The sequence below is a fragment of the Hemiscyllium ocellatum genome, chromosome 18, assembly GCF_020745735.1.
Source record: "Hemiscyllium ocellatum isolate sHemOce1 chromosome 18, sHemOce1.pat.X.cur, whole genome shotgun sequence".
Taxonomy (NCBI): Eukaryota; Metazoa; Chordata; class Chondrichthyes; order Orectolobiformes; family Hemiscylliidae; genus Hemiscyllium; species Hemiscyllium ocellatum.
Window position 1 is genome coordinate 53,737,364 of NC_083418.1, and position 254,772 is coordinate 53,992,135.

A 254,772-nucleotide genomic window follows, 5' to 3' on the forward strand; every position below is an offset into this window, starting at 1 on the left:
TTCAGCAAATATTTGACAGCTTTACTTTTGTTTTAATTGTGCTTTGGATGTGGAGATTATTACGCAAGCAGTTGCCTCTGCAGAAGGGGCACTTCTTCAAAGGCCTGTAGACTACAAAATCATAAAGTTCCACAGCATGGAGACCCTTCAGCTTTTCATGGCTGCACCAGTCATGAAGTATTATAACCATCTATTCTAGTCCCATTTTCCAACACTTAATCTGTATCCTTGTTTCCGATGTCACTTCAAGAGATTATCTTATTTGACAGTTCCTGACCCTACCACCCTGTGAATTCCAGATACCTGCCACGCTCTTCATGAAATAATTCTTCCTTAACTCCACACGTTCCTTCCACCCTTTTTATCTAAAATTAATGCCCTCTGATTATTGATGCCTCCACAAAACAAAAATGGTTCTTCCAGGATATCTGGTCAGCATGGACAAGTTGGACTGAAGGGCCTGTTTCCATGCTGTACATATCCATGACTCTATTTACCCTGAATTTGTCCCTCAGAGTTTTGTACACCTTAATAAGGTTCCCCTCAGGCTTCTCTGTTCCAAGGAAAACAACCACAACCTATCTTCATAAATGAAACACTCCAGCCCTGTCAAAATCCTGGTGAATTTCCAATGCAATCATATCATTCCTACAGTATGGTGACTACAATTATGCACGGTACTCCAGTTGTGGCATAACTTATACTTTTCTCACATGTTTCCATTTGCCACAATTCTGCCCATCTGACCACCACATCAATATTGTCCTGTCATCTAAAGTTTTCCTCCTCACTCTTAGCACACTTCCAATTTCTAATCAGAACTGTTCTGAAGAAGGGTCACTGAACTTGAAACATTAGCTGTTTTTATTCAACAAGAGCTGCCAAATCTGCTGAGTTTCTAAAGCGATTTGTTTTTGTTTCAGACCTTCAGCACCCGTAGTTCTTTGTTTTACTTCAACCAATGGAATAAGGTTTATTTATTTAAAATCTTTCTCACTTTAAACACATCTAGTCAACATCCCATTAGCTTTCTCAGTTCTAACAGGAATAGCCTCATTTCCCCAGTCTACCCATGTAACCAAAATCACTCAATCCCAGGACTATTACAATAAATTTATAGTGCACTTTCTAAAGCCTTTATTGACCTGGCAACAACATTGTTAATGTGTTACTTTATCTCTAGTTTGGCCTGGCATAGCGGCCTCCCGGTCTGGTGTAGTGACCTCCCAGGGCAAACTCCTGGTGTAATGGGGCAGCCCCTTGGTGTGGGTTCTCTCAACCCAGCATGACAGTCTGGAGCGATATCCTGGCCTCATGATCCTCAAGGTGAAGCTTGGCATGGTCTGTTGCCAGAGCAGACTGAAGGCTTGGTGCCAACATGGTATGGGTTGGAAGAACGCTGTTCTGGACTTTTATTTCTGCAACACTGGACATTTAAATTCTCTATTTCCTAAGATTTTGTAACTAAAGATGCAGTACCTAGGTACTTTGTACTTAAGATGCAAGTGGTGATGTATAAACTTTTCATTATACTCCTTGAGTGTATGTGACGATAAAACTAATTCAATTCTTTTCATCTTTCTATCAAGACAAGTTCTTAGCAGTATACAGCTCCTGGAAGATACACATGTTTGTATCAATGTTAATTCCCCTTTGATTTCTTTATCCCTTTTCTGTGCACACTCATTGCTTCTTCAAAAGGAATAAAGATTATTGGGAATGCAGTCCCCTGGGAAATCATAGGCTTTAATTTATGTCATTGCACCTGATAGCATGAATTGACTCTGAGTTGAGCGAAGAGCAAGAACCTAAATCATTATCAATATTCATGAAGTTTCATTTTGCTGAATCACTGGCATGCTTAACAATTATCTTAGAGACTCACCTCTGTCAACTTCCATGATGCATAAATCAATGGGTTAAGATTAAACAGCAAGGCTCTCAGCATTAGAGTGGCTTAATGAAAGCGTATGCTTTTTACATCCTGGAATTTCATCGTCCTACTATTGCATCTTTAGCTATCAAGAGGTTAAGGTTTAGAATTCCCTGCTTCAACCTTTCATCCTTAATTGCTGTTTTCCTTAAGGACACATCTTGAAACTTACCTCTTAGGCCAAGCTAATCACCACTTGTCCTAATTTTTCATCATGTAACACAGTAAGAATTTTTGTTTAATAATAACTGTGAAATACCTAGAGATGTTATACTATTCTTAAGGTAGACGCTAAGTGATACAAAAGCAAGTTATTGTTGTAATTGCTGTGGCAAACTTCTTGGATTCAGGGTTCTTGTTACTTCTACTGCAATTGTTAGTTTTTAAAAATTAGCAACGTGCACATTGTGGTTCAGCATCTAAAAAAAAATTAACTTTTAGGATGAGGAAACCTTGTGTTGCAGAGGCAGCAATCCTGCCTCTAAGCCAGAGATTCCAGGTTCAAGTCCCATCCAGGACCTGATGGCCTGGAAAGAGTAACTGTAAGGTCTGTATCCTTTTATTTTTCTGTATTTTTGATTGGGGACTAAAATGGATAAACTTACTTTTTTAAACCAAGTACTGGGAAAAGAATTGCCTATCTTTTAAAAGTGAGTTGCTGGAAGTCATTGTAAGTTATTTTTACACTGTTGCTTTGTAAAAGATCGATGAGGTAAATTAGCATGCCAGTGTGTGTTTGTGTGCGTAATAAGATTTGACTGATAACAGATAGTTGATTCATTTATGCAATTGTGATCAACTGTAGGTGCCAAAGATCATCAACCTGACAATGCTAATTAGTTCCTGGGCAGCAGAAGAACTTGTAATGTATTGACAAAATAGACATTTTCCCAACTGAAAGAAACAGGGGATTTTCTCGATATCTCTCAGCAGCAAAGTAACTGGGCTGTTGCCTCTAACTAGTGACTGTGATCCTGAATAACTGATAAGTTTTCAGCAAAGAATGGAGAATCTAGAAGGAAGGACTTTGAAGAACAGTAGGTATCGGGAAGAGAAAGTAATAGCTTATTGAAATCTGCGAAGCAGGTCCACCAAACTGTATTTTCTTAGTTTTGTCATTCTACCCATACCACCTACATTATTTTGTATCTGTATGCGCATGCAGGAATTGTAAAAGGTAGTAAATTTATATATTAATAGTTCATAGTTGATTCCCTACAGTAAGAACTTATTTGTAATAAATAGTAGTTGTTGTTAAGTTAAGAAGCCTGGTTGGTGCTTTCTGTTAACCTGATTGCACCTGATAGGTAAACTGGGGACTCTGTGGGGCATCAATTGCCTAGAGGGCTGGCATAGATCACACTGGTGCCAACAGCATGGGGTACTGTCCCCTTTGCATATTTGGATAAAATCATTTTTTGTGGTGACCTCCAGGAGCAGTGGGGTTCAAGAATCAGTGCACTTTTCTGAATAGAATGTAACAGTGGTCATAAAATTCAGTGTCAGTTTGTGAATCCTTCCACCCTATGCTAATGGCAAGCAGTAGGAGTTGGGGAAATTCCCAGTCAGGCACGTGATGCAATGAAATTGAGATCTTGGTGAAAGGTACCGATCTGAAATAGCAAATCCCTTGCTCCTCAGATGCTGCTTGACCTACTGTGCTTTTTTCCAGCTCCACACTTTATCAACAATGAAATTGAGATCTCGACCATCATAATCCATAGCTCCAAACTACATAATGGAAAATTGTAGGTTGTCCTACCAACATTAACTCTATGGGGCATCAATTGCTTGGAAGGCTGGTGTAGATCACACTGATGCCAACAGCGTTGGGTATTATCCCTGTTCAAGTTGGATTGGGTTTAGGATGTGCCTTGTTGCCATGCCTACAATGGAGCTCGTTGTGCTGTAGGTCAGGCCCGTCTTTGGGCAGAGAATTCAAGAAGACCTTGTAGGATGCAATGCTTTATTAGAATTTTTAAATTATTCCCCTGTGGGGCGAGGGCATCACTGGTTGGCCCATATTTATTTTCCATTCCTGGAATGCAGAATAGAATACACTTACAAAACACACAGACAAGATCGTTGCTTTTTTTGGAAATGATATATTTCACAGAATGCTGCCTCTTAGAATACAAATTTATTGTCATGTGTAGTTTTACATGAAAAATATAGGGAAAAGTTTTATAAGTCATCCCACCACGGACCTGCAATGACAGGAGTCATACATAATAATTTTTAAAAAATTAAAATTAAGACAAAGGTAATCACAGTTCAGTTAACGACTCCTGGGCTTAGGAAAAGCCAATTAAGGAATGATGGAATACCTTGATGGTGTAGGTGGGATGAGACCACCATTCTGGGACAAGACTGCCATTCCAGGACAAGACCACCACACCAGGCCACTGGGATACCTCATTGCCAAAGATAAAGAGTACCTCCACATGGGGATGAGATCTCCATGCTGAGACAAGACCGTCACACTGGGAGACTGCCATGCTGGGCTGAGGTTGCCACTTCTCCTTCTTCAGGCCCCGGGGCTAGCTGTGAACCTAGAGCCTCAGCCTAGCCTATGTGTGAGTCCCTTGGGGAGTCAGCCCAGGACCTGTTCCTCACTCACTGGGAGACCCTAGGCTGGGGTGGTGCAATGTCTGGTTTGTCCTGGCATTGTTGTTGCTACACCTACCAGAGGCCACCTCCTTCACTTGCCACTTCCTGGGCTTAGAAAAAGGGTAAAGTATAAAATATTAAAAGAAATAAAAAGTGCAAAAGTAAAAAGAAGAAAAAAAGAGCAAGAAAACCGAAAGAAAATAGAACGAGCCCCTGACTGACCTGATGAAGGAGCGATGCTCCGAAAGCTAGTGTGCTTCCAATTAAACCTGTTGAACTATAACCTGGTATTGTGTGATTTTTAACTTTTTACACCAATGAGTTTGAATAGTAGTCACTATCGTAATGTAGGAAAAATGGTGCTCAGCAAATTCCCACAAATAGGAGTGAGAATGATCAGGTGATCTATCTTTTCGTGATGTTAATAGAGCTAAAAATTGGTGAGGATGCTAGGGAAAGCTATCCTGCTTTTCTTTGAAATAGTCTTATAGAATTTTTGTATCCATGTGAACTGGCAAATGGGACATCAATCCAACAAGCTATTTGAAAGATCATATCTCCAACAGTGCAACGTGTCCCCAATACTGACCAATGTTTCACCTTGATCCATACACTGAGGACTTGGATCCCGAGTCTAATTGGATCTTTCTTTGGTTTTACCTGTTCATCATTTAGAAAGAATCTGTTTTACCATTTTAGGACTAAAATGGATTACCTCAGTCCATAGGAATACAGGAAATAGGAGCAGAAGGAGGCGATTTGGCCCAATGAGCCTGCTCCACCATTCCATAAGATCATGGCCAATCATCCACCTCAATACCATTCCTTTACATCAGTACCACATTCCTTTATATCTTTATTATTTAGAAAATATCTTTAATATCAAGAAAATAGTGATTTAATGTCAAGACTTTAATTTTGGAGCTCAATGTTCCAGTTAATGCTCTGTCCCAAATTTGTACAACTGCTTGCTCAGCAGTAGCTGTTTAAACACATTGCCATTGATATACTATGCAGGTTAGAATTAGAATTCCTGCTGTGTGGAAACATGCCCTTCAGCCTAGCAAGTCCACAGCATCCCTCTGAGGAGTAACCTGTCCAGTCCCAATCCTCGATTACTCTACATTTCCTCCTGACTAATGTATCCAACCTACACATCCCTGAACACTGTGGGCAATTTAGCATGGCCAATTCACCTAACCTGCACATCTTTGGACTTTGGAAGGAAACTGGAACACCTGAAGGAAACCCACACAGACAAGGGGAGAATGTTCAAACTCCACACAGACAGATGTCCGAGGCTGGAATCGAACTTGGATCCCTGGTGTTGTGAGGCAGCAGTGCGAATCACTAAGCCAACGTGCCACTCCCCTGTTACTTGCTAGTTGATCTCTTCTGGTGTTGCTTTGATTCTATTAAGTACCAAGTATCTTCTAAAATTGTTTAACATTTCCAAATTATTAGAAGTGGTGTGACAAAAAAGGTGCGAGGGGAAAAATTTAAAAGGGACTGTGGGGCAACTTTGTCGTCACAGAGGGTGGTGCATGTATGGAATGAGCTGCCAGAGGAAGTGGCAGAGGTGGGTGCAATTACAACATTTAAAAGATACTTGGAAAAATGCATGAATAGCAAAGGTCGAGAGAGATACGGGCCAAATGCAGGTAAAAGGGACTAGTTCAGTTTAGGCTATCTGGTTGGCATAGATGAGTTAGATCGAAGGGTCTGTTTCTGTGCTGTATGACCCTAAGTACTGTAGGATGTCTTGCCAACGTCACTGCTTCTACACAAACCAGTTGCTTCCAGATAAGATGCACTAAACATTCCCCTTAAATTGGCACTCAATTTGGAAAATGAACAGAGACAATGCAGAGAAAGATGCGCTTCCAGCAGAGGAAGGACCAGTATCTCTTTATAATGTGAAAACCTCCAAAGGAGAATCATGCTAGAGTCAAAATGTTAACTTTGTTTCTCTTAACATAGATGTTGCCAGGCCTGCTGATTTTCCCCAGCCATTTGTTTTATTCAAATTTCCAAAATTGGCATTACAGTAGCGCCTCAACATACGAACGACCCCGTTCACGAACAAATCAGTTTACGAACAGGATTGTACGTAAAGTTTTGCTTCAACGTACGTACGAAATTCAAGGTACGAAAAAGCCCGTGTGCAACCATGTGGTTTCATTGTTCTGCTTTGCGACGCGCTTGTTGAACGCAAAAGTTCTCGGGTTCCGCGTGATCTCATTCAGTCCGTCTTTGGCGCGTGCGCTGTGAACAGCCGTCCAAGCATTCTTACGCTATCCAAACAAAGGGAAAAATTGATTCAGTTCGCGAACTTTTCGGTTCGCGAACCGGGTCCCGGAACGGATTAAGTTGAGGTGCTACTGTATTTTGTTTTTGTGTGTCTGTAATGCTATGCTTTAATCTATACAGCTTACAATATCATTTACCTGGAAGCAAAATTCACTTGAAAATGCTCCATAATTCCCTGTTGAATTCATTCATGACATCTGGTAATTGTGTTGCTTTCTTGTAGTGGAAATAGCTTCTAAGTTTAACTTGAAGACTATTAAAGGTGTCTTAAACGATATCCATTAAAAACATACCAACTTCCACAGTTACCTTGCCTACACATCCTCACACCCTGCTTTCTGTAAGGACTCCATTCCATTCTTCCAGTATCTCTATCTCTGATGCATCTGTTCTGTTCATGCCAACTTTTATATGGGGGCCTCTGACATTTCCATCTTTGTCCTTAATAAATAATTCACTGCCAGTATAGTCAACTGTGCCCTCAGCCATGTTTGACCCATCTCTTGCATTTCTGCCCCCATCCTTTCTCTCCCACAACATTGATAGGCTCCCTCTTGTTTTCAATTCTACCATACCAGCCTCCGCATCCAAAGGAACATACGCTGCCATTTCTGCCACCTCCAAAGGGATTTAACTACCAGACACATTTCCCTCCCTTGTCAACATTTCACAGGGACTGTTGCCTCTAGGACACTGGCCCACTCTCCCTCCACTGCCAGCACCATTTTATCCCCACTGCACCTTCCCATGCAATCCTTTCCAATGAAACAGCGATCTACCTGCGCCTCATACAATTGAGGCTGCTGTGTTCGCCGATCATAATGGGCCTCCTCAACACTGGGGAGACAAAACAAAGCTTGGGTGACTACTTTGAGGAACAGCTCCACTCTGACCATAAAAATAACACTGAGCTTCTAGTTGCAGTATTCTAGTGAAACTCAGTGCAAGCTGGAGGAATGACACCAAATCATCCACATAGGCACCATACAGCTCAACTTTTGAGTTTAACAACTTCAGAGAGTCAATGTTCATCACTCATTCCCAAACCCCGAGTTCTAATTGCTAATGTTATCCTTTTTTTAGGAAGGGTAGCAGGGACAATCTAGGTAATTATAGACTGGTGAGCCTGCTGGAGAAGATACTGAGGGAAAGGACCTATTTACATTTGGAAGAAAATGATCTTATCAGTAATAGGCAACATGGTTTTGTGCAGGGAAGGTCATGTCTTACCAACTTAATAGAATTCTTTGAGGAAGTGACAAAGTTGATTGGTGAGGGAAGGACTGTAGATGTGATATACATGGACTTCAGTAAGGCATTTGATAAGGTTCACCATGGTAGGTTGATGGAGAAAGTGAGGTCACATGGGGTTCAGGGGATAGAGAACTAGCTGAGCAGCAGGAGACAGAGAATAGTGGTGGAGGGAATTTTTCAAAATGGAGAACTCTGAAGAGTGGCGTTCCATAGGGATCTGTGTTGGGACCACTGTTGTTTGTTATATACATAAATGATCTGGAGGAAGGTGGTCTGATTAGCAAGTTTGCAAATGACACGAAGATTAGTGGAGTAGCAGAATAGTGAAGGGTACTGTCAGAGAATGAGCAGAGTATAGGTAGATTGGAGAGTTGAAAAGAGAAATGGCAGATGGAATTCAATCCAGGCAAATGCGAGGTGATGCATTTTGGAAGATCCAATTCTAGAGCGAATAATACGGTAAATGGGGAAACAAAGAGATCTGGGTGCTCAGATTGACCTACATTGCACCTTCAGGGAACAGAGTGGTCAAGAAGGCAGATAGCATGCTTTCCTTCATCAGACAGGGTACCGAATACAAGAGTTGGCAGGTCAGTTGTATACGACTCTGGTTCAACTATGTTTGGAATACTATATACAATTCTGGTCACCACATTACCAAAAGGATGTGGATGCTTTGCAGAGGGTGCAGAGAAGGTTCACCAGGATGTTGTCTGGTATGGAGGGTGCTAGCTATGAAGACAGGTTGAGTAGATTAAGATTATTTTGATTAGAAAGACAGAGTTTGAAGGGGATCTGATTGAGGTCTACAAAATCATGAGAGGTATAGACAGGGTGGATAGCAAGAAGAATTTGCCCAGAGTGGGGGACTCAACTACTACAGGTCATGAGTTCAAGGTGTGAGGGGAAAAATTTAAGGGAGATACATGTGGAAAGTTCTTTACGCAGAGGGTGGTAGGTGCCTGGAATGCGTTGCCAGTGGAGGTGGTAGAGGCAGGCATGATAGCATCATTTAAGATGTATCTAGACAGATCCATGAATGGGCAGGGAGGAGAGGGATACAGATCCTTAGAAAATAGGTGACAGGTTGAGATAGAGGATCTGGATCAGCACAGGCTCAGAGGACTTAAGGTCCTGTTCCTGTGCTGTCATTTTCATTGTTCTTTGTTTTGTCTTGTATGTGGTGCTGCCAGTATAGCCAACACTTTCAGGAGGGCAAAACGGGGACATGAGGTAGCTTTGGCAAATAGAATTAACGAGCATCCAAAGGAGTTTTACAAATATATTAATGACTAAAGGGTAACTAGGGAGAGAATAGGGCCCCTCAAAGATCAGCAAGGCGGTCTTTGTGTGGAGCCACAGAAAATGGGGGAGATACTAAATGAATATTTTGCATCAGTATTTACTGTGGAAAAGGATATGGAAGATATAGACTGTAGGGAAATAGATGGTGACATTTTAAAAAATGTCCAGATTACAGAGGAGGAAGTGCTGGATGTCTTGAAACTGTTAAAGCTGGATACATCCCCAGGACCTGATCTGGTGTACCTGAGAACTCTGTGGGAAGCTAGAGAAGTGATTGCTGGGCCTCTTGCTGAGATATTTGTATCATCGATACTCACAGGTGAGGTGCCTGAAGACTGGAGATTGGCAAATGTGGTGCCACTGTTTCAGAAGGGTGGTTAGGACAAGCCAGGGAACTATAGACCAGTGAGCCTGACCTCGGTGGTGGGCAAGTTGTTGGAGGGAATCCTGAGGGACAGGATGTACATGTATTTGGAAAGGCAAGGACTGATTCAGGATAGTCAACATGGCTTTGTGAGTGGGAAATCATGTCTCACAAACTTGATTGAATTTTTTGAAGAAGTAACAAAGAAGATTGATGAGGGCAGAGTAGTAGGTATGATCTATATGGACTTCACTAAGGCGTTCGACAAAGTTGCACATGGGAGACTGATTAGCAAGGTTAGATCTCATGGAATACAGGGAGAACTAGCCATTTGGATACAGAACTGGCTCAAATGTAGAAGACAGAGGGTGGTGGTGGAGGGTTATTTTTCAGACTGGAGGCCTGTGACCAGTGGAGTGCCACAAGGATTGGTGCTGGGTCCTCTACTTTTTGTCATTTACATAAATGATTTGGAAGTGAGCACAAGAGGTACAGTTAGTAAGTTTGCAGATGACACCAAAATTGGAGGTAGAGTGGAGAGCGAAGAGGGTTACCTCAGATTACAACAGGATCTGGACCAGATGGGCCAATGGGCTGAGAAGTGGCAGATGGAGTTTAATTCAGATAAATGCAAGGTGCTGCATTTTGGGAAAGCAAATCTTAGCAGGACTTATACACTTAATGGTAAAGTCCTAGGGAGTGTTGCTGAACAAAGAGGCCTTGGAATGCAGGTTCATAGCTCCTTGAAAGTGGAGTCGCAGGTAGATAGGATAGTGAAGAAGGTGTTTGGTATGCTTTCCTTTATTGGTCAGAGTATTGAGTACAGGAGTTGGGAGGTCATGTTGCGGCTGTACAGGACATTGGGTAGGCCACTGTTGGAATATTGCATGCGATTCTGGTCTCCTTCCTATCGGAAAGATGCTGTGAAACTTGAAAGGGTTCAGAAAAAATTTACAAGGATGTTGCCAGGGTTGGAGGATCTGAGCTATGGGGAGAGGCTGAACAGGCTGGGGCTGTTTTCCCTGGAGCATCAGAGGCTGAGGGGTGACCTTATAGAGGTTTACAAAATTATGAGGGGCATGGATAGGATAAATAGACAAAGTCTTTTCCCTGGGGTGGGGGAGTCCAGAACTAGAGGTCATAGGTTTAGGGTGAGAGGGGAAAGATATAAAAGAGACCTAAGGGGCAACTTTTTCATGCAGAGGGTGGTACTTGTATGGAATGAGCTGCCAAAAGATGTGGTGGAAGCTGTTACAATTGCAACATTTAAGAGGCATTTGGATGGGTATATGAATAGGAAGGGTTTGGACAAATATGGGTCGGGTGCTGGCAGGTGGGACTAGATTGGGTTGGGATATCTGGTCAGCATGGACGGCTTGGACCGAAGGGTCTGTTTCCATGCTGTACATCTCTACGACTCTATGACTCTATAACTATTCACACTTCCTATTAACACACAGGCTGCATTTGTCTCTCCTGGCTTATCGTCAGCTATCCCTTTGCTGGTTTTTTACCGCCCTCTCTCAGTCCGGGCATTGTCTCCACCCTTTTCAACTCAACCAAACTAAAGTCAGCATAAAATCACCTCTCTCCATCTGTTTTCGGTTCTAACAAAGGGTACTGGGTTCAAAACATTAACTCTTTCTGTTTTTCAATCCACAGATTCTGCCAGACATACTGAGTTTCTCCAGCACATGCCATTTCAATTAAAGGTGTCACCTCTCAGTTTTGCAGCATGGGAACACTTTCTGGCTCAATCCTGAGCCTAAAGATTATTCAATTGTAGCAGTTTTTTTTTATTTGGATGTAGAATTAGAGCACAGCGCAGCTCAGGAGGCGGCCAATCGGTCCATCAAGTCTGTGCTAGTTGGGGGCGGTACGGTGGTTCAGTAGTTAGCAGTGCTGCCTCACAGCACCAGGGACCCGGGTTTAATTCCCACCTCAGGCAACTGTCTGTGTGGAGTTTGCACATTGTCTGCGTGGGTTTCCTCTGGGTGCTCTAGCAGTCCAAATATGTGCAGGTTAGGTGAATTGGCCATGCTAAATTGTCCATAGTGTTAGGTAGATTAGTTAGGGGTAAACATAGGGGGTGGGTTTCTCTTTGGAGGGTCAGTGTGGACTTGTTAAGCTGAAGGACCTGTCTCCATACTGTAGGGAATCTAATTCTTTCGAAGAGTTGATTCTGCAGGCTTGCTCACGCTCGTGCATTTTGTTTGCTCTTTGACTATTTATCCAACTCCCTTTTAGGAGTTGCTAATAAACTTGTGTTGCCCATAGTGTTAGGTGCATTAGTCAGAGGGGAATGGGTGTGGGTGGGTTACTCTTTGGAGGGTCAGTGTTGGGCAGAAGGGGCCTGTTTTCATACTGTAGTGAATCTAATCTAAAAACCTGTGTTCAGAGTCCCATCAACAAACTCTTTAACGTATCTGGGTGTTTTTTTTTCCCCAAACGGTACAGCTTGTTTTCCCTTTGACCCACTCTGACCTTGCTGCTCCAATCCACCTCTCTCTTTAATTCTCTGGATCCATCCTGCAGCCCGTTGCTATGGCGACCACCGCCGCTGCATCTTCCCCAGCCGGTGATGAAAGGGAAGCTCGGATTGGTCGACCGCGGACTCACGAGCCGTCCGCGCGAGCCGCGCTCCGATTGGCTCACTGCGCGTGTTTTTAACCACCCATCCAATCAACGGAAGTGGGCGTCTCTGATTGGCCCGAGGCCAGACGGTGACGGACGACGATTGGTCCAGTCCGCCGTCTCCCACCCCCGAAGGGGAGGTGGCGGAAAGGCGCTCCCCTATTGGTGCGGCTGCCGGTGCGGTGAGCCGAGTGGTTGAGCTGTACACCGAGGGGGCGGTGATTGACAGGAAGCGGGGGTGTGACTCCAGAGGATCCAGGTCAGTGGTTACGTCAGCGGCTGGAAGTAGGTCAGTGGAACCTTGCGACATTGTATCCGTGGCGGTGGCGGTGACGGTCCAGGTTCAGGAGTGAGGTGTAGAAGCCGGCGACAAGGCAGTACACCCGCAGGAGGGAATACCTTTTAGCACCCCGCCCATTGCAAGGTGAGTGACCCACTGCCGCAGCTCAGGCTGCAGATATTTGCGGGGGTTGGGCTTTAATACTCTCTCTCCCCCACTCTCGATCTACAGGTTAATCCAGTTTGCACTCACCTGGAACTGGAGCCAATGGATCCCCACTTCCTTCTCGCTGCATCCCCACTTGTTCCCCACGCATCTCCCCTACACCTATTTTACACCTCTGCAGACATTGCTTTCAGTTCGAAAGAGGGAGGAAACAAATCGGAGCAGAAAGAGGTTAGCATTGGTGCTTTTCCCTTCCTGTCATAACAAATGAACCGTTTTTCTCTCTATCTTTTTAACAGTAAACAACTTTCAACTTGCACTGCATCATTCAGAAGCTACTTCGTGCAATCAAGCAATTTGGAGTGGTGGAAATGCCCTTTTTATTTATGACGTTTGTGATTTTGTTTCCTGTGGTCTGATACTGTATTTGTGTGCGTGTGTGTCTGATCCAGTAGTCATTGATGCAAGGTTTTGCCAACCGAAATCTCTGCTCTCCATTAATACTGACATCTTGCATTCTTCCAGCTCACTTTGCCCTCACCATCCTGGCCTCCTGCTGAATAGGCCCTAAATTCAGGAAATCCTTCTTAAAACCTCTTTGTCTGTCTTAGCACCTTTCAAGACATTTCCCAAAACCTGCACTTTCTGATGGAACATTGGGTCACCTTATTTAATAGTTCCTGACGTTTCACTTAATAATGCTCCTGTGATGTACCTTGAAACTTTTTACTCTATTAAAGTTCCTGCGTACATGCACATTGTTGCAGATCAATGGGGTGTTTTGGATTGGTGTGACAGAAATAAAATGTATATGCCAAAATTAAAACTAAACAAATAATGTTGAAATGCAAGTCCCTCTGTTTTTTTTTAAAAAAGGTAAAAGTTAGCATCTGGGGTATAGATTTTATTTCCTTTATTCTTTTCAAGGGACATGGGTATCCCTGGCAAGGCCTGCTGCCCACCACCAACTGCCCTTGAACAGTGGCATGCTAGGCTTTTCGGAGGGCTGCTAAGAATCAGCCATATGTCTATAGGTCTGAAGTTGCATGTAGGCTATATCAAGTACATATGGCAGATTTCCTTCCCTAGTTAAAAGATCATTTCTTCTCTAAAGAGCCTTGGTTTTATTTTTGTTTTGTCAATTGGCAAAAGTTGGCATGGTTGATATTCCAGCGACCAGTTTTATATTGCAGATTTATAAGCAAAGTTCAAATTCTGTCAGTTGCCATAGATGCATTTGACCTTGTGTTCCTCAGAGCATTAACCTGAGCCTCGATTACTAGTCTACTGATATTACCACTATGTCACCATAGAACGTAGAACAATACAGCATAGAACAGTCTTTCTTTTAGAGTCATAGAGATGTACAGCATGGAAACAGACCCCTCTGTCCAACCCGTCTATGCCAACCCAATCTAGTCCCACCTGTTAGCACCCGGCCCATGTCCCTCCAAACCCTTCCTATTCATATACCCATCCAAATGCCTTTTAAATGTTGCAATTTTACCAGCCTCCACCACTTCCTCTGGCAGCTCATTCCATACATGTACCACCCTCTGTGTGGAAAAAGTTGCCTTATGTCTCTTTTCTATCTTTCCCCTCTCACCCTAAATCTATGCCCTCTAGTTCTGTGGTCTATTATGTGGTAAATGTTGTACCTTATGTTGGATTCACTTCTGTAACCATGTTTTTCTGACCTCATTGAATTTGACAAATGTTAAATGCTATAAATAGCTATGGAAAATGGCAAATGCCTTATTTTACATGTTTGGTGGTCTTAAAGCTGTATCATGTTTGTATGTTTTTTAAATTCCCTCATAAACAGCTGATTAGCATTTCATTTATTACATTTATAAACTTCAGCTGGAATAACCTGGAATATTCCCCCTAATATTTATTTAGTTCTATACCTCTTCTTCCTCGTTTAAAATACTCTAAAACCTGCGTCTGATGAACTTTTGGCCTCCTGTCTTTGATAATCTATTGCATGGTTTAGTATGAAGCATTTTAGAATGTTTTGCCATGTTATTAAGTCTGATTCTCGTATTTGGGGCTGATATTCTGAGATTGAGTTGTGCATTTCTGCCCATTTTGCATTGTGAACTGAAAATATATTGTTATTTTAAATTTTTTTATGTAAAGTGTACCTTTGTTGCTAATGCCTACCCCAGCAAGTATGTCAGGTCTGTGTGTTTGCATATGAAACACCTTTTGTAAACCTGATGTATCTCACTGCTGCACGGTTAAGGCTCAGTCAGGAGTGTTGTGATTTTTGTATGTGTTAACTGAGTGGGATATTTCCTCTCATTTCTGTATTCTTGGTACGGTAATAGTATTCTCTGACTTTTTTTACGGGAACATTTACCACTTTTGTTCTAATAGTGACTGAAAGAAAACTTCATTACATGTAAAATGCTTCCACACCATGCAAAAAAAAATACTGGTCATCTTTTAAGATTGAGGCCTTACTCGTAATCAGTTTAAAATTTGTCCATCAATTTTAATCAATGGAGATCATTACAGCTAGTCCAACATATTTTGAAGAGGTTACTCTATGAAGATACATTCTGCTTGCTCTCTACAATTTCCCTCCCGCTAGCCCCCAAACACCACTAGGCACTCAAACTAGTTCAAGGTAATTTTAGTGATGGCCATTAGAGGCTGCAGTCAGTCACAGCCACTTCCATAACCTAAGGGGTGTTTTAGTTTCTGGGATAAAATCCAAAAGTTGTAAATATTCTGCGAAACAAATCTGTAAAGCTGTTTAAGAGTTATGACCTTAAAAGGTGCTGAAAATGTTCATAGTCAAATATCCATAACAGCAATAAAAAAAAGACTGCTGATATAGTGTTTTCATGGCTACTGAGCTCCTTACAGCTTGGTTTTAAAGTGTAGTTGCTGTATAACGTAGGCAAAATGACAACCTATTTGTGCACAGCAAACCTCCACAAACCACAATATGATAATGAACAAGTAATCTGTTTTTGTGAAGTTTATTTGAGGATTACATATTGGCCAGGATCTCGGGGAGAAGAGTTTTGCTGATCTTCAAAATTGTTTGATGTTTGCCCAGCAAACAGTTTAATATCCTGCCTGAAAAGGGACCATATCTCAGCTCTGTGCTGAAGTGTCAGCCTTGCTTTTTGTGCTCAAGACCTAACCTGAACTTGGAATTTGGAAGCAAGGGTATGACCCACAGAATGAGAGCTGACACTGATCTCTGGAGGGTGTCTGAAAAATAGGTGTCACCGGAGTAAAGTTTTAAAAATTATCAAAATGTTTCCGCTTGTGGGCGACCAGAGCTAAGGCTGTATTTATAAGATAGTCACTAATAAATGCAGTAAAGAACTTATGAGAAACTTTTTTTTTACCTAGAGGCGTGCAGAATTCTCTACCCAAAAGAATATTTATTAGAATAAGAAATTTTTTTAAATGATTAGGAGTATATTATACAGCCCTGAGCCTGCTATGCCATTCCAGATGATCCTAACACGATAATCATATGTGGGAGAAGGACATACTGATATGGAGGAGTTTCTCATGGACCATAACATTAGCATGGACCATTTGGGATTAATGGTCTTTTCCTGAGCTATAAATTCCAAAGCATTCCATGTAACTCTGGGGAATGCCATGGAAGGTCAGCTATTAACCCTGGTCCCATCCTATATCAACTCTACGACCACTTTCCCAACAACTGATTCTCTCATCAGTGTTTCCTCTGGCCACCCACCACACTGAATGTTGTAATTTCAGCTGTTTCACTTTTTTATACCTGTGCATTTCACTTTACCATTCATAATTAAAAAACACAAATACAGGAGATCGGATTAGGCTATACAGCCTGTAAAGCCTATACTGTCATTAGTACAGTCAAGGCTGACCTTGGACTTCAACTCTACCTTTCTACTCATACTCCTGATCCCTGAATTCTGCATGATTTATCTTTTCTTTTTTCCCTTTTTTAATATTATGTAGAAGTGCTCTCACACCCGACTGAATTTAGCAGTGAGAACATTGCTCAATCACTGTGACTTTCTTTTGTGTGTTTTTATTCCTTTTTTAAATACCAACCACCATTATAATCACCTGGGTAGTCAATAAATTTATTTCCAAGGCAAGTTCACAATGCACATAATGGGCTATCAAAAGTGAGGGGAAGGTAGGGAGAGTGGGAATGGGCTAATGTGCTTGTTTACAGCTCCCTGTTGTTGGCTGGGCAAGTTGATAGGGTGGTTAAGAAGGCATGCAGGGTACTTGCCTGCCTTTATCAGTTGAGGTGTAGATTATAAGAGCTGGGAGGTAATGTTGGCGCTGTATAGAATTTTGTTTGAGCCACAGCAGTCTGTGTGCAGTCTGGTCACCATGCTGTTGGAAGGATGTGATTGTACAGGAGGGGATGCAAAGAACATTTTCCAGGAAGTTGCCTCGGATGGAGCATTTCAGTAATGAAGAGAGGCTGGATAAGCTTGGACTGGTTTGTTTGGAGTGGGAGGAATGAGGGAGGGGTTTGTGGGGGACAGGTGCCTGACATAATGTCACGAGGGGCATGGATAAGGTGAAATTAACAAGAGGGCACAACTTTGAAGAGAAAAGCAGGGGGTTTAGAGGGGATTTGAGGAAGAACATTTCACTCAGACGGTAGTAATGATCCAGAATGCACAGCCTGGGACTTAGGTGAAAATTAAAAGTGTCGTAACATTCAAGGCTATGGGCCAAGTATTTGAAAGTGGGACGAGTTTATATTTTTGATGGTACAAACTTGATGTGCCACGCTTTCTTCCATACAGTATGATTCTATATCATACTTCCCCTCCGTCTTCACAAATCAAAGATATTGCAGCTTCCTGCTCTAATTTGTTTTGTTAAGGAGTTGAGTGATATAGTGTGGCACAGATAAGGGAAATCTTAATGCCAAATGAATTGACATGAAAGCTATCTCTATGTTGATATTGCCAACCCTCAATGCTGCTTTCCAGGTAAGCTCATTGCTTCTGTTTTGTCGATCTATTTCTTATGTATTATATTTGTGAAGGCAGTGAATAATCAGTTGATTTCTGGATGTGTAGGGAGGTTGGATGTTGGGAATCAGAATGTCATTCGGAAAAAAAAGCTGCAGGTTAAGTTCAAAGTTGAGCTACTTTAGATATTCCCAGGGAAATGCTTGCACGCTGTGAGACGCTCATATTAGTCATGTTTGATGTCAGCCATAGTGCAATAGACAGCTCCCTCTCCCTTCTGATAGGTCATGGATTCAGGTCAACTGCAGCAATTTGAGTACAAATATCTGACACGTTGTACAATGAATGCTGCATCTTTGGATGTTCCATTTTTTAGATGACTCTTTAAATCGAGGCCTCTGTCACTCAGTTGGGAACATAAACTTCCATGGGATGCTTTGAAGAGCAGCAGGAGCATTCTCCCTGTTGTCCTGACCAATAGTTTAACCCTCAAGCAATACTTACAAATTTAGAAAGCTGACTATCTGTTATTATCAAATTGCTTTTTTGTGAGAGCTTGCTTTATGCAAATTGACTCCTGTATTTCCTACATTACAACCAATGCATAAGCGCACTTTGAAAAAGTTTTTAATTGACTGCAAAGAATTTTGAGGCACTTGAAGTTAATGAAAGTGCAAGTTCTTCCTATGGTCACAATCATATTTTAAATGACCATAAAATCCCTTGCTGCAAGTTGCCAAGTTTCAACAGGATTGTACTGGTTGAAACTTTCTGTCAGAAACAAAGTTAGGGAACTGACCTCCAAGAACTGGGGAAATTCTGTTCCACATGGATCCATGCACCTTAGTTTGCAAATGTCCCGAGGACACAGGGATTCAGGCTATCTCTCTGCCCAATTACTTCCCCACTTATTTGACTCCTCACCTACTTGTACAAGCACTGATCGATATTCCAAGAAACACCATTGATTTTTTTCAGTATGTAATAATCTGAAAACTGCTCAATGTCTTTTCTTTGTTTACAGTTCATGTTTTCATCATGAAAGCTTGCACATTGTCACAAGGTAATTGTGGAAAGTGTACAAGATTAAGCATCGATTTTTTTTGTACGCTTTTAGGTATTTCATGCAGTAATAGCTGCATCACTTAAATTTGCTTTCCTTTTAATAGCGCTTCTTTGAAATTGTTGCTCATGGGAGCAGCAAGAGGTAGTTCAGCCCCTGAAGGCTGTTCCATTGTCCATTTATGTAGCAGCTGCCCCTGTGAGCCTCATTATTCCTATCTGACAACATCTAACTGTCTCCGTTTTGAAACTATCAATGGACCCCCACCAGGCCCAACACCCTTAATTTTCACTGCCCCTATTTTTGAAGAAAGTCTTCCTGCCATTACCTGTAAATGAACTGGCTCAAGTTTTGAGATGATGCCCCCTTGCCATGATTTTTACCCCAGCAAAGGAAGTAAGGTTCATAAAGGAAAACCGTCCATTTCTTCTCGTGTCTTAAACATCTCAAGGACAGCTCTATTGATTTTCTCTGATTAAGGGAGTTCAAACTTAGTCTATTCTCATAATATAACCTTTTTATTCACAATATCATTCTGATAAATCTCTGCTCCCTCCAGGGCAAATAGATTTGTTTTGAAGTACAGTGCCCAGAATGTACACAGTGCTTCCAGTGGAATCTACTGAGTTCATAATATCAACATTTTACATTTCAGCCCCTTTGAAACAAAGAAAATTGATGAAATTTTTTTTGTACTACTCTAACATTCAGTGATTTCCTATGAACCCCAAATCTCTCTCTTCTCCACATCTTCCCAAAGTTTATTGTATCGAATGCTTTCATAATCTTTGAACACCTCCAAAGGTTACTCCCCACCTTCTCTTTTGTAACAAGTCTTTCCAGATGGATTTAAACTCCTAATTCTGGTATTAGGCTTGTATAACGTTTTTTTGCACCTTCCCTGGTGGCTGTTAATCTAATTTATAACATTGGAGATCTCTGCACAGTACTCTGTATGAGATCTAACAAAGGATTGACGCAAACTTAACACATCCTCTCTGCTTTTTAATTATCTTCTTGGAAGTGAACTTCGATGCTTTGTTTCCTTTTTTCCATGGCTGTATTATCCTGCATTGTTGCTTGTATTGATTTGTGTATCTAGATTTAACTCTGTCAGATCTATAAGCTTAATATCATCTGTCAAAGCTTATTGATAGGGACAAGGGTTAATTTAACAGTGATGGTAGCACCGATTCTTTCTCCAGCAGCTGATTCATCTGACCTACTTTAGGATTGACCTTGATTTATTGCTTAGTAGAGGTGTTAGCCTCACCATGTAATCAGCTTTGGTGTATGATTAAGCCAGTCACATGACTGCACCTTCAACAATCGAGCGATGAGAAAATCAGGTCTTGCTGCGTGAATTCCCTTTTCTTTTTGCCCTCTTCCTCCCATGCTGAAGGTTTGGTTGCTTTTAGAATGACTAGATTGCTGCACAAATAGACAGAAAGAAACGGAGCAACCTACGAGATAAACTGTACTGTTTCCAGGCCACCACTGTTGGCATTTGCTCAGATTTCACAAAGGAACTTAATCAGGAAGTCGCCTACATGGCATGTATTCAGATGGCCTTTAATGTATCTTGGCAACATGTTTGGTTCTGGTAATTTGTTTTTTTTTTATTTTCTCATAAAGCTCCCTGACATATTGTTATCAAGAAACCATGTTCTATTTTTGAGTGTGTACAGCTTATGCAAGAACTTTTGAGTACTGCTACAGTAATACCATAAACTTAGTGTATAAATCTGTACTGAAACATTTGCTGACAGCTGGAAATGTATGGAGTTTAATCATTCTTTTAATGTCATTTTTCTTGGGATGTGTATGTGGATGGTATATTGAGCATTTATCACCCAATCCTTAGTTACCCCCGTTGGTGGTAGCTGCTGCCTTGAACCACTGAATTCCATGTAATGAACGTGTTCAAATATGTTACATGATAGATTTCCATTATTTTGACTCAGCAATGATGAAGGACCAGTGATGTACATCAAAACCACGATGGTGTGTGACTTGGAGGGAACTCAGTGACTTGGTAGTGTTCCTACATGTTGGTCTTGTCTTTCCAGGCGGTGGAGATCATAGTCTTTGGAGCTTTAACAGAATCTGTGTCTAACTATGGCTTTATAGTATGTTTCTGAGTTTGCTTCCTTTACAACAATAGAAAAGTGTGTTTTCTCAATGTTATTAACTAGTGCGGTATATGAACAGCCAGATATTATTGGTTGTCAGTTTATCCTCTTGAATGAGATGAGTAATTTCCTCAGCCAGAGGCTGGTAAATCCATGGAACTCATTGCTGCAGAAGACTGTTGAGGCCAGATCATTGAGTGTATTTAAGACAGAAATCGATCCTTAATCAGTAAGGGGAGGAGGCAGGAGAATGGGGTTGGGAAACATATCAGGAGGAGAAAGTGAGGACTGCAGCTGCTGGAGATCAGAGTCGAGAGTGTGGTGCTGGATAAGCACAGCAGGTCAGGTAGCATCCAAGGGGCAGGAGAGACAACGTTTCAAGCCATTCCTGATGAAGGGCTTATGCCCGAAACGTCAATTCCCCTGCTCCTCGGATGCTGCTTAACCTGTTGTGTTTATCCAGCACTGCAGTCTTGACTGATGAAGGGCTTATGCCTGTCGAATTTCCTGCTCCTTGGATGCTGCCTGACCTGCTGCGCTTTTCTAGCAACACATTTTCAGCTGAGAAACATATCAGCCTTGATTGAATGGTGGAGCAGATTCAATGGGCCAAATGGCCTAATGCTGAACTTATAATCTTATAGTCTTATAAATTTCAGCTCTCTGTCTTATATTTCCTTGTCTTCTGAATCAGGACTCTGTTGTTTTAGTACTTCAATAGCTCTATGTACAAATAGCTTTTGTTGTCTTTCTCTCCTCCTTTGGTTGATATCCTCAATGTCAAACTATAATTGTTTTCCCCATCACATTTGTCACCTAGGACTTGGTTGATTTTGGCAAGAGAGGAATTTCCCAGAAATCTTCCTTCAATTTTTTTTTGAAAAGGAGGGCGAGAATGGTGTTTGTTACTGCATCCATATTCTAGCTCTGCAAAGTAGTCCAGATGTCCCTCCCTCCAATCCAGTTAGATAGGGTGGATTAACCTCTGCCCATGATCACCACCTCGGGCTAGCTATGATTGAATAGTAGGTGTCAGTCTGGGAGGAACAGTACCTGTTTTCAAACACTACATCATTACAATCGGTTGTCAGACACCGATGATGGCTCCCCATGTTGTAAGGGAACCTATATGTGGGTTAACTCTAACATAGTCTTGGTGAAACTCTGTGTCGAATGGCCAAATCTCCAGAATTTCCTGGTTGAATCTTCAGGATAGTAATGTGAGCCACCTAGAACAAAAATCAGAGGGACAGTAAATTTATAGTGGTGGGAATACAAAAATCAGGCATGGGAGGAAGAGGGGCAAAAAAAATTCCTGACTGCCAACCAGGTAATGAAATATCTGTTTCCTTGGCATTGCCAAGATGTGCATGTGGTCGGGGTGCAAAAGTTCAGGAGGTGAAAGCTCCAAGAACGGACCCAACCGTTCTTCCTCCAAGCAATCCTTTCTATCCTTGTACTCCAATACTGCCCCCTTCCATCGGGTATGAGCAATGTCAGGATGTGTTGAAACCTGGACTAATAATCTCGACAATGTAATTTCAGCTCCCACCATGGTTTTCTGAGAACTAAATTCATATAAAACAATAATCAAAATATTTGTTTAAAGAAGCTGGCCAGTTAAAGTGTGATTGGATGATTGTAAAAACAAAACCGGTTTATTGAAGTCCTTTTGAAGGGAAGGGAACTCGTCATTCTTGCCTAACTTGGTGTATATGTGACTCCAGTTCCGCACTGTGGCAGTCCATTCTGGTTGAAAGTGTTTCAGGAAGCTTACGCACATGCTCTTTTGCCTCCAGCTGCTTTTCCTGCAAACTCCAATTCCATATCCGCTGTCTTTTGAAATGGTTTAGCTAACTCCTTAGTTGTATGCCGACCTTGCCAAGGACACCTACATTGTTAGAATGTATGACAAAATGTTTCATGCAGCTGTCCTTTGAAGGCTTCTGTATACCATTTTTAATAACAAACTGAATGTATTAATACTCCACAAATGCTATTCCCTTGTCACCTGACTCTGTTCCCTTCCTGGAATCTACGTGAGGCTTGACCAAACTGTAGGCTTAATATCTTGGATGACCCGAGGCTGATATTTCAGTCTCCAATCTCAACGTCATAATGATTAACCTAGACTCAGGGTCATACAGCATGGACTCGGACCCTTCAATGCAACAATTCCCATAATCCCAAACTAAACTAGTCCCACCAGCCTGTGCTTGGCCCATATTCTTCCAAGTCCTCCTTATTCATGTGTGTATCCAAATATCTTCTAAGTGTTGTAACCGTACCTGCATCCACCACTTCCTCTGGATGTTCATTCCACATACAAACCACTCACTGTGCGTAAAAAAAAAAGCCCTCATGTCTTTTTTTGTAAATCTTCCTTCTCTCTCCTTCAATGCCCCATTGTCTTGAAGCCTCCAAAGAGACATATGCCATTCACCTTATCTATACCAGTCATGATTTTATAGACCTTTATAAGGTCACCCCTCAACCTCCTACACTCCAGTTTGAAAAAAAGTTCCAGCTTAGCCCGGCTCTCTTTATAACTCAAACCCTCCGTTCCTGGCAACATCCTGGTAAATCTTTTCTGAACCCTCTCCAGCTTAATATCCTTCCTATAACAAGACAACCAGAGCTGGGCATAATACTCCAGAAGAGGCCATACCAATGTCCTGTACAACCTCAACATGGTGTCTACTTTTACATTTAAAATTGACCATGCCCTCCCAGATTCAGCTCATCTGCTCGTGAAGCCCTCAAATCTCCACTCCAGACTTGACTACTTCAATGACTTCCGAGCCAATGTTTTGCCCTCCATAAAGTACACTCCTCTCTAAACATCCTGCTGCCAGTGCTTATTTCAGTACGTTCCATTCATTTATCATGTCAATTCTTGCTAATCTACACTGGCTCTTAGGCGAGGAAAGCATCAGTTTTAAAGTTCTCATTCTGGTTTGCAAATTTTTCCGCAAACTCACCCCTCCCTAGCTCTGTAATTTCCTCCAACCCGACAATCATAGATCCTCTAATGCCCATTTTTTTGCATGTTCCAAATTTTAATCATTCCACCATTAATACATGGGCCATAACTCACCTGGGACCTTTCCCTAAAATGCTCTTTAATTGCAAGTTGTTGTTTGTACCCTTTCTCAATGCATAAGAATCAATTATTTGGTCATTTGCACATTTGTTTGTGAGAGCGGGTGCGTGAATTACCTGTCACATTTCCTCCATTACGAGTGAATGTATTTCAATAAAATGTTTTATTAGTTTTAAATGCTTTGCAATCATCCCAGGAATGTGAAAGGCACTACAAAGGACCCTCGATTATCCGAAGGACACAGGCAGGGAGTACATTGTTCGGTTAATCAAATGCTGGCTTATGTAGTTTAGCCAACCATCGGGACTTTGCGATCTTGCCAGATAATCCGATATTCGGATAATCGAAGTTCCTCTGTATATCAATACAAGTCTTTCTTTCTTCCCACCATGTGAAATGGACAAAGGGAAAATGGAAGGAGGTAAGACCGTCTTTTATTTGGATAGACTCTAATGGTGGCTTTGTTTCTCTGTACACATTGGAAAGTAAGACAATCATTAGAAATTTAACAGCAGCAAAGCATGCCATTTGGTTCATCACACTGATATTTATGCAAGTTTTGGTTTATTGCCTCATGCAAAAAATGACACCACTAACAAAACTACACTCCCTCAGTACTTCGTGGAAATGTTGGTCTGGATGGTGCATTCTACACCCAGAGAGGCAGGGGATGTGGGTTTTACCAGTTTGATTTCTCATTTTACATAATGCAAATTCTTGGTTTCAAGATATTGTGATAAGGTGATGCCTGAGGACACTCTGAGCACTTAGTGGAGACTCTAAGGTGACAGTCGGGCACCTTGAACTCTCCCCATCTAAACTTCTAGGCGTCAATTTGGTTCTTTTGTGAGGATGTCTGCGTATGTTTTGATGGAAGTTGGTAGGGGTGTGAGGTGGGGGGTGCGCATGTGAAATGCATAATAATGAGGTGGTATGTTGACCTGGAAGGTAACTGTAATTCTGTACTTTAAAATGTTCCAGATCATCCAATGGCAGACCAAAATATGGACATCTCCTCAACAATAAATGATTTTATCTCATCTGATCCAAGTGGACTAATATTGAACTCCTTGGGCACAGCAAGCATGGACTTTAACCGGAAGCGCAAAGGAAGTTCCACAGATTATCAGTAAGTTTAAATAATGATGGCTTTATCTTCAGTTTGACAACCTCTCTGCAGCAGATTCTTAATAAGAAATTCCCTCTTCATTATAGAATCTACTTGAGTGTTTCCACTTCTCAATGTCTTTTGTTATCTATTTGTGATGGGGTGGTTGGGGTAGATGCAGAAAGGGTGAGGGATGGTAAATATATTGCATGGGCATAGGGGCTATATGTGGGGTTTGCTGTTTGGGAATCCAGACCAACATAAATGTAAATATTTATTTCAGATGTTCGTTAGTTTGTTTTAGCTATTAAGTGGGTCGTCTCTAATTCCAGAAACATGGGCGCATCACTAAGTTGATACTCCCCTGCCTGGTGCTGCCACAGTCAGAAATGGCAGCTGTGAAAGGAAACATGACTGTAAAAGATTCTAGGCATTATTCTGAAGAAGTGGAAGGAAGCTGTCTCTGGTGTTCTACCCAATATAAATCCTTCCATCAAAATCTCACAAAGAACAAAAATTATCTGGTGGTTGTCTCATTACTATTTGTGGGAGCTTATGTGTCCTGTGTTTCTTACCTTACACTGTCCTGCCAACATTTCAAAAATTACTTTGGTGGCTGCACAGCCCTCTGGGATAATGTCAAAGGCACTCCAGCTTTTTTGTTTTTTTTGTTTCTTGGAGAGAATAGCCTGCGATATTCTCAGTGACATTGAATTAGGGCACAACCAAGATCATTTATGAAGCTGTTGGAAGTTTTTAAAGATGACCATGGGACCTAAGAAGATACCACCACTCTGAGTTCAGGAGCTTAGAATTGGATAACAGCTTGATCGAGATGTCAGTTTAAAATAAGCCACGCTACATCAGACCATCATCCTGTGTATTTAAAGTGTTGCATGAGTAATTTTGAATTTTTTAAACTGAGAGATTCTGTTGTTAGAATAATAGATTTTTATGGTCACATTTCAAGATTGCAGCTTACATATGCGCAATTTGTTAAGAACTAATATTGATTATTCATGTATTCCAGTTTATAACAATTGGCTTGAATGTCAATTATTCCTTTTGCGCACGCACACACTTTTGATGTGACCAGTTTTATGGAAGAGCTTGCAATTATATCGTAGTTCTCTTTGAGTTTCCAAGTGCTCAACAACCGAGTACTTTAATTGAAGCATAGCCAGTGTTGTTTTTGAACGAAGGACAGGAGATAAGCAGACATTAATGGCTAGGTCTTGGCCAACAGCAATCATGGTTTTATAAGAAGTGGCTGTTGAGATAGAAAATGCATTGGTTTCTAGTTTCAAAAATTTGCTACATTCCAGGAATGTCTGGTCTGATTAGAAAGTGGTGTTTGTGACTCCTATTCAAGAAAGAATGGAGACAGAAAGCAGGAATCCACTGACCAGTCAACATCTGTCATAGAGAAAATGCTGGAAATCTATTAAATTATGGCAAGGCATTCAAACAGTGCCATTGTGATCCAGCAGAGTCAACATGATTTTGTTAAAAATAAATCACGATTGATTAATATGTTGAATTTATTTGGAAAAAGTTGCAAACAACATGGATAAAGGAGAAGATGTGAATTTGCTACATGTAGATTTCTGGAAGACATTTGACAAAGCAATACATCAAAGTTAAAATTCACACAACACCAGGTTATAGTCCAACAGGTTTAATTGGAAGCACTAGCTTTTGGAGCAGCGCTCCTGACAACCACCTGATGAAGGAGCAGCGCTCTGAAAACTAGTGCTTCCAGTTAAACCTGTTGGACTATAACCTGGTCTGAAAATGTGTTGCTGGTTAAAGCACAGCAGGTTAGGCAGCATCCAAGGAACAGGAAATTCGACGTTTCGGGCCAGAGCCCTTCATCAGGAAGGCTCTGGCCCGAAACGTCGAATTTCCTGTTCCTTGGATGCTGCCTAACCTGCTGTGCTTTAACCAGCAACACATTTTCAGCTCTGATCTGCAGACCTCACTTTTTACTCGAGGACTATAACCTGGTGTCTTGTGAATTTTAACTTTGTACAGCCCGGTCCAACACCAGTATCACCAAATCAATACATTAAAGGTTACTACACAAATAAGTCCTGATGGCATTGGGAATAACATATTAGCATGGAAAGAAGATTGGTTAACTAAAATAACCTAGAGCAGGCACTTTTTGAGTTTGGCAAGATGTGGGAAGTGAAGTGCCAGGAATCAACCCTGAAACCTCAACTATTTACAATTTATTATCAATGATTGGGTGAAGGGACTGAGAGTGTATGTTTGCTAAATTTCTTAATGACACAAAAACGGTTTGAAAGTATTTTATGAAGACTGCATAAGGACTATAAAAAATATAAATTGGTTTCAAGATGGTAAACATCTACCAAATGGAGTAAAATATGGGAAAATCGAAACTCCCCCACGTTGGAAGGAAGAATAGGAAGGTATGTTACTGAAATAGAAATTGCTGAACTGAGGTGTAGAGAGATCTGGATGTCCTGAACATGAATCAGATAAGGTTAATGTGCAGGTACAGTAAGTGACTAGAAGGGTAAATAGAATGTTGTCATTAATTGTAATGAGAATGGAACATCAATATCATAATGTTTTGCTACCATTGTATGGAAAATTGGCTGGACCACATTTGGGTGCTGTATGCAGTTTTGGTCTCCATATTGGGGAAAAAAATGGATGTCAGTGCATTAGAAGCAGTTCAGAGAAGTTTCATTCAAGTGATACCTGGACTTGGGGTAGGTTGCAGCTTGCTTAATGATGGACAGGCTGGCCTTGTATCCTTTGCAACTTAGGAGAATGAGAGGTGATCTTATTGAAAGATCCAGAAGGTACTTGACAGTGTGGACACTGGAAGGATGAGACATGAACTAGGGGACATAGTTTATAAATAACCTCCTTTTAAGGTGAGGATGAGAAGAATGTATCCATGAAAGTCATGTGTATTTGGATCTCTTCCCTAGAGAGCAATGCAGGCTGAATCGTTGAATGTTGTTAAGGCAGAAGTGGGTAAATTCTAAACTAATAAGTGAGTCGAGTGGTATTGGGAGTAGGAAAGTAGAATTGAAACTCCAATCAAATCAGCCATGATCTTATTAAATGAAGGAGAAAGCTCAAATGGGTTGAATGGCTCATTCCTTCTCCTAATTTCTATGTTTGTAGTGGAGCAGTATGTAGTTCTGGTAGATGTAGGAAGTTAGAAAAGAACACAGTAAATATGCAAAACTATAGTAGTTAAGAGTTCAGTGTGGATAAATGTGTAGGTCATTCACTTTGCATCTGAGAAAATAAATTGGCACATTTTCTAAACAGTGTAATATTAGGAGTTCAGAATGTTAAGGGGTTTGATAGGATAGACCTCGAGAAGCTATTTCTTCTTGTGGAAAATCCAGAACAAAGGAATACAGCCCAAGTCATGACAGTCACCCATTGAGCCAAATCATAGACCTCACTGGGGAAGGTAGTTACTCAAGAACTGTAGAACCTGAAATGACTGAGTTCTGGTATCAAATGGGTTTAGTTGAAAATGGTGATTGAATGGTTTGACCAAGTAACTATATTATCTAGCATTTTAAGCCATTGTAAGTTCATTTGTCACAGAAGTAAAAGGATTATTGTCCTTTTTTTTTCTCAGACTTGATGGCTTTTAGTTTGAAAATATGAAACAACTTAGCACATGTCCACTTCAGAAAGCTAGGAGTTGGGGAGAGAGAGACAGGATGGTGTAATGAGTTGTTTCAAATTGATCAGTAAGTGGCACCAGAGCAGAGTCTTTTTAACACTAATGAGTCACTTAGTTCGATCAAACAGAGTGCTTTCTGAGCTCTGACATTTTATGATCTATTAGATTTTGACTCACAGATTTAGCTATTTAGCCACTCCACAGACCAGTCAGTAATTAGACATTTTTCTATTTGGAAAATTTGTTTCCTGTTATAAACTCTCACTAATATAGTGAGTGCTAGGTCTTTTTTATTTCCATGAAGGCTTGATGTAGCTGGGAGTCACTGGATGTTGGATTTTAGTCACAATAGGCTTAGTTAAGGGAGGGGGCTGATCTTCACTGAATGATGTCAGTAAGATTTTTAATGACAAATTGATCACTTTTACTGATTTTTATTAACCAGCCTTTTAAAAAGTGTTTTTTTTTTGAGAGTCTATTTCAAGTTCTCAAACTGTTATTGTGCTATTTTGAATTATTGCTAAATACCTAAAATAGAATCTTTGTGAAATTTCATCTGTACTGTAGAGACCTTTTTAACAAGTGATAGTTCATACAATGTAATAGATGACTTTGTAAACTGTGAATCATCTTGATACACAGATAGGTGTGTTTATAGAGCGCCTTCCACCACTTCAATGTCCCAAAGTGCTTTACAGCCAGTGAAGTATATTTGAAGGTTTACCACTTCTGTGATGTAGGAAAGTGTATTAAGAGGTTATTCAAGTGTGGACATGGGTCATGGGATTTTGGTGCTTCGATTTTAAACATTGTCTATAGTCAACCCCACACTGTAAGGTTGGTGTTTTCATTAAATGTCGTAACAAGCTGTTTTTGTAGAACAAAGGGATATAGTTGACTCATACTACCTCATCATTGTGTTACACCTTTTTGAGCTGATAAATGCGTTGCTGGAAAAGCACAGGAGATCAGGCAGCATCCAAGGAGCAGGAGAATCGACGTTTCGGGCATAAGCCCTTCTTCATGAATTTTGATCCAAGTCTGTTATTCAGCCTTAACGTAGAATACAGAACATCTAGCTCTTGACTCCTCGTGTTCAGTCATGGACTCGCTCTCCCTAGCTTGTGTGCCCTCTTTCTGTCCACTCTGCCCCATCTTCTCATCCAAACCTTCATTTGTCCATTTGCTCCTACCTTCTGATTTGATCTGTGCCTCCCCCTCCCCATTCACCCCAACATTCATTGGGTTTCCCTTTTGGCATCTCGCCCATTGGCTCCCTTTTTCATCTGCCCACGCTTCCTTGGATTCTTTGCTTGTTCGCTTGCAATGTCTGCCTGGATCACTTTTCTTCTGCCATGGCCCTTTTATTCCACTGTCCACGCTACTTTTGTCCCTATATTTCCCTCTATCTCTTGTGCAAATATGCACAGAGCCCTTCTGCTTTGGGTGGTTCTATTTGCTGAAAAATTCCATGAGTCACGTTGGAATAAGAGATGGGAGTGTTAGGCTTGGACAGACTAATAATTCTGTAGCTGTTGTTTGCATTTTGGAACTGAGGAAAGCCTTCCAAAGACTATTTGTTTGTATTGCTTTCAGAGATGGGATGGACACTGACAAAGAGGATCAACACAACAGGTATAATCAGATTTTTTTTAAAATTGACACTTCATGCTTTAGAAGAGCTAATTGTTTTGTTTCTGGTCAACCTTAAATACACCTCATGTGAAAAATTTGGATAGTAGTAGTGAGTCAGATGTATTTGCTCAATTTCTTATTGATTCATGCACTTTTTACTTGAGTAATTTGCAGATCTCCATTGTCCTGAGGCATAGGATACTTTGTTTAATAACATGGGGACATATCATTGTGTTGGATATAAGTTAAAGTAGCAGCTTGCTTTTATATTGCACACTTTGACATAGTAAAATGTCCTATGGCAATCAAGAAATGGCACCTCCTGCTAAGCTTCCTTGTTCTGGAACAATGCTGTAATTTCCCTGTTATGACACTGAGCAGAAATTGCTAGGTTGACTTTTTTGCTTACATTGCCCAGGAGGCAACATAGCAAAATAAGTTGATCATCCTTCCAATTATAGAACCTGACTAATTCTGGTTCCACTGGCACCCATCCCACTATCATCTTCCAACAAATTGTCAACAAAACTAAACAAAAAATATCCATAAAACTTTGTGAATGTTAAACCATCCCTGGAAATGGCATCATGTTTTTGTTACCCCTGCACCTGACTAATTCATAGCTTTTCTGGCTGGTGCTTCAGCTAAACACTCCCTGAACTGAAATTCATCCAAAACAAACCTAGTTAATCCCCATCCCCTTGCCTGCTCATCAATCAGAGCAGCATTTCTTCCAAGTTAATAGGCTGGGGTTTCTGTGACAGTCTTTGACAGATCAGCACTCCACCCAACCCCCACAAAAAAAAATGAAGGAAGGTAGCTCCTCATGTTGACTGGGATCCCCCGCTCAGTCGAGGTAAAACGCTCAGAGACACAGTATAGTTTTACCTCCTTCATTTTTACTCCGGGCTCTGGAGGGAGAGAGCACAATCGCCTATGTGCACAGAGGCAGGAGTTCAAGGTCTTCACTCTGGAACAGCAGTTTCTTAATGAATTAATAGTAATTTTACAGGGAGGAGGATCTAGATAAGACAACATATGTATTGATTAGGTGACCATTACAATCAACGAGTGTCAATAGTGAAGATTAAGCCATCTGGTGTTACGCAATGAATGTTCTTAACCTTAACTGGCTTCACAATGAATACTTTTCACTTTGTTAAACTGACCTTATATGCTGAATGCTTCCAATATTGTTAAATGGCTCTACATAATGAATGCTTTTCTACCTTGTTAACCCATTGCCCTTGCCTTCAGCACCCTATTATTAACTGTAAGTTGTTATCTGATCTGAGTCCTGCTCAGCTGAACCTTGTGTTTCACAAAACTCAACTTAACTCTTTCCCTACCTGCTTACACCCTATACACGTTCTCATCCCCTCCTTTTATCATTTCATAATAACCAATGGCACTGCCAGCTTTCATAAGACTCTGACAGCTAGCATCTAAGCAAGTCATTGACACACAGGATACAATGATTATAAAAATAAATTACTAGTCCGTTACAGTAGATAGAATTTGATGAATCCTTCCATGTGGGAAAAAAATTCCCCAGGAGAGTTCTTAAATCCACAGGCCTTAGTGACCAGTCCATCCCCTCCAAGTTGAGTGGAAACAAGCCAGTTCTCCAAAAGCTCCTTCAGTAAAGTCCAACCTGAAAACAAAATTCAGTCTGTCCTTGCACACCACTCCAGAGAAATCTGATTTCTTGGATAAGGGCAGTTAAATACTTAATAAAGCTGAGGAGACTTCCATCCTTCCAGAGTTGCTGGAGGATACCAGCACACATGAGCGTGCAGCAGCAGCAGGCTAGGTGAATGCAGCATTCTTTGCTGCTTTTGCTCCCCTTCTGCTGTTAAATGTAACAAAGCCATCTGGCTGTTGTGATGTTAGCTTGATCAGGGAATCTTCATAATCACTTAAGTAATCGAAAGACAAGGCAAAGCTCACGTGGTTTAATATCCATAAGAAGATCACTGACAAAAAAAGGAAACCCCTAGCTCCTCTTCACTGTCGTTAGCTTCTTCACTTTTCATGCTCATGACTGGGGAGCTGATTGAATCTGTTGGGTCAGGCTGTGGAGGGGTGGGCTGTGGTCCAAAGGTGTGCTTTATCTGTGAATGGAGAAACTGTGGAGAAGATGTTAGCTGCTGAAAGTATCTTTGCATTTCCTCTCTCATTCCTTCCTTGCCAAGGTGGGTATCAGGATGAAGACAGTCACACATTTAACTACACTAAAAATTGTGTCTGTCTATTTCACATTCTTGAAGTGTGTTATTCTGTTCACTGTTTATGACATTATCAAGTTTTATATAACCCATGAACTTCTAAATTGTACTGCCTAAACAATTCAGTCAATTATAAACACCAATCAATGGTCCTGAAATCAAACCCTCAGGTACCTCGTTCAGGCTATCCAAAAATTATTTTCCTTTAACAAATTAATACCTGACTAATGTGAAAGCTGGCAGGAAAACTATCTCCAAAATCTGGAACAGCAAGAAGACAACAAGGTTGCCTGTGCTTAAGCCATTTAAGAGGCAGTTTCAGTTCAGATTTAAATCTCACACGTTTGTGGGAAACAAATGCAGAATATATTAAAATATGTTCTCCATATGAACGTACCTAAACATAGGTTTGAATCCCACTATGGCAGGTGGTGAAATTTGAATCCAATAAAACAAAACTAGCTTAATGGTGACCATGTAACCACTATTGATTGTCATTAGTGAACCAGATGGCTTTCTTAAAATGACCTTTAGGGAAGAAAACCTCTCAACCTTACCTGGTTTAACTTACATGTGACTCCACACCGTAAGAATGTGGTTTACTTTTAACTGCCCTCTGAAATAAGAGACAGTGAGGTCTGCAGATACTGGAGATCAGAGTTGAGTGAGTTGCTGGAAAAGCACAGCAGGTCAGGCAGCATCAGAGGAGCAGGGAAATCAACGTTTCAGACCAAAGCCCTTCATCAGGAATGAGGCGGGGAGCCTAGGGGCAGGGGGCGGTCGAGAGGTAAATAGGAGGGGGGTGGGTCTGGGGAGAAGGTAGCTGAGAGTGCAGTAGGTGGATGGAGGTGGGGGTAAAGGCGATAGATCAGAGAGGAAGGTGGAGCAGATTGGGAAGGAAGATTGACAGGTGGGACAGGTCATGGGGACGGTGTTGAACTGGAATGTTGGAACTGGGGTGAGGTGGGGCAAGGGGAAATGAGGAAACTGGTGAAGTCCATATTGATGCCCTGGGGTTGAAGTGTTTCGAGGTAGGAGATAAGACGACCTTCCTCCAGGCATCAGGTGGTGAGGGAGCAGCGATGGAGGAGGCCCAGGACCTGCATGTCCTCGGCAGAGTGGGAGGGGGAGTTGAAATGTTGGGCCATGGGGCGGTGGGGTTGATTCTTGAGGGTGTCCCGGAGATGTTCTCTGAAGCGCTCTGCAAAAAGGTGTCCAGTCTCCTCAATGTAGAGGAGACCGCATCGGGAGCAATGGATACAATAAATGACATTGCAGGTGAAGCTTTGATGGATGTGGAAGGCTTCTTTGGGGCCTTGGACAGAGGTGAGGGGGGAGGTGTGGGCGCAGGTTTTACAATTCCTGTGGTGGCAGTGGAGGGAGCCAGGAGGCTTGTTAGTGGGCATGGACCTGACCAGGTAGTCGCGGAGGGAATGGTTTTACGGAAAGCAGATAGGGATAGGGAGAGAAATATATCCTTGGTGGTGGGTCCATTTGTAGGTTGTAGCTGAAAATGTGTTGCTGGTTAAAGCACAGCAGGTCAGGCAGCATCCAAGGAACAGGAAATTCGACGTTTCGGGCCAGAGCCCTTCATCAGGAGGGCCATTTGTAGGTTGTGGAAATGTCGGCGGATGATGCGATTTATGCAAAGGTTAATGGGGTGAAAGGGGCTCTAACCTTCTTGTAGTTGGAGGGGTAGGGTTCACAGGTGGAGGTGTGGGATGTTGTTGAAATGCATTGGAGGGCATCTTCGACCACATATTGGCTCCATAGAACAGTCCATCTTACGGAGTTATACCGGCACCACTCTCCACCTGTTCCTTCGCTGACTGCATTGGCACCACCTTGTGCTCCCACAAGGAGGTTGAGCAATTCATCAACTTCACCGACACATTCCACCTTGACCTTAAATTCACTTGGACCATCTCTGACACCTCGCTCCTCTTCCTAGACCTCTCCATCTCCATTAAATGAGGACCAACTCAACAAACCCTCTGACTCCCAGAGCTACCTGGATTATACCTCTTCCCACCCTACCTCCTGCAAAAATGCAATCCCATATTCCCAATTTCTCCGCCTCCGCTGCATCTGCTCCCTGGAGGATCAGTTCCACCACAGAACACACCAGATGGCAGCCTCCTTTTAAAGACCACAATTTCACCTCCCATGTGGCTGAAGATGCCCTTCAATACATCTCATCCACGTCCTGCACCTCCACCCTCAAGCCCCACTCCTCCAACCGCAACAAGGACAGAAACCCCTGGTCCACACCTTCCACCCACCAACCTCAGCATAAATCACATCATCTGCCGACATTTCCGCCACCTACAAATGGACCCCATCACCGGAGGTATATTTGCCTCCACGCCCCTTTCTGTTTTTCGTGAAGACCATTCCCTCCGTGACTACCTAGTCAGGTCCATGCCCCCTAACTACCCACCCTCCTGTCCTGGCACCTTCCCCTCCCACCGCAGATATTGCAAAACCTGGGCACAGCCCCCACCCTGTCCTTTACATTCCAAGGCCCCAAAGCAGCCTTCCACATCCATCAAAGTTTCACCTGCACATCCACCAATGTCATTTATTGTATCCGTTGCTCCCGGTGCGGTCTCCTCTACATTCGGGAGACTGGATGTCTCCTCAGAGTGCTTCAGAGAACATCTCCGGGAAACCTGCACGAATCAAGCCCACCGCCCCATGGCCCAACATTTCAACGTCCCCCTCCCACTCTGCCAAGGACATGCAGGTCCTGGACCATCTCTATCGCCGCTCCTTCACCATCTGACGCTTGGAGGAAGAATGCCTCATCTTCCGCCTCAGAACCCTTTACCCCAGGGCATCAATATGGACTTCACCAGTTTCCTCATTTCCCCTTCCCCCACCTTACCCCAGTTCCAACCTTCCAGCTCAGCACCATCCTCATGACCTGTCCTACCTGTCATTTTTTTTCTAAGCGCAGCCTTGGTTTAGTGGCGAATGCTTACTTTAAATCAGTGAACCCGATCATTTGAATGGTGTCAATCAGTTCCATTTGCAAATCTAAATTTCAAATATTTTTCACAACTTAAGCCAATGCGTCCACCAAAATATTTCTGTGAATATGATGGGTTTTATCATAATTTTACATATCTCTCTTATCTAGGATGGAATGTACAGATCAACACGGCAAAGTCAAAAATGCCAGGTAATCCTCCAGTTCTTTGTACTGTATTTTTAAAGCTCAGAATCAGAACTCAAGAAGCTGGGATTGTTCTTCTGAGGAATAAAAAGAATAACTGGGAAATTGCAATAGAAATTTCCCCAAAAAATCGGGAAGCAAATGGATTAAACTGGCAGGGTAGCCAATAATTAAACGACTCCGAGGCAGTGTGTGTCAACATACACATTGGAGGATGAAGAACCTCTCTGACATTTTCTTGGGCTGGAAATGGACAGTAAATGTTGAAACAAACACAGAAATTGCTGCAAAAACACAGCAGGTCTGGCAGCATCCGTAGGAGAAAGCAGAGGTCACATTTCAGGTCCAGTGACCGCCCCCCCACCTCCAATAAGAACATGTTGACAAAGCATTTTAAAAAGGATTGAATCCTGTTATTCTGTAAAATATCAATTAAAGTGCATCCACCAAAAATCATTTTACAGTGCAACTGTCTATTAAGCTGAATCTAGGAGAGTTATTACATTCTATTGCTCACATTTCAGAGAGGCTCATAGCCAGATTGAAAAGCGGCGTCGAGATAAGATGAACAGTTTTATCGATGAGTTGGCATCGATGGTGCCAACATGCAATGCCATGTCACGGAAGTTGGACAAGCTCACTGTGCTTAGGATGGCTGTACAGCACATGAAGACCCTAAGAGGTAAGGAACTAGGAAGTGGAAGTTGGCTGCAATTTTGTGATGGCCAACAAACCTATATGAGATTTGTTTATTTGTTGCATAAACAATTCTTCTATTGTTCAAACTGCATTGTGCACAAGCACTGAAATTGGAAGACTGTAAAAGACCTAGGTCCCTCTGGCTTCACCTACAAGCCTGGTAGTCACCTAATACAATAACAATGGAGTTTTGGCAAGTTATAGAAGCCAGATGTGATGGCTTTGTGATTATGTTACTTAAGAGCCATAGAGATATACAGCATGGAAACAAATCCTTTTAGTCTTAAATCAGTTTAGTCCCATTTACCAACATTGAGCCATATACCCCTGACCCCTTCCTATCCAAATTCCCATCCAGATGCCTTTTTAAATATTGTAATTGTACCAACTTCCACCAGTTCCCCTAGCAGATCATTCTACATATGCGTGAAAAAGTTGGCCCTTGGGTCGTTTTTAAATCTTTCTCTCACTCTAAATCTATGCGCTCTAATTTTGGACTCTGGTGCCCTGAAGAAAAGACCTTGGCTATTCACCCTATCTATGCCCCTCATGATTACTTAACTGGTAATCCAGCCACCTGGACTACAGCTCAGATATGTGTTCAATGGCAGTTGGGATATTTAAATTTCGTGAATTAAATAAATCTTAAATTCCAAAGAAAATTTCCATACTGGCAACCATCAACCAAGCAGATTGTCAGAATGTCCTTTAGGGAAGAAGATCTGTTCTTATTCAACCTAGCTTTGTTTGTGATTTCATATCCATAATACTGTTGGTTTTTTTTTAACTCAATTATCTCTGATGGGGCTGAGTAAGTGACTCAGTTGTATTCTCTGCAGCCTGGTCAAGAGAAATTAGGAGATGAGGCATAAAGGCTGGCCTCACCCAGGGACTCCCACGTCTGAATAAGTGAAGAAAATATATTTGATCTCTATCAATGAGTCTGCCCAGACTCAAAGTAAGGAAAACTCTCAATGCTGGAGAGCTTTGGAAAAGTGGAGGTCCGAAACCATCTGTTCTACAGCGTATCAGTTTCCCTTTCTGAAGTTATGATAAGGCAACTCTAAATTCCAGTGAGAAAATTATGGAATAAAATGGAATAAATCTGTAGCAATTGCACAATCAAACTGGGATAATATGTTGTAAATCAAGCCCCACTACTCCTGGAGTCATACAGAAGATTTGAATTGAAGCTATGTACAGTCCCCCGATTTACCTGACTGTCAGACCAAAATTGATTGGAAGCAGAGGCCAGATTTCTGTACTAAACATGAGTTATTACCTATTCTAAGTAAGTAATCTATAGCTACAGGTAAACCGATATAAACCGTTAGCATATAACATCATGTACTAAAACTCTAATTCCCCACTTCAACTCTCTCCTTTACACTCCGGCATGCATACATACATACGTTCACACACCCACACACACAGTCATGGTGAAAAGGCTAGACAGACAGTTTCGGTGATCTTTGCTTCCCAGTTCCAATGTTGAGATGATCCTCCTTTGGCTGGCCACACCCTTGGTATTCAGTTGTCTTTCTCTGGTAAGATTCACTGGTTTTTTAAGAAGTGGAGTGACTGATTCACTTGGAAATATCTGATTTATCAAAAGTCACAACTCTCAGTAACTGCTGCAGGAAAGGTAATTGGTCTTTACTGCAGCGAACAGCAGCTTCAGCTGGGGAGAATAATGGTTTGAAATGGAATTAAATTTTCAATCTAATCTGATTTTAGTATTAATCCTTATTTCTGTTTTATCATTTGTGATTTCAGGAGCCACCAATGCTTACTCAGAGGCTAACTACAAACCTGCCTTCCTTTCTGATGATGAGCTGAAACATCTTATCCTCAGGGTATATTTTTATTTTTCACTAGTTCCTTTTTAATAAAATGATCATTTGGTTTGCAGTCTCTATAGGCCTCTTGCTATGTTTATGAACCCTGACGAAAGTGGGTACAGCAAGATGCTGGAGATCAGAGTCAAGATCAGAGTGGTGCTGGAGAAGCACAGCAGGCCAAGCAGCATCTGAGGAGCAGGAAAAACCAACATTTTGGGCAAAAGCCATTCTTCAGGCATCTGATGTTTATGAACCCTGTCTATTTCTACAATACTCAGGGTATTGTGTTTTGTGTAACACATCAGAGTTATGAAAAAAGTGAACCAGTTTCTAACTACTTTCTTGATCTTAAGAAAGTCTGACTTCACCTAGGGACTGAGCAATAAACTGTCAAGAGTCATACACCACAGAAATAGACCATTCGGCCCCTAGAAAAATATTCAATAAGAATTATCTCCGAATTGACCTCTGAATTGTGGGTTTTAGATCACTTCCTTGCATATGAATCACGAAAATGACAAATTGGGCTCAGTAGTTAGTGCTGCTGTCTCTCAACACCAGGGGCGCGTGTTCAGTTTCACCCTCAGATGACTGATTGTATGGATTTTGCATGTTCTCCCCGTGTTTGCAAGGGTTTCCTTCAGGTGCGCTGGAGTCCTCCCAAAGCCCAAAGATGTGCAGGTTGGGTGGATTGGCCATGCTACACTGTCCCCTAGTGGCCAGGGGATGTGCACGCTAGGTGGGCTAGCTATGGTAAATGTGGGGTTATAGGATTGGGGTCTGGGTGTGGATGGGACACCCTTCAAAGGGTCAGTGTTGATTAAATGGGCTGAATGTCCTCATTCAACACAGCTGAGTTTCTATGATTCGAAATTAATTAGCAGTGCACCACCAGGATAGTGCTTTATCAGTGAACAATGCCACAGATGTTCTACTAGTACAGCCTGCTCCACTTATCCCAGAAATAAGTTGGAACTCTCTACTATTGGGAGTGGCTGAGGTGATTGGTACAGATATATTTAAAGGGTCACTAAATAAATGTTTATGAACCCTGACGAAAGTGGGTACAGCAAGATGCTGGAGATCAGAGTCGAGATCAGAGTGGTGCTGGAGAAGCACAGCAGGCCAAGCAGCATCTGAGGAGCATAAGATGATATAAGATGATATTGATGTATTGGCGTATTTTATGCTGCATTTGCAATGTAATAGTCAGTGGACCTATACCACTGAAATTGTCCTGCTATGTACGATGGCTGATATAAAGCAGCATGTGGTCTTGTTACTTTTTATTTGTAACTAACTTTCTTTGAAATACAGTCAGTATTTAGTCTAAATAAGTGGAGGTGTAGTGATGTACATACAGGGGATTTGAAAAACTTAAGTATACAGAAGATATTAAATATTAACCCAATATTAATTACCTACATTAGTTCTTACATTCAGTACATATTGTCAAGGTGGAAGCGTGTGAGTAAACATAGGAATTTCTGAATTATTAAGCAGACGCTAAATTTCCAACAACTTTTGAAATTGATATTAATGTAATTGGATAATGGTCATCACTTTGTCTTACATAACTACCCATCATTTAAAAATATCACCTAGCAAAAGAAGCAAGTCCTTAGGTTCTTAAGTAGTCATCAAGGATAGACTTCAGGCAGGAATATGAATGCAGCAAGTCTTGCAAATATCTGACTTTCACATTGGAGTTGATCCAGTGTCATCAGTTCCAAGCTGTGCAAGCTGCATTCACCTCATACATGGTTAAGTACAACTTGTTTGTGCCCATATGTAGGGAAAGTGTCATTGCCATATCCATAAATTCTGAATGTTTCTAGAAAATTGACAGAAGAGTCACTATTCTCTTTGTGACAGAGAAGCAAAGCAGATATGCAATAATTGGATAAAATTTGTGAATGTCTTACAGTAAAACAGGAACATATGTCAGGGAGAAGGCCATTTGCATTCAAGCTGTTTCCATAATTCAGCATATCTCAACTTTATCCACCCGCCTTGGTTGCATATTTATTTATACCCTTGTCATATAATGATCCATTGATCTCAGATTCAGAAAATGGTTAACTGAGTTAACATCTATTACTTTATGTGGCAGAGAGTTACACATTTCTACCACCCTTTACATAAGGAAGTGTTTCCTCACTATGCTTCTAAATGGCTTGATCCTGATTAGAATCAGGACCTCTCCCTGAGACCCTCCATCAGCGAAAATAAGCTTCTACCTCCTCCAAGAGTTCCTTACAAAAATAAAAGTTATACCTTAACTCACTACATTGCAGAAAATGCAAGCCTAATCCCTCTTTGTGATCTAACCCTTTGAGCCTTTCAATTGAAGTTGCATATAGTTCACGTGTTTTGCAGCCATAGCTGATACAGTGGTAGCCTTCTCTTGAAACTTTGAAGCAGAGTTTGATGGGTTGAGTGCAGATATCAAGGGGACAGGGAAATGGAATTAAAGTAATTCCATAATTCAAAGGTCTAGAATCACAGCCAGTGAGTTTCATCCCTGCTATCAAATAGTATCCACCTAAAAGAAGTGTGAAGTTAGGTGCAATGTAGCAAAGGGAGCCAGGTAGGTGATGCAATGTTTAAGGTAGTTAGGAGTGTGTGGAAGAAATCGGGTCTGGGTGGGGCAAGGAAGGGTAGAAGTCAGGCCTGGAGGTAGAGAAGGGAATGGTGGTGATTGAGAGGGATAGGGAGAGAAGAGACTGAGTGGAGGTTGGGAACATGGGGAGGAAGCCCACTCAGATCCAGAGTTGGATGAGGGGGGTTGGAGGAGTGGGAAAGTGGGGAACTAGTCTGGAGCAGGGAAGAGGGTTTGAATCCAGAGTGGGTCATGCTGGGGACTGATGATATTGGGAGTGATGGGTTATGGGCTCCCTGGGAGTGAAATGGGTTTGGGGGGGTTGGTGAAGGAAATGGTTTTCTACGGAGTCGGGGAGGTAAACGATGTAGAGAGTCAACTTTATTAGGTTTGGTGGTTGGGGGGAAGTGGTGGGAGGAAGAAGAGACCAGCTCCTGGAGGGAGGCAGGAAGAGGATGCCAGGTTATGGTCTGGAAGGTGTAAATGGTCAGGGGGCTTGTAGTTGGGTTTATGTGGGGTTGGTTGAATAGTTATTCAGGGTCAGACAATGTGTTCAGTAATCTAACTTTTTCTGAGTAACTATTAACTTAATTTCACCTGAACCTTTTGAATTCTCTGAGTTAGTGGATGTTTTCAGAAGGTTCCAAATGTTGAGGAATTGCCAAGTGGAATCTTCAATTTCCTGTGTAATTTTTTTGAAGTTTGCTACAAAGAGGATCCTGCAGGATCTTATGTGCAGCTCCCATCTGCACTGGCCAGTGACAAGTCCAGATTACTCCCTCTGTATTCAGTCCCCCAAAATTGTTCATAATTTTTAAGGCAGCTTCTCAGACAAGAGAAACTTAGCCTTTCAATTTTTTTTTTCCTCATTCATATGCACTTGCATTTAGATATCATCCTTGTAAAGTTTCTCTCTATATCCTATCTGTCCCTCTATCCTCTTTTTATGATGGATTGATGAGAATCACACAGTACGCTGTGGTCTAACTAAGGTTCAGAAACTGTATTATGCGAATTCCTTACTTTCCAATTTATTCCTCTTGAAATGAAGTCAAGTTTTTGATTTACTTTTCTTTATGGCCAAACTAACCATAGCGCATCTTTGTGATTTGTGTACTTGTACTTCAAGACCCCACTTCTTCTGTCCCAGCGAGACTTGGACTTTCCAAGGAATGTGACCTCACTCTAGCTCCTACCAAAATCTCTTATATGTGTTGAATTTAATTTGGTCGTTATTTGTTTATATCAATGTCCTCCTGTAATTTGTTGCATTCCTCCTCAGTATTGACTGTCCCCAATCCTCTGCCCTGCAATCTGCAACACGAAACATTGTGTTTCAATTTCAGTATCCAAACTAAATGCAAAATGTTATCAACAGTTGTCCCAGCACTAATCCTGGTGGAACACTGCTTGCCACCTTGTGCCACTCTGGATAAACATGCCCTGTACTCCCGCTCTTTGCTTTCTGAGTTGAAACCACATTCTCTGATGTTATTCATTTGTCGAGTCCAGAGTGCCTATATTAAAGACCTGTTCCAAACCTAGTTAAGTTACATCTACTGTATGACCATTGTTACCACCTCAAATTATTAAATATGTTTGGTCGAATCGTATTATGAATCTCCTCCTGTAACATCCTCAATTTCCTATCATGTGCATTCCAACCTGTTCCTAAAGGACTCCACTTCATTCCACCTGCACACACACGACATGAGCACTGGGGAAAAATAAGCACTATTGCAGTTAGGCAGTAGTGTGGGGGTTAGCAAAAACTAAAATAAACAGCAGATTCTCTGAGGGAGCTGGAAGAGAAAAAAAAATAAACATGGGTTCTGTTCTGTCGAGGTGCTGGTTCTGAGAGCTGGATCTCTGTCAAGGACTCAAGAGAGAGAAAAAAAGGGCTCCACTTAAGACCATAAGACATAGGAGTGGAAGTAAGGCCATTCGGCCCATCGAGTCCACTCCACCATTCAATCATGGCTGATGGGCATTTCAACTCCACTTACCCGCATTCTCCCCATAGCCCTTAATTCCTCGAGACATCAAGAATCTTATCAATCTCTGCCTTGAAGACATTTAGCGTCCCGGCCTCCACTGCACTCTGTGGCAATGAATTCCACAGGCCCACCACTCTCTGGCTGAAGAAATGTCTCCGCATTTCTGTTCTGAATTGACCCCCTCTAATTTTAAGGCTGTGTCCATGGGTCCTAGTCTCCCCGCCTAACGGAAACAATTTCCTAGCGTCCACCCTTTCCAAGCCATATATTATCTTGTAAGTTTCTATTAAATCTCCCCTTAATCTTCTAAACTCCAATGAATGCAATCCCAGGATCCTCAGCCGTTCCTCGTATGTTAGACCAACCATTCCAGGGATCATCCGTGTGAATCTCTGCTGGACACGTTCCAGTACCAGTATGTCCTTCCTGAGGTGTGGGGACCAAAACTGGACACCATACTCCAAATGGGGCCTAACCAGAGCTTTATAAAGTCTCAGTAGCACAACGGTGCTTTTATATTCCAGTTCTCAATCTCATTAGGATTTATTACCCAGTTGTGATGAATGACCGCTTGCTAATCTGTTTATATATTGGAGTGGGTCTTCACTTATTGTAGTAAAATGTTTACTCATCAAAGATTTGCTGTTCCTCTAGGCGGCTGATGGATTTCTTTTTGTTGTGGGCTGCGACAGAGGGAAGATACTTTTTGTGTCAGAATCGGTTTTCAAAATTCTCAACTATAGCCAGGTAAAGTCATACAGCCACTATACCATTCGAGTGTTATAATGGATCCAAATGTCTTCGATATTGCAGCTGTATTGATATAGTCTCCAGTAATCAGAAATGGTTCCAGCTTGAAGTGTAATGATCATTGAAGAAGAATTTTGCAGGACTTCAGGGTGGAGCTGGGAAACTGGATTAAATTAACCTATTTGAAAAATTAGTTCTGGTGTAGGCACAATGGCCTTAATCTGCTGTGATTCTATTCATTCATTGTTGATAGTAATTAAATATATTCTCTATTTGATGCAATAAAAGTGCCTTTGTTCAAGTTTCACTTTATTGAACCATAACTACTCAGCGCTTTGGGATACAGTTTTAGGAAATTGATAAAGTTACAAGACGGAATATGAGAATTATTTTACATAAGGTGCGATCATTTTGAGTTGGCCAAAAGAAGTAATAAAAGCAGATTCAATTGCACCATTCAAAAGGAAATTGGATAAATACTTGTAAAGAAAATGATTATATCTGAGTTTATGGAGCCACGAGTTGGGAGTGTGTTAATAATGGGAGAACTGTTTCAAAGAGCTGGCACGGGCATGATGGGCTAATTGTGGGTAAATTTGGTTTCAAAGTTTCCACAATTGCAAAAGGAAATTAAGGTTAGGAGTTTTAAAAAATATTAGAACTGTCTTGTCTTGTTTATAGTGAAGTATTTTAAACTTGTTTAAGTTAATAGCACTCACAGGTGAGTTTGAAGGCTTCAGGTTCAAGTCCTGTTCCAGACATTTGAGTCTACTCCAGGCAGGGGCCGAGGGAGCCTTGCGCAGCCTGGGGCTCTGTGCCAAGGGGGCCCATGCTGCCTGTGGGTCCATGTTCTTGCTACAATCAATGAAACACAACAACGCCTTTACTTCCTCAGTGGGTTAGGGAAATTTTGCATGTCCAAAATGACTGTTAACAATTTTTATAGGTGCACCATAGACAGCATCCTATCTGGGTGCATTACAGCTTGCTATGGCACCCGCTCTGCTCAAGCCTGCGAGAAATTAGAGATTCGTGAACTTGGTCCAGTCCATCAATTAACCCGCCTTCCTCAGGAAAACCAGATGACTCAGGAAAGCAGCACACGTAATAAAGAGCCCTTCCATCCCTGTTATACTCACTCCCACCCTCTTCCATTGGGCAGTAGATACACAAGTTTGAAAACATGTACTAACAGACTCAAGAGCTTCTACCCTTCTGTTATCAGTCGTTAGTGTTGGTCTTTCTCTACACCTTCTCTGTACCTGTAACATTGTACTCTGCATTCTGTTCTATTCTTCTGATGTATTTGCGTAAGGTGTGATTTGTCTGGATAGCATGCCAAACAATATTTTTCACCGTACCTCAGTATGTGTGACAATAATAAATCAAATCAAATGAGGGAGCAGTGCACTGCCTGTGTGTCAATGCTGAGATGGTGCAACACTGCCTGAAGATCAGCTGGGGGAGTTCTACCCAGTGTCCTGACCATTATTTATCCTCGAACCAACGAGGATAATGCTGGTTAGTTACCAGATATTGAGGAATTCTTGCTGATTTACGCCTTGCTAATCCAGTTATATCTTGGCAAATTATAGACTATCTGCTGTCGTACCATCTGAGAGCAGCTCATTCGAACTGACTTGGAATGATTTAGGCAGTTTCCTGCTCAACTCAGCATCACCTCGGGCAAAACTCTGTGAACCACCACCAACGAATCCCTTGTAAGACAACCTGAAGAGAGGAGCTTGGTCCCATTAAAGAAAAGATAGACTTGCAATTATCTCGCACTTTTCAGAGTCACAGCTGTCTCGAGCTCATAACAACAAAGACTTCCTTTCAAAAGGTGTAAGGTCTCGACAAAAAGCTCCCAGGAACTGTATTGTAATAATCACCAGATAATCTACTTTAGTGTTAGTGATGGAGAGAGAGGTTTTCCAGGAGAATTACCCAACCCTTTTACAAAACGGGGTCATGGGGATCTTTCACATCATCTGATCAGATGGGCCCTTATCTGAACATCACCTCCAAAAGAGAGTATCTCTGACAGTGCACACTCCCTCATTATTTCACTAGAATGGCTGCCTTGGTTTTTATGCTCCAATCCTGAGTGGGACTTGAACCTTGTGACTGAGATGTGCGTGTACTACTGCCTGTGCAATGGTGGACTCGTGCCTTAGTGAGAAGGTTGTGACCTTGAGCCCTCTTCAGTCTTGCCTGGAGACTCCAATACAGGACCAAGCCAATGCAGATGGAGGATCAAGCCTCTTTGCTATCTGTCTGTTGTGGTGGAAGTTGAAAATCCCTCTGCACTATTCAAAGAACGGCCTTGGAGTTTTCCTGTCCTGAAGCAAATTCCAATGCCAAAAACTGCAAATTCCACATTGTCTGTCTCATCCTTGTTTATGAGATAATGCAGTGCTGAATAACCCATGCAGCCAAATGTATTGAACTTGGAGGTGAATGGTTGATTGTGAAGCACTTTTGCAAATGGTAGATGTAGAAATTTGGGACTGAGAGTTTCTGTTTATAATAATGTTTTCCTGTTCTTGATTTGCAGACGGATCTGATCGGTCAGAGTTTGTTTGACTACCTCCACCCAAAGGACATTGCCAAAGTCAAAGAGCAACTCTCGTCATTTGATGTGACCCCAAGGGAGAGGCTGATAGATGCCAAAAGTAAGAACAGTTGGGTCCATAGTTAAAGCAGTAGCTATTGATCATTAAAGGCAGGATATAAAGGAACAAAATGAGGAAGGTTGACGGATTAAGAATTTCCCCATTTTACAAATATGTTATTGTGGAGCAATGTGTCCAATAATCAACACCAACAAGATTAACTGTTTCCACCCTGTGTTTGAAGTAAGTAAAACCAAGCTGTTGAAATACAACTAGCCCTCATTAAGCACTCCTAATATGAATCTATACTAACTAAAAAGGTGTTAACAAAAATCATTTTCTCACTAGAATACATGAGTGTTTCTGACCTGAAATCTTTATAGTAAAAATCTGTTGGCTGCTTGAACTAAAGTGATCCACAATCCTGTACTATTCCCTGATGTTTACTAATTACAGATCTTGCATCATCTTGCTGCTTTCCTCAACCTCCCTATTCACTGCTGCCTTCAACCTCCAACTTTCTGCTTTCAACTGTGCGCTCTCATTTCCTCTCACAATCCTTGTCACAGTGAGGGCTGGAGAGGGAGGCAGTGAGTGAGAGCAAAGGGATGCAGTGAACAGAGAGACAGCGAGGTGATGTGCAGGAGGGTTAGTGTAACAGGAGGGGCAAGGGCAAATGGGTGTTGGAGGGTGGGGTTGAAAGAGATAGGAAACAAGGTATAATGGGTAGTGGACAGAGAAGAAGGGAGGTGGTGAGGAGGAGGGTCAAGAGAGGGAATTTGTGCTTTTCTAAATAATAGATTGAACATGCTGTGACCATGCTAATTGAGGCAACGCTATTGGGGGAACCTAATTCAGAAACTGTGCTAGAACGTCAATACTTTTTAATTAAATGGCAATCTTTGTAATATTTCAGTGAATGGCCGATCCAAAGGGAGGTGGTGAAAACTGGGTATATTGATTTATTCAATATGCAGTTAGAGAGATTTCTCTCCGTTGATGATATTTTGGGATCCAGACTGAGAAATTTCAGAAACAAAAACAGAAATTGCTGGAAAAGCTCAGCAGGTCAGGCTGCATCTGTGGAGAGAATCTTCGAGTAAAAAATCTGTGGAGAGAAATCAGAGTTAAGGTTTTGGGTCCTCAGAGCTGGTAATCTCTGATGGAAGGAACAGCTGATTACAGACCTATGGTTTTCAAGGCTCTCCTCCACTACATCATCTATTGGAGCCTCAATGATACAGATTGGTTGTTGTTGTTACTCCACAGATGTTAGGATAGAATCCCATGAGCCTGACCTGTGGAGTTTATCAATGGTGGAAGACATTCTTATGAAAAGTCATTGACCTGAAGCGTGAACTCTCTTTCTCTCTGTCCACAGATACTGCCAGATCTGCTAAATACTTACATTATATTTCTGATTTCCTGCATCTAGGTTACTTTGCTTTTCTTAGATTGAAGGGAAATGAATGGGTTTTTCTATGTGTCTTATCACTTCCTGTAATCCCTCTCAGTTTTATTAATGTGCAAACTGGTATTAATAATTTTCCAGACTGTCATGGGTTATAATGAGCTGGGTGTTTTGCCTTTCACCAAAGTGTTTGACATTGCATTCATTCTGTGCTGCTTCACTGGTCTCTCTGATTAGCTGGCTTGCCGGTAAAGACAGACATAACTCCAGGACCCTCTCGATTGTGTTCGGGAGCAAGGCGCTCGTTTTTTTGCCGGATGAAATGCAACAGGCCTTCTGTCAAATTGGAGGAAAAAGACTTCACGGCCAACTGCTCCAAGAAGAAAGGTGATGTACCACGGTTTGTTTAACCTTCTCTTCTCTGTCAAAACGTCAAGGTGTGGGTACAGCAAGGAATTAGAGAGCAGAGGGTATGATTTGCTTTTATTGCAAAGATGTTGGAATAGAAGAGTAGTAAAGACATACCACAACTATCTATTAGGCTACGGTGAGACCACGCATTGAACGCTGTTATAGTTTGTTTCCTTTATCTAGGAATGGATCCACCTCCCTTAGTGGCATTGCGGCAAAGGTTCAGTCGGCTGATTAAAACACAGAGTGTTGGAGAAATTCAGCAAATCTGGGAGCATCTGTGAAGAGAGAGACAGAGTTCATGATTTGAGTCTGACGTTATTTTGGTTCTGAAGAAGTCATCTTAGACTCAAAAGGTTGACTCTGTTTCTCTGCACCTGCTGATTTTCTACAACATTTACTACAGGGTCGGGTCTGTTTCAGACTTCTAACGTTTGCAGCACTTTGCTTTCAATCGGTTGATTTGTGAGATAGGAGGGTTCTTCAATGAGAAGTGATAGAATAGGAGAATGAGTGATGATCCCATTAAATGCGGCCAGTTCTTATACTGTTTGGCAGGGTTAGTTTTAGATTAGATTCCCCTACAGTGTGGAAAAGGCCCGTTGGCCCAACCAGTCTACACCGACCCTCCGAGGAGTAACCACCCAGGCCCATTTCCCACTGACTAATGCGCCTAACACTACGGGCAATTTAGCACGGCCAATTTACCTGACCTGCACACCTTTGGACTGTGGGAGGAAACCGGAGCACCCGGAGGAAACCCACACAGACACAGGGAGAAGGTGCAAACTCCACACAGACATAGCCCAAGGCTGGAACCGAACCTGGGACCCTGGCACTGTGAGGCAGCAGTGCTAACCACTGTGCCACCATGTTGTTAGTACTGAGAGGACTTTTTTTTTAATCTGGTTGTAGAGCGTAGAACTAGGGGCATTGACTCTGGGGGAAGAGGACTATATTTAGGAGGAAATTGATGTCGAATTGTTTCATTCAGAGGGTTGTGAATCTTTGGAATTCTCAGTCTTTGTCAGGCTTTGGATGCTCAGTTGATTTGTATATTTGAGATTGAAGAACAGATTTTTGGATCGAGGAATTAGAAGATATCAAGAATATGGGAAGGTGGAGTTGACAGCGATCAGCGATGATCTTATTGAATGGTGAAACCTGTTTGAGAGGCCGAATGGCCTTCTCTGGCTCTTCTATGCTTTGTTCTTCTGAAAATAGCTACTCCACAATCTGCGTTTATGTAGCATTGTTTTAATGTAACATAGGCATTCCATTGGGACAAGTATTAAACAAAAATTTTAACACTCGGTCAAGTAGAGATGTCAGGACAGATAAGAAAAAAACTTGGTTGAAAGTATAGGTTTCAGATCTGAGGGTCCTGACAGCTACCAATGGCTGAATTAAAACCAAGGATATGGAAGAAACCAGAATTGGAGGAGCTTTGATAACTCTTAACAGTTGGAGGGCTGGAGGAGATTACATAGCTGGGGAGAGATGAGGTTCTGGGGAGGTTTGAAAAAAGCCGGGGATACAGGCAGCAGAGATTTCGGCAACCAAATTTCATGGCAGTGTAATTTAGGACATAAACCAGGCATGTTTGGGCTCGAGCCTAAAGGTAACAAAGATGTGTACCATATCTAACTTCACCTCTCTCTCAGCAATGTTACCGAAATGGAGGTAAGCTGTCTTGGTGATGGGTGGGTCTGGGCCATCTTACCTGCAGTTGGTTGCCTGGGAAGTGACTTGTCAGCGGTACCTCTCTGAAGTGCTTCTGGAGAACTGAGAGGTTGTGCCAACACTCGGGTGGTGTCACAGCTTATCCAGTATCTGTGGACAGGTAGAGACTCCTTCCTGTGTCTCATTGCTGATTCAGCTGGGGCATTCTAAACCTGCCACAAGTTGTTCAAAACACACAGTAATCCAAGACCCTGGATCACACATCGAATAGCACAACCACATAAGTCCTGTGTCCATTATGAAAGGGTGCTTTCTGTAGGCTTCAGTATTGAGGAAATATTGTTTCATTCAGATCTGTCCACTTCATCCTTTCATCTCTCTGTAATCTCCACCGGCCATGCGACTCTCTGAAATCTATGTTCCTGCTGTTCTGACCATCCTGAATTTCATTGTTTCACTATTGCTGGCCAGGACTTCAGCTGCCTGATTCTCTCGCCCTGGAATCCCCTCCTCTAAGCCTCGCTATATACCTTTCCTTTCAGACATCCCTAAAAGTCTATCCCTTCGTCAGAACATTCCTTCAATTGTGTTAATGTTGCATTATGTGGCTCAGTGTCACATATTGACTGAAGTACATTGGGACTTTTTAGGATGCTATATAAATGAAAGATATTGTTCAATGTTTGACATGCTATCCGTGCACCCACTCACAGTTTGATCTTGCATCCCACTTATGCTTTGCAGTTGACCGTAAGAGTTTCTGCACCATTCACAGCAGCGGCTATCTGAAGAGCTGGCCGCCCACCAAGATGGGATTGGACGAAGACAATGAGCCTGACAATGAAGGCTGCAACTTGAGCTGCCTTGTCGCCATTGGCCGGTTGCATCCTCACATTGTCCCGCAGCCAATCAGTGGCGAGATCAGAGTAAAATCAACTGAGTACGTTTCCCGGCACGCAATAGATGGGAAATTTGTGTTTGTGGACCAGAGGTGAGAAATGCATCAAAACTCTACGTTCAGAATTATCGAGGGGTATCGATGGGGAGGGTTTGTTTAACTGTACCGTGGAAAATAATCAGATGATTGACGTACTCACTTTGGCAGCAAGTACAATGGTATTGGAACAATATGGAGCAGAATGGCATGGCTCCTGTGGAAGGATGGTATGCAAATTTGTGAAGAGTTCCATGTTAAAATGATCATGTGGTAGTGTCCCTACCTCTGGGCCAGAATGTCAGGGTACACAACTCACCTGCCACGAAGATGTGTCATAGTATGTATGAACAGGTTGAGTTAAAATATTATATTAAATAATTGAAATAAAAGGCTAATCTCCATAACGGTGACTATAAAGCCTTTGTATTATGATTAAAGCCCCCCTGGTTTGGTAATGTCCTTTAGAGAAGGAGATCTGCAATCCTTATCTGGCCCAATCTTTGAGTCAAGATCACGCTATGTAGCAATGATAGTTAGCTCTTAACTGCCCTGTGATATGGTCTAGTAAGTCAGTTGATTGCATTGCGAAATGAACACCTCTTTAAATTAAGTCTTCACTGAACCTGCCTGCACTGACAGGAATCACTGAATCCAGAGGAAACAGATTTAAGGCCGTTACCAAAGGAATGAGAGAAAGGAGATAGTTTTTTTTTGTTTTTTTACTTGTGTTGTTTTCATTTGGAAAATGTTGCCTAAAAGGGTGTTGGATGCAGATTCAGTAGTGTCTTCCAAAGGGGAATTGGAAAGATACTTGAAAAGGAGAGATTTGCAGGGGCATAGGACTACAGGACCACTCTGTCAGTGAGGCAGCAGAAGTGTACTGGGTCAAACAACCTTCTCCTGTGCTGTAGGTTGGATGAATGCTTTGTCTTTGTTCTGGGGATGGGGATGTATTCCATCAGAATGGCTGACCATGCACCAATTTTCTGTTTCCAGGGCGACGGTGATTCTGGGATATTTGCCACAGGAGCTCCTGGGAACCTCATGTTATGAATATTTCCACCAAGATGATATAGTGCATCTTGCAGAGTGCCACCGACAAGGCAAGAACAGCCTGTTCTTTCATTTCTATTGAAATTGCAAAAAGCACAATGTATGGGAACCAAGGACAGATAGTGTCTCACCTTTTGTGGATGTGACACACCATTCACTGGGGCAGATAGGGGTCTCAGTATAACATTTCATTTCCACAATAGCACCCCTGACTGTGAGCAGCATTCCTCTAATCCAGCAATGGGATGCAGGCTGAAGTCTTTGTGCTCAGGACCCTGAAATCAGGCTTGACAAACTCCTAACTCAGAGGAAAGAGCGCTATCAACAGAGCCACCGTGACAGTACAGCTATCGTTAATCACTTAGAGTTTGGAAGGTTCTGTTGATAATGGCAGGAAGTCAATAATGTTGGAACTGAATGGGTGAGCTCCTCTGCTGTGTGAGTAGGCACTGAGGTGTGAGTGGGATAGTACAAGTGCATTAAAAACATGTTTGGGGCTAATTAATATCCTGAGTAGCCTAATGTTCAGACTTGGAATGTGTTTAAAAAATTGGAGGGAATGTGTAACTTTCACCCCATTGACCTGTTGCTGCCGTGTTTGTTTGCAGTGTTACAGAGCAGAGACAAGATCACCACCAGCTGCTACAAGTTCCGAATAAAGGATGGTTCCTTCATCACGCTGCGCAGTTACTGGTTCAGTTTCCTCAACCCTTGGACCAAAGAAGTTGAATATCTTGTTTCCACAAACACTGTTGTTTTGTGAGTTGCTTTTTCTGATTGCTTAGATTGGTGGAAGGATAGATTGAGGGAGCTTGGGAGGAGTGTTTGGGGTGTATACTGGAATGCTAGAACAATATCGCTTGGTCTTGAACAGACGAGAGAGTAAATGAACAGCAGAAAATGCAGACCATGCCTCCACCTTTGAATAGTGCTGTCCGAACTTCCTTCTTGACGATGCCCCACTATCCACTTGCTGGAAATTCATACATTTTCCCATATCTCCTAGCAGTCACCAAATCTCATTCAGCCACCACCCCTCAGCACTTTGGTTTCCTTCACCTCTGTCTTGTTCCGTTATCACCCACACTATCCTTACTTACTGATACACACTGGACCCTGCCCTCCCCAACCCATTTGCCTTCAGTTTAGAATTCTCAACCTTGTTTCAAATTTGCCCTGCCCTGCCTCTGTAACCTGCAAACACCCAGCAATTCTTGAGATCTCTGCATTCTAATTCGAATTGCTTGACAATTTTATTTGCTCCCACCATTAATCGTCCCATCTTTACTGTCAGGTCAGACTTCCCTAAATATCACTCTCGCTCTCTCTCTCTCTCTCTCTCACTCGCGCTCTCTCACTCGCGCTCTCTCTCTCTCACTCGCGCTCTCTCTCTCACTCGCGCTCTCTCTCTCTCACTCGCGCTCTCTCTCACTCGCGCTCTCTCTCTCACTCATGCTGTCTCTCACTCGCGCGCTCTCTCTCACTCGCGCGCTCTCTCTCACTCGCGCGCTCTCTCTCACTCGCGCGCTCTCTCTCACTCGCGCGCTCTCTCTCACTCGCGCGCTCTCTCTCACTCGCGCGCTCTCTCTCACTCGCGCGCTCTCTCTCACTCGCGCGCTCTCTCTCACTCGCGCTCTCTCGCTCACTCTCACTAGCGCGCTCTCTCTCTCTCACTTGCGCTCTCTCTCTCTCACTTGCGCGCACTCTCTCTCACTCGCGCTCTCTCTCTCTCACTCGCGCTTTCCCTCTCACTCGCGCTCTCTCACTCTCACTAGTGCGCTCTCTCTCGCACTCGCGCTCTCACTCTCACTAGCGCGCTCTCTCTCTCGCGCTCTCTCTCTCACTCTCACTAGCGCGCTGTCACTCACTCGCGCGCTGTCACTCACTCGCGCGCTGTCACTCACTCCTCTCACTCGCGCGCTGTCTCTCACTCGCGCGCTGTCTCTCTCTCGCGCGCTCTCTCTCACTCGCACGCTGTCTCTCTCTCGCGTTCTCTCTCCCATTAGCGCGCGCGCTCTCTCTCTCACTCTCACTAGCACGCTCACTCACTCTCACTAGCGCACTCTCTGTCTCGCTCGTGCGCTGTCTCTCGCTCGTGCGCTGTCTCTCGCTCGTGCGCTGTCTCTCGCTCGTGCGCTGTCTCTCGCTCGTGCGCTGTCTCTCGCTCGTGCACTCTCGCTGTCTCTCTCTCTCGCGTATTCTCTCTCTCTCTTGCGCGCTTTCACTCTCGCGCGTTCTCGCTCTCTCTAGCACGCATCTCGCTCTTTCTCGCGCTCTCATGTGCCGCTCTATCTCTGTCTCTCTCTCGTGCATGCATGCGTGCTCTCTCTCACTCGCGCGTTCTCTCACTCACTGGCGCTCTCGCTCACTCACTCGCGCACGCCGCTCTCACTCGCTCTCTCTCGCGCGCGTGCCCTCGCGCTCTCTCGCGCGCGTGCCCTCGCGCTCTCTCGCGCGCGTGCCCTCGCGCTCTCTCGCGCGCGTGCCCTCGCTCTCTCTCGCGCGCGTGCCCTCGCTCTCTCTCGCGCGCGTGCCCTCGCTCTCTCTCGCGCGCGTGCCCTCGCTCTCTCTCGCGCGCGTGCCCTCGCTCTCTCTCGCGCGCGTGCCCTCGCTCTCTCTCGCGCGCGTGCCCTCGCTCTCTCTCGCGCGCGTGCCCTCGCTCTCTCTCGCGCGCGTGCCCTCGCTCTCTCTCGCGCGCGTGCCCTCGCTCTCTCTCGCGCGCGTGCCCTCGCTCTCTCTCGCGCGCGTGCCCTCGCTCTCTCTCGCGCGCGTGCCCTCGCTCTCTCTCGCGCGCGTGCCCTCGCTCTCTCTCGCGCGCGTGCCCTCGCTCTCTCTCGCGCGCGTGCCCTCGCTCTCTCTCGCGCGCGTGCCCTCGCTCTCTCTCGCGCACGCTCTCACTCTGTCTCTCTCTTGCGCGCTCTCTCTCGTGCGTGCTCTCTCTCTCTCGTGGACGCTTTCGCACTCTCTCGCGCGCTCTCTCTCTCTCTTTCTTGTGCACGCTGTCTTTCTCGCTTGTGCGTTGTTACTCTCTTGCGCACGTGTGCTCTCTTTCGTGCTCTCGTGTGCTCTATCTGGCGCGCGCTTTCTCTCTCGCGCTAGCATGCGCACTCTCGCACACGCATGCATGCTCTCACTCTGTCTCGCGTGCTCCTCATCTCTCTTTCGCGCGCTGTCGCTCTCTCTCTCTCACGTGCTCTCTCTCGCGCTCTCGCGCACGCGCTCTCTCTCTCTCTTGCGCACGCTGTCTCTCTCTCTTGCGCACGCGTGCTCTCTTTCGTGCTCTTGTGTGCTCAATCTCTCGCACGCTTTCTCGCTCACGTGCACTTGAGCGTTTTTGCTCTCTCGCGCGTGCTCTCACTCTGTCTCGCGCACGCTCTTACTCTCTCTCCAGCGCTGTCTCTCGTGCGTGCTCTCTCTCGTGGACGCTTTCACTCTCTCGCACACTCTTTCTTGCGCACGCTGTCTTTCTCACTAGCTTGCGCGTTGTTACTCTCTCGCGCATGCGTGCTCTCTTTCATGCTCTCGTGCGCGCTTTCTCTCTCGCAAACGCATGCGCGCTTTCACTCTGTCTCGCGCTCTCTCTGTCTCGCGCGCTCTCGCGCTCTCACTTGCCTGCTTTCTCTCTCTCACCCGCGACCGCGTGCTCTGCCTCGCTCTTTTGCTCTCTCTCCCTCAAGCCGCTCTCTCTCGCGCGTGCTTTCTCGCATGCGCATTATCACTTTCTCTCTTTTGTGCGCACGCATGCTCTCTCTCTTTCGTGTTCTCATGCACTCTCTCTCGCGCTCGCGCGCGCACTCTCGATCCCGTGCTCACTCTCTCTCGCTCGCGTGCACGCTCTCTCTCTCGCTCGTGCACTCTCTATCTCGCTGTCTCTCTCGCGCGCTCTCTCTCTCACGCTCTCACTCGCGCGGTCTCTTTCTCCGTCCGCGAGAGAGAGAGAGCGCGCCTCTCTCTCTCACGCGCTATCTCTCTCTGTCTCTCTCTCACGTGCTCTCGCTCTCTCTCTCTTGCTCTTGCTCTCTCTCCTGCGCGCTCTCGCGCGCTCTCCCGCACGCTCTTGCTCTCTCTCGCACACGTGCTGTCGCTCTCTCTCGCGTGTGCTCCCGCTCTCTCCCGCTCTCTCGCGCGCGCTCCCGCTCTCTCTCTCGTGCTCTCATTCTCGCTCTTGCGCTCACTCTCTCTCTCGCGTGTTCTCTCTCGCGTGCTGTCTCTCTCCCACATTTCCCACTGTCCTCTTCCTCAAGCTCCTGTCCAGATCCCCTTTTAAAACTGTTTTTGGATCCAGCTTTCACCACCTTTTCCAGGTAGTGTTCCAGATCCTGACTACTGTTGGCAGAGGGAGGGGTGAATAATTCTCCTCATCACCCTCAAACAGAGGGTGCACCCGTTTCCTCCCACAATCCAAAGATGTGCAGGTTGGGTGGATTGGTTAGGCTAAATTTCCCATCGTGTTCAGGGATGTGTAGGTTAAGTGCATTAATCAGGGGTAAATGTAGAGTAATGGGTTTGGGTGGGATACTCTTCAGAGGGTCAGTGTGGGCTTGTTGAGCCGAAGGGCCTGTTTCCACACTGTCGAGTTTTTTTTATCTATGATCTCCCACTGGATTTTAACTCAATATTAACTCATGGTTTTAATTCTATTTCCTCTGGTCACTGACCCATTCACCAGAAGAATTGTACTTTTCATTCTCTATATCAAAACTTTATTAGGTTGCTATGTGCTTTCTCTGTCTAATGGAAACTTTTCCAACCAGACCTTTTAAACCGAAGTCCCCCATATCTGATGAGCTTTGTCCGTACCCTTTCTGAGGAAGGATAATCCCAAAACGGCTTCTGCTTCTCTAGCTGAGACTTCACCATGGCATTATATAGTATTGGCATGGTTATTCTGTGGGTGTATTTGATGTAAACTGGTGTAGCAAATACACTAATTTAAACAGTAAAAAGTGAAGTCTGCAGATGCTGGAGATCAGAGCTGAAAATGTGTTGCTGATTAAAGCACAGCAGGTCAGGCAGCATCCAAGGAACAGGAAATTCGACGTTTCGGGCCAGAGCCCTTCATCAGGAATGGTGGGCTCTGGCCCGAAACGTCGAATTTCCTGTTCCTTGGATGCTGCCTGACCTGCTGTGCTTTAATCAGCAACACATTTTCAACACTAATTTAAACATCTTACGAGGTTGCCCTGCCACCTCTCAATGATGCCACATTTCCTGTTATCTCACTGAAGCTGCTAACTATTATTTGCTTTTATCATTTCAGTGCCAGCTCTCTGGATAGAGGGGATGGAGCTGCTCTGCCTCTCTCTGGTTCTCCTCCGAACATGGACAGCGTGTTACAGACTGGAGAAGGTACGCAGCAGGTTTTAATTTTTTTGCTTTTCTTAGAGAGGGATTTGCAGCTGTCTCCTGTTCTCCCACAGATGTCGCCTCACCATCTAAGGTAGTCCAGCTGATTTTGGAAACATGAGGCCGTTTAGTCAGTGAGATTGGTTGCGTGTCAGTCGCAATATAATCTGCCTTTGGCTCATATCCCTCAATACCCTTTGGGTAACGAGCAGTCTGTTTGTCTCCAGGTTAATGTTGACCTACCTTTCAAATAGAAGGTTCTAGAGCTGAAATGTTCATTGTTCCTCTCTCACCACACACCTGAATGTTGTCCAGCGTTTTCTTTTATCGGGTTATCAAACCCACCATCACCAGTGAGACGATGACAAAAAGGAAGGGTAGGATAAGAGGGAGAAGCAAAATCAAAATGGAATTGGTGGAGGGTTTGTCCAGCATTTTCTGTTATTATTTTAGATTTCCAACATCTGCAGTATTTTGCTTTTTACTTACCCTTGACTTTTAGCCGGACTGTTTTAATCAACAAGGGGGTGAGAGTGAGGACTGCAGATGCTGGAGATTAAAGTTGAGAGTGTGGAAAAGTACAGCAGGTCAGGGCAGCATCTGAGGAGCAGGAGAATCGACATTTCGGGTAAAAGCCCTTCATCAGGACTGAGTGTTAATCAGCAGTTGTTTGTGAAAGCCTCTTTTGGGGCTTCTTTACCTCATCAGGTTTCTAATGGGGCGAAAACGTATGAGAGAGAGAGTGGGGCACGGCAGATAACTCACCTCTGTCCCTGGTTCTTGCACGATAACCCAGTCATCTCTGGAGTCTACGTAGTGAATCTTCACTGTGTTGCCTGCCATGCAAGTATATGCATCCTTGCATATAGAGGCCAGAACGATCATTAATACAGTGGGTCTCACAAGTACTAGTCTGGTAACATAATCATTCTGTTACTGTACCTCATATACTTCTAAGCTCACGTCCTTCTCTCTCACTGTCTAGCCAGTTCAAAGCGTGCACTCACCACTGTCCCTGGAATTCCTGGGGGCACCCGTGCAGGAGCTGGGAAAATCGGTCGCATGATTGCTGAGGAAGTTATGGAGCTACAAAGGTGATTTGTTTGTCATTGACGTATCTGTGGGGATCACATGACTTTCGGCAATGAGGATATACAGTGCTCTGCGCCTTGTTCAAGCACTTAGCCTTTTACGTCTCTTATTAGAAAACTGAGCTGTCGTGGATTGAGCATCCCCGTGTTGCTCCATAGTTTGACACAGTAACATGGAGCCATGGCTCAGTGGGTAACGCAGCTCAGCACCCCCCCCCCCCCCCCAACCCCCGCATCAATGTTGTGGGTTCAAATCCCTGTGTGAACAGGTGAGCACAAAAACCAAATTGACATCCTCAGTGCATCACTGTGGGTGTGCTGCACTGCCTGAGATCTGGAGTCCTGGCTTTGAAAAGTGAAGCAAGCCCCTGTTACCCACCATGAGAAATGATGGGTAGTTCTGCCAGTCGTTGGGATCAATATTGCACTCCCATGAACAACATTTAAAAACAGAAAACCTGGTTATTGTTACATTCCTGTTTGTGGGAAATCGCTGTGTGCGTTTTCGCTCCCGTGTTACAATAGTTACTGTATGACAGAAAAGACTATTTCAATTGCTTCAAAGTGTTTTGGGATATTGTGAAGTTCTGAAATATGCATCGGTTGTTTCTTTGTGTACTGAATGGCTACGGGAACATTGAATAGAGGTATTTAATATTTGAAGTTTTTTATTGAGGGAGGAGAAATTCTCTCCGCAGGCTGAAGGATTGATCACCAGAGAGCACGAGTCTAAGATAGACAGGAACCTTGATTATTCGAAGGACACAGACGGGGAGTATTTCATTTGGTTAATCAAATGCCGATAACATAGTTCACCCAAGCATCGGGACCTTGCAATCTTTTCCGGATAATCCGATATTCAGATAATTGAGGTTCCTCTGTAATTGGCAAAAGAGCTGAGGGGATGAGATTATTTATGCAGCAAGTGGACTACCCCACCTGAGAGGGGATGGGAAGCAGATTCGACAGCAACTTCCAATAAGAAGTAGCAGAAATATTTGAAACTTTTTCAGGTCTCTGGGTTTGGTATAAGGGAGTGGGCTGAACGGGATAACTAATTGGATTTCAGTGAGCTGAGCACCAGGATGGGCCAACTGATTTCATGCTTGTCGTATAGTTCTAAAAGACAAAGGTGCCATAGTATTACGGGACCATAGGGCTGCTGTTTTGTTGAAGAAAGATAACTGGTGATATTTTAACATGCCTCAGGTGAGGGGTGAAGTTGAGAAGAAGGCTCCTTCATGGAGTCCTGTGCAGTGCGGCAGTTGAACCAACTCTTCATTACAAGCTTGCTGCCCAGCCGACTAAACCTTGCTTCTGTGACTTCTTTCTAAGATTATTCCATCGTTTTGGCATATTCCTAATGTTTCCGATAATAATCCGCTAGCAGCATGGCTGTTACATTCAACCCAAGAGAAGTTTCTGGCTTATTTATGCCACTACCAAGGTCACTGATTTGAATTTCCCCTCACCTTGCCTGATGTTGCTTCTGTGTTAGCATGTCTGCTGCCGAAATCTTCCTTGTGCCTTTGCTCCCTCTAGACTTGACTAATGGAATTCTGGGGAATTTCCCACATTCTATGAGAGACCTACAGCATGGAAACAGGTTCTTTGACCCATCACTTTCACCCTGACCAAAAGCAACTACTAAACTATTCTAATCCCACTTTCTATCCCACTTGGCTGATAGCTTTGTATGCCTTGGCATTGCAGCTGGATATTTAAATATTTAGGAGAGAGTTTCTGCTTCTGCCACTCTTACTAAGTTCCAGATTCCCACCAGCCTCTGGGTGAAAGATTCTAAACCTTCTGGTCCTTGTCTAAGTCTATGCCCCTTGGTCATTGATCCCTTTATGAAGAAAAAAAAATTCTGTCTTCCCTATCCATGCCCCTCATAATTTTATTTCAATTATAGCCCTCTGCTATCAATTTCCAATCTATCCAATCTCTCCTCTTAACTGAAACTGAAACAGCCCAGACAACATCCTGGTAAATCCCTTCTGTCCCCTCTCCAATGCAGTCACATCCCTTCTGTAAATGTGGATTCCACATGTGGAACTGTGTACAGTACTCTAACTATGGCCTCACCAATGTCTTATACAGTTCAAGCATAATTTCCCTCATCTTAATTTCTTTGCCTCAGCTAATAAAGGGAAGTATACCATAGGCTGCTTTAACCACTTCATCTATCTGCCTTGGTGGGGCATACACACCAACGTCCTTCTGATACTCTGGGCTTCCTAGATCCTATTGTTCTTCATATCTATCCTGCCCAAATGCATTATCGAACACACGGTAGGTTTAAGGTAATCTAAACCGCTGCTGTTCACTTTTAACTCACCCCATTCTTCTGCCACCCTTGTGCCCACTGACCTCCATTTGTCTCCATTAGTTCAGACTTTAAACTTTCCTCCTTGTTTTCAAATCTTCCCCCACCCATCGTGGTCTCCCCCCTCCCTATGTCTGTAATCTCTTCCAGCCCCACAATCCACAAAGGTATTTCTGCTTCTCTAATTCAGGTCTCTTTTGCATCTCTGATTTTATTGCTGTGGGTTCTCTGGGCCAACATGGCACCTATTGTTAAAGTTCACTTGAGAATGTAACTTTAAGAAAGTTCTGGAATTTACATATGAAAGAACTGAAACCATTCTAAAAGGTGAGGGACTTAACAAACAATCCAGGTCTTTTTCAAAATATAATTTCAATTACATCGCACTGTAAACTTTTGCTATAATTTCTGTGTCCAACAATCTTGTACGCCACAACCACTTGATGAAGGAGGAGCGCTCTGAAAGCTAGTGCTTCCAAATAAACCTGTTGGACTATAACCTGGTGGTGTGATTATTAACTTTCTCCCAACCCTCCACTATACTATCTCATTGTCCTAATTTAAGACATCCTCAAAACTTATCTCCTTCACCAGGTTTTTCATCACCTGATATAATATCTCCTTGTTTGTCCTGGTGTTGATTTTGCTTTATAATGTTCCTGTGAAGTGCTGAACATTAAAGGCACTATATAAGTTGTTATTGAGATGTGACTTTGTATTTGACAGGATTAGAGGATCCTCCCCTTCAAGTTGCAGTTCCAGTCCGCTTAACATCACCAATACTCCACCACCTGACACATCATCTCCTGGCGGAAAGAAGGTGGGAAATATCTCTGGGTTTGTACCATTTTTGGTTCAGGGTCAAAGAAGTGAAGGTAGTCAATGCTGTTCTTATTGTCTCCACTTGATGGCAGTATTACCCCAAAATGACAATGGCAAGAATTGCAAGTTGCTGGAGAGGTCAGGCTGTTCAACTACATTCAATTAAAAATCACACAACACCAGGTTATTGTCCAACAGGTTTAATTGGAAGCACTAGCTTTCGGAGCATCACTGACAACCACCTGATGAAGGAGCGTCGCTCCGAAAGCTAGTGTTTCCAACTAAATCTGTTGGACTATAACCTGGTGTTGTGTGATTTTTAACTTTGTCCACCCCAGTCCAACAGCGGCATCTCCAAGTTATGACTACATTCAGAGTCGAGTGTGTGGTGCTGGAAAAGCACAGCAGGCCAGGCAGCATCTGAGGAGCAGGAGAATCCACGTTTCGGTCAAGAGCCCTTCATCAGGCTTGTGAGCCGAGGGGGTGGAGAGATAAACAGGAGGGTGGTGGGGCAGGTAGATGGAGGTGGGGCCCTTGCCGAAAATGTTGATTCACCTGCTCCTCAGATGTTGCCTGGTCTGCTGTGCTTTTCCAGCACCACCATACTCTTGAGTCTGATCTCCAGCTTCTGTAATCCTCACTTTCTCCTGTAACTACATTCAGCCCTGTACTATGTGCAATTAAAAGACCTCCCATAACCTCCAGCTATCAGTGAAAAATTAATTCTATGGGAGAATCAACATTAGCAAATCAGAACTCTCTTAGATTATCTTTAGTTCGTCTAAGCAGTTATTGAGACAGTCATCTTTCAGATGAAATGTTGAACAGTCCCGTCTGCTTCCTCAAGTCGATGTAAGAGATCCCACAGCATTTTGAAGAAAAGCTTTAGTTGTTTTGTCTCTGAACTCTGGAATTCCCCCTCTACCTCGCCTTCTCCTTGAACACTCCTTTAAAACCTACCACTTTGACCAAGATTTTGGTCGTCTGACTTAGTGTGACTCTGAGATGCATCAGAAGACATTTTGTTTTGTAGTGCTTCTGCGAAGTGTCATGGGGTATTTTGTTGTGTAAATATAAAGCTGTTATTGCACGGCTAAACCGAGACACTGCCAGTGGATTGGTTATTTAGTTGAATCCGATTTATTCTGTGACAATCTGATGTTGATGATGCTGTGTCTCTCTGTAGATTCTGAATGGTGGTTCTACAGACGTGACGAATGCAGGAGCACTGGCCACGCATGTAACAGACAGCACGGGCTATCCATACTCGGACAACACCTCTCTACTTAGTAAGTTTTGCACTCTTTGGTATCGCTTGGAAATCATGTCAGTTTTACCCAGTTCAAAAACTGTAAATTGCATTGGACACTTGTTGAGTGGCAGCGTAAAATAAGCTTGAATTATGGAAATGTCTGCACAGGAGGAGACCCACTCAGCTTTTGCTGGTGCTGGCAGTCTGCTATAACATTTTGGCTAATATGTCCTATTCAGGTCGTCATCACTTACCAGGAAGGAGATGAGGGGTTTTGAGATTTGATTTACCAAACTGTCTCCTTGAGTAATCGATCTTCACTGCAAGGTTAGGTTGGAGAAGTTGGGGATGTTCTTGGGAGCAAAGGATATTGAGTGGAGAATCTGATAGAGGATCACGAGATGAGGTAGACAAAGAAAAGCTGTTCCAATTTACCTGATGATGCGAGGTCACAGATTTTAAGGTTTGGTGGGAGATGCAGAGGGTTTGTGAGGAAGACCCTAGTAGAAGCAGAGACAATACATACTTTCAAAAGAAAATTGGATGTGCACCTGAGGGAACCCTGCAGTTTTGTTTCCAGGCCTAATCTGAAGGAATAGGCAGAAAACAGCTGTCTCAATCTATGGAGAGCAAGGGGCATGGACTCAAATAGGCCCAGTGGCCTCCTGTGACATAATATTTCCGTGATTGAGCCAGTTCCTATTTCCTATCCCTTTTTTAAATTCTTCCTTCTGCAACATCATTGAAACATAACAGAAATACAATAAAGAGAAAACTGGATAAACACAAGGGAGAAAGGATAAAATGGGCTAGGCCAGTACAGTATGGTGAAGGGAGCCCAATAGTCTTGTTTCTCTGATGTTGGAAGTGTAGCACTAAGAGAATGCTGTCTGATATATTAACTTTCAGATGAAACATTGAACTGTAGGTTTTTTTTTGCTGTATGTAAAAGCTCCCAGTGCATTAACTTGAAGAGTAGTGGTGTTATGTTTGTCGTTGTTGGTCAGTACTTGTTTAATAGATATCGACTAATGGACAAATGATCTGGTTACTTGGTTGTTGTGGGAGTGATGTGTGGAAATTGCCTGCCATGTTTCCTACATTCCTACAACAGTGACTCCCCTTCAAAAGTACTTAATTGGCTGAAAAGCACTTTGGAATGTCCCAAGATGATGGAACGCTCCATTTAAATGCAAGTCTTTTTTTTCTTTACAACCGTCAATGCCCCACCCCACAATATTCACCAACAACCCTGCCCATCCTTGCAAAGCCAGGCAATCAAAGTCATCGTTAGCCAGTTGGACAATTGTCAATTGTATGTCAAATAGATTTCTTTTTCCCAACCCAAACTGCAATATTTTAAGAGGCGAGAATGTTGAAATGGTGAGAAATAATATCCACCAACTTTTTAGTGGCTCCAAGGTTTTTAGCTCCTAGGTTGTTAGGGCCTCTTGTTCAGAAGTAAGCATTTTATTCACAGAGTCTTCCAAATATCCCTGAAAGATTCTGAACTCTAGACTGTAAGGCTCTCGATGAACCGTCTGACATGGCTAATCAAAATGTGCAGAAATATGAGAAGAAACAAGTTTAAAAAAAGCAAGCTGCAAATGTGTTGCTGGTCAAAGCACAGCAGGCCAGGCAGCATCTCAGGAATAGAGAATTCGACGTTTCGAGCACAAGCCCTTCATCAGGAATAAGAGAGAGAGAGCCAAGCAGGCTGAGATAAAAGGTAGGGAGGAGGGACTAGGGGGAGGGGCGATGGAGGTGGGATAGGTGGAAGGAGGTCAAGGTGAGGGTGATAGGCCGGAGTGGGGTGGGGGCGGAGAGGTCAGGAAGAGGATTGCAGATTAGGAGGGCGGTGCTGAGTTAGAGGAAACCGACTGAGACAAGGTGGGGGAAGGGGAGATGAGGAAACTGGAGAAATCTGAATTCATACCTTGTGGTTGGAGGGTTCCCAGGCGGAAGATGAGGCGCTCCTCCTCCAGCCGTCGTGTAGTTGTGTTCTGCCGGTGGAGGAGTCCAAGGACCTGCATGTCCTCGGTGGAGTGGGAGGGAGAGTTAAAGTGTTGAGCCACGGGGTGATTGGGTTGGTTGATTCGGGCGGCCCGGAGGTGTTCTCTGAAGCGTTCAGCAAGTAAGCGGCCCGTCTCCCCAATATAGAGGAGGCCACATCGGGTGCAGCGGATGCAATAGATGATGTGTGTGGAGGTACAGGTGAACTTGTGGCGGATATGGAAGGATCCCTTGGGGCCTTGGAGGGAAGTGAGTGTGGAGGTGTGGGCGCAAGTTTTACATTTGGTTGCAGGGGAAGGTGCCGGGGGTGGAGGTTGGGTTGGTGGGGGGTGTGGATCTGACGAGGGAGTCACGAAGGGAGTGGTCCTTGCGGAACGCTGATAGGGGAGGGGAGGGAAATATATCCTTGGTGGTGGGGTCCGTTTGGAGGTGGTGGAAATGGCGGCGGATGATACGTTGTATGCGGAGGTTGGTGGGGTGGTAGGTGAGAACCAGTGGGGTTCTGTCTTGGTGGCGGTTGGAGGAGCGGGGCTCAAGGGCGGAGGAGCGGGAAGTGGAGGAGATGCGGTGGAGGGCATCGTCGATCACGTCTGGGGGGAATCTGCGGTCCTTGAAGAAGGAGGCCATCTGGGCTGTGCGGTGTTGGAATTGGTCCTCCTGGGAGCAGATGCGGCGGAGACGAAGGAATTGGGAATATGGGATGGCGTTTTTACAGGGGGCAGGGTGGGAGGAGGTGTAGTCCAGGTAGCTGTGGGAGTCAGTCGGTTTATAATAGATGGCTGTGTTGAGTCGGTCGCCCGAGATAGAAATGGAAAGGTCTAGGAAGGGGAGGGAGGAGTCTGAGACAGTCCTTCCATATCCGCCACAAGTTCACCTGTACCTCCACACACACCATCTATTGCAACCGCTGCACCCGATGTGGCCTCTTCTATATTGGGGAGACGGGCCGCTTACTTGCTGAACGCTTCAGAGAACACCTCCGGGCCGCCCGAACCAACCAACCCAATCACCCCGTGGCTCAACACTTTAACTCTCCCTCCCACTCCACCGAGGACATGCAGGTCCTTGGACTCCTCCACCGGCAGAACACAACTACACGACGGCTGGAGGAGGAGCGCCTCATCTTCCGCCTGGGAACCCTCCAACCACAAGATATGAATTCAGATTTCTCCAGTTTCCTCATCTCCCCTCCCCCCACCTTGTCTCAGTCGGTTTCCTCTAACTCAGCACCGCCCTCCTAACCTGCAATCCTCTTCCTGACCTCTCCGCCCCCACCCCACTCCGGCCTATCACCCTCACCTTGACCTCCTTCCACCTATCCCACCTCCATCGCCCCTCCCCCTAGTCCCTCCTCCCTACCTTTTATCTTAGCCTGCTTGGCTCTCTCTCTCTTATTCCTGATGAAGGGCTTGTGCTCGAAATGTCGAATTCTCTATTCCTGAGATGCTGCCTGGCCTGCTGTGCTTTGACCAGCAACACATTTGCAGCTGTGATCTCCAGCATCTGCAGACCTCATTTTTTACTTAAAAAAAGCAAGTCCATGTCCTTTGGCTCATTGTAGGCTCCTGCTGTGAATGGACTCATACTCTCATTGTAGAACAGCATCAAGGGGAGAAATAGTCTATACCTGCACCCTGTAAACAACACTGACTTTCTGCCTTCAAATTCTGGTGATGGGTCAGCACAATAATCTACCTTTTCAAGTCTGAGGTCTGATATATTGTATACTTCCTACATTTTACTTTTTATTAAATATAGATTTACCTACAAGTCAGATAACATCATGAGGAAAGTATTTATTTTAACTGTGGGAACTTTAATGGGTTGATTTAATAATGGTGCAGGAGTTTGCAGTTATACGGGATGATTCATGGGTTGTGGAAGTAGTTACACATTCAACCAAGCTCTGTGATTGAAGTGCTTGATGTAGTTAATAGTGAATGGGCCATTTAATTTGAGATACTCAACACTGATCTAGCTGACTGCCTGTAATAAAAGCTGTGTAGAATTTCAGTATCCAGCTAACGGGAGCTATGTGACAGATTTTTGTCAAGGGATACTCACTTCTCAATCTTTTTACATTTTATTAATCTACAGTTATTGTATCTTGATTTTGTGGTGGGAACAGTAAAATTGTTAGCACCGGCTGCCATTATTGCACTGAAACTGACAATTTTTGGAGTGTGCACATGGATAGAATAAAGTGGACATTAAGATATTCTGAGCAGTCATTCTGCTGCTCTACAAGGTGCACTGCTGAGCTTCCCCCAGAAAACAATTAGTAGGGAATCTTCAGAGTTAACAAAATGTTTCACTGTTCTGCTATTAGTCTGACTAAAAGGTTACACCTCTTTGGAGCTCAGTTGGTTTTTAAGAGCATTGTAGTGTTTGGACATAGATTTCAGCAGCATGAAAAGTAACAAAGAACTCCTTATCTTTGTGTTTAAATGGTCATCACTTTATTTTCAAACACTAACCCATGGATCTCGATTCTCCGACAAGAAGATACACCTGCATGTTTTCAAAACCCTTCAGGATCTTTTATGTCTTAATCAAGTCACCACATGTACTTAAGAACCAAAAGCAGATAAAAACTTATTCTTTCCTCATTAAACAACCTGCCCAAACCAGGTATCAGTTGAGTAAATGTTCTGTGAACGGATTCCAATGCATTTATATGCTTTCTTAAATAAGGTCAGTACTGTACATAATTTTTCAGATGTGGCCTCTTGAAAGTCCTGTACAACTGAAGTAAAATCTCTCTTTTTGCATTCAATTCCCTTTCAATACACAATAACATTCCATTAGTTTTCCTGTTATTTGTTGTACCAGCACACTAAGCTTTTGTGATTCATGTGTGAGGACGCCAGAATCCTCGTTATTTAAATATTTTTTTTAATCCTATCAAAACAAACAATTTCATAGTTACCCACATGTCAGATTTTGACCTCACTACGTCTTTTTTGTTACCTTCGAATATTCTCTTCATAACTGAAGTTCCTGCACGTCTTTGTGTCAACAAACTTAGCAACCTTCAATTCAGTCCCTTCATCCAAGTCACTTACTCAAACAGTAAAAATGTGTGATAACAGCACCGATCCCTTTGGCACAGAACTTATGTCATTTTGCCAACCAGGAAAAGACCCTTTGTCTTGTTATCGCTGGACTTGTTTATTCACTTGTGATCTCAGCTGGTCTCTCGGAATTTCCTTCCTGCACATCTCTGTATCCTGACTTTGTTTTTGTCCTTTAAGACCTCTGTAAACCACCTCTTTAGCCAAGTTTTTGGTTACCTGACCAATAGTGCCTTACATGACTTTGTCACCTTTATGTTCCTATGAAGTGCCTTGTGGAATTTTAAATAACTTATTGCATGTTTAATATAGTAAAATTCTATATTCAGATTTACAATTAGTGAAGATTCAAATGATCTAGTTCGCTGCAGAGTGCAAGTTCCACTCAGTGTATTTCATACATTCTTCAGCACCACTAACATTTTCACCCTATTTGGAATTCCCCATCATTGTACCCCTTTGCTTTTGAAATATCTTTATCCAGCCCTAGTTGTTTTGTGGTTGCTATACTGCACAAAGTTTGTATTTATCCAAGTTCACCTTCACTTCCCTTTTTTTCAGGTGGCAACTCTCACCTAGGTATTGATATGATTGAGGATCGTTCATCCAGTAGTCCCAGCAATGACGAAGCAGCCATGGCTGTGATCATGAGCCTTCTGGAGGCAGACGCAGGGCTTGGAGGTCCAGTCGATTTTAGTGACTTGCCATGGCCCCTTTGAACAATGTTGAGGACCCCAAGTGGTTTATACAAAGAGGAGTGTGTTAAGTTGAACACTGATGAAACTACTCATCAGAACTTTTGCCAATGTGTGTCTGTGTTGCTTATTGACTTGCACGTAGCTGAAACACTCGTGTGGATCCTGCAAAAATGTTTCAATTCCATCCCAACCCATTGCATTTGTGGAGCAAGTTGCTACATTAATCTAGGTGAGTTTCCATTGGGGATGTTTTACGCCTGTTTAAAATTTTCTTGCACTTTCTGGAACCTAACTTTGGAAAACACCAAGATCCCCATGTGTGCAATCCTTTCTGCAAAGCTAATTGTGTCAAAGTTTGTTTTTCTTGCATTGTTCTGTCTGATATTATATATACATATATATACAAATATTTATTGTATTAGCCATGAAATGCTGCTGTTTTAAAATTGTAGAGTTGATCTGGTTTGCCATTTGTACAGTTTATTTTTACACAAATCACTTTGTACAGAGAGAATTTGCTGTTTTAAAACCTTGATCTTAGTTAATATATTTGTATATAAGTGTGTAAACTGGATTTGTACTGATGCTGTCATTTTATCCCATAACATGGAGATAAAAGACCCTGATGTTTTAGTTATATACATTAAATTCATTTTAATTTATTCCTCTACCCAAATTACTGCCACGTAGAGTATTTGCCATTGTATGACTATACCATGCCAACAGTATCCCACAAAAACAATATATAATAATGTGAAGAGACCTTGCTTTGAGATTGCAGAAAACTTTTACCTAGAGTCTTGAGCCACCAAATAAGATTCCAGGAGCATGAGCCATATGTAAACTGAATGCAGCTGAGCAAAGGAACTGCTGTCCAGATAAAAAGGTGAATAGTTTGCTGTATGTTAATGATGGGAATTTCAAAGCCCTCATTATCTATCTTGTTCCTTCCTTTCTCCAACTTTCGTATAACCCTGCAGTCTCTGCATGCCTGATTTTTATTGGTCACTGTCTTCAGGTATGGAGCTGGGCCCAAAGTTCCGAACTTCTTTCCCTAAAGCTGTCTGAAGATTTCTCCTTGGCCAAGTTTTAAGTCACCATTTCCTTCTGGGAAGAGTTGTCAAATTTTATTTGACAGTGCTCTTGCCGAAGCACCTGAGGATATTTGTTTGTTAAAGGGCCTTTGACTAGTTGCAGAAATCAATTAATGAACCCACAACAGACCCAGACAAGGTTAAAGAAAACTGTCAGTGATTGAGCCTTTAATTCGCAAAGATCTCTAACTGAGTTGTTGCTCTTGAGCAGACACTATACTCACGTTACCCCATTAGGACATCTCAAAGTGCTTTGTAACTAAAGTTGCAGGTGGTGGTCTATAAATGCATTTTTTCCAAATATACCTCCCTGTACAGTAAGTGGAGAGTGTCTTAAGTTGATGGATAAACTCCAAAGATGCATCCTTGAATCCCCAAATGCTTTTTTTTTAAAAAAAGGTTTAAGCGCTTATTCTATAAAGTGAGAAATATTGACAACTAACTTTTCAAGTTGAGTAATTGTTCTTACTTTCATAGAACTACATTTTTCCAGTGATATTCAGACTGAGGATTAAGGGACTTTTAGTTAGTCAATTGGATTAGCATTAATGTAAATGATTACTTGGATTTTGAAATTATAACCTTGACTACATTTCAGCACCTTTAACCATCTCATGTTGTTTTATAAAACAAAATGAAGGACTTTAAAATACACCTTAGGTCAGAAGGAGGTTCAGATTCTTCCCTGACACATACAAGAAAAGTCCTTTTTGAAGACATGCTAGTAATGAGTATGGAACGGATTAAGAAATCATTCACAACTCACAATCTTGTTTAATTTATAGCCAACCGTCTCTGTAATACTGAATCTGATAATACATTCTATGGGGGCCATTTAGCACACTGAAATCTGACCCTGATGCTCAGAACATCCTACCCTATCCCTATAACCCTGCACATCTTTGGACTGTCCAAAAAAAAAACTTAGAGCCCAAGAAGAATCTACACAATCAGGGTAGAATTGAACCTGGGTCCCTGTGAGGCAGCACTGCTAACTACTCAACCACTTGAATTGTATTGAGAGAAATATTTATTCTCATCAGTAATTTGTGCTGTATGAAATTAAAAATTTTTATTCATGCACCAGGAACTGTGGCTCAGAAGGTTGTGGATTCAGCTTCCACACCCAACATACAAGCCACTAATCCAGACTAAAACTGTACTACTGAGCAAGAACCTATTGCCTAAATGGACTCCGGGCCCACTTGTCCTTTTGAATTGACAAAGCTGGTTTATGTTGTGGAAGAACAGGGAATTTCAACATTTAAAATCAGAAGATCTGGGGATTCTTGACACATGCTCAAAAATAAATTGAAGAGGTGGGGTTGCTGAAAGATCTTGTGAAAAGTAACCTGTTTGAGAAAATTTCACACAAAAGAAATGCTTGTGATGTTTATTTATATAATCATTCATTAGCTGTTAGAAATACAAGAAACACTCCTGCAACATGTACACAGACTTGAGAAAATTAAGAGACTTCAAATGGCTTCACAGGACAGCAATAATCTCTGGCATACAGCAATACCTAGAGTATAGACATTTATCCCACACCAAAAAATACCTGTACCTGAAGAGTGTTTATTGAACCACCAGGGCTAATTTGGTATGCAAGATGTGAATATTCCCTTCACTAAAGTGTCATCACACATCATGTTGAATGTGCTGCGCCAGCAGAAGTTTAATTGCATTTCACAGAACACTTGGCTAAAAGACAAGTACAGACCAAAGCCATTCCCCAATATGTAGCACCTAGACTGCAACAGTGTGCATTTAAAAATAATGTAGAGGAAGAAACAACAGCTTTCCCTTCTGACAGCAAAAGCAGGTTGCTTTTGACCAGATAGATGATAAATGTTGTAACTTAAGACGTGTAGCAGGTCACTTGGTTACGATCACACTTTGTTCTTATTGGTGTACGATACTGACACACTGTTTTGCACAGAAACGCATCAGGACGACATCAATCAGCAGCAGCATGCTTAACAGCCTCCTCCTCTTCCCCCAGCCCTGTCACATACATTGTCAGACAGCTGGGGGTTGGGGGTCCAGCTCCAGGTCATTGTTGCTGTTGGCAGGGTGATTGGGCAGAACATCCAGCTCATCCACCTGGGGTGTAGGGTGCATGACAACAAGCTGGTCCTGTGGGATGTCTGCTGCTGCTGCTGCCAGATTGGTGATGGACTTGCTCTTCACACACTGGAAGTCAACGTGACGACTCTTACCCTCCTCCTTCTCCCAGGACATCCTGATGAATGGTCGCTGGACATAGTTGTAGATGACCTCAGGCCGGCCACCTGGCCTTTTCTTCACTTTCTCCTTGTATGTGGGGTAACCTGAAAACATAAGGTATCAGTGTTACTGGGATTGAGCACTTAGCGGGATACACAAGCTAACATTTCTGGATTGTGGGAAAGTGAGAGGGGGAACAAGAAGCAGAAGAGCTTCTGTTCAAGAAACAGGTAAATGTCAAAGGGAAGGGAAAAGAAACTTAATTAGCCAACACCTTTTACATTGAGTTGCTTTGTGGAACTGACAAAGAAACTGTTCTGAGAGCAGCCACTGCTTACAGGGATGAACAGCTATTCCATATTAATGACGTTGCTTGCTGTCTCAGAATAATTGAGATCTACTAGATCTGTTCTGTCCACTAAAGAAAAAATTAGTCAGTCAATTAATGACTCATCAGTAAAGTGATGGAAGATGTGTCAATAGTGGCTAGTTCCGTTAAAATCCTTCAAACCCTGTCCTAACAACACTTCAAAATGACAGTTCACTCCCAGCTTCCCAAGGGCAATAAAGGATCTACAATAAATGTGATGCTAACACCTCATGGTTAAAATGGAGAGACAAAGTTCAACAACTGCTAATACAAAACTGGTACAAAGAGTTTGGTCATTTGTTGTCTGCTACTAGACACTCCAGCCAATATACATGGCTTATCAGTAAAACTAAAGAACAAAAATAACACATTTATGCCAGCAGTTCCTCTTCAAAATGTAGAAGATTGAGGGATAATCATAGCAGTGGACCAGTGCAAAACTATGGAGGGAGATGCCTTCAAATTCAAGCCAGGCTGTTTAGAAATGGTGTCAAGAAGCAGCGTTTCATTAAAAGGATAATGGAACTCGAGAACTCTCTGCTCCATAAAGATCGTGTAAGCTGAGGTTATAAGTAAAATTTCAAAGGCAAGATTGACGAGATTTTTTATTAGGTAATTGCTCACATGCACAGAACCAAGTTGTGAAAATAAAGGTAAGGTACGGTTCGGCCATCATTTTACAAACAGGCTGATGACTCATTCCTTTTGTTCCTACCAGAGGGTCCATTTTTAAAGATCTGTCACAAGACTGATGCACTGTGCAGAGGATTCTCTCGTTGCAGTTCAAGAGAGTTGTGAGAATCGTGCCCATCCATCACAGGATTGGCTTTGGATACACACATGCTTCTGAAAGCTAGCTTGAAATCAAGCTGAAACTGATGGAATGAAAAACTTCTCTGTACAAACTAAGTTTTAAATCACACAACCCCAGGTTATAGTCCAACAGGTTTATTTGTAAGCACTAGCTTTTGGAGCGCTGCTCTACAATTACCTGATGAAGGAGCAGTACTCCGAAAGCTAGTGCTTCCAAATAAACCTAATGGACTACAAGTAGGTGTTGTGATTTTTAATTTTGTCCACCCCAATCCAACACCGGCATCTTCAAACCAAGAGTGTAAGCGGCAGGCATGGGATGAATTGGAGCTGCTGTATTGCAGTTTCACCTGGATGAGGGAGTGTTATGTAGAACTGCTACAGATATTCAATCTGAGGTCACATCATAGCTCGTGCAGGGAAAAGAACAAGGTGCCACACTGCCAACACTGAGCTGGAGCTACACTGCAATGCCCTTGGGTAACACTAGAGACTGATGGCATAAGGGAGCAGTGATCTGGAGTGAGCGTCTCTGAATATGATATGCAAGGCATCATTGTGGGTCACAATGGTGGAGCAGTTGGTTTTTGTCCTGATGAATATTTTATATCTTTAAGAAACCTGGGATGGAAGTGCTGCTGGAAGGCAAGAATGTGGAGTGGGACAACTCTGCCCTCACCTAACAAATTGTTAACAATCCTTCAGTTGGATGATACTGAGTTAAAATGTACCTGAGTTTACTGATCACTTACCATTCTAAACACTTACCATGGTGTACAAAGTTAAACCAATACTTTATTCAGGCAACAGAGCTTACCTTCAATACCCAATCTTATCTTCTTCAAACCTCGCTCTTTCAGAACAGTCTTGGCTACGTCTCTGTTCTCGATATATTTGAAGAATCGGTATAATTTTGTACTGTAAATAACTTGAGAAACAAGACTAACATTACCAGTTATACTTTGGTAAGGAAATATGAATTAATTTGTATATATTTTCTTTCAAGTACATTTAGCACAGGCTCCAAAGCATCAGCTCACTCTTATCCCTTCCATATTTAGTTGAAGCGTGTTAATTCTGATACCTGCTGTGTGGGAGTTGACAAGGGATATTCCAAGCAATGAAGCTTACGAAAAATGTGGGAAAGAGACAATGTCTCATGTTGCCTATTTTAAATAATGACATAATTTAAAAAAAATTAAAACAAAATTTTTGACACACTCAATATTGTAAATTGGTTGGCAAGTGGAAAGTAGTTTAGGAAAATTAATCTTTGCAAAATAGTTTTTGCTCACTGTTGTCCTAAGCTCATCTGTTTAAGTAGATGCCAAAGGCAATGAAAGAATGGTTCCCGAGCTGGGGAAAAGTTTGGACAGTAAGATGCAAGCGAGTATGATAGTTATAGCATGTGGGTCCTCTATAAATACAGTCTGGAAAAAGTGAGGAGTGCAGACGCTGGAAATCAGAGTCAAAGAGTGTGGTACTGGAAAAACATGGCTGATCAGGCAGCATCTGAGCAACAGAACAGCAAACATTTCAAGCATAAGCTCTTCATCAGGAATGATCTCTGAAACATTCCATAAGTTAGCGTCCTGTCTCCCCAATGTAAAGGAGACTACATCAAGAGCAACGGACACAGTAGATGGCTTGCGTGGAAGTACAGCTAGATTTCTGTCGGATATCCTTTGGGGCCTCAGAGGGAGGTGAGGGAAGGCGGCATGGGCGCAAGTTTTGCACTTCTTGTAGTGGCAAGGGAAGGTGCCGGGAGGGAAAGGTGGCCTGGGGGGGGGGGGGGGGGGAGCGTGGATCTAACAAGGGATGCCCTCCAATGAAACTCCTCTACTTCCCACACCTCTGCCCTTGAACCCCACCCCTCCAACCAAAAGGACAGAACCCGACTTGCTCCTCACCTTGCACCCCACCAACCTCCAGATATAATGTATCATCCTCTGCCATTTCTGCCACTTACAGACAGACCCCACCACCAGGCATATATTTCTATCCCCACCCCTATCTGCGATCCAAACAGACCATTCTCTCCACGACTCGCTCATTAGGTCCATGACCCGTTCCAACCCACCCTCCACTCCCAGCACCTTCCCCGGCTACCGCAAGAAGTGCAAAACCTGCACCCAACCTCTGTCCAAGACTCCAAAGGATCCTTCCACATCAGACAGTGATCTGCCTGTATTTCCACACACAAGTCAATTCGCCTGCTCCACAGGTGCTGCCTGACCTGCTTTGCTTTTCCAGCACCCCACACTTGACTCTGATCTCCAGCATTTGCAATCCTCACTTTCTCCACATCATGTACTGTGTCCTTTGTGCTTAATGTAGTCTCCTCTACACTGGGGAGACAGGACAGCAACTTGCAGAACATTTCAGAGAACATCACTATGACACAAACTAAACAACCTCACTGCTCTGTGGGTGAACACTTCAACTCCCCCTCCCACTCCGCCAAGGACATGCAAGACCTTGGCCGCCTCCACCACCTAACCCTAACCAGCCGATGCCTGGAGGAAGAACGCCTCATTTTCCTCCTTGGGGCCTCCAACCACACAGGATCAAATGTTGATTTAATCCGTTTCCCCATTCCCGCTCTCTTCCCTCCCCCTCCCCCACAATCTTATCCCACATCGAACCTAACAGTTTGGCACTGCCCTCTTCAACTGTCCCATCTGTCCATCTTCCTTCCCACCTGCCCACTCCACTCTCCTCTCCGACATATCACCTTCATCCCCACCATTTACCTATCGCATTTCTAGCTAAATTCCCATCCACCTCCACTGCCCCCAAACTCTCCTCCCCCCACCATTTATCTCTCAGACACCTTGGGCCACCCCTCATTCCTGATGAAGAGCTTATGCTCAAAACATGGATTCTTCTGCTTCTCAGATGCTGCCTGACCGGCTGTGCTTTGCCAGCATTACACTCTTCAACTATAAATACAATCTGCCTGGTTAAGTTTTAGAACCATATAAAAAAGCAGGAAATTACTGTGCCTATGCCCTCTTTGTTCAGAATTATTAATCCAAGTTATCTGCACTTTTCTCTGAGCCACTTTAATATTCTGCTTTCACCCTTTTCATTCCACATTATAACAACCTGTGTGTTTAAAAAATATTCCCTCTGCCACTTCTGCCAGTGAACTTAACAAGTATCCTCTCGGACAGACCTTTCTCACAATGGGAACACTTCTAGGGTACTCATTAAAAAGCTGCAGGATGAGCCGATTTTACACATTCAACCTTATACAACAGCAGCAACTGTGCCTCAGCTGTTTTATTTAATACGACCCTGAGCCTGCAGGGTCAGCTTGGATTTATGAGACATCTGTAATGTGATAAGACCTCTTCAGTTATTTCATGGAAATTTTATCAAATAAAGTTTGGCGCTGTACCACGTAAGATGATACTAGGACAAGAGACCAAAAGCACTAAAGGCAAAGCTTTTAAAAAGTGTCTTCAAGAAAGGAGAACCATGAAGGTTTAGGGAGGGAATTCCAGCACTGAGAGCAAGAGAATCAGTGACCTGAAAAGTGAATACAGGGAGTCAGGTTGGAAGCTAAAAAGGCAGGACGAGCAGAATAGTAATCGCAGGATTGTTCCCGGTGCCACATGATAGTGAGGCTAGAAACATAAAGCAAGCACAAATGAACACGTGGCTGCAGAGCTGGGGAAAGAGAGAGGGCTTCAGAAATGTGGATTATTGTGGTACCTTTTGGGGAAGGTGGAACCTGTACTAGGAGGACAGGTTGCACCTGAACTAGAGTGGCACCAATATCCTGGATGGGAGGTTTGTTGGAGTTCTTCGGGAGGGTTTAAATTACTGTGTTGGGGGATGGGAACTGGAGCTATGGATCAGAGGATGGGGTAGCTGGTGAACAGGCAGATACAGCAAGTCTGAGAGGAAGGACAGACTGTTGATAGGGCAAAGTTGCAGTCAGTGTGATGGGTTGAAGTGTATCTATTTTAATGCAAGTAGTGTCAGAAATAAGGGAGATGAACTTAGAACAAGGATCAGTACTTGGGGCTATGTTGTTGTGGGCATTACAGAGACTTGGATATCACAGGGGCAGGAATAATTGTTGGATATTCCAGGGTTTAGATGTTTCAAAAGGAATAGGGAGGGAGGTAGGTAAAAATGGTGGTGGTGGTGGTGGGGTTATGGGGAGTGACATTGCTATGCAGGGATAGTATCACAGCTGCAGAAAGGGAGGTTGTCGAGGAGGGTTTGTCCACAAAGTCAGTATGGGTGGAAGTCCGAAAATGGAAAGGAGCAGTCACCTTACTGGGAGGCAGGTTTTGGAAAGGTGCAACAGTAACAGGGTTGTCGCCATGAGTGACTTGAACATCCCTAATATTGATTGGAATCTCCGTAGTGCTAATGGTTTGGATGGAGCTGATTTTGTCACGTGTCCCCAGGAAGGATTCCTGACTCAATATGTAGAGGGGAAGCCATACCGGATTTAGTGCTTGGCAACGAACCAGGTCAGGTGTCAGAACTCTGGGCCGGACAGCATTTCAGTAATAGTGATCACAACACCCTGACTTTTGCTATAGTCATGGGATAGGAGCAGACGGTATGAGATAGTATTTAATTGGAATAGGGGGAATTACAATGCTATTAGGCAAGAACTGTGGAGCTTAAATTGGGAACATATATTCTCAGGGAAAGGCAGGAATATGGAGGCTGGTTAGTAAGCACTTGCTGCAAGATAGATTTGTCCCACTGAGGCAAGGAAGGGATGGTAGGGTGATGGAACATTGGGTGACATGAGATATGGAACAGCTAGTCAAGAAGAAGAAGGAAGCTTATTTAAGGTTGAGGAAGCAAGGATCAGACAGGCCTCTACAGGGTTACAAGTAGCCAGGAAGGAATTGAAGAATGGATTTAGGAGAGCTAGAAGGGGGCATGAAAAAGTCTTAGTGGGTAGGCTTATGGAAAACCCCAAGACATTCTACACTTATATGAGAAACAACAGGATGGCCAAAGCGAGGGTAGGGCCGACCAGGGATAGTGGAGGGAACTTGTGCCTGGAGTCGGAGGTGGTGGGGAGGACCTTAATGAATACTGTCCTTCACTATTCACTACTGAGAGGGATTTTGTCATTTGAGGACAATGTGAAATAGACTGATATGCTAGATGTTAAGGAGGAGGATTTCCTGGAAATTTTGAAAAACGAGGATAAATATGTCCCCTGGGTCAGATGGGATATACTCAAAGTTACTACAGGATGGGAGGGAAGTGATTGCTGTGCCTTTGGCAATGATCTTTGCACCTCACTGTCCACTGTAGTACTAGTGGATTTGAGGGTGGCAAATGCTATTCCCCTGTTCAAGGGAATAGGGATAACCCTGGGAATTACAGACCAATCTTACATCGGTGTTGGGCAAATTAGAGGATTCTGACAGACAAGACTTATGATTATTTGGAAAAGCATAATTTGATTAGAGATAGTCAACATGGCTTTGAGAAGGACAGGTCATGCCTCACAAGCTTTACTGAATTCTTGGAGCATGTGATAAAACACATTGATGAAGGTAGAGTAGTGGATGTGGTGTACATGAATTTTAGCAAGGCATTTGATAAGGTTCTCCATGATTGGCTCATTCATAAAAAGTGAGGAGGCATGGGATATAGGGAAATTTGGCTGCCGAGATACAGAATCGGCTGACGCACGAAGACAGAGGGTGGTAGTAAATGGAAAGTATTCAGTTTCAAACTTGGTGACTAGTGATGTTCCGCTGGAATCTGTCTGGGACCTCTGCTCTTTGTGACTTTTACAAATGACTCGGATGAGGAAGTGAAAGGGTGGGTTAGTGAGTTTTCCAATGACATGAAGGTTGGAGGAGTTGTGGATAGTATGGAGAACTGTTGTAGGTTGCAACGGGACATTGACAGGATGCAGAGCTGGGCTGAGAAGTTGCAGACGGAGTTCAACCTGGAAAAGTATAAAGTAATTCATTTTGGATGTTCGAAATTGAATGCAGATTACAGGATTCAAGGCAGGATTCTTGGCGGAGAAACAGAGGGATTTTGGGGTCCATGTCCATAGATCCCTCAAAGTTGCCACCCAAGTTGATAGGGTTGTTAAGGCAGCGTACGGTGTGTTGGTTTTTATTAGTGGGGGATTGAGTTTAAAAGCCACAAGGTTATGCTGCAGCTCTATAAAGTTGCAGATTAGGCCACACTTGGAATGTTGTGTTCAGTTCTGGTCACCTCATCATAAGAAAGTTGTGGAAGCTTTACAGAGAGCAGGTCTTATGAAGAAAGGTTGAGGAGTTAGTGCTTTTCTCATTGGAGCGAAGGAGAATGAGAGGTGACTTGGTAGAGGTGTATAAGATGAGGCATAGGTAGAGTGGATAGCCTTTTCTCAGGGCAGTAACAGCTATTATAAGAGGATGTAATTTTAAGGTGATTGGAGGAAGGTTATGGGGCGATCTCAGATGTAGGTTCTTTACACAGAGTGTGGTGGATGCGTGGAATGCACTGCCAGCAGCAGTAGTAGAGTCAGCAACAGTAACAATACTCAAAGAAGTGGTTAATTTCATACAAATTGATTTTGGACATCTCAATGTTAATGAAGGCATATTTTGTTTTCTTTTTATGTGTAATTAAAATCCTATTAGTAAACAGGAGTTTGAATATTGCATTATTCTTAAATCAAGATAACGGAAATAGTTTACTAAGCACCATTAAGTCAAATTAACTCAAAATGCGATTTTTTCATTGGGTTTTCTCGGTACTCGGGAGTAAGCAAGATGTTATAGCTGGTGTTTTACTGTTAAATAAACAGATGTAGAATACACAGAATTACAGACAATTTACAGAATAGAAACAGGAAATTTGATCCATCTAATCCAGACTAGTGTTTACTTTCCCTCAAACCTCCATCCATCCTACTTCCTCCAACTTTATTACCATCGTGGAGATGAACAGAGAGACCTGTGTCCAGGTGTATAAATCCCTGAAAGTTACCACCCAGATTGATAGTGTTGTTAAGAAGGCACACTGTGTGCTGGCATTTATTGGTTGGAGGATTGAGTTTCGGAGCCACGAGATCATGTTTCAGCTGTACAAGACACTGGTAAGGCAGCACCTGGAGTATTGCGTGCAGTTCTGGTTACTGCATTATAGGAAGGAAGTGGAGGCTTTGGAAAGGATTCAGGGGAGATTTACTAGGATGTTGCCTGGTATGGAAGGAAGATCTTATAAGGAAAGAGTGAGGGAAGGCTGTTTTTGTTGGAAAGAAGAAGATTGAGAGATGACTTAATCGAGATATTCAAGATAATTAGAGGGTTAGATAGGGTGGACAGTGAGAGCCTTTTTCCTCAGATGGCGAAGGCTAACATGAGGAGACACAGGCTTAGGACAGATAGCAGGGGTAGTTTCTTTACACAGGAGAATAATAGGGGCGTGGAACGGCCTGCCTGCAACCATAGTAGACTCACTGATATTAAGGGCATTGGACATACATATGGATAATAATGAAACGGTGTGGGTTAGATGGGCATCAGATTAATTTTGCAGATCGGCGCAACAGAGGGCTGAAGGGCCTATAGTGTGCTGTAACATTCTATGTTCTATAACCCTCTCTTCACTTACCTAGGGTTCCTTACACTAAAACAGTAACTTTGCTTCAAAAGTACTCTGTTGGCTTTAAAGTGCTCTCAAATATTCATTGGCCACAAAAGCACAACAGAAATGTCAATTTGGATTTCTTTTAAATATACGGAAGCCATCTGCCTCAACCAGCCCTTGTGAAAGCATGTTTCACATCCTTACCACTTTGTGAGACTGTATGCATCTTATATGTGTGACTTCACATTCTGCTCTTCCACACAAGTGGAAATTTCAGTTTCCTTGCTGCAAACATACCAGAAATTCCTGATACCAGCACTTGAGATCGTCTTTGTACTTGATAGTACATGCATCCTCTGGGTACTGGAACTTCAGGATGGTAGACATATGGGATCCTTACTTATTGACTGGGAAGCATCTGTTGGATTAAATATTCTCTATTCTGCTCTCACCACCCATTTTTCCATAAAGCACAAGGAGCACAAGGGTAGTTACCCAAGTCTTCGCCACCTCAGCCAAAAATGCTCCTTCAGATAGGAGTGATAGGTCAGTCCGTAATGAGAAAAGGTGGAAATGTGTTAATGGCATCAGATTTTAATTCACTCTGTCCACGCTGTTGGCAAGAAACATCGAACAAAATTCCCAAACTTTCCGAGCTCAGAGGCATTGAGAAGGTTCCTATGCAGTTAGTGGACAGGACAAGAGGACAGGAGCATTTGAAGATGATCAAGGTGGTAGCAAATAGGAATGTTTAAGTAGTAAGGAACAGTATAGTCAGGGCATAAGACAGTTCTCCAGTGGAGGGCAAATATCCAGTTGATTGTGTTGTCTGCTCAGTGCCAGAGTTGAAGACATCTACTTTGGGATGAAGAGGAATTTACAGCAGGGAAAACAAAACAACCGTGGACGCTGCAAATCTGAAACAAAAAGGAAATGGGTGGGAAAAACTCAGCACGTATAGCAGCATCAGTGAAGAGAAATGAGAGTTAACATTTCAAGTCCAGTTCTAAAGGATCAATGGATCTAAAATGTTAACTTTGCTTTTTCTTCACAGATGCTGCCAGACCTTCCAGCAGTTTGTCTTTGAACATGCAGTGGGAGTTGGAGGATGATCCAGATGATCACATGATACCAACCTCATAGATGACTCAGAGATCTTGCTTGGAAATTAGGAGCAGAATTTGAAAAGGAAAGATCATTCCCTGAGCAACAACAAAATTGGCAGACAGTAAATAAAACTCAAGAATTGACTGCATGTCTCAACAATTAGTATAGGAGAAATAGCTTTTAATTTGTGGGACACTGGCGATAGGTTTGGGGCAAGTAGGAGCTGTACACCGCTGGGATGGTCTTCATCTGAATTATGCTGGGACCAGTGCTCTGACGAGGTATATAACTAGGGGAGTAGAGAGAACTTTAAATAACCTGTATGGTTGACTGGCCATGGCGTGGTCTGTGTGCGGTAACACACAGCAGCTTGAGAGTGTGTTGGTGCGCACGTGTGTATGTCTGTCTGCCTATTCGTGCACACCTATATGTTTGTGTGAAGAATGGAATCACATGAGGGGAGAGGAGATTACATGTAAAAGAAATTACACAATAATAGAACAGGGTAGTAATTTACTTAAGCATAACCAGAGAAGGGTCAAAACATAAACATAACAGCACCAGATAAAGTTACTGATTGAAAAAATGGTGAAAGACAAAATTAAAGATACTGAAGTATCTGAATGCAACATGGCATTTGTAACAAAATGGATTAATTGTTAGCACAAGTAGGAATTAAACACAGAAAAATGCAAAATAGCAGGAGTAATCCTTCAAGTTTGCTCTACCATTCATGGTTAATCATCCAACTTAATAAACTGTTCCTGCTTTTCCTCCATATCCTTTAGCCCCAAGTGGTATACCCAACATCTTCTTGAAATCATACAATGTTTTGGCCTCAACTGTTTTCTGTGGTAGCAAATTTCACAGGTTCACTACTCTTTGGGTGAAGAGATTTCTCATCTAATTTCTAAATGGTTTACTTCGTATCCTCAGTGCGATCCCTGGATCTGGAAGAATAACATAATTCTGGCATTGATGACAGCATCCTTGGCAAGTAGTGGCACTCAATCTATGACTTTGTGCTGTTATTAGCATCACAGTTTAAGCATCTGAGTTCACTGGCCATCATAAAATATTTAGAATTATTACAATGCTATTTGTAATTTTATTTTACTTTTATGGAGTATGGGTGCCACTGGCAAGGCCAACATTTAGTACCCATCCTGAATTGTCCTTATTATGACTGTCTTGCCAGGCCATGAGTGAACCAAATGAATTTTTCCTAAGAAATAATAGTTGCTATTACCATCATTATTTCATGACCATCATGACTACAGCTTTCAATTAACAGAGGGGTCAGGAAGCGAGGAAATTATAGAACCATAAAATCCATACAACGTGAACCAGCCCATGGAGTCCACACCGACCCTTCAAAGAGCATTCCACCCAGACCCACCCCCCCACTCGCTCCCTCTGTAACCCTGCATTTCCCATGACCAATCCACCTAACCTGCATATCTTTGGACAGTGGAAGGAAACTGGAGCATCTGGAAGAAACCCACCCAGACACAGGCAGAATGTGCAAACTCCATATAATTGCCAAAGGGTGAAATCAAACCTGGGTCCGTTGCGCCATGAGACAACAGCGCTAACCATGAGACTGCTGTGCCACCGGGTGGAGTAGTTCTGTTTATTTAGAATGATAATTAGTATAGTAGCTCAAAAGAAATGGAACAGGTACTAATTTCACAGGCTCGCCATTACCTAGGTGAAGATCACTATCCTAAATGGCCTATCCTTTATCCTTTGTGTGCGCCCACTGGTTTTGGACTCTCCTGTCATTGAAGTACATCCTTCCTGCAACTACCCAGTCTAGTCCTGTCAGAATTCTATAAATTTCTAGGAGATTCCCCACCATTCTTCTAAACTCTAGTGAATATAGTCCTAATGGATCCAGTCTCTCTCTGTATTTCAGTCAGCCATTCCAGGAATCAGTCTGGCAAAGCTTCTGAAGCAAGAGTATTCTTCCTCAGATAAGGCAATCAAAACTGTACACAATACTCTTAATACTCTTATCAATGCCCTGTACAGTTGGACTAAAGACATCCCTGTTCTTGCACTCAAATCCTCTCACTATGAAGACCAACATACCATTTACCTTCCTCAATGCCTGCCACACCTGTATAATTGTTTTTAGCATCTGGAGTATGAGATTACCCAGGCCTTGCTGCACTTTCCTTTCCCAATCCATCTCCATTAAGATAATAATCTGCCTGCCTATTTTTGCTATGAAAGTGGATAACCTCTCATTTATCCATATCATATTGGATCTGCTTGTACTTGCTTGTACAGCATGAGCAAAACCAATGTAGTGTACAAAATCCCATGCAAGGACTGCACAAAACACTACATAGGACAAACAGGAAGACAGCTTACAATCCACATCCATGAACACCACCAAGCCACGAAACGACATGACCAGCTATCCTTAGTAGCCACACACGCAGATGACAAGCAACATGAGTTCGACTGGGACACTACTATTATAGGACAAGCCAAACAGAGAACAGCCAGGGAATTCCTAGAGGCATGGCACTCATCCACAGATTCGATCAATAAACACATCAATAAAATAACCTGGACCCAATATACTGGCTACTGCAGCGGACAGGTGGAACTGACAACCAGAAGCGGCAGATACAAACCACTACAAATGCCGGAGGAAAGATCACAGAAGCGCTTCACAGGAGGCTCCCAAGCACTGAGGATGTCACCTAGACAGGAGACGAAACATCTGCAACACAAATTCCCAGCTCGACGAACAGAACCACAACAACGAGCACCCGAGCTACAAATCTTCTCCCAAACTTTGTACTTGCCCACTTAATTTGTTCAAATTGTACTGAAGCTTCTCTGCATCCTCCTCAGAATACCTTCCTACCCAGCTTTGTCTCACCTGCAAACTTGGAGATATGACACAGTTTCATCTAAATCATTTATATATGGTGAATTGCTGGGGGTCAAAACACTGATTCCTGTGGACCTCAAGTCAATACCTGCTACTCACAAAAAGATGGGTGAAATTTAAAGAAAAACACTAGTTATCCAGAAGGTTGCTCAGTGATTGCCATGAATACTTCAGGGTATGATGCCATGCTTTATTTTTCTTATTTGTGCGATGCCAAATTACATGCAGCACAAGTAGTAATCTGGAGATTAATACCTTTGAGGCTGTATTTCTTAATTTTGAGGCTGGCTCCGCTTATTGAAGATGCAGTATCTCTTTCTTTATCCTGTATATGGACCAATCCATCCCCAAATTCCTCTCCAGCCCTAAGAAATAGACAATAGACAATAGGTGCAGGAGTAGGCCATTCTGCCCCTCGAGCCTGCACCACTATTCAATATGATCATGGCTGATCATCCTCAATCAGTATCCTGTTCCTGCTTTATCTTCATAACCCTTGATTCCACAATCCTTGAGAGCTCTATCCAACTCTTTCTTAAATGAATCCAGAGACTGAGCCTCCACTGCCCTCTGGGGCTGTGTGGAATGCTCTTGCCACCACTCTCTGGGTGAAGAAGTTTCTCCTCATCTCTGTCCTAAATGGACTACCCCGTATCTTTAAGCTGTGTCCTCTGGTTCGGCACTCACCCATCAGTGGAAACATGTTTCCTGCCTCCAGAGTGTCCAATCCTTTAATAATCTTATATGTCTCAATCAGATCCCCTCTCAGTTTTCTAAACTCAAGGGTATACATGCCTTTCAACACAAGATAGTCCTGCCATTCCAGGAATTGACCTCGTGAACCTACACTGCACTTCCTCAATAGCCAGAATGTCTTTCCTCAAATTTGGAGACCAGAACTGCACACAGTACTCCAGGCGTGGTCTCACCAGGGCCCTGTACAGCTGCAGAAGAACTTCTTTGCTTCTATACTCAATCCCTCTTGTTATGAAGGCCAGCATGCTATTAGCCTTCTTCACTACCTGCTGTACCTACATACTTACCTTCATTGACTGGTGTATAAGAACACCCAGATCTCTCTGTACTGCCCCTTTACCTAAATTGATTCCATTTTAGGTAGTAATCTGCCTTCCTGTTCTTGCCACCAAAGTGGATAACCATACATTTATCCACATTAAACTGCATCTGCCATGCATCTGACCACTCACCTAACTTGTCCAGGTCACCCTGTAATCTCCTAACATCCTCATCACATTTCACCCTGCCACCCAGCTTAGTATCATCAGCAATTATGCTAATGTTATTACTAATACCATCTTCTATATCATTAACATATATTGTAAAAAGCTGCGGTCCCAATACTGATCCCTGCGGTATCCCACTGGTCACTGCCTGCCATTCCGAAATGGAGCCGTTTATCACTACCGTTTGTTTCCTGTCAGCCAACCAACTTTCAATCCACATTAATACTTTGCCCCCATATACTGAACCCTGACACAGGGCAGGCATCAGTCTCCAGGACTCTCATTATTTGCTTCAGAGAACATTTCAGTGTTAATCTCCCTCACTTTACAGTCCAGTATTAGGTAAAAATAAGGAGATTGAAGGAAGAGACAAAATTCATGAAATTATAATCACTGGGGAAGAGGCATTGAGCAAACTGATGGAGCTGATAAGTCTCTGGGTCCTGATGGACTTCATCTATGCATTAAAAGAGGTAGCTAAATGTGGTAGTAGACATGTTGGTGTTAGAAACCAACTATGACTTATGGAATTATATCCTTTACTATGTGAGGAACTGAACATAAAAGGAGGGATGTAATGCTTCAGTTATATAGGAAGACGGCGAGACCATATCTTGAATACTGCATGGAATTTTGATCCCCTTAACTTTGGAGGAATGTAAATGTGATGGATGCAGGCCAAGCAAGGATTTTATTCCCAAATATTTATTTGGGAATAAAAACCTTGCTTGGCCTGAATAGATCCAAAAGTGAATTTTTTTCCAAAGGGCCCAAACAGAACTATGGATACAAAGTATTCAGGTCTTTTGAATAAAACTTCTCTTTTTGACAAATTCAGGCCAAGAGAAGTTGTTTTTTTAACCCCCTAAAGGCTCCAAATTCACTGTCTAGAGATCTGCTCAGGTTCTTAAGTTTTTAAGTCTTTTCAGTTTTTGGACATGTGGATAAACAATACTTGTAGCATACTTCAGTTCCTAATTTATTTATTCATGTGTTTCACAACAATTAGGTTGAATCAAGATTGACCAAAATCAGTATTTTTTTAAAAATATGAATGTAGCATGTTCCAAAGCACATTATAGCCAAGAAAGTACTTTTAAAGTGCAATAATGTAGGAAATATATAGTACCCAATTTTCACATAGAAAGCTCTTACAAATATCAATGTGATAATGCCCAGATGATCTGTGTTTTTCAGATGTTGGTTGAACAACTTCAGTCTTTGAGAGAACGCACGGAGATCTTCTACATACATTGGAGGTGGCTGATGGGCTCCAATTTAACATTTCAACTGAAAGATAGCACCTCGAACAGTGTAGCACCAGAATGAAGTGTTGGCTTAAATATTGTGCTCAGATTTCTGGATTAGGACTTAAATGTACTGTCTACAGAGGCAAAAACATTACCCCACTGAGCTGTTCTAACTAATGAAAATTATAGATGATAAAATGCAAGCCAGCTACACTGCAAGCTATCTACACAGATGGACAAAGCAACCCTAAGCCCAATAGATAGTTATGCCAACTTGACAACAGTACTTGGCACCATTAGCTCAATATCACTGGAAACCCGCAAGCAACTGTGGCAGATCAATGCTGTACTGATCTGCAATGCTTTAGTATTCCATTGTTCAAAAGAACAATAGAGCTTCTTCAATGAGATTGGCGGTTTATACATATTCCAAACGAACATCAACTCCCTGCTAAGAACAAACTAGAACTTTAAAAACTTTCAAACTACAAACAAAAAGATAACATGAGAAAAGATATCCAAGAACAGAGAACTGAAAAAGATAAATGGCAGATGGGATCAGTAGAGAAATGTGAACAGAAGGCTTGTGAAAAAACACTGCCTCCAAACGTGCTTCTGAAGCTGTGCTACGCATTAAAAATTGCATGAATAAAGAAAAAGCCAAGATTAATGTAGTGGGATTATACAGCATCAAGCTGATAGCTTACTTTGCGAATATTCCTCTCCCATTTGGGGTGGATACTCCTCATCCCAGTCAACCACATCATCATCGGTTAATACTACGATGTGGCACTCTCGATCACCACTCTGGGCACTTGCCACCATCAGCGGAAGTATCATTTCCTCCAAGTAGGATTCAAACTGTTTGCGTGCGCCATCGTTGGAGAGTTCATGCATGAGAGCACCTTAAAATAAAAAGCCCATTTAATAGTTGTTCTACTGGACAGCCAATGCAGAAGTGAATGAACAATCCCAGCTTTTTAAACTCAAAACATATCAGCCAGTCAAGTAATTATTCTTCAAAGACTGAAGGGCAAATACCTGTCCCTCACAGGTTTCAGAGAGAACAGGGAGATTATCGCTGTGTGCATCCTAGTTATTTCTGGCACAACACAATTGGAACATCCTCCTCAACAAGTAGGAAGAAGGGAAAGGATTAGCCTGCAAGTGGCTTGCACTAATCATGCTTTACTTGCCATTGCCATGTCCAATAAAGCCAACAGTAAAAGGTTTCATTCCTGTACATCATGCGGTTATTCATGGAGGCTTGCCTTCTCATTTTATGCCATCCTTGTACAGTGGTTACCTTCAAGTTACCACTGCCTCTCTCTAATGGCGAGAAATGCTCACGATCCTTTGTGAACTATGGTTAAGAATCTTGTCTTCTTGCCACAACAAAAAAGTAGTTGTTCGCTATGCTGTACATCTCTATGACTCTGGCTTCACCTCCATCCCCCATTGCCACCCCACCCTGCATTCCCCAGTCCTGAATGGAGTAAAAGGCAGCTGTTTGTTTGCAAGAATAACTGGGTAGCCTTTTCAAGCTATCCAGGTTCCACAGGTGTTTCAATTGATGCAAACAGATGATTTTACAAAAGTACTCTAAAATGCTCTCCATTCAATTAGTCTATTAAGTCTTCTTCAATCCCTTCAAACAGTGTACTCTAGACCACAACCCAATGCATTAAACAAATTCTCATCTCACCTCTGGTTCTTCTGCTGATAAGACTTAAATCTGAATCCTTTGACAACAGACCATTTTGTCACAGTTCCTCCCTCCCTCAAGCCCTTCATGTGTTTCAATACATTGTCAGATGTCTTCTATATTTTCCCTGCTCTAAAGCAATAGCTATAAGGTATCATTTATTTGAGTCATTCTCAATCTCAATCCCAATCTCAGCCTGTGATGCCTCCACCTACCTGAACTCCCACTTCTTTGGTCCCATTCCAGTAAGTTGACACCCTCTGAGTTTCTGACATCTTTCTCAAGTGTGGCGCTCAGGATTGGGTGTAACACTCCAACTGGGATCTGCTTCTTTATTCAACACTTCTTTGTACTTTTACACTCCATGCCTATTTATAAAATCAAGCTTCCTAACTGCTTTTTTTTTAAAAAAAACAAAAGCTCTCTTAGATGTTCTACCACCTTCAAATATTTGTGGGCTTTCTCCCCCTAGTATAAATGCTAGGTGTTTCTATTCCGACACCACCTCCAAAAATGTTACTGTTACTGCCTCTCTACATTTTATCAATTTTGAAATTGGGCTTTAGAACAGCATGCAAACAGGAACAAAAGTGGGGAGGAGATTGATCAAGGGAGATTTCAAATGAGGTTTTGGACATTCCTACCATAAGACCAATATTTACGATATTTGGCAACCAAGGAAAAAAATTATCACTGAATGGTTACAGGAGAAAAATTACCCATAGAGTTCATCAAGTCCACAGTGCTTCTCTGCAACAGGAATTCAGCTCCTCACTTGCCAGTCCTGTCACCTTGTGAAATCTTTATCATGTGTTCATCCAATTCCCTTGTGAAGGCTACAGACAAATCTACCTCAATCACAATAACAGACCTCCCCATTCCTGCACCTGCTTTCAAACTGTAACCTCTAGTTTACACTGCCTTACCTCATTTTCCTAATAAAAGTATTGGGGCACTGACCATTAATAAAAATAATATAGCATTTACTGTGAAACAAAGCAAGCATGTTACAAATTAATAAAATGTATTGTAAAAGCTATTAATTTTACAAAAATAAAAATCAAGGAGCTTTGAAGAAGCTGAACACTTTTGAAGTTCAATTCAATTATTCATCACAATGCCAATTATCAATGCCATGGAGAAGGAGGGAAGGAGGTGGAATCACTGGAGACCTCTTCTGAAGAACCAGTGCAAGCAGATAGAACAAATGGCTGCCTTTTGTGCTACTCCATGTTAGCAAATTATGCAGTCTACATTAAAAAATGATATTATTGAGCATCACTGAAAATACTTTAAGCTTTCCTGAGATACTGCTGACATACTTACTGAGATCTCTGCATTTGATAGTACTGTAATCAAAAGAGATACAGAGGTAGTCACAAGCTTCTCTCAGTTCAGGTATTGAGATCCCATCAGGACAGCGGATTATGCCAGTCTTGTAGTAATCCTGAAAACAAATGTACAAATTTACAAACAGGAGCTAAAATGACAAAGTGAAACAAGGTGAATCAGTGCAGTAATGCCTGAAATGGTGAAAGATGTTGCTACTTGAAGCAACTATCAAATGATACACCAAAGAAACTACACAGGAGTACAAATGAAAACTACTGTACTGAAAACTGTAGAAAGCAACAAATCCAAGGTGCAGCTTCTAAGCAAAGTAAAGCTATTCGTCCCAGTCTTTCTTTTTAGAAAACCTGTTTTATTCTGTGTGAAAGTCAAGACCAATTGTAGCTTTCAAATAGCGTGGGATTAGAGGGCAAAAGATAATTGAACCAAACTATTTCCTCTAAATTACATATTTTCTTCCTATCTTGTATTAATGTGCTTAACTGATTTCAAACAAAGATAGATAGTGAGGGCTTTGAATGAATGGGGCACAAGGCACAAGTTCAAAATTTGCAATGTCAAAACTCAAGAAATAGTTTGACCTGAAAGGGAAACGAAACAGACTTCTCAAGAGGCTCGTGGATCAGGCAAAAACCTGGCAGATGTAATTTTACATAAAAGTGCAAGTCCTATAAACTTATCAGCACAACAAGAAAGGGCAACATAAAATAAAGTTTACAATTCTGAAGGAGATGCAGGAACAGAGGGATCTATCCACAGAACTTGTTGAAGGTGGCAGAGCATGTTGAGAGAGGGGTTAGCAATACAAATTGAAAGCAGCTATATTTTTGATCTAATTGTATTTTTAATCAAAATTAGTGGTTGAGATTTGCAGAAACTATTCACTCAAAGATGAAATGCAGTTTAAACTAAACAGAAAATATAGATGGCTCTAGCTCTGGGCTGAGTCATATTAATTTCAGATAAACAAAATGACCAGGAAAACATTTTCTGACTCACAAAGAGTGTGTAAATGAGTTGATGCAAATACCAAGCATCTTTGAACAGCTCCGCTTTGATTTGATATCAAGTCGGAATTTTTGGGAAGTTTTGTAGTCGTGAAAACTCAGACATGATGTCTGAAAACACCAAGATAAAAGATTGGCAAGTTCTAAAAAAAAAATGTGGATTCATTCTTAAAGGATCTCAAAAGCTGCTAAAGAAACAAAATTTGGTTTGTTGTCGACCAGCACAGAATTTGTTTCTTTTGAAATGCAATTGCTTGGAATTCTCCAAGACAGTTTGTGAAAAGTCAAACTCATCAGGTTTGAATTGCTTTATTGTCCTCTGATCTTCAAAATATTGGCAACAGGTGAGGAGGAAATACAGATTGAGAAGCTGATTTTTTTGCATGCAAGTTGCCAGCCTCCAACTTCCTCAGCTAGAGTTTTAGAGTTCATACTATGGGTGATGCAACAATTAGATGGCGAGAGGCACGTAACCTTGGCAGGTCTTTTTCCAGAGGAGCTGTCAATGCTGAATAGCATTCCAACAAGGGGGTCGGTAGCAATCTGCAAATCAGGCCCATTGTCATTGTTGTGCCGTTTCCAACCCTCTGGAAATCGCAACTGGTAGGGAAGGGTGCAATGTGACAGACTATGGCTGTTGTGCTAACCAACTATAAAATACAAGGCAGCAATGTGCAAAGATACTCCCCTTGGAAAAGGAATACATGTTGGACTTGAGAAGTTCTTTTTGATAGTGTGAATAATGATCTGGAATTCATTGCCTACAAGAGTGTGATGGAAATGAAGGTAATCCATAATTTTAAAAGGAAATTGCAAAGGCACTACATGGTTGGGCTCTGAAAACAGAATAGGTAATGGGTGGTGAGAGTACAGCTCAGCAACATAGAACTAGAAATAATAGTCCACTTGGGGATTTGGAGCAGCTACAACACAAAGTTTTAAGAAGAATCTCAAATGACAATTTCTCTATTTCTACCAAAGGTTAACAAGTGGCAAATTCCTTTCAACAGATTACAGAGTTGAATATCTAGCACAAACAGAGGTATTAGTGGGGACATAGGGAGAGGGTGGTTTTGAGTGGCAGGACTACATCATCTGTACTGGGAAAGAGGAAGTTATTCCACTGGATTAAACCAGATGTGACAGTCAGCTTGCCGAAAACAGGGTTTCAGTAAACAGGGTCAAACTCAGGAAAAATTAAATCAGAGAGAAATATAATTTTACAGAAGGGTGCCAGTCAGGCCACTGTGTCTGTACCAGCTCCTGAAACAGCCACCCTGCTAATCCCATTCTTCAGCCTCATCTCCGAAGCCCCTAAATTCATCACTTTCAAAAGAAGTTAAACTCTTTTGAAACTTCCTGTGGAATCTGCCTCCACCGCTCTCCTAAGCAGCACATTCACAATCCTAATAACTCTGAGGTGAGGAGTTTCTAGTTCCTAACTACTGACTTCCTAGTTACTGACATGCCACCTAGAGGAAACAGAATATCATTCTTTACCCTGTCTCAATTGTTCAAAACTTTGAATAACTCAGTAAGATCACCTCAATCTTCGAAAATAAGCCCAATCTTTCTGACCTTGCCTTGTATCTAAAATCCTTCGTTCCTGGTATCGTTCTCGCAAATCTTCTTTGCGCTGTCTCCATGACTAATATCTTTAAATAAAGTATCTAGAACTTAACTCAATGGTCCAAATGAGGTCTGACCAATGATTGGTATAAGCGTAGCATCACTTCCTTGTTTTTATACTCTACATCTCTATTTATAAACTCAAGGATCTATAGTCCTTCTCAACAACTGTTTCAAACTTGCTGTGCAATCTTCAGAGAATTATGCACTTGAACCCCAAGGTCCCTCTGCACCTGTACTCACCTCAGAGTTGTACCATTAAGCCTGTATTGTCTCTCCATGTTCCTTGTGCAAAATAAATTACCTTATTTCTTTTTAATGCAATTTATTTGCCAGGGGACTGCCCATTTGGCCAATTTGTCAATGTCTCTCTGCAGATGCTCAGCGTCATCCTCACAATTCACTATTCTCCTTGGCTTAGCATCATTGACAAATTTAGAGATTTTGTCCACAACACTAATCTCCAAATTGTTTTTATAAATCAGAAAAGGTAAGGGCTCTAACACCAATCCCTCAGGAACATCAGTTTCAACTCTTCTTCAGTCAGAGAAATATCCATTTATACCTACCCTCAGTTTCCTATCTTTTAGCCAATTTCTAATCCATGCTGTCAAGGACTTATCAATCCCAAACTTTTTTTTTGCAAAACCACCTGCCACGTGGTACTGTATCAAATGCCTTCTTAATGTCCAAATGTACAAGATCTATAGCACTATCCTCATCCATTGCCTACATCTCCCTATCGAAGAAAGCACTTAAAATTTGTCAAACATGACCTGCTCTTAACAAAGCCATAGTCAACTGTACAGTGTTAACTCCTTTTTCTTTTTAAGTGTATACATATCCTATTCCATATTATTAGATTACTTACAGTGTGGAAACAGGCCCTTCGCCCAACAAGTCCACACGGACCCGCTGAAGCGCAACCCACCCATACCCCTACATTTACCCCTTACCTAACACTACGGGCAATTTAGCATGACCAATGCACCTGACCTGCACATCTTTGGACTGTGGGAGGAAACTGGAGCACCCAGAGGAAACCCACGCAGACACGGGGAGAACGTGCAAATTCCACACAGTCAGTCGCCTGAGTCGGGACTGATGGTCACCGTCAGTTTTCCCATATTGATGACAAGCAAGTAACGGTACTTTATCTGCATACCCAAAGCAACTATAATAAGATAGATAAATTAATGGCATTTTTGGGATAAATGGGTTTGATTTATTACTAATTCTGATGAGTTGTTGCATGGTGATCAAGATTGGGAAATAAATACAAACCTTTTGAAAAGACAATAATTAAAAGTGTGCTGAGGTGGGAGTACAGATATACTTAAAGACATTAACAGGAAAACACAGAAGATAAAAATAACTATTTCCACTGGTTGGGGAACTATTTCTACAAGTTGTGGATTATAGAAATGGGGCATAATCTGAAAATTAGGGCCAGACCACTCAGAAGAGATGTTAAAAAGCATTTCTATACATAATGGGTTTTGGGGGGGGTGGGTGGGGTGGTGGTGGTGTCTGGAACCCTCTTGCACAAGACAGTGGTGGGTGCTACATCAAATTGTTAATTTTATATCTGAGATAGATCATTTTTTTCTTAAGCGTTAAGGAAATGGGTGAAAATTCAGGTATTTGCATTAGGCCACAAATCAGCCATGATATCACAATGGCATAACAGCCTTGAAAGGCCTAACCTTGTTCCGAAATTCCTATGAGCAAGACAACCAATCATAGATGTAGATAAGAAATAACAAGGGCCAGAAAACACTGGTGACAGTAGTTTAAAGATCACTAACAGAAGCTGTATTATTAAACAGATTATTCAAGAAATAAGAGGTAAGAAACAAAAAAAAATGAAGGATTTGAATCTTCAAAGAGACTCAATTAAATTGGCAGAACTAAATTTGGGGGATGTTCATGGAACCAACCAGGGAGTAGGCTATTTGAGATCTTATCTTGTGCAATTAGATCTAGTCAATTAGTATTTCAAAGCAAGGGACCCTCTGGGGAAGGATGATCTTAATATAATGAATTCACATTGAGTTTAAGAATGGCACAGTTATAACATATTATAGTTTTAAATAAAACCAAATCATGTAGGAATGAGAGGCAAATTAATGATACATCTGAAGGTTAGATTAAATTATACCGTGGCAGATAAGCAATGGTAAAAAATGTAATGAAATATTTAATGAGTGTTAACAAATATACATTCAATCATGAAATAAACTCTCCATAACAGATCTATCTGTAGCTAACTAAGAATGTTATAGATTGAGGGAGTACAGATTTAAGGTGATTGGTAGAAGGACTAAAGGGATTTGGTAGAAGGATTAGAGGAAACATGAACAGAAACATTTTCAACTGAGTGTGTGGTGGGAGTCTGGAGTTTGCTGCCCACTTTAGGCAGAAACCTTCAACTCATTTAAGTGGAACCCGCTACTGATCAAGTGCTGCTAAGTGACATGGAATGGGTGTCTAGTTTGTTCAGCTAGTGTAGATACGAGCTGAATTGCCTGTTTCAATACTGCAACTTTTCAATGGTTCTATTAAAATACATTTATAATATTGCCATGAGTAGTAAACTTGAGGAGTGGGAGAGTTTTAGAATCCAGAAGAGGATGACCAAATAAACAATATGGAGAAAATCTACCGTAGATCTCAGCATTTCGGTTGACCTTTGAAGCCTCAAAAAGGATCTCTCAAAAACCAGAAGGTGACTTGCACAAAAAGTGTAAAGCCACCAGTGTGGGTGGTTGCCACTTTAAGGTATCGTTAACATGTGATGCAGGGTGGACAGGTCTTAAACTCCCACGCTTCTTCATGACACTGCCCACACTGCCTTGATCCCTTGTACCCAGTGTTAAAATAACATCTGGATTTGTGGGATGAAAAACTGATGATTACTAATGGATGCACACAACAGCTGAATAAAGGGGGAGATTTACTTATGCCAAGTACATCTAAAACCAACATTTTTGGCATTGAAAAAATTATGCTCTTACATCCTACGTCGATTTATGCAGAATGATATTTGACAGAAAACAAAAAATATAAAACAGACTGTGACAGCACTAATGATAACCATAAAAGGAATAGGAACAGTACAAATAAATACGGATTCCTAAAAGACCAAAAAAACCAAAAGGGCCGAGAGTGAGGCTGTTTCTGTTTGGATAATCTAACACTAAAAAGTACACGCTAAGAATAAAAGTTCGGTCAGTTCCGACTTATGTAAAGGGAACATTTCTCTCCTCAGAAGACTGGGAATCTTTGGAATTCTTTATTATAGACACCTGCAAGTGCACAGTTATTGGACAGGCTTAGGCAGAGATTGTTGGAATCTAACAGATTTTAAATATGTAAATGTTGGGCAGTTAAGTGGAGTTGAGATCAAAAATCAGGCCTGATCTCACTGAATGGTTGAGCAGCCATAACCTTATTTAATGGCAGAGACGGCTCAAGGGGCCATAATCAAATTTGCAGATTTTGCTATATGACCTGGAAATATACTGCCGTGCCTGTGCTTTCACTGGGTCAAAATGTTGGCACACACCACTTAATCAAAAACCTAACTCCCTGCAGTCAGTGAGGTGTAATGGCATGGCTCACCTTGTCAAGGGCTATCAGAGGATGGGGAATAAACTGGTCATGTCAATGATGTTCGCAACCAGAATAAATAGAACAAAATGTGCTTTCCAATGATAGCAGTTGTCAGTATCTATTAACTGCTATGATTATGTAGCTAAAGGAGGAATGGAAACCACAAAATAAGAAAAATGCTCAAGACATAGCAGCATCCTATTGAGATGATTTATCAGGAAACTGAGGTAATATTCAGCAGGCAATTTCAAATTTGAACTAGGGAATTAACTGTCAGACCCTGTTTTCCAACATTCAAGTTCACGATTAGGAAAGAAAAGGCACTTGACAAAGCAAATAAAAGTAACAAAAATCGTATCCTGGATAAGAGTTATATTTAGTTTTATCTCCACTCTCTTGCAAACAGAAATATTCTCTGCCTTCTCCAGTATTTTCTGGCATTGCATAACATGGGTATGGGTACACAGGAAATGAGAACAAAGCAGATTAACAAATCATTAATTCCTTAAGAACATCACAGGTATCTCTTTCAATAGGTCAGACTGAACAGATGGAACTGCATTATTCAACCATAAGGTCAACCCTGTGATAAAAACTACTCTTGAGCTTCTGTTGATCGATGGAGAGCCTCCTGAACACAGGACCAAAATAAATTTATGCAGAAAAGCTGTTAAAAGATATTTCAGAAATCAACCCTTGGAATCCATTTTTGCTCAAATCAGTATCTTGCTGACTGAAAGCTAGTTTAAAATTATTCTCAAAGTAGAGCATCATTAATGAATTAATAATTACTCACAAGTTGACCGCGAGCTCAAATTGTTTGAAACACTTAGGTGATTGAATACAATGCAAGTAATCTGTTTTTTCAACGTGCTTTAAATCAAGCTGTTAAGAATAATGACCCACATTTATTTTGCTACACACTCTCATGTAGGGCAGAACACTGCTCTGCTTCTTAAAAGACATGTTCACTGGGAGTTTGTTTCAATATTACGGACTTACCAAAATAGCTCGAAATACTGTGGAACTGATTCCTTCTGCCACCTCGTACTCTCCTTTTTCATTTGGACGTGTAAAATTGTGTTCTCTCCCCGATCCAAACATCCTGCAGGAACACGGAACATTGTGGTTAACAACATATTTGTCAGCTGCTTCTGGATACCTTAATCATGTTAAAGGGAAAAGCATTTCATGTTTTGAATTAGCAATGCCTGACAGATACTGACACTGGAGCTACCATCACATATTCAGAACCCCATTTCAAAGAATTAGTTAAGCAGCAGAATCGAATCTGAAAGACAATATACCCTCTCAACTTTAAACAATTTAGGATTGGAAAGTTGAAGGAAGGCAAATAAAACATGAGGGGACATGTTTTTGAAATGAGGTAACACAAAAACGTAACTGAATGAATAAATAAATAATTGGATTATTAAATTCCCTGGACTAGTTAAGGTGCATCCCAGAGTACTGAAAGATGTGGCTACAGAAATGGTGAATGCATTGATTGTTATCTTTCAAAATTTTACAAAATCTGAAAAGATTCCTGCAGACTGGAAAGTAGGAAATCTACTCATGAAGGGAGGAAGACAGAAAATGGAGAACATAGACCTGTTAACTTTATGCCAATAGGAGGGAAAACATTTCGAACTTAGGCAGATGTTTTTGACCGCATGGGCTGAAGTGCCTTTTTCTGTGCTGGAGCTCTCATTGTCTCGAATAAAGTTTCACACAGGAGGTCAATGAAAAAAAATTACAGCACATGGGATTCAGAGTAATATACTGGTACAAACAGAGTTGATTAACGATAGAAAACAGACATTAAGAGCGAGCAGGTCATTTTCAGCATGATGGGCTATTCCTTGTAAAATACCACAAGTGCAAAGTTGTGCTCTCAGCTGTTCATAATCTATGGAAACTTGAATGTGTGAATAACATGCAATGTTTCCAAATTTGCTGATAACAGAACTAGATGCAAATGTAAGTTGTGAATAAGCATCAAGGGACAGGCTAAGTGAATGAGCAAGTTTATGGCCCATGAAACAGACTAAATAAATGTGAAGTTATCCACTTCAGTTGGAAGATAACAGAACATATCATAAATCATGAGGGGTTGGGAAGTGCGCTACAGCAAGCAATTAGAAATGACAATGGCATGGTGGCCTTCATTACAATGGAATTTGAATACAGTGGTGAAGATATCTTGCTGCAATTGTATACTACCTTGATTAGATTGCACCTGGAGTACTGCATACAATTTTGGTTGTATCCAGGCAAGGATATAGAGGGAATTAAAATGAGGCTTGCTGTATCAACCCCTGGGTTAGCAGGATTGTCTTAGAAGAGTCTGAGGGAGCTGGCTTGTATTTGAAGGTTTTGAAGAATGAAAAGTCATCGAATTGAAAGTTACAACCCTAACAGAGTGTGACAAGGTGTATAGAAATAGTGTCTCTCTTGAACGGTGAGTCCAGAGCAGGGAACATAAATACAGATTAAGGATTGACATTTCACACTCCGATGAGGAGGAATTTCCTGACCCAGAGGGTGATGAGCCTTTAGATTTCTCAACCCTAGAAGGCAGCTCATTTATTGATCATGTTCAAGAAATCATAGATAACATCGAAGGGTGTGGGGATGAAGTGTGGAAAAGCAGTGTTGTCGCAGATGATCAACCATAATCCAAAAGAATGTCAAATCAGTCTGATTAGTCCAGTAGTTTTTGAATAATGTGTATGATAAATTAAGAAGGTGCTGCAAAATTTTCAGGAAGCAGTGCTGCTTTATCTGCTGACATCATGGAGTTGGGAGAGGGTGGGTAAATAGCTCCCAGCATCTGATTGGTGAATGGCACTGTCACTCAGCGTGTAGAGCAGTTAGGTCTTTCATTCTTGGGCTTTGCCCTTTTGTTGGGATGAATTAGCCAGATCGCACAGTGCTGTTACCACAGGTTATTTGGGCAATGCCAAGTGGAGCTTAGAATGTGGAAAGTATGGTATCTGCAGTGCACAAACTCTGTTGGAGCAGAGTTTGGCTCATCACCATACCCTAGCCCTGCAAATGTCTTTGGGGTGGGGGTGTGCGTGCAGTTACAATTGCCAGTGACTGGTGTTGGTTGTGACTGGGGTCCACAATGGTGTGCATGGTGATGTTTTCTTTTTTGGAGGGGTGTGGACTCACTGATAATTCAGTGTCTCCATTCTTACTATGGCAGTAAACACAAGTAAGTGTGATACTCGTGAGTAATCAGTGCAAATGAACGAAATGCACGAGTCATGGAATTGTTTGTCGCACTGAATTTTGCCTCAGTACTGAAAAGGTTGGTAATCACTAGAATAGTCTACCCCAATTCTTACAGTCCTACGATCATGGATGTAGCTCACCTGCCCAGCATTGTATTGGGTTGTGCAGTGAAAATAGAAGGATCCACAACAAATCTGGTGTTGTCAACAATCAGCGTAACCCGTTCTGAAGTGCGGATGCTTCGAGTGCCTTCTTTGACATTTTCGTAGACAAAAACCATTTCTCCTCCTGATTTGCATGTCCCATCGATGGTGGGTGGATTACAATTTCGGCTGATATTGCCGATACTGCTGGAGCCATTTGGGGAAATCTTTTGAAGACGAGGGCTGCTTGGCCGTGATGTTGAAGTGTGATCCTTTTCTCTGTCTACAGGCAAAAAATATTGCAAAGTAAGAATAATCCATCTGCATTTGCAAACACTTCCTCCCTATTACATACTGCATGTAATTCACCCAACAATCAAGAGAAAGGGGAGTATTTTTGTTTAGGTTGTCTGGGAATATCAACTTCCCTGTAGAATTAAATTCCCCAGCTATTCAGTCCAAGTCCAAATCAGATTAGGTGAAATAAAGAGATTGACCACATAAACTACACTGTTAGCATCAACCAGTTCAACAAATCTGGCACAGCTCCTCTCCATTTTGGTAAAAGAATTTCAAGTTGACATTTCTGTGACACAGCAAACATATTTCACAGTTAAAAAAAAAATTAGAAATTCTATAAAGAACAAGCTGTTTATCATAACACTACTGAATTTGCATTCATAATGTCTTTAAAGTAGAAGGCTTCATAGACATGTCAGCAATAAAAATCTCACATCAATCCACTGGAGTAGATACCAAGATAAATCACCGAATGTTTGGTCGAAAAAGCTGGATTTCAAATTGATGTCAGATGAGGTGAAAGAACGAGAGGCAAAGGGGTTGAGAGAGGAAATTATGGCTTAGAGTCAGAAGTAGAAAGCAATTAAAATTATGGATAAACAAGGGCTGGTGTTGGAGCAATAATTCAAAGGTTTGTAGGGCTGGAGGAAGCTAGAGACGGGAGGAAGGAAACAAGGTAATGGAAAAACTTCAAAACAAAAGAGAACCTTAAAGCTGGGGCCAGAAGTCAGTTTAAGCACAAGGATTGAGTGAGTAACACTTTCACAAGTTAGAATATAGCAGCAGCTTTGGATTTGTTGTTGTATTCAGGTGTACCAACTACTGACAGATTTAAGTACACCAAATTCAAAACATCATCTGAGCACAGAACAACAAAACTGAAGTAATTGAAAAAATGTTAGAACAAGAAGCTCTTTAATCCTGCAGTAATTAGCAATTTATTCTTTCACTTCCAGCTAGTGGGCACTGGTTACAGACTTCTTCTGCAAAACTGTTCAAGAAATCTGAACCACTTGCGACTCCCTTGCATGTCCATTACAAGAACTCATTATTAAACTGATTGCCTAGCCTATGCACTTGGCTCAATTTCTGCTGTGAATCGGTGTCCATTCTTCCACTTTCCACAGGTTAACTCCTAATGTTGCTTGCACAAATTATAATTACAAGTAGTTTTTAACAGGCTTTACAACTTCACAAGCTGTGGCTTGAACATGAGCAAGCAGAAATCAAATCTTTAAAAAGGTTGCTCTATAAATCTAGGAAGTACATTCCATAATAACTCCAAATCGGTGGACGGTGATATCAATCACTTTACTAACGCAATCATTTACAAACCAGAATGTTCTTACAGGGAAATAAAAGTAACAGAGGAGGTTTGCTTGGGTTTCAATAGGTCTTGGGTGCTGTCGACCAAATGGCAGACATTTGCAACTCTGCATTATTTCAGTAAGATGCTTGCTCCTGATCTTTAAGCATTACCTGTTCACTTTGGAGCAGTGCGTGCATGCATGCAAATGTAACAGGATTCTAAAGCCAGCCCCCTAAAATGGAAACAAATAATCTGACCAATTTTATGTTCAATGTTTGCACACAAAAGAACTATTCATACAAAAATTTCATTGCATTGGTACCCACACAGTATAGGCTAAATAGCAAGAAAGTGAAATCCAATGAACATCAATTCAAGGGCACGCCTGTTAGGACTAATGGATCTAGTTATATTGGCTTGTTCTTGCTAACAAAGTTGCATCAACAGCAGATCTCAGTTGAGGAAACAATGGTGCGAGCAAACCCAGAAAATACTCTAATATCCTTTATACTACAGTGGGCCAGTGAGGGGAGGGATGGAACAGCAGTGGTAATCAGCGTCTTCAGCTGCCTGCGTCATATGGTGATATTTATAGCTGTGCATCACAAGCCTTCTCTGCCATTAATGCATGCAGAGTGTTAAATTGATTCATCATTACTTCAGAAGACAACTTTTTTTTCCCCCAATCAGAAAGATATTTTTGCAACAGCACTACAGTGTTTTCATGTAATAGGAAAGGGGGAGTTTGTGGTCATAAGGCACCTTTCTTGACATCTCAAAATATTTTACAAACCTCAACAAATTACTGTGCTGTTTTGCAGGCAAATACAGAAAACCAATGTTTTAGTAATGTAGGTTGAGGAATAAATATTGGCTGGGAGACTGGGGAGAATACCATTGTTAATACAGTTGTGATTAGAGTAGGTACTTTCTTGATTATATAGAGTCATAGAGATGTACACCATGGAAACAGACCCTTTGGTCCAACCTGTCCATGCCGACCAGATATCCCAACCTAATCTAGTCCCACCTGCCAGCGCCCGGCCCATATCCCTCCAAACCCTTCCTCTTCATATACCCATCCAAATGCCTCTTAAATGTTGCAATTGTACCAGCCTCCACCACATCCTCTGGCAGCTCATTCCATACACGTACCACCCTCTGCGTGAAAAAGTTGCCCCTTAGGTCTCTTTTATATCTTTCCCCTCTCACTCTAAACCTAAGCCCTTTAGTTCAGGACTCCCCGACCCCAGGGAAAAGAATTTTTCTATTTATCCTAAGCATGCCCCTCAATTTTATAGACCTCTATAAGGTCACCCCTCAGCATCCAACACTCCACGGAAAACAGCCCCAGCCTGTTCAGCCTCTCCCTGTAGCTCAGATCCTCCAATCCAGGCAACATCCTTGTGAATCTTTTCTGGGCCCTTTTAAGTTTCACAACATCTTTCCGATAGGAAGGGGACAAGAATTGCATGCAATATTCCAACAGTGGCCTAACCAATTCCGCAACATGACCTCCCAACTCCTGTACTCAATACTCTGACCAGTAAAGAAAAGCATACCAAACACCTTCTTCACTATCTTATCTACCTGCGACTCCACTTTCAAGGAGCTATGAACCTCATTTCCACGGTCTCTGTTCAGCAACACTCCCTAGGACCTTACCATTAAGTGTACAAGTCCTGCTAAGATTTGCTTTCCCAAAATGCAGCACCTCGCATTTATCTGAATTAAACTCCATCTGCCACTTCTCGGCCAATCTGGTCCAGATCCTGTTGTAATCTGAGGTAACCTTCTTCGCTGCCCACTACACCTCCAATTTTGGTGTCATCTGCAAACTTACTAACTGTACCTCTTGTGCTTGCATCCAAATCATTTATGTAAATGACAAAAAGTAGAGGGCCCAGCACCGATCCTTGTGGCACGCCACTGGCCACAGGCCTCCAGTCTGAAAAACAACCCTCCACCACCACCCTCTGTCTTCTACCTTTGAGCCAGTTCTGTATCCAAATGACTAGTTCTCCCTGTATTCCATGAGATCTAACCTTGCTAACCAGTCTCCCACAGGGAATCTTGTTGAACGCCTTATTGAAGTCCATATAGATCACATCTACTGCTCTGTCCTCATCAATCCTCATTGTTAATTCTTCAAAAAACTCAATCAAGTTTGTGAGACATGATTTCCCACACACAAAGCCTTGTTGACTGTCCTGAATCAGTCCTTGCCTTTCCAAATACATGTACATCCTGTCCCTCAGGATTCCCTCCAACAACTTGCCCACCACCAAGGTCAGGCTCACTGGTCTATAGTTCAGTGGCTTGTCCTTACCACCCTTCTTAAGCAGTGTCACCACGTTTGCCAACCTCCAGTCTTCCGGCACCTCACCGGTGACTATCGAGGATGCAAATATCTCAGCAAGAGGCCCAGCAATCATTTCTTTCGCTTCCCACAGAGTTCTCGGGTACACCTGATCAAGTCCTGGGGATTTATCCATCTTTAACCATTTCAAGACATCCAGCACTTCCTCCTCTTTAATCTGGACATTTTGAAAGATGTCACCATCTACTTCCCTACAGATAAAAGCTTCTATAACCTTTTCCACAGTAAATACTGATGCAAAATAATCATTTATTATCTCCCCCATTTTCTGTGGCTCCACACAAAGGCTGTCTTGCTGATCTTTGAGGGGCCCTATTCTCTCCCTAGTTACCCTTTTTTCCCTAATATATTTGTAAAACCCCTTTGGATTCTCCTTAATTTTATTTGTCAAAGCTCTCATGCCCCCGTTTTGCCCTCCTGATTTCCCTCTTAAGTATACTCCTACTTCCTTTATACTCTCCTAAGGATTCACTCGCTCTATCCTGTCTGTACCTGACATATGCCTCCTTCTTTTTCTTAAACAAACCCTCAATTTCTTTAGTCATCCAGCATTCCCTATACCTACCAGCCTTCCCTTTCACCCTGACAGGAATATACTGTCTCTGGATTCTTGTTATCTCATTTCTGAAGGCTTCCCATTTTCCAGTCGTCTCTTTACCTGCGAACATCTGCCTCCAATCAGCTTTCGAAAGTTCTTGCCTAAAATTGGCCTTTCTCCAATTTAGAACTTCAACTTTTAGATCTGGTCTATCCTTTTCCATCACTATTTTAAATAGAATAGAATTATGGTCGCTGGCCCCAAAGTGCTCTCCCACTGACACCTCAGTCACCTGCCCTGCCTTATTTCCCAAGACTCAGTCAAGTTTTGCACCTTCTCTAGTAGGCACATCCCCATACTGAATCAGAATATTGTCTTGTACATACTTAAGAAATTCCTCTCCATCTAAACCCTTAACACTATGGCCGTCCCAGTCGATGTTTAGAAAGTTAAAATCCCTTACCATAACCACCCTATTATTCTTACAAATAGCTGAGATCTCCTTACAAGTTTGTTTCTCAATTTCCCTCTGACTATTAGGGGGTCTATAATACAATCCCAATAAGGCGATCATCCCTTTCTTATTTCTCAGTTCCAAATAACTTCCCTGGATGTATTTCCGGGAATATCCTCCCTTAGCACAGCTGTAATGCTATCTTTTATCAAAAATGCCACTCCCCCTCCTCTTTTGACTCCCTTTCTAACCTTCCTGTCGCATTTGTATCCTGGAACATTCAGCTGCCAGTCCTGCCCATCCCTGAGCCATGTTTCCAGGATATTGCTATGATATCCCAGTCCCATGTTCCTAACCATGCCCTGAGTTCATCTGCCTCCCTGGTGCCAGAATAAAGGATAGCTTGGAGAGGGTGCAGAATGTTCTGAAATGGGGAGAGGGACCAACAGGAGGTCATTATTTCCAATGTGCACAATGACATGGGAAGGAAAAAAAGGATGAGATTCTGAAGGGAAAATATGCAAAGCAGAGCAGGAATTTAAAAAGGAGGTCCTAGAGGGTGGTAATATCTGGATTACTCCTGATGCTATAGGCATCGGGAAGGTCGGAATAGGAAGTTAGAACAGATGAATGTGTGGTTGAGGAGCTGGTGCAGGGGAGAAGGGGTCAGATTTCTAGATCATAGGAATCTCTTCTAGCATAGAAGCGAAATGCACAAGGAGGGCAGATTGCACCAGGAAAAATACACCACCTGGGAGCTGCTCGGGAAGATTTAAAATAGTATGGTGGGGTGGTGGGACCTAGGGAGATAGTGAGGAAAGAGATCAATCTGAGACTGGCACAGTTGGGAGGAGTGAGTCAAACACTCAGGGCCAGGAGGAACAGAAAGAAAAAGGTAGGATGATAAATTAAGCTAGTAGAAAGTGAGGATTGCAAATGCTGGAGATCAGAGTCGAGAGTGAGGTGCTGGAATAGCACAGCAGGTCAGACAGCATCAGAAGAGCAGGACAATCAACGTTTCGGGCATAAGCCCCTCATCAGGAACTCGAAATGTCGATTTTTCTACTCCTCGAATGCTGCCTGACTTGCTGTGCTATTCCAGCACCACACTCTTGACTCTGACAAATTGAACTACATTTATTTCAATGCAAGAGCTCAACAGGGAGGACAGATGGACTCAGCGCACATGGGAATGGGATATCATAGCAATTATAGAGATGCAGCTCAGGGATGGACAAGACTGGCAGTTTAATGTTCCAGAATACAAAGCAGGGCACGAGAGGAGGGGGAGTGGTGTTTTAGATAGAGGATAACATTACAGCTGTGCTGAGGGAGGACATTCCTGAAAATACATCCAGGGAAGTTATTTGGGTGGAACTGAGAAATAAGAAAGGGATGATCACCTTATTGGGATTGTACTGTAGACTCCCTAAGAGTCAAAGGGAAATTGAGAAACAAACTTGTAAGGAGATCTCAGCTATCTGTATTAATAATAGGGTGGTTATGGTAGGGGATTTTAACTTTTCAAACATAGACTGGGACTGCCATAGTGTTAAGGGTTTAGATGGAGAGGAATTTGTTAAGCATGTACAAGAAAAGTTGGATTCAGAATGTACCTACCAGAGAATGTGCAAAACCTGACCTACTCTTGGGAAATAAAGCTGGGCAATAAGGTCTCCAAACAGACCCCACCACCAAGGATATATTTCCCTCCCCTCCCTATCAGCGTTCCGAAAAGACCACTCCCTCCGCGACTCCCTCGTCAGGTCCACACCCCCCACCAACCCAACCTCCACCTCCGGCACCTTCCCCTGCAACTGTAAGAAATGCAAAATTTGCACCCACACCTCCCCCCTCACTTCCCTTCAAGGCCCCAAGGGATCCTTCCATATCAGTCACAAACTCACCTGCACCTCCACACACACCATTTACTGCATCCGCTGCACTCGATGTGGCCTCCTCTACATTGGGGAGACAGGCCGCCTACTTGCGGAACATTTCAGAGAACACTTCTGGGACACCCGCACCAACTAACTCAACCGCCCCGTGGCTGAACACTAACTCCCCCTCCCACTCCGCCAAGGATATGCAGGTCCTTGGCCTCTTCCAACACCAGACCATGGCAACACGAGGCCTGGAGGAAGAGCGCCTCATCTTCCACCTCGGAACCCTCCAACCACAACGGATGAATGCTCATTTCCCTTCCCCCCCCACCTTATCTGAGTTCCAACCATTGGACTCAGCGCTGCCTTCTTGACCTGCAATCTTCTTCCCGACCTCTCCACCCCCAACCCTTCTCCGGCCTATCATCCTCACCTTAACCTCCTTCCACCTATCGCATTCCCAAAGCCCCTCCCCACCTTTTATCTTAGCCTGCTTGGCACACCTTCCTCATTCCTGAAGAAGGGCTTATGCCCGAAATGTCGATTCTCCTGCTCCTTGGATGCTGCCTGACCAGCTGCGCTATTCCAGCAACACATTTTTCAGGTGACAGATGTCAGTTGGGGAGCACGTTGGGGCCAGCTACCATAATTCTACTAGATTTAAAATGGTGATGGAAAAGGATAGACCAGGTCTAAAAGTTGAAGTTCTACATTGGACAAAGGACAATTTCGATGGTATTAGGCAAGAATTTTCAAAAGCTGAGTGGGGGCAGATGTTCGCAGGTAAAGGGACAGCTGGAAAATGGAAGGCCTTCAAAAAAGAGATAATGAGAGTCCAGAGAAAGTATAAAGCCAGTAGGTGTATTCTTAAGAGGGAAATTAGAGGAGTGCAAAAAGGAGACATGAGATAACTTTGTCAAATAGAGGCAAGGACAGTCTGAGTTTTTATAATTACATTAAGGCCAAAAAAGGATTAGTAGGGAGAGAATAGGGCCCCTCAAAGATCAGCAAGTCTGCCTTTGTGTGGAGCCGCAGGAGATGGGGGAGATACTAAATGAGTATTTTACATCAGTATTTACTGTGGAAAACAACATGGAAGACATAGAATGTAGGGAAATATATGGTGACATCTTGAAAGATGCCCAGATTACAGAGGAGGAAGTGCTGGATGTCTTGAAACGCATAAAGGTGGATAAATCCCCAGGACTGATAAGTTGTACCCTAGAACTCTGTGGGAAGCTAGAGAAGTGATTGCTGGGCCTCTTACGGAGATATTTGTATCATCGATAGTCACAGGTGAGGTGCCAGAAGACTGGAGGTTGGCTAACATGGTACCACTGTTTAAGAAAAGTAGTAAGGACAAGCCAGAGGAAATGATAGACCAGTGAGCCTGACATCAGTAGTGGGCAAGTTGTTGGAGGGAATCCTGAGGGACAGGATGTACATGTACTTGGAAAGGCAAGGACTGATTCGGGATAGTCAACATGGCTTTATGTGTAGGAAATCATGTCTCACAAACTTGATTGAGTTTTTTGAAGTAACAAAAAGAGGGTTGATGAGGGCAGAGCGGTAGATGTGATCTATATGGACTTCAGTAAGATGTTCGACAAGGTTGGAGAACTAGCCATTTGGATACAGAACTGGCTCAAAAGGTAGAAGACAGTGGGTGGTGGTGGAAGGTTTGTTTTTCAGACTGGAACCAGTAGAGTGCCACAAGGATTGGTGCAGGGTCCACTACTTTTCATCATTTTATATAAATGATTTGGATGAGAGCATAAGAGGTACAGTTAGCAAGTTTGCAGAGGATACCAAAATTGGAGGTGTAGAGGACAGCAAAAGTGGTTACCTCAGATTACAATGGGATCTTGATCAGATGGGCCAATGGGCTGAGAAGTGGCAGATGAAGTTTAATTCAGATAAATGCGAGGTGCTGTATTTTGGGAAAGTAAATCTTAGCAGGACTTATACACTTAATGGTAAGGCCCTAGTGAGTGTTGCTGAACAAAGAGACCTTGGAGTGCAGGTTCATAGCTTCTTGAAAGTGGAGTCACAGGTAGATAGTGAAGGCATTTGGTATAATTTCCTTTATTGAGTACAGGAGTTGAGAGGTCATGTTGCAGCTGTACAGGACATTGGTTAGGCCACTGTTGGAATATTACGTGCAATTCTGGTCTCCTTCCTATCTGAAAGATGTGAAACTTGAAACGGTTCAGAAAAGATTTACAAGAATGTTGCCAGGGTTGGTGGATTTGAGCTATCAGGAGAGGCTGAACAGACTGGGACTGTTTTCCTTGGAATGTCGAAGGCTGAGGGGTGACCTTTATAGAGGTTTACAAAATGAGGGACATGGATAGGATAAATAGACAAAGCCTTTTTCCTGGGATGGGGGAGTCCAGAATTAGAGGGCATAGGTTTAGGGTGCAAGGGGAAAGATATAAAAGAGGCCTACGGGGCAACATTTTCACACAGAGGGTGTTTGGAACGAGCTACCAGACAAAGTGGGGGAGGCTAGTGCAATTTCAACATTTAAAAGGCATTTGGGTGGATATAGAATAGGAAGGGTTTGGAGGGATATGGGCCAGGTGCTGGCAGATGGGACTAGATTGGGTTGGGATATCTGGTCGGCATGGATGGGTTGGACTGAAGGGTCTGTTTCCATGCTGTATATCTCTGACTCTAGGCCACTTTTGGAATATTGTGTGCAAATCTGCTTTCCGCCCTAATGGAAGGATGTTGTGAAACTTGAAAGGGCCCAGAAAAGATTTACAAGGATGTTGCCAGGGTTGGAGGATTTGAGCTACAGGTTGGGACTGTTTTCCCTGGAATGTTGGAAACTGAGGGGTAACCTTATAGAGGTTTATAAATTCATGAGGGGCATGGATAGGGTAAATACACAAGGTCTTTTCTTTCAGGTGGGGGTGTCTAGAACTAGAGGGTATAGGTTTAGTGAAGGCATTTGGTATACTTTCCTTTATTGAGTACAGGAGTTGGGAGGTCATGTTGCAGCTGTACAGGACATTAATTAGGCCACTGTTGGAATATTATGTGCAATTCTGGTCTCCTTCCTATTGGAAAGATGCTGTGAAACTTGAAAGGTTTAGTGAGAGAGGGGAAAGATTTAAAAGGGATCTAAGAGGCAACACTTTCAAGTAGAGAGTGGTATATGAATGGAATGAGATGCAGAGGACGTGCTAGAGGCTGGTACATATGCAATATTTAAAAGGCTTTTGGACAGTGATGTGAATAGGAGGGATATGGGCCAAGTGCTAGCAAATGGGACTAGACTAGGTTAGGATATCTGGTCGGCATGGACGAGTTGGACCATAGGATCGGTTTCTCTCTTGTCCATTTCTATGACTCTAAATAGTATTATGAATCTGGTACAGTTATGAAACAGCAAACAAAATTCATGAATGATTCACCTCAAAATGGTATTGCGTTCCCTCAACGACTGACTGTGTGGAGTTTGCACGTTCTCCCCGTGTCTGCGTGGGTTTCCTCTGGGTGCTCCGGTTTCCTCCCACAGTCCAAAGATGTGCGGGTCAGGTGAATTGTCCATGCTAAATTGCCCGTAGGTTACGTAAGGGGTAAAATGTAGGGGTATGGGTGGGTTGCGCTTCGGTGGGTCGGTGTGGACTTGTTGGGCCGAAGGGCCTGTTTCCACACTGTAAGTAATCTAATCTAATCTAATCTAATCTATATTGCATTTCAGCCTAGACTGTGCACTAGAGTCTTTGCACCATGGCTTGAACCCATGGTCTTTTGACTCGGAGGCAATACTAGAGCTAAGATAGACAAGGCTGCAAGATAGGCTAATTTGTCTGAGAGCATACTGCTCCCCCAAAGAGAAACCAAAGATTAACAGCTGACAGCTTCACTGGAATACCCATAAAAAAGAGTAAATCAGCATTTACGTAGCACCTTATCACAAGGCAGAATATCATAAGTGCTTTGCAAAGAATATAATAATTTGTAAAATGTGGTCATGGTTCAGTTAATAATGACAAAAAATCATTCCAGCAAGGCACACTGACAACAAATAATAAATTAATCTTTGCGAGCATTGGGTGCCCATGACACCAATGTGTCCTTAACTTCGTTTGTTAGGCATAAAAGTCTGTTTAGCATCTCATTCAGAGAAAAATGCATCTCCAACAATTTAGAACACCCTCTGCATTGCAGAGAAGTGCCATTACAGATAGTGTATTGGTGAAAATGCTATTATTTCTGAGGAGCAGCAGCAAATACATTGCACGGATTTTCATCAAGCAAATGTAGCTGCCTTATAATCCCATGTTAATAGTGTTTATGGTTTAGCTTTGCCAACTATTCCATGAAAGACACATTTCTAAGGCCAAACATATTTCATGAACTTTGCTTCTCTATTTTCTACTGAAACAAATATTTGCCAAAAATTCTAAAATACCAACATTATAACTTGCTACATTTCCACTGATCGACAAATGACAAATATCATATCAATGATTCGAAGTTTAGGGTTTCAACCTTTAATTACATATTTGCAGAGAACTCTGATTATTTCAATTATTCTCTTTATATTTTAGTTACAGTACAAGCTTTGTGAAGATCAATCGTATGTATTTTATATTGATAAGCTAAGGGAACCAAAAATAGCCATAACATCTGCTTTCTCTTCAACCCATAAAAAATATTACATACCATGAAGGCAACTATAATCCACACTTGCACATTCACCTTCATTACACATTCTAATTCTTATTTCTCGCCCCTTTGGTTCTGTGCCCTTATCCCAATTAGTTTTTCAACAAGTTGCTAAACAGTGATCTTGATCCAAGGTCATTTCTAATTCAATTTAAAGTCAAGCCTTACATGATGGAAGCACTGTAGGAAAAGCAGCTAGCCTTTGCTCTTTCCTTTCTATCAAGATTTAATACACCTGTCAAAGAACAGAGATGAAGAGTTTCCTTGCAAATTCATTTTTAATATTTATCAAGGTGATGGTCATCAGGGCAGTAAATAACACATTTTTCCACAATTGGTACTCAGTGTTAGAATCAGCATTCCCACGTCAAGTTTTGCATCATCAGGCAGTATTTCCTCTGAACTTTTAACTCAGCGTATGAAAAAAATTATCTCCACCAATATCATCAAGATAATGTGAGAATGTGCTGAAAAAAAAACGCAAACTTTTCTTGTTTCTTTCTTGATTCCTTCTACGTTGCATTCAGATAGTTGATATGCAAACTCACACCTCACCAGGGCAAATCATTTGTTGTATAGTAAAGAAGCAATCAGGAGAGGAACAGCAGTATGTGACTGTCAGATATGGAAACCCTAAAGGAGTCTCAGCCCTTGCAATTATTCAACAGGTTCAGTGGTGTTGGAATTGTGAACAAAAGCAGGGACTGCAAGGAAGATGACCAAACTGACACCACCACCACCACATCTGGCAATATTTGATGTGTGCTGTGCGTGCCTATGGAGAGTTGAGGGATATACACAAGGAGATACTTGGAGTGTTATTTAAAGATCAAAACAATAGCCCAGGTCGCGATAAGCAGGGTCTCTTAAGAAGGGATGTTAAAAAATGTCCATCAGCAAATAAAGTCTGAGTAGGAAAAAAATGGTTAAATGACAAATTTTAAGTTCTTTAACAAATGGATGAATTGATGGAAATAACATAAATAACACTATGATATAATAGACAATGCAGTTTGAATGAAGTTACGAATAGAAGAGGAACATAGTTATTAGCGGATATATCTTACAAGTCCCATGACAGTTGCTACACTAAATCAAAGTCCTGTATACTTCAAGAAATAATGTTGGCTTGTAAGAAAGGAGATGCAATAATCACAAGCAAATTTAATTTACATACAGTTTGGATAAATAAAATTACAAAGGTAGCCTGGAAAAGTCCATCAATATGTGAGCTACTTTCTTCAATAAAAAACGAACAAACATTCTTGATCAAACAGGAAATAAGCCATTTTGGAGTTTGTACGGTATAAGGTAATGTTAGTGACTTCACAGTAAAGGATCTTCACCGTAAAAAGGGGATTATAGGAGTTAGAAAGTCAGAGATGGACAGCACAGAAACAGACCCTTCGGTCCAACTCATCCATGCCGACCAGATATTCCAACCCAATCTAGTCCCACCTGCCAGTACCAGCCCCATATCCCTCCAAACCTTTCCAATTCATATACCCATCCACATGCCTTTTAAATGTTGCAGTTGAACCCAGCCTCCAACACTTCCTCTGGGAAGCCCATTCCACATACATACTACCCTGCGTGAACAAGTTACCCCTTAGGTCTCTTTTATATCTTTCCCCTCTCACTCTAAACCTATGCCCTCTAGTTCTGGACTCCTCACCCCAGGGAAAAGACCTTGTCTGTTTACCTTATCCATGCCCCTCATGATTTTATAAACATTTCTAAGGTCACCCCTCCACCTCTGATGCTCCAGGGAAAACAGCCCCAGTCTATTCAAGCTCTTCCTATAGCTCAAATTGCCCAACTCTGGCAATATCCTTGTAAATCTTTTCAAGTTTCACAACATCCTTAAAGATAGGCTTCATATTATTAATGGTATTTCACATTCAATGTGATGAGGAGAAATGGGGATCTGAATCTCAATTCTTAAATTTAATTAAAGACAATTACAAAGGTGCAAAAACAAAGTTGACTAAAGTAGAACAGAAAAATAAATATCAGGTCCTGAGAGGCCTCTTGCAGGAGATTCGGTGGATGTGGGGCAGGGGGTCACCTATTTAAGAGACATCTGAAGAAAACATTTTTGTCACAGAGGGCTGAGCATCTTTAGAATCCTCTTCCTCAAAAGGAAGATTTTTTTTTAAGGCTGAGGTAGATAAATATATAGTGAAAAAAAGGGTGAAAAAAGTACGCAGAAACGTGCAGCAATCAGATCAGCAAATACCTCAGAATGACAGAGCAGGGTCAAGGGGATGAATGGCCCCTTACATTTGCTCTTAATTTGGTGCTGTTAAAAAGCAAAACAGTGGTGTACTGGTGGCAGGAACTTAAGGAGATTTTTTATAACACAAATAAATATTCCACTCCAAAAGAAAGATTCTCCAAGGGTGTATTATCAGTGGTTAATTCAAAATTGAAAGAAAAGCATGTACAATACTGCAGAAAACTGGAAACTGTTTCGAAACCAGCAAAGGAGAACCAAAACAATAACAAGAGAAATTGAAGCAGGAGAGAAAACTAGCAAGAAATATAAAAATAGATGATAAAGCTTCTACAATATAAAAGGAAAAGTGTAATTCAAGTGTGTCTTGGATCCTTAGAGGGAGAGACTGCAGAATTAACAGTGAGAAACAAGAAGATGGCAGCAAGTTCAAACAAGTCAGGATGTTGTCAGGTGTGGAGGTTTGAGTTATAAAGGAGGGCTGGATAAGCTGTGACTTTATTCACTGGAGCGAAGGAGGTTGAGAGGTGACCTTATAGAAGTTTATAAAATAATGAGGAGTGCAGAATAAGTTAACAGTAGTTGGGGATACCAAGACTGGGGGGCACATTTTTAAGGAGAGGACAGAGACTTTAAAAAAACATTTGGGGCAACTTCATTTACAGAGGATGGTTTACATGTGGAATGAACTTCCTGAGGAAGTGGTGGATGTGGGTATAATTACAACGTTTAAAATACATTTGCATAAATACATGAATAGGAAAGTTTTGAAGGGATACGGGCCAGCAGCAGGCAGGTGGGACGAGTTTACTCTGGGATTATGTTCAGCATGGACTGGTCGGACTGAAGGGTCTACTTCCATGCTGCATGATTAAGTATTTTGCAACTGTATTTTTAAGTAGATTAGAAGCATCCCATAAATTAGTGTGTATATTTAATAAGTCAATCTTATGCAAGCTCCAACCTTAACATTTGCTAAAAATTCCAAATTCTTTCTTACCACCTGCTCACTGTCAAAATCTACAGACTCTGTTCAATTCAAGTTATTCATAGAATCCAGAACAGCGCATAATTGAAATGCCCTGTCCCCGCACACTTCATGTGCTGTTAAGGTTACCTCCCTCACCAGTGCACAGTGCCTATCAATCATTCTCTAATAGGACAATATAGCATCAAAAAGCAAGAGCACATATCCAGCTAAGTTCATAAGTTGCAATTTTGCAAGTCACAGATTGCAGAGCTGACAAATAATTGCATAGCAATGACAGAATTCAACATATCAGAGAACAGAAGTATTGTGTATGGGAAGCATTACGTCAGTGTGTGCAGAGAGAGAGTGAGCGTGTGGGAGTCAGACAGGGAAGTGTAGAGTGGAACATTACAGCATGGACAGAAGAATGGTTGATGAACAGAAAGCAGAGAATATGCATGCAAACATGGTTCTTAATCAAGTTGGCAAGATGTACCAAGGGGTGAGCCACAGCAATTGATACAAGAGCTTCAATTTTTACAATTTATATAAATGACTTAGGTAAACGGATGGAAGATAATTACCAAATTTGCTGGCAACATAAAAATAGAAGGGAAAATAAGTTGTGCAAAGAGGATATAAGGTGCCTCCAAAATGTGTGTCAAGTGAGAGGTAAACGATGTGACAAATGAATATTATGCGAGAAAGCGTGAAATTTGGCAGGTAGAATAAAGAAATATTTTATCTAAATGTTGAGAGATTAAAGATGCAGAGGGATCAAAGCATCCTTGGCTATGAATCAAAATTGATGGAATGCAGGTACAGTAAGCAATAGGAATGGTAACAGAATATCATGTATTGCCAGGAGACAATCAGGTCAGCCACATTGAATGGCCTGCTACTGCTCCGAACCTGTATGCTCGTTCAAGGTATGCGAGGGGTATTGAGAGGGGTATTAAGAGAGAGAATGCAAGAGAGGTGATGAGACTCATATGGAAAGCAAAGAGAAAGGGAGATATAGGAAGAAACTCTACAGAACTTAGGCAGATGTCTTAGAAGAAATGTGCAGAAGAAATATACAGGAGGAAAAACAAGCATTTGGTTGCAACTGGAATATACAGTTGGGGAAAAAAAAAATCACTGAAAATCACCAGAATGGACCCCATTTCTTTTCAAGCAAACAGAAATCTTGCTCTGAAAGCAGGAAAAAAATTTAGGCTTTGCAAATTTTAAAGCCAGCCCATGGTTGGAATCCTAGTTTTAAAAAGACAACAAATTTGTGCTGTGACAGAAGACAACGATTTCATAATTTCAGTAAAAGTTCAACATCAAAAATACTTTCAAATTCCTTTAGCATTAGTTTTGGTTGAGAGGTTTACAGGAACAGTCTCCAACCTGACAACTCTGCAACCAGTGGATATACTGCAAGCTGGAATTTAACTTCTCAAAAATTACTCATTTACAAATTGACCCCTACTTTCTGACTAAAAGTTTTGTCTCAGATGTCAGAGTTCTACATATTTTTGGGATAACAGATAACTTGCTAAGGAGTTCTCAGAATCAGAGAAATTGTGGTAGTAAAAACAAAAAAGCCAACTCACCACCATGATGCTGCCTAGTTGGTGAAGTTACATTCCTAATACATGGAGTAAGCTGTCCTTCTGTCCTTTCATGTGATGAGTCACGAGAACGGTCACTCGACCTACGCCGATCACGAGACCGCTCATAACCAGTAGCTGCGTGGAGGCTCATTTTATTAATTCGTGCTGTCCCAAGCTTTGGGGTGCGTGAAGGAGCACTGCGAAATGAAACAAAAAAAATTAAGAATCCTGAAAATAAAACAATTCTCAAAAAATTCCATTACTATTTCCTTTAATGCTTGGCGAAGGTATAAGAATTTTTAATCTGTAGACTGAATCTTTACATCACATTTATTATTACAGATAATTCTCCAAGAAATTCTACAATGTAACAAACGTGAATAAAATAAATACTTATACTATTTTTTAAAACTGATACTGGTATTTTGTGGACCAGTTTTTTTAAATTCATTAAATGATTTATTGCCCATCCTTAATTGCTCAGAGAACTGTTAAGAACCATCCACTTGGCTGTGGGTCTGAAGTCACATGTAGGGCAGACCAGGTGAGGACAGCAGTTTCCTTCTCTGTAGGACATGAATAACCAGATGGGTTTTTCCAACAATCAACAGTAGTTTCATGGTCATCATTAGACAATTAATTCCAGATTTTTATTGAATTCAAACTTCGCCATTTGCCATCGCCTGATTAGAACTCAAATCCCCAAAACATTGCCAGTGTCTCTGGATTAATAGTCTTACAATAATACCATTAGGCTATGACCTGCTCCTTGGGTGCCCAGAATCAAAGAGACATGTCAGCAAATGGCATACAGGTAAAAATCTTCTATCTATGCACTCTGCCCCACATGACTGATGTACCGTAACAGGTACAATGCATCCCACTCAATATCATGCAATTGTCTGGCAGTAGCAAAACCAAAGGTTAAAAATCTTTTGTTAGACAATCCACAGATTTAGGTGACTGAAAAGAAAATGGAAGCAAAACAAGTAAAGCGGATGATGCTCTAGAATATGCTGTCTGAAATAATGGTGGAATCAATTCAATACGAACAGCCTAAATGGAATTGGATAAATATAGCGATATGGACAGAGATCGTGGGAAGTGGAACTAATTAGATAGCTCTTTCAAAGAATTGGCTAATGGTGTTATAGACTAAATGGCTCTTTCTGTGCAATTATCTCAATCTTATGAAAATATGTGGAAATTTTAATGGAAGTGTATAGACTATCAGTGGGAAACATCTGTTTCTATATTTAGAGCACAAAATTATCATGTAAAAGGTTTCCAATATATAGTTAAGAACAGATCAACAAAGAAAATGGTGAGAGTTTCTGACGACGCAAAAATTAACTATTCCGCTCGACTCTGAATTGATAAAACAAAGAACCAAATTTAAGGAGATTCATTAGAAGAAATAAGGAATTATTTTATTTGTTTTGTCCCCACACCGAACAGAAACACTGAAGAACAACCCAGGACATTTTTTTTCAATAAAAATGAATCAAATAAAAAACTGAAACCAACAAGCAGCGCTGACAGGACAAAAGTCCAATGTCTTTGAGAGCCTGCTGAGGCACAATGGCCCAAATGACCTACTTCCATGTTATAAATTCCATGATGCTATTCTTGCAGCAGATAAATCATTTTGCTCCACTAATATCTGTGTACAGAACAATAATTACCCTCAGTCTACAATTTGTACCAAGTTCCATTTTGAATAGGAAACAATTCTTGAAACATATCACAGGAAAATACACTTCTGCCTAAAAACCCCAATCATCAAATATTAGGAAAGTGTTCCAAATGCAGAAACTAACTAAATGTCATTTTAACTCATGAATGTTTTAGAGCCTTGAAAAACCTCTCAACTAATATTTATCGGAAGGCAGATAATTCGAATCAAGGATAGTCAGCCCTTTCCCTATGTCGTTTTTGCCAGGTGATGTTGAAAAAATATTACAGGATGGACTGCAGATTTCAAAAGATTCCATATTTTACATAGAAATGTTCCAAGAAGAAGCTTGAGAACTTATTCATTTTTTATTTGAAACTCAGTATGTATGGAAGAAGATCAGCACTGAAAACTCAACTAACCTTTACAAAGCTAACAGTGATGATGGGTCGCAACGCCCGAGAATGATCAACCCTTATTCAGTTGACAGTGATTAGCTCAACCCTGACACAGAATGAGGCTGTATTTGGAAAAAAATAGTCTTCAGTTTTTAGTTCATTTCAGTTTTTGAACGTATCGTTAAAGGATACTTGACCAGTACAACGTTTGACCTGAATTTGTCCCTTTGGGACTTAACAGAAAGCAGAGACTAATTTTGCTTTGTGACAACCTTGCAAGCATCTCTCTTCTCATTTCAATTTCAATCTTAATATTAATGATTCAACTTATTGTGGCATCCACTTGCAAAGTTAGTTCTTCACAAATTCGATCTATTACCTATTAAAATCAGCTCAGGCTAGCATCAAGGAATGTGTTTTTAGGGTATTAAATCAATGGTCTAAACCATACATCATATGAGTACATCAAGCTTCTTTGAAATCTTCAAAACCAGTACATTTATTACATTTATACGAATTTTGAATTATAAAACCAACACAGTGCTCAATTCACTGTTACTAACTTCAAGAAATAGAGAACTATCACATTGAACCCAAGGTCAGTGAACATCATTCTTGAAAGTCTTAATCAATTGGGTCAATGGGCTTAAGAGTGGCAGATGGAGTTTAGTATGGATAAATGTGAGGTCTTGCATTTTACGAAAACAAACAAGGGTGAGACTTAGGCAATTAAAAGTAGGGTCTTGATAGTCTTGTAGAACAGAGAGATCTAGGGGTTCTGGTACGCAAGTCTTTGAAGTTTGCATCACATGTAGACAGGGTTGTTAAGGTAGCATTTAGCACGCTTGCCTGTATTGCTCAGATTTGAAGAGGACATCAAGTCAAATTTGTACATGATGTTGGTGAGGCATCTTCTTACATACTCTGTCCAGTTCTATTCACATTGTTATAGAAAGGATACTATTAAGCTGGAGAAGGCTCAGAAAAAAATTACCAGGATATTGTTAGAAATGGAGAGTTTGAGTTATAAAGAGAGGTTAGATAGGCTGGGACTTTTTTTTTCCCCACTGGAGTGTAGGAAGTTCAGGGGTGATTTTATAGAGGTTTATAAAATCATGATGGGTTTTGGTAAGGTGAAAGTCTTTTCTCTAGGTTGGGGGGTTTCAAGACTAGGGGGCATATTTTTCATGTGAGACAAGAAAGATTTTAAAAAGACATGAGGAGCCAGTTTCTTACAGTGAGCAGTTAGTGTGTGGAATGAACTTCCAGAGGAAGTGGTTGATGCAGGTACAATCACAATGTTTAAAATTCGGATAAGTACGTGAATAAGAAATGTTTGGAGGAATATGGGCCAAGCACAGGTAGTTTGGACTAATTTAATAGGATTATAATCAGCATGGACTGATTGGACTGAAGGGTCTGTATCTGTGCTGTATGACTGTATAACTGCAGAATAAACTTCAATGTTTCCCAAGCACCCTTTACGACCTCAGTGTCCCAATGTGCTTTACAGCCAATGAAGTACTTTTCAAATGTAGTCACTTCTGCAATAGCATACATTAAAGTGAATTTGTGCAAAGGAAGGATTCTGAGATAATCTATTTGGCGTGACTCTTGAGGGATAAATATTGTTAAATTCTGGAGAAAACTCCTGGTTCTTCTTCGAATAGTACTATGAAAACTCTTGTTCTCATCTGAGGAGACAGATGAAACCTCAGTTTCATGCTTTATCTGACAGTAGAGCCATACCAACAGTGCATAGTGTGATATGAGCTTCTGAAAGGGTTACCCACTGAGACCTGTCTGACATCTTGATTTAGAAGAAGAAAAAAAATACATGAATTAGAAACAACCGAAATGGGAACCATTGAAAGCAGAAAAGATAAATCCACCCTGGAATCATTTTAAATTAATCTAATCCCAGTTGATGCTACTACTGGACAAGTCAGATACCAGCCAGGAACTTGGCATGAGTAATCACATTTAGATTTATTTTGGTTTTAACTAAGTGGGCTTTTACTGAAACATAGGCTTGCAGTGCTTCAGAATTTGATAAAAACAGAAGCATCTTAACCAAAGAAATCAAGAAAAAAATAGAATAAATCAGTCCAGCTACTTATGATACACATTCAAAGATTTCTAAACACGCTTTAAAAGTGTGATCCCATTAATCTCAAAACACACTTTTATAAATTGAACGAGTACCAAGTTTTGTCCAGTACCCAAAACTATACTTATAGAGGAATCATATCACAATTCCTGTGTCATTCGTAATTTAAACTTTTAAACTCAAAAGCAGATTGTTTCCAAGAAGAAACAATGTTAGCTTCAAAATACTCAGCTTTAAGTAATCTCTTCAGTGTATTATTCCAATACTTCTGGTCTGGGACTGACACCAGTTCCTCACTTCAAGATAACCTAGTTCACTATGTATCCTAAGCAAAAACAGAAATTGCTGGAAAAGTTCAGCAGGTCTGGTAGCACCTGTGAACAGAAATCACAGTTAACTTTTCGGGTCCAGTGACCCTTCCTCAGTTAAGTTTTATATAATTAAAAAAAACAAGCTTCAGAATTTTCTAACAAACCTGGAGGTCCCATTATTCACCTTGGTGTCATAAACAGAAACTAAAGTAATTAAAAGTTCATTTGTGGTGCTCAAAACCCATTCACCCTATAGCCAGATCACAAAAACCGTTTTAAAATAAATCACTGTAGCTTCAAAAAAGCTTACAAGTTAATTAATATCAGACCCACCGAAAATGCACTTGTTACTAACTCAAAAACTAACACTTACTGAAAATATTTTTAATCTATCATTGCACAATTTGCATCACATCTCACCCCCAATAAATAAAAGAAAAATCTTCAATAGGCATTATTATTCACTATTAATTCTAAAACATTGTGCTAACATTGCTTTGCGACTCTGTGTAATCATTTTTACACATCACAGTCTCAGGCATGTTCATTCTCAAAGTATTTGCTGAAATATTTTCTTTTCCAAGCACACAAATTATTTTCAAATTATGAAGTTGAAGAATTAAGTTCTATCAAAATAATTGTAAAGTTTTTGTCATGAAATATTTCAAAATAAAATCAAAGCATTCTGATCCAGATAAGTAACAGTTTTATCCAGATCTCAATGTATTTCAAAATCATGTGGTTGAACAAACATTGAACATAACATGGAAACTGACCCTTCGGTCCAACCAGTCCATACCAGATCATAATTCCAAACTAGACCAGTATCACCTGCCTACTTTTGCAATAGAACAGCTGTCAGTGACATCAACAGCCAGTTCAAATGGTTTTGCATTATACAGTATACCTACAATTGGTGCCACTGTAAATCCAGCTTTCAAGTTCACAAGGGCAATTTAACATATGTCCATTCAAATTTTCTGTCCCTTCTCAATGGGTTTTTTTTTAAAAAGGTGCAACGACAGGAAGTGTGTTTGGAACAAACTTGCAAAAAAACTGCTCGTCAACATAAAATTTCTTTTTTCACCCTGGACATAGAAAAATCCAAAATAGCCAGTATTTTTGCTTCTTTAGCCTTGCCCCATAACATGACAAATAAGTTATTCTGGCATTGGTTTTAAATTTGGTTAAGTGAGTTTGCCATTGTCTTTTTGCAGCTGACCAAACAGCTCAGTTAAGTGGTATAAGTGTTCTTTCCATGGTTTAGCTAAAACAACCAAATCATCGATATGAACAGTAAAATGACCAAATCCTTCATTTAAAAACATCATTCGTGAGATATTGGTGTCACTGACTGGGATTTATTGTCCATCGCTAATTGCCCTTGAGAAAACCGGTAAAGCACCAGCCTGACTGTCTATCAGGCACAATTCCAGAAGTGAGACTATGTTCCAGCAGAGGTGGCAGCGCAGTGGTATAGAGTCAGAAGGGAGTTGCCCTCAGAGATCAAGCATCTCATGGCTTTAGGTTAGATGTGGGCAAGAAAACCTCCAACTGATAACCATGTACCGTTCTTTCTCGGCTGATAAATCAGTACTCCTCCATGTTGAGCATTTGGAGGACACACAGAGTAGCAAACATACAAAACATATTCTGGCTGGGGGATTTCAATATTCACCATTGAGTATGGCTTGGCAGCAATGCTACAGATCAAGCCGGTCAGATGCCAAAGGACATAGCTGCTAGACTGGGTCTGTGGTAGGTGGGTGAGGGAATAAACAAGAGGGAAAAACATACTTGACCTCATCCTTACCAATCTGCTAGCTGCAGATGCATATGCACGTAACTGTAAGACTCAAGACTGCACAGTCCTCATGGAGACTAAGTCCCGCCTTTACATTAAGAATATGCTCTATCGTGTTGTGTGGCACTATCATCGTGCTAAATTGGGTAGACTTCCAAGAGATCCAGCAACTCAAGACTGAGCATCCATGAGGTACTGAGGGCCATCAACAGCAGAACTGTATACTCCAGCACAATGTGCAACTTAATGGCCTGACATTTCACCACTCAGCTATGACCAACAAGCCAGAAGATAAACCCTGATTCAGTTCAATAGAGGATGAGGAGGAGATACCAAAAGCAGTACCAGGCAAACTTCAAAATGAGGTATCAACCTGATGAAGGTACAAAACAGGACAATTTGCATTCTGAACAGCATAAGCAGCAAATGATCAAAAGAGCTTAGCAATCCCACAACCATTAGATCAGATCCATGCTCTGCAGTCCTGCCACATCCAGTAATGAATAAATGGTAAACAATTAAACAACTCACTAGAGGCCACGCCTCTACAAATATCCCCATCCTCAATGACAGAAGCACCCAACACATCAGTACAAAAGATAAGGCTGCAGTAAACTGGGCCCTGACAACATTCCAGCAATTATACTGAAGATGTGCTCCAGAACTTGCCACTCCCCTAGCCAAGCTGCTCCAGTTCAACTCCAATACTGCCATCCACCTGTCAAGATTGAAAATCACCCAGGTACAAGAAAAGAAGGGCACATGCCCGAAACATCAATTCTCCTGCTCCTTGGATGCTGCCCGACCTGCTGCGCTTTTCCAGCAACACATTTTCAGCCCCAATCACCCAGGTACGTCTTGTAAAGAAAAGGCAGGACACATACAACCCCATCAGTTATCCTGTTTACTCTCATTCATCAGTAAAGTTATGGACGTATCAACTGTGCTATTAAACAGCACCGGTTCAGCAATAACCTGTTCAGTGATGCCCAGTTCCTGACCTCATTAAGGCCTTGTTTCAAAAATGGATAAAAGAGCTGAATTCCAGAGCTGGGTTGGCAGTGAGTGTGTGGCGTCAAGGAGCCTTAACAAAACTGCAATCAATGGGTATTAGGAAGCAAATACTCTGCTGGTTGGGAGTCTTCACCGGAGACATTGAAAGATGGTTGTGGTTGTTGAAGGTCAGTCATCTCAGCTCCAGGACAGGACTACCATCTCTGCAGGAGTTCCTGATGGTAGTGTCCTAGGCACAACCATCTTCAACTGCTTCAGCAATGACCTTCTGTCCATCATAAGGTTAGAAGAAAGAATGTTCGTCGATGATTGCACACAGTTAAGTAGTATTTGCGATGACTTAACCGGACTCATTCCTCCTATCGACCTACCAGGTCGTACCTACCAGCTGTATTCACCTATCACTACCTTACCACTCCACCTGGTTTATCTATAACTTCCCCTGCCCCACACCCATTTTAGAAGGTTTATATCCAAAATGTTAGACTTCGTCACCTCCTGATGCTGCCTGGCTTGCTGTACTCTTCCAGCCTTCTGCTTGTCTACTTCCTCAGATACTGAAACAGTCCATGTTCAAGTGCAATTCTGAATATACAGGCTTGGGCTAACAAGTGGAAAGTAACATTTATGCCATAGAAATGCCAGGCAGTGACTGCCTCCAATAAAAGATAGTCTAATCACTGTCGCTTGACATTCAACTGTGTTACCATCAATGAATCCCCCTCCACCAACAGCCTTGGGATAACTGTTGACCAGAAACTTAAATGGACTTGCTGCATAAATACAGTGGCTACAAAAGCAGATCAGAGGCTAGGCATACTGTGGCAAGTAACTCACTTCCTGATTCCATGGAGCCTGCCAACCATCTACAATGGTGGATATAGTTGACAGCAACAATCACCAACAATCTGCGCTGGTCTACTCATGTTGATGCTACAGTCAAGAAAGCATGACAATGTCTCTACTCCCTCAGGAAGCACAGGAAATTCAGCATGTCTTCAGAAAGTCTTACCAATTTTTATAGATGCACCACAGAAAGCACCCTGTCTGGATGCATCAGTGTGGTATGGCAACTGTTCTTCCCCAGACCACAAGAAACCACAGAGTCATTAACACTGCCTAGTCCACCTGCACTGGGGAGGCTGCAGAAGGATCTAGACAGTTTGGGAGAGTGGTCCAGGAAATGGCTGATGGAATTCAACGTGAGCAAATACGAGCAAACACTTTGGAAAAAAGAATAAAAGCATAGACTACTTTCTAAAACGGTGAGAAAATTCGTAAAGCCAAAGTACAAAGGGATCTGGGAGTGCTAGTCGAGGATTCTCAAAGTAAACATGCAGGTTGAGTCTGTGATTAAGAAAGCAAATGCAGTGTTGTTATTTATCTCAAGAGGGTTGGAATATAAAAGCACCGTTATACTACTGAGACTTTATAAAGCTCTGGTTAGGCCCCATTTAGAGTACTGTGTCCAGTTTTGGTCCCCACACCTCAGGAAGGACATACTGGCACTGGAGCGTGTCCAGCTGAGATTCACACGGATGATCCCTGGAATGGTTGGTCTAACATACGAGGAACGGCTGAGAATCCTGGGATTGTATTCATTGGAGTTTAAAAGGTTAAGGGGAGATTTAATAGAAACTTACAAGATAATACATGGCTTGGAAAGGGTGGATGCTAGGAAATTGTTTCCGTTAGGCGAGGAGACTAGTGGACACAGCCTTAGAATTAGAGGGGGTCAATTCAGAACAGAAATGCGGAGACATTTCTTCAGCCAGAGAGTGGTGGGCCTGTGGAATTCATTGCCGCAGAGTGCAGTGGAGGCCGGGACGCTAAATGTCTTCAAGAGATTGATAAATTCTTGATGTCACGACGAGTTAAGGGCTACGGGGAGAAGGCGGGTAAGTGGAGTTGAAATGCCCATCAACCATGATTGAATGGCGGAGTGGACTCGATGGGCCGAATGGCCTTACTTCCACTCCTATGTCTTATAGTCTTATGGAAACACAGGTAATATCATACTTAAGAATTTTTAAATCCAGTAACCAATTAGTAAATAGCAGTATTTGACTAAAACAGCATTAAGGTGATTCAAAAATTTACTGATTTTCTTGTTACTATCTCCTGTTCAAGATATATTATCAAGCACTTGAGGGATGGCCTGTTAATTAAGCCTCATTTGTTTCCTGCCTCTTAACTGCTTTCCTCTTAAGTACATGTTCAAGTAAAACAGAATAGGTATTGAGGTCAGGAAAATCTCAAATGATATTTAATTTGAATTGTAAGCTATTGGAAAGGTATGATTTAAGAAAGCAAGATTTGAGATGCATTCATGCCCGCAGCAAAGGGAATGTGTCACTTGAGAATTCAGTCAGTGACGTAAATCAGATAGGCTATAAAAAGATAAAGTTCTCAAAATTGTCAGTCTGCAGCTACAACATATCCATGAGAAAAATGGATTGTTGGAGTGACCTCAGCCCTTAGGCTGATTACCAAGCTTAAAGTTAAAATGGCAAGTTGTCAAAATATAATTAAAAAGTAAGCAAAGTTCGCTTGCTGCAACTCCACAGTCGTGATTAACCGCAGGTTTGATTTGGAGTATTGTCACTGGAGATGCACTGAGTCAGTGTGGTTTACGGAGAGGCAGTAGGACAAAACAAAAAGGTAAACATTGAGCAAAAGTGAAGCTCAAGAAGCTCAATCTCCAACTTACTTCTTACATACAAGTTAACACACAGCAAAGGAAACAAAGCACTCAGACCAACAATGCCGCTTGGTGTTGACTCATAAGTTAATCCACTTCCTGATACAATAGGCACATTTTCTCACCGTTTTTGAGAGCTACAACCAAGGACTTATTTTACAAAATGACCAGGAATAGTTCAGAAACTAACCTTTTTGGGGTGCCACCATTTCTATTTAAAAAAAAGTGCCTTCAACCCCTATTCAGTTTCATCATCCTTCCCAGCCAACTTCAATTTCTGTTTTCTACCATCCTCGTGATCTTCTCTGTTTTGCCAAAAAAAAATGACCAGAATGGCCTTTATCTCCGGAATTTAGATGAATAAGAACAGGTCTTAGTAAAATATACTGTAATGCAAGATTTTTGACATGAGTTTTGGTGTGTATTTGGAGTTTAATGATTAACTTGTCAGTATTTCTACAGGCATGATTTTCTAATTAAAGAGTAGGAGTCTGGTAATCCCCTGGGGCAATATTAGGAACTTGGTGTATTTGGAGCATTTATGACCAGATGTAGTAAACATTGAGGTGCGTTAGGTTGCTTTCAGCTTGGAAGGATCAGAATTTTGGTTTTGTTTTGGCAGGAATGAAGGTGGGGAGCCCAGAGTTTGGAAAATTTTTTGGCTCTTGTTCGTAGAAGTTAGACATTCAAAATGGTTTCTCCTGAAGGATATAGTTTGGAATTGTTATGAAGTAGCTTATGTTAAAGTAACAGCTTTAGTGTAAAAGTTCCACACTGCAAAGTGTTTTTATAAACATGGAAAGGGGATACTTGAAGCTGAGCCAAACAGAGACGCAACAAGAATTCCATGGCATTCCAACCAGAACTCTATCAAAAGACACATTGATTTGTACTCCATTTATCACACTGAGAAAGAGAACAGGAACTGACATCACCACAGGAAATGACATCACCAACCCAAGGAATGTTAAACACAACTGGAAAGTGGGTCACTAACATTAGTGTTTCACTGGAGGCCTACTAATATTGTTACTTAATATGGTGACAAAATGTCTCAAAATGAACTTTCCAGCTCAGCGAGCTAACACATATATAGAACCTATGATTGTCTCTCTCACAATTATAGGAAATAGTCAAAGTTTGAGAGAAGATTTGTAGCTTGGTTGCTCGTTGTTGTGGTTTTGTTCGCCGAGCTGGGAGTTTTTGTGAAATTGTTTTAGGAAATAGTCAGTCATATTGAAATCCGCAAGCAAATCAGAGGAACAGAAAATCTGCACATTTAAGACATACAAGTTTTAAAGAACAGGCATGACAATGCAAAGTAATAAAGGAGAAAGCCTGAAATCAAAAGTAGTTAACATGCTTGCATTCTAAGAAGATCGAGCACATCAAAGTCCATTGCTGGATTTCAATGCAAGACTGGAAAAGTCAGAATGTCCAAGAAAGATTCTGCAAAGACAGTATTAGGAAAGGATACAGGCACTAAAATTATTGCCATTAACACAGAGAGAACTTGTTTCTTTGAATTGAACAAAGGAGGGAAAGAAGGTTCAAGTTTAGGTTACTTAGTGTGAAAACAGGCCCTTTGGCCCAACAAGTCCACACTGACCCGCCGAAGCGCAACCCACCCATACCACTTCATTTGCCCCTTATTTAACACTACGGGCAATTTAGCATGGCCAATTCACCTGACCCACACATCTTTGGACTGTGGGAGGAAACCCACGCAGACACAGAGAACGTGCAAACTCCACACAGTCAGTCTCCTGAGGCGGGAATGGGCGGCATGGTGGCACAGTGGTTAGCACTGCTGCTTCACAGCGTCAGAGACCTGGGTTCAATTCCCGAATCAGGCGACTGACTGTGTGGAGTTTGCACATTCTCCCCATGTCTGCGTGGGTTTCCTCCGGGTGCTCCGGTTTCCTCCCACAGTCCAAAGATGTGTGGGTCAGGTGAATTGGCCATGCTAAATTGCCCATAGTGTTAAATAAGGGGCAAATGAAGGGGTATGGGTGGGTTGCGCTTTGGCGGGTCAGTGTGGACTTGTTGGGCCAAAGGGCCTGCTTTCACACTAAGTAATCCAAAAAAAAGTGTTATTAATATTTGAAGAAATGTTCATATAAGTCTGAATAGTGCATCTCCAAAAAACAAGGAATTACCTTATGCATTGAATCAAGAAATAAACCAATAAATACATTGAGAAACAATGGAAATGATCAGTCACTGATGCTGGTTGATGATACTACTGTCTTTCAGAGGAGTTAATGACAGAGAAAGTATTAATTCGTGGTACACATGGAAGTTCCAAACCAGTTTCAGTATACAGAGCCAAGTTAAAAGTGTGATTTGTTAAAAGCAGCAGCTATAATGGGACTAGTGAAACAAATTCCTATAGAAAAAATTGACTTAATTTTGGGATGGGACTTGACCAAGTATACTTTAAGTATATTAGCCTTAAAAGGAAAAAAAATGAAAGAAGCTAAAATGTTAGGAGAAAAACATCTTCAATTGTTTCCTGCCTGTTGTGACTAGATCTCAGTCTCATTGAATTAGACAGCAAGTAAAGAAGTCTATGAAACAAAGATAATTTGGAAATTTAAATAACAAATAAAACACTTCAAAATTTAACTGAAAAACAAAGACGACAAAGAAATGCAACAAAACTTGGAATTGAAAGTTGTCCTAAATAGGTCAAGTATTAATACTTGAGACAAACTATGAGTGAGAAAATGGAGACCACTTCGAATACCAGCTAATAGGAAAGGACAGTGCTCTATTAGTCTCAAATCATTTTACTACCACAACAAAATTCTAAGAGTGGTTCATGAAACTCCAACAGAGATTTAGATTTCAGGACAAGCCAAGTTAAAGAATTAAAGCATTTTATTGGCCAGGATTACATAATGACATGGTCAAATTTTGCCAGAAATGTCATTTACATGCAAGATAATGGGAACCATCCAACAATCAAATAAATCTGTGCCTTTAATTTTAATACAAGCATTTTAAGAACAACTTAGCAGGGTCTTAATAGATTGTGTAGTACTCCTACCTAAAACAGGAATGGGAAGCAGAATCTTTTAACGGTCATGGATATTTTCAACAAGACTTCCTGAAGCAGTGCCTTTAGGAGAAATTATGACAAAATGGGAGTGGAAAAGTTAGTTCTTTTGATTTTACAAGATGGATTACTCAAAGAAACACAATCAGATCAAGCTTTAATTTTTATGTTACAAACATTCAAAGAAATGATTGATTATTAGTTTGGCAATAAAACAATTTACATCCTTGGCTTCTCACCCACAATCTCAAGATGCGTGGGAAAGTTGGCAGCAAACTTTGAAGACCATAATTAGAGCTCATTGCCAGGAATGTTCCAGTGATTTCCATGTTACTATGTGCCATTAGAGACACTCTTAATGAGGTCTTCTGGATTTTTGTTCTTTTGAACCAATATGGAAATGGGATGAAAGGGCCATGTAAAGTGATTGAAGAAAATTTGATAAATCAATTCAGATGTGATATTTCCAGCTTATGTTTTAAATTTCTGAGCGAAAATGACCAAAACACAAAAGAGTTGGCTAAAATCATTTGAACATTACTGAACAAAAAATTAATACTGGAGTAGATAAAAAAGGCTGAAGTCCAAAACGCTTTTGTTGGAGACAAGGTGGGAATATTTTTCCAAGCTCTGGGAAATACGTAAATGCAAGGTTCAGTGGACCTTATCAAACCAAAAAAAAAATTTCTGAATTGGAAATGGTGGAGTATAATCCAGACAGAAGAAGGAATCAGAATACTTATAGGTGTGAAAGAAATAGGAGTGAGATAGAGATATCAGAATTTATGGAAAATGAATCAAACGTTAATAAAGTAAAGGATTACCCTCCAGGAATCAAATTGGATAATATGGTTGTGCTAAAACGGTTATATGACATTGTGTTTCCTCTTTGTAAAAACTATCCAAGTGAATTTCTGAAATTATTCAAGAATAATAAATCAATTTCAATGAATAGACCAAGGAAAACTGTTTTGGCTCATGAAGCCATTGTTGGGGGATGCATTACGTATAAAACAACACCCTTACTGACTCAATACAGAGAGATTACCTCAAGTGGAAATAGGATTACCTTTATGATAAACAAAGTCACTGTTGAATCAAGTCATGGCAGTTGGACATCACCTATCGATGGTGCCAAAATTGAATATATTACGATAGTTCTGGATTGCCTAAAAAGTTGGCTCATCTTGAACCAAATTGTATGACTGCACTAAGCAAATAAGATGTGCATGCTTTATCACAAAATCAAATTGCTAAAAGGATACTGACAGGTTTTGTTGACTGATATTTCTTCGGTTCTATCAGCTTTTGCAAACTAAATGGTCTTTATTAATACAACAACACTCCAAATGATTAACAATTAAAAGCGACTGAAGGACTAAGTGATTGTGCTGTCCACCATTATTTGGTTGTTTATAACCAAACCTGGGAAAAACATTAATCATTCGACTGAATTGGTGATCGACTACATAAAGCCAGTTTGGTTGTAAACTTGGCCAAGTAATAGTACCTTACTTGTACCATACTGTGGGATATGAACAAGCAACATCTACAGAAGTGAAAGCAACCATTTAGGATTTTCCCATGCAGAGGGCAAAAGGTGAAATTTTGCACTATATTGGCACAATTAAATTTTATCACAAGTTTATCCTGAACCTCAACACTGTTGGTGCATGTTTTACAAACCTTTTGGAGAATGCAGAACATTTTAATGCCTGCAGGCAAGTCAGAGTATCTCTAACACTTGATAGCTGTGCTGACAACCTCAGCAGTTTTAGCCATGCCAAATGATGAGAAGCCATTTAAACTGGCTGTTGATGCCACCAATAATGACGTGATGGCTGTCTGACTGCAAGTCAATGAGATGGACATCAAATGACCTCAGGTACTTTTCAAATAAACTAACTGTATGGTGCAGAAACATTCAACAATTGGGATGGAAACTTTAAACCTTAGATAGGCTCTACACCATTGTAACATGCAGATCATCAACAATGTGGAAACTGTTAATTTTATGGACCACAACCCTTCAGCTTTCTTGGTAAAATTCTGGGACAGAAGCTTAATTCCCCAAATGCACACTTTGAAAATCATTTGCGTGTCTGGAAAAGAAAACGCTTGAGCAAACTTTTTAGAAAGAGCACAAATGAAAGGCAGAGTGCTGTGGTGCCCATGGACCTAAGCAAAATATAGTTGCTGTGTAACTCATTGGTATGATTTTTGTGACATTAAACATGTAAAGTTTCAACTGTTAAGTCTCAAGGCCACTTCCATTTTACTTTGAAGATAGGTGATACAAGATGTGTGATTTACTTCAATATTATTTGTTTTACAGTTTAGATTTTGGGTTTTGGTCTACGTGCATGAGGTGGTTAAATGATTAACATGTCAGTATTTCTGCAGTCATGACATTCTTTCCCAATCAATAGGAGAGGGGCAACACTGGGAATGTTTAGGAGGAGCAGGATTTTTTTTGATTCGGGAAAAATCACAGTTTGGAAAGCTTGTGGTTTCTATTCAAAAAAATTAGATGCGTGATATAATTCCTTCTGAAGAAAGTAGATTGTTTAGAATGGTTGGAAGTAGCTTACCATAGTGTAAGGGTTTAAGTGTGAAAATTCCAAACTGAAAGTGTTTGGTTAAAACTTGGAAGGGGTTACTTGAAGCTGAGCAAATTTAAGCTCAGTTCTGTGACTAATTAAGGAAAAGCCTATCTTAAATTCAGTCTCTGAAAACTAGGAATTAAAAGAAAATTAAAATATCAAATGGATACGATAGAGAAAAGTGAATTTTCTCATGTGCTTGAATGGTGGAACCTAATATTGTTCAGATCGATGAGATTGTATTTTTCAAAAGCTTTTTTAAAATCCTTTTTTCTTAATAAACTTGCTTTACTGTTGAAACCAAGTTTGTAACATTGCGCACACGTGTTTGTGAAAGACCAGCTTATTAAATAAAGATAAAATACAATCTATTAAGCCAGATTTCAGTTTGAGATCTGACTTACCCAACAATAATGGTGGCACGGATCATAACAATATAAGTTAGTAATTTGGCTTGACAAGGTAGACACAGACATTGAGACTTTCCCGCCAGAGGAAACAAACTAAGAAATGTAGCCTTAGACTAGGCAGTTGGGTATTTAAAACTGAGACGAGGAGAAATTTCTTCACTCAAATCTTTGGATTTTTCTAACCCAGAGTGTCGAGGATGCTTAAACTTTGCTCATGCTGAGAGATGTTTAGATCCTGAAGAGAATCAAAGGATATAATGATATATTATAGGCTGGGAAAAAGGACTTGAGATTATAGATCAGTCAAGGTCTCACTAACAGGTTCAAGTTTAATATGGCTTATATTCCTTCTTGCTCTTCTGTCTATTACATTTTTTAGGCACCTGTATTGAGACTTTACTAATTAGAACGTGGAATTCTATTTAGTACTATTTGGAGTGGTGAGGTTAATGTCATGAATGCATTTAGCAATAAAGGTAGGAACATACATGAAGAACAAAATAGGACAAACAGGTAGCTAGTTTGTGTCGACAATAAATACCAGCATTGACCAAATAGGCTGACTGGCCATTTCTGTGCTAGCTTCTATAGAATTCTCTCAGTCTTTCCAAACCATGGTTCACCTATTGCCTAAACAGTACAGCAATGGCAATTTAGTAAAGCTACAGTGCACCTGCTGCACTGATGAGGGCATGCACTGCCATACAATTGGAACAGAAAAGATCCTTCAAGACCAAAGCTCAAATGAACCATCAGTTTCACTATGGAGATAATATGTCAGCACTTACAGGACACACAAATTTTAACAGAATCACCTTGAAAGATACTCTCAGCTGCAGCATCCCAGAACCCCCGCAAAAACTCAGGATTCATGAAGGGAACAAAAGATGAACTTAGTCTTACTTATTTCTTTCTTCTAATTTCTGTAATTACAATGGCACCAGCGTATGGCAACTTAAATGCTTTTCACTGTACTTTCCTAAATGCAAGTGACAATAAAGGTAATATTTGATTCTCAGAGAAATAATTGAAAAGCTTTAGTATTGAAGGTGCTTTAAAAAGTACACCATCTAAGAGTGAATCAGCAGAATGAAGATTAATAAAGTAGACAATATAAGCTAAAGCTTTTTTTAAACAGCTAGATAGACTTCCAGGCTCTACTGACTGCAGAGTCAAGTTGGACATCAAAATGTTACTGGCAACTGAACTATTAACAACTGCTGAGTCAGCTTACATTCAGAGCAGTGAAGTGGCAATAAGTCAGCATGGCTGCTCCAAATGAACAACTTCAAAAACCATACCAAGCAAACAAAATGTTGTGTAAAAAGAGCAAAATACAACTATCCAACAAATAACTGGTCACCTTCAAGTTTAATTCAAGACGAAAAATTAGCTTCTGCCAAGTTGAACTCCTGTTAATGAAATTTACTAGACTAAAAATGAATAATTTTAGATGCATATATAGATATTCAGACAGACAAATGCAATCTATCACCAAGTGTATGATACATCAACTAGCATCACTTAAAAAAAAGTCCCCACATGCAGAGTGGATTTGTTCACAAAAATCTGTTCAGTTACGGTTTTTTTCTACTAAACCAACTCAGTGAAGCTTAAAGATTATTAAATGAACTGATGCAATCCAGCACAATACGACCAGAGGCTCTCAGAGCTAAGATTAAAAATGTAGGTTACGTATTTTTCACTTCGAATACAGAACACCATCTTTCCTCAATTAAGTGATCCTAATCACTGTCCCTAATTCTATTCCAACAAGTTTGCATTGACTCCTTCTCACAAGCAGCAGTAGAGAAATCACCTTAAGTTCGACATCAAAATTGAGATTAGTCAAATACAAATATCACAACTCCTTCTGTAGACTGAAATACTGTACATACCCTGATGTTTTATATGCAATGGGTAGAAAGCAGCAAGCCAAAAATTTCTGAATGCAACACCAATGCAAAAACCAGAACAGTCGCACTCGTGGAAAGAATGCAGCATCCTTGGGCATCACTTTTGAATCTCAGCATCTCCAGGACTCTTCGTCATTTCACTGTCTTATTTATGAGCTGCAGGAGTCCAGCAGTAAACCACTGCATCGCTTCGCCGTCTTCAGAGTTTATAAGCTTCTATGCTGTCTGATTGTCAGAGTAACCTCTCAGTTCACACGTTTAAATCACAGCAACAAATTCCAAATCACTTCTGTGGTAGTTGCTGACTGGCAAGAGAGCTGTTGTGCAGGTGCTGACGTCGGAAACCCAACCCCCCATACTGGTCTCCTTTGTCTGCATTTGTGGCTGCAATTACTCCAACTCTAAGCAGGGGAGATGATGGTGCGATTTGACATCAGATGCAGAAAAGATTTTCTCCCCTCCTTTCTCTCTCTTCCCAGTAAGCCACCAGCTGCTTCTGTTACCATCTGTCAAGCTATTCTTCACTGCACTTTAGTCAAGGCGACTAATGCACAATGAAAAATTCAGAACAGGCCCACCAACTGTTCCATCCACCAAGAAAATTGGTGGAAGCATAATTTGTCTCCTAGCACCATGAGCAAAGTTTACACTTATCATAATCATTGATATATCCTAGGGGAAAAGAAATTACAAGAAAAATTTAGGAACAAATGATGGAATAAAGAAAAATGAACGGTTATGAAATCTCTGAATTATTGAATCAGATAGCGCAGAAGACGACATCTTGGCACATTGTGTCGTGCCGGCTCTTTGAAAGATCTTCTAATTATGCCCACTCCCTTGCTGCTACCCTGTCAGCTGGCAAAAAGAATTCTGCACAGTATTAATAACGTCCAGTACATTTGTTGCACATTTCAGTATCATGATGGAACCACAACAAATTGCTTTTCCATTGCCCTCACACATATCAAAGTTGAGGAAAACGATTCAAATTGGATTAGAGTTGAAATACCTGCTCTATCCTTAGCCAATACTTGTGGTTCCCTGAATGTTTGGAAGATTAAACTAGGAAGTGAGGGAATGGAGAACAGATTAGAGGCAATGCGGGGCGAGGAGCACCTGAGCAGCAGGAGAATCAACGTTTCGGGCATAAGGTTCTCCTGTTCCTCAGATGTTGCCAGACCTGCTGTGCTTTTCCAGCACCACACTCTCGACTCTCATCTCCAGCATCTGTAGTCCTCACTTTCTCCTAGTACTTTTTAACACGTGAGCTTTCTCGGATTACATTGTTTAGAATTTGCAGTAGCAAAGTTAACAACATAATACCCATTTCAGTAATGGCCACCTGAAAACAAGATTTTGAAGAGATCATGTAGAAACTACAGTCTGGGGCAGCCATGAGTGAATACCTGTGGATCAACTCTTTACCTGAAGCTGTCTCTCCAACAAGTGCAAAAAACCTTCATATTCTGCCAATTGAAATACTTCACCAGTTGCCTTTCAAATTAACGGGAATAGCCCCAATATCCATTTACAAAAGCGTAACAATCAAGCAGTTAAAGAAAATAGAAAGCAAGAAAAACAGGGAGAAGAGAATTCAACACAAATCACACTGCTCATAATTTACAAATGAGTTTTGTCTCGACTACTGTTATCAACCCACACCTGGTCAGCCAAATACTCCATCTTCCATATTATATTGGAGAGACTCTGAAATAGCACAAAAGGCAAGGACAAGGACATCCAACACTGGATCACTGTGCAAGGTCTTCTACATACTATGCCAATAAGTATGTCACAACCCCGAAAATCAGAATAAAAGTCGTGGTGTCACCGCACTCCTGTATTGCAGGGGATCTGGAAGATATCAGTCACACACAAGACACCAGAGAGATTCCATAAGCAATGCTCTGCTGCATCCTCTAATTTTGATCCTGTTTTCAACGAGAGGATCACCAAACAAATTGAGTGCCCTTCACCACTCCAATCTCAAGCTAAACATCATAATCACCCTCCAGGCGACTGGTAAGCATTATCACATCATCAATGCTTTAAATTGGGTCACTTCCTTCAGTCTTCCATGCAAAGGACAGCTAGTTTTAACAGTCTCTTCTCAGTTTTCCACACAGCGTGTAACCAATTATTAACATTGTCTTCAAATTTGAAAGTTACATATAACTCCTTTCCCCGACACCCTCCCTGCCCCCAAACAGATGATCTGGGCAACACAAACAATACGCTCAGCACAGATCAGCCTTGACAGCGAGTGTCTTAATGTTTCCAAAAGCAACAGAATGTTCTCAACTACTCAAATCATGGAAGTTATTTACGACAGAACAGCAAACTAGTAAATTTAAAACTGATATCGGTAAACAGTTCTGCCAACACAAATAAAAATCAAAGAATCTACTGGGGGAGTAGAGGCAAAAAGCATGGAAATAATTTAATGATTAATTTCACAATCTTATTAATCTAAAGAGTTAATTTGCTTTGCTGACCTGTAAAGAAATTGAATGCCCCTGGAGTAGGGTGGTATGTCTTTGTCTTATAGGTGCAAATGTGGGAGGTTTACATTCCCATCCTTGCCATGCAGGGATGATTTACATTGTTTTTATCCCCTATTCAGAAATCAATAAGAACTTATAGTTGGAATCCTGACTACTCCCAGAGCTGGCCATTGTGGGATGATTCGCTTTGTTACTGGAGGTTTTCTTGTGGGTAAAGATTTTGTATAAAGGAAGTACTGTTTCCTTTGTTCAGGAAGAGCTTTTGCCACAACCATGTATACCTTGCAAGGCGCGGGTTAAAAATTCCTCCAGAGCGAGACTCCTGACACACAAGTATGGCGACGTTCAGTGTTTCTCCACAGCTTGTGTTGTACTGTGCTTAATAAAATGTGGTTGCTGTTCACTGAAGTTGGTATGTTACAGTTGCATCAAGTGTGTAAGGACCTCAGAAAAAAAAACTTAGATGTTGAAATGATGATGATTAGAGGCAGTTTCAGAACCAGATGATTCAAGAGGACCCAATGTCTCCTTACCTCATCTAACTAAAGAGCATTCTTGAACCCTTTCAGAATCCAAGCCAGGTGCTTCATGAAGAATGGATTGCACCAGATAATATGCCCAAAGTCAGTCTTCAGACCAAATGTCCTAACAAATTTGTAAACATCATGATCCTTTCAGCTGAGAGAGTGTGGTGGGATTGGCAAATGAGCCTCAATAATATTGGTCTATACTCAATGCTTTGACCAATAAGGGGAGCGTACTAAATGCCTTCTTCACTATCCTGTCTACCTGCGACTCCATTTTAAAGCAACTATGAATCTGCACTCCGAGGTCTCTGTTCAGTCATACTCCCCAGGACCTTCCCATTAAATGTTTAAGTCCTGCCCTAATTTGCCTTTCCAAAATGTGCCACCTGAAATTTATCTAGATTAAACTCCACCTGTCACTCCTCAGCCCATTAGTCTATCTGATCAAAGTGCCATTGTACTCTGAAGTAACCTTCTTCGCTTTGCCACCAATTTTGGTGCCATCTGCAAACTTACTAACCATACCTATATTCACATCCAAACAGCTTATATAAACGAGAAGAAAAAGTGGACCCAGCATCAATCCTTGCAGCACACTACTAGTTACAGGCCTCCAGTCCAAAAAGCAACCCTCCACCACTACCCTCTGTCTCCTAACTTTGACATGTTCATGCCCGAAACGTCAACTCTCCTACTCCTTGGATGATGCCTGACCTGCTGCACTTTTCCAGCAACACATTTTCAGCTAACTTTGAGCCAATTTTGTATCCAAATGGCTAGTTCTCCTTATATTCCACGTGATTGACCTTGTTAACCAGCCTACCATGCAGAACCTTGTCAATCGCCTTATTGAAGTCCATGCAGACAGTGTCCACCACTTTGCCTTTAGTCTTCAAAAAACTCAATCAAGTTAGTGAGACATTATTTCTCATACACAAAGTCATGTTGATTATGCCTAATCAGTCCTTGCTTTTCCAAATACATGTAAATCCTGCCCCTCAGAATCCCCTTGATTTACGTGCCCACCACCAATATCAGGCTCACCAGTCTACAGTTTCCTGGATTTTCCTTACCACCTTTCTTAAATAATGGCACCACATTAGCCAGCCATTCTCCAGTCTTCCTGCACTTTACCATGGCTATTGATTATACAAATATCTCAGCAAGGGGCCCAGCAATCCCTTCCCTAGTTTCCCATAAAATTCTATGCACTCCACAAATCAATCAGCTACTTGTTGCAAGTCGAATCTCACTTTGTACACACTAGTATACCGCAATTAAATTTTCCCATTGGTTGAAGCAGCAACTGTGTAAACAGTACTTACAATAAATGCTGGCAGCTTGTTTTTAAGAAGTGTAACAGCTCCTTCTACAATCCTTGGTTATTTAAAGTCCTTTTCCCATTTCAGTGCATGCTCAAAATACAGAAAAACACAAATACATGGTCTTCGCAGCACCCCGTAATTAAGCATTTGAAATGACTTGTTGCATCATACTCTGCATTTTTCACTTTGAGTTTCTGGCAAAGTGCGATATGCCTGAGTACTGTATAGTGCTTGAACAGCAATTGAAGAACTCTACATATAATTTGAAATCAGGAAGACAAATACATTACTTCCAAAATATTATCATTGAAAAGAAACTTGGGTTGCAGGATATGGTAGAGAAAATTTCATCAACACAGAATCACATTTGGCTCAAGACACTAATTATCACTAATTACAGAGGACAGAGTGATTGTGTTGAATCCCACAGTTTGTCTTGCCCAAATATGTAATTAATTTACTGCATTGCTCCCAAACATAAAATTTAAATATTCTTAAGGCAACCAGACTAATGAACTCCAACAGATACAATTGGCAGCACGAGTTGTACAATTAAACGGCCAGCAGACCAAAAACAGTAAAGTAACAGGTCACATTTACTACATGTCCTTAACATAGAAAAACCATCCTAAAGCACCATAGAGGCATAATCAGAAAATAAATGTCATGTTAAGGTGGGCGAGGATCAAGAAGTTCTTAGAGAAGATGGACCTCTGGGAAAAAATTCCCAAACAAGCAAATGCATGGAAAGGCCAAATTTTGGAGACATTAGTTTGCGTGAGGGAAGGGAGATTGGAAGATTAAAGGCAATTACTGAGATAAGGAAAGGCAAGATCATGAAGGAATTTAAATAAAATAATTACAGGTATTATGTAAAGCATTTGAAGCATGGAAGCCAACACAGATTGGTCAAAACAGCTATAATCAGTAATCAGGAAAAGACATTTGAGACAGCTAGACAATAGAGAGCCTCAAGCCTGAAGCCAGGGGAAGTGTGGGGTGGAGGGAGCAACCGCTAACTATTTTGGGGAAAGGAAGTCAAGGAGCAAATCCAGATCAGTGATGCATGGATAGCTAAGCAAACTGTGGGTCAGATGTACTCAGGTCTGAGGCTCTTCAACTGAAGAAAGCATATGTAGGTCTACGTCCGCAGAATGAGCGCCATAGAAGGGAGAAAAGCTTTTACTGAGTGATAATGATATTGGAGGTGGAAGGGAGGGAGCGCTGAGCAATTGGTAATTGCAGATGTAATGCAGGAGCAGTTGGCTCATTTAGTTAGTGCTTGGTGATGAGCAACAATGACATCATGGATTAATTCCTTGTATCTATTTGGGACCTGACTTTTCTATTTATCCCATTGTGATATTATAACATCATTGAGACATGATTAGGAGCCTCAGGATAAGGAGGATGCTTCACTGGCCACTCAGGTGTTTCCTTTCTTCCTGGTGGTGGAAATCAAATAAAGATTTGCGCACCTTGTGTCTCTCAACTGCACACACACACACACCATGGGTCCTGGGGAAAAAAATAAGCACTACCGCAGTTAGGCGGTAGTGTGGGGGTTAATAAAAAGAAAAAAAAAGAAAACAAAGAAAAAAAGGAGGATGCTGGGGGGAAATGGGATGGGGGGCAGAGCAAGAGGAGTGGGTGCCACAGGAGGGTGTTAGAGAGTATGAAATAGTGAGAGAAGCATTGCAGCAATGAGAGAAGCCTGGTAGCTGCATGGTAAGAGCTTGAATGTGTTAAGACAAATACTGCAGTAAACCAGAGAGCTACAAGATGATCAAATAGACTGATCAAAAGCATTATGCTGAGGAGGACAAAACCACAGCAGGAGGTAAATGCAATGAATTAAAAACTTAAAAGGAGAGGTAGTGGATGTCAGCTATTTGGATTCCCAGAAGGCCTTTGACAAAGTGCTACACAGAAGCTACTAAAGAGTCGAGTGCAGAGTGTTAGGGCAAGGTTCTGGCATGTGACAGGATTAGCTGACTGTCAGAAGGCAAGGAAATGGGGATAAAGGAACACTTTTCAGGATGGCTGCCAGCGACTAGTGGTGCTCTATAGGGGTCAGGGTATTGGGATCTCCTCTATTCATATTATACATTAACAATCTGGACAAGGAACTATGGACAATGTTGCTATGTTTGCAGATGACACAAAGATAGGTGAAGTGACAGTGTTGAGGATAGAGAGATGTTGCAGAATGACTTGGATAGGCTGGAAGAGTGGGTAAAGATGTGGCAGCTGGAACACAATATGGAAAAATGAGGTTATGCACTTCAGTAGAAAGCATAGAGGTGAAGACTATTTTCTAAACGGGGAAAAAAAACTTCAGAAATGCGAAGCATAAAAGGGACTGGAGAATCTTGAACTAGAACTCTAAAGTTAATCTGCAGATTCAGATGGCAGTTAGAAAGTCAAAATGTAGTGCTGGCATTCATTTTGAGAGGGCTAGAATACAAGAGCATAGATGTACTGCTGAGGGTGTATAAAGCTCTGGTCAGACTGAATTTGGAACATTGAGGGCAACTTCCTGCCCTGTATCTAAGGAAGACATGTTAGCATTGGAGGGGTCTGGAGGAGGTTTACAAAAATGATCCCAGATATGAAGGGCTTGTCATATGAGGAGTGACTGAGGACTCTGCTTCTGTCCTCAATGGAGTTTAGAAGGATGAGAGGGGATCTGATTGAAACTTAGAGTACTGAGGGGCCTGAATAGATTGGAGTTGGAGAAAATGTTTCCATCAGGAGGGACTAAAAACCAGGGGCACAGATCAGAGTGAAGGGACAACCCATTAGAACTAAAATGAGGAAAGATCTCTTCAGCTTTCAGCAAAGGGCTATATAGGCTATGTTAAAGTTAAAAATCACACAACACAACCTGCTGGACTATACCCTGGTATGGTGTGATTTTTAACTTGGTATACAGTCCAACACCAGCATCTCCAAACCATATGCAAAGTTATTAAGTGGATTTAAAAGAGATACATAGCTGCTTGATTACTAAGGAGATCAAAGGTTACTGTGAGTAGCAGGAGGATGGGTTGAGAAACATATCAGCCCTAATCAAATGGTGGAACAGACTCATTGAGGCAAATGATCTACTTCTACTTCTAAATACAAAAGTTATTGTTTTTGAATCAAAAGTGGCATTAAAGAGTGACAAAGGGTCATCGGATTTGAAATGTTAATCCTGCTTCTCTCTCCACAGATGCTGCCAGAACTGCCGAGTTTTCCCAGCACTTTGTGTTGTAGATTTCCAGCATCCACAATTCTTTGTTGGTATTTTTTATTATGATGATAATAAATTACACAAATAAAAGAACAGCCACAGATGAATCGTATTTTGACAGTTGAGTACAAACCTAAAATAGACACATGAAGGTGGCAGATGTACCTTAATTCGCAACTGTTAATATTTTTAAAAATTGCTTGCAACTTGCACAAGGGTTGCGATTTATCTCACTTGTGATTATCCCAAGAAGTAAAGTGTGTTAAAACAAATAGCATGGAAAAACTGTTCTCAATCAGATCTGACAGTGAGAAATCTTAATATATGCTTAAAGTTTTGTGCAGTTTAGTTGTAACTTGCATAGGACAAGCACGGTGGGGGCTGACAGATTCATTCCAGAGGGAAACACGTTAAATCAGTCAACAGATGGAGAAAAAATAAATGGTTTAAAATACATTCACTCACTTCAATGCTGAAAGTCAATATGTTATGTTAAAACTCTATGCCTACAATGGGTTTTTATTTCAGCACCTTCCTCAGACAGTGGCAAACAAATTCTAAGAATTAGTTCCATTGCACACTAGCATTTTTCAAATAGACTAATGTAAAAGGTGCACTATTGTTCTAAAAGAACATTCCAAAGGCCAAGATTGCAATACTTGTAATCCCACACTTACCTGGCGTGTTTATAGAGTCTACGAGGTCTGTTGTGAGATCGCCGATCCCAATTTTCCGGATCACTAGAATTACTGTCATAAGGGTATGGCCGTGCAGCCATCCCACTCTAAGGACCTCTGCTTTGCCAATGCTTTTAGTTGACACACAAGGCACTCATAACCTACAAGAAAGTATATACAGGTATCCTTTTACTGAAAATGTTTTCGAAATGAATATTTTACATTAGTCAAAAGGTTGAATAAGGCTGTTAAAGGTGACCTTCTACAATAGCAATCGTATGCATTTGAAATAAGAACAGATGACTAAGACAATTTTATAAACGATCATTTTAAAACTTACTTTCATCCATCCCCACAACAATATCAACAACCTTTGCCAGTTTTCTCTTGTTCTTAGCTTTTACAATTTTGCATTGTTGTATCAGCAATCTGTCATTCTCCACCTTTCCAACTTTTTCCCTGTTAGCCTGCTAATGCCCTTTCTTTGCAAAAAAAAAGGAAAGAAATTGCAGGACCAGGTGTAGACTTAGTAACCTTAAGCTTGCTCTGAAATAAGCTCAGTACTATTGGTCCACTTACAAATGGGTGGCTGATAAGATTATTATACCTTGTGTCAAGTTGGTTGGAGCCCAGGAATATCCCTGCTGTAAATGTGGAGGACCCAGAGATGCAAACCTAAGGCTCTATGATGCCACTTTTGGCAGCAAGGTGTACTACAAGATAATGAATTTATCTCGAGCTGACTACGTTGGTGAGCCACCTCTTGAACCATAATTGTCTATGTGGTGCATATACACCCATTATGAACTCGGAGGGAATTGCAGGTTTACGATAAAAAAAAGGATAGGCATAAAGTAAATTGCTTTTTCAGAGAGCAGTTGCAGTTATAACAGGCTAAATTACCTTTCTGTGCTGTAACCATTCTGCGATCATTACTCAACATTAAAAATTTTTTTTCCTCATATCATGCATTGCACCTGTCTAAAAGCTTAAATTTGGGATATCATGACTTCTTGTTGCCTGACACTTGCATGGCATGAATGTTAGCTGCTGTAAATCAGCACAAATCAGAATATCGCCCAGGTTTTGCTGTATGTTGGCAAGATCATAGAATAGATCATGGAATCCTTCCATTGTGGAAACAGGCCCTTCAGCCCAACAAGTCCACATCGACCCTCTGAAGAGTAACCTACACATCCCTAAACACCATGGGCAATTTAGCACAGTCAATTCATCTAACCCGCACATCTTTGGATTGTGGGAGGAAACTGAAGTGCCCAGAGGATACCCACATAGACACGGAGAGCACGCGAACTCCACACATACAGTCGCCCAAGACTAAAATCGAAACCTGGTCCCTAGCGCTGTAAGGAAGCAGCGCTAACCACTGAGCCACCGTGCTTTGAAAAAGAATGACTTCTCAGAACGACAGATGATAGGGAAACAAACGCAACATTTAGAGCATCCTTAAAATGATTAGTAAAACAATGGGCAAACAATATTGATTAGCACTTGGGGGAAAAAAAACAGACAAAGCTTCAAATGGTTTGAGAAGAGTGCTAGAAAGCATGCTGATAGTTGGGTATGCAGATAACCTTGCAGAAACCAAGCTAGGCAAAATTGCCTGCAAGACAGAAAGAAACATTGGAGTACAACAAACAGGACAGTATCTTGAATTAAAAAGGATCTTTTCCAGTAAGTAATTGCACTTTCAGGACAATAGGTGGCGAGCAGCATAATTGCACATTATCCCTGAAATCGAGTGACATCAAACCAGTTTGCACAGTGTGATCTGTTCGACCCTTAATATTTTTAAATGAGTAATCATTTCGCAATTGATGCTTCAGTGCAGCAAATTATTCCTTTTAAAAATTAAAAATCAATATTTTCAAATATAGCTATTGATTCACAGCTCAAACCTGCTCATTGATCCCTCTTTATATTCAGAGATTAGACATGCTTGTTGTGTTTTTCTGGAGTAATTAAAAACCTGGAAGCTGAGAGAGACTGGTGCTAATGTTTGGAGATGAAGTAACTGCTTTAGTTCCAAAGTTTTAAGGATGATATCATGCTCACTTGCATGGGTCAGATGAAGTCACACATACTAATCAATGGTTGTGGAAAGTGAAACCCATCATATGCTAAATCAACTAAGCTGCAGGCAGGGCCAAACATTTCAGAGAATCAAGAATGTTCTGCAAAATCTATAGCTACAAGGTCCGAAACCTGTTGATCTTCCAGCCGAAGAAGTTGACACCGACTGAGTGTTGCAGACTGGCACAGTCCAAGGTCCAGGACTACGTGTTGAGAGATGCGCTGAAGCTTGGGGCAGCTGCCGCCAAGGCGCGGTGGGGAAAGACCACTGTGTAACGTCTGCCTGCCTAAGCACAGGGGGCCGACGCAGTAAGAGGGCTCCGGTGACCCCTCCAGCTAAATATGTAGATAGTAATCGTACAGACCTGTATATACGAATGATTACTCTGTCTCTGTATGCAAAGAAATGGAATGTTTACGTATGTATGGCATGACCAATTGTACAGATCAAAATATTTTTGAAATAAAAAAAGTTTTGCAAAATCTATAGCTACAAGGTGATAATCAACCTATGTATATCAAACTTCCCTGTTGTGGTATCACAAACATTACTTTATCAATTGGCATAGTAAATGTTATGACACCAGAAATCATGTATTCAAATGTCCATTACCTTCTGCAGCAGCCCCGTAAAGTCAAATTTTCCCCAAGCTTGTAGAGTTAGATGGCACTATTTGAACAATGTCTTCTTGTTCAATGTCAGGACTCCAAATCCACTAGCAGGTTTTCATTTTCTGCTCAATTGGCTTCTACCTCATCGCTGACCATTTATTAGAGATTATGTTCACTTTCTTGCTCCTCCGGTGCCATTTCATCTCATCCCAAAACTCTAACAAGTTCTTCAGTTGTGCCATTGCAGCCTCCATCTTTGCTGTACTTCTTCCTTCTCCCACTACTTGCCATACAATGAAGAGATATTAATTGAACGTTTAATCGTATTCAGATTGCGTTCAGTTCATTGGGATTTATGTAGCATGGATAAACTAGATTAAAATGGTGGGCACTGGCCTTGGAGGTGCTTGTTTGATTGGAGCAGGAATGTAGTCAGTGGAGGGGGGAAGGCAAAGAGACGTGTCCATTTGTAGCCAGCAGGATTTTTGCCTGCTAAAGAATGGTTCTAAACTGTGTGCTTCATACCTATGGCCAACACTTTCACTTCTGAGCCAAAATGCTAACAGTTCAAGTCCGACTTATGGGCTCAAGTACAGCTATTCAAATACTTATTCCATTACAGTAGTGAAGGAAGTTGGCAACATTGGTAGTGTTGTCTTTCGGTGGAAATTCATTTGGGTTCTTAGCTGAATGCAACAGATGCCATGGTGCTATTCTGAAGATTGCAGGAGTTCTATTCAGTATCCTGGTCAATATTTACCCCATGATCAATACCACAAGTTTATGTAGCTTGTATGCTTTTATGTGTAAATTATGTTCCACTTTCTTACATTACAGTAATGAGTATACTTCAAAAGAATTTGAATGGCTCCAAAAATCTTTTAGGATATTCTGTAAACATGAAAAAATCATACACAATTCAAAAACTCTGAGGTACCTGTGACAATGTCAAGGGCCATTCAAAAGGCAGAGGCTGAAAGTACTCATTTCTGTCATAACTCTGCCTCCTGTAGGGGTGCTGGGCATTTCCAGGTTCATTTAGTTCAAGGGGCAGACAAGGTTTACAGCTGGACATTCCATTCAATTCCCAGATTCAAATACCCATCAATAGGGCCAGGAAATTTATATGTTCATGTTTACATTTATTATTCAGGGACTGGATTATTACTACTAAAACTTACAATTCAAAGTTGTGTATCTGCTCGAGTTTAATTTAACAATATTGTCTAACTTTAAGTTTAAGAATTAATTCGACAACGACCATATGCAACAAAGTTAGAGGGATATAGGCCAAATGGGATTAGATTAGTTTAGGATATCTGGTCAACATGGACAAATTGGACCAAAGGGTCGGTTTCCGTGCTCTAAGACTCTAAGTGATTTTCACCTCCAGACTTCAGGGAAAAGCTTCCAGCATATTGTAAGATATCATAAGAGCTTAGATTCAAATCACTCTTGTAACCCACCCTTTCCATCTTATCACAGACTTTGCCTTTGTTCTTGCATTCTCTCCTCTCTCTGACTGTGTAATTGCTTAAAATCTTAACATCCCTACTATTTTTCAGTTCAATTCAAATATAATCAACCTGAAACATAAACTGTTTCTCTTGTCAAGGATGCCGCCTGATCTGTCAAACGTATCCAGTAGTTTTTGTTTTGTTTCAGATTTCCAGCAAACATTGTACTTCACTTTTAAGAACATCAGAAACCAGGGCTGCACAAGATCACTTGACCCTTTGAGAGTGTATGATGCATGTCAACAGGGTGATGGCTCAACTTCACATTCTATCTCCATATCACTCAATTCCCTTAGTATCCGGAAATCTATTGTCACCTATATTGAATATGCTTAACAACTGAGCATCCAAGCTTTTACTGACTGATAGTTCTTCTGTAACAGGATGGTTATGTTCTCGTGTAATCCTGTTATGGAAAAATCAGTTTAGAAACAGCATTTCAAGTGTTGGCAATATAACTGCATGACAGCCAACACATTTTAAAAGTTCATGCTTTAGAAACAATGTTTCCAATTAGTCAATCATGTTATAGCGAATTTGCATTAACAAAATGCACATTATAGTAAAGCCACCTGTATATGGTGCAGAATTGCTTTTCGAATTGCAGAATTTCTGTAAAACTTGGTTTCATTAATCTACAACATATACTAAATGATCTCCACAATCAGATTTTAAAAATCTATTTGGGATATCAAAACTATTGGGACAAAACTAATTACAGTATAGTATAGAAGAACATATGAACGTTCTAATTAGGAGCAAGAGAAGGACACTCGGCTCCTCCAGCCTGCTCTGCGATTCAATAGGTCATGGCTAATCGTATTACCCCATATTCCCACCTGCCTTGATAACTTTTCACCCTCTTTATCAAAAATCCACTTCCCTCCGCATTTAAAAAAATTCATTTGAAAATTCTATTTGAAAATACATTCTATTTTGTTCAAAAATCACAATTTGTAGGCAGTTAGTCAATGTGACAATTTCTTACTTTGAAAATAGAACTGGTCCGATTAAAGATTGGAATACAGATAGACTCTAAGCTCAAGACATTAATGCATTGTTGGAGCGGAGATGTCACTTTTTTCAAAATAAAACCATAAGTTAGCTCAGGAATGTGACTTAAAAGATGCTCTGGAATTTACATACAAATGAATCGAAACCTGCAACCCATTCTGAGTGATTAAAGACTTAACAGCAATCTAGATTTGTTCAATACATCATATCAGTTGTATGACACTTTGTTCTTTGATTATAAATTCTGTGCCCTATGATCCTGTCCCACCAGCTACCTGATGAGGATACTTCCAAATAAGCCTCCTGGGCTATAACCTGGTGTGAAGTGATCTTTAACTTTAACAGTCCAACACCAACACCTCCACATAATGTCTACCACCTTCAGAAGAACAATTCCAAAAGATTCATAAGACAAAAAAGAAAACCCTATCGCTGTCATAAATGGCACTTATTTTCAATTCTCGACCCCTTGATTCTCTGAGAAGAGGACTTATCCTTACATTCACTATAAAGACCCCTTAAGATTTTATATATTTCAACCACGTTAATCTTTGGACTTCTAAACTCCAGCAAAAAAAAGACATCCCGACTACCCTTTCCACATAAAACATACACATTACAGGTATTGTTCTGGGGAACCTTCTCTGAATTGCTGCCAACACATTTACATCCTTCTTTAATTAAAGACGAATACCACGCCTGATATGGTCTCAATGTCTGATCCAACTGAAGCATAATCTTCCTGAATTTTACAAATCTCCTCTCAATAAACAATAATATTTTATCAGCTTTCCTAAAAACTTGCTATATCTTCATACTAACCTTTTGCAGTTCATGCACTAGGACACTCCAAATTCATTTGCATGTCAGAGCTTTGTAATTTCTCCACCATTTACATTTTTTTTATTCTTCCTACCCAAATGAAGCATTTCACATTGTCCCACTGATACTCAATATGCCAGATCTTTGCTCACTTACTTAACTATTTACAATTTTTGTTGTCTCATTGCCACTTCACAACTTACTTCCTGACCTGTACCAAAATGTAGGAACTATAATTCAGTCCCTTCACCAATTATAATTTCAAAAATATTGAGACACCGGCACTAATCCTTGTTGTCTTGTCAACCAGAAAATGACCCATTTATGTCAACCTCCTGTCAGCTAGCCAAACTTCTGCAGTCCTTGTTTTTACCTAAACTTCTATAGATGCCAATGTTACCAACTACACCACATTCAAATTGTCTGTACCATCCTTTGATGTGGAACCCTATCAAATGCCTTCTGCAAATTTAGTGATACAATGCTTCCACACTTTATTCACAGCCCACGTGCTTCCTCAAAGAATCGCAGCAGGTAATGAAACATTTTTTTTCCCACACAACCACGTTTGCTTTGTCTGATCTTCTGTTGTGGTCATTTAACTCAGATGATTGGATGGCAGGTTTCAGAGTGAATGCTTCAATTCCCACAATGGCTAAAGCTACCATGAAGGGCCCTCATTCTTGACCTCTCCCTTTGCCTGCAGGCTAAACAATCACTAGTCAGCTATTTCTAATGATACAGCAGCCTATGGTCCCATAGGACCATATCACCTCACCTGACTAACTTTTCTAACTATAATAGTTATAAATTTAACTAATAGTAGTTTCTCAACTTCACTGGGAGATGCTAAGCCAACTGATTTGTGGTTACAGCTTTCTATGTCCCTTCCTTTTTGAACGGAGGGGTTGCATTTGATGTTTTCCAATCCAATGGCACCTTACCGAACTCTTAAGAAATTTGGAAAAAATAAACCTAATGGAAGAACTCACTCACTGATCATTTCTTTAAAGACTAGAATGAAGTTCTTCAGGACTCAAGGGATTTAGCAGCCCACAGTGTCATAATTTGCTCAGTTCCACTTCCCTGATTGTAATTTAGAGCTCCCCCCTCTCTTCCCTCCTGGGTTACAGCTATTTCTGGAATGTCACTTGTATCATCTGTAGTGAACATGGATACAAAATATCAACATAATTCATTTTCCATCTCATGTCCGTCGAGTTCCCCAGACTCACTTTCAACAGGACCAACGCTTACTGTGTAAACTGCTTTGATAATTTAGTAAAGAAAACACTCTACCTGCTTCTATATTTGCAGCTAGCTTTCTCCTGTATTCCCACTCCATTTTTTCTAATTATATGCTTTTCTAGAAAAGCGTGATACTATCTTTAATTTCTTAGTTAACCACAGATGACAGGGCTTCCCTTGCAATGTTTCTTTCTCAATGCAATATATTGACTGCATATTAATCCAGAGATTTGATGATCATCTTTCAAGTTCTACTTCTTAATTGTGCCCAGTTCCTCATACTGATCACATAAAACATTATTTCTTGCTGTGCCTATATCATAGGTAACTACATGGACGACAACACTGGAACTTGCTCTGCTATTTTAAGGCCTGAATTCACCAGCCCTGAATAGATGCCTCCAACAGTGGAACCAGTCATGCAAAAGAACCATCTAGACTCACTCTGTACTACAAAAAGTGTCAATCTCCTTTACAAATTGACCTAAAAAAAAAATGACATTCCATTTTGTTCCCCACAGTTAAATGGCTTCCTACCAGTGCCATGCTCAGTTTGCTCATCTACCCTACAGCCCTCATTCACATAAACTGAAAGAACTTCAAACCTATTGAATAATTGCGAAGACCAAGGCTTCAGTATTCCCCCCGTCTTTTGGTCTCTCTCACCTGCCTGATTTGCATTCATACCATCCTTACTCTGATAATCAAATCAGAAGAACTTAGCCTAAAGGGTGAGAGTGCCTCCTAGAATAAAATGTGCAGATAACCTTTCCCCTACCATGCGTCATGGTGTCTGTACCTCAGCCTCCAGCTTATGAACTCTGAGCCAAAGCTGCTCAAACTGCAAACACTCAACGGAAGCATGTTTGCCCTTAACCACATTAAAATCCAGGAGCATCTAATAACCAAGTAGCTAAAGATATAGAGCCATAGAGACGTACAGCACAGAAACAGACCCTTTGGTCCAACTCGTCCATGCCAACCAGATATTCCAACCCAATCTAGTCCCACTTGCCAGCACCCGACCATATCCCTCCAAACCCTTCCTATTCATATACCCACCCAAATGCCTTTTAAATGTTGCAATTGTACCAGCCTCCATCACTTCCTCTGGTTGCCCATTCCCCCCACACACACCACCTCATGCACAAAAAAAGTTTTATATCTTTCCCCTCTCACCCCAAACCTACATCCTCTAGTTCTGGAATCTCCCACCCCAGGGAAAAGACCTTGTCTATTTACCTTACGCATGCCCCTCATGACTTTATAAAAGGCACCCCTCAGCCTTTGACACACCAGGGAAAACATCCCCTGTCTATTCAAGCTCTCCCTATAGCTCAAATCCTCCAACTCTGGCAACATTCTTGTGAATTTCTGACCCCTTTCAAGTTTCACAACATTGTTAAAGATAGGGCTTCACAGTAGGCCAATACTTTAATTGGCATTTGCTGCGCTAGAATTTCAGTATCTGAATAATGAAACACCTTGCTGCAGTGACAATCATTCAGAAAAATTAATTTGAGATATTTGCAAACCAACAAGACCATTCTATAAAAATTATTAATTTCTCAGGGTAAGCCTCTGGTAGTTTCTCCCAACCCATTTTATTTCAAAACACCACCTCAGAGCCAATTGGGAGGAATCAACAATTCCTCTCTTCCAACCAGTTCCTCACAACAGATGAAATGTCACGTTGGAATCTTGTGTTTCTCCACCAACAGTAAACACCTGTGTAATGCTCGGTCACTACTTTGAGCAAACTATACCGACAGCACCAAGATCACAGGCCAACTCAATTTCATAACACTAATCTAAAACTAAGATTGAGTTTGTGTTTTATTCGTTCACAGGATACGGGTGCTGCTGCTGGGCCAACATTTACTGCCTATCCCTAATTGGCCAGAGGGCAGTTAAGAGTTAAGCTTTAAAAAGAAAACACTTCAAACTAAATTTCTCAAAAATGTATTGCAAAGTTCAAACTTTGACATGAGGAATGCCCATGTTTGTGTTGATACTCAGACCCCCCTAATTTCTTGATCAATCATCAATTCCTATACACAAACAACACCTACTTTCATCTCTAAACTGTTAAGTGCCTCTGCTCCAAATCGCCCCAAGTACTGCTAATTTGTCCAAATACTTCCAATATCAATATTCAGTTTGCGATCCTCAAAAACTACATGAACTGTTGCCAGTTCAAAACTTTGCTATCCACGTCTATTCCGACAAGTCCAAAAAAACCCACCTCAGATTAAAGTTCTGTCCTTTTTTTAAAAAATCCAACCTGACTCACCCCTTCCAGCATGAAAGTTTTCTTCAATCTTGAACTCCTGTCTTCTGACATCTTTCCCCCCACCTCTCATAACACTATCAGCACCTACACCTTCAGCCAAATTTCATGCAACTACAATTCCCTTTGTTCACTACCTCCCTCTTTGCATGCTCCTGATTATTTGAGGAGATAGATTACCTTTCAATGACATCTTTAACATGGCATCAGATGCTTTCATGAATCGCAAGTAGGCTGGTCAAACAAGTGGCCTATGACTGGCGAGGGAAGGAACAGGAGAGTACACTTGTGCATAGGCATCCGAGTGCACGTGTTGGGGAGAATAAGCCAATTTGTGGGATGAAATGACAGAGTATGAGAGCAAGGGTGAGAGCACAAAAGATGAGAGAGTGGGAATGAGACACTGAGAGAAAACGTAAGCCACAGAGTGAGATACTGAATAAGAGAAGATATATGGAGGGAGGAGGGGAAGGCAAAGTGCATGCATGTCCTGAGACTGAGTGAATGTGACTCACCCAACTTTGCCTTCCTCCTCCCCCTCATCCCCAAAAAACATATCCACAATGCAGGCCGGTGAGGAAAGACTGAAAGTTCCTCATTTGCATGAATTCTGGAGGCCAGCTCCAAATGTGCAGAGGTGAGCGCAGGGTCAATGTTAGTTAAACATGACTTAGCACAGTCCCAAATCCCTTGCCTAGTGATCACGACTTCGAGTTGAATCTGACTCCTTCTCGCTCTGCTTCTTAACCAAGGTGCAACAAACAAAAAGTTGCATTAATTAGCTCTGAAGCCTCGCACTTTTTGATGGCCAATTTTATTAATGACTCATTTACTTAAATCAACTTAGTGAGTTAAAATTTTATTTTTGAAATTCACATCGTTTGCCAAATTTCATCTTTCTGAAGTCTGTCACCAGCTCCATAAGTGAGAGAAGATTGAAATATGGAACATCGCGCAGAAACATTGGACAATGTTGCTCAGGAACACTAAAGGTTCTCTTTTCATTAAACATGCCAGAATAGTGCAAGTATTAGCTGTTTCTGAATGGAAAGAATTACAACATATTTCACAAGGAACTATCATACAAGGACAAAATAGAGGCACAACATGCGTTTTTGCATGCTTCACGGATTAAAAGAATACATATGGCTGCTTCAGCTTCTGAAGTTTCCCGAATGGCCATGAGGAATCCCTTTTGTTGATAAGCAAATATTTCACAATAGAGGAGGCTTATAAACAATTTAAAGTTGACTAAAATAAGGCTACATCTTGCATTGCTATCCTTTGTGGATAAACTATTGCAACATGGTGTAGCAAACTGCACAACCGAAAAATTCTGGGAAACATTTTAAATGTGATATTCCAGCTTCGTAAATAATAGGCAACGAAAAAAAATTCCTTCACTGATGGCATGTGGGCACTGTTGGCTTAGATATTATTTATTGCCAATCCTTTGCTGCCCTTGAGAAGGTGGTAGCGAGAAGTTTCTTGAACTGCAGTCCATTATGAAAGTCCTCTCACAATGCCATTAGCAAAGGCATTCCAGCATTTTGACACAGTACATTTCCATATCAGGATGGCGAGTAGCTTGGAAGGAAACTTGTAGGTGGTGTTCCCATATATCTACTGCCCTTGTCCTGCTCAGTGGAAATGGTGGGTATTTGAAAGGTGCTGTTTATGGAGCATTGGTGATTTTATGCAGAGCATCTTGTAAATAGTACACATTGCCAATACTAAACATTGGTCACAGAGGGAGTGGATATATATGGATATGGTACCAAATCGAGCAGTCTACCTTGCCCTGGATGGCGTCAAATTTTTTGAGTATTGTTGGACCTACACTCACCCAGTTAAGTGGACAGCATTTCATCATACTCCTGTCTTGAGCTTTGTAGATGATGGCCAAAAATTAGGAAAATCAGAAAAGTGAGTTACTTGCTGCAGGATTCCTAATCTCCATCCTGCTCTTCTAGTTCAACTTCTGGTCAGTTTTAACCCAGGATGTTGATAGCGAGAGATTCAGTGATAATATGTAATTGAATGTCAGGAGGTGATGATTATGCTCTTTCTGGTTGGAGATCATCTTTACTAATGTGGCATGAATGACACTTGCAACTGGTCAGCCTAAAACTGAATATTACTGCAATTGGACATGGGCTGCTTCAGTATCTGAAGAGCTGTGAATGGTGCTGTATATTGTGCATTTATCAGTGAACATCCTCACTTCTGACCTTATGTTGTAAGGAAGGTCACTCATGACGTAGTGAAAGATGGTTGGACCCAGTGCTCTACTACTTCAAGGAACTCCTGCAGAGATGTCTTGGAGTTGAAATGACTGACCTCAATGACAACAACCACATTCCTGTGTGGTGTATGACTAGCAGACAGTTTTCTCAAATTCACATCAGCTCTAGTTGCGCTCGGGCTCCTTGATGGCACACTTGATCAAATACGGCCTTAATATCAAAAGGTAGTCACTGTCATTCTGTGGAATTCTTTTGATCATGTTTTAACCAAGGCCATAGTGAGGTCAAAAGTAGAGGTTAGACCTGGCAGAACCCAAACTATGCCTTGGGTGATTAACAGGTGATACCTGATAACATCTTCCATCACTGTTCCTATAATCAAGAGTAGACAAGTGTCGTTCCTGACTGGGTTGGATTCATCCTGTGTGTACAGGACACACAAAAGCCATTTTCCACTTTGTTGGGTAGTTGCTAGTGTCGCTCTTGCATTGGAACAAATAGGCTAGGGCAACACCAAGTTCTGAAATACAGGTCAGTATTATTGCTACAATTTTGTCAGGATTCATATCCAGTATACAATGCCTTCAACTATTTCTTGAAATGACGTGGAGTGAATAGAATTAACTGAGGACTGGCATTTATGATGCTGTGGCCCTTCATAGGAGATACAGATGGATCATCCACTTGACATTCCCAGCTAAAGATTGTTGCAAATGCTTCAGCCTTATATTTTGCACTAAATGTACTGGGCTCCCTCATCATTGAGGATGCAGGTATTTGTGGAGCTTGCTCCTCTAGAAATTTATTTTTATTTTTCACCACCATTCACGACTGATGAGGCAGGATTGCAGGTTTTAGGTCTGATCTGTTGAGTGTGAATTCACTAAGCCTGGTTTATCACTTGAGGTTTGGCAACAAGTTCTAACTTTACTCGGTTGACATTTCATTTTCAGATATGCCTAGTGTTGCTCTTAGAATGCCCTCCTACCCCTTGACTTGCTTTAGCAATTTGCATCTATGTTGAAAATATTTAACATGACGTTCCAGAAACAATTATCAGACAAAAATCAGACACCTAGTCCTTAGAAGGAGATGTTTGCACAAGTTCCTAAAATCTTGGTCAAAGACGGAGGTCTTATGGAAAATTGCAAGTGAAATTGCACTCAAAACATTAACTCGGTTTCTCTCTTCAAAGATGCTGCCAGACCGGAGTTTCTCCAGCATTCTCTATTTTTCTTACAGAATCAGAGTTTACCAACACTATAGGACGGCCCTCAACATACCCGTGGCTATGCTGGTCAGTATCTACTTTACCTAATACAGACCCATTTTTCAGCACTTGGCCTGTAGCCTTTTGTGTTACGGTGCTTTAAGAGATCACCTGAATACTTAAATACTGTGATGGTTCACACCGAGTTCTAGACACCCAGACCCACTGGGTGAAACAATTCTTTTTTTTAATCCCCTCTAAATGTCTTTGCATTTACCTTAAATCTAGGAACCAAGGAAACTGGGGAAAGGGAAGGGGAAAATGATTATTCCTACCTGCTCCCTTCATTATTCTGCATACCTCAATGAACCAAACTCCACCACCCCCCTACCTCCATCCACCCACCATCCTTCTCTGCTCCAAGGGAGGACAACCACAGTCTATCTAGTCCCTCCCAGGTGAAATATTCCAGCCAAAGTAATAACCTCTTATCCCCTTCCACAATCAAATCCTCCCTACAGGATGCCAATCAAAACTGCACACATTGCTCCAGCTGTGGCCAAACTAAAGTCTTTTATGGCTCATCATCTCTCACTTTGAGCTTAAATTCTGTTTGCTATTGTTCTGATGAGCCCAGCTATGCTGCCTTGAAGTCTAAGGGCTTCCTCCTTCCTATTTACCACACCAGCAATTTTGTCATCTCAAACTGACTGATGAAACCTCTCATTCATTTCTAGATCGTTAATGAAGACCTGAAACAGCAAGGATACCAGCTCCAAACCCTGCAGAATAGCTCTGGATACAGGCTTCCAACCATCACTCTGCCTCCTTCATTTCCCCTCTGATAGAAAGGAGGAATATGCAGTTCACATTCAAATGCAGCAAGAACTGGACAATCAAATTTGGGCTGAGAAATGGTAAGTAACATTCACCAAAGATGATCTCCAACAAGACCCCATTGCCACTTGATGTTCAATGGCATAACACTCACTGAACCTCTCCCCCTATTAATATTGTGTGTCTGTGTGTGTGCACATTCCCTATTTGACCAGAAACTCAACTGGACGATTCATAAATACTGTGACTACAAGAGCAGTTCACATGTTAGGAATCCTACAGGAAACAGCTCACCTCAATTGTCCCTACAGCATACTAAACAATCAACCAATGCAAAGGATAAATCAGAAGCATGATGGAATACTCTCTTGTTAGAGCTGTGCTTATTCAGACAACACAAGCTTCAAATAATCCAGACCAAAGCAGCTTCTTGACTAGCATCACACCCACAAGCATCCACTCCCTGCATCATTTGTATTCAATATTAGTACTGCATACCATCCATTCAGAAATTCACCAGGTTCCTCAGACAGCACCTTCCAAATCCATGAAGCCCTACTATCAAGGACAAGAGCATCAGATACATAGAACACCAAAGCCATTCGCCATCTTAACTTTTTTCAAATTCATACAGCGCAGAAATGGCCACTCAGCCCAGAGTTTACACTGATACGACTACAACTAAAGATGCACTAATCACAATTTCTTGCACTTATTCCATATCCTTGAATGTTATAATAGTTGAAAAGTTCATCCAATGATTACAAAGTTTCCAGCTTCCACTACCTTCCCAGGCAGCGCATGGCAAATTCCCCTGCCCGCTGAATGAAAAAGTATTTTCCCCAAATCCACTCTGCCCTAAAACTATGCCCTCTTGGGTTGACACCTCAAGCAAGGGCAACAGCTGCTCCATTCACTCTGTCCACATCCCTCGATCATATCCCCTCTTAGCCTTCTTTGCTCTATAGAAAATAATCCACACTTATCTCATTTCTTCTTATACTCAACTGCTCCATCCCAGGCAACATCCTGGTGAACCTCCTCGGTATCCCCTCCAGTTCTATCACATCCTTCTTGAAGTGAGGTAAACAGATCTGCACATAGTACTCCACCTAACCAACATTCTGTATAAGTCCAGTATTTCCTTCTTGCTCATATATTCTATGTCACAACGGATGAAAGCAAATGTCCCATTTGCTTAGACTAATTTATGCACATACTCTGCTACCTTCAGGGATCTGTGAATAATTTGATACGTTGAGCCAATAGGCTGAGGAATCGCAGATCGAGTTTCATTTAGCTAAATTTGAGGTGCTGCGTTTTGGAAAAGACAAATCAGGGCAGGATTTATACACTTAATAGCAAGATCCTGGGGCATGCTGTAACACAAAGAGACTTGAGTGCAGGTTCATAGTTCCTTGAAAGCAGAGTCGCAGGTAGGTATGACAGCGAAGAAAGCATTTGGTATGCTTTCATGCATTGGTCAGAACATCAATTGTAGGAGTTGGGAGGTCATGTCGTGGCTATACAGGACATTGGTTAGGCCACTTTTGGAATAGTGTAATTCTGGTCTCCATCATATCAGAAGGATGTTGTGAAACTAGATAGAGTTCAGAAAAGATTTACGAGGGTGTTGCCAGGATTGGAAGGTTTGAGGCTGGAGGTGTGGTGGAAGCTGGTACAATTACAACATTTAAAAGGCATTTGGATGGGTATATGACTAGGAAGGGTTTAGACGGATATGGACCAAGTGCTGGCAAATGGGACTAGATTAGGTTCGGATATCTGGTCAGCATGGACAAGTTGGACCGAAGGGTCTGTTTCCATGCTGTACAACTCATGGATCTGGTATAGTTATGAAAGAGCAAAAACACAATCAAATTCATAAGACAGGATTTCCTTCTCTCAAAGCCATGCTGACTATCCTTAATCAGTCCTTGCCTTTCCAAATACATGTAAACCCTGTCCCTCAGGATTCCGTCCAACAACATGCCCAGAACCGATGTCAGGCTCATGAGTCTTTTTTCTCTGTCTTTTCCTTATCACCTTTCAACAGCTTGAGAAACATCTCAACTAGGTCTGTGGGTTTACTCAATTTTAAGTCTGCTTAAACATTTTCCTTCTCAATTGTGATTTGTTCAAGTATATCTCAAACCACTTGCCCAAGTTCTATGGATAGTGTATGACCTGAGAAGCATAATTCAGCTCTATCATTCAGATGTAAAATATGATTCAAAATTTCATGGTAGCCGTGATGTGATGATGTTGGACTGTGGTGGACAAAGTCAGAAGTCACATGATATCACATTGTGATTTCAAATAAACCTGTTGGACTGCAAACTTTCAGGCTACTGTTTCTTCACTTAACGAAAGGGCAGCACTCCAAAAGCCTGTGATTTCAAATGAAGCTGTTGCGCCATAACCTGGTATTGTGAGACTTTGAATTTAAGACTCAACTACATCTTCTGGTTATATCCACAGCTTGTCACTAAGGTCCACAATGAGTCCACTCTTTCCCTGAAATATATATTATGTGTTTACTTTAGATTATTTGGTGCTTTCTCATACTCCCCGTTCACTTTCATAACTTTTAAGTAACTCTTCACAGTTCCCACATACCCCTAGGGCTTCTGACATTTCAGCCTTAAAGATTTAGGCAACTTACAGAAGATTCAGAAGGGAATAGGGATGTTAGACACAGAAGCAAAATAGACCAGACAGTCCCTTGAGCCGGCACTATTATTCAATGCGTTCGAGACTAGTCTTCCACTTGAACTCCACTTTTCTGCTCGCTCCCTGCAAACCTCAATTCCTTGAAAGAGCACCCGTCTGTCCAGCTCAGCTTCCATCATATTCAACGTTAGAGCAGGGTAGAGTATACGAAACATTCGCAGCCATTTGCTTGAAGAAAACCTGCCTCATCTCAGTCCGAAATGGTTTGCCCCCCACTCCCCCAACCAACCCGATCCAGAAACTGTACCTTCCTAGTCTAGACCTTCAGCCCAGAGACAACACAGCCGTCAGGGTAAAACCTACAGATAACTGGACAAACATCTGAAGCGGAAACACTTGCAAGGTTGTGGTAAAAGAGAAGAATCGGACGAACTGGATAGCCCACTTGAGAAGCTAGCACGGGTACCAATGGGCCGAATGGATTCTTCCTGTCCTTATTCACTCTCATTCTGAGATTCGCCCTTTCCATGATGACGAGCCAGAGTCGCCCGGCCGCTGCAGCCGTTGGATCTGACCGTCGCCAAACCTCTCCCAACGACTGGCCCCGAGAGCAACCGACCGCGGCCGGAGACAGACAACCCACCCACTGCCTTACTGAAAGGGGAAGCTGAAGCCGGGGGAACGGCGATTCTCCTTCACCCCCAACCCAACCACCAATTATAGGCGACAAAAGGGGCCCCCGACAGCCAAAACTTACCGGCCCGCTCCGACTCTCGGACTAACTCCCACCGCAGGCCCCGATAGATCAGCGCAGGCCCCGAGCTCACAAACTCTCGCGAGAGTCGCGCGCCTGCGCATTACCGTCGCCGCCGCCCCAACCCTCAGAACTGCGCCTGCGCGTGTAGCGGAGCGAGCGCCAACGGGAGCAGGTTTGCATCTGGAGCTGCCTGGATTGTTAGTGAGAAGGAGGCCGTTGATTGATTTAATTTATTGCTGCCACATGTACTGAGAAACAGTGAAAAGTATTGTTCTGCGTGTAATGCAGGCAAATCATTACCATACAAAGTACATCAGTGTAGAATGTTTGGCCCATTGTGCCTGCACTGGCTTGTCCAATGACCATTAATACCTTGTACCAACCTCCTACCTTTACCCCATACCCTTGCACCCTATTTCCATTCACATAATCACCCAAAGTCCTCTTGAATGCCTCAGTTGAACCTGCCTCCTCCACAGTTCCAAGTGGTGCATTTCATTCCATAACTACTTGTTGAGTGAAAAGTATTTCCTCATTTCACCACATACCTTTCTGTCTGAGCCCTCATACGAGTGGGAATAGTGTCTGTGGTTGCAATCAAGGACCATAGTGAGTGAAACAGTGAGGGAAAGAGGAGAAGGCTACATTGCAACCAGAGGAAGGCCAAGGTCTCCATGAGGGGGAGGACAGTGAAGAGGATAAACAATGAATTCTGCACAGTTAGTTCTACCCACTGTCATAATAGACTCGACTGTCACACTCCTTCTACCTTCCCCACTTCACCCATTCTATCCACCGTCCTCCACTGATAAGGTGTAATATTGACATTTTGTCAGCAGCAAGCTGTGTGTTTTGTCTCTTAAGTTGGTCCTTGCTCAACTTTAACAGGAATCTCATCAGGAGATCTTATATCAGATTCGTGGCCTGGAGTTAACGATTGCCTTGGCTCTACATATTCCTTCTCTAGGCACTCTGTCCACTGTCAGGATCCCTCGATGTATTCCCAAACCCGAACATGAACTCTTTACTTTGTTCACAAATCCATCCCTCTTCCTGGCAACTGTCACAATCTTGGTATTACTTTTGACCCTGAGTTGAGGTGAATATTACCTCAGGGATAACGAATTTCAAGATCTTAACCTGTTTTTTTTTCAATCTTTCTTGCCAGTCATGGGTTAAAATTCATGGTTTTACATAGCTGAAATTAGAGGTAAATATCTTAGAATGAATTCTCCCTGAATAATTGTAAAAATGCCAGGAGAATGACAGGATTCACTTGCAAAGTTTGCTTCAGACTGTTTTATTTAATACTTTTGAGCATTTTGTCTTCAGAATTGCATTAAGACAATCTCTATATTGTGAATGAACATTGACAAGTTTTATTTAACATAACTGTTTACATGCCATGATAAGGGAGAACACCTTTTTGCAGCCTTAGAGATTCAGGCTCCCATTCTGTCTTCATCCATCATCACAAATACATCACTCAAATTGGTCACAATCAATGGCTATTCTTAAGAGTATTTTTAACCCTTTACTCTGAAGCAATTTCTATCCATTATGATTACACTCAGACACTTAATCTCAGAAACAGGAGACTTTTCAACCTCCTATCAAAGAAGAAGCTTTTTAATACTTGAAACTGTTCATCCATTAAATTAAATCACGCCTGATCTGTATCTTATCTCTATTTTCTCACCTTGGTTCCCAATCCCTAATAACTCGGCGAAAAAAATATCAGTCTTGGTTTTGAAATATTCAGAAGACATTAAGCCTCAACAGGTTTTGGATGGACAGGTGTCTTGATTTTGTGTGAAAACATGCTACTTGACATTACCTGTGAATAAATTCACTTTAAGATTGTGTTCCCTGGTTTAAACAGAGGAAACTGTTCCTCTCAGACCTAAGCTCTGCAGTCTTGCCACGTCTAGTCATGACTAGTTTTGTCTAAATATTTTCAGTCAATACAATTCATATGGGATCAAGAAATGGTTGGAGGCACTAGATACAGCAAAGATCATGGACTCTGAGAACATTCTCGCAATCGTATTGAAAAATTTTCTCTAGAATTTGCCACAACCCCAGCGAAGCTGTTCCAGGAAAGCTATAACACTGACCTCTTCCTGACAATATGAACAATACCTATGTGTGTCCTGTATACAAAAAGCAAGACAAATTCAATCCAGTCAATTGCCACCTTATCAGCCTGTAATAGTTCAAAGCTAAAGTGATGGAAGGTGCATAAACAAGCAGAATTACTCATTAGTAGCCTGCTCTCTGCTGCACAGTTTGCATTCTGGCAGTGCCACTCATTTCCTGACTTCATTACAGCTTGAGCCAGGGTTTCTTCTGTTCAGATGGTTAGAACATAGAACAATACCGCGCAGAACGGGCCCTTCGGCCCTCGATGTTGCACTGACCTGTGAACTATTCTCAGCTCGTCCCCTTACACTATCCCATCAACGTCCATGTGCTTATCCAAGGATTGTTTAAATCTCCCTAATGTGGTTGAGTTGACTACATTGGCAGGTAGGGCAATTCACGCTCTTACCACTCTCTGAGTAAAGAACCTGCCTCTGACATCTGTCTTAAATCTATTACCCCTCAATTTGTAATTATGTGCCCTTCTACATGCTGACATCATCATCCTAGAAAAAAGACTTTCACTGTTTACCCTATCTAATCCTCTGGTCATCTTATATGTCTCTATCAAATCCTTTCTTAGCCTTCTTCTTTCCAATGAGAACAGGCCCAAGTCTCTCAGTCTTACCTCTTAAGAACTTCCCTCCAGACCAGGCAACACCCTGGTAGTTCTCCTCTGCACCTTTTCCAATGCTTCCACATCCTTCCCGAAATATGGTGACCAGAACTGAACACAATATTCAACGTGTGGCCGTACTAGCGTTTTGTATAGTTGCAGCATGATATTGCGGCTCTGGAACTCAATTCCTCTACCAATAAAACCTAACACACCGGAAGCCTTCTTAACAGCACTATCAACCTGGGTGGCAACTTCCAGGGATCTATGTACATGGACTCCAAGATCCCGCTGCACATCCACACTACCAAGAATCTTTCCATTGACCCAGTACTCTGCCTTCCTGTTATTCTTCCTAAAGTGCATTGCCTCACATTTAGCTGCATTGAACTCCATTTGCCACCTCTCAACCCAATTCTGCAGTTTGTCCAAGTCCCCCTGCAACCTGTAACATTCTTCCACACTGTCCACTACTCCACCAACTTTAGTGTCATCTGCAAATTTAATAATTCATCCACCTATGCCTGCGTCTAAGTCATTTATAAAATGACAAACAACAGTGGTCCCAAAACAGCTCCTTGGACACACCACAAGCAACTGGTCTCCAGGCTGAATGTTTTCCATCAACCTGAGCAAGGACTGAGCAGGGTAGCTGGAGCAGTTGAGTTGGCCTTCTCTGCAAAAAAGGATATCCAAATCAAAAGGAGGCCTCACTGAGAGAAAATGAGATAGACAAATGAGTTCCTCAATCAGAAGTAAATAAATGCTGTAATTCAATGCAAGTACTTTGCCTTCCTTGTTTAACCTTAATTTCACTTCATGTTTATAATAGCTTGATACCAGTGGAATAAAACGTCTCTGCTGCTTGATCTTTGGGCATGGAGAATTTTAAAATCTCATGTTACATTTCTGGCATATTTGACAGGATTCCAAACACAGTTATCACATCATGGCAGCTGAGGTTGAAAGTTGCCTGGTCGTGACAAAGGCGGATGGTGGAGGAGTTGAGATTGGCAATGACCATAAGGGTGGCTAAAGCTGCTGCAGTACCATTGGAGGCTCAGGCACCAGCAGATGAAATCGGACCTTTAGGCCAAAACCAGGTAGAGGTTCCACAAACTTACTCCCTTGACAATACAGAGGATTGAAACGGTATTCCTAGTTGGACATGCTATTTGCTGATGAGTAGGAAGCAAGAGAGATTTGAGGGAAAACATATGGTCATCCAGTGATTAGAGACTGGATTAAGGATGCACAACTGTTCATGGTGTTCAATATGAGTGAGAAAGCAAAATTTGTGATGGTGATCTATGTGAGAAAGCCTTTGGGAAATACTAGGAAAATGTTCAAAGATGTCTGCAGCAGACCTTTGAGGCACTGACAAAAGGTTTTTGCGTCAGCAGTAGCCTGATTCAGAAACAACGGAGGTATTGTGAGTACAAGGAGAGGACTTGTTCTCTGTATATCTGAAGCTGGTGACGTTGTTCAACAACATCATGCTCCTCAATCCATTTTTCAAATCAACCAGGGGCAAGGACCATCAAGCAGAATCAGTGAGGAATGGAATTATGAAAACGAGATCATGTTTAACAGATCTTCTGACATTGTTTGAGGATGTGATTGGTGAAATAGATTTTGAAGAACCAACAACATGGATTTGGATTGAAAGAGGCTTTGAGTAAAGTCCCCCTTAAGAGGCTAGTAGACAAAATTAACATTTAAGTGTTTGGGAGTAATATACTGGCATGAATTAAGAATTGGTTGACTGACCAGAAAGAGAGAACAGAAATAAATATATCTTTTAGCAGATGGCAGGCAGTGATTAATAGTGTACTGCAAGGATCTGAAATTGGGCCCCAGCTATTCACGATAATAGCTAAACTATTTGGATGAGGGAACCAAATATAATATTTTCATGTTTGCTGATAATATAAAACTAGGTAGGATTTAAAATACATCCACCAAGGTTTGTATCCTATCACCAAGTCACCCTTTATTTACACGTATTTACGTCCTTGACACTAATTCCAGCTCCATCAGAGCCAGCTCTCAGACTGAACAAGATGTCTGACACTACTTATCTGTCAGGCAGAACTCCTGATTAGACCAAATTAACAGGCCCAATCAGGGAACTCATACTTTGTGAGGTCAACCTGGCTAACCATGTTGCAATCACAACAGGGTTGTGAGCTGCATGGAGAATACAAGTATGTTTCAGGACAATTTGACATGTTGAATGTGTGGGCAAACACATGCAGATTCAGTATAAAGTGAATCTGGATGAGCACGCAAAGTTGTAGGGCATTGTAGGCTAATGACCAAGTGCAGGTAATTGGGATTAGTGTAGTTCAATGTTTGTTGGTCAGCATAGACATGTTGAGTTGAAGGGCCCGTGTCTATGCTGTATGAATGCATGTCTTCGTTGTGACAAATGGAAAGGCAGAGTATTTTTTAAATGGTGATAGGAAATATAATGTGTAAAGTGACCTGGGGTCCTTATGCACCAGTCAATGAAAGGAAATAGGTAGGTAAAGCACACATTTTGGAAGCAAATGGTAGTTTGGCCTTCTTTGCGAGAGGATTTGAAATAAGACATCTTAGTGCAGTTGTACAGACCCTGGTAAGAACACACCTGGGTCACCCTACCTAAGAGAGGATACCCTTGCCATAGTGGCAGTATAGCAAAGATTCACCAGGCTGGTACTGCAGTTGGTAGGACTGTTGGTTCAACTGGACCTATATGCTCAAGAGTTTAGAAAAAATGAGAGGAGGTCTGATTGAAAAGAATAAAATTCTAACAGGGCTAGACAGACTAGGTGCAGAAAGGATGTATCCCCTGATTGGGGAGTTTAGAACCAGGATAACAGTCTCAGGATATGGAGTATACCATTCAGATCTGATATGGGGAAACATTTCTTCAGTCCGTGGATAATTAATCTGTGAAATTCACTACCACGCAAGGTTTGAAGGCTGGGTCACTGTGTGTATTTAAGAAAGAGATTGATTTTTTTTAGATATTAAAGGCAACAAGGGGCATGGAGAGAAAGCTGGAACATAGTTTTTAAGTTCACTCATGGGAAGTGGGCATTGGCTGCTAGACCTGAATTTTTTGTCTGTCCCTAGCTCCCTTGAGAAAGTTGTCATGAGCTGTCTTTAAACTACTGCTATCTGTGTGTTGTTGATAAACCCACAATGCTATGACAGTGAAGGGGTGGCAATGTATATATCTCCAAGTCAAGATGTTGAGTGGCTTGACGGGGAATTGACCTTCTAGAATGGGTTTGGAATGTGGTGTTGAAGGAACTTTGGTGAATTGCATCTTGTAGATAGTAAACACTGCAGCTAATGGTGATGAGTGGCTAAATGTTTGTGGATATGGTGCCAATCAAGCAGACTGCTTTGCGATAGATGGTGTCAAGCTTCTTGAGTGTCACTAGAACTGATTCATCCAGTCAAGTTTGAACTTGAGCGTCGATGTTGGATAGACTTTGGAGAGTGAGTCACTTATTACAGTTTTCTAGCCTCTGACCTGCTCTTGTTGTTACTGTGTTTATGTGGTGAGGAGAAATTGAGGACTGCAGCATTGGTCTCTGCGAAGGCCCCAGGGCTCTTCTCTGTGGAGCAGAGCCTGGTTTCAGAGTTCGTGAAACTCAGAGAGAAGATTGATTCAGTGATGGAGGAGACCTGGACCAAGCTGGAACCAATCTCGGCCATGCTGCAGAAGCATGACCAGGAGTTCCAGCGTCTCGGGCAGTGCCTGGTGGAGGTGGAGCAGAGGACCACGGCTTCTGAAACTGCAGTAGAATCCTTGGTAGGTCAGGTCCAGGCCCTGGACGGCAGGTACAGGCCTTAGTAGATCAGGTTGATGACCTCAAAAATCGAGGCTGTCGGAAGAACATCTGCTTGATCAGGCTGCCAGAAAGGGAAGAAGAAAGCCAGCTAGTAAGCTTCTTGGAGCAATGGCTCCCACAGTGTTTGAAGCTGGAAGTCAGGGTGGGCCACATGTGGGTCGAGCAGGCCCACTGAGTAGCAGTGTGCAGGCCTGGATCGGTCCAGCGACCCCGCCTGGTCCTATTGCAACTCCAGCACTTTAGAGATAAGCAAACGGTGTTAGAAGCTTCTAGAGCAGTGGGGAAGGATCCACAGATTCTGATATACAAAGGATTAATAATTATGTTTTTCCAAGTCATGTGGCCATGATCCACAAGAGGAAGGCATTTGATGAGGCAAAACGGAGGCTGAGGGACTTGGATATTCAGTATACTATAAGATGTCTGGGTCAGTGTTTAATTTTGACTCACTGAAAAAGCAAAGGACTTCCTGGACACCTTAAAATAAACTGGCTGGTTCAAATAATATGGACAATAGTGTTCACTTCTTTTTCTCTGCAGCTTGCCTCGTTTAACTGGTCTTTTTTTTAATATGTGGAGGTCCCTTTTTTTCTCTTTCTCTCTGATCCCTTCTTTCACCCCTCCCATTATCCTATTTTTTTCTATTATTCCCTTTCCGTTTCTCTCTCTTACTATGGGATGGGGAGGAGGAGGGTTTGTTTTTTACTAGGATTGCCTAGTGTCAAAATATCGATGGGATGGGTTGAGTGCCCAGTTTTAATTTTCTTGTTATAAGATGCGTGTAACTTGTTAAACTTTGTTTTGCCTGGGTTTGGGGTGTGGCTTCAGCTAGAAGGAGCCACAGAGGGTTAGTGGGTAGTATGAGCGCCCCCTCTGGGCAAGGGGGAAAGTCTCTTCTTATTTGTGTTATATGTTGGTTCATTGTAGAAGTAATTGTTAGAAGTGTTGATTTGGTAGTTTTTGTAGTTGTATTTTCAAGTTTATACAAACTGTTTACTGCTTTCACTTGGCATGCTCTGAGTGGGGTTCTTCTTCCCAGAGGATCACGGTCTATTTCGGACGGCTACAGCTAACCCTTCATTTAAATAGTGCACCTGGAATGTTAAAGGGAGTCATTCACTGATTAAGACAATAAAGATCCTTTCAAGCCTTAGAAAAGAAAGGGTCAATGTAGCCTCGCTGCAAGAAACATATCTAACTGGTAAGGAGTACTTAATGTTACAGAAGGGAGGGTTCAGTCAGGCATTTTTCTCATTCTTTAACTTGAAAAATAGAGGAGTTGCTATACTCATCCAGAAGAATCTCCCATTTCAGCTGTTAGACTAAAGTAAGAATGAATATGAGTGGTTTAATACATGGAGACGAGTATGGGATTTTGAATGTATATTGTCTCCCAGAACACCCCCTCAAGTTTTTTAACGATGCGCTCTCCAGTTTGATGGCTCTTGGGTAACGTCATACAATTATAGGGGAAGACTTTAATTGGCTTTTGGATCCCAAGGTAGACATGATGCCTAGGAGTCTTGCGAGAGCTGGGGTTGGTGGATGTGTGAAAATGTCTTCACCCCGCGGGTAGGGACTTTATCTTTTCTCTAACCCACATAAGTGCTACACTAGGATTGACATGTTTTTTGCCTCATTGACCTTGTTGAATTCAGTGCTGTCCTGCAGAATTGGGAACATTGCCATTTCTGATCATGCGGCAGCATATATGGAGGTTAAGGCCTGTGATGATGGGACAGGCTCATGGCATTGGCACACGGATCATTTGCGCCTGAAGAATAGCAAGTTTACTGAGTATTTTTCACAGGAGTTGAAAATTTTTGGGGGCATTAATTTGGGTACGGCCAGGAATCCATCGGTGCTCTGGAAGACTGCCAAGGCCTATGCAAGGGGTTTGATTATTTCTTACTCGGCAACCCAGAGGCAGCAGAGGGGAGAGCAGCAGTGTATGCTTGAGGCCCGCCTGAAGGCAGCCGAGATGGCATACTTTGACAGACCGTATGTAATCAAATTGCAGCGGATTACAGCCTACAGGGCTGCTTTGAATGCTGCACTCACCCAGTCAGCAAAGAGGGAGATTTCCTTTGTGAAACAGGCTATTTGACTTTGGTGATAAACCAGGGAGATATCTAGTGTACCTGGCCGGAAAGAAGAGTGCCCTCCAATCTATCACATCCAGTAGAGAGTGTGCTGGTACTCTCACTTGCGATTCCAAAAAGATTAACGCAGCATTCTGGAAGTTCTACTCTGAGTTGTACTGGTCAGAGAGCTCTGAGGACAGATTGGCGAAGATGGAGTCTTTTTTTAAGACCTTGGGCCTCCTTGTAACTTTAGAGCAGGCATCTTTTTTGAATGCCCCTCTGACAATTCAAGAAGTACAGGTAACGGTGAGGCAGCTCCAGAGAGGTAAAGCACCTGGCCCAGATGGATTTCAGAGCGAGTTTTATAAGGAGTTTACAAACATGCAGCCCAGGTCAATGTTGGAAATGTACAATTATTCCTTCAGTCAGGACTGCCTCCCATCCTCTCTGAGAGAAGCAAATATTTCTCTGATTCTCAAGAGAGGGAAAGCCCCAGAGGATTGTACTTTGTATGAGTCCATATCATTGTGAAATGTGGATTTTAAAATTTTCTCAAAAATGCTGGCACTGAGATTGGAGAAGGTCTTGCCCTCCATCATAAGGGAGGACCAGACAGGTTTTATTCAGGGTCGCAGGTCTTCTAATAGTTTTGGAAAAATATTAAATATAGTTCAGGTATGCCAGTAAGGGTGATTCTGGGCTTGATAGTCTCCCTGGATGCAAAGGAAGCATTTGACCAGGTGGAGTGGCCGTACCTCTTTTATGTCCTGGAACGGTTTGGTCTTGGAGGGGTCTTTGCCAGATGGGTGGCAGTGTTATATAGTGACCATAAAGCAGTGGTTCTTACAGTAGTATAAGATCTGACAATTTTAGTATTGGTAGAGACAGCCAACAAGGGTGCTCCCTTTCACCATTGCTATTTACATTGGTGATTGAGCCATTGGCAGAGGCCATTCGGAGGGATCCTAATATAGTTACCCTGGAGGTAGGATCAGGAGGGCATAAGATCACCCTTTATGCAGAGAACATTGTTTTCTAGCTAACCCGATGATATATGTGACACGTTTAATCTAAGTGATTAATCAATTTGGTTCTTTCTTGGTGTATAAAATCAATTTTATGAAGTCGGAGGACATGCATGTGGTGGGTCTTATTGCAGCATCCTACTTTGGAGGTGGAATCTGATTTCCTTTCAGGTGGCCACAGGGATTTCTGTATTTAGGCATTTTTATCACCCTGGCCTTCGATCAGTTATATGAAACTAACTTTGTACAGTTATCCTGGTTGTGTAGAATTGCTTTGGTCAAAATGAATGTTCTTCTTCTTTTATTATATTCCATGCAGTTGCTCCCTTTGATGCTGTCTAAGCAAGCACCGGAGGCTTAACAATTACCTTGCTTCTTTTATCTTGCATCATAGACAGCCCCTTATTAAGACCCAAATTGCGGCTTCCGCAGGGATTTGGGGGGTGTGTGGATTTCCCAGATTCTAAGTAATATCAGTTAAGTTCCCTATTATCCAATGTGGCTGATTGGGCTTGCCAGGACCCACAGTCAATTTGGCTGGACATCGAGGCCTCCCATACAAAATGCCCCAAATGTGGACAAGATGAGGACTGTTATGGACCATTGCAAGAATCCAATTGTCCTTGACACAGTTAAAACATGGGAATGATGCGACAAAATGTGGGTAATTTACAAAAAACTTTCCCTTTTACTCCCACAATAGGCATGTTAGGATTCTGGCCAAGATCGATGGATTCTGGATTTATGCTCTCGGAGTCTAGATGAAGATCTGGACCCTGGTGGAGTCTCTCGGTTCCACAATCGGTCTGGTCCTTTAAGACTTCACTCTTTATTTCTTCATACAGCCGGGTACAAATCGTCCAGAAACACAGAGGTTAAACACTTCTGTGTAACTCAGAGAAGCTACGCACATGGCTTAAAACAAAGAGATTTTTATACTTTTTTAAAAGTAAGGTACTGGATTCTGGGTTATCCAAGATGGAGGACAGGAAAATTTCTGGCTGAAAGCGGTACTCTTTTTTTGAGGTATTTTAGGTGCTGGAGGTGATTTCATCGAATTCCAGGAGCAGCAATTACTGTTTTATATGCTGTTGCATTGTTTTGGAACTTTGGAAAAAAAAGTCAAAACAACAACAGTTTTAAAAGGGAGAAGAGCAGACAAAGGAAGCACTTGGTCAGGACAGTGCAGGAGAGAGAGAGAGAACCTGCGCAGTACTGCCTTTGCTGTTTTTGAATTCACGTGTCACTGGACATCGGAGTGCGTCTGGGAAAATTAACAAACAGTGAATTTCACAACTAATCGTGGAGGAACAGGTTTGGGCGAAGTTCACAGCACAGAATCAGATAAGTTAATTTTCGTTTTAAGTTTGTCCAAGAGAAAGGCTATATTAGTGAGTACAGTGGGTTCTCTCTTGATTATATGTTTTTGGAGATAAGTCTCTTGATTAAACTTAAAATATAAGCCATGGCTATTAATTTAATCTGGTGCAGTGTTTTATAGAGGAATAAGATGGTGTCGTTTTCTGGGATTGTAGATTGTGAAGGAGCAAAAATGGCCTTTGCAGTGATATGTACTTCTTGCCAGATGTGGGAGTTTAAAGAGAGTTTAAGGGTCACTGCGGATTATATCTGCCATAAATGCTGTTGGATGCGAATCTTATCAGATCAAGTGGATCGGTTGGAGAGACGGATAGAAGCGATGAGGAATTTGCAACAGCAACAGCATGTGATGGATGGCAGTTATAGGAAGGGGGAAAGTCTCAGATACAGTCACATAGATGGGTTAACTCCATGAAGGGTAAGAGAGCTAGGCACCTAGGGCAGGAGTCTTTTGTGGATATACCCATTTCAAACAGGTATGCTGTTTTGAAAAAGATAGGGGTGATGGATTCTCAGGCGAACGTAGCACGAACACCAAGTTTCTGGTATTAAGACTGGCTCTAATGCAACGAAGGGTATGTTGGCTTCCAAGAGATCAATTGTGTTTGGGGATTCTGTAGTCCAAGGTACAGACAGACATTTCTGTGGCCAGCAGAGAAACAGCAGAATGATGTGTTGTTTCCCTGGTGCCAGGATTAAGGATGTCTCAGAGAGGGTGCAGAATGTTCTCACAGGGGAGAGGGGCCAGCAAGTGGTCATTGTCCACATTGGAACCAACGATACAGGAAGGGAAAAGGTTGAGGTTCTGAAGGGAGATTACAGAGAGAGTTAGGCAGAAAGTTAAAAAGGAGGTCCTCAAGGGTAGTAATATCTGGATTACTCCCAGTGCTACGAGCTAGTGAGGGCAGGAATAGGAGGGTGAAGCAGATAAATGCATGGCTGAGGAGCTGGTGTATGGGAGAAGGATTCACTTTTTTGGATCATTGGAATCTCTTTTGGGGTAGAAGTGACCTGTACAAGAAAGATGGATTGCACCTAAATTGGAAGGGGCCTAATATACTGGCAGGGAAATTGCTAGAACTGCTTGGCAGGATTTAAACTGATAAGTGGGGGGGTGGGACCCAAGATAGTGAGGAAAGAGATCAATCTGAGACTGGTATGGTTGAGAACGAAATTGAGTCAAACAGTCAGGGCAGGCAGGGACAAGGTAGGACTAATAAATTCAACTGCATTTATTTCAATGCAAGGACCTTAACAGGGAAGGCAGATGAACTCAGGGCATGGTTAGGAACATGGGACTGGGATATCATAGCAATTACAGAAACATGGCTCAGGGATGGACAGGACTGGCAGCTTAATGTTCCAGGATACAAATGCTGCAGGAAGGAGAGAAAGAGAGGCAAGAGAGAAGGGGGAGTGACATTTTTGATAATGTCACAGCATTACAGCTGTGCTGAGGGAGGATATTCCTGGAAATACATTGAGGCAAGTTATTTGGGTGGAACTGAGAAACAAGAAAGAGATGATCACCTTATTGGGACTGTATTATAGACCCCGTAATAGTCAGAGGGAAATTGAGAAACAAACTTGTAAGGAGATCTCAGCTATCTGTAAGAATAATAGGGTAGTTATGGTAGGGGATTTTAACTTTCCAAACATCGATGGGACTGCCATAGTGTTAAAGGTTTAGATGGAGAGGAATTTGTTAAGTGCATACAAGACAATTTTAAAGATTCATTATGTGGATGTACCTACTAGAGAAGGTGCAAAACTTGACTGAGTCTTGGGAAATAAGGCAGGGCAGGTGACTGAGGTGTCAGTGGAAGAGCACTTTGGGGCCAGCGACCATAATTCTACTTGTTTTAAAATAGTGATGGAAAAGGATAGACCAGATCTAAAAATTGAAGTTCTGAGTTGGTGAAAGGCCAATTTTGATGGTATTAGGCAAGAACTTTCGAAAGCTGATTGGAGGCAGATGTTCGTAGGTAAAGGGCCGGCTGACAAATGGGAAGCCTTCAGAAATGAGATAACAAGAATCCAGAGAAAGTATATTTCTGTCAGGGTGAAAGGGAAGGCTGGTAGCTGTAGAGAATGCTGAATGACTAAAGAAATTAAAGGTTTGGTTAAGAAAAAGAAGGAAGCATATGTCAGGTATAGACAGGGTAGATCAAGTGAATCCTTAGAAGAGTATAAAGGAAGTAGGAGTATACTTAAGAGGGAAATCAGGAGGGCAAAACGGGGATATGAGATAGCTTTGGCAAATAGAATTAAGGAGAATCCAAAGGGTTTTTACAAATATATTAAGGACAAAAAGGTAACTAGGAAGAGAATAGGGCCCCTCAAAGATCAGCAAGGCGGCCTTTGTGTGGAGCCACAGAAAATGGGGAGATACTAAATGAATATTTTGCATCAGTATTTACTGTGGAAAAGGATATGGAAGGTATAGACTGTAGGGAAATAGATGGTGACATCTTGCAAAATGTCCAGATTACAGAGGAGGAAGTGCTGGATGTCTTGAAACAGGTAAAGGTGGATAAATCCCCAGGACCTGATCAGGTGTACCTGAGAACTCTGTGGGAAGCTAGAGAAGTGATTGCTGGGCCTCTTACTGAGATATTTGTATCATCGATAGTCACAGGTGAGGTGCCTGAAGACTGGAGGTTGGCAAACATGGTGCCACTGTTTAAGAAGGGTGGTAAAGACAAGCCAGGGAACTATAGACCAGTGAGCCTGACCTCACTGGTGAGCAAGTTGTTGGAGGGAATCCTGAGGGATAGGATGTACATGTATTTGGAAAGGCAAGGACTGATTCGGGATAGTCAACATGGCTTTGTGCGTGGGAAATCATGTCTCACAAACTTGATTGAAGTTTTTGAAGAAGTAACAAAGAAGATTGATGAGGGCAGAGCAGTAGATATGACCTATATGAACATCAGTAAGGCATTCAACAAGGTTCCCTATGGGACACTGATTAACAAGGTTAGATCTCATGGAATACAGGGAGAACTAGCCATTTTGATACAGAACTGGCTCAAAGGTGGTGGAGGGTTGTTTTTCAGACTGGAGGCCTGTGGCCAGTGGAGTGCCACAAGGATCGGTGCTGGGTCCTCTACTTTTTGTCATTTACATAAATGATTTAGATGCAAGCATAAGAAGAACATTTAGTAAGTTTGCAGATTACACCAAAATTGGAGGTGGACAACGAAGAGGATTACCTCAGATTACAACAGGATCTAGACCAGATGGGCCAATGGGCTGAGGAGTGGCAGATGGAGTTTAATTCAGATAAATGCAAGGTGCTGCATTTTGGGAAAGCAAATCTTAGCAGGACTTATACACTTAATGGTAAGGTCGTAGGGAGTGTTGCTGAACAAAGAGACCTTGGAGTGCAGGTTCATAGCTCCTTGAAAGTGGAGTCACAGGTAGACAGGATAGTGAAAAAGGCGTTTGGTATGCTTTCCTTTATTGGTCAGAGTATTGAGTACAGGAGTTGGGAGGTCATGTTGCGGCTGTACAGGACATCTGGTCTCCTTCTTATCGGAAAGATGTTGTGAAACTTGAAAGGGTTCAGAAAAGATTTACAAGGATGTTGCAAGGTTGAGCTGTAGGGAGAGACTGAACAGGCTGGGGCTGTTTTCCCTGGAGCTTCGGAAGCTGAGGGATGACCTTATAGAGGTTTACAAAATTATGAGGGGCATGGATAGGGTAAATAGAGGTCAGGCTCACTGGTCTATAGTTCCCTGGCTTGTCTTTACCACCCTTCTTAAACAGTGGCACCATGTTTGCCAACCTCCAGTCTTCAGGCACCTCACCTGTGACTATCGATGATACAAATATCTCAGTAAGAGGCCCAGCAATCACTTCTCTAGCTTCCCACAGAGTTCTCAGGTACACCTGATCAGGTCCTGGGGATTTATCCACCTTTACCTGTTTCAAGACATCCAGTCTTTTCCCTGGGGTCAGGGAGTCCAGAACTTGAGGACATAGGTGTACGGTGAGAGGGGAAAGCCATAAAAGAGACTCAAGGGGCAACTTTTTCACGCAGAGGGTGGTACGTGTATGGAATGAGCTGCTAGAATAAGTGGTGGAGGCTGGTACAATTGCAACATTTAAGAGGCATTTGGATGGGTATATGAATAGGAAGGATTTGGAAGGATATGGGCCAGGTGCTGGCAGGTGGGACTAGATTGTGTTGGGATATCTGGTTGGCATGGACAGGTTGGACCGAAGGGTCTGTTTCCATGCTTTATATCTCTATGATTCTAGGTGCAGGCTCTGATTGCATATTACATTCAGACAATTACCAATCAATACACGATATTACTTTATTTGGCAGTTACTTGGTCCAGTGATATTTCCTGGGAATCAACTTTGTTTTTCAACACTCAGGCCACTCATATCTCACTAACCGAGCCACTGCACCTGCATTTGAAGGTCACTTAGGATGGCCGGTATTGTCTTATCTAGTCTCGTTATTTCTATGTTGTAAAGGGAGCATTGTCTGCTAATCTCTATTGAAGCAAACTGTGGTTAGTTAATTATGCAGATATAGCAGAATTAAAAGCCATTTAATGCAGTTTTTAGCAGAATTGTCAATTTAAAGCTTAGAAGCCATTTTGTCACATTATTTGCATTGAGAAGCTATCTTAATGCCATCTAAGTTATGTTAAGCGGTTGTTCCTGACAACAACAAGTTACCTCAACCTGTATTCAGGTTTCAGATCCTCATCTCCCACCTTTGGTCATTCCATGACCATACCATAGGACGGAAGGGCATAGATTATATCAGTCCAATCAAATGGGTGCTAGAGACTGCCATACTTCCTCCTCCTCCGAGGAGAAAGTAGAGATAGGCAAATGCTCTTCATCACCTTCATTTGGACAGAGAAGAAGCATTTTCTGGGGGGGAAGCGATTTTGTCAACAGAAGTTATTAGCTTGGCAATAATACATTTAACAATAGCAATACCTGCAAAGAGACAAATTAAAATAATACCAATATACATGGCCAGATTTATCAACCAATTGTACCATGAGCCAAAACGCCAATCTCCCCATGCAGTGCCTTCGTCATTTGATTGACGAAGGTGCAGATGTTATCTACCCGCTTGGTAATGTTCTTGATGAGGTCAGTAACCCCCATCATACACTTGCCTTTTACAATGGCATAAACCCCACCCTCTTTGGTGAGTCGGTAGTCAAGGGCGTACCGGTTTTGACGGAAAAATAGACTTAATTCTGAGAGCATATCCTTAACTTCAAGGCCATGTCATTGCCCAAGAGTGTGAGACCACAAATAAGATTGCTTCGGTTTTGATGGCTAATAATTCCTGCAGATCCTCCTAAGGAAAACAAACTAAGAAATGCGTAACCCACAGACTGAGCTTTACTGCTGCCCAAAGCCTCAGCACCCCTCCAATGCACACAGAATTCAGGTAAAACTGAACATTTGGTAGGGAAACCACAACCCCATTCCCAGGTAGTTGGACAGGAAAAAGTATTCGGGAAAAGTGTCCCTATAGCTACAGCATGGTGAGTACCTATTTCATCATGAACAAGGATGTTGGTTGCTCTGCCTTGATTAACAAAATAATAAATTTGTTTAGTAGACACAATGGAGGGAACTTCCTGACAAGAAGCAGGCCTGACTTTGTGACTTCCCCAGATGTACGGGTAGTCCATGGCTACAACGTATGGTCACCCTAGGCACTTAGGGTGAAAGCTGCTCAATAAAAAGAGGTGGGTTTTTTGGTAAGAGATGCTGTTACTTTCCAGAATGGTCCCTTCCATCCCACAATTGAGAAGATGGAGGTGCCATTAGGGGTCTCATTGTGAAAGTGGGTGCCATTACTCTTATCACAAAGAGACTAAATGCCAGCAATAACAGAGATACACTCCTCCAGGAGGCATGCGCATGGGATGTAAGACTCCATAGGAGATCAGTAGCAGTTGGAACATTTGGCCAAGGCGAATGGCACAGTCTTAGTCACATTCACGTAAGTGCACCCCCATCCCCTACCATCGTAACAATTGGGATAGTCTACCCCTAACATATTAGACAAAGTCTACAAGCAACTAGCAGGTGGAGATAAGTAATAGTCAAAAGAAATATTATGTCCGGTAAACACCTTAGAAGTATTCGATACTCCATCATTGGGATTCCGGAGGGGGAAAGGGTCAAAGAGTCCTTTGCTGATGTGAGGGCATAACACATCATCCTGGCTGAATATTTTATCGTGACTTTGAAGAAACTAATTGCCAGTGAAAGATAATATTTCCCCCTTTTCTCTTTTGTGATGTGCCAATTTAGACCTCTGAATAGGGGCAAGGCTTACTAGGGCAGCCCATAGCACAACCTTGACAGGGTAAAGACCATTGAGACTTGTTTTGTCAATGAACTGTCCAATCTTCTTGATACAGTTGACCATTGTGGCAATCTTTCTTGGTAGCATTCCATGTATTGAAGGAATCAGTCTCTCGGCGCACAAAGACATCTTTTCGGCATAAACGGTACACAGTCTCAGGTTGCTCAGGGTCACACGGGTAAACAGTGCCTTCTTGAACACCAATGCTGTTGACACCGAGTCCAATTCGATCTTCATCATAATGGTCGTTTCTGGATCAAGGATTATGGTATCTGAAACAGAAGAAGAATTACTATTCGAAACATGCAGCTATATCTCAGCAGTCTGTTTTGATTCCGTTTCTCTGTCAGTATCCCATCGTCTCCATTCTCCATCATCTACCCCCTTGCCAGGGGCTCGTGCAATGACCTTGCAATGGTGGAGGTGAACCCAGGCGAATGGCCCAGCGACCATAACAGCAGTTGGGGTGGTGAGAAGGATCGGGAAGAGTCCTTCCTATTGAGGTTGGAGCCCACAGTGTGTCCAATTCTTGATGAGAATGAAGGAGCCTGGTTCAACAGTTGGAACATTGTTGAGGGAGAAGAGCTTCTCATGAGCAGTGCAGACTTGGGAGTGAAGATCTCGCAAAATTTTAGTCTAGGAAGGAATATAGGAGGACGTGTCCTCAGTCATGTGGTAGAAGTGAATAGGGGAGGAGGCATCATTCCAAGGCATGTGGAAAGCTCGATCATAGATGATTTCTGCTGGGGACAAGCACGTTTTACCAATAGGAGTGAATCGTAGTTGGAACAATACCAGAAGCAATAACCTGTCACAGGAAAGGTCTGTCTCAGAAGTCAATTTTGCAAGTTTAGTTTTCAGAGTCTGGTAACAATGCTCCATGAGCCCTGCAGCCTGAGGGTGATAAGCACAATGAAGTTGGCAGCAGATTCCAAAATGAGAGCATAATTACTCATTAATATCACCAATTAAATGAGGATCATTGTCAGAACATAGGCAAAAGGGAATACCAAAGTGGGGAATAATCTCCTTGAACAAAATATTTGCAACAGGTTTGGCAGTAGCATCGAAAGTGGGGTAAGCTTCAACCCATCTGGAAAAAAACGTCAACAATGACCAAAACATACTAACAGTGCTGCAACTCAATGAAGTCGAGCTGAAGGACTTGAAAGTGTCCTTCACGGAGAGGTGTCTGATCCACTGGACAAGACACACCCTTGCCTAGATTGTGTTCTTGGCAGGTGAGGTATCGAGCACTGAGACTTTGGGCCATCTGCTGCAGGCAAGGGTGCCACCAGGTGGTGAAGAGGAGGTCAGATGTTGAATGAACACCGCAATGAATAACATTGTGGAGACAGTCAATGACCCATAGGGCGAGAACATCAGACATACAAATGTGACCAGCCGGAGTGGTCCTGAGTTTAGTAACAGGATTACAATAAAAGCCGGCCTTGGACTACAACAGCTTTTCAGAGTAAGAGGCATCCAACTCTACGGTAACAACATCTTTAATGGTTGGCATTAGTTTGTCTGAGGTCAACTCACTCTTGTCAGAGCTTTCAGTCTGGCTAATCATTTTAGGCACAATCATAAGAGAGGCTTCTTTCGGGGTCTCAGCAGCAGCACCCATGTCAACAGGGGATTAACCAGTGGTATGGGCAGCACATTTCGTAACAAAAACCTGTTTTGGGAGTTAGAAGAGCAGTTAAAAGGTCTGAGACAAACTGGCGGTGAGAAATGGGAGTACCTGAAAACGCCAAAAACCATTTATTTTTCCAGAGCTGACCAAAATCATGCACAACCCCCGAAAGCATATCGGGGGTCAGTGTAAATGTTAACACGAAGGCCCATCCCGAGGATGCAGGCATGGATCAGGGCAAAAAAGGTCAGCTTGTAGGACAGAAAAGGGAATCTTAAAAGAAGCTGATTCCAGAACAGAGCCAAGGTTATCAACTATCGCATAGCCTGAGAGACAAGTCCCTGTATGGTCAGTGGAAGAAGAACTACCATCAGTGAACATATTGATGTCAGGGTCTGAGATAGGGGCGTCAGAAAGATCTAGACAAATTTGGATGTCCTCATTAATGAGGAGAAAACAGTCGTGATCTGGAGTGGATAATGGTGATGGGGGATGTACAAGGAAATCGGCAGGATTAATGGTGGTACAGTACTTAAGGGTCAGTTGGGATTATTGAGGAGGTAAACCTCATAACAGTTTTGGTGAGCAGTGGTCAAATGTTGAGTTTACAATTGTCCTAACAGGACAATCACCACATGAGAACTGTAGATGACAATGTCCTGCTGAAGTGTGAAGTTTTCTGCGGACGGTGAACTGAGGTAAATAGTGGTAAGGATCGGAGTACAACGGGGATGTCCTAAGGGAAAAAAAACAAGTTTAGTAGAGAAATAGGCAATTGAGCGGTGTCAATCTCCATGCAGTTGAGTGAGAACGGAGGAAGCACAGTCATTCAGAATAGTGCAGTGAAGTTGGAAAGGTCTGTCATCGAGGGGTCTTCCCAAAGCTGGAGCTTCTGACAAGGCATGTTTACGTTCTTGCTTTGCCTCTGAGGGGAGCTCAAAAGTAGTTTCACAGGAAGTAAAAGGGGTCAACATCTTAACAAGGAGCACAGTGTTAGGGAGCCATTGTCAGCAAAAGTTGACCATGCCCAGCCACTGGCGTACCTGTTTCACAGTTGTTGGGACTGGCAAGTTGATCATAGGAGTGATAAGGCTCAGTTTGAGAGAGCGTGAGTCAGCTGACAGGATAAAACCTAGAAACTTTGCCTGGCGTTGTGCAATTGAGACCTTTTTTGGAGAGACAAATAGTCCAGGCGTTTCAGATAGTTGAGGAGGAGGATGAAATCAGAGCGTTTGGATTCTTCATCTAGACTGGCAATAAGGAGGTTGTCTACGTATTGAATCAGTGCAGCCCCACCTGTGAGGGTGAGAGACCGTAATTGTTTCTATAAGGCTTGAGAGAAAAGGGTTGGAGAATGTATGAAGCCTTGAGGTAGTCAAACCCACATCAACCGGTGGCCATTAAAAGTAAAAGCGAATAAGTTCTGACTGTCTTCGTGAAAAGGCAGGGAGAAAAAAGCATGTTGCAAGTCAACAACAGCGAAAAATTTAGTGCCTGATGGTAGGATATGAGCTGGATTTGGGATCAGATCATGAAGAGGCTGCATAATAACATTGATAGCTCTTAAGTCCTGAACCAGTCTCTACTAGTCTGGCTTGCCAGGTTTTGGGACTGCCATAATTGGAGTGTTCCAGGCTGATTGGCAAGGGAGCAAGATGCCTTGGCGGAGAAAGTCATCAATTAGAGCAGTGAGGCTCGGTATTGCCTGTTGTTTCAGTGGGTATTGGCGGATGAATGGTAGAGTAATATTTGGTTTTAGAGCAATTTGAAAGGGTTCACGTTCTGTACGTCCAACATGGGAGGATGTTTCAGCCCATATATCAGGGTGGACTAAATCAAGGACATCCTGACTTTCATGATGCAGGAGTGTGGCACTGTGAGAGGTAGGATTTGAGTAATAAAGGATAATCATCTCTCCTGGGAGTGTTTGCAGATGATAGCAGTGGGTCAGCTCTGGTGATTGCATAGTGGGCCAAAGGACTCAGGTCTTTAGCATGATGAGGCAGATTGACCTTCCGGGTGATGCAAGGGGCTGAGGTATCTGCTTGTTTCCATAGGTGAGTAGTATTTGAACATAATCTGCTTCACCCTCCAACCCGGTGACCTGAGCCAGGATCTGTATCATCCATTCAGTACCAACTAAATCCCTAATAGATCTTCATGGGATTGGTCTTGGTCTGTTTGATCAGAACATGAACTTCCAGAACTTTGGGCATCAAGGTCAAGTAACAACCATTGGAGTTTAATGGAAACATACAGCTGGCGATCAGTTTTGTCAGAATCAAGTTGGACACCATCAGGGGAACAGCCGTGTTTAACTTGAACGACACACAGCAGATCTCACCCCACTAGATTGCAGGATAATGTGGTAATACTCACAAAGCAGTGGTCCAGGGAAAAGCCTTGGAAATAGACAGGAACCGGATCATAAACTGGATAACAGTGGGTTTCTCCTTGAAAGCCAGATACTTTTTGTGTCTTCTTAGAGATTGGAAGGTTCATGTCAGATTTCACCGAGGACATTGAGGCTCCCATGTCAGTCAGAAAGGGATACCATCTGTTTTCAACTTTAAGTAAGACTGTAGTTCCTGCTTGTAAGACACAGACTTCAAAGGAAAGTTACATGGTCATTGGGAAAAGGGGTTATTTTGCAAGAAATTTGTGAGTTGTCCTCTACTTCTCGCATAGGGGTACTGAGGGTAATTTCCATATCCACCTCCTTAGTTCCCCCTGTTGCCCCTTTAGGGCAATTAGAAGCCCAATGAAGAGGGTGGCTACAGTTAAAGCAGCCTCAGGTTGGGCAGTCACGAGCCTGTGATATGGGTCGCCACAATTGAAGCAGCTTGTCCGGGAGGGATACCCCGACCACATCCACGACCGTGGCCTTGAAAGGTTGAAGGATTACTACTGCAATGTACAGGTAATTGTTGAGAAGTCTCCTCCTAGACGTCAAATTCCAACTTTACACAGGTTGGTGCCTTGTCTTCGCTCTGATGTTTCTACAAAACCTTAACGGAATAATGAAGTTGATTAGGATTAGAGTCGACCCAGTTCAGGTTATTTGTGTTGACTGCACTGGCAACAGAGGACAGCAGACAGTTCAACATCAGAGTTATATGTAGTATTGACAACATGGAAATTCAAAGCTTGATCCCCAGAATGCGACTCATAACATTCTAGGAAGCGTTCAAGGAAGTCTTCAGCAGACTCCTTACTTTCAGGGTGAAGTTCAAGGATGCAAGTAAGGTCAATAGATTTTGCCAGTACGGTGGATGCAGCAGCAAGCATACCATCCTGTTGCTGCTGATCCTGAGTCATGGCGTTGGAGAGGGCAATCATTGGAAGGGAGAAAATCTACAGATACATGGGTTAACTTCAAGAAAGGTAAGAGAGGTCGGCAGGTAGTACAGGAGTTTCTATGGTTATCCCCATTTCAAACAAGTGTACTGTTTTGGAAAATGTAGGGGATGATGGACTTGCAGAGGAATATAGCATGAACAGCCAAGTTTCTGGTATCAAGACAGGCTCTAATGTAATAAAGGGTACGTTGGGTTCCAAGCGATTGATTGTGTTAGGGGACTCTCTTGTCAGAGGCACAGATAGATGTTTCTTCAGCCTGCAGCAAAAAATCAGAATGGTTTGTTGCCTCCCTGGTGCCAGGATTAAGGATGCCTCAGAGAGGGTGCAGAATGTTCTCAAAGGGGTGAGGAAGCAGCAGGAAGTAATTATACACATTGGAACTAACGACATAGGAAGGGAAAAAGATGAGATTCTGAAGGGAGAATGTAGAAAGTTAGGCAGAAATTTAAAAAGGAAGTCCTCAAAATTCATAATATCTGGATTTCTCCTGGTGTTAGAGCCAGTGAGGGTATTAATAGGAGGATAGAGCAGATGAATGCGAGGCTGAGGAGCTGGTGTATGGGAAAAGGATTCATATTTTTGAATCATTGGAATCTCTTCTGGGGTAGAAGTGACCTGTACAAGAAGGATGGATTGCACCTGAATTGGAAGGGGACTAATATACTGGCAGGGACATTTGCTAGAGCTGCTCAGGAGGATTTAAATTAGTAAGGTGGGGGAGCACATCAAACGTCAGGGCAGTCAGGGACAAAGCAGAGAACAAGGTAGAACTGATAAATTAAACTGCATTTATTTCAGTGCAAGAGGCCGAAGAGGGAAGGCTGATGAACTCAGGGAATAGTTAGGAACATGGGACTGGGATATCATAGCAATTACAGAAACGTGGTTCAGGGATAGACAGGACTGACAACTTAATGTTCCAGGTTAAAATTTATCGGAAGGGTAGAAAGGGAAGGAAGAGAGGAGGGGGAGTGTTCCTTTTGATAAGAGATAATATTACAGCTGTACTTAGGGAGAATACTCATGGAATTACATCAAGGGAATTTATTTGGGTTGAACTGAGAAATAAGAAAGGGATGATCACCTTATTGGGATTGTATTATAGACCCCCTAATAGTCAGCGGGAAATTGAGAAACAAATTTGTAAGGAGATTTCAGTTATCTGTAAGAATAAAAGGGTGGTTATGGTAAGGGAGTTTTCACCTTCCAAACATAGGCTGGGCCTACCATAGTGTTAAGGGTTTAGATGGAGAGGAATTTGTTAAGTGTATACAAGAAGATTTTCTGATTCAGTATGTGGATGTAGCTATTAGAGAAGGTGTAAAACTTGACCTATTCTTGGGAAATAAGGCAGGGCCCGTGACTGAGATGTCAGTGGGGGAGCACTTTGGGGCCAGTGACCATAAATCTATTAGTGTTAAAATACTGATGGAAAAAGATAGCCCAGATCAAACACTTGAAGTTCCAAATTGGAGGAAGGTTAATTTTGACGGTATTGGACAAGAAGTTTTAAAAGCAGACGGGGGTGGGGCAGATGTTCACAGGTAAAGAGATGGCTGGAAAATGGGAAGCCTTCGGAAAGGAGATGATGTGAGTCCAGAGACAGTATATTCCTATTAGGGCGAAAGGAAAGACTGGTAGGTTAAGCAATGCTGGATGACTAGAGAAATTGTGGGTTTGGTTAAGAAAAAGAAGGAAGCATATGTCGGGTATAGCCAGCAGAGATCGAGTGAATCCTTAGAAGAGTATAAAGGCAATAGGAGTATACTTAAGAGGGAAATCAGGAGGGCAAAAAGGGAATATGAGATGGCTTTGGCAAATAGGGTTAAGGCAAATCCAAAGGAATTTTATGAATACATTAAGGACAAAAGGGTACCTAAGGAGAGAATAGGACCCCTCAAAGATCAGTAAGGCAACCTATGTGTGGAGCTGCAGGAGATGGGGGAGATAGTAAATTAGTATTTTGCATCAGTATTTACTGTGGAGGGCATGGAAGATATGGAATGTGGAGAAATAGATGGTGACATCTTGAAAAATGTCCATCTTACAGAGGACAAAATGCTGGATATCTTGAAACGCATAAAGGTGGACAAATCCCAGGACCTGATCTAGGTGTACCTTAGAACTCTATGGGAAGCTAGAGAAGTGATTGCTGGGCCCCTTGCTGAGATATTTATATCAATGATAGTTATGGGTGAGGTACCAGAAGACTGGAGGTTGGATAACATGGTATCATTATTTAAGAAAGGTGATAAGGACAAGCCAGGGAACAATAGACTAGTGAGCCTGGCATCGGTGGTGGGCAGGTTGTTGGAGGGAATCCTGAGGGACAGGATGTACAAATATTTAAAAAGGCAAGGACTGATTAGGGATAGCCTACATGACTTTGTGCGTGGGAAATCATGTCTCGTGAACTTGCTTGAGTTTTTTGAAGAAGTAACAAAGAGGATTGCTGAGGGCAGAGCAGTGGACGTGATCTATATGGACTTCTTTAAGACGTTTGAAAAGATTCTCCATGGGAGACTGGTTAGCAAAGTTAGATCTCCTGGAATACAGGGAGAACTAGCCATTTGGATGCAGAACTGACTCAAAGATAGAAGACAGAGGGTGGTGGTGGAGGGATGTTTTTCACGCTGGATACCTGTGACCAGTGGAATACCACAAGGATCGGTGTTGGGTCCTCTACTTTTCATCATTTGTATAAATGATTTGGATATGAGCATAAGAGGTAGAGTTAGTAAGTTTGCAGATGACACCAAAAATCAGAAGTGTAGGGGACAGTGAAGAGGGTTACCTCAGAATACAATGGGATCTTGATCAGCTGGGCCAATGGGCTGTGGAATGTCAGATGGAGCTTAATTTAGATAAATGTGAGGTGCTACATTTTCGGAAAGCAAATCAGAGCAGTACTTATACACCTCATGGTAAGGTCCTAGGGAGTGTTGGCAGATAGGATAGATAGTCCCAGGTATATAGGGTAGTGAAGGAGGTGTTTGGTATGCTTTCCTTTATTGGTCAGAGTATTGAGTATAGGAGTTGGGAGGTCATGTTGCAGCTGTACAGGACATTGGTTCAGCCACTTTTGGAATATTGCATACAATTCTGGTTTTCTTTCTATCGGAAGGATGTTGTGAAACTTGAAAGAGTTCAGGAAAGATTTACAAAAATGTTGCCAGAGTTGGAGGATTTAAGCTATCGGGAGAGGCTGAATACGCTGGGGCTGTTTTCCCTGGAGTGTTAAGGGGTGACCTCATAGAGATTTATAACATCATGAGGGGCATGGATAGGATCAATAGACAAAGTCTTTTCCCTGGGATGGGGGAGTCCAGAACTAGAGGGCATAAGTTTAGCGTGAGAGGGGAAAGATATAACAAGGACCTGAGGGACAACTTTTTCACGCAGAGATGAGTGCGTATATGGAATGAGCTGCCAGAGGAAGTGATGTAGGCTGGTAAAATTGCAACATTTAAAAGGCGTCTGGATGGGTGTATGAATAGGAAGGGTTTGGAGGGATTTGGGCCAAGTGCTGGCAAATGGGACTCGATTAGGTTGGGCTATCTGGTCGGCATGGACGTACTGGACCGAAGGGCCTGTCTCCGTGCTGTACATATCTATGACTCTGTGACTTCAATGTCTGTCAAACCATTCACAACTGAGAGTGTCCCAAAGATCTTCATGACCAATGAATTACTTTTTTTCAGCATAATGACTTGTACAATTTAAGAAATCTTGTAGCCAAGTTGCACTCAGATGAATCTTCAAACAGCAAAATGATACTGAACTTCTGATTTAACCCAGACCCAGACACCAAGAAGAATTCTCTCACCTCCTTGGAATATTGGCATACTTTAACCTAAAACAGCAGCTACATCACAATTAGAATTTTAATCTAAACATTTGTTAGATTTCTACATGCTAGCATTCATAAATGATACAAATTGATGCATGTATTATACATGTTTCCAAACATGCAAACAAGGTCTAAAACATTAACGTTGTTTTTCTCCCCACAGATCCTATCGGACCTGCTGAATTCCTCAGTAATTTCAGTGTTGTGCATTTCGCAACGATGGTGCATCACTCTGTACTGGCAATCTGATTGTTGCCTGGAGTTTACACTCAATGTCAGCCTTCAAAAAAAAGGCAAATATGTTACCCACTGACTCCCAGCCAGCAGGCTGCTTCTTGTTTTGGTATACAGTACAAGGCATGTCATACCATCATTGATTTTCTTTTGACACGCAAACATCAGCAGCGATACTGGATTAGACATCTAACCGTCACTGGAGCAGCACTCTGACAATGAGCAAAGTTACTTACCAATCCACCAAACGCTTTTGTTCCACAGATCCCAAGTCTGAGTTCTGAGCAGTTTCTACCCACAGCTTGAAATTGTGTTTGATGCTTTCACTGTAAAAATGCTTCCTTATATAAGGGGTTTAGAACCTGTTGATCAATGTTCCCTTTGGTACAGCTGATGTCATTGTGATGTCTCCCCAAAAGCAAGATATAAAATCACTAAAATTGACTATGCAGGAGGAAGATATTGGAAGTTGTCCTGAATTTCTCAACTGTAAGAGGAGTTGTGGCATCAATCCTATCCTGAAGTGGATTTATAGCAATATTTCCACACTGACATTGAGTTTTTAGTTTAAAATTAAGCTTTTGTTCAGAGAAAGAGTGACAGTTTTCTGTTTTGAGTTCCCTGTGGTAGAACGGGAATGGTTAGCAATATTAATTTTAAGGGTTAACCAGCTTACAAAAAGTCACATACAATGAAAACTAACGTCACCAGGATAAAAGCCCTGATTTATGGAGGTTAGTTCCTTTCGCTTGTATTCCTCGTGTCCTTACATTGCTTGAATGAACAATAACTTAGCACTGGTGACGAAAGAGTGAATCATGACAGAAGCTCAATTCAACATCCCTGCCCCAAGCTTTGCCAGAAAAAAAAACTTGTTCATTTGAGTTTGTGTCTTTGAGACACTGAAGTCAATCCAGAGAAAGAAAACTTGAATGATTTGTACAGTGCAACTAAACTTTGATTCAGTGATAGTAGTCTTGTCTTTAATGTGAATTCAAGTGTCAACTCCCATGGACAACTGATTTGCGATTACTTGTCAATTCATGCTCAACATTAATTCCACCTGAAGAGTTTTGAATGGAAGGATGAAGTCAGGAAATTAACACCAAAGGAACAAATGGAGTAAGTGAACACCAGAACTTAAGAACCAAGAGTGGTGTGTGGAACAAAGAATGGCAAAGATAAAAACTTTCACCAAAAAAACAGAGTGATACTACTCAGCTAGGCCTGATATTTTTTGGGTGGAACCCGGGATGATTCCAGAGATAAAAAGCTCGGAATGCTGATTAAATTGTATTATTGGATCGATCATAAATAAAGGACAAGAACATTTGGAAGAAAATAAAAAATTTAAAATCTTTGCATTTTTTCTAACCCAAAACAAACTTGATGAATAATTAAAACTTCAGGAAATATAATTGATTAAGCCCCGGATTGCTCTGTTTTAACAATAATCCTTTCAAAACCCCACATTGTCAATTTCTTGTGAATAATAAATGAAGTAGCAATAGCTTGCTGACTAATTGTTTGTTCGGAGCATTGCCCCAATTAACAGAACATTTATGCCAGTGGTTCCCAAATTTTTTCTGACTGACTTGAAAATTGTTAAGGTTAGAAATCACATAACACCAGGTTATAGTCCAACAGGTTTTTTTGAAAGCATTAGCTTTGAAGCGCTGCTCCTTCATCATGTGAAATGAAGAAAAGTGCACAGGCACAGAATTTATAGGCAGATCAATTGGCAGAGAGAGAGAGATCAAAATGTTGTGAGAGGACTATCAATAGGCTGAATAATAAGTCTCTGCAAGTAATCAAAAGTCTCAGACAGGTTGAGTAAACTGTCAACAGCTGAATAACAAGTGAAGGGATGGCCTCTAACTCGATTAATTAATACATAGAGATTATTTCAAAAAATTTAAAATGGAAATGGGAAGCATCATATGTAAAGGGTTCTGGAGTCCTTAAGCACTAGACAGTCTAAATAAACAGTCCGATGTAGCAAACCTTTAGGAAGCAAATGGTAATTTGGCATTCTTTGCTGGAGGATTTGAAGTATGATATCTTGCTGCAGTTGTACAGCCCTGGTAAGAACACACCTAAAATATACTGTCGCCCTACCTAAGAGAGGATATACTTGCCATAGTGGGAGTGTAGCAAAGGTTCACCAGGTTGGTACTGCAGTTGGTAGGACTGTCATTTGATGTGAGATTGGTTCAATTGGACCTGTACGCACAAGAGCTTAGAAGAATGAGAAGAGATCTGATTTGAGAAGAATAGCACTCCAACAGGGTTAGATAGACTAGGTGCAGAAAGGATGTATACCCTGGTTGGGGAGTTTAGAACCGGGGTAACTGTCTCAGGATTTGGAGTAGACCATTCAAGTCTGACACGGGGAAACATTTCTTCAGTCCGTAGGTAATTAATCTCTGCAATTCACTACTGCAGACGACTGCGGTGGCTGGATCACTGTGTGTATTCAAGGAAGATTGTTTTTTTTAAGATAGTAAAAACAACAAGGGGATGGAGATAAAGCTGAGAGGTGATCATTGCAGTCTGGGCCAGAGTTTATTGCCTGTCCCTAGTTGTCCTTGAGAAAGTTGTGAGCTGTTTCTTTGAAACACAGATATCTGTGTGCTATTGGTAGATCTGCAATGCTATGACAGTGAAGGGATGGCAATGTATTTCCAAGTCAGGATGTTGAGTGGCCTGAGGGGTAATTGCAGGTGGTGTTTCCATGTATATGCTGGCCTTGACCTTCTAGAATGAGGTGGTCATGGGTTTGGAAGGTGGTGTCTAAGGATCTTTGATGAATTTCTACAGTGCTTCCTGTAGATAGTAGATATTGCAGCTACTGGTGGTGCAGTGGCTAAATGTTTGTGGATATGGTGCCAATCAAGCAGGCTGCATTGCCTTGGATGTCATTGGAACTTCTTGCATCCAGGCAAGACATGACTTGTGCTTTGTCAGTTTGGCAGACTTTGGAGAGTGGGTAAAGAGTGGAGCTGGAAAAAGCACACAGATCAAGCAGCATCAGAACAGAAGGGAAATTGACATTTCAGGACTGTTGAAAAGTTCTGACCTGAAATGTCGACTACCATTCTCCTCTGATATTGCTTGACCTGCTGTGCTTTTTTCCAGCTCCATTCTTTGATCCTCTGACTCTCCAGCATCTGCAGTTCTCATTATCTCCAAGACTTTGCAGAGAGAACAGGTGAGTCACTCACTTCACTATTCCTAGCCTTTGATCTGCCCTTGTCATCACTGTATGTCCAGTTTAGTTTACGTTAACCTCCAGGATGTTGACTGGGGAATTCAGCGATAGTAAGTCATTGAATATCAGGGGGCAGTAGTTGAATTGTCTGTCATTGGAAATGATAGTTGTCTGGCATTTGTGTGACATGGATGTTATTATCCACTTTTCAGCCCAAACCTGGATATTGTCCAAATTTTATTACAATTGGGCTGAGACTGCTTCTGTATCTGAGGGGTCAAGAATGGTGCCGAGCGTTGTACAATCACAGCGAACATCCCCACCTCTGACCTTCTGAAGTAGGGATGAAGCAATTGAAAATGCTTGGGTCTAGGACATTACCCTGAGGAACTCCTGCAGAGATGTTCAGGAGCTGAGATGATTGACTTCCAATAATCACATCCATAACCCATCCTCCTGATGTACCAAGTATGTACCAAGAGAGAAAGAGGATCAGCAACAATGAAATTGAATGGCGGAGCAGACTCGGACAACTGAATGGTCCACTCCTGCTCCTTGTTTCTATGTGTCTAATGCTAGCCACAAGGGACAGGATAATTTTTTCAAACTAACCTTGCTGCAACCAAACAAAGGGTGGGTGTATAAAGAGAGGGAGCTATTTCATTGTTCCTCCTCAAGGAGTTTAATGATTTGTAATCTGACCAAAGCTGTAACAAATTAGGGAATCCCACTTGGAATTTGTCAGAACAGCAGAAGTGATGGGCCAATGGCTCGCTATTTAATGATTCTTAGACTGAACCAGTAATAATAACTGTTGAACCACTCTTTCCAAAACGTGATCGGCGTTAAGAATATTTTGATATGCACTGATTGAAATATTACTGGTCATTATCTTTGGGAATTCTCTATCTTAGGGTGCTTTGAATGCTTTGTTGTTGAATCACAATGCATTTAAACGTAGAAGGATGCTGTGATGAATACCGATAACATATTTGGAAGATTAGGTTTTAAAGTATGGAAAATATAATTTAATTTTCAGTGATGTGAATGTCTGAGTTATTTCCTTAAAGGGCAGAAGAGTGTTCATTTTGATTTACACGTAAAATTTTTAGAATCCCTACACTGTGGAAACAGGTCTTTCTGCCCAACAAGTCCACACCAACCCTCTGAAGAGTAGCACACCCAAACCCATTTCCCTCTTTCTAATGCACCTAGCCTACACTTCCCTGACCACATTGGCAATTTTGCACAGCTAATTCACCTAACCTGCGCATCTTTGTGATTGTGGGAGGAAACCCACACGGACCTGGGGAGAACGTGCAAACTCTACACAGACAGTCATCCGACACTGGAATCAAACCCAGGTCCCTTGTGCTGTGAGGCAGCAGTGCTAACCACTGAGCTACTGTGCCATCCCACTTTAGTTAAATGACCAACATGCCACCAGGCAGCTAGGAGCTAAGGTGTTTGCTGACTTCAGTTTTACAACCCAGAGAAAGATTGATAGGGATAATAATCAGGTTCATTCACCTAGAAGAGAACTGTTACAGTAGAGGTACTGTTAGTAACTGTCTCTGAAACAGTCAGGACAGGGCTGGGGAGATGCTTTGAGTTGTCTTGAAGAAAACTCCAGAAGCAGAGGCTATTGCCTCAGGGAAAGACATTAATGAAAGAAATTAGTATTACATGAATGCACAGACGTTTGCAAAAAATGAAACTGTTTACAACAGTGGCAGCTGACCAAAGAGCTCTGCTATTCATTTAGGAGAGACATTTTCTCGGGTTTGGGTGTCTGTAAGGTTATTGTTTGGTAAAATGGTTGGATCTCCCCTTTATTTATAATGAATTTATTTTAAGTAGTTCTTGCATCGTGTAACATAGTTCATGTTTTCCCTTTGTGACATTAAATGTTAAAAGTATATTGGGAGTTTGTTCTGAATATGTTTATGACTGAATTTCATGATAAAGTAAAAAACATTCACTGTCTCTCAAGTCATGTGTCACCTGATTTGTTCAGTGATCCCATCACCTGTGCCCATATCATTCCCATTCCCTCATTCTATACTCATAGCCCTGTGAGCTAATTTCCCTCAAGTGCCCACCCAGTCTCCTTTTGAAATCCTTGACCTTCTACGCTTCCAGCATCCTTGTGAGCATCAATTCAAGGAGAATATTCTTGGGCCCAGAGGAATCAAAGGGATATCAGGCTAGTATAGGAAATTGGAGTTGATTTAAGACTAGCTGTGAGCTTATTGATTCACGAAGTAGGCTCAAGGACCTTACTGGCCAACCCAGCTCTGATTTCTTATGTTGAAAGCAACTTTCAATCATTTCTGTTTCTGAGCTAAAAATGTAAGGTGAACAACAATTTGGAACAGATATGTTTATTTTTGATAACGTTGGAAGCCCACAGGAAATACAATAAATGTCAAAATATAGACTAAATTCAATTTCAAAAACTAAGTTACATAAATAGTGGAATAAATACCTTTATAATTTCTTAACACAGGACAATTTACAGAGAGATAATCCTGGATACTGTTTTAAAAGTTACTACAATATAAACATATTGTTAAATATTTCTAGTGGTTACTTTTAACCATTTCAAGCAGCACCTGCCTTACTGCAAGTCCATCAAATTTTTCAACATTTTACAGTTAATCGAACTTTGAGATTGGTCAACTCAGAGTCCTTAAGGTTTATATCTGAATGTTTCCCGTCCACCCTATAAACCAACAGCCTGTTGCTATGATGTCTGTCTGGTTTCTACCTATTTCCTGGGGTTTGGGGAAGCAATGGTTAATTCCATCCACCTCGGCAGCTCAAGTGCACTCATGTCTTGAGAATGGACCATCCCAGCTGTGTTCAACTCCTTCATCATCTGATCAAGCCACCGCTGCCTCCTCGTATCTTCCTGAGAACGACTCCGATCATGCATTTGCTGATGCTCACTCACCGATCTTTTACTGAAAGATAGGATACAATCAATTTCATTGGGACACTTGACTCATTCTTTGTAATGTTGATTGTCTGATTATATGTTCTAATTTAGCAAATTACCCAATGGGGTTCCCATTGCAAAGCAGCATCCAGCCCATGATGTACAGGATGGTCACAAAACCTACTCTCTCCATGATTAGTGAAGTCATATTATCTACAAAAAGAAAATTGTTTACTTGCATTTATTAATGGTTATGCAAAATTTACGTCAATGTTTATCAAGTCATTCATAATCTGAGAACATCTCAAAGATCTTCACAAGCAAAGAATTGCTTATAATGTAGGAAATGCCGGTATTGTGCACAGTGGAGTCCTCAAACAGCAAAGTTATACTGAACTACACTTTTAATGATGCTGGTTTTGTCTAGACAGCGGGAAAAATTCTCTCACCTTGAAACAGTGCCATGGAGTATTTTATTTCTACCTGAGACAGCAGCTATGATGCAATTAGAATTTTAATCTAAACATTTGTTTGATTTCTACATGCTAGCATTCACAAAGACACAACTTGATGCAGGTATTAACTATACGTGTTTTCAATCATGCAAACAGTCTAAAATGTTAACATTGTTTTTCTCCCCATTGATGCTGGCAAGACCTGCTGAGTCTCTCCAGCAATTTCTGCTTTTGTGTGTTTCTCAGAGATGGTGCCTCAGACAGTACATCATTCCCTCTGAAGTGGAAATGTGACCGTGGCCTGAAATTTACATTCAACTTCAACAAAAGGCAAACACATTATCCATTGACTCCCAGCCAGCAAACTGCTTCTGTACAGTTTGGAATACAGTACAAGACATGTCACACCTTCATTGAATTTTTTGACACTCATTCATAGCAGAAACACTGGGTTAGACATCTAACCATTACTGGAGTAGCCCTCTGACTATGAGGAAAGTTACTTACCAATCCACCAAAGGTTTTAGTTCCACAGTTCCTGAACTTGAGTTCTGAGGAGTTTCTACCCACAGCTTGAAGTTTTGTTTGATACTTTTACTGTGAAAAAGCTCTGCTATATAAGGGGTTCAGAACCTGTTGTTCAATGTTCCTTTTGTTACAGCTGATGTCATTGTGATGTCTCCCCAATAGCAAGACGTAAAATGACTGAGCAGTGGGAAGATATTTGAAGTTGTCCTGAATTTCTCAACTGTGAGAGGAGCTGTGACATCAATCCTATCCCGCAGTGGATTTACAGCAATGACCCACTGACATTGACTTTTTAGTTTAAGATCAAGCTTTTGTTTAGAGAAAGATTGAAAGTTTTCTATTTTGAATTCCCTGGGGTGGAATGGGAATAGTTGGCATAAGAGCTAACCAGCCAACAAAACGTCACACACAATGAAAACTAACGTCGCCAGGATATGCTTATGTAAAACAAAAGCCCTGATTTACGGAGGTCAGTTCCTTACTCCTGTATTCCTGGTGTCCTGTTCTCGCATTGCATAGGTCCAACCTTTGCTTAAATGTACAGTGACTTAGCACTGGTGACTGAAGAGTGAATCACAGCAGAAACTCAATTCAAGATCTCTGCCAAGCTTTGCCAGAAAAAAATCTTGTTCATTTGTGTCTTTGAGACACTGAAGTCAATCCAGAGAAAGAAAACTTGAGTGTTTTAGACAGTTCATTTTTATATTTTGCATCTAAATTTTGATTCAGTGATAGCAATCTTGTAGCAGTCTTGTCTTTAATGTGTGAAGGATGTGAATTCAATGACTATTCCCATGGGTAACTGATTTGTGAATAATTATGAACTCATGATCAACATAATTCCACCTGAAGAATTTTGAATTGGATGAAGTTGTGAAATTGAAATCAAAGGAACAAATGGAGCAAGTGCACGCCAGAACCAAGAATGGTGCATGGAGCAAAGATCGGCAAAGATAAAAATTTTCACCAAAAGATCACAGTGATACTGCTGAGCCAGACCTGAATGTATAGGGTGGTTCCAGAGATAAAAAACATTAATGTTAATGAGTTCGTATTATTGGATCGGTTATAAATAAAGGACAAGAATATTTGGAAGAGAATGAAAATGTAATAATTGTTGCATTGTTTCTAACCCAAAACAAACTTGATGAACAATTAAAACTTAAGGAAACATAATTGATTAAGCAGAGGATTGCTCAGTTTTAATGATAAACCTCTCAAAACCCCACACTATCAATTCTATTTGAAGAATAAATGAAGCAGCTTGCTGAGAAATAGTTTGTTGGGAACGTTTCCTCATTTAATCGAAAATTTATGCCAGTACTTCCCAAACCGTTTCCTACTATGGCTTGAAAATTGTCATGACTACTCAGTGAGAGTGAGGATCTATAAATCACTCGGTTCCATGATCGGTCAGTTGACATACCTGTAAATGACTCTTTGTCCAACATGTAAACAATCATTAATTGTATGTTACAGCGCTGTGTTGGCACACTCTGATTTGCCCAGAAGTAGGAAAACTTCTTCGCAATCAAAAGAATCCAACGACCTTACAGAGTTTTCATAAGATTTAAATACATTTATTATCATCAGACATGATCATGATCATGTAGTTAGATCCAATGAATAATTGTAATTACTTCATGGGTAGTAATTTGAACCAATGATATTGATTAAGGTGTAATGGATTATGTCACCTTTACAAAGATTCGCAGCTTGCAAAATGTGGTTTAGTATTTCCTCTAGGAGGACTAGCAGTTTGCAGGTGTAGTTAGTTATTTATATGGTATTAAGGACTATCAGTAGAATTTCCATATAGGGAACGATTTTGTTCTACCTCCGTCGTTATTTCTGTTTTTTTTAATTAGAATTACATCAGTCTGCGGTTTCTCGTTTCTGACTGGTTCAGAGCAATTTTAATTGGGGAATGCAGAAGCTCTTTTACATTTTGTGCAGCTCCTTTACCAACTTTTGCCTACCTCCCAGAGGCCCATATCCTGCCATTTTGTGCTCCCTTCCAGAGGCCCATATCCTCATTGCTCCCTTTGATCGCTCTGTGATCACTAAAAGAGAAGGCTTATCCAAATGAATGGCCTTCAAGGCATTCCAACCATCAACATCCTCTTCACTGCTCACCTGGTCATATTTATCATTGTCATTAACACATGGGGGTGAGCCTTCAGATTGCAAAAGGTGCATGTTCTGGGGTGAGCCTATATCACGAAGGGAGCTCATAAGTTTAGCAATTAAACACTTAACAATAGCAATGCCTGCAAACAGACAGAGGAGAATGATTCCAATATACATAGCCAAATTGATAAGCCAATTGTACCAGGAGCCCAATCCCCAGCTTCCCCAACTGGTCCCTTCAGTCATTCCGTCAAGGAACACCTTGATCTCGTTTTGGGAGGGTATCTTGGTAATATTGTCAGTTCAGCCAGGAATGCCCATAATGCATTTGTCTTGAACAATTGTACAGATCCTACCTTCCCAGGCTAGTATAAGGCATAACAATTCTGCATGGAATAAAGACGCAGATCTAATAATCCCATTTTAATCTGTTCCAAAACCTCTTTGGTCTTATTTCCAATGTCAACAGGAGATTGGCTGGCCAATGGTATGGGCAGTGCATTTGATAACAGAAACTTGTTTTAGGGCCAGGAGTGCTGTCAAAAGGCCTGAAACAAGCTGGTGATGAGAAATGGGGTCCCTGAGGAGGTCAAAAATCCTCTATTCTTCAGGAGCTGACCAAAATCATGGACAACTCCGAAGGCATAGCAGGAATCAGTACAAATATTTACACAGAGACCCGTACCAAGGATACAGGCACAGATCAGGGCAAAGAGTTCAGCCTGTTGGGCAGAGAAGGGGGTCTCAAACAAAGCTGATTCTAGGACAGAGCCATGATCATCAACTATTGCGTAACCTGAGAGGCGATTACCCGTATGGCCAATGGAGGAACTACCATCAGTGAACATGTTAATGTCAGGATCTGGGATCTGGACGAACTTGAATGTCTTCATTAATAAGGAGAAAACAGTCATGGACTGCAGTGGACAAGGGTGATGGGAGATATGCAAGGAAATCGGCAGGATTTATGGTAGTGCAGTACTTAAAGGTTAGTCAGGGGTTGTTGAGGTAAATCTCATAATGGTTTTGGTGAGCTGCAGTCAAATGTTGAGTTTGAAATAGTCCTAACAGGGCAATCACCGCATGAGAACTGTAGACAAAAAATGTCCTGCTGGAGGGTGAGGTTCTCTGTGGATTTTGAACTTAGAAAAATAGCTGTGAGGATCTGAGTACAATGGGGGAGTCCTAAGGCAACAGAGTCAAGTTTAGTAGAGAAATAGGCGATCGGACGACATTAATCTCCATGTAGCTGAGTGAGAACTGAAGAAGCACAGTCATCCAGAATAGTGCAGTAAAGTTGGAAAGGTCTGTCATAAAGGGGTCTTCCCAAAGCTGGAGCTTGTGAGAAGGCCCGTTTGAATTCGTCAAAGGCCTGTTTTGCCCCTGAGGGGAGTTCAAAGGTTCCTTTGTAGGAAGTGAAAGGGGTTAATTTCTTGATGAAAAGGGCCATGTTGTGGATCCATTGACGACAGAAATTGACAATGCATAGCCATTTGTGAACCTGTTTCCCATTTGGAATGGGGAACTTGACAATAGGAGCGATATGGCTCTGTTCAAAGGAGCGTAAGTCCTTCGACAGGATGAAACCTAGGAACTTTACCTGGTGTTGTGCAACCAGGACCTTCTTGGGGGAGACAACATAGACCAGGCATTTCAGATAGTTAAGGAGGAGCACGACATCAGAGTGATTAGATTCTTCATCTAGACTGGCAACAAGGAGGTCATCCATTTGTTGAATCAAGGTAGACACACTTGCGATGGTGAAACTGGATCAGAAACTGCATATAGATGGGTCTCACCTTGGAAACCAGACAACTTTTGGGTCTTCTTGGAAATTGGAAGATTCATATCGGATGTCACCGAAGACATTGAAGCTCCTATGTCAATCAATCTACTTTCAATTTTAAGTAGAACTGTGGGTTCCTTTTCTTGAGATAAAGATGTCAGAGGAATGTTAGTCAGTCATTGGGAAAAGGGTTTGTTTTGTTAAAAGGTGGTGTATCGTCCCCTACCTCTTGGTTGCATTGGTGGAGGGTTGTTGGTGGTGCCCCAGTTATCCTGAGGGTAATTTCCATATTTGCCCCCTTGGTTTCCTCCTTTTTGCCCCTTGGGGTCCTGTGGAAACCCAATTGGACAGATGGCCACCTGTGGAGTAGCTGCGGGTCAGGCAGTCATGATACCACTGGTAAGGGTCTCCACAGTTGAAACAACACTGGGGGCCACTACTGGTTGGATCGCTTCGGCTGCAGCCCCATCCACGACTCTGTCCGCAGAAGGGTGGGGGACCCACTGCTACGACGTGTAGGTAGTTGCTGGAGAGATTCCTCTTGAATTACAAATTCAGTCTTCGCTCGGGCAGGGGGTTTATCTTTACCTTGGTGCTTCCATAAGGCCTTAACCGAGCAGTGGAGTTGATTGGGTTTGGCACTGACCCAATCCAAGTTGTTTGTCTTAACTGCAGAAACGACAGAGGGTGTCAGACAATTCATTAATATAGAATTATATTTAGGGTTGGGGGCCTGACAATTAAAAGCCTGGTCACCAGAATAGGACTCATAACATTGTTGGAAGCGTTCAAGAGAAGTCCTCAGCCGATTCCTTTCTTTTAGGACGAAGTTTGAGGATACGAGTAAGGTCAATAGGCTTTGCCAGCAGATGCAGCTTTAAGAATGCCATCCTGTTGCTGCTGCTCCTAAGGCACGGCGTTAGCAAGGGCTGAAAAATCATTATGATTAATACGTTCAGTGAAACGAGCATATTCAGTGCGAGTGAGGATTTGCTGGAGAAGGGCTCAGAGGTCTAGGGCAGTCCCACATAGACTCTAATTGTGATATTTAAAAAAGTCGATAAATTGTTGAGGTGATTTATGACAGTCAGGAGCCGTACTAAGAATGGACATGATTTCATGTGGTTTCCAAGGGTTGTAAAAGCAAATTGTTTGAGGTGCATCTGGTCCACCCCATGGGTTTGGCATGTTCCTCATGGGGAACATGCCTGGTACGGGAATTTCTTTGTCTGATTCCTCAGAAGACAAATTCGAGAAGTTTCAGCAAGTTGAACAAATTGTCTCTTGAAGGAGTTTTTCTTCTTTTTTTTAAATTTGTCTCTGTTGATTTCGGGTTCTCCAGGCAACGGGTTCAGTATATCAAAAAGAGGGTGGGTCTAGGGATTGAACCAAGGTGGAGTAAGTCTGGGGACTGTCATCAGTAGGGGAAGTGAGAGGGTGTTGTTGAGAAGGAGTAGGGGTTGGCTGGATGGGAATAGCAGAGATCTGAGGGTTGGGAAGGTGCACTGTCTGATAGGCAGGAGGCGGGCCTGCCAGCGGTGGAGGATTTGGAGTCGTAGTGGTAAGTTGAGAAGAGTCTACAGTGGCTGTAGGTTGGGGACTAAAAAGGGAAGGGGAACTGGGAGATAGCAGAGACGGGGGCTGTGGTGTATTGTGTATAGAGGAACACCAATCATCCAAGTCTGAATGTTCGTTGTCTCCCGGACCCAAACTAAGACCAACCATTGAACTGCGCAGTTCTTCAGTATTGTCATTATATTTTACATAGAGATCTCTCAAATTGTAACCTTTTGTCATGTGCACATTCGTTTTTAAGAACTTCAACTGGTTAAAGAATGCCACCTTTGGTCAATTTGATGCCCAATTTTGTAGCATTTTCATACCAAGAAGCGAGTAAGGAATTATCTTTAAGTTCCTGACAATATTAATAGCAAAGTCTAATTAAGTTTTTTTTGAGCCCTTATTTTTCGCCAAATTTGATGTCGGGCTGAATTTACCATGTCTAGATTCTTCGAACCTCCCAATGGCATTGTTCAACCCCCAATTTTTTGTTTGGGTCATTAGACAACTGTCTAAAACTTTGGGCTTATTCCAGATATTTATCACGTAACGCCTACAAAAGATAATCTTTCTAAATGGTCGAATCTATGTAATTTACCATAATTTCTTATTTTCAAAACAATTTAAAGAGATGAATATTTCAACATATACAAAAACACAATACTAAAAGTATTTTTAAAGTGAATGTAAATGTTTAAAATAGAATTTTCAAATCAAATTCAAAATTCTAAATCACAATTTCTTTAATCAAGACAATTATTTTACGTTTGGAGCTCCAGAGAACAAGACACAAACATTCAAACACTAATAAACAAATATGCATTCAAACCACTTTACTTCTACCATTGCCACTTCTTATTTATGGCTTTGCAATTCGAAATCTCTAGTAATTAAGTCTTACACTTCGGTTTCTACTGTCACTACACCCCTCACCAAATGCCTTGTCCACCCTCGCTCAATGAATGATGAGTGCTGCATTATCATAAAGGCAGAGCTGATGAAATGCTGTACTATTTGAGGGACTGTACTGAGGGAGCACTGCACTGTCAGAGGTACTAAACTGACAGAACAAACATTATTGAAGGATTAGTGTTAATGATGAACTGCATTGCCAAAGATCTATAATTAAGATCGAAGCGGGGACTTATTGAGTGAATGCTGCAATTTGTTGAGGAATTTGAATTAAGGTGGAATTTTATTTCTTATATCTTTAACAAGTTTAATTAAAAATTAAGTGTCAGATTGTCAATTTAAATCTAGAACTGACTAACTACCTTCAAGTGAGTTAATTTGCCTCATTCAACAAGTTTCAACTAATGAAAGCTATCTTTCAATGTACGGAAAGCCCTTTATTGATTCGGAATTAATCACTATAGCAGGAAGCTAAGCAAATATTGCGATTGATCTATCAGAGTCACACATTACGAGTGGATTATAATTTATAAGAAACATAATCGACCCAGGCTAGAGAGAGATGAGACAGAGTGAGAATGTGAAGATTTGATTCAAAGTAGTAATTTAGTCCAGAAGAGAAAAATGTTGTTTCAAGAACACTTTATTTCAACAAGTTAAACTTGCTGAGTGGGGAGCTCAGTGAAAGGTAGGAGAATGTGTTCCTTTATGAACAGCTGCTATTAGTGACAGTATCTCAAAGCTGGAAAATATTGAAAAATGTAAGTATTCAAAAAAGCTAGTCCAAGAAAAGTAATTTCATCATAAATAACACAAATGAAAGATTAGTGTATGGCAGGGCAGCTTGGACAAGTGGAATATTTATCCTAAGGCATGTGGGGAATCATGGACACTTTATGTGACCTAGACACGTACATGCACAAGAAATACCATTGGCTCACCTTCTTGTTTCAGAGCTTGAGCACAAACTGGAGTTACAATCTTGTAAGTGCAAGCCAGAGAAGTAGACAACCCATTCAGTGAGTTCACAATATGGAGTTGAGGTGGGGAGGCAGCTAGGCAATCAGGGAGTTGAAGGGAACAAAACACCTAGTGCAAGAGTTCCCTGATGTCCCACTCACTAAATGGCTTTCTGTTCTGCATCTTGAAGGCAATGGTTCCCTGGCAAGAGCAAAGCCTGTAGCATTACAATTGTCCCAGCAGTACAGGAGGGCAGGAAATCAAGTGGGAAAGCGGCACTGTTGTCCATAGATGATCTGGGATGATATTGATTGAAATAATTCCATGGAGCTTGGTATCCCATCATCATATCCATGAGGGGCATTGATTGGATAATAGACAAAGTATTTTCTCTGGGGTGGGGGAGTCCAGAAGTAGAGAGCATAGATTTAGGGTTAGAGGGGAAAGATATAAAAGGGACCTAAGGGGTAACTTTTTCATGCAGAGAGTGATGCATGTATGGATCAGAGGAAGTGGTGGCTGCAACATTTAAAGGGCATCTGGATGGGTATATAAATAGGAGGGTTTAGAGGGATACAGGCTGATAAATGGGACTAGGTTAGGTTGGGATATCCGGTCAACATGGATGAGTTGGACTGAAGGGTCTGTTTCTGTGCTGTACATCTCTATGACTCTAAGTCACCCTTTATTTACAAGTGCATAGTACTTGACACTGGCCCTCAGAACCAGCTCTCCAAGCGACAGAACCTTTGACATTTCAGGGGTTTTTTCTGGTTTTTTTTTGTTTGTTTTTTTCTTACCCCCACAATACCGCCTAACTGCGGTACTGCTTATTTTTGCCCCAGCACCCATGGTGTGTGTGCAGGTGTGAGACACAGTGAGAGACACAAGGTGCACAAATCTTTATTCAATTTCCACCACCGGGAAGATAGGAAAACATCCGAGTGGCCAATGACAAGCAGTGCCCTTGACATTTCTGTTATTTTTTTTCTCTTTTTTTTATTTTATTAAAAAAATTACAAAACAATTTACAAAAACATTTACAGCTGTACAAGAGACAGCAATTTTACAATTGAGAAGAGCAGCAAAGCTAGGCCCCAAACCCGACCGTTCAACCATTTTACAGGGAGATGAGGACAAACCTCAAATCCCAGTTCCACATAAGACAGTGACAATGACATTTGTACATTAGACAATACTGTTAAATACAAAAGTGCAGACAATATGGACCCAGCAAGCCCCTGTCCCTCCCACCTTCCAACCACTCTAAGACAGCCCGCCTCTACCCACTTTCCGGCTCTTGGTCCACCCCATGCCCCTTCCAGTTCTCGGTCCGCCCTGACACACCTTTCGACCACCTCTAGGACAGCTCGCCCCGGTACCCGCCCGGGGTAACAGCGGTCAGGACTGCCTACCCACCTACATTTCTGTTTATATCTGTCAGCCAGAGCTCCCTGATTGGACCAGGTTAATCACCCTAATTAAAGAACTCAAACTTTATGAGGACAACATAGCTGACCTCAATACCATCACTACATTCATGATGATGGAAGGCTGGAAGTCTCACCAGTCTAGTTGGATGTCTTAAAATGCATAAAGTTGGATAAACTCCTGGGACCTGATGAGATATACCCCAGAATTTTGTGGAAAGCTAAGGAAGTGATTTCTGGACCCCTTACTGAGATATTTGTATCATCAGTAGCCATGTGAGGTGCCAGAAGACTGCAGATTGGCTACTTGGTGCCATTATTTAAGAAAGATGGTAAGTAAAACCTGGGGAACTATAAGAAGATTGATAAAGGTAGGGCAGTGGATGTTGTCTATGTGGGTGTTAGCAAGGCGTTTGTTAAGGTTCCACATGATAGACTGATTGGCAAAGTTAGATCACATGGCATACAAGGAGATTTAACCATTTACATGTAAAATTGGCATTCAGGTGTGATGGTTTTGGAGGATTGCATTTTGGACTGGAAGCCTGTGACCAGCAGTGTGCCATAAGGATTGATGCTGGGTCCACTGCTTTTTGTCATTTATATAAATGATTTGAATGTGAATATAAGAGCTATTAAGTTTGCAGATGACACCAAAATTGCAGTGTACACTGAAGCAGGTTACCACAGAGCAAACGGGACCTCAGATGTTGAAAATGGGCTGAGGAGTGGCAGATGGAGTTTAATTTAGATAATTGTGAGGTACTGCATTTTGGTAAGGCAAATCAGGGCAGGACTGAGACACTTAATGGTAAGGTCCTGGGGAGTATGGCTGAACAAAGAGATCATGGGATGCAGGTTAATAAGTTTGTAAGTGGAGTCACAGGTAGACAGAGCAGTGAAGAAGGTGTTTGGTATGCTTGCCTTTATTAATCAGTGAATTGAGTGTAGGAGTTGGGAGGTCAGGTTGCGCTGTACAGAACATTGGTTAGATTACACTTTGAATACTGCATTCAGATCTGGACTTCCTGCTATAGGAAAGACGTTGTTAAACTTGACAGGGTTCAGAAAAGATTTACAAGGATGTTGGAGGATTTGAGTTACAAGGAGAGGCTGAGTAGGCTGGGGCTATTTTCCCTGCAGCATCGGAAGCTGAGGGGTGACATTACAGAAGTGAATAAAATTATGAGGGGCATGGATAGGGTGAATAACCAAGATCATTTTCCTAGAGTAGGGGTGTCCAAAATTAGAAGGCATTAGTTTAAGGTGAGAAGGAGAAAGATTTACAAGGGATCTAAGGGGCAGTGGTTTCACACAGAGGGTGGTGTGTGTATTGAATGAGTGTATGGAGGTTTGTGCAATAGTAACATTCAAAAGGCATCTGGATGGACAAATGAAGAGGAAGGGTTTAGAGGGATACTGGCCAAATGTTGGCAAATGGGAGTTGGACCGAAGGGTCTGTTTTTGTGCTATATGTCTCTGACTCTAATTGTATTTTCAATCTGACATTGGTGATAAGCATGTTTTGTTTTCTTTGTTTTAATCTCTATTTTCTTCTTCGTCCAAGAGGTTCCGGGTTTGTTTGCCATATCTCTTCTTCTCGAAGGAGTGTGCCCCAATTATGTCTGAACAATCTCTTCTTTGAAGGGAGCCCATTGTTCAGCTGCTGTTTTTCCCAAAAACCTGGAGTTCCTGTCTAACTAATTTAGTTTTGATCTTGCCACATTGGAGTCTGTTGCCTCACAGTTAAATTTTCTTTATCGTGATTGACTTTTGTTTCTTTTACAATGTTACCCTCAACTTTATGTTTCAAATGATCGTTGTTCCCCAAAATGGTTCCTCACTTGATTTACTTGTCTCAACTTGTCCCCAAACACTGTGGCTAGCAGGGTCTCATTTCTTGTTGGACTGCTCACAATGTACTGTAGACAATGCTCTAAGCACCGGTAGAACATAGGACATGGAACATAGAACAGTATGGCACTTGAACAGCACTAAAACATTTGATCTTCTAAAGTGCAGCACCTCACACTTACCCTCGTTAAACTCCATCTGGCATTTCTCCAACCATGTCTGATCTATATCCCACTGTATCCTTTGATAACCTTCTACACTATCCTCAACTCTAACGATCTTTGTATTACCTGAAAACTTACTAATCCACCCAGCTACATTTCATCTTAGTCATTTATATATATATATATATATATATATATATATCACAAACAGCAGCAGTCCCAGTACGGATGCCTTTGGAATATCACTAGTCACGGAACTCCAGCCTAAAAAACACCCTTCCACCACTACCCTCTGTCTTCAATGGGCAGGCCAATTCTGAATCCACTCAGCCAAGTCACCATGGATCCCATGCATCTTAATCTTCTGGATGAATCTACTATGAGGGACCTTGTCATAAGCCTTACTAAAATCCATGTAAACAACAACAACAGCTCTACCCTCATACTCACTTTCATCACCTTCTCGAAAAACTCAATCAAATTAGTGAGACATGACCTGCCTTGCAAAAAACCATGCTGACTGTCCCTAATTAGGCTATACCTTTCCAAATGTGAGTAAATCCTATCCCTAAGAATTTTCTCCAATAGTCCAACCACCGATGTAAGACTCACCGGTGTATAGTTTCCTGGATTATCCCTATTTCCCTCCTTGAACAGAGGAACAACATTAACTACTTGTCAGTCCTCTGGGATCTCTCCAGCTGCGAACAAGGATACAAAGATCTTGGTCAAGGCCCCATCAATCTCCCCTCTTGTCTCTCTTAATAAGCTGGGGTAAATATCATCGGGTTCTGGGGACTTAACCACATTAATGTTCATCAAAAGATCTAACACACTTCTTTCTTGATCTCAAAATGCCCTTGCATATTTGCATGCTCCACACAAATCTGACTATCCCACCATCTAAGAACAGTTTCCCTGTGACTTTATTTATATTACGACTATTTATATTCAGATCATTCAGGTTTCCTATTAGAAAAACACAATGATATTTGAAACTCTGTAATGTCCTTGCAGTGTTGTTTCACTACCTCCTTTCCACTTGTTAGTAATTTACAGACTTCAATGAGTAATGTAATCACACTCTTTTGCTCTTCAGTTACAGTCAGTGACTTTTTCCTTGAATCCTTCAGGCCATCCCCTTTCTGCAGCACTGCAATGCTCTCCTTGACGAATAATGCCAGCCTTCCTTTCCCCCATTCCCCCATATCATTTCTGAACAACTTTGCAACCCAGCATATTTAACACCCAGTGAAACTCTTTCTTGATTCTTATCACGGCGGCACGGTGACACAGTGGTTAGCACTGCTGTCTCACAGCGCCTGAGACCCGGATTCAATTCCCGACTCAGGCGACTGACTGTGTGGAGTTTGCACATTCTCCCCGTGTCCGCATGGGTTTCCTCCGGGTGCTCCGGTTTCCTCCCACAATCCAAAGATGTGCAGGTCAGGTGAGTTGGCCATGCTAAATTGCCCGTAGTGTTAGGTAAGGGGTAAATGTAGGGGAATGGGTGGGTTGCGCTTCGGCGGGGTCGGTGTGGACTTGTTGGGCCGAAGGGCCTGTTTCCACACTGTAAGTAATCTAATCTAATCTAATAGCCACAATGTCATAGTTCTACAAGGCAATCTGCAACTATAGCTCCTCAGTCTTCCTATCTTTATCTCATGCTTTCACATACAAGCAGTGTATTCTGATTTCCATCAATTTCCTTCTTCTTTTCTGCAACTCCACCTATTAACATACTATTCTGTATTCTGTCTCCCTGTGTGTTGTGCATGCTGGTGAGGAATCAAACTCGGAATAGAATATTGTGCAGCATGAGATTGAGCAGCTATAATTATTTTACTAATGAAATAGGAATCAGCTTTATCTCCTGAAATAAATAGGTGCAACTTTATCATACAAAAAGTGCATTTTTACGAAATCATAAATTATGCAAAATATAAATTACAAAGAATAAATATGCATCTTGCTAGGTAGGAAAATACATTACTTATATTTTACATAAATTACAAGTTTGTTTATTGGAGATTTTATAATATTTCAACCCTAAAAGTGCATTTACACCACAAGGAAAAAGTGACATCCTCACTTTTTAAAAAAAAATGATTCAACACTGCTACCACTAATTGTCCATCCCTATTTGTACATGAGAAAAGTCGTGTGCTTTTTAAAATTATTCTGAGTGGCTTCTTGGAATTCGACAAACTCATAAGTTTTAACCATCTACATGTGAGACTGAAATCACATAAAGCCTAGATTAGGTAAAGTTGGCAGGTTTCCTTCTCCAATTGACTTGTAAATTGCTCAGTTGTACAGAGCTTGAGTATTGTTGAAAAGGGGGTTGAAGCTTTTTCTCCTGCATATACCAGCATAGAATCATAATAATTCCAAATCTGAAAAGGAACAACAATTTACTGCATGACTGGTTGCCAAATGGGCTCTGATCAGTAGAACTGTTGCTTTGGTGAACGTACCAGGGAACAGGTAACTTCACAATTAATCAAATAGCGGCATTTTAAAAAAAAACATGGCAATTCTGGGACAAGGAGAAAGTGAGCTCTGCAGATGCTGGAGATCAGAGCTGAAAATGTGTTGCTGGAAAAGCGCAGCAGGTCAGGCAACATCCAAGGAACAGGAGATTCGATGTTTCGGGCATAAGCTCTTCTTCAGGACAATTCTGGGACAATTCTGTTATGCAGGAATATTCATTAATTATGACATGTTAAAATCCCAATTACATCTGATTGAATAAGATACTGTATATTATTTTAATGGACTTGCCAATGTGATGTGGGAGTGAGAATAATTCGGGAATTGCTCCCTCCGGTGGGGTTCATGGCATGGCCTGTGATTGAATACTCCTGACAGATTGCAGCCTCAGGACGTCCTACACTGCATGTGCCCCACACCTTACAGTCCATTTCAATGGGATAATGGTGGTGAACATTGATCATTCGCGGTCATTCCCTCGCCCTGTATTTTGCTATTCCCAACACCTCACCCCAAAGTCTGGGCCAAATCTAGAAGGGCTGAGGAGCTTAGGGTCACATTTCATGATCCAGGTGTGATCCAATGTGAGAGCTCATCTGAGTCCAAACTTATGTAACATCTTGAGTAGCAATGGTGAAAAGAGTTAAATATTGTTGTGTAAATGCACATCTAAGTTAAAGTAAAACCATTTCTTCTTCAACTCTAACATTTTGGACATTTTCATAGTGACAATGTATTACAGTTTCTTTCAGTTTACACTTAGTTTCTAAGGTAGCATTGAGACAAAATGATTTAGCAGCATACTAAACATTTATAATTTATAATCATAGTTTATAATCAAAAGAGCAAAGATATGCAGGATTGCTAGATAATGTGGTGCGAAGCATTTAGAAGATTGCCAGAATCATGCAGCCTTCCCACATCTGAGAGGTCATCAGTGAATAATTTCTTGATTCTCTCCCTCTCACCATTTCTCTGCTTCCTGTTCTTCGCTCGGATCTGTGATTTTCCTGGTGCAGACAAGTGCTTGCAAGAGCTGGGGTGTTTGGAACTTAAAAGCTCTGCGTAGGGAGTTACGTCCTTCTCCCTAGCCGTGTGAACATCTCTGACCACATCCTTAATCAGATCCTGCCTCTTACTGCCATGCAGCAGCCTTCCCAGGTCATGCATAAGTTGCACCTCACTCACTGACCTCCTGGAAATAACACATGCATACATTTTAGACATACAGGGCAGAAAGGTCTTATCACATCTTTCCTGGTCTTAGGCTATACTGAAATGCTTCATAGTTAATGAAGCTTTTGTTAATCATTGTTGCAATCTAGGAAAGGGGAGCTAATGTAGACGCAGTAAGACCCCATAAACTTCCATAAAATAATGACCACATAATTTGTACTTCTGTTTCTTCTTGAAACATAAGTGTTGATCTGTGCACCAGATGGACTTTCCTTTGAAATAGTGTCATGGTCTCTTTTACATGCAGGTGGGAAGACAATTTTTTTTTGCTGAGTTTTTTTTTGTGCTGAAATTTGTATCGGGACTTGAATCCACACCATTCTGATCTAATAGAGAGAAGGCAACTTATGACTGATAGCAACTTCAGGACTTCGTATCCTGCACATTACCTACGCATACGTTCAGTTTCAAAGGGTTAATGATGGTGAACACTGATAGTTCACATTCACCCTGATGCCCCAAACACCCCCAAACAGCACAAAAGTTTGGAAAATATCAGAATGGCGGAGAAGCATTTTATATTCCCCGAACGAAGCAAATGTTAGAACTCATGTGACTCCAAGTCACAAAGGCGGATCTGAGCCAGAGAATCTCAAGATTTTATTACAGATCTGAGACAATCTCGAAGTACAATGATTTTATATAAAGGATCCCTAAGTTTCACAAATACAGAATTTTTGAGAAACTCAATGTTCACACATACAGGTCTTAACCAAAGAATAGAGATCAGGCAACATATCATAAATGCAGCTCTCAGACCAAGCATCTCAAGTTATTCAAATACAAATCTTGCAGAGAGGTTCTGAAAATTCCACACCCATTTTAGGGAATATGGAAATTTCACACAAAATAAAAACAGACCTTAACAAAGAAAATTTGGAGCTATCACAAAAAACAAATCTTAGAGAATCTCAAAGTTTCACAAATACAGGCACACACGTTAAGAGATTTATCTTATCGTGGACATTAAGAGAATATACAACCAAGGCATTGATTACTTGTGGATTGCCATGTATTTTACCTGATTGGTCGACCCTCCGACACTAAAGCGGTGCACAGGGTGCAGAGAACGAGGAAGCTCTGTTTTGGGGACTGTTTTCCGAGCGATCCCATTCTGAGGCTGTAAGAACAAAATAACAATAACGAGCGATACCCATCACCAAAGACTTTGGCTTGCAGTACACATTTCAAGAAGGTTAAATATCGAACCAAGGGGTCCACTGCTATCTCGTTTGAGACGAAAACAAGGTATTAATGTTTTTACATTCATATGTATAAGGAACAGAAAACAAATAGTAACAATTCATCTGGTTGAATAATGAGATGTCTTGGACGCTGTTGTAATTAAACATTTAAAGCAACTTAGTGGTAACAGAGATTGTGGGAGGTTGACGGCTTTTCGATAATTCAAGAGGCCAGATCAGAACCTGAAAATCAAGTTGTAATAATCCACCACTACAATTCTTACTTATTTTTAACGAGTCGAAACACACGCCATTCAGTGGCAACGTACTGTACTTCAGTAAATACAACTCGTTACAACTATGTTCTAACCTGGAATACTCACCAAACTCAACCTGTTGGGGGAATTACAATGCCTTGTATTTGTTGCTAGGTTAACTGGCTCGGATTGCCAGTGGCTGTTTGTGGGGTTTTATATGTGGGTGAGTTTGGGGGGTGGGGGATTAGATTGTTAAACGACTGATCACAGAACCCATCTGATATGGGCTGTAGATGTCAGATTATCCTGTCTGTCAATCTGACAGGTGCATCAGCTCAGTAGCGCCTGTGATGCCTCTTTAAATCCTCATCTTTGCAGCATGCAATGTGCCATGTAACTTGACAGCCACAGAAGAAGGCCACTCAACCCACCAGATCTATCGTGGCTCTTTACAATAACTGTTTAGCCAGAGACACTCTTCCCCTACATCCTCCACCCATTGCAATGTTTTCCCTTCAACTATTTATCCACTTGCCATTTGAGAATTGTTATTCAGACAGTGCATTCCAGATCACAACAACTCACAAGTTATAAAAAGAAATCCAGATCGCAAACTCTTTGCCAATTATTTTAAAACTGTGTCTACTGGTCACTAAACGTCCCAGCAATTAACAGACTCTATCAAAACAAAACCTCTAAGTCTTCATTTAACTCTCTTGGCTCCAAGGAGATCAGTCCAATTTCTCTCAGCTTTCTTTATTACTGAATATCCCCCTCCCAATAGTGTTCTAGGAAATTCTCTCTGCAAGGTCTTGACATGCTTCCATACGTTTGATGCCTAGAAGTGAACCTTTTAGTTGACGTCCAAACAATGTTTTATAAAGGTTTAACAAAACTTCATTGTTCTTGAACTCGATGCCTCTGTTTATAATTTCACCATTTGTACATACTTTCACATTTTTACAAACCAAGCATACTTCTTAAATTTGAAACAATGTGCACCATTAATTAATAATTGAATTATATTTGAATGTACATTATTAACTAATTTTCTCCCCCAAAACCAACATATAGTTGCTGTGAATAGATCTTACAGCAAAGTATTTGCAATGTTTGAGCAGTGTTTACATCTGGACAAAGACTCTATAACTACAAACGAGATTTAGATATATAGTTGTTTCTAAATACAGACAAGACTGGGACCATAGCTATAAGATCGCCAATAATAAATTTAAAAGGGAATTCAGAAGAAATGTTTTAACCTCGGGCATGGTCAGAATGTGGAACTAACCTTAACCCTATTACAATCGCATGAAGTACTGAGTTGACATGAGGCAAATAGCAAAGATGCATTTTAGAAAAACCTAGATAAAACATGACAGGGAAATGAATGAAAGGTTATGTTAGTAGCATTATTGAAAGAGATGTGAAAGGAGACTCATCTGGAGCATAAGCACAGCATATTCCTTTTGGGCAAAAGGAACTTTATGTTGGAAGTAAATATCTAATTTAAAACAGCAGAAGTTACCTGAAGTCTATGTGCTCGCCTCACACCCTCTGAGGATTTGTTTTCTTGATCTTGCTACCTGAATTGCAAGGAAACTACCAGGAGAAAGTAAAAGCTGAAAGAACTGCGAATGTTGAAAATCAAAAACAAAAACATAAATTGCTGGAAAAGCTCAGCAGGTCTGGCAGCATCTGTGGTGATAAATCAGGGTTAATGTTTTGGGTCAAGTGACCATTTCTCAAAACAGTTTGGAGAAAGGGACATTTGTTAACTCATTTATCCCCATGGATGCTGTCACACTTGATGAGTTTTTCCTGCAATTTATGTTTTTGTTTCTGATTCACAGTATCTGCAGTTCTTTTGGTTTTAATTGTTTTCTGGTAGTTTCCTTGAGCTTTCCCAGTAATTTTTGTTTTGTACAAGGAAAAGCTTACTGCGTTTAGACAGGGCTTGAGTGAAAAAGGGACCATTGAAACAAAGCAATCTTGAGAAAATGTTCTCGATTTGGAAATTTCCAACTTTGACTGAGCAGCCCTGGCATTAAGCATTTATTTCATTAGTCCATGTCCTGCCCTCTGACCAAATAAAACAAATTTGGGATCAGCATTAATGAGGTTAAACTGCCAAATATTCCTGTTCTGAAGGAGATTTTGTTTAGAGAAAGCAGTCTGTGAAATTGACACCAATCGTGTTCAATATTGCATCAGGTATTTAGGCTCCGGAGGCTTGAAGAGACTTTTAATAAATATAAAGAGAAACCATTTAAACCAGCAGAATGGTCAGTAATTGAAAGAAACTTATTTAAGATAATTGATATGTGAACTAGAGAAGAGATGTATTCTTTTTATGCAATAGATTGTTATGATATGGAATGCGCTCATGACAAAAAAATGAAGTAAATCAATAATAATTTTAAAATGGAGTTGGATAAATACTTGGAAAGAAAACTGATATAGGATAAACACCAGGGAAAGTAGATCTGATAGGATAATTCTTTTAAAAAGATTGACACAGGCACAATGGGCTAATAACCACCTCTTGCATTATTCGATGGTTGTTAAGCCTAACCTTACAACATTGTCCAGGCTTGCTGTAATGAGTGAAGATCTGTGGACTCTATTATGGGCATGTAATTCGTTTGCTCTGTCAAACTCCCCTTCACCAACAAGATATTTTGCTACTCATCAAAAGTACTTGACATAGCACTGGCTATGCACTGTGCCCTTTCTTATTCGAGAGCTAATTTAATAACAACAGACTCCTTTTTGCATTGAAAGGATGAAATTAAGTAGCTCGTGCTATAAATAAAGCAACTGGTGTTATTTTAAGAATGTTAAATGACATTTTTAGGCAAAGAATTACACATCAGTTGACTATGAGACGGGTTTTCTAAATACAGCACAAAGAATGAAGATCTGTCATGACTCAGGGGTAGCCCTGGCATGAGGTGACAATCATGCACCTTGATAGAATGGCCGTGTGTCATATCATGTGTTCTCTAAGGGGTGAGTGATCGCTCAGAGAAGCAGATGCTGAATGAATGATCAGGGAGCACTGTCAAGTCTAAGACCTTGGGATAAAGGTGAGTGCATTAGGAGCAAGGAAAGTGCTGCTAAATAAACAGTCTCTTCAACAGGTAAGCAGCCATCCTAGTCTTGCATTAATTATTTACTGATGCAGTCTCCTTCTTGTATCAACATAAAACTATTGGCAGGACATACATATCACATTGGTACTTGCCAGCCTTCATAAGGGTGCATTGAGAGTTTGGATATTGAGATTAGCCACAAAATATTTAAATGACAGAACAAAGCTGAATGGCCTCCTCCTGTGCTGGGATCACTACTGTTGTGACAACAAAGAAAGAACTTGGACTTTTATTGCATCTTCATCACCACACTGTCAGAGATTTCATCTTTTAAAAATAGAAATTTAAAATAAGGCTGTTCAAGTGAACGTAAATAATACCATAGATTGAAGATTGAGGCAGTCATGCACATCCAACAGAAAGCCGGATTTCACTGCATATCAACTCAGAATTCAGAATCAGAGGTCTGTTCTCCACTCACTGTAGCTTTCTAGATTGAGGTTTAAACTCAGGACCTTATTGTTCAGTCTCCAGCATTCAGCCAAAATGGGTACACGATATGTAGAACTGCACCAACAGATAATTAATGCAAGACTGGGGGTCTTGCTAGCTTGGTGGGAATAACTGAATTCAGATCAGTAAAATATTGGTTAGCAACTTGACAGCAAAATAAAACAATGAACTCAGTAACCAGAACTGCAATGACAGCATGTCACAACACTCCTGTCACAGTTAGTTGTCCCCATTCTGCTGACTGGCTTTGGATACAGACATGTTTTGATAATATAAACTTAAATGAATTTCTCTTTGGGTTAGCATCAGATTTTAAAGCATTGCTGCACAATTCCACATTCAGTTTCCTTGAAGGAAACCTTTAACCCTGGATGGGCAGCTTTAATTACTTCACCTCTGAGTTACGATCAGCATGCTAAGACACACAAATGTCACACAGAGCAATGTGGGAGAGCTGTCAGTGAATGATGACATATGCAAACGAGCAATTCTGCCAGTGACTAAACCTGTGCTGTTGATACAAGCGTTTGTGTGAAGCATGATTACGTTGTGCTGTCCTTACTGTTTGAACTGCCAAGGGAATGCTGTTACAGAGTGCATTTCTCAACTGCTTTGAATACATTGCACTTCAATAACATTACAGCATTAAAATAACTGCTTGTGTAGAGTATGTGGAGGTTGAGAGAAACTGCAAGCCTGTTACAAATTTGATTTTTAAAGTATCCTTACAACCACATCTGAGGATTTACATAATTATAAAGTTGATGAATTCTGTGACAAACATCTGTCTTTTGATCTGTTATTTTAACACAAATATTAACTCTGTCAGCTGTAGTTCAGTGGGTAACATTCTCACATTTGAATCAGAGGAAGATTGTGGTTTAATTCCTTCTTAGAAGCTCAGTACAAACATCCATTCTGACTCTCCCATGGCCACACTGAAGTTGCATGATGCTGCCAGAGGTCTGACTATCAGATAAGATGTCAAACTAAGGCTCTGTCTTCTCTCTGGATGTTAAAAATTCTGCAACGTTATTTTGAAGAACAGTGGGGGAATTCTAGCTATTATTTATTTCTAAACCAACATCAATAAAGTAGATGATTGCAGCTTAATTTGCACCAATTTGCTACATTAAAACATTGGTTGATCTTCATGAGTTATAAAGTGCTTTGTCATATCCTGAAGTTGTGAACAGTGTTATACAAATCCAACATTTTTGAAATTTTTATTTTGTTTTATTCCTCAGAGGTAGGTGACACTGGTGTGGCTACTTTTCTTGGTCATCCTTAAAAACTGGATGAAAGCCTTTGACTTATGAAGAGGGATCAAACAGTTTACGCCCCCACTTGCTAGAGTTTAGAAGGATGACAGGAGACCAAATTGAGGTATATAAAATAGAGTCATAGAGTCATAGAGATGTACAGCATGGAAACAGACCGTTCGGTCCAACCCGTCCATGCCGACCAGATATCCAAACCTAATCTTGTCCCACCTGCCCATATCCCTCCAAACCCTTCCTATTCATATACCCATCCAAATGTCTCTTAAATGTTGCAGTTGTACCAGCCTCCAAATGTCAAGAGGGATTGACAAGGAAGATGTAGAGTACACAGTTTCCCTGGTGGAGTAATCTAGAATAAGAGGTTGAAGTCTTAGGCTAAGGGGTGGCAGCTTAAAAACAGAAATGGGGAGGATCTATTTCACTCAAAGGGTCATGAATCTGTGGAATTCACTACCCCAGGGTACTGTAGACACTGAGACACTGAATAAATTTAAGGAAGAGATGGATGTTTAATTAATAATGCAGTTACAACCATTGTGTATTTTAGATTCATAACCATAAAACCAGATAATGGTTACAGTGCAGATGGAGACCATCATGTCCAGACCAGCTTTCTGCAAGGCAGTCCAGTTTCCTCCTTTTGCTTTCCCTTTCCACTTAGCCCTGCAGTCTTTTTCTCTCCAAATAATTATCCAGTTCCATTTTAGAAGGCATGATTGAATCTGTATCTTTCAGGTAGTGCATATTTGATTCTAATTACCTGTTGCATAAAACAATTTATCCTCATGTTGCCTTTGGTTCATTTACCATTCACCTAAAATTGATGTCTATCAGTTCTCAGCCAATAGGAACAGTTACCACCCATTTATTCTGTCCAGACCAGTTTTAGGTTACTAAGAGGCAAGTTCGCATTGTATAACTGATAAGTTACCTTCCCAGAACTTTCCAAGGAACTGATCAGATTTTTGTATTAATAACATTCAAGACATGAGTTTCAATTTCTACCTTATTGTGCTTCTTAGCCTGGTGATGCAAGTTCATGTCTTCATTTGTATGTCTTCGTCTAAGATACTAGTGTACAGAGTGAAAAGCTGAGCTCTAGTACAGATCCCTGGGGACCCTTCACATTACAGGTAGCATTCAGCAGAATTTCATCTAATTATTTCCTGTCATGGGCTACCCATTCCTGTGGTTTAATCAATGCTTTGCACAAATGTATCGTTATGTCCATACTGCTGTACCCTAGGTGTTGAATGCAGAAATAGGAGTACTTCGAGAAAGAAACAGACATCAATAGATAGGCAGTGTCAATGGCAGAGAGACAGGGATATAGAGTGTGATTGAAAGAAAGACAAAGGATGGGTGAGAAAGACATACAGGTAGTGAGACGGTTTGGGAGGGGGGGGTGTTGAAGACAGGGACAGAGTGGGACAGAGAGAGACTTTTTGAAATCATATGAAACAGGTTATGCTGATTTGGCATCAGTGAGTCACAGCTCATTTTACATTTCTCATAATTTTTAACTCCATTGAGGTCAAGACGCTTCCAACTCACAAAATCATCAAGCCATATAACCCAGAGATTTATTCCTTTTTTGGTTGATTGACAGAGTGCCAATGTAGTGAGTTCCAGTCCAAACAACTTAAGGGAATTGTGTGAGAATGTTATTTTAAGTGCTGGAGAGAGAAGGTCATAATATAGGATGATGTCATTCACTCTTAAAGGGAAAGGCATTTTGAATAACTCTCCATTTGCTGAACATTACTTGTTACATATAGTCAAGAATGATGATTGATGCTTCTTCATGAGCCATCATTTTGTCTGTCGTTTGGTAGCCTTATTTCCTATACATTATGGGGTATGTATTACTGTGGTTATGTTACAGAACTAATAATCTAGCAGTTCTGCACTAATAATCCATAAACCATGATTTCAAATGTTACCACAACAATCAGGAATTTAAATACAGTTCATTAAAAAGCTTGGCTGGATTTTCATTTCAGGGATAGAAATCAGAAGGCAGAACTAATATCTCGATCCCAATTCTGTTTCTGTCTTGAGATTGCCAGCTGGTGGGATCTGCTAGGGGACCAGGTACTAGGTGGCCAATAGTGGCTGGACTGGAGGTGGGCTGAGTTCCAAAGCAGGAAGGTTAAAAGGAGAAAGTGAGGACTATAGATGCTGGAGGTCAGAGTCGAAAAATGTGGTGCTGGAAACTCACAGCCAGTCAGGCAGCATCCGAGGAGCAGGAGAGTCAATGTTTTGAGCATAAGCGCTTCATCAGGAATGGAAAGGTGGGGGCGCAGTGAAGGGGCTGCGAGATAAATGGGAAGGGGGTGGGTTAGGAGGAAGGTAGCTGGGAATGTGATAGGTAGATGAAGGTGGGGGGGTGACGGTAATAAGTCAGAGAGGTGGATGGAGCAGATACGTGGGAAGGGAGATGGACAGGTAGGACAGTTCAAGAGGCTGGGTTAGAGGTTTGGATCTGGGAATAAGGTGGGGATAGGGGAAATAAGGAAACTGGTCCCAAAGCAGAAGGTGAGACGTTCTTCCTCCAGGTGTTGGGTGGCTAGAGTTTGGCAATAGAGAAGGCCAAGGACTTGCAAATCCTTGGCGGAGTGGGAGAGGGAGTTGAAGTGTTCAGCCACAGGGCGATGGAATTGATTGATGCTTGTGTTTAAAGATGTTCTCTGAAACATTCCGCAAGTTGAAGCTCTGTCTCTCTAATGTAGGGAAGACCACATCGAGAACAACAGATACAGTAAATGACATGTGTGGAAGTACAGGTAAATCTCTGTAGAATGTGGAAGGATCCTTTGGGGCCTGGGACGGAGGTGAGGGGGGAAGTGTGGGTGCAGGTTTTGCACTTCTGGTGGTGGCAAGGGAAGGGTGGGTTAGTGGGGTCGTGGACCTAACAAGGGAGTCATGAAGGGAATGATCTCTGCAGAATGCAGATAGGGGTGGGGAGAGAAATATATCCCTGGTGGTGAGGTCTGATTGTGGGTGGTGGAAATGGTGGACGATGATGTGTCGTATCCGGAGGTGGGGTGAAAGGGGACGACTGAGGGGTTCTGCCTTTGTTGTAATTGAAGGGTTGGGGTTCAAGGGTGGAGTTGCGGGTAGTGGAGGAGATGTATTGGAGGGCATCATTGACCATGTGGGAGGGAGAATTGCAGTCCCTGAAGAAGGAGGCCATCTGGGATGTTCTATGCTGGAATTGGTCCTCCTGGGACAGATGCCAAAGAGTTGGAGGAATTGGGAGTCAGGGATAGCATGTGTGCAGGAAGAGGGTGGGAGGAGTTGTAGTCCAGGGAAATATGGGAGTTGGCGGGTTTGAAGTATATGTCTGTGTTGAGTTGGTCACCGGAAATGGAAATGGAGAGGCCCAGGAAGGGGAGGGAAGTGTTCAAGATGGCCCAGGTAAACTTGAGGTCAGGGTGGAAGGTGTTACTGAAGTTGATGAACTGTTCAACTCCTCACGAGAGCATGAGGTGGTGCCGATACAGACTTCGACGTAGCGGAAAAAAAGGTGGGGAATGGTGTCGGTGTAGCTGAGGAAGATGGACTGTTTCATGTACCCAATGAAGAGGCAGGCATAACTGGGGTCCGAGCGGGTGCCCATGGCTACCCCTTTGGCCTGGAGAAAGTGGGAGGATTCGAAAGAGAAATTGTTGAGGGCGAGGACCAGTTTATCCAATTTAATGAGTGTGTCAGTGGAAGGGTACTGGTTGGGTCGGTGGGAGAGGAAGAAATGGAGGACTTGGAGGCCTTCATCATGATGGATGGATGTGTACAGGGACTAGATGTGCATGGTGAAGATGAGGCATTGGGGGCTGGAAAACAAAAGTCACAGAGAAAGTGGAGGGCGTGAGTGGTGTCCTGAGTGTATGTGGGGAGAACCTGGATCAAGGGGGACAGGACGGTGCCAACTTATGCAGAGATAAGTTCGATGGGGCAGGAGCAGGCTGAGATGATGGGTCTAAGGATGCACCAATCAACCCCACTGCCTTGTTGCCAAAACACTTCAACTCCCCCTCCCATTCTGCCATGGACATGCAAGTCCTTGGCCTCCTCCACCATCAAACCCTAGCCACCTGATGCCTGGAAGAATAACACCTCATCTTCCATGTTGGGACCCAGTTTCCTCATTTGCCCTTCTACACCTTATCCCAGATCCTACCTTCCAACTCGGCACAACCCTCTTGAGCTATCCTCTTGAACTGTTCCACCTGAAAAGCGCAGCTGGTCAGGCAGCATCTGAGGAGCAGGAGAGTCGATGTTTCAAGCATAAGTTCTTCATAAGGAATGGGGGGGGGGGCAAGGTGGCTGAGAGATAAATGTGAGGGAGGTGGGGCTGGGGGGAAGGTAGCTGGGAATGAGACAGGTAGATGAAGGTGGTGATGAAAATAATAGGAAAGTAATAGGCCGAAGAGGACGGTGGAGCAGATAGGTGGGAAGGTTAAAAGGTCTACGTTCAGTAGTCGATCCACATATGATTGAAGCTTCTGATCACTTTGAAGCACCTCACCCATTATTCAGTTTGCACGAACAAACAGTTAAGATAGAAGCTATTGAATTGAGCATGAAATATCCTGAATAGACAAACAGAGTCTTGAAAGCAGCTTGAAAATAACTTGAAGCAGTTGCAAAAATATTAGATAGTCAGATTACAACCAAGAGCCCATAAAACCATCTAAGTAAATTAAAAGACTTGGAAAATGCTATTCAACAGATGTCCAGACTGAAAACATAAATGCAATGGGAAAAGATGAAATATTGATGCTTGATTGTTTCATGTACCTTTTATCCATTATATGACTGTTTTTCTGAAACCATCTGAAGATTTTTCTGCATTTGTGATGTTACTGTTTTACTTGTCAACTTTCCAAATGACAAGTGAGTAATAAAGAATGAAAAATCATGTTGCTTACCAATTAAACTCTTCCCACAGTCCAGTACATGAATCATATCTCCATGCACTAAGAGCAAAACCTGAGAGCTGCTAACATTTGGCCATCTACATGAAAATTAAAATAAATGTACCTGGGGTAGATCCTCAATAAGCTCACAATGCTGACAGTTGGATTCTTTATAGAAGCAAATGGGTTCAGGGGCCCTGTCATGAAAATGGCTGAGGGTAAGAATGAAGTTGGAAATGGAGGTGGGACATCTGGGTGCACAATTCCGGCCTTTGTTATGATTTGGTCATATTGGTCCCAATCAGAACCATGTAATTTGGTCTCTGGTGTGAATATTACTCTAAAACTCCTAGATTCTCCTCAAAAATCCATTTGCTTGATTTGTGCCTTTTAAGGAAGAACTAGGAAGCTTATTAGCTCAGTTCGATAGGTAGCCACAATAGGTGGTTCAAAACAAGGCCGACAATGTGGGTTAAATTCCTCTTCTAACTGAAGTAGATTGAAACCTGCATTTTTACCTTTCCTCCGAGAGCGAGAGGCATGATAAGCTACCACACTGAAACTACCAAACAAAGGCAACTCAAGATGAAGCAGCATGAACCAAGAATCTGCTATCAGAAAGTATACACATAAATGAATGAATGGACTTAGGTTACCATCATGACACCACGTGGCGTACATGTGACTCCAGACCTACAAAAAATACTTGTGTCATAGTAGGTCACTCACATGTCAACAAATTCCACATCCTGCTCATGATCATCTGATCATCATCAGATTGCTGTTTGTCGAAATATGCACATTGGCTGCATGTTTCCTACAATACAACTGCACATCAAAATGTATTTCTTTGAACATAAAATGTTCTGAAATATCCAGAAATTGTAATAAGTGTTTTGTAAGTGCATTTCTCTCTTTATGAACAAAAATAATGTAATATTTTGTTCTGCGACTCCATTTTGTTTCATAATGCTGTTGTGAAACACTTTTGAGACACTTTATGACATTAAAGATATTACATTATCACAGGGATTTTATTTGTTCTTGTGATGTGCTGCTGCTGGCTGGGCCAGTATTTATCGACCACTCTAATCGCCCTGAAGAAGGTGGGGGTGAGATGTCTTCCTTGAATCACCAGAGTCCATTTGGTGTAGATAAACCTACAGTACAGTTAGGGAAAGACTTTCAGGATTTTAATCCAGCAATAATGGAGGAGCAGTAATATAGTTTTAGTGATGATGCTACATATCTTAGAGTGGAACTTGAAGTTGGTGGCAGTGTTCCTATACATCTTTTGCCCTTGTCCTAGCTTAGAGATGTTTGGAAGGTGGTGTCAAAGGAGCCTTGGTAAGTTTTACAGTACATTTTGTAGATGGTATACTCTGCTGCTACTATGATTCAATGGTGAAGGGACAGAATGCTAATGTTAATGGTTGAGGTGCCAAGCAAGTGGATTGCTTTGTCCTAAATTATATTGACTTTCTTGAATATTGTTGAAGCTTCACCAACTAAGCAAGTGTTGTTGCTCACATATTGCAACACTGCTGAACTGAGGGAGTTCTAAACTCTCATTAAATATGTCACTAAATTAAGGCTGCATTTGCCCTCTCAGGAGGACATAAAACATTCCTGGTTACCATTTCAAAGAAGAGACGTTAACTTCTCTTGGGGATTCTGGCCAATAAATATCCTTTAACAAAAGTCAGAAAAAAGAATAAATGCTGCATTGATTTTTGTCATATTTTAGCTTTCACGTTTCTTTATATTATATCAGTCCTGAATGACCTACTTCTTAGGCAGTAAAGCCTTTCAGAATATTCTGAGATCATAAAATGTGTTACAAAATATAAGTCCTTTCTTCACTGTGTTTGGTTTATGTATTTGAAGTCTGTCCTTTGGAGTTGAGTATTACTCATGCCCACTGGATGATAACCAGAACTTCAAGCCACATTGCAGCTTGTTGAAATTATTAGACAATAAATCATGTTAATTATATAATGCAGAAGGGTGCTAACAAGTTTGATGGGTGCCACAGCCGGCTCCACAGATGAATTTTAAGCTCTTTCTTTTAATTCATGATAAATGAGATGATTACCTTACACGCAATGGTCTGCATCATGATGCCATTAACAAAGTCAACAGACTTTCAAATGTCTATATACAGCTAGTCACTCTTGAACATCAATGATGTAGGTTTCCAAAAATAGGAAGCATGTTAACTCACCATCCATCACTGACAGGTAGCTGAATGTGATGAGAAAATAACACTGTGGGCTCTCATGAAGGACAATGGCTTGTTAATAACTCCTTGGGGGTTACTCTTTTTTGTGTATGTTTGTTTATTTATGTGGTTTAGGAATCAGAATAGTTTTCATCCTGGTGATGTCAGAGACAATAGACACAGGTTAATGGGATTTTAAACAGCTGATTCTTCAAGGAAAGAAAGTTTATGCTTATGTAAGCTCAAGATTTCCCAAAGTGCTTTACAATCAAGTCCTGCTGAAATGTAGTCACTGTTCTAATGTGGAAAGCCTAGCAACCAATTTGTGTGCAGGAAGATCTCATAAACAGCAATTAGATATGAGTAGATAATCAGGTTGAGTTGTAGCACTGACTAGAAAACCAGGGAGAAATTTCTTGCTCTTCTTTCAATAGGACCTTTTGCATCCACATACTTTGAAAAATAGTAGTGCTAATACTGCAGCACTTTCTCTATACTTAATCGAGAATGTTGGTCTGGAGTTTAACTTTGCATTTATGGTTAAATATAATCTTTTGACATAGTTTAAGTTCTGTATCTACAATATATTTGAAATTGAAAGCTGAGCAGTTAATAAATCGTTTGAGACAGCATTAAAAAATGACAGAAGTTAAACAACAGCTGAAGGTTAAGCATGCCTGGGGCACTAAGGACTGATTTAGGGATGAGTTATGATCTTAATGCATTAAATCAACGTTAATGAAGCCTAAAGATTTCAGAAATTCAATAAATCACACTGCTGTTTTGACAATTTCATAACCTACTCCAATAAATACTCAAACTGGCACCAAGAGCATATGTGTCTTATGAGATAGCTTTGTCTAGATACCTGCTGACCATGCTGCACTTGTTGTACAGCTCATTGGTATTACTGCTCATTATAATGTTAGCCTCTGATTCCCTTTAATGCTTTATGCTTTGATTACTGTAAGGTATCAAAATTCAGATTTTTCTTTCAAATGTGTCTTGTTTGCAATCTATATGTTTAAGATCAGGGTAACATTAAGCCATTCCATCAGTGATAAAGAGCAACGTTTTAACTCTGCTTCTAAACTTGACAGCTTTACAATTGAAGCATACGATCTTAGATGGCTAAAAGAATGATAATGTTTTACTGACATTATTCAAAAATGTCTTTTCATCCATGCAATTGCATGTGACCTTGTGTCAAACACAGGTGTTGCAAGGTCACAGTGCACTTTCTATGTCCTATGAACACATGGGTGAAGGCTCATTCCCATTCCTGGTTCAAGGCTATGAATACCTCTGGAGCTGGTATTAAAATTATTAGAACTGGATGGCTATTCCCCACTCATTAGAATGGTTCTACAACTGACAGCTGTGGGTAGCATAAAACCATTAAACCAGAAGAGTGGGTGTTCAAGTCCGACTCCAGAAATGTAATCATATAGCCAAGCTCGCAACATATTGTGTAAGACCAAGTGAGTACTATGCTGTCTTGCAATTAAGATGTTGAACTAAGCCACCCATTTTCCTTCTGAAGTAGTTATAAAAGAATTACACCCCCTCCTCTCTTGCCTTCATTTTTCCTCATAAAATATGTTATGACCAAATCTGTGGGGATGGACTGATTTTTTTCTTTACCCTACTCCCCTACTTGCCACAAGTTTTGAATTGAAAAGGAAGGAGATATTTGCCACATATATCAGACTATGAATAAAACAATAGCAGAAATAAGCCATCCTCATTTCTTAAATTAACCAGCAATGATCTGGAACACTGTAACAAAAACAATATGCCCAAGAAAAATTCCAAAGATTATTAACAAAAGGTTGAAAATCCATTAATATTCTTGAGAAACAACACACACACACACACTCAGGTAACAGTTATATTAAAAAAACAGATGTTTTTACACTATCCAAAATGCTGATCTGTAGAAGAAGTCACTTCCCACAGGTGTGTTTGGCTTTGGGATTTTGTCCTTGATGTGTTATAACTAGTTGAATTCTCTTTTCTTTTGGAGAAGGTAGTGTACATTCAGACTTCTCCTTTAAAAAACACTCCACTTGCAGTGATGAGGTCTTCCAGTGGGTTTTCAATTCACAAGCTTTGAGAGAGAGCTTCAGAGAAAAGAGAGAAAAGGCATGGGCAGTTTCACCTGCAGCAAGTTTTCTCAGACTGATTGCATTCAACACCTATCGTTCTTGCACCAAGAAACTGGGTTGTGCGATGCTTTCTTGAAAAGTGCCATCAACTTTATGACTCCAGTCAAGCAGTTTGTGTTCTGGGCAAATGCAACATTTTCTGCTGATGCAACTGATGTCTTTTGTTTGGAAAGTATTCTTATCAAAACGTTTGAAATTTATGAATGCCCAGCCAATGATGTTATCAACTAATATTTTGGATAACACAAAGCAAGTATTAACCCAATTCTTTTTTAAACTTACTTTTCAATTTTGAACTTACTTCTTCTGCCCTTGCAGGCAGTGCATTCCAAATTACATTTCACTTTGTTAAAGAACAATTATTTTCACCTGCTTGCTTTTTTTTTGTTCATTGTTTTTTGATGTCAATTATTTTAGATCAGTGTTCTCTGGTTCCTGACCCACATATCAGTGATACACTTATTTTAAAATTAACAAAACTCTTCACAATTTTAGACACGCCTCTAAATTTATTTTTAACCATCTCTTTTTAAGGATAACAACTCCAGCTTCACCACTATTTCCATATAACCAAAGTCTCCTATCCTTGGTATTATTTCGATAAATCTTCTTTGCACCCTCTCCAGGATTGTGACAAATTTCCTGAACGAGCTTGTTGACAAGCCAAGTATTCACATTTAAACAGTGCCTTTAAGTGAGTCCAAAGGTTTCAGTTTACACAGTTGTGTAAACAGACAAACTCGGAATTGATCCAAGGAAGTAAGTCTTTTTAAGGAGCATCTTAGTGCAGGGGAGAGAGGTGGAAACGTCTCAGCAGGCAATTCTGGTGTTCAGGACGTAGGCAGTTGAAGGCATTGTCACCAATACCAAGGCAAAGGTAATAGGAGATACCAGCCTTGGAGGAATGCAAAGGTCCTAAATGTTTGTAGGGCTGAAAGAGGTTACATAAATAAGCAGAAAGAAAAGTTATGGAGGCTAAATTTACAGAAGGAAACATTTTTGAGGTATTTGTAGATAACCATGTTTATAGTCTTTATAAATATTCTTTGTCCTTTTTTAAAAAAATTGGAGCTTTATATCTTAAAAGTTGAAGTTAAAGATCACACAACACCAGGTTATAGTCCAACAAGTTTATTTGGAAGTACTAGCTTTAAGAGCACTGCTCCATCAGGTAACTAGTGGGGCAGGATCGTAAGACACAGAAGTTGTGACAAAAGATCTTTTGCTCTGAAAGCCAGTACTTCCAAATAAACCTGTTGGAATATAACCTGGTGTTGTGTGATTTTCAACTTTGTCCACACCAATCCAACACTGGCATCTCCACATTAAAATCTGAAGCCACTGTTGAAATGGTAAGTGAAAACTACCTTAAACATTTAGATAAAGTTGTGCAGATTTAATTACATAGCTCAAAAACTGTCTACTGTTAAATCAAATGTTCAGTCAATAACGGAAAAGCTTTCTTTCATTCTCAGAAGAAAGCTTTTCATATGATTTAACCAACCCAAATCATCCCTAAATGCAGTGATGTAGACATTAGGTTTAATCTAATTGTTGGGCTTTTGATGGGTGAATGTTTCTTGGCAACATTAGTTGACCTTTTACGTTTGGTTTCTCTGAGGCAAGAGGAATTCTCGGTTATTTAGTCATCCTGGCAACATCATTTAAAATTATGCCTTTGTCTTTATACCTCACTGCACTCTGCTCCACAGCCCACCACTCTCAGAAAATACTGTGTGAGTCCCTCAGCCACTGGCTAATTTCCAGAAACTGTAAGTTGAAGCTTTTTATTAATGACTTGTATTTATATACCATCTTTAAACATAATAAAATGTACTGAGACACTTCACAGGACCATTATGAGACAAATATGACACTGAGCCACGTTTAGAAATATGAGACACCAAAACAGAAATTGCTCGTGAATCTCAGCAGGTTTGGCAGCATCTGTAGGAAGAAAGCAGAGAGAACCTTTTGAGTTCAGTGACTCCTCATCAGAATTGGCCAGAACTGAGGCTCATACTGTCTTCCTTAGACCCTGAGCCCCATTGTTCCAGTTTGGTGATGCACTGCTCCCACACGTCGTCCCACCAATCACCCTCTTGCAGTTTCTCCTGTCCTCCCATGACAGTAGTCCTCTGGGATAGAGATTTGCAAAGATTCACCACCCTCTGAGTGAAGACGTTCCTCCTCATCTCAATCTGAAATAGTTTGCCTTTTATTCACGACTGTGTCTCCTGGTTGTAGAACCCACAGCCAGGTGCCTCATTATAAAGTACTTTAGGTTTTGAATGTGTTTCTGAGTAGCCTAACAGTTGATAAAGAATATCTTTTAGACCTGGATCTCTGATAAGTAGAGAATAAAAGAACAGGAGTGGACCATTCAGTCCTACGAACACATTCCACTACTTGAAGAGGTCTTGCTGATCTGATGTCCATATATCTTCTATAGTTCTAGTAATGATTAGCAAAGAAAAGATCTTGCAACTTCATCTCTAAAATGATTAAGTGGGCTAATGTATTTTGTTTCTCATGGCAGAGATTTCCAGGCTTCTATCACACTTTGAAGAAAGTGGTATTTCTAATCTCTTTCCAGACCAGACATAAGAACTTCACTCCTGCTCAAAATAATTGATGCAACAACAAAAGGAATATTGCAGCCTGTTCAGAGGAGCAGGAAGGAGCAGGATCTTACTCTACCATTCCTCATCCTACCTGTCCTCATCTCACATGGACTTTACTGAGGATCAGTGCCAGCTGGACAGGTGACCTTTGGAGGACTGACAATGCCAGTTGCTGAAAATGTGTTGCTGGTTAAAGCGCAGCAGGTCAGGCAGCATCCAAGGAACAGGAAATTCGACATTTCGGGCACAAGCCCTTCATCAGGAATCCTGATGAAGGGCTTGTGCCCGAAACGTCAAATTTTCTGTTCCTTGGATGCTGCCTGACCTGCTGCGCTTTAACCAGCAACACATTTTCAGCTCTGATCTCCAGCATCTGCAGACCTCACTTTTTACTCTGACAATGCCAGTTGCTCACCAATGTACAAGTGTAAAGTTAACCTTAATTTCATGGCATGATCCTAGAAAATAAACAGCAATGCCATAATGACAAAAATAATTTCTATTCTTGATTGAAAGTTAAGCCTTGGAGATTCAGTTCAGTCCATCACAGAAACCAGCCTCTCATCCATTGCCTTCATCTGTACTTCCTGTTGCATTGGGAAAGCAGCCAAAGAAAACCCTCTCCAACCTCTTCCACCCAGTCACGCTCTTTTCCACTCTTTTCCATTGGGCAGTAGATATAAAGATTTTGAAGTTCGTATACACGCATGAACAGATTCAAGAACAGCTTCTTCTCCACTGTTTTCAGACTTTGAATGACTTTTGACCTCTTTAATGTTAATGTTGATTTCTCTCTGCACCTTCTCGGCAGCTGTAACATGGATTCCTGCAATCTGTTCTGTTACCTTACTGCACTTGTATAGTATAACCTGCTTGGAAAGCACGTAAAACAACAATTTTCACTGTACCTTGGTACACATGACAGTTATAAATCAAGCAAATCAATAAAAGAACCGATGCCTCTATCTAAAATGCAGGGATGTTTTCCCAATTGCTCTTTTTCCTAGTCTGGTCCAACATTTATTCCTTAACAAACTTTGCTCCAACAGATTATATTGTCATGATCACAAGATTGTTTGTGGGAGGTTGTTCTGTACTAACTGGCTCCTGTGTTTCTTCCATTGACACAGTGTAAAGTATTACTGTGTCCATGGATATGTTTGGCCATCCAAAGAACAAGAAAGGGACTTCACAGTCTCAAGCTTATTGGCTAGACAGTGAGATCACCTCAAACTATCAGATGTGGAAGCAGAAGTTGGCCAATAAGCCCATCGTGCCAACTTGCCATTCAATCGCTAGTCTGATAATCTGCAATTCCATTTTCTGTCTTGTTTCCGTAATGCTTGATTCTCTTGCTGATTAAAAGTCTGTCTATCTCAGCCTTACATGACCATCCCATGATTGTAATAGCCTACTCCTGTACCTAATTTGAAAAATCTTATGCATAAATTTATTCACTGCTCCTTTTGAGATAATAGTGTTTGTATAAGTCTTATTAATAAGCAATTTGTTTTGACCTAACCTAGCATGTCAACATATAACAATGTGTCACATTTAGCTCGAGACAGCAGGTAGTACTGCCTCAACATGTATATGGAAAATGTACCCTCTAGTGTTTACAAAGTGCATTGCAAAGACTACATGATTTACATGTTTTTTAAAGTGTAGTCACTATTGTAATGTAAGAAATATGCCAGTTAATTTGCAAACACATAGATCACACAAAAGAAAATGTTAGAATGGCCAGACAATCTCCTTTCAATCATACAGTCATACAGCCATAGAGATGAACAGCACAGAACAGACCCTTTGGTTTAACTCGTCCATGCCAACCAGATATCCGAACCTAACCTAGTCCCATTTGCCAGCACTTGGTCCATATCCCTGTAAACCCTTCCTATTCATATACCTATCTCGATACCTTTTAAATGTTGTAATTTTACCAGCCACTTCCTCTGGCTCTTTCCACTTCCCAACTTAGTCCATACATGCTTCACCCTCCGCATGAAAGAATTTTTCCCCTCTCACCCTAAACCTATGATCTCTAGTTCTGAACTCCCCCCACCCCAGGGAAAAGACCTTTTCTATTTATCCTATCCATGTCCCTCATGGTTTTATAACCTCTATAAGATCACCCCTCAGCCTCTCACACTCCAGGGAAAACAGCCCCAGCTTATTCAGCATCTTCCTTCAGCTCAAATCCTGCAACCCTGACAAAATCCTTGTAAATCTTTTCTGACCTCTTTCAAATTCCACAAATCCTTTCGCTAGGAAGGAGACCAGAATGGCAAGCAATATTCCAAAAGTGGCCTAACCAATGTCCTGGACAACTGCAACATGACCTCCCAACTCCTGTACTCAATGCTCTGACTAATAAAGGAAATCATATCAAATGCCTTCTTCACTATTCTATCTACCTGCGACTCCACTTTCAAGGAACTATGATCCTGCACTTGTTCAGCAACACTCCCCATGTATAAGTCCTGCTAAGATTTGCCTTTCCAAAATGCAGCACCTCATATTTATCGAAATTAAACTGCATCTGTCATTCCTTAGTCCTTTGGCCCACCTGATCAAGATCCTGTTGTATTCTGAGGTAACCTTCTTTGCTGTCCACTACACATCTAAATTTGGAGTCATCTGCAAACTTACTAACTATACCTCCTGAGGGGTAAATATTGACAGCAGGGAGAAATCCGCCTCTTCAATGTTATGGCTGCTGGGTCTTTTACATCCCCTTAGAGACAGATGGGCCCTATGTATGACATCTCATTTTAAAGAATTCCCCACCAATAGTGCAAATAACTGCACCCACTGACAATGCAGTACTCCTTCTAATATTGCAGTACCCTATCAGTGCTGCTGACAATACAACTTCTCTCAGTAATGACCCTCTGATTATCCAGATTATTGGGCTGGATGTTACAAGCCAACTTTGGATGGGAAAATAGGCAAGTGGAGCCATAAAATAGGAGCTGTGCCATTAGCAACATGAGCGCTCCTAACTTTCTTAGTCCACTGGACAAGTCAGATCCCAGAATGAAAGCTGACTTGATCGATATTTAATTTTTGTAATTGGTAGAAATGGTGGCTTGTCACTGAAACATAATCATATGAGACTGCTGATATTCTTGAATAACAGAATGCAAGTTTGTAAAAGAAGAAAAACAAAACAAAGATATACACAGATAGAAACATCTGAACAAAGGCAGCAATATGGAGTTCCAGCCTGGTCCCCACCCCCATCAATTACAGAGATACAGTCCGAGAGAAACATAACTCTTAAGTTAGATTTTTAAATATTATCTGAATTTTTCCTAATTTCTTTCTCTTGAACTGTAGAGACAATTTTATGATTTCTTTCCATGGCAGCTGTCAAGAAACTCTTACAATTCTGATGGCCTAAACTTTCACAGTTTTGCAAGGATTGCATATATTTGGTTTAAAACATGATCTTTGAAATGGGAGTTTGAAATAACAACAAAAAGTACTGGAGAAACTGATCAGGTTAGGTAGCATATGTGGATATGGAAACAGAGTTAACATTTGAAGTCAGATGTGACTCCTCTTCAGAACTTTCCAACATCTGCAGTACTTTGCATTTCGATGGAAGTTTGTTTCAGAATATTAATCATTTTTTTCATTTTAACTTGAAGGAGAGTTGGAACTCTGTCATCACTTATTGGTATCAAAAGGACGTGTAATTTTTTTTAAGAAGCTGTATTTGATATTTTAGTGAGACTAACTGGAACCAGATGCTTTGTCTTGGCAGACTAAGATAGTGCCAGGCAACAGCTTCAAATTCATTCCAGGTAGCAGTTTGTCACAGAACTAAGAGAGAGCAGTTGGTCTGACACCACCAACAGTCTGCAAGCAAGCAAGATCATTTCCTCTGTCTCTCTCCCCCTCTACGTGTAGAAAAGAAATAAAACTCTGCAAAGAGAAAAAACTTCTGACTCAAGCCAAAGCCTAGGTCAAATTGACCAGCTACCAAACTGAGAATCGCCACAATCAAATACAATGTGCTATCATCTCCTAAAACCAAAACAAAGACAATGAGAAAGTCACGTCATGTTTCCCTTTTTGATTTGAACTCTTGATACATAGACTTTGTTCCTTTCTGCATATATTTTCCACCCATTATATTACCAACAAAATGGTCTTTCCTGTTTATCTTATCTTAATGCATTTGGATTTAAAGGACTATGGTTTACGTTTGCATATTAATAATTAATGATCCATCTCTGTCACATGCTAGAGGAGATGTTGCTATAATAAATACAATTTTGTTTCCTTGTTCACTGAGCAAGCCTGATATGAGTTTCTTTTATTTTAGTTTTTACAGATAATGGTCACAGTCAGGCATTAACAAGTCCAGTGATTAAATTGGTCATATTTTACATTGTGATGACTCAGGGAATGGTGGGGCTTCCTTTCCAGCTCTCTTCTCATGAGGGACTTGAAGGTTTCTCTCCAAATTCTGCTGGCTTAGAAGTTTCGTATAATCAAAACCATTTCTGTTGAGGTGACTGATTCCTCTCAACTGAAAACCTTACCTCAAATTCTGTTTCATGTGAATAAAAACTTTAGCCCATCTGTTCTGACGGCAAATCTAAGTGAATTGCCTAAATGTGTTTATTCCAACCTTCATACACCTAACAGAATAAACATAGAGTCATACAGTCCTACGGCATGGAATTAGTCCCTTTGGCCCAAACTGGACAATGCCAATCAATATGTCCATCCACGCTAACTGCATTTTGCTGCACTTGGCTCATATCCTTCTAATCCTTTCTTATCCATGCATTTGTCCAAATGCCTTTTAAATGTTGTTAATGTACCCACCTCAACTGCTGGCAGCTCATTCATATGCGTACCACCCTCTGTGTAAAAAAAGTTGCTCCTCAGGTTCCCTTTTATTCTTTCCTCTCTAACCTTAAACTGATGCTCTCTAGTCCTCGATTCCCCAACCCTGAGAAAAAGACTGAGTGGATTCACCCTATGCCTGCCTCTCATGATCTTATACACCTCTATGAGGTCTCCCCTCAGTCTCCTATCCTCTTAAAGAAAAAAAAATCCAGGTTTGTCCAACCTCACCCTATAACTCAGACTATTGAGTTCAGGCAATAACCTTGTAAATTTCTTCTGCACTCTCTCCAGTTTGATAACATCTTATCTATTAACATGACAGGAATCTGCTAAAGTTGGCTAAAGTTATATGCCTTCTTCAAACTGACATATTTGTCTCACTGTTCCAGAATTACTGTCTGACACTTTTAAAAAAGCATCTTCACAAGTCTAACCAAAATCCTTCTGACCCTAATTTAAAAGCTCTTCCTGATGAAGGGCTTATGCCCGAAACGTCGAATTTCCTGTTCCTTGGATGCTGCCTGACCTGCTGTGCTTTAACCAGCAACACATTTTCGACCCTAATTTAAATAGCAACTTCCAAAATAACAATAACTTATTCTCCACCTTTCATCACGCTCTTCATATTTGAATTATTTCATTCTCCAGAACTAGATCCAACTAGATCCTTGCATGTTGGTTTGGAAAATACTGATCAGACAAAAATTCTTCTGTAAACTTCAAGGATTCTTCTGTCTCTTAACTCTTTTGTCTGTTATTTTCAGGGAAGTAAATAACAGGACCAGTGTGGATTGATTAAATTGAATTAAATTGTTATGATCCCAGCTAATGTTATTATTGAACAATTCGGATCCCAGACTGAGATCTGGCTTAATTCATTATTTCATTGTGTTTTTTTATTAACATGGTGATCTTTCACTGAAACAAAAGTATGCATGTCGCAGATTTGGTTTTACCAATACAACAGAAGTTTATTATACAAAGGAAATGAAGATCAAATTGAGCAAACCACAAAATTTGAAACATTTTATAACACGTGGCTGAACAAAATCTCTTCTAGCCTCAAGATATTACTTTACAGTACTCCAATACCAAGGGTGGGGGTGGGGGTGGTGGTGGAGGGGGGGGGGGGGTGGGGGGAGGGGAGCGGAGATGAAGAGTGAGAGAGAGAGAGTTCCCGTCTCTATTGCACTGAAAAGTTTCAAAACCCATTCTTGAAATCTTGATAGCCTTATCCTTGATTGTACACAGAACTGAACTTTAATTTTACAAGCTTCTCATAATCACTTCAAGGTTCTAACCAAACACTTCTGCTGTGGAATTTTCAAACTAAAGGCCTTACACTGTGTTAATCTATTTTATGACTGTTCTGAATGGACTGCTTTCTTCAGAAAAAGCTGTTCTTATATCTAACCACTGCCAGTTCTCCTGTGATCTGAAACAAAAACTTTACGAGCTTCAGGTTTTTCCAAATCAAAAAAATCAATCCTTGATTCTTCTAAATCAAAATATGTCTAATACTTTTCCATTATTGTTTTTTCTGATTACAATACAAATACACTTATATTATCACTCCAGGGGGGCCCCCAGTCAGCTGCTTTCTGATAAGTACTGGTTTAAAATCGTGGCTACCGAATGGCTGACACATTAATTACTATTCTCTGTCAAACACATGAAGCACAAATCACATGCCATTAGTTCAAAATGCAGACTGTAAAAAAATGATATTAATATCTATAAAGCACATAGGTCACATTACGAAATGCTGAACAAGGATAAACATCAGGATGAAAATAGAATAGTGGAGGATAGATAGGCTTCAGATTGGTTCCACAGGTTGATGCAACATCAAGGGCCGAAGGGCCTGTACTGCGTTGTACTGTTCTATGTTCAATGTTAAAGCATAATTGTAGATGAAGGCTGATGATATCAAGATGGATTTTCTGGATGCTTTATTTTGTTGATAATAGTTGCCCTAGTCTTTAATGATAAGCATTATCCAATCATAAGTTTTCATCTGACTGGAAGAAAAGATAGAATTGACTTTAGCAAGGGAATAAAGCCTCAGTATATATTATAGAAAGCAGAATTACGGTGCTCAATTTGTCTTTAATGTTGAAACAAACTACATTTATATAGCAACTTTCAAAACTGCAGGCTGTCCTGAAGTTCTTTAGAGGCAAAAAGATTTTTTTGAAGTGTAGTCTCTTCATTACTGAAGTAAATACACCAGCTAATTTGTCAGAATTAAGCTTCCCCAAACAATCAGGTAATCTGTCTCTGTGATATATTACAAAGTACAGACATTGTCCCACGATATCAATGGGAACTGGACTGCTGTTCTTTGAAATAGTGGCATATGATCTTTTACACCCCTTCAATGGGCAAGCAAGGCCTCGGTTTAATGTCTGAGCAATAACAACTCAGACCCTCAGCATTTCTCAGCAAGAGTCAATCTGGATTTTATGTTCTAGCTTTTCAACAAGGATTTCAACACACAACCTTCTAACTCAGAGGAACGAGCCACAGCTGACAGGAACCATAACCTATTCATGGCCTTAGTGATTTAATATCTCCGTAATTTCTATCTAGCATAAAAAAACTCATTATTTAAATTCCCAAAAATAGATTATTTTTAGAAATTCTATTCTCATCTAATATTTTGCTCCATGTGGAATATTTAAGTGATTATTAATATTAAAATGCCAAGAATCACCCACACAACATATTTATGCCTCGCAGTACTTCTGAAATTTCACCAATGATTGACAAATAGATCTTGCCCATTGTGACACTATTATTCAAATGTTTTATTTATGAATACCTTATACATACCTGCATTTATAGTATTGTGCCTAATGAAAATGCTTTTCATAAGACTCTTAATTTTATTCAAACAGTTTCTGAAAGCGTTACCACTGAAGTCAGTCAAGCTTGGCCTTTGATGTTATCCTATTTAGTACTATTTTAAAGGTGCAACACAAATGCAGGCATTTAGGTGACAACTCAGCAAAAATAAATACTTATTTATTACAGCTTGTAACTCTTTATGATAAACACTACAGCATGACTTCTAGTTTTACCAGTTTTGAATCTTTGATTATAATTTTTTTGATGCCCAATATAAATTCTTCATCAGAAGTGACGTGAATTGCAGTGTGGCTTTAAGCAAATGTTCACTGACTGATGAATGTTTCTCAACCACTCATTTTATTGTGAAGGTTGCTGATAAGATGTTCTTGTAATTGAACCCATGTAGCTACGTTGACATGGTCTCCAGAGGAGATAATCATCAGCAATCTGCAATGTCATGTTTGCAAGTGTATTAAGTCACCACTCCTCATTAAAGATGAGTAACAGCCAATATGCTTTTCACAAACGTAAAACAATCATGTGGCCCACTCACATCTCATTCAGTTTAGTTCTTGTGTAAGACTCAGTTGTCAGGATGAGGTTCTAAAATTGAAGTTACGCCTTCAGAGGGTTTAATAGTGTGTGGATCTTTTGTAAAAGAAGAGCAGGGGAGTTTTCTTCAATGTGCTAGCCAATATACAGCATATCCCTCAACCACCCTCAGTAAAAAAAGTCATGAAATCATTAATCCCTTCACTGTGAAAACAAACGGTTTGGCCCAACAAGTCCACAGTGACCCTCTGAAGAGTAACCCACCCAGACCCATTTCCCAATCCAATTACTCTACATTTACCATTCACCTCTGAAGATGATCTGATCACTATCACATTGCTGTTTGTCTGAATTTACCTGCAAATTGCCTGCTACATTTTCATGTGCACATTGATGACACCTGGGTCAGCCTCACCACCATTTCTCTCAACTGTTAATTGGAGTAAAGCATGGAACGAGATGTAATTTTGTTTCCTTGATTATCAGCTTATTTACAGCAAGTTTATTGCAGTATTAAAATATGTCTGCCTTCCTCTAAGCAATCCTTAGATTAGATTAGATTACTTACAGTGTGGAAACAGGCCCTTCGGCCCAACAAGTCCACACAGACCTGCCGAAGCGCAACCCACCCACACCCCTACATTTACCCCCTACTTAACACTACGGGCAATTTAGCATGGTCAAGTCACCTGACCCGCACATGTTTGGACCGTGGGAGGAAACCGGAGCACCCGGAGGAAACCCATGCAGACACGGGGAGAACGTGCAAACTCAACACAGTCAGTCGCCTGAGGCGGGAACTGAACCCGGGTCTCTGGTGCTATGAGGCAGCAGTGCTAACCACTGTGCCACCGTGCCGCCCTTCTTTCTGGGTATTCTAGATATTGTCTATTCAGTTCAAATATGTTAACACACATCTCTGGAACAGGTGGGATTTGAACCAAGGCTTCCTGGTTGAGAGGTAGGACTACAACCACTGCTACCACAAGAAGCCCTTCTAAGTGTTCTGGGTATTTTCTAATCAACCTGCCCAAAGATACCACTGCAAAAGATGGGACTTGAACCTGGGTCTCTAGGCACAGAGGTGGGGACACTACTAATGTGCCACAAGAACGATCTGAGAGTTCTAGATGCTTAATAAAATAATACTTATCATGAATTTCTTAATGTAAATAGCATATTATTAACATTGAGTCCTCCACTGTTGTTAAACTGTCAGACTGTGTCAATTGTCTGAGATGAACCAGACTTTTTGCAACCTTGGTGTAACATTTAACTACAAGATGAGCTTCCAAGCTCATATTCATGCTATCTCTAAGACCGTCTATTCCCACCTCTGTGACATGATCCATCTTCACACCTGCCTCAATCTGTGGCCTACTGATGAAACCCAAAGTTACACCTTTTGTTATCTCCAGACATGATTATTCAAAATGGTTTGTTGGATGGTCTCCCACGCTTTATTTCCCCAATTTTTTAAGTCGTCTAAAACTCTGCTGCTGATATCTTTATCTCACATTAAGTCAATTAATTCCTGTGTTTTTTGGGTGTGGGGTGGCGGAGGGAGGTGGCCAGGTGGGGAAGGTACATTGTGTGGTCAAGTGAACCCGGGCCCACAACTGGATATTTTACATTGATCCACAGCCAGAGAAATCGGGCCTGACAGAAAATTGAGCAAGCTAAATTATATAACAGAGAGCAGTGGAAACCAAGATCAAATAAGTCACTTATGTTCAGGGAGAATGAGTTACAACCAGCCCGAGAGTTGTGCCTTACAGAAGTATTGATCAGACTTCTGGCACCTGGACATCCAGCCAGTGTCTGAGGATGTGTACTTTACAACAGTCTGACATAGCAACAGTGAAGAGTAAAACCCCTTTTGGTGCTGTGAATCCTCTTTGTGACTCCCTTGACAGACCATTTGGGAAGGTTTGGGTTGAGGGCAATAAAAACAAATAACTCAACGCCACCCTCTCAGTGAAGATCCACAGCAAGATTCGCAGGAGGAGTCCATACTCAACCCAAGAAGATCCGGGAGAAGATCCACCCTGACCCATGACACCCACCTTTGTGGAAGAGTGCCAGTCCTACTTTGGAGAGGAAAGAGATTCCAATGGCCCAGCTCAAACACATGGATCATTGTGGGTCATATCCTTACTCAGATGGCACAGAATTATATAGAGAGTAAATATTATAGGAATTTGGAGAATGTTCACATAGTGTTTTTAATGAAGAATCTTTTGTTAATAAAATCAAGTTGAACCACAAACTGAATTCCGTGCCGATTTGTCTGCCTCACTGACAAGAGTGCTTGGGTAAAATGTTCTTAGTACGTAAACTGTGTCCAAAGCACAGACATTTGCCTCCTGGTCTTGAGTTTAAAATGTTCATTGTTGTTTTCAAATTTCTCCATTGCCTTTAGTATCGTGTCTCTAAATCTCCCTCAATCCCATAGTTCTCTGAATATTTGCACTCCTCTCATTCTGGTATAATGGGTATAACGATTGAAATTGTTTCACCATTGGTGGCTACCTATGGTTTAAACTGTAGAATTCCACCCCAAATTGCTTTTACACTTTGCTTTCTTTCTTTAAGGCACTTGTTAAAGGCTTTTGGTTTTCCAGCCTCATACCTCCTTGTGACTACGAGTTGTTATATTTTGTTTTATATTATTTCTGCAAAGCACTTTGGGACATTTTAGTAAATTAAAAGTGCTATCTGGTGTAAGTTCGTGTTGTGTTAGTTTTTCTACAACAATGACTACATTTCAAAATTACTTCATTAATGACAAGTTGTTTCAGCCATGCTGTCTGCTTGTGAAAGGCAGAGTGTAAATGCTGCAATATTTTATCCTTGACCAGCACTATCCCAGATTATAGAAACATACAGAGTTTACAGCACAATAGGAGACCATTTGGTCCATTGTGCCAACTGAAAAAGTTTGATCCAAATTAATCTTGCTTTCCAGTTTTAGACCCATAACCCTTGGGTTATGGCGTTCCAGCTGTATATCCAAATATGTTTCAAATGTAATGAGATCATTATCTGTTCATTCACCACTTTGTTATTAATGGGAGTATCTGCAAATTGGCTGTCTCATTCCATTCTTAACAACAGTGGTTACTTCAAAAGCAATTACTCTCCAGACAATGTAATGCAACATTCCAAGACCACGAACGTTTCTGCACATGTGCCATTTCAAGAACAAGTTTCTCTCGGTTCAATTTCAATAAGATGTTCGCAAAACTAAAATGTTTTCTGATTTGCTTGAGACACGCTCTGTCAACATGACCTGAGGATTCAACGAAGGATTCATATCAAAAGGAACTGTAGATTTATATGTGCAATATTACTAAAGTATTTTCAGATTGCTATGATTCACAAACAATACTGTATATAATCAGGTCAAGATCAAGAGAGTAACTGCCCAACATATTCCAATAGTAGCTAATTATTTAGATGTCATTGAGTGAAATGTTGTCAATAATGCGATGAAGCAGTTTATAAAAATTATGATACTGCATGTTGTCCTTGCATAGTTTACAGCTGCAAATGTGTTGCTGGTCAAAGCACAGCAGGTTAGGCAGCATCTCAGGAATAGAGAATTCGACGTTTCGAGCATAAGCCCTTCATGCATAGTTTACCAAATTTTCAATTAATATTTGCAGTGTTGCTGAATGTATTTTGGGAGAACATTTTAAAACAGATAAAAATAATGAAGTTGCTCACGTATTTTACCCATAATTGTCACAATCTAGATCGGAAGACATACCTCACTATTTCATGAGTTATCACAAATGTGTGAATGATGAATTTAAGAACCAAGATGCCTGACTTTGACAACGAACTAAGGGGAAAAAAAATCAGACCAGGTTTCATAATGAACAGGAAAACAAAAACCTATTTACTATAAAAGAAAATTTCCTGAGGTAAGTGGCAAAATGGATTATTAATTATTGCAATTAATTAAACTATACCCCATTTAAATTCCAAAAGACTAGTATTCATTTACATATAGGGTGGAGAACAGAGAATAAATTCTGTGGATCCAGAGTCCAAACTACAAGGATGGAAAGAGGTGATGCGTTTGATCATTGCTGATGGTATCACATTATTGTTCATAGATAATCATAATTCTGACAGTCTGGAAACAGGCCATTTGACCCATTGAGTCCGTACCGACCCTCTGAAGAGCATCTCACCGAGACCCATCCTGCCTATCCCTTCCCCACAACCGTGCATTCCCCATGTCCACAAACCTACACATCCCTGAACACTATAGGCAATTTAGCATGGCCAATCTACCTAACCTGCACATCTTTGGACTGTGGGAGGAAACTGGAGCACCCAGAAGAAACCCATGCAGTCATGGGGAGAATGTGCAAACTCAACACAGACAGCTGCCTGAGGATGGAATCAAACCTGAGTCCCTGTTGCTGTGAGGCAGCAGTGCTAACCACTGAGCCATGGTACCTCCACCATGTTCTTGGCAATGGAGATTCTCAAGAACTAGGTTTCTGCTTCAGTTAGAAAGTTCTTCTATTCTGAGACTTTTAGTGCTAGTGATTTTTGAGAAGACTTGTAGTTCAGGATTGACAATAAGTATGTAAGTTAGCTCGCTGAGCTTGAAGATTTGTTTTCAGTTGTTTCATCACTATACTAAGTAACATCATCAATGAGGGCCTCCAGTGAAGCACTTGTATTCATAGGTCTTTGTTTCTGAGGATGGGTGGTGACATTTCCAGTTCTTTTTTTTTCCCAAGGGAAGGTAGATAGGATCAAAGTTGATGTATTTATTGATGGAGTTCTGGTTAGAATGCCAAGCCTCTAAGATATCCTGTGTGTTTGTTTCACCTGGTCTTCTAAAATTTATAGAAAGAGACAGAAAGACCTATCTTGGCTTGTAGGTTTTTGCAGGTCTGCTCTTGGCTCAGCTCTGTGACAAACCGCAACATAGCTAATCAAAAACTGTCACTTTTTGTGCAGTTTTTAACACCAAGATATCTGGTACCATTGTGTCTCACAAGCATATCAAATCCAACTTCTCCAAAAGTGACATGATCTTGTGTAACTAATGATGCAAATCCCACACAGTTCCACCTTTAACTTTAAAGTTATTTTTAAAAAGTTCATTCTCTGCAACACAGCTGTCCAAACTTCCACTTCTCCAGTTGTATATTTTATATTTGTATATGTGTATAGTCTTACAGTACAGATGTGGAATGTCAAGTTTGACATCTAAGGGTTCACCAAATATTAATATTAATGAGATTTCAATGATCTGACAATAAACAGATGATTTGGTTTAAGCACATTTATTAAGTGATAAGAATTGGCTTCAGGACATTGAAGAGAACTTCCCTTCACCTTAAGAATAGTGCCATGGGATTTTTCATGTCATTCAAGTGTTTTACATCTTATTGGAATGACAGCACTCCCAGCAGTGCAATACTCCCTCCCTCATGGCTGTCTTTATTTATAATGCGTTGATGGTTCTGGACTGGGCTGTGAAATCATAACCATCTGACTCAGAGGTAAAATGATACCCGCTGAGCCATGACTGTTTAATAATAAACTAATTTAGGTAACAATTTAGATTGAAGTGGATTGAAATTCATTTAGATAAATTATATTAACATAGCATAGCAAACAGTGATAAGATTTCATAATTGAAATTCCATTCGTAATAACAATTGGTAATTAACTCATTGTTGAAATTGATAATACCTTATCTATATGTGTAAAGTATAGAAACTTCATACTTTGTAGCAGTAACAATTTTTTTAAAAATTCTCCCAAAATACATCAGTAATATAAGAACTAGGAGCAGGAGTAGCCAATTTAGCCCCTTAAGCATGCTCTGCTATTTAATACAACCATGGCTGGTCTCAGCTCAACTCCACTTTCCTGCCCACTCCCCAAAACCATTTACCCCATTACTAACTTAAAGTCTGTCTATCTCCTCCTTAAGTTTACTCAACATCCCACCATCCACCATACTCTCAGGTAGTGAATTCTATAGATTTAGGACCATTTGAGAGAAATAATTTCTCCTTATCTCTTGTTTTAAATCTACTAACTCTTATCCTCAAACTGTGACCTCTCATTCTAAATTGCCCCACATGGGGAAAACTTCTTTCTGTGTTTAGAACCTATAAACTTTGAATGTGTAAATTAAAAGGTTGGCAAATGATAAGATACACAATCAGAAAATGGTTATTTGAATAGTTTTGAAAATTAATAGTTGTTTTCACATTTATCTATGCAGCTCTTGGTATCAGAATCGGATCACTGGGTCACACTGTCTGTATAATGAAAACTAATATTTCGGTGTTGTAATGAGGAAGTGATACACCTTTGGCGATGGTTTGGTCAGCATCACATGACACTTTGTAGGCAATCTGTGCACAAATCGTTTGCTGCATTTGCGACATTTCAACGCTAATTACAGATCATTTGGATGCTGGAGCGTACTTTGCAATGGGAAGGGTAACCACTGCCCATGAACTGGTCTTTCTACATATCTATCCAGTCATGAAAGGCACTATGTAAGGTATATAAGCAAAGTAAATACGTTTTTCTTTTACTTCTTTTAATACTTGAGTTTATTTTGCTCCTTCTTGCACATCTGTCCGTGTTTGTAAATGCTTGCTCTGACACTTCTAGATTTAGTAATTAAAACTGAGAAGTTTGGAATTCTCAGTAACTCAGGTAGCCTGAGTCAAGTGCAGAAGAGAGGTACAAAGGGGAATTTTATTCTTCAAAAAACAACCCGTTTGAATTGGGTGAAATGTTCATAAAGATCTCGCCTTGTTTGTGGGCTGTACAGAGACTTTTGCTGAGTCCATCAGGAAGGATGTGAGAGTGTCACTGTTCCAGGCAGTAGAGGCCTGCAGGACAAAGCATCCCTGGACTTGGATGATGTCGTTGTTTTCTGCTCGGATCCACTGTCAATTTGCAGACTCATGAGCATCTGCGATAAGTTCGAATTGGCCTCAGGAACCAAGGTAAATTGAAACAAGAGCGAGACCATGTTTTTGGGAACTGTGTCGACTGATCCTTTATTCCACTCACCACCAGGCCAAATTGCCTGAAGGTGGTGGCATAGGGGTTTGCAGGAGCCAGGGCATGAACAAAAACTTAGGATGAGCGCAATGCCAAGGTCAGGCAGAAACTGGGCATTATCCTCTCCAATGTGGGTAACAACCTGGTCATCAGGTGCAAAGCATTCTCTCTGTTGTGGTGCATGCTGCAGGTCTTGCCTATTGCCATAACTGACATAATTGCAGTCACCCAAGCTATCTTCCATCTCACCTGGAGGTCTAAGATGGACACAGGAACATCGTGTATAAAGCTCTGGATAAGGTGGAGAAGAACATAGCCAACTCCACCCTCATCCTGATGGCCACTTTTCTGTGCGGCTGGGTCAAGCTGTGCATAGCATTCGTTTCACAAGCACAAGTGTCACTGCATACTGAGGTTCTACCTGTCCCCAGTGTTATGTAGGATGCGACCGGCCTTGCTGCTGTGGAACGCCGCAAGTAGTTGGACCGTTCCGTATTCCCTGTCCTTCATGGAGGAATTTGCAAAGAAAAATACCTTTGACCACAAGTTCATCAGGAAGTGGGCAGCACATAGTGTCCTCGAGATCCTGTAAGAAAACGAGAGAGTGGATCCAGGTGGGTTACTCCCTGATCAGACTGTCGAAGTCATTTTGCGGAATGCCTCCTAACCAAACCTTTCTAACAAAAACCAAGACATCACTTGGCTGGTGGAGAGAAGGGTACTACATGTGAGATCCTTCATGTATGCCTGGATTCTCTATGCTGCCCTTGAAGCAGCTGTAGGTGGTGGGGATATCTGGGTAGAGACTGTTACATATCTCCTTCTGGAATGTGCCTTTACAAATAAGGTCTGGGGAGAGATTTTGCTGAGGTTTGTCCCGAGCAGCTCCATTGTATGGTCTAGTCCCCGGGACACACACCAAGCATCAACTGTACCTGGAGGACCATCAACTCAGTGAAAAACACTCTTTGGTCTGCCCAAAATGTGTTGGTCTTCCAGAGCAAGGAGTTGACTTTGTCCAAGTGTTGCAGACTGGCACATTCCAATGTCCAACACAATGTACTGAAGCTTGGAGTTGCTGATACCAAGGCACCATCTGAGGTGTTTCAGCTTAAGTACAAGAAGGGTTTGTTCAATTATTGGACCCTCACAGTATCTCAAATGTACGTAAATATAGCCTTGTATAAGTAAGAAATGCCTTGGGCTTTTGCTTTGTTCTCAATATGCAAAGACTGCAGAGGGTGGCAGAGTGGCTCAGTGGTTAGCACTGCTGCCTCACAGTGCCAGGGATCCAGGTTTGATTCCAGCCTCGGGTGACTGTCTGTGTGGAGTTTGCATGTTCTTCCTGTGTCTGTGTGGGTATGCTCCCATTTCCTCCCACAGTCCAAAGATATGCAGATTAGGTTGATTGGCCTTACTAATTTGTCCAATATATCCAGGGATATGCAGGCTATGTGGGGTTAGCCACAGGAAATGCATAGTTATAGGGAAGGGTAAAGGGTCTGAGTGGGATGCTCTTCAGAGTACTGGTTTTCACTTGATGGGCTGAATGGCTTGTTTCTCACACTGTAGGGATTCTGTGACCACATGGAATTGATCTGCTCTACTGACTGTACATGAATAGAAAGATGTTTTACGAATAAAGTATACTTTTGAAATAAGATAAATCTCAAACCCAAAGCCCACCTGCCAATCAGACCAAGGCTGTATCCTTTTTTAAGGATAATGGAGATTCTAATGTAGGTGGGATGGTCAGGGTAATGGCAAAGGTCAACTAACCAGCCCAATCCCATGAAGCAGAAATAAAATGTAAATGTTTTTAATAAGTCCATGTGATTCAGATTTTATCTATGTTTATATTTAACACTAACTATAGGAAAACAAGAACCACTATGCAGTGGAGTTTAGTATTTCCACATTGCCTGTTGGCCAGTACAGCTAACCCCTACTATGCATCCCTGAGATCCTCTGTTTTCATATACACATTCATTAGCAATCCCTTCATTCCTGTTGAAAATGTGTTGCTGGAAAAGCGCAGCAGGTCAGGCAGCATCCAAGGAACAGGAAATTCGACGTTTCAGGCATAAGCCCTTCATCAAGAATGAGGAAAGTGTGTCCAGCAGGCTAAGATAAAAGGTAGGGAGGAGGGACTTGGGGGAGGGGCGATGGAGATGTGATAGGTGGAAGGAGGTCAAGGTGAGGGTGATAGGCCGGAGTGGGGTGGGGCGGAGAGGTCAGGAAGAAGATTGCAGGTTAGGAAGGCAGTGCTGAGTTCGAGGGATTCGATTGAGACAAGGTGGGGGGAGGGGAAATGAGGAAACTGGAGAAATCTGAGTTCATTCCTTGTGGTTGGAGGGTTCCCAGGCGGAAGATGAGGCGCTCTTCCTCCAACTGTTGTGTTGTTGTGGTCTGGTGATGCAGAAGTCCAAGGACCTGCATGTCCTTGGTGGAGTGGGAGGGGGAATTAAAGTGTTGGGCCACGGGGTGGTTGGATTGGTTGGTCCGGGTGTCCCAGAGGTGTTCTCTGAAACGTTCCGCAAGTAGGCGGCCTGTCTCCCCAATATAGAGGAGGCCACATCGGGTGCAGCGGATGGAATAGATGATGTGTGTGGAGGTGCAGGTGAATTTGTGGCGGATATGGAAGGATCCCTTGATGCCTTGGAGAGAAGTAAGGGAGGAGGTGTGGGCGCAAGTTTAGCATTTCCTGCGGTTGCAGGGGAAGGTGCTGGGAGTGGAAGTTGGGTTGGTGGGGGGTGTGGACCTGACGAGGGAGCCACGGAGGGAGTGGTCTTTTCAGAATGCTGATAGGGCAGGGGAGGGAAATATATCCCTGGTGGTGGGGTACGCTTGGAGGTGGCGGAAATGACGGCGGATGATACGCTGTATATGGAGGTTGGCGGGGTGGTAGGTGAGAACCAGTGGGGTTCTGTCCTGGTGGCGGTTGGAGGGGCGGGGCTCAAGGGCGGAGGAGCGGGAAGTGGAGGAGATGCGGTGGAGGGCATCGTCGATCCCCTCATCCCTCCCAGTATAAGATCTTTGCTAAGCGGATTGGCTGACAATCCCTCGGTCCAGATGGCCCAACTTCCTTTGTGTTGGGTTTGACTCTAACAGATACAGACATTTTTTCCCTTGATTCCCATTGACTCTAGATTTTTTTTTAAGGCATATTGATGCTATGCCAGGGCAGGTGCAGCCTTGTGTCAAAGGCAGTCATCCTCATCTCATCTCTGGAGTTCAACTCATTTTCCAATGTTGAACCAAGATTGTAATGAGAATAGGAGTTTTGGAGTTTCGGGATTGAAGGTGATTTAGTGGTTTGGATCAGAAATTGGCTAGCTGAAAGAAGACAGAGGGTGGTGGTTGATGAGAAATGTTCATCCTGGAGCTCAGTTACCAGTGGTGTGCTGCAAGGATCTGTTTTGAAGCCATTGCTGTTTCATATTTTTATAAATGATTTGGATGTGTCTGCGGATGGGTTAGTAAATTTGCAGATGACACTAAGGTAGGCAGAGTTGTTGATAGTGCTGAAGGATGTTGTGGGTTACAGTCGGATATAGATAGGATGCAGAGTTGGGCTGAGAAGCAGCAAATGAAGTTTAATGTGGAAAACTGTGAGGTATTTCACTTTGGAAGAGTACTGGGCTAATGGTAAAATTCTTGGCAGTGTAGACGAAAAGAGAGATCTCGATGTCCAGGTGCATAAATCCCTAAAAGTTTCCATCCAGGTTGATAGGGTTGTTAAGAAGGCATATGGTGTGTTGGCATTTATTAGTAGGGGGATGACTTTTGGAGCCACAAAGTCATGCTTCAGCTGTACAAGACACTGGTAAGGCTCCACCTGGAGTATTACATATAGTTCTGGTCACCGCATTATAGGAAGGATGTGGAAGTTTTGGAAAGGGTTCAGTGGAGATTTACCAGGATGTTGTCTGGTATGGAAGGGAGGTCTTATGAAGAAAGGTTGAGGGATCTGAGACTATTTTGTTTGAGAGAAGAAGGTTGAGAGGTAACTTTATTGAGATGTATAAGATAATCAGAGGGTTAGATAGGGTGGACAGTGAGAGCCTTTTTCCTCAGATGGTGAAGGCTAACATGAGGGGACATAGCTTTAAATTGAGGGATAATAGATTTAGGAAGATATTAGGGGTAGTTTCTTCACCCAGAGAGAAGTAGGAGCGTGGAACTGCCTGCCTGCAACAGTAGGAGACTTGCCAACATTAAGGGCATATAAATGGGCATTGGACATACATATGGATAATAATGGAACGGTGCAGGTTAGATGGGCATCAGATTATTTTCACAGGTCGGTGCAACATCGAGGGCGAAGGGCCTGTGCCGCGTTGTAACGTTCTATATTCTGTGTTCAGGAGCTGAGTGGCCTGGGGGAACTCAACCAGAGCATTAGTGAGCAGTCTATTATTAAGCAAGTGCTTTAAAGCACTGTTGAGGGCACCTTCCATCACTTTATTTATGATTGAGAGTAGTCTGGTAGGATAATAAGTGGCCAGGTTGGATTTATCCTGTTTTTCTGTGTACAGGACATAACTGGGCAATAATCCAATGTCAAATAGATGCCAGTGTTGTAGCTATACTGGAACAACTTGGCTAGGGGGTTGGCAAGTTCTGAACTACTGCTCAAATATTTTTGGGGCCCAAAGCCTTTGCAGTATCCAGAGTCTTCAGCTGTTTCTTAATATCATATAATGTGAATTGAATTGGCTAAAAACTGGCATCTGTGAAGCTGGGGACCTCCAGAGGGGGCTGAGATGGATCATCCGCTCAGCAATTCCGGCTGGAAATTATTTAAAAAACTTCAGCCTTATCTTTGAGGATGTGAATATAAATGATCTGGATGTATCTGTGGATAGGTTAGTAAATTTGCAGATGACACTAAGGTAGGCAGAGTTGTGGATAGTGCTGAAGGATGTTGTGGGTTACAAAGGGTCATAAGTAAGATGCAGAGCTGGGCTGAGAAGCGGCAAATGGAGTTTAATGTGGAAACGTGTGAGGTAAATTCCATTAAACTGGTATATTGTATGTCATTATTCTTGACTGGATGTGTCATGACTGAGTGCTTAGGTCTGATCTATTGATCATGGAATTGTACTGCTTAGTTTATCATTTGCTGCTTGTGCTTGCAGGAGGAATGATCTGTGTTTCTTTCTTTCAGTGTTTTATTTTCTGTTGTAGCTTTTATTCATTTATTGGATGTGGATATCACTGCTGGCCCAACATTTATTGCCCATCCTGAATTACCTTGAGAAGGTGGTGGTGAGCTGCCTTTTTGAACCATCACAGTTCATTTAGTATAAGTACTACAACAATGTTGTCAGGAATGGAGTTCCAGGATTTAGGCAATAGTGATCCCAGACAATTCCAGTTACAGGAAAGGAATGACAATATAACTCCAAGTCAGGTTGGTGACTTACCTGGAGAGGAAGCTACAGGTGGTGGTGGTGTCCTTGCACACGTTCTTTAACTCTGTTTCTCTCTTGCCAGACTTGATGAGTTTGTTCAGCACTTGATTGTTACTTTAGACTTAGATTATCCATTGTATTTTGCTTTTATATGGCCACTCCCTTGGGTGTTTACTGCTCTGGATAGTGACAAGCTGCATGCTTCTCCCTCCATACGAAACAGGACTGCAGATTAGAGAAGCTGATGACCTGTAAATTAGGGCTGGAGAGATTTGCACTAACAAGCAATGCAAGGCAGAGAGGCTGGAAGTGTCCATGTTTGCACAGTGTGCAGAGCAAGTAAACTAAGAGCCATAAGATGCATCATATATAGATGCAGGAATACTGTATGTCCCTACATGCAAAATGACCTGGCAGAAGCATGCAAATCATTGCTGTCCCTGCTTGCCAAAGGGTCATCTAAAGGACTGAAGTGGTGGGTGAGTTGGTCTAAAAGCAGCCAGGATATGTGGTGAGGTTGGTGGTTTGATGATACCACTTGCCTGGACAAATGGTGGAACAGGTTGGTATCCATGGAAATGCAGAGAAATGTTGGTGACAGTAGGAGTCAGAGAAAAGCCTGATTTGAGATGTTCCTGCCAAGTTACCACTCTGACTCATATTTAATTTCTTGGGAGTGGAGGAGAGAAGTGGAGGCTGCAAATTAGATTAGCAGATAATAAGATGTACATTCAAGGGAATACACTAGCAACCACCCATGAGCGATATTCAGAACTCGCTGGTTGAATCTCAATGGGAAATCGGATGATTTTTTTCTCGATGTTGGGAATCAGATACTTTGAACATCGCCATATCTTCCCAACGTTCTCATTATTGTCCAACCCACAGCATTTAAGGCATTGGAAAATCTCACTCGATATTTCCCTTTTGGGAGCCTCTGGAATTGGTGATCACTATTTCAAAATAAGGGGTTGCCAATTTAAGATAGACCTTAAGAGAACATTTTCACCACAAAGGGTTGTGATCCTTTAGAATGTCCTTTCTCAAAATACAGACAGTTCTTATATATTTTTTCGGCACAGGTGGACAGATTGTCAATAAACAAAAGACTGAAAAGTTGTTGGAGATAGCAAGGACGTGGAGCAATCACAGCAGCCATGATATTATCAAATGGAAGAGCAGGCTGATTGGTCTCCTCATGCTCCTTCTTGGAATGTTTGTATATTCCAGGTTGGGAATTTATTGAAAAAAACATTGCATGTGGCAGAGTTATACATTCACCATGTTTAAAAAACTGTGAACTTTCAGTACTTTTCCCCACCTCGCTGCTTGGAAATGGGCAGGTATAAAGTTCAGTAAAATTTCAGGTAAACTACTTTTCTTTTGAATTTATTGAGGGAGGCTTTAGGCCTTTGCTAACACTAAGGGGCGCTATTGCTCTTTTCAGGATCATCTTCCAAGACTGTTTCCACAGGTGCTATTTTTAATTAAACTTTTACAACTGTATAATTTTTTTCTCTGTGCCTTTTACAGACAGAAAGCCATATATTAATACAACACAGAAAGAAGACTTTTAGCCCAGCACTTTAAGCCCTAGTTTGGCTTTTTGAAAAAGCTCTCCAATTAATCCTGATCTCCCATTGCTTCTTCCCTACAGCTCTGCAAATGGTTCCTTTTCAAATCCACATGCAATTCCCTATTGCACCTTTATTCCAGATCATAAAAACATGAAAATATTGTGTTTTAAGTTTGCGCATTCTTGATGCTGATTCTTCTACCAAGACACATAGTTACTCCAATTTCAAATATCATCAACAAAACTTAACTATTTTCTAATCAACACGTTCAATAATATTATTACACACCTCTGGAACAGGTCGGACTTGAACCAAAGCCTTCTGCCTCAGAGACACAGACATTACTGCAACAGTGCATCTTACCTATGTCCCTCTGTAACCCACAACATCCTTCAGCACTATCCACAACTCTGCCTACCTTCTCTTAACGTGTTCAGACAGGGATTAATTGAATAACTCAAGATGGAAATTGATAGGCATTTCTGAGGGAAGAACACTGAGGGTTACAATACAAGGCAACTAATGGATGAACCTTCCCTTAAATAAGGAGAAAGTGAGACTGCAGAGACTATGGATCAGAGTCGAGAGTAAGGTGCTGGAAAAGCACAGCATGTCAGACAGCGTCGGAGGAGCAGGAGAATTGACGTCTCTGGCAAAAACCGTTTATCAGGAATGAGGCTTGTGAGCCAAGGGGATGGAGAGATAAATGGGACAGGGGTGGGCTGGGGGGTTCAAGGTTGCTGATAGTGCGACAGGTAGATGAAGATGGAGGTACTGATGATAGGTTGGAGAGGAGGGTGGAATGGATAGGTGGAAAGGAAGATGGACAGGTAAGACAGGTCATGAAGGCGGTACTGATTTGAAAGGTTGGATCTGGGATAAGGTGGGGAGAGGGAAAATGAGAAACTGGTGAAATCCACATTGATGCCGTGTGGTTGGAGGGTTCCAAGGTGGAAGATGAGGCATTCTTTCTTCAGGTGTCGGAATGGTCAGGTCCACGCTCCCACCAACTCCCCCCTCCCCTCTTGGCACCTTTCCTGCCACCGTAGGAATTGAAAAAGCTGTGCCCACACCTCCCCCTTCACCTCCGTCCAAGGCCCCAAAGGAGCCTTCCACATCCATCAGAGTTTTACCTGCACTTCCACACGTCATTTACTGCATCCATTGCTCCCGATGTGGTCTCCTGCACATTGGGGAGACAGGACACCTCCTTGCAGAATGCTCTGGGACATCCACACCAACTAACCCCACCGCCCTGTAGCCAAACACTTCAACCTCCACTCCCACTCCACCAAGGCTGTGTAGGTCCTGGATCTCCTCCATCACCAACCCCTAACTACCCGACACTTCGAGGAATAATGTCTCATCTTCCACCTTGGCATCCTTCAACCACATGGCATCAATGTGGATTTCACCAGTTTCCTCATTTCCTCTCCCCCCCCCCCCCACCTTATCCAAGATCCAATTTTCCAATTCATCGACCTTCACCGACCTATTGCATTCTCAACTACCTTGCCCCCGGCCCCAGCCCCTCCCATTTACCTCTCCACCTCATTAGCTCACAAGCCTCATTCCTGATGAAGGGCTATTGCCCGAAATGTCGATTCTCCTGCTCCTTGGATGTTGCCTGACCTGCTGTGCTCATCCCTTAAATAATTCTACTTAAAGGGCCGTCTTAGATGTTCAATTTTCCCATGGCACACCAACATAGGATTGGGATTTATAGTAGAGTCATAGAGTCATAGAGATGTACAGCATGGAAACAGTCCCTTCAGTCCAACCTGTCCATGCTGACCAGATATCCAAACCCAATATAGTCCCACCTGCCAGCACCAGGCCCATATCCCTCCAAACCCTTCCTATTCATATACCCATCCAAATGCCTTTTAAATGTTGCAATGGTACCAGCTTCCACCACTTCCTCTGGCAGCTCATTCCATACACGTATCACCCTCTGTGTGAAAAAGTTGCCCCATAAGTCCCTTTTATATCTTTTCCCTCTCACCTTAAACCTATGCCCTCTAGTTCTGGACTCCGCAGCCCCAGGGAAAAGGCTTTGTCTTTTTAGTCTATCCATGCTCCTCATAATTCTGTAAAACTCAATAAGGTCAACCTCAACCTCCGACGCTCCAGGGAAAACAGCCCCAGCCTGTTCAGCCTCTCCCATAGCTCAAATCCTCCAACCTTGGCAGCATCGTTGTAAATCTTTTCTGAACCCTTTCAAGTTTCACAACATCTTTCCAATAGGAAGAAGACCAGAATTGCATGCAATATTCCAACAGTGGCCTAACCAATGTCCTGTACAGCTGCAACATTACCTCTCAACTCCTGTACTCAATACTCTGACCAATAAAAGAAAGCATACCAAACGTCTTCTTCGCTATCCTATCTACCTGCGACTCCACTTTCAAGGAGCTATGAACTTGCACTCCAAGGTCTCTTTGTTCAGCAAGACTCCCTGGGACCTTACCATTAAGTGTATAAGTCCTGCTAAGATTTGCTTTCCCAAAATGCAGCACCTCGCATTTATTTGAATTAAACTCCATCTGCCACTTCTCGGCACATTGGCCCATCTGATCAAGATCCTTTTGTAATCGAAGGTAACCCTCTTCGCTGTCCACTACACCTTCAATTTTGGTGTCATCTGCAAACTTACTAACTATACCTCTTATGCTTGCATCCAAATCATTAATATAAATGACAAAAAGTAGAGGACCCAGTGGCACTCCACTGGTCACAGGCCTCCAGTGTGAAAAACAACCCTCCACCACCATCCTCTGTCTTCTACCTTTGAGCCAGTTCTGTATCCAAATGGCAAGTTCTCCCTATATTCCGTGAAATCTAACCTTGCTAACTAGCCTCCCATGGGGACCCTTGTTGAACGCCTTACTGAAATCTATATAGATCAAATCTACCACTCTGCCCTCATCAATCCTCTTTGTTCAAAAAACTCAATCAAGTTTGTGAGACATGTTTTCCCATACACGAAGCCAGGTTGACTATCCCTAATCAGCCCTTGCCTTTCCAAATACATGTGCATCTTGTCCCTCAGGATTCCCTCCAACAACTTGCCCACCACCGACATCAGGCTCACTGGTCTATAGCTCCCTAACTTGGCCTTACTACCCTTCTTAAACAGTGGCATCACGTTAGCCAACATCCAGTCTTCCAGCACCTCACCTGTGACTATCGATGATACAAACATCGCAGCAAGAGGCCCAGCAATCACTTCTCTAGCTTCCCACAGAGTTCTAGGGTACACCTGATCAGGTTCCGGGGATTTATCCACCTTTATACATTTCAAGACATCCAGCACTTCCTCCTTTGTAACATGGATTATACAAACCCTGCTAATGGGCCAAGCTAATGATTGGAGGTATAAGTTGAAACACTGTCCTGTAGCTGGGGAAAGCTGAAAATTAAACCTGGAATCGGTAATGGAACTATTGAAACCCATCGACGTGTCAAGTTCTTTCGGTGCAATGGAGATCTATCATTCTTGCCAGGTCTGGCTGAGATGTGACTCCGAGCCCACACAAATGTGGCTAACTATTAAGTACTCACTAATGTGACCCAGTGAGCGACTCTGCACCACCACCTCATGGGCTATTTGAGATATGTGATGAATCTTTTCAAATCCCATTACTAACTCTACCTCTTATGCTCGCATCCAAATCATTTGCATAAATGATAAAAAGTAGAGAACCCAGCATTATTTGTTTTTAAAAAATCAAATCCCTTATTTCCTGACAATTTCTTTCTGCTTCATTAGCATTGGCAGATACATAATTGCTTTATTAAAGCTTGCTGGCTAGGACTGCCATTTCTTTCAGTATAATTATTCCCACCCAGCTTCTTTAATCCAGAGTCTGTAACAAGGTCATGACCATTGCTCTGTCAGAAATGTTCTTCAGCCCAGTTAGTCTTTTTACAGTTTCTCACCACGACATGCTATTCTTTCTCTTCCGTAGAAACAGGAGAAGACAATTTGTACCCTTGAGGCTGTTTTCACTATTCAATTAGAACTTGGTTGATCTGTATCTTAACTCCCTTTGCCTGTCTTGGTTACCTAACCTTTAGTTTGTTCTTATCATTGAATACGACCAGTGTGTACTTGCAGAGCTCGGTGATGTCACTGCCCAACGATGGAGCAGCAACAGCTGCTATTACAAAGATAGTACAATCAATATAATTAGGCTCTGAACATAAACACTAAGCAGAAGCAAAGCTTATGAAGAACCTGGGCTAAAGCAGGCTTCCTTATTTTCTGAGCTGCATTTTCTCTAAAATAACTAAAACAAAGTGTTAGCGTGTTTTGAGGTGGGATTGTCGTTGCAACACTGTTTGTGTTGTGCACAAAACCGCAGGTGAAGGATCAGTACCATACACCTGCCAGAGCTATTTGTCCGTTGCCTGTATGCATATAAGCGCAGATGTGGAGGTATATTTCCATTTTGTGCACACAACTAGTGACGCTCCGAAAGCTCGTGCTTTCAATTAAACCTGTTGGCCTATAACCTGGTGTTGTGTGATTTGTAACTCCATTTTGTGTGTGCTCCAATGTTACATCAATATGCATGGAATGTAGTGACATGATCGAGCATGTGCAGAAGAATTTTGTCTTGGTGACTTTTGTTGCCAATTATCACTGGGCCTGTTTGTATATAGTAGTAAAAAGTGAGGTCTGAAGATGCTGGAGATCAGAGCTGAAAATGTGTTGCTGGTTAAAGCGCAGCAGGTCAGGCAGCATCCAAGGAACAGGGAATTCGACGTTGGACGGTGCCCGAAACGTTGAATTTCCTGTTCCTTGGATGCTGCCTCACCTGCTGCGCTTTAACCAGCAACACATTTTCAGCTCTGTTTGTATATATACAGGTGCCCATTGAGGGGCCATTTCCAATTTGCATTTGAACCAATGACTTAATATCCTTCCACCCCCCCCCTCACCAAATGTTTTATTTTGAAGCTGTGAATTTCTTAATAGATTCCCCGCTCCTTCTGGGTTCTCACGATTCGAAGTAGACTCAAAATGCTGAAGCTTCAATTGAGTAATAGCTCTCTATGCAGCTGGCGGATTGCTGATACACTGTTGTTCTACACCAGACGCCACCCTGGATACACTGTACATCCCCAGTCAGACGTTGCAGTAGCTGCAGCCGTTCTGTAGATGTCACACACAGTCTGTGCGTGGAGGCAGTGAGTTTCCAGTCACTTGGGAATCAGATGTAATTGGTTCAGTTTCCCGGAGTCCTTGTAATTATGGCTGACTTGTCATGCAGTTGTGCTTATTGACATATTGAAGTAAACTATCTATTCTGTAGAATCTCGATAGTGGCGAATCCTCTACCACTGATCATAAGGCAGGTCCTGTTCAAAGGATAGACAACGGAGGCTCAGGACATTGAACTGCCTTCTCTTGTTGCTTTTCATTTCTTTACCTTTCTCTGGGATCTGTCTCCACCCATCTGCTCACTCCTTCCCTCAACCAACCTCCAAACCATTGTCATCACTGTCAATATCACAATTTCCCAGCCGGTTCTAGTTCTGAGGGCAGGTCACTGGACTTGAAAAGGTAACTCTTTTTCCTGGCAAATGCTGATGAGTTTCTCCAGCAATTTCTGTTTGTGTTTGCTTCAGATCTGCATTTCTTTTTAGATATACCTCAAACAACCCTTGCTCTAAATGTTATACTGACAGAGGTGGCAATCAGGGCAACGGTTTATGAATAGTATAAAAATTCAACAGCTTGCGAGGGAGAGTTCCAGATTTCCACCTGACATGGAGAGACCCTACCAGACATCACCCCCAGCTCTATTTGTGATACTACACCCTCTTGAACTGAATACCACACAACACAGAGATGATGGTTACACTGCATTGAAAACACTAAATCCCTTTAATCAACTTAAACTTGTTTGGTTGACATGCACATTATCCATTTGGAACCAAATCTGCTGTTCAAGTACACCTCCAAGTCATGCTCATTTATTGATTAAGGTCGATTCTATCCAATACAAACCAAAGATGGGCATCTGGAGCCCGCCCTTATTTGACTGACATCAGGATTTACCAATAGAAAAGAGATTCTTGCTTACGGCGGGCTCAGTTGACGGAAAATTAACCAATAGAGACTAAACACGCCGCTGATGT

At 41.6% G+C, this 254,772-nt stretch overlaps 2 protein-coding genes and 1 non-coding gene across 6 annotated transcripts; 2 read left to right on the plus strand and 1 right to left on the minus strand.

The window, feature by feature from the left end:
* Positions 1-12,664: 12,664 nt before the first annotated feature.
* LOC132824469 (basic helix-loop-helix ARNT-like protein 1) lies at positions 12,665-69,079 on the plus strand. 2 transcript variants are annotated; one of them, XM_060839016.1, is made up of 17 exons: positions 12,665-12,834; positions 25,096-25,243; positions 30,507-30,545; positions 35,916-35,957; positions 36,476-36,633; positions 38,427-38,506; positions 43,745-43,837; positions 46,398-46,515; positions 48,104-48,253; positions 50,705-50,951; positions 51,894-52,000; positions 52,559-52,709; positions 57,211-57,299; positions 58,282-58,390; positions 61,443-61,536; positions 62,725-62,827; positions 68,439-69,079. In XM_060839016.1, the coding sequence occupies exons 2-17, from the start codon at positions 25,104-25,106 to the stop codon at positions 68,594-68,596; spliced, it is 1,878 nt and encodes a 625-aa protein (XP_060694999.1). In that variant the 5' UTR covers positions 12,665-12,834; positions 25,096-25,103; the 3' UTR covers positions 68,597-69,079. The 2 variants fall into 2 exon arrangements, with proteins under 2 accessions (XP_060694999.1, XP_060695000.1); XM_060839017.1 differs by lacking the exon at positions 30,507-30,545.
* LOC132824556 (U6 spliceosomal RNA) lies at positions 51,054-51,156 on the plus strand. Its single transcript, XR_009645677.1, has one exon. It is a non-coding gene; the product is annotated as a U6 spliceosomal RNA (small nuclear RNA).
* Positions 69,080-71,048: 1,969 nt separating the features above from the next.
* btbd10b (BTB (POZ) domain containing 10b) lies at positions 71,049-159,890 on the minus strand. 3 transcript variants are annotated; one of them, XM_060839019.1, is made up of 9 exons: positions 159,821-159,890; positions 142,501-142,661; positions 116,224-116,420; positions 99,867-100,152; positions 97,489-97,591; positions 90,212-90,332; positions 87,888-88,085; positions 73,899-74,009; positions 71,049-72,002 (listed from the first exon to the last, which is right to left on the minus strand). In XM_060839019.1, exons 2-9 carry the CDS (start codon positions 142,599-142,601, stop codon positions 71,692-71,694), a joined length of 1,428 nt encoding a protein of 475 aa, XP_060695002.1. In that variant the 5' UTR covers positions 142,602-142,661; positions 159,821-159,890; the 3' UTR covers positions 71,049-71,691. The 3 variants fall into 3 exon arrangements, with proteins under 3 accessions (XP_060695002.1, XP_060695003.1, XP_060695004.1); XM_060839020.1 differs by lacking the exon at positions 159,821-159,890 and adding an exon at positions 129,289-129,360 and having other exon boundaries at positions 142,501-142,589; XM_060839021.1 differs by lacking the exon at positions 142,501-142,661 and having other exon boundaries at positions 159,821-159,864.
* Positions 159,891-254,772: the final 94,882 nt, after the last annotated feature.

Coding starts and splice junctions, on each gene's coding strand:
- LOC132824469 (XM_060839016.1), top strand. CDS start 25,104: ATGGCAGACCAAAATATGGACATCTCCTCAACAATAAATGATTTTATC. Junction 46,516..48,103: donor GAGGCTGATAGATGCCAAAA/GTAAGAACAGTT, acceptor CTCTCTGATTAG/CTGGCTTGCCGGTAAAGACA. Junction 52,710..57,210: donor TCCACAAACACTGTTGTTTT/GTGAGTTGCTTT, acceptor TTATCATTTCAG/TGCCAGCTCTCTGGATAGAG.
- btbd10b (XM_060839019.1), bottom strand. CDS start 142,601: ATGGCTGCACGGCCATACCCTTATGACAGTAATTCTAGTGATCCGGAA. Junction 88,086..90,211: donor TATCAAATGCAGAGATCTCA/GTAAGTATGTCA, acceptor TTTTATTTTAAG/GTGCTCTCATGCATGAACTC. Junction 72,003..73,898: donor GATAAGATTGGGTATTGAAG/GTAAGCTCTGTT, acceptor TTATGTTTTCAG/GTTACCCCACATACAAGGAG.